The sequence below is a fragment of the Lontra canadensis genome, unplaced genomic scaffold (genome assembly GCF_010015895.1).
Source record: "Lontra canadensis isolate GAN:19392208 unplaced genomic scaffold, GSC_riverotter_1.0 scaffold100, whole genome shotgun sequence".
NCBI classification, from domain to species: Eukaryota; Metazoa; Chordata; class Mammalia; order Carnivora; family Mustelidae; genus Lontra; species Lontra canadensis.
In genome coordinates this window covers 5919271-6175307 of record NW_022631094.1, presented here as the reverse complement: position 1 = coordinate 6175307, position 256037 = coordinate 5919271, and the positions used below count along the sequence as shown (strand labels likewise).

Sequence of the window (256037 nt, the reverse complement as noted above, 5' to 3'; positions counted from 1 at the left end):
AATGGAACCAGAAACTGCCAAATTCAGCCCGGCTGAGAGGACGTATGATGGCAAGGTCAGAGTCACGGTGGAAGTGGTGAGGAAGGGGAAGTTTAAAGGCGTCGGAGGAGCTACAGGATCGCCAAGTCTGCAGGAGCAAGAAGAGCCCTACGCAGCCTCAAAGCCAATCAACCTCAGGTTCCCAACAGCTGAAACCCCTTTTTACAACGAAAAAATTGTAACTGGATTCTGCAAGTAACTTGATCTGAAGTATCCTAACCAGGCCGTGAAAATGATAGGTAAACCTATCATCACATATGGAGCAGACTGAGTACCTGAAAGAAAGAAAAATGAAAAGCAAGAAAATGGAAGAAGAGAAAGGGCAAAGGAAAGAGGTGGGGAAGAGAGAAAATCACATAAGAAGAATGGATAAGGAAAAGAACAAGAATTGTAAATCTTCAGGAATTAAGTTTTTCAGAAGAATAACAGCTCTGCCTACAGCCGGGGTGCTGTGAGCATGGAGGCACAGATGAGAAAAAGGGGACAAAATATTTCTGTTTCAGTCATTGCATTTCCTTCCTTTTGCAAGGAAGTACATATTGATGATAAGAAATCCTTATAATAAGACAATGAAAAGTGATAATGATACTGGAATATTTTAAGAATTTTTTTCCATTATTAAATTAAGACAATTGGTTTTGGCAATGGAGCGAAGGTGGGTATTGAGTCCTGGAGATGTCAATGAATAAGTGTTCTACCTGTGCCAGATAACACAGCTAACACACTTTCATTCCTTTCAGCTTCCACAGCAAAATGGCTTACTACGTGCAGTCTATGACATCAGTAAATAATCCATCCTGGAAGACAACAGGTGTTGAGTTCTTACTTCTTACTTGTATTTCTAATTTATTACTTATATTCTAGACTTAGCTCTTTAGAAACAAAGCCCATACTGTTGCCATGGTTGCCAGAGTTATTGAAGCTAAGGGTATTTTTTTTGTGATAAAAGACAAATGATTGGAAATAACATGTTGATGTTGCGTTGTTGTTTTTTTTTTGTCTCTGTGGGAAAAAATTCTACGATTTAACAAAAGTCGTCAGGCGGACTAAATGGACTGAACAGGCTGGGAATTGCAGGGGATTTCCTAGAAGTGTTTTTGGCCATTTCTCATGGACAACCAAAATTCAAGAGTAGTTGTTTTTTGTTTCTCCCTCGTGCTAACTTGGAACACTGAGACAGACCAGAAACTGAAGATGCGAAAAAAATGTCTCAAAGTACAGCTTTTTTAAAATGGCCATCAGGAGCAATTTAAGTGTCTGTGGATAGTATGTGCATGAACTTCTAACATCAGCTATGTGGATGCTTCCTCTACTTGGAGCTAAGAGGAGAAAAGCTTAAAGGATGATTTCAAGCAAAAATTTATTTTGGCCATCGGCATGAGAGTTTGCTGAGTTTTTCTGCCTCGTCCACCACTCTCTCTACTACAAGTGAGGGTAGATCAGAAGGAGGTGGCACTCATTGATTCTAAACTAAGGAAGGGACAATTAGCAGATGTGGGACAGGAATGCATTTCCTGATCCACACTCTCAAAACAAGTATATAAAGATAGCAGGGGTATGCTTGTGCATCCCTTCAATGGTGCTCTTAATGTGTCTGTGACAAGTAGAACCCTAATTAAAAATGATATTTGTGATGTCAGGGAACCAGACCACACAGCAGCTGCAGTGTGGCTGGCCTCAGTCCTCTTAGGAGTGCTGTTTGTTGACTGCCATTCTAAAGTCTTAGCTAGATAGAGGGCCAGTTCAGATGACCTTGGTAATGGCAGCACCAGCAACTGACAATGGATGAAAGGGGATGGGTGTTATTTTCAGATGGGGAAGACAACATGACTAGTGCCATTTAAGTATTTAAAATCTCATGAGAGAGAGCAGCACACATTCCCAGGCAGCATTGGTAGAGCAGGTAAAAGACCTCAGACATCATTGGCTCATCTCAAGGAATTCTTCAGACATTAAAGAGTAAAAATGAAGTTAAGAAAATCGTTAAGGGCTGAATTGCCTTTTCCCCAAAATTCGTATGTTGAAGTCCTAACCCCCAATGCCTCAGGATGTGATTGAATTTGGAGACAGAACCTTTAAAGAGGCAATTAAGTTAATGAGGCTATTGGGATGGGCCTTAATCCATTCAACTGGTGCACTTAAAAAGAGATTAGGATATATACCTGGGATGCAGGAGCACAGAGACCACAAGATGACACAGGCCGAAGGCAGCCATCCACAGGCCAAGGAGACAGGCCTTAGAAGAAACCAACTCTACCTACACTTTGATCTTGGATTTCTAGCCCCCAGTACTGTGATGAAATTGATTTCTGTTTTGTAAGCCACCCAGCCTGCAGTACTTCGTTCTGGTAGCCTGGTAGCCCTTGCTCTAGCCTACGTTTATTCAAGGTAGCCCTTGCAAACTGATACAAAAGGTAAAGGAATTTGTCCAAGTTCGCAGAAGAATTTGGAGTCAGAGCTCTGAGACTTCCAGAACTGCAACATTTGACCACAGAGCACACACGTACATAACAGAGGAGTCACTCAAACTTTTGGAGGGTTTTTTCTGTGTAGTTCTATGAAGCCATAGAGGCCCATGATGGGAAAATGTGTGCAATTCCAATGCTACTTACAGTGATCGTGAGAAGCCTACCTCTGGAAGCTCACGTGAGAAGCAGTGCTGGTGGCACAGCAAGCACTCTGAATCTGATGTCTTGGGGCACAGGTGCTGGGGATGGGGGCGCATGTGTGACAGAGCCCGAGAGTGTCATGAAGGCAGGGGTGGGGTGGCAATGGGCTGAGGTAAGCTGCAGGACCTCTGGCCCCTTCCCAGCTGGTTCTAGCCTGTTCTGGGCGGTAAGTGCGCTGGCTACCGCCACCAAACACTCCCAGCTTATGGGTAAATGCCTCCCGGGCTCCTATGGTGCCTGAGAGCTTAGATCAGGGCTATTTTTGAATGGCTGTGCACAAAGAACAAATAAATAACTCCGGTTTAATTGCAAGCTGCTTCAAGGCCAAGTCCCTAAATCTTCGGGTCCTCTTCTAATATTAAATGTCCCCGGGGCACTCTCTCTTTCTCCTGTCCATTTGGTCAGAGTTCTGCACACCTCACCTTTTCTTCAGGCTTCCCACTAGCACGGTTTGCCTGTTTTTAGCCTTGTTCATGGAACCGAGTCATTTCCCTTGAAGTCAGGTTGGTTAATGTGTTTTCATGCAGTAACTATCTCCGTGAAATGCCTCCTCCGGCTTTCCCATACCCCTCGCTGTACCTTATGTCAACACAGTGTTTTGCTCTCCGCAGGCCGTTTCCACTCCCAGCTGACGTATGTGCTGGGCTGGAGGAGTCTCTAAGGGAAGCAGTCTCCAGCCTGGGCAACTGGGCGGAGAGGGCTGCCATTTGCTGAGATGAGCACCTCAGAGAAAGATCATGGGTGGGGGAGGGAGAGAAAGCAGAGACGTCTGTGACAGTGGGATGTGACTCTGTCCTGGGCTGGAGGCAAGACTCAGAAAGTCTCAAGCAGAAGGCTGGCTGGTGAACGACCTGCTCAACGAAGGCATTTCCCTGATTTCTCAACACATTTCTGCCTTTATCAGCTGCACCACAGGTCCCCACCAAAGGCAACTTCCCTTTTTGTAGATGGTACAGTGAGACCTCTGTTTTGATACATAAGGAACTGGCCTCTCTACAGGAGCAGGGATAGGAAATATCACCAACCCAGCCTACAGTGAAATGCCCTTTCCCTAACTTTGACTCTGGCTGCCACCTGCTTCTCAAATTCCTCCTTCATTCTCCCTCTCCAAATGCAGCTACCCGTTTGCACCCATGCACTACTTGTTCAAGCCTCCTTTGCCAAAGGGAGTGAGGTTGTGTGCCTCTCATCAGCCCTTTTGCAAACACTTTCTCTGCCACGATCATCAGTGGGAAGCTGGAGCAATCCTGTCTGCCAGGCCGGCCTTCTGGGCTTGCCGAGATATAATGCCCAGTGAGTGGCAAGAGGCGTGGCTTGGATGATTTCCTCCAAGCCGAGCAGAGGGATGTGATCATTAAGACCTCTTGATCTTAATCAACAGGGAGTCGATTTTCAGAAATGAGTCCCCACATCTGCATCTAGCCCTTATCTATGCCTTTCTGGAAGCTCCCACCACCCTCAAGGCCATGAGCATCCAACCCTGGCTTTGGGCTGGGACTCCACAAAAATGAACTGCAATGCTGGAAAATCCTGTGTGATGCCTAGTTGTTCCAGTTATTTCGGGACATTTTCCTGCTAACAGGTTATCCCTGATTGCCACACATTTCCCCAGGAGCATCGTGAGTCTTCAACCTTATTCATGCGAAGCTGACAACTCTTTGATCTGAGGGCTTAAGAGTAGAACTTGTTTACTCTAACAAGTATCATATGCAGTCAGAATCTGGATGGGGAAAATGTCTTCACATAATTTAATACCCCAATTCCTCTTTATCATAGGTAACATACACAAGATGCACAAGTACCTGAAAATATCTAGTCACAAAATCAAAGATATTTCAATAGCTAGGGACATTCAGATTCCTCCAGTATTTGGTTCCAAGAGATTTGATCAGTGAGATTCAGGGGAAGTTGCAAAAAACAAAACAAAACCGTAGACTCTGATCAGGGAAAGTAGCAGAATGAGTTTGATGTTGTACCAAGTTAGGCTGATTGTGTACGGTGGACATAGACTTGCTTCAGGGCAAATCTGTATTCTACGGAAACTCAAAAGAACAGGACCGGGAAGATGAAAATAGTCATCAGGAGGATTTAGAGACTATCCTGCCTTGTTAGTATTAAGGTTTTCTATCGTTGCAGTGTCCCTAATCTTATGTTTGCAACATCATTAGAGCTTTTAAAAAGTTTTGGAAAGCGGTAGGTCAAGCAATCTGCAAAAGCAAAGGTCCTCTAGTGGAAACAACAAAGTATAGTATGCTTTGCTGTCAGCAATTTCTGCTACTGGCCAGTGAGTGAAAAGAGAAAATATGTAATTGGAGCTAAAAACCTCCAGCACCCACAAGTGTCCAATTTCAAGTTCAAAATGCCGTGTCTAGGACTAGCCAGTGGGTTTTTCAAAGCCCCCATTTATTAGAGCGTGAAGGTAGCAAGGGAAGGCAGCGCTGTGGATTAATGAGCTGGACACCTAAGGGGGCGATGGGTGGGAAAGTATTTTCATTGGTATTCAGTACTAGGCTCTTTAATAAATAGACCATTGACAACTGGGAGAACTCTTTTCTATTTGCTCAATTCTTTTCAAGCAGTGGATTTGCACTCGCAAGACTTTTTTAAGCAATATTTTCTTGAAGCATCTCTGTTGTTAATGTCACCAGGATGTCTAGGGAAGCAAAAGGAACAGAATCTGAAAATCCAAGAAACCACAGGAAGCTTGTTCTTCCTCCTGGCAGACTTTCTAACAACGGACTGGTTAAGAATCAGGTTGGCGTGAGTTCAAATCGCCGCTCAGCCCTCCTCGAGTTAATTAACTTCTCTTCACCTAAGTTTTCTCAGCTAGAAAGTGAGGGAAATAATACCACTGCATAGAGTAATTGGGGGAATTTAAAAATTAATGGATTCTTAAACTTGTTTCTTAGAACGCCGAGGTCTGCTCCTGGTATTGCAGGAATGGCTAAGTGGGTGGAAAGCGGCCCTGCATGATTTCTTGCACTAGAGCAGATCCGGGTGCCTGTGCCCTAAATACACTGGGGTTCTAGAGAGGACTTCGCAACTGGGAAAGGGCTGCTCTGGCGACACACACAATGGGAGCCACCAGTGTGTAAACAGCTGGCGGGGGCGCGCTGGGAACCATAGCTGCTAGCATGGAACCGTGGCTTACGCCAGTGGCCCCCACCCTGTTGTGTCCGACAGGGGTGACACAACAGGGACACCCCGGCGTCCGACAGGAAGAGGCGCCTCAGCCGCCAGGGCCAGGGGCCTCCAGGGCACACCCTCTCCTTTCTCACAACCAAGGGTGCAAGCTGAACAAGATTCTGGGAGAAGGGGAAGGGCGCTGTGTGGGACGGAGCACGTCAGAAACCTTCCGAACCGCTAGTGTTCTTACGGAGAGGCTCGGCTCGGGAGCCCGGTTTTCTCGCCCATCAAGTGACTAGGTAGGACTTGATGATCTTCTGGGGAGTCCTGTTTTATAATCGTTAACAACAGGGCTCCGGAGGACTGGCAGCACCGCAAGGGCCGCCCTGGCCAGGGCTCGCTCGGGCAGGCACCAGCAGCCCCAAACACTGACGCTCTGCCTCTCGGTGCAGATCCAACTCCGTACTCGGAGTCCACTCGCCGAGTGGACTTGGATCCGGGGACTCAGCACGAACATGGTGAGCACAGATTCTCCACCTCACCCAGAGCACGTGTGTCGAGCCGGGCACCTTCTGCTCCAGGTAGAACCGAACTACAGACACGTTTGGGCAGAGGGTGCTTTCTGAAACTCCAGGGGAGAATCTACAGAGCCACACAAATCGGTCATTTGTAGATGGGTGGCAGGGAACCTACTTGGCCCTCCTTTCTGAATGGCTCTGCCTACACATTTGATCAATTGTCCCCAGATCTTTTAGGGCTGGAAACGAGGTTTTCTGCCAGGACGGGAGAAAGTTTCCGATCCACCTCTTTGCAGACAGTGTCTAGGGCCTGGTGCCAAACACCTTGATTCTACCCCTCTGGTAACTGGAGTAGGAAAGAGGTGCCTAGTGCAGAAGCACCCGACTTGGAAGAGAAACCGAAAACTGCCTTTGACCGCATGTCCAACGCACAGATTTCTGCGATCGTCAGGCCCCGGCCACTTGGGGAGGCATCAGACAGGCCCCGGAGGCTCTCCGTGGCCCAGCCTGTGCTGCAGCGGTTCTCAGGTGACACCAGGACCAGGCTGGGCTCTCCACCTCAGCACGGCTGCCGCTCTTCCAGGGTCCTTTCTACACAGAGCAGACAGCTGCGTCTCTGTGACTCGGCCGGACCGCTGGGTCCAGTTCTCCCCTCTAGGGCCAGAGCAACACCTGCTCCATCTTTCAGCTTCGTCACTCAGTCCTCCCAAGTGCGGATCTCACAGGCCCTCCGGGCACGGGGAGAGGCTGAGACCAGTTCCTGGGACGCTATTTTATTCCCTCATCCAACCAACAATATTTACAGAACCTAGAAGGGGCATTTTTCTAAGCTCTGGGGACACCGCGGTGAACAAGACAGAATATTCTTGGCTTCAGAGAGCTTATGGGGGCGGTGTGCGGAAGCAAAAAGTTTCTACCCACTCAGGAAGGACTGGTCACACGAGTAACCTAACCATAGAACTGGTTTAAAACCCACTCTCAGTGGTGAGTGAGAGCTTCCCAGCAGCAGCCAGGCCAGGCCTGGAGCACCAGTGTCACCGCAGTAGCCACGCCTCTACAAGTCAAGGTCAACCAACCTCTGTGCCCTGGGCACTGAAGCCCCTGAGCCCCACCCCCTCCAGCAGCCTCCGGGAGATCAGCTGTCCCCTGGGCTCCGAGACAGCACCTCACAGCTGTCTGTCCCTCAGCAAGCCGTAAATTCAGCTTCCTGTGACTGAGGCGAGTGGGAGGCTCCACCTCTGGTGGAGAGAGGACGGCTGACCCCCCACGTGAACAAGCAGGGGCTCTCGCACAACGCCGTGCCATGAAAGAAGACAAGGAGGCTAAGGTGAGTGGTTGGGTGGGAGGTGGGGAGAAGTTCTACTTCAGTGAGGGGCCAGCAAGGGCCAACGGGATGACTGAGACATGCACAGTGAGGAAGAACAGGCCACACTAGGACACCCAGTGAAAGTCTGAGGCTGGGCATCATTTTGAGCTAGAAAATGCACCTCAAACTTAAACATGAGAAATCACAAGCACAGAAGGATAACACCACAGCCCAGCAAGACCCATACACGCCAGGGGAGGAGCCGTGCCTCAAGGGAGGAGACAGGGGTGGCTCTGGGACAAAGCCCCAGGGATCCAATTGTCTAAAGCGCTTAAACTGAGACCTGAGGGGTAGAGGGTATCACTGGAGGGCCAAGCAGGAACTCTGAAATAGCAACTCCTAGATTTCTGTGAAATGCCTGTTAACACGCCAGACCCACCATCTGCACGGTAGCTATACTTAGAGCCATAAAAATAACAACCCTTACATTCATGCTTTAGGTATGGCGAAGCTTCATTTAAAAAACTAAATATTGCAGCTGTCTCTTCTCCCAGGATGCCGCGCATGCAGATGCATGCGACAGGTGAAGCTTGCCTCCTTGGCAGTGTTTCGGGCTGGCGGAGCCGACCTGGACGGCCCGCGGGTTGCTGACTGTGCAAGCCTTTCCAACTTCAGCTCTAGCTGGAAAACACGGGAACAGCACCTGCCCCACTGCCACCAGGGAGCTGCTGAGATGAGGAGAAAGCTTAGTAAACTGAAAACACCCAAAATGTAAGCGGGAAGGATGTTTCTGGGGGAAAAAACGTGATGTTCAAGACGGAATGACACTGGTCCCACTTCCCAGGTTGATTTCCAAAGCCTGTCATACACACATGTGCATCTCTCCCGAGAGCCGTGCCTCCCCAACACCATCCCTCAGAGCACTGAAAGAACATTCTGGAGTGGAATTCCTTTCCTTTCTATTCATCCAGATCCCACACACAACCCAGTTCAAGTTCTGCTTCTCTCCTTAAGCCTGCCTCAAGGCTGTCCTGCCTTCTACCTGGGGAAATTCCCCTCCCTCCCTCTAAAGGAGGAGGTCTCGGTTGGGTGTAGACACAGGACGGGGGCAGGAGGCCCGTGGAGACGGGAACAGAAGAGCGCACGGAGCGGTGGCAGCCACACAAGGCTGAAAGTGGGGTGCTGCAGGAGTCACCGGGAGGGCAACCTTTGAGGGCGTCAAGGTCACAGCAGGCCTCTTGGACCCGTGACTATAAGCAGAAGTCTTAAATGAGTGGTGCCAGTTTCTGGGGGAACATGCCAGACAGAAATTCCAGCTCAGAGAAAGGTCCTAAACTGGGACAGAACCGGGTGTGCTCAGCGTCCACTGGCCAAAGGGGAGAGTCGCAGGGAAGAATGAGGAAGAAGGGACATTTTTCCAGTACCGTGACTTCCCACTCAAGACACAGTGTGTCTCATGTCTTTTTTGTTGCCTGCCTGTGAAGCTCAGTGTTCTCTTTATTTAGGAATCGCACGTGTTGGTTTCCCGGAGCTGCCCAACGCTGGGGGGCTTCCGGCAGGCACGGAGGCTCTCACAGTTCTGGAGGCTCGAAGTCTCAAACAAGGCGTCAGCGGGGTCGTGATGTCTCTGAAGACTCCTTCCTTGCCACTTCCAGCCTATCAGCCGGCCTTGCCACCCCTCGGCTTATGGCTGTTTTGCTCCATCCTCTATGTTGTCATTGTCCCTAGGTCTCCCTAGGTCTCGGTCTCCAAACCTCCCTCTCTTTATAAGGACACAGGTCATAGGGCAATGGCCCATCGTAACCCAGTATGACCTCATCTTAACTAATTACATCTGCAAAGGCCCCATTTCCCAGCAAGGTCACATTTGCAGGTTCAGGATTGGCATGACTTCAGGGGTGGGGGTGGGAGGCTATATAGCACATTTCTTGATAGGTTTTCTTCCCTGATGAGGGCAGCGAAAGGCCATGTGGCAGGGGGGTTAAAAATAAGCTCTGGAGTCAGGCTTTCTGGCTCTACAACTCTCTGACCGTGGGCCCAAAGCAAGGTTCTAACCTCTGCAAGGCGACGCTGCCTCATCTGGGAATGATAATGGCAGCTACCCTGAAACCCAGTGAGGAGTAAATGAATTCAGGTACGCTAGATGCACTGTAAACGCGTCCTATTTCTGTTCTCAGGTAGGTTGTAACTGGACACCGCTTCGAATGGCACCTCCTCTCCACTGTGTTCTCTAATTGGTTACTGCTGGCGATTAGGGAAACTATCGCTTCTGTACAGTGATCTCCTAACTGCCATCCTACTAAATTCTGATTATTTTCCAGTGGTTTCTCCTCCATTTCCTTGGTAGCCATCACATCAGCTTTAAGGTCCCCTCCCCCCCAAATACCGGCACGTGACACTAAAGGACAGTGGAACTCCATGCATGTCTGCAGGGAGAAATGTTTCGGAAGCCCCTCATATACATGTCCACGACCAGAGATGGGTTTAGACGTTCTGCCTCATGCTCACGACAGGATGAAATGTGTGTATTTTCTTTATTGTCATGTCGTTTGATCCAGTGGACAGAGTCAGTTTTCAGTCCCGATGGACTCCCACCGTGTACAATGCCTGGTAGACAGTACAGGGCTTGTACTCCTAACCTTGTGAGCAGCTCCTCTGCACTCAAAACGCCTGACACAGGGAAGGAAGGCAGGCGCTGCTCGGGGAGAACCCTATCTCATGACTTTGCTAGCTGTTCTTTTTCCAGATCTAATCAAGGAAGGGCCCAGAATTATTCTGGAATGCCACTCTTTCAGCCTGCATTTAAAATGACTTAGTTATATGGACAAAGTTCTCAAAGACCTCTACCTAAATTAAGCCACTAAAAGACATAGGAAAGCTTACAGACACCTGTAAAATCTGAACGCCATCCCGTCAGATAACTTCTGAGCTCATTTCTTACTGTCGTAGATTCTTCCAGAGGCCTTCGGCAAAGCCTACAATGGAAAACCCAGTGGCCAAGACAAATCCGCACCTGAGTGCTTGTGGCCCAGAGAGGCACGACGCAGACACACAGTGCCCTCCAAAGACTTTCAATTGAGAGACAACCAAGAGCGGACCATGTCAGTGCGGGTCACGGAACTCTTGAAGCTTCTAACGGAAAGGGACTCCGTATTCCTTTAGCAGCTTCACAAATACAAACTTGATAAAAAAATCAAACAGGAACACTGGAAACGAAGTCCCCTGAATCGGTCAGGTCCACAACCCATCACCCATTTTGTGACTGCAAGCACATTTCTACAACTCCCTCATTCATACTGAGACGGGGGGCTGGGGGGAGCATTTGTTTTTAGATGGAATAGCTCTAGTAAGGTTCTGCATTAACAGCAAATCCTGACCTTAATGAAGTTGCGTGTAGCATTTTCCTTGCAATCCATATAGTTTAAAAAATAAATCTCAAGCCTCCTTTTCCCGTTTCAGCTTGAGGGCGTGTTTCTGATCTCTTCTCTTTTTCCACAAGGATATGGGCTCTCTCTGGCTGGCCTCTCAAACGACGATCCATGCTTCTAAGATCCACCCAACAAAGTCTTGAAATGTTGACTCCAATGAAGTCAAAGGGGATCAAGTTATTGAAATAAAATAAGGTATCAATATAAAGTGACAATATAAAAGTATCCACATAAAATTCTCTGAGAGGTCTCTCTCATGCAACATCTTAATAAGAGGTGTTGAGTATTCTTGTGAATTGCTCAAGACTCAAATGGACTAAGAACACCTTACATTGCTCTTGCAAAGAAATGGTTCGCACTCAAACAGCCATAAAACCTGTGGAATTTTATCTCAATAAGGTATTCAAAAAAATGCAGCAGGAAGGCACTATTTGTTCTATGTATTTATTTATTTAACACTTATTAAGTACCTACAACGAACCAGGAATTATATTTTATTGTTTAAAAAATTCAAAGCTGTAAAATATGGCCCCAGGTGAGAGGTTACCAAAAGCAGCCGGATAGGATCAGAATTGCTCACTGCCAAAATTCTGCTTTGCAGTTCTGCTGAGGATCAAAATCCCCAGAACCAAGGGAAACCCCAAGATGGAGTTGCCCCTGCCAAAGACCAAGAGAAGGAAATCGGGAGAGCCAGCCCAGGAGAAGAGCCAGACGACGGGCACGAGGCTCTGACACCGGCCTCACCTAGTGCGTTAAGGCATCAGAGCACATCTTGGATCTTGGCAGGATCTCCCACCTTGCCCTCTAATTTGGTTCTAAATCCCTGACTTCTTTCCCTTTTCCTAGTGGGGGTGGGGGAAGTAAAACAAATCAAAAAATTTCACTGGGATATATACTTATTGTCCCAATGACTTTATTCGTTAAGTCTAATCTAAAATTAAAGTCAACAAAATGCGTTGTTTTCTTCATCCTCCATTAATGAGAACTGTCCATTCAAAAACTACACTAAGACAATGTCATCCCAAATAGCAATCCGGCTTTAACTGTAGGGCATTGAATCACCTTGCAAACAAATTACAGTCACTGTGATTTACCAATGTTACTGTACTGGGTGTTCTTGGGGTTTCTTTTTGGCAAACTTAGAACAAACCAGAGAACAAAATTTAAGTCTTCATCATCATGTAGAAAAATAAAATAAACAAACCTAAAGTATCTACCTATGTGTCAAGTGATTCATACTGCAAAACTAAAATCTACACTTACAGCAGAGTTTTAAAAATCCTCAGTGCAAGAAACATAACCAATTAATACAGATCAATACTTATTAATGAATATGGGAAATTTCCCTATACAGAGGTAGAGTCCAGTGCACAAGGCTAAAACAATATTCAATAGTCTAAACAAGACTGAGTCAGGTTTTACAGAATCCACTTCAAATTTTAAGTTATCAGACTGTATGTACATACATACAATAAATAGACTATACAATTTTTTAAAGTAGTTTAATAAACTCCACAAAATAATAGCAGATGCATTGAAATATTTACATAATTCAATTTTCAAATCTCTCTCATTCAAATAAAAGGGATAAAAATAAGCTTTCTGCTTTAAAGGCAGCAGAACCTCTTTCCTGAAATGGATCGGTAAAATAAGATACTTTACATGAGAGGAACTAATTTATGCTTGAGAGGTATTCATATTCAGCTAAGAAAATATGTCCCTTTTTAAGCTATATAGATTAGGGAATATAAAATGATATTTTCTACATTTTTAGATCTCTATTTAAAGTTCTAAATCCGACTCTTACTTGAAGAGAGAAGCTGATTTTGGTACCCATACAGAGTATATCAACACCATAATAATGGAAAGATAATTAACTTTTCAGATTCTGTTGTCGGCTTTTGAAAGTTTAGGCCAGAAAGACCTTGACAATATTTCTGGTCCAACCAGTTGTTTACACATGATACAAATCTCACTGAAACCTGACTAGCACTTTTGGCCTGGGGATCCTGGGATTTCAACTTTCTGAGTCTCTTCCGTTTCCAAAGTATGTTTCATCAGAAGCAGGCATGTTTGAGGATCAGGTGTAGGACGTTAGGGTACCCAAGACTAATACCCCAAAGTTCTCCACATTCACAGAGGAAGAAGGTGAAACACAGAGCATCTGCTGCCATTCGCCTCGCAGAGACTTGAAAAGGGAGAAAACTTAGAAGCCTGTCATTGTGACCCAAGAAAATACGCAAAAACCCAAAGCATTATATGCTTCGTTGACTCAGATTCTTAGACTTAGTATCCACTTTACTCTGATATTCTATCATTAACCCTTTTATTTTACTTGATAAAAAAGATTCTCATCTAGCCCACAAGGAAATTAGGGATAATCAGAAAATGAAAAAGTACGGTCATAATTAATGAAGCATAAACCTTCACAGTTTGAATTTTGTGTAACTTCGCTAAGCACCCACAATGAATATGCAAGTTGAGTTTTTTATTCAATTATCCTGTGAAAAATACCTCAGTAAATAGTAACATTTTGCCCTTCAATGATCTTCCCACTGGAATAACCCACCCCCCCCTTTTTTTTTAATTTTAGATTTTTAAAAAATTTTTATACAAATAGACTAACTTTGATTTAAAGTAAACATATAAAAGTTGAGAAGAATATTGCTTGCAACAATGGACATGGAAGTAGACGAATGAGCTGGGCAGGGGGTACAGAGAAATGGCTCCTACTCAGTAACTGCAGGCAGACACCTAGCACTCTAGAAAAAACTTCACCCAGAGGACACCCTCCACTGCACACGGTTTCCTTCAGCCCACAAAATCTGACTGATTTGTAACTACGACCTCAGGTCGGAGAAAAAAAAAAAAAAAACAACTGTGAATAAATTGGAAGGCACAAGCACCCATGTGATCTAGAATTTTCTCGGGGTGAGGAATAGGAGGGAAAGGGATACTTTTGGTTCAGCACTACAGTCAAGTTAATTTTGCCACCGTTGAAGAAAAACTGTATAAAATAAAGGCATACAGAAATATAACAAGCGCATCCCACTTGTGAGGAAGAAAGCTCAGAAGACAGCTCACAGGAATAGTGCAGAGAGAAACAACCAGTACTATTTATTTGGATGTCTGTGCCATGGTGGGTACAAACGATATTCTCTGCTTTGTGGGACCAAAACCAAAACAGAAACAAAACCAAAACAAAAATTCCCCCAAATCCCAAAAAAGCAGCTAGAAGGAATGCAAGAAGTCTTACAGAACATACTGATCCAGATGGAGGTGGATAAGCGCGCACTCTTGTCTTTAATGCACATCCGACTTTGTTACCTACTGCTGGGTTTTTCCATCATATTCATCTACTGACCAGACGGGGACTTAAGAAATGGCCAAGCCATTTCACCTTTTCTCTGCCTCTACACGACTTCCCTTTCCCTTTGTTTCCTTCTCCAGGATTAGAGTCTTTTTCCTCCTTGAGGGAAGTGCTGTTAATGACGATGGGGAAGGGCATGAAACGGGATTTCCAGAATACTGATTTCGCTTCCCTGGAGGCCTTACTGCGTGTGGGCCACACAGCTTGGAGGCGGTCATCAAGGCAGCCTGACAGAGCTATGAATTAAAAAAGGAAAGGAAAACAAAAACAAAACCACCCCAAGTCTGTCTTTTCTCAAACTAAAGGAGAAATGGAGGGATGGTGCGGCCTCCAGCGGGGCCCCCACGGTTAGGAGATGATGGCCGGGGACCACCTGGGCAGAGTCAGATTGTCAGCACTCGCTGACCGCTTCCTCGTGGGTCGACGCAGGTCCTTGTACTTGTCCTCACAGAGGCGAGAGATAGCCTGGGGGGCAAAAGAGAGACAATTCAGGTAAGGGCCAGCCTCTAAGTGCCCTCCACGCCCTCACTCATCGGACACCAGCCACTGCTGGGTACCAGCATGGTTCCAGGTGCTGAGGACACGTGGGGACAACACTGACAAGAGTTCCTACCCCGTGCAGTTTTCACGCTGTGGCCCAGAGCTGTGCCGCTCACAATGGGGGCCACAAAGGAAGTACAGATGCAGGCTCCGTCTCCAAAGTGCTTACGGTCTGAGAAAATCATCACAAAATGTACAACAGTTACAGGACAGTGTAGCCTGGGGCTCAGCTAGACGCAGGTTCGATGCTGGCTAACCACTCGGCAGGAGTAGGACCTGGGCCTGTGCCTAAGTCCCACATCCTCATCTGCAAAAGGGGCAAGGAGCACCCACCCACCTTGTGCAGTGGTAGTAACACACCACAGTTTCGTGCTGGGCCACACTGGGAGTCAGAGCCGCTGACCAAGTGTCTGAGTCAACTCTAGTCAACCGATGAAGAAAGGAACTGGGAGGGGCCAATGTAGCAAGGACAATCCACACTGCCCTCATTTTCTTGATGAAGACAGTGAGACTCTGGGGGGAGACCCTCAGCCAAGAGCAAGACTCAGCATTTCCTGGGGGGTCAGAGCCCAGTCCCAGCTCTTTCAGGGTTACTCCTGGGTGCAGGTTGAGAGCACATCAATGACAAAGTGGGAGCCAGCTCACATCACCCCAGATGTCTTGTCCTGGTCACATTCACCTTTCTTTCTGTCAAAATAACCCAGGAGTGGGGCTGACTTCACTTATGATGATGCAAACATGAGGTCTTTTAACTTGTATACAGTTCAAGCAATAGGCCAGGGACGAGGCAGGGGCTAGGAAAACACCTGGCAAGAAGTCACCATCAAGGAACAAAGGCACAAAAGCAGCAGACCCTGATCACATCATCATGGCTCTCACTGGAGTGACAATAATCATCCTTCCAGCAGCTCCCTTCAGCTAATAATCCTCCCTGCTTCCCCTTCAGCTAACTCTGTGATCTCCTCCCCCACATTCTCCTCCCACCTCACCCACCCCGCTCTGTGGCGGCCACTCCAATCCCCTTCAGCTGAGCCTGAGCTGGCTCCCACTGTAGGTTCCGAAGCAGCTCTTCCCTCAGGCTGGAGGTTTCTGCAAAGCTAAGACATCCCACGCTAGAGTCCTCAAGGAACCATGGCCAACTCAGTGAGGCTCCTGGCAACGGCAACCCCCGCCCCACTGCTGCTTTTGTGCTCACCTCCTAACACACTAGTTTATTATTATGTTTAATAAACTAGTATTACGTTTACTGTTTACTGTCTGTGTCCTCCCAGCAGAACGTAAACTCCAAAAAGCCAGCTTTGTTCACGATGGTGTCTGGTAACCGGTGCCTGGGATCAGGGGACCCTAAGTAAACAGGTGCCGAATGGATGTGTAAGCGCCGACCAAGACGAGCACGCAACAGGGGCATGCGCCTATCAGGCTATGGTCGAAGGACTGGGAACAGGGTGCTGACAACTGATTCTCATTTATTTTCCAAAACCCAGAACTGCACTTGGAACTGCAACTTCGGTGGCAGCTGGGAGCAGGGATTAGAAGAGAGAAACAGGAGTTGAGGACATCTTCCTCCAAATGACAGACGAATGAGGGCAGGAGATGGCCTAGAACACTGGGAATTCCCCATGTGAGACACATTTCACACACATAATGCAGGTGACACACTTTAAGAGAAAATCAGATCCCTCACAGACATGAGAGCCACGATTTTTGAAAGTAAATTATTTTCGTTTATTTAAACTCTCTGAGATGACTGTGTGTGGCTTCTCAGCTTATGAACAGTACACAGGTCTGAATGGAATATCATAATGATGAATGAGCAATGTACGATCATATTCTAGATTTCACGATGTAAACTCTGAGCTTTCACCCCATCTCCCATATGCATACAGAGATACTAACTTATGTCAAAGAGAAATTACCAGATTAATGAAAAGACCACTTTGCCTTGGTTCCTGGTGCACGCCAGCCTCCACACTCTACCTTGCACCTATCAAATCAGCCATGTGTACTATGCCTAAGCAGTACAGAGCTTCAGGTAAAGGCCACTTCGAGTACGTCTCACTCCCCCCTTGCTTTCCACAATGGGGTTCAAGTTTGCTAACCAAATGGACTAAGAGGGATGCTGGGGTCTGGAGAATAATGAAATCCCATTCCTTAAAAATTATTTCAAAGGGATGCCAAGTGCTTTTCCAGATAGAAGCACTAGCCTCCCACAGAGGAGCATCTCAAGAAGCTCCGATTCTCAGGCGGAGGGAGAACGCTCTTGTCAGGACTATGGGCCTTCGTCAGCCCAGTGAGCCCATGGAGCATTGGTGTGACAGCCCCAGGAGTAGGCGAGCACCCCCTCTTCTCATTCAGATAACCCGCCAGAGTTAACAGCAGGCACCAGCGAGCCCCGTGTCAGCCAGCCTGTGCACCCGCAGTGCAGAGCTGACCCACAACACCGGACGCTCTCCCTCGGAGAGCCACAGAGCTGCAGATGAAGGGGCTGCTTCCAGGAGCTCCACGCCCATGCCCTCGGCAGGACAACAGCCACTGGGCATGAGGGCTTCCGGGGCATGAGGGCTTCCGGGGCCTGCCGCTTGGGCTCAAACACAGCGCCTGCTCACTGTGAAATTGAATCCTATTTCATGTGTGTACCCGTGAGAGTCTGACAACACTTGTCTGGTTTTCCATTTCTTGCTTAAGAGAAATGGGAGATTTAACTGAGCAGCTGCTTCCTAACAGCCAGCACACAATTATAGTAAAGTGGCTGAGTTCAGAAAACCTCCCTGGGCTTTTATTTTAAACACTGTGTGCCATATCCAGTCTGTTCCACAGTTTTACTGAGTTTCTTCTTGGGACTGGCATACTATGTACTTTTTTACAATTTTATTTAAAATCTTGGCTTGTTTAAGCTTGCGAACCATAATAACCTCTTCCCCTGTATCTCTAGACTTTGTTTCACTCACAGCTATTAACTCTGTTAGACCAGCATGCTAGCCACCCTGACCCTGTACCGAATCAGGGGATAACGTGTCACTCAGATCGGACAGTAGGGCAGGCAGCACAGACCTCCTGGGTCTCACCAAGCTTGGGACATGACTGTACCATCTACTGCTTTGATCAAAGGGTCTATGGGATGCGACCACAACAGTGCCTGGGGATGAAGGTACAGAGAGCCTGGGTACCCCTTCTCTGGAGGAAGGGGTTCCACCAGTGATCCTCCTGGTCACCCCACAACTTTTCATCCAGTCACCAAGTCAGATGGGAAGTGCTAGGTGCAAATATGAAGCTGAGCTATGTACACAAGTCATGAGCACAGAAGGTAAACAGCTTAACACTGATGACCCCAAATCCAGACCAAGACCCATGGGGCTAGCCCCAGCTCTAACTGGGCTGTGGGGAATAAAAAATAAAAAGCAGAATATACAAACTGAGGGTTGCTGGGTGGTGGGGGAGGAGGGACAGGGTGGCTGGATTATGGACACTGGGGAGGGTATGTGCTATGGTGAGTGCTGCGAACTGTGTAAGCCTGACGATTCACAGATCCGTACCCCTGAAGCAAATAATACTTATATGTTAATAAAAAAAAAAAAAAGCAGAATATAACCTTTTGAGATTCCCAATCATTAGGGTCGTCTGGTATCTTTTTCCTTATAATAGTGCATGTCGAGAAATACTTTTTTCTGACATATCTTTTAAAAAACCAGGTCTTTTTTTTTTTTAACATTTGAAGAATAGAAATGATGCACATTAAATAAAAACTGATATTTAGAAGGTTATTAAAACTATGATTGGATGAATTATAATCAACTAAATGACCTCACCAACTCTAAATCCAGGGTAACCTGTCTGTATTTCCTAACAACACGCAGTGGGAGAAATTAGCACGGTGACCTCCCACTTCCGGGAGACCCAGATGAGGCTTCTGCAATAGGGCTTCAAAAACCAGTATGTGAAAGCCTCTTACCTCGAGCTTGTGAGCCCTCTCCCTGCTTAGGGGCTCCAAGGGAAAGCTCAGGTTGTTTGCTTCTGCCAGAGAACGAAGATCAAAATAATACTTGGCATAAACACTGGAAGGAACGTTGATGTTGAACTGCAGCAATTCCAGAAACTGTCGCTCCAGCTCATTCCTGCAAGCAAAACAGCAAGAGCACACGTTTAGCTGCGCTACCGGGCTGCGTGACCCACCACGGCAAGGTGCCAGAGACGAGACTCGAGGAAACTGCGACCTCCAGAGAGTAAAGCCATTCAAGTAACTGCCTGGCTGGACACCAGAGTTGCAGTTTAGCCACCAAGTAGGTATTAAAAGCCAAATGATCAAGTGCCCAGAAGGATGAGGCCTGATTAGCCGGGGGGACCACCAGCAAGTGCTGAGGGTGATGCGTCTCCCAGAGACCTGACCGCACGCACAGCAGCTCCGGCTGCAAACCCCAGCACGATCCACCAAACACGGGGCAGATGAAGCAGTCGAGAGCAGCCAAGTGGAGTCTGGCAAGGGGCCAAGACAGGGGCCCAGGGGAAAAGCCTCTGTTACCCCTAGAGGCCCGTCTTTCCTCAGTGGCCCTTCCCTGGGAGAAGAGTGGAGGAAGTGCGGTAGGGGCCTCCCGGGCAAAGCGGGGTGTGGGAGAATGAATCACAGCCCTGGACTCACAGAAAGGGAACCCGCCAACTCTGAAGAATGAGAGCAGTAAGGCCCACACCTGAGCACGTGTCTAGTCCCGCGGAGGGCCTGTCAACATGGACTGAGGAGCCCACCCCAGGGCCTGGTGCAGCAGGGCTGGGGTGGGCCTAAGAACGTGTCTTTCTAACAAGCTCCCTTGGGATGATGACACGGCTGGTCTCAGCCCAAACTTCTAGAACCACTCACGCCCAGACACAGGTATTAAGATCCAACTGGCCAACCCATTTATAGTTTGATGGAAATGAATGATGGGTAGCCAGAATAAATTTTAAAACTTCTATTTGGAGACCTTCCCCATGTCGATTATCTTTTAGATCAGGTTCATTTCTTGACAGTTAGTACCTGGAGGGAGAAAAGTCCTCAGCGATGGCTCAGTTTGTTGAGCACTAGTCCCAGGTCGGGCACGCACTTTCAGCATCGTCTCCCCCTCGAAGCACCCTGTGCTCCCAAGCACACTACACAGCCCTCAATTTCTGTCCTTTATCAGACTCCACCACAAGTGTCACCTTAACTCAGTGTCCCTGCCTGTATCCTCCTAGCCAGAAACTGGGCCACCTGGCCCCATCACAGTACCTGATATACAGCTAGTATTCGATAATTACCCTTACTGAATGGAGCAGGCCAAGCTCGGCTTCGGTGGAGGGGCGGAGGAAGGCCTCCCAGAGAAGTAAGAGATGAACTGAGTGTGAAAAAACACAGAGCTCTAGTGGAGAGGAACAAGGGTTGGGGCAGGGGATTTCTGGCAGGAGACCTGATCACCATCTCCTATAAGTGACTCTGAAGGCTGACAAACCCTGCCCAAGTGCTAGGCCTCACCCCAACTATCCCAGACCCCTCTCCATGGGCTCCACTGACACCGAGCCCCAAGTTCCAGATCCCGGATGCAGGCACCTGATGTTTTGTAGCCTCAGACTAACTCAGCACCATCCTGTCCCCATGGTGTACGCGAGAACTCGTCTGTCCACCCCCGGTGAGTCACCTCCCTAAGCCATCAGAGACAGAAAGGACTCTGTCCCAGTCTTGTGCTGCTGTGACAGCAAGGGACAGGAGCACCGAGGTGGTGGGGAAGGCAGGCTGGGATCTGAGCAAGACTGGTCAGACAGAGAAGGTACTGGGCGAATGCGAGTTGCTACAGAAGATTCGTGGTCCTCAGTCGGGAGGACTGAGAAGTCACATTCAGGTATTTTCATCAGAGAAACACCATGAATGTCGTTTCTATACAGTCTAGTGAATGGAGGTGACCTCCAAATGGGCATATCGTGCTAAATTTTAGTCTTTTAAAAAGAGTCTAAATTACTTTGACTTATTTAGGATAATTTTTACTTTAAATAACTTTTATTTATGCTTCCTTTAAATGAAATTTAACAAGAGATCATCCTGCAAAATACTAGAACTCAGCTAAGATTTTAACGAAACAGGAGTTAAAAATACTGCTAAGGCCAGAGGTGCCAAAACAAATGGGCTAGAAGGCGCTCTCCCTGGGGGACTGTGGGACAGCCCGGGGACAGACTGCCGACTGGTGGCCAAAGGCGCCACTGCAGCTCTTACTCTCTGGAGGCTAAGAAAAACTCGCCTTTTTCCGACAGCTAGTCTGGTACTCCTGGCCCGGAGGGATGCAAGGTAGCAGTGACTCTTGTTGAGGGGATACTCTCTGACTAAAGTCAAGAGGAATCTCTTTCTGAACAAGGTGGCATTTTCCTCAAGGTTCCTTGGGAAAAAATAGTCTTTCTTGGGGGGGTTTCTTTTTTAAGCTCTGAGGGAAATATGGGCCTTAGAGCTGCTGTGCTTTCTAACTAAGGCAAGATTTAGCAAACAAAAGTAATTCCCAAAGTCTGAATTCCCAAACTGCAGTGGGACAGCTTCCAGGGACATGTGACAGCTTGCTACATGACAAATCACAAGAAACTCTCCTTACTCCATTTTAGAGGCCCCTTCACAAGTTGTGAATTGTGCTAATTCAGTTGGGTTTCTTTACAGTTTTGATTTAATATAACATGTATTTCTGAATATATTTGTTTACAGATTTGAATTTAGTTCTTATAAATTTTTAATCAGAACGATTTTCTCATGACTTGCTGTCGAGGGCAGTAATTCCATCAAGCCTGTTCTCTCTGTTGTTTTTATCATCTAAACATTTACCATCTATCTCTTTTCTGGAAAAATGGGTTCACTTTACAAAACCAGCCACTAACAGCCTAGCAATCCCACTTCTGGGCACAGACGCAAAGAACTGGAAGCAGGGACTCCAGGAGAGATCCGTGCACCCGTGCTCCTGGCAGCGCTATTCACAGCAGCCAAGGGGCAGAAGCAGTACAAGTGTCCAGGTGTCCAGCAATGGGTGAATGGATAAACAAAACAGAGTATGTACAAGGACTGTAATATTTTTACCTTAAAAAGGAAGAAAATTCCAGTATGTGCTGCTACACAGATGACCCCTGAGGACACCATGCTAAGTGAAATAAGCCAGTCACAAAGAGACAATACTGGGCAAGTTCGCTTCTGTGAGGCATCCAGGGTAGTGACATTCAGAGACAAAGCAGAACGATGGCCAGGGGGAGGGGGATGTGGGGACCTAGTATTTACTGGGCACACAGTTTCTGGTTGGTGATCGTTGCACAACAATGTGAATGCACTTAATGCCACATAACTGTACACTTAAAAATGGCTAAAATAGTCAATTTTATGCCATGCATATTTTACCACAATTAAAACTGAAAACCAAAGACCAGGCACCCTACACCATGGAGGGTGGGAGGTTTTTGCTGCATCTTTCTGCTATGCAGCACTGAAACCAGTCTCTTGGAGCTTTCCCATTGAGATCGGGAACACAAAAAGGATGCCCACTCTATCCACTGTTGTCCAACATAGTACTAGAAGTCCTAGCAACAGCAATCAGACAACAAAAAGAAATAAAAGGTATTCAGATTGGCAAAGAAGAAGTCAAACTCTCTCTCTTCACAGATGACGTGATACTTTATATGGAAAACCCAAAAGACTCCACCTCCAAACTCCTAGAACTCATAGAGCAATTCAGTAACATGGCAGGATACAAAACTGATGCAAAGAAATCAGCTGCTTTATTATACACTAACAATGAAACTGTAGAAAGGGAAAATTAGAGAATTGATTCCATTTTTATAATAGCTCCAAAAACCGTAAGATACCTTGGAATAAACCTAACCAATGAGGTAAAAGATCTATACTCGAACTACAGAACACTCATGAAAGAAACTAAAGAAGACACAAAAAGATGGAAAAACAATCCATGCTCATGGATCGGAAGAATAAACATTGTTAAAATGTCTATGCTGCCCAGAGCAATCTATACTTTCAATGCCATTCCGATCAAAGTATCATTTGGCATTTTTCAACGTGCTGGAACAAACAATCTAAAATTTGTCTGGGACCAGGAAAGACTCCGAATCACCAAGGAAATGTTGAAAAAGAAAAGCAAAGCTGGGGGCATCACGCTGCCTGATTTCTCCTTATTTCAGATTCCTTGTTTATATTTGAAAATTACTCTTCCAAGGTTACTGCAAAACAAAAACAAACCAACCCCAAAGTTTAATTTCTTTTAACAGCATTTTTGCCTGTCAAAGTTCATCCTCCCTTTCCCATGCATAGCAAATGCTCATTCTCGAATATTCCACCTTACACAAAAGCTGACATGTGGTGGTATGACCACTTACTGTTGGCAAGACAGAAAGAAACAAAGCTGGCCCATGGCCCTATCTTACCGCACAACGTCAGCCTGAATCTGAAGTCTGACTGACTGACGCTGGTGGCCCCAACGGTCTACCTGCAAGTTTCAGTGACACTTGTCTTAAAATGTTCTTCAACCTGCGTTCCCAGCCATTTGCGCACATGATCAGCTGCCTTCCAAGCCAGAACCCCACTGTCTGAAGGTGGAAAGGACTCCAAGTCCAAGTCCTTAACTGTTGGATGATTCTTTAGCTGGAAATGAAACTGGGCTCAGAAACATCAGGAAGGTTACATCAGGATGCTAGGACACAGGCAAGGCCACAAAGAAGGGTGCAGAAGGAGACAGAAGTACAGATGCCTGGAAAGAGCACCAACACGCACATTTTTATAAAGCTTCCCATCTGAAACTTGGGAGTCGTCTCCCCACTAAGGAGCCCCAAGGGAAAGCTTAGGGTGCCTCTGCCAGGAAATGAACACTTGCTACTGCCATGAGACTAACACAGTGCCAAGTGCCAGAGCCTCTAGTTTCCAGCGATGTCCCACGCTGCTCCCTCTCCCCAGACAGGGTACCTCGCAGCCATTGCTGCCCCCAAGTTCATATGGTTTGACTGAAAAAGACTGAAATCAAGCACTCATTTTTTAATATTCGAACAGGAAATCTAGGATTCTGTACAGATGCTACAAAGTAACTTAAAGCTCCCTCCACAAGCGTGGTTCAGCCACACGACCCCCTGAATGGCTTCTTGAACACATCAAATCTCATTCCTTCTCAATAAAGTTTACTGGATGTGTTAGTTTGCTATTGTAGCAAAATATCCCAAGACTGCCCTTCTGTCTGCTTCCTATAACCTAATCTCTTGTTTAGGACACATCATGTTTGACTAAGGTCTATTCTAATGACCTCATTTTGACTTAATTACTTCTTGAAACACCTGATCTCCAAATACGGTTACACATTGAGGTACTAGGGGTTAGGACTTCACATGTGCATTTGAGGGAGATGCTACTCAGCCCTTGACACTCTATCTTCTAGCCCCTCAAAATTCACATCCACCTCACATGCAGAAAACATTCACCCCCTCCCAACAGCCCAAAAGCCTCAACCCATTTCAGCATCAACTCCAAGTTCAAAAATCTCAACTAAATAAGGTATGGCTGAGACTAGAGGTCTGATTCGTCCTGAGGCAAAATTCCTCACCAGGTGTGAACCTGTGAAGCTTCCTCACTGTGGAAGTTATCTGCTTCTGAAGTACAATGGTCACACAGGCATAGACAGACGTTCCCGTTACAAAAGGGAGAAATCAAAAAGTAGAAAGGGTTCTTAGGTCTCAAGCCAGTCTGAAATCTAGCAAGGCAAATGCATTTGATTTTCAGGCTTGAGAATAATCTTTGGCTGATGCTCTAGCATCCAGCCCAGTGAGAGGGGGAGCCCTGCCACTGGGCTCTCTTAGCCAAGGGCAGCAGCCCACATCCTAGCTGAGGGGGAAGCAGCCTCAGCCCTGCCCACTTGCAAACTGCCTCCATGGTCATTTTCCCTTTTTAAGGATAACATGTCAGAGTAGACAGGTCTTCTGGAGAATCCTAAAGTTTGACAGCCTTCCTTCATTTTGTCCTGTCTTGTCCCCTTCAGTTTAAACTGGCAGCACTTCTGCTGGGATGACTGATTGGAACACCAAGCCACACTTGTAATCTCTTGAGCAAATACTGTACAGCCACACCATCACTGTTCTCTCCAGAGCACGCTTTCTCATTTTTTGCAATAGGGATAAGCAGAGGTTGGAAAATTTTAGTTCTTCCAAATCTCCAACATCTGGTCCCTTCTCGCTTAACAACTCCTTCTTCAATTTCTCTCTCCTCAGATTTTATTAGAGGCAGCAAGGAGAAACCAGGCACGGTTTCTAAACACTCTGCTTAGAAATCTCCTCAGCTAAATATTCGAGTTCATTCTCGAATATTCCACCTTACACAAACACTAGAACACAACTTGGCCAAGTTCTTTGCCACTGTGTAACAGGTATTGCCCTTGGTACAGTGCCCAGCAGCATGTTTCTCATTTCTGACACCTCACTCCAGGAGCACCTTTAACAGTCCTATTTCTAGCAACATTCTGTTTGCAGTAAATGTCTATGTCTAAGATTGAGAGAAGCTTCCTCTAAAGCTCTCTGCTTTCTGAGTCCTCATCAGAATCACCTTTCTCAACCATGTCTCTACCAACCAGCTCTTCAAGGTAATCTAGGATTTTTCTAACATGTGCCTCAAAATTCTGGAATCTTCTACCCATTAGCTAGCTGCAATGCCACCTCCACATCTCTAGGTAACTGTCAGAGCAGCACCCCACTTGCCAGTATCAAGTCTGTGTCAGCCAGCAGGGGCTGCCATAATATAATACCACAGACTGGGGGGTTTAAACAGCATTAACTGATTTTCTCACAATTCTGGAGGCTGGAAGTCCAAGATGGGGGTGCCGGCAGCAATGCATTCTTCTGAAGCCTCTCTCTTGGCCTGCAGATGGCCATCTTCTCTCTGTGTCCTCGCATGGCTGTCCCTCTGCCTGTGTGGTGTCTCAGTCTATTATATTAGGGCCTGCCCTCCTGACCCTGTTTTAAATCAATTACCTCTTTACAACCTTAGCTCCATATACAGATACATTCTGAGGCAGTGGGCCTTAGGCTTCAACACAGAAATTCTCAGAGAACACAATGCGGCCCATAACACTGGCTATCTGCTGCAGCGCTCAGCGGGGCACTGGGCTTCGTGCTGGTCTAACCCTTACAATACACAAATGCTTTCTCCAAGTGTGCCTAAAAACACAACAGCATCAGGGAACAGATTTCTAGATCTGTAACTTTCATTTCTCACTGTTAGAACTGACTTGCCCAAGAACACATCAAGTATGTAGGTGCTCCTTCTGGCTCCTCCCTTCCCATTCTTTTGCTCTGGGAGAGAAAGGCAGGCTGCTCACCCTCCCTGAGGTTGCCCTCCCCCCCATGTGAAAGACCTGCATGGTGGGGCAAACATCGGATTACCAAGCATCTGCTCTTTTCATCTTCCTCTGAATTGCCCCTGTCCCCTTTGAAGCCCTAGGCCTCTATCCCATTCCTGAGCTTAGATGGCCTCACTCGCCTGAGTGGCTTTCAGTCTCATATTTTTATGGGGCTCCCATATGTACAAAATTAAATTTGTTTTTCTCCTGTTGGTCTTATGTCAATTTAATTATTAGACCTAAAAGAACCTAAAAGGGGGAAAAAGGGAAAATTTTTGTTCCTTACATACATACATCACCAACACAAACAGGAAAAGGCAACCATGATGTCATTCCTACAACATACAACTCAGTGTCAAACGGTATCACGGAGTTGACGGAGTAACCCCCCAATAAAGGAAATGAGTCAGAACTTCTTACCACCTTGCTCTTCTGTGGTCCCGATGACAATTATTTTAGTAGTTGTTTTCACTTTGAAATATAATCAAGACTTTCATTTTTCTTACTATCAAAAACTTCTTTACACTTGTCCTATTTTTTTTATAATAAAGAATTAGAGACACAGGAAGGAGTTTTATAGGTCTACAGCAGAAATAGGCTCTGTAACAAAAGACCCAAGAACACAAACTAGAGTGCCTCACAGGGTACCCCCAACATGGGGTCCCATCTAATCAGTAACCAGAGGCAAGGAGGGCCTTAGGTTAGTGAAGAACCCAAGGTGCCCACATGACACCCCCACCAGCAGCCTGCACAGGCACTGTGAGACCCCACATTCCCAGGATTACTGGGTCCAGGAACACGGAGGTGGAGGCGCGGCTGGGAAGCTCTTCCAGACTAAAGCTTCCTCAAGGAAGCTGTAACAAACAATATTAGAAAAATTTTAGCAAGAAGTGTCAGAAGTACTAAAAACCATATGGAACTGTAGATAGTTTATCCTGATTATTTTCTAAAACAGCTCCTTTGTCCTAAGAGGCTCTAAACCTATTTCCTGTATTCCCAGGCCCTAGACATCACAGACAATAGGCCTGCAGGTCTCCAGTTAACAAGCCTCACCTAAATCTAAGGACTGAACCATCTGAGAAATCCCAAGACTGCCCTGAGAGCTATGGCGATGGACCCCCTTCGCCCCTCAAGCTTATGGCGCCTCCACTGAGCTGAGGCTCTGAGACCAGCTGGGGGAGAACATGCAGCCTTGATGAGATCCATGAGAGGACCCACGGACAGAATGAGCAACTGAACTGGCGAGTTCTCTCCGAAATGAAACAGAAACATACTATTTTAGCTCTTCTGCTTTTGGGGGAGGCTGCTGCCCACAAAAGACTGGTGTGGGACATTGTTATGAGTCTGCAGTGAGGTACAGAGCCAGAATAGAAGCCATCATAGTCTTTACCTTTCTGATGAAGGTAAAGGAATGTCTGTCCACAATAGAGTCTCAGTAACTAGTTTTACAAAATCAAAAAGTGTAACCAGTACCTGTTCATGATCCTAACGCAGAGTAGTACAGGTGTTTGCATGTAATGTTCCACAGCTGTGTCCTTGTTGTACCCACTCACGAGAGACCTTCAGTCAAATTCATTCCCTCTCTACCACACAGACCATTCAGAGGGACACGGTTCCTTCCCAAACAGTGCCTCCCCTCGTCCCCACGCCAGCACACACACTCACATGTCCTCCACCGTGATGTCTTTCAGGATCTGACAGTAGTCCACATTCCACACAGCCTGGTCATCCCAAACCTTGGAGGCCAGCAGGATCGCCCCTAGAACAATCCGCTTCCAGTTGGCCGGACAGATGTCTATCTCTGCATACGTTAAAAGTCTTTCAAGGTATACCTGGGAAGACATGAAAATGCCAGAGCTAAAGGACTTGACTTGTTTTTGTCCTACATACTAGCATATATAAATTCTAAAACCGCCTGACTCCATTTTAACAGCTACTTTAAGCAGGGATTTATCCCCTGATCATACCTATTTTTAAAAAGTCAGAGGGCTCAGCTAGTGTGATGGGAAAGGGACACCGTCCATAAATGAACAGTGTGGATGTAGCTGGATCACAAAAGACTGAGGCAAGCACAAACTCCAGATACCACAGGTTAATTTCTCACTCATATCACATCAACTACAATATCAATACAGATTCAACACAATAGTACAAATTTCAACAAACAGTGTCAAAGGAGCAAAGAGATTCTTCTCTATCTCGTAAAGTTCTTATTTTGAGGTAATTATTAATTTACACACAGCCATCGATAAACCTATTTTTTATTATTGTGGTAAAATATACATAACATTTACCATTTAGCCATTTTTAAGTGTACAGTTCTGCAGCAGTAAGTACATGCACATTGTTGTAAAGTCACTGCCCATCTCTGTCCCCAGAGCTTTCTCATCATCCTGAACAACTCCCTGATCCCCTTCCCCCAGCCTTTGGCAACAACCATTCTACTTTGTCTCCATGAATTTGGCTACTCTAGGAATCATTCAATATTTGTCTTTTTGTTCTGGCTTTTCTCATCTAGCATGTCCTCAAGGTTCATCAAAGTATGTAGCATATATTAAAATTTCTTTCCCTTTCGAAGCTGAATAATAATCCACTGCCTGTATATATCACATTTTGTTTATCCATTTTTCTATCAATCGACATTTGAGTTGTTTCCACCTTTCGGTTATTGAGAATAACTGGTGTACAAGTACCTGTTTTGACTATCTGCTTTTGATTCTTATGGGTACAGACAGAGAAGGAGAACTGCTGGGTCATATAATTCTATGTTTAATTTTTTAAGGAACTACCATACTATTTTTCCATAGTACCTAGGCCACTTAACATTCCCACCAGCAATACACAGGGGTTCAATTTCTTGATATCCTTGCCAACACCAGTTATTTTGTTTTCTGTTGTTGTTGTTGTTTTTTTAATAATAGTCATCCTAATGTGTGTGAATTAGGTATTTCACTGTGGTTTTGATTTGATTTCTAAATGAAATAATTTTAGCTGAAGTTGGAAAATGAAACCCAGTAACATAAGATTTATAAACTGGCAAAATTTAGCTTGAAGACAGATATCAGAAATACCCACAAAGTGCTTTTGCTTACTTTGGTTCACAAGGTAAGAATTTCTCTTGAAGTTTTCCTTCTATTTATCAGCATGTTTTATACTTCTCTGAGCCATGGAATTATTATTTCTATAGTTTATCAAACACATTTTATAAATGTGATGAAGGTAAAGGAATGTCTGGAACTACTGTATCAGAACCTTCTCACACCATTGGTGGGAATGCAAGTTGGTGCACCCACTTTGGAAAACTGTGTGGAGATTCCTCAAAAAATTAAAAAATAAAGCTACCCTATGACCCTGCACTTACACTACTGAGTATTTACCCCAAAGATACAGATGTAGTGAAAAGAAGGGCCATCTGTACCCCAATGTTCACAGCAGCAATGGCCACAATCACCAAACCGTGGTAGGAGCCAAGATGCCCTTCAACAGACAAATGGATAAAGAAAATATGGTCCATATATACAATGAAGTATTATGTCTCCATCAGAAAGGATCAATACCCAATTTCTGTATCAACATGGACAGGACTAGAAGAGATTATGCTGAGTGAAATAAGTCAGGCAGAGAGAGTCAATTATCATATGGTTTCACTTACTTATGGAACATAAGGAATAACATGGAGAATATTCAGAGAAGGAAAGGAAAAGTGAATTGGGGGAAATCAGAGGGGGAGACAAACCATGAGAGACTGTGGACTCTGAGAAAAAAACTGAGGGTTTTAGAGGAGAGGGATGGGGTGAGCCTGGTGATGGGTATTAAGGAGGGCATGTATTGCATGGAGCACTGGGTGTGGTGCATAAACAATGAATCTTGGAACACTGAAAAAATAAAACTAAAGAAACAAAATGAATCATATATAAACTTTTAAGAACCTGCTTTCTAAAACAGATAAATCTAGATAGTGTTAAATTTTTCATAGTTTATAATGTCCATAAACTCTTAAATATCATGTAATTTTTTAAAAGGCATCTGGTGGGGGGCAGGGGCAGAGGATGTTCCTGGTTGGCTCCATCTGTTGAGTGTCCAACTCTGGTTTTGGTTCAGGTGTGATCTTGAGGTCATGGGATCAAGCCCCATGACAGGCTCCACACTTGTCCCTCTCCCTCTCCCCATCCCGTCCCCAGCTTGCACTTGCGTGCTCAGTCTCTCTCTAAAATTAAAAAAAAAAAAAAAAAAAATCTTTTTTTTTTTTTTTTAAGATTTTATTTATTTATCTGACAGAAATCACAAGCAGGCAGAGAGGCAGACAGAGAGAGGAGGAAGCAGGCTCCCTGCTGAGCAGAGAGCTGGATGCGGGGCTCGATCCCAGAACCCTGGGATCATGACCTGAGCTGAAGACAGAGGTTTTAACCCACTGAGACACCCAGGTGCCCCTAAAAAAAAAATCTTAAAAAGGGAAAAAATGTTAACACAAATACACAAATAAAGATAATTATCAGTTAAATATCAATACTCATAAATGAGATGGTAAAGTCCACACCTGTTACGTCACCACAGTCTGGAGAGGAGACTGCACTTTGGGAAATTCTGAAGAAACAGGGCAACTAACCAAATGATTGAGAGAAGTTCACTAAATGACATTAATCTGTCAACAGAAGCACAGGATAATGCCAGAAGCAGACTAAGAATTATATAACACAGGACCCACAAGATGAGAATAGATACATCAGAGGTGGTGTTAAACCCCTGAACTTAAGCCATGGCTCCCTGTGTAACAGAGCAGCGACTATGTGCCAGGCGTGGGGCCCATCACTGGAGACACAGGAGTGAGGTACCAATGGCTCTGGCCGCACAGTGGAAAATGGGCTGGAAAGGAGCACAGCTGATAGGCATGAGAGACTCTGCCGCAGTCGGGATAGGAAGATCAGGGTTTGAACCGGGGACATGACAGGAGAGACTGACAGTCCTATCAGACCAACCTAGAGTCCAGTGACCCCCGACAACCAAGAAGGTGAGCTGCTGCAGGAGACCTGAGGCTTCCAGCTCGTGCAGCTGGATGGGCAATGCCTTCTGAGACGGGGAGCCCTGTTGGGGGAAGACAGTTACAGGTGGACAGCCCAGAGGACGTTCGCCATGTAGGCGGTGCACACACACCTTGTGAAACTCGAAGAAAACAGCACTCAGAAATGTGAGTATCTGCGGCACATGAACAGAATTAAGCATGGATCCCAAGGCCTGGGGAGACAGCTTAGGGAGAGAGAAAAGGAGGGGCCAGACCAGAGCCTTAAAAGCCCCTCCTGTTTTAACATCTGGAGAGAGAGTAAGGAGGCAGCAAAGGAGAGGGAGGAATAAAATCTGGTATGTTCTGCTCTTAAGATGTTTAATACTTTGGAGAAAAAGCTACAGGGCAGACAGAGGTGTTTCTAAGTAGCTGCATTAGGCTTACAATATTATACAGGGCTTATAAAAAGGAAATTGATCTCTTTCATAGTGAAAAATAAAAGATGTAAAAACACTTCAGGCAGTGACTGTGTGGGTAGAGAGGGGTGAGGAGGCCATGGGGGTGGGGTACTAAGAAGGGAGGGTAGGGAGAGAGAGGGAAAAGGGGAGAGAGGAGGAGAAAGAGAGGAAGGGAGGAAAGATGGAAGAAATGAACCTTAATGGAAGCAAAACTCTAGGCCAATAAAGAAAAGTCAGATCAGGGGCTCCTGGGTGGCTCAGTCAGTTAAGAATCTGACTCTTGATTCTGGTTCAGGTCATGATCTCAGGGTTTATGAGATCAAGGCCTGAGTCCTGCTTCACGCTCAGCACAGAGTCTGCTCTGTCTCTCCCTCTGCCTCCCCCTCATCTCTAATAAATAAATAAATAATTTTTAAAAAGAAAAGTCAAACCATCAGCTAGCAGCAACTCCACAGAGCTTCCCATGGTTCTCCTGATCCCTAAACCACAGGCAGAGAAGAGTCCTACACCGCCTCCAAAGCAGCAGGGGCTCCCTTTTGGCTTCTGTGGCCAGCTCGTACCAGCCAACTGTCTGTGAAACAGGTGCACGGTCAACACCCAGGGAGTCTGCTGCTCCCACTGAAACAGGGGTTCTTCCAAGATAGGGAGAGGGGGTGGCTGGCACTCAAATGTTTGCTGAATGAGCAAATAGATGAGTAACAGTTCTTTTGCTTAAGAAGGGTTATTATTCCACTTTTAGTCCTTTATTAATGAATAAACAATTTTTTAAATCTTAAAAACCTAGACTCTTAAAGCTAACCTCAGATACCAGGTGTTCCCAAGAATGGATCAAGGGGGTACTATACTAAAAGCCAAAATCATGAGAAGAAATTACTAATATATTTCAAATTCCAGATAGCCAATAAACTGCTAAGAAGTCCAGTCTTAAATATACTGGAAAGTAATGAAACAGGAAACCATTATAGGGCAGGTCTACATTGATATACCAGCAAATTAGTTTGGGTGACCCTTCCACTTACCCCACATCCCCCTGGCTGTGTTTTTCTGAGTATAGTGTAGGTAGTTGCCTTCTCAGTCTCTCCACCTAGTAAACCCTAAGTTCCCTGAGGACAATGACCGCGTCTCATTCCCACTTGTGTGCCCAGCATCTAGCCCAATGCTAGGAAAGGGTGTAACCTCAGAGTGCTTGATTCATGGACACATCACCCACGTAAGAGCTCTCGCTCTGGAATCTGGCAACAAGAGGGTACATTTTCATATGAGGGACTGAGGTAAGAATGAGGCCACAAAGAATGGCATCCCAGAAAGGGAACTGCATTGACAAAGGCAGAGTAGATTTAAAAGTGACACTGAGCCCATGGTTTGTGAGCCAGGTGTAGTAGTTCAGAGGAGGACTGAGTCCACTCTGCTGTGCCAAGCACAGAAAGGCAAGAAGACCTTCCAAGAAGCCCCAGGAAGTCACACAGCATGGCATTCTTAACAACATTATAGCACCTTTGTGGGAGTTTCCAAGCCTCTCTTGGTGAACAGAAACGTAACAGCATTTGGTTGTGACACTTACTGGTGAGAAAAAGTAGGTCACTGACTAGAGCTCAACGATATTTTCAATTTTTGAAGATTTTGCATTTTAATGTCACTTATTATATTAAATGAGCAAAAAGAGTGGGCTAATGTTTTAGATCATGACTTTCATTTGTGTGAAAATTGTCGTTCTTCAGGTAAAGATCCGGGCCAGGTCAAGCAAACTGCAGCCAGACTCTGACCTTGGGACCCCAGACTGCATCTTTTACAAAGGTGGACAATGAACTCTTTTCATTCTCCATCAAGAAGAGCTACACTTGGGGCGCCTGGGTGGCTCAGCTGGTTAAGTGACTGCCTTCGGCTCAGGTCATGATCCTGGAGTCCTGGGATCGAGTTCCGCATCCCACTCCCTGTTCCATGGGGCAGTCTGCTGCTCCCTCAGACCCTCCCCGCTGCTTGTGCTTACACTCTCTCACTCTTTCTCTTTCCCAAATGAATAAAAAAACAAAACAAACAAAAAAAAAAAACCTTAAAAAAAAAAAGCTACACTTGTGGTGAGCACAGCATAAAGAACAGACTTATCAAATCACTATGCTGTATATGTGCAACAAATCCAACACTGTGTATCAACTCCACTCAAAATAATTAAAAAATTAAAAATTAAAAAAGAATCACAAAATATACAATAATATATAATAATACGAATTAAGAGCAGAAAACTAAGACTGGACCTAAGTAAGTCTTCAGCTTTTAAAAGCATGAGACAAAGGCGGCTGTGGAAACAATGTTCACCCTAAGACTACTCCTTTATGAAGACAAGGTATGCAACCCTTGCCAAGCTTCCCACTGAAACAGATTCTCACTGGCTCGGTGCAAGTAGGTGGCTACTCAATTCTCTCCTTACCTACTTTATACCACAGTTAGTAGACTTATTAATAAGTATGTTAGTGATATTTACAGTAACATTTAATACTAAAAAAGAACAAAAAGAATTCAATGTCTGATATTCCACTAGGGCTAACTAAAGGAATTAGGTATTACAATACACTCCATTACCAAGGGAAGGCAGCTGTTATGCTGGGAGATGAGGCATTCATAATAAGCTCCACTTAATAGCATGTAATTTAGCAGAACTTGTCAGTAAGGCCATATTCAAGGGTCAGCTTCAATTTCTTTAGTAAACTCCCAGATGGATATTTTAATTCTCTGCCAAGTAAAATAATAATTGATTTTGCCTAAACAATATTCTTAGACCATTCATTGCTAATAGGACAAGCTTACTCAATTAAATTTTCAGATTTAAATTCATGAGAAGGACTATCCTAGGAGTCTCTAGAAAATACAGGTTAGTGAGCAATTATAGAGTAATGAAAAGCATTCAGCTGACCGCATGTAACAAAACTGTTCAAAAGCATGGGGGAGGAATAAAATGCAAACTCTTGGAATCAAGGATATATACTAAAACCTTGACGATACTGAAATTATTCCCAACCGATTTGAGAGCATTAATCTAGGACTACCAGAGAACACAGTGATGTAGGAGGACCCGAGCCCTCCTCCTGCCATGGATACAATTAAGTAACACCCACATCAGTGTGAATAACCCAGAAAACAACCTGAAGACTGGCAGAACAAACTCTCCGCAGCTAAATGTAGAGAAGAGGACACAATGAAGAGGGTAGCAAGGGCAGAGACATGGCTGGGAGCCAAATGGACTCACAGGGCCTGTCCCCAGGAGGGAGGGACATATGGGCATGGAGAGGGGGAGAGAAACAGACCCTCACACCAGGGAGCCTGCAGGGGAAACCCACAAGGGGAAGACACATCCTAGCAACAATAGGCTTTGGAAACCAGAGGGGCCAAATTTTGCAATTTCTTACAACCAGTGGGGCTTAACACCTGGAACTTTAAACATCAGTGGTCTCAGCTCTGGGAGAGTAGGCAGGGTAAAAGGAAACGGAGTCTCTGCCCTTAGACAGCACAATAAACAACCCCGCAGAAATACAGCAACAAAGAGCAGTTTGAAAAAACCATTAGGGGAGGAAGATTTGCTTACTAATTCAAGCATGTCTAGAGGGGCAGAAACCCTTGGGAGACTTTCCCAGGAACAAAGGAGCTGGCAGGGGCCATTTCCCTCCCCTGCCCCCTAGCCAAAACACAAGGGCATGTGCTGTAACCAGCACAGTGCAAACATGCTCCCACCTAACTTGCTTAACAGCATCCCCCACACCCCCACATTCTCCTGTGGACATGCCCCCTCCAGCCAGGCCTCTGCTCCCACAGGAGGCCCAAGCAAACCTTGCTAACACTGTGTTCTGCTTCTACAGATCTGCTTCTACAGATCTGCCCCCTCCAACCAGCAGGCCTAAGTCCCCAAAGCTAAGGTCCCCTACCTTAGTGGACCAGCACAAACCTTGCTAACAATGCCCACCGGCACCCACGTTCTCCTGCAGTCCTGTTTCCTCCAGCATGTTTTTGGCCAGAGCCCCTCCAATGTGTGCTACAACCCTGGCAGTGTGCAAAGAGCCCTAACAGGGGCTAGCACAACCCCAAAGTGACTTCCACCCCAGGGACAGAGGAAGATAACCTCATATACCAGTCCGACTGTGACCCCAGCAGTGGCCTAAGGACAGGTATCTGGTATGACTGCAACACCTCCTTCCCCTCCTCCCCACCCCCCACACAACCAACACTTCTCAAGGAACAAAACAGGGAAAGCATCTGCCACTGGGTGCTACTACATCTCTGGCAAATGCCTAGGCTGACTCAACTCAAGCCCAAGGCAGTCCCAGACTGGCCTATGTAGGAACCAAACCTTCCCAAAACAAGCAAAATGAGACACTGCAGGCTACTGGACTAAAAGCAAAAGTGGCTTAGCCACAATAGCAGGACACACACAACACACCCAGGAGACCCTCCAGCGAAGCACCAGGTTCTGGGGAATAGGAGACACCGTACTTCAGGGCACTACTTCTTTACAAGATCACGACTTTCAACAGCAGGAGACATGGGTGACTTTCCAAAAACATAGAAACAGACACAGACACAAAATGAGGAGACAGAGGAATATGCCCCAAATCAAGGAAAAAAAACAAAAACAAAAACACAGCAAGAGAGTTAAATAAAACAGAGATAATATGCATGACAGAGAATTCAAAGTAATGGTCATAAAGATACTCACTGGACTTGAGAAAAGGGTGCAAGACTTCAGTGAGACCCTCAATAAAGAGACAGAAAACATAAAAAAAAGAACCAATCAGAGATGAAAAACTCAACATCTGAAATTAAAAATACACTAGATGAATAGCAGACTAGAGGAAGCAGAACTGACCATCATCTGAAGGACAGAGTAACAGAAAGTAATCGAGCTGAATAGGAGAGAAAAAAATAATAAAAAATGTGTAATGACATTCACATTACAGAGATCCCACAAGGAGATGACAGAAGGAAAATAAGGCAGAAAATTTATTTGAAGAAATAACAGCTGAAAACTTCCTGAATCTAGGGAAGGAAACAGAAATCCAGATCCAGGAAGCACAGAGAGCCCCCAGCAAAATCAACCCAAAGAGATCCACATTAAGACACAGAGAAATTAAGATGGCAGAAAGTGATGACAGAGAATGTGAAAAGTAGCAACATAAAAGAAGACATTTACATATGTGGGAAACCCTATAATCTGGTTATTGGCAGATTTTTCAGCAGAAACTTTGCAGGCCAGAAAACAGTGGTATGATATATTCAAAGAGCTGAAAGGAAACAACCTGCAGCCAGTCCTTCAGAACAGGAGAGATAAAGAGTTTCCTAGACAAACAAAAGTTAAAGGAACTCACGACCACTAAACAGCCCTACAGGAAATGTTCAAAGGGGATTCATTGAGTGGAAAAGAAAGACCATAAGCAGAGGTTAAAAAAAAAAAAAAAAAAAAAAAGTAGGAAGCACAGAAGGAGTAAAATTAAGTATATCTATAAAAATCAGTCAAGGGGTTCACAGAATTAAAAGGAAGTAAAGTATGACACCACATACCTAAAATGTAACAGGGAGAAGAGTAAAGAATGGGTTCAAACTTAAGTGATGATCAATTTCATATAGACTGCTATATGCAGAAGATGTTATACTCAACTCTAATGGTAACCACAAATCAAAAACCAATAATAGATGTTAATATACCAATAATAAAAATGTAAACATGTAAACATGTAAAAAATAAATCACTAAAGAAAGCCACCAAAATGTGAATAAAAAGAGCAAGAGAAGGGACAGAGAAGACTACAAAAACAACCATAAAACAATTAAGAAAGTGGCATTAAGTACATAACTGTCAATAATTACTTCGAATGTAAATGGCCTAAACACTCCAAAAAAAGATACAGGGTGACAGAATGGATAAAAAAGTAAGACCCACCTATAGGCTGCCTACAAAAACTCATTTCAGACCTAAAGACACATGAAGATTGAAAGTGAAGGGATGGGAAAGTATTTATCATGCAAATGGAAGTGAAAAGAAAGCTGGGGTAGCAGTAGTCATATATGACAAAATGAACTTTAAAACAAAGACTTTAACAACAGACAAAGAAGGGCACTATATAATGATAAAGGGAAAAATCCAACAAGAAAATGTAACAATTGTACATATTTATGCACCTTACATGGGAACACCCAAATATCTAAAGCAGCTAATAACAAACATAAAGTAATCAATAGTATTAATAGTAGGGCACTTTAATACCCCATTCACAGCAATTGGTAAATCTTAATCCAAACAAAAAGTCAATAAGGAAATACTGGCTTTGAATGACACACTGGACAAGATGAATCTGTTATATTCAGAATATTCCACCCTAAAACAGCAGAATAAACATTCTTTGTAAGTGCACATGAATTATTCTCCTGAATAGGTCATATATTAGGCTACAAAACACATCTCAACAAATTCAAAAAGACTGAAGTCATACATGCATCTTTTCTTACCATCTGCTATGAAACTAGAAATCAACAACAACAAAAAATCTGGAAACAACACAAATATATGGAGATTAAATAACATTCTACTAAACAATGAATAGGTCAACCAAGGAATCAAAAAGGAAATAAAAAAATAATAACGACAAATGAATTTGAAAATACAATAGTCCAAAATATTTGGGATTCAGCAAAAGAGGAAAGAGGGAAGTTTACAGCAATACAGGCCTACCTCAAAAAGCAAGAAAACTCTCAAATAACCAACCTAACCTTACATCTGAAGAAACTGGAAAAACAAGTCCAAACAAGCCTCCTCCCCCCGCCAAAATATGAAGAAGAACCAAATAAAGATTAAAGCAGAAATAAACAAAATAGATACTACTAGCAATAGAAAAGATCAATGAACTCAGGAGCTGGTTCATTGGAAAGATCAACAAAATTGATATACCTTTAGCCAGCCTCACAAAAAAAAAAAAGAGAGAAAGAGAGAGGACTCAAACAAATTCAGAAATGAGAGAAACAATAACCAACACCACAAAAAATAAAGAATTATAAAAGAATATTATCAAATATTATAAGCCAACAAATTGAACAATGTAGAAGAAATGAATAAATTTCTAGAAACTTATAACCTCCCAAAACTGAATCAGGAATAAAAAATTTGAACAGACTAATTACCAGCAATGAAACTGATTCAGTAATCAAAACACTCCTAAGAAATAAAAGTCCAGGACCTGATGGCTTCATAAGTAAATTCTATCCAACATTTAAAGAAGAGTTAATACCTTTAAAAAAAGAAGAAGAAGAAGATGATGAAGAAGAAGAAGAGGAGTTAACACCTATTTCTCTCAAAATATTCCAAAAAAAGAGAAGAGGAAGGAAAGGTTATGAGACCAACATTGTCCTGATTACCAAAACCAGATAAAGACAACATAAAAAAGGAGAACTACAGGCCAATACCTCTGATGAACATAGAGGAATATAGCAAACCCTCAACAAAATGTTAGCAAACTAAATCCAACGATACAGTAAAAAATCATTTACCACCACCAAGTGCGATTTGGGATGCAAGGGTGGTTCAGTATTTGCAAATCAATCAATGTGATACATCACATTAACAAAGAAAGAATAAAAATCATATGATCATTTCAAAAGACAAAGAGAAGGCATTTGACAAAGTACAATATCCATTCATGATAAAAATCCTCAACAAAGTACGTTTAGAGGAAAAATGCAACACAATAAAGGCCTTATAAGAAAAACCCACAACTAATATCCTCAGCTTTTCCCCTAAGGTGAAGAATAAGACAAGGACGTACATTCTCACTTTTATTCTACATAGTACTGGAAAACCTAGACACAGAAATCAGACAACAAAAAGAAATAAAAGGCATCCAAGTCACTAAGGAAGAAGTAAAACTTTAACTATTTGTAGATGACATAACAGGACAGTACATACAGAAAACCTGAAAACCCCCACCAAAAAACTACTAGAATTGACAAATTCAGCAAAGTCAAGGGTACAAAAATCAATGTACAGAAATCTTGCATTTCTACACACCAATTAGGAGGCAACAGAAAGAATACAACCCCGTTTAGAAGTGTACCAAAAACAATAAGATACCTAGATATAAATCTACCCAAAAAGGTGAAAGATCTGTACTCTGAAAACTATAAAATACTGATAAAGAAACTGAAGGTGAAACCAAGAAATGAAAGACATTCCATGCTCATGGATTGAAAGAACAAATATTGTTAAAATGCCTATACTATCCAAAGCAATTTACACATTTAATGCAATCCCTAACAAAACAGCAACAGCATTTCTCACACAACTAGAACAAATAATTCTAAAATTTGTATGGAACCACAAGACACCAAAGTTATCTTGAAACAGAAAAGCAAACCTGGAAGCATCCCAATCCCAGACTTCAAGTTATATTACAAAGTGTAATAATCAAAACAGTACGGTACTGGCAAAAAACAGACACACAGATCAACAGAACAGAACAGAAGACCCAAAAATAAACCCACAATCATGTGGTCAATTGTCAACAAAGCAGGAAAGAATATCCAATGAAAAAAAGTCTCTTCAATAAACGGTGCTGGGAAAACTGCATAGCCAGATGCAAAAGAATGAAACTGGACCATTTTCTTATACCATACAAAAAAATAAATCCAAAATGGACCAAACAACAAAATGTGAAACCTGAAACCATAAAAACCACATAAGACAACACAGACGGTAACTTCTTTGATGTCAGGCATAGCAAGTTTTTGTTTTAGATATGCCTCCTGAAGCAAGGAAAACAAAAGCAAAAATAAACTCTTGGGACTACATCAAAATAAAAAGCTTCTGCACAGCAGAAGAAACAATCAACAAAACTAAAAGTCAACCTACACAAGGGGAGGAAATAATCTCAAATGGCATATCCAATAAAGGGTTAGCATCCAAAATATATAAAGAATTTAGAAAACTCAATACCCAAAAAACAAATATTCCAATTAAAAAATGGGCAGAAGACATGAACAGACATTTCCCCAAAGGAGACATACAGATGGCCAACAGACAAATGAAAAGATGTTCATCATCACCTACCATCAGAGAAATGCAAATCGAAACCACAATGAGGCACCACCTTAAACTTGTCAGAAAGGCAAAAATCAACAATACAAGACATAACAGGTGTTAGCGAGGATGTGAAGAAACAAAGAACGCTCATGCACTGTTGGTGGAAATGCAAACTGGTACAGCTTATGTGGAAAACAGCATGGAGGTTCCTCAAAAAGTTAAAAATGGAAATACTCTATATGATCCTGCAATCACACTACTGAGTATTTAGCCAAAGTACACAAAAACACTAATTCAAATGGACACATGCACCCCAATGTTTACTGTGGCATTATTTACAATAACCAAATTACCGAAGCAGCCAAAGTGTCCACTGATTGATGAATGGATAAAGAAGATGTGGTATATACATACACAAACAAAGACACACACATACACAATGGAGTATTATTCAGCCATAAAAAAAGAGAATGAAATCTTTCCATTTGCGACAACATGGGTGGACCCTGAATATAATGCTAAGCAAAATAAGTCAGTCAGAGAAAATAAATACCATATGACTTCACTCATATGTGCAATTTAAGAAACAAAACAAACAAGCAAAGGGGAAAAAAAGAAAAAGACAAACCAAGAGACAAACTCTTAATTATAAAGAACAAACTAATGGTTATCAGAGGGGAGGGTGGCAGGAGGATGAGTTAAATAGGTGATAGGGATTAAGGTGTGCACTTGTAATAAGCAAAAGCCTGATGTATGGAATTGCTGAATCACTATATTGTACACCTGGAACTAATATAACACTGTAAATTAACTAAATATAATTAAAATAAAAACCTAAAAGAACAAAAAAGTCTGAGAAACAATTACAGACAAGAGGAGCCTAAGGAGATATGACAACTAAATATAATATGGTATCCTGGATGAGATCCTGGGAAAGAGAAGGGACAATGGGTAAAACTAAGGAAATGTGAATAAAGCATGAACTGTAGTTAATCACTATCAGTTCTTTAATTGTAACAAATACACACATATAAGAGGCCAAAAATAATGTTATAGATGTTATATAATATTACAGATGTTAGAAATAAACTAGGTTTGAGGTATATGGGAACTCTATACTATCTTCGCAATTCCTATATATCTAAAATTAAGAACTAACTCAAGAAAATGTACCAATAAAAATGAAAATGCAATATATGAAAATTTATGTAAAATACATGAAGCTTAGAGGGATATTTATTAAATCCCCACATTAAAAAAGGAGAAATCTCAAATCAATAACCTAACCTTCCACCTTAAGCTGTAATTTCTATTTCTTTTTTTTTTTTAATTTTATTTATTTATTTGACAGACAGAGATCACAAGTAGGCAGAGAGACAGGCAGAGAGAGAGGCAGAGAAAGAGGAAGGGAAGCAGGCTCCCGGCCAAGCAGAGAGCCCGATGCAGGGCTCGATCCCAGGACCCTGGGATCATGACCTGAGCTGAAGGCAGAGGCTTTAACCCACTGAGCCACCCAGGCGCCCCTTAAGCTGTAATTTCTTTAGTTTAATTCCTGCTTGGGTATTTTAATTCTCTACCAAGTAAAATAATATACAATTGGTTTTTCTAAACAGTATTTGTAAGTAACCAGAAGAAAAAGAAGAGCAAACTAAACCTAAAGTAAGTAGGAGGAAGGAATCAATAAAGATTAGAGTGGAAATAAATGAAATAGATAACAGAAAAACAGAAAATCAATATAACTGAATGTTGGTTCTTTAGAAAGATCACTAAAATTGATAAACCTTTAGCCAGACCAATCAAGAAAAAAAGAAAGAAGACTAAAATTAGTAAAAGCAGGAAGAGAAGGAGACATTACAACAGACTTAACAGAAATAAAAATTACAAGGGAATACTATAGACAACTATTATCCAACAAACTGGATAACTTAGATGAAATGGACAAATTCCTAAATGACACAAACTAACTGAAGAAGAAACAGAGAATTGGAATAGACTTATAATAAGGAAAGAGACTGAATTTATAATATAAAAACTTCCAACAAAGAAAAATCCTGACCAAAATGGCTTCGGTAGTGAATTCTACCAAACATTTAAAATCAGAATTAACACCAATCCTCAAACTCTTCAGAAAAACAGAAAGGCCCGGTGGTGTGCATTAAGGAGGGCACATATTGCATGGAGCACTGGGGCACTGGGTGTTATATGTAAACAATGAATCTTGGAACACTACCTCAAAAACTAATGATGTATGGTATGATGACTAACATAACACAATAAAAGATGAAAATTAAAATTTAAAAAAAAGAAAGAAAAAGAAAAACAGCAAGGGAAGGAATGCTTCCTAATCATGAGGTCAGCATTATGCTGATTCCAAAACCGAAGAGATCACAATACACTCAAAGGGCAATATCCCCTACAAATATAAATGCAACAATTCTCAACAAAAATTAGCAAACCAAGTCCAGCAACACATAAAAATAATTATATACCACAACTATGTGGGTAATTTATCCCAGGAATGCAAGGTTGGTTTTAACATATCAATAAAGTAAAGGAAAAACCACATGATCAATCTCAATACATGCAGGAGAAGCATCTGACAGAATCTAATACTCTTTTAAGAAAAACAAAACAAAACTCCACAAATTAGGAACACAAGGGAACTTCCTCACCTTGACAGAAGGCATCTATGAAAAACCCACAGCTAACTTACCCAAGAGAAAAGGACAGAAAGCTTTCCCTACAAGATTTTGAACAAAACAAGGATGCGCACTCTCACTACTTCTATTCAACACTGTGCTAGAGGTCTAGCTAAGACAAATATGCCAGAAAACCCAGGAAAAACCATCCAGCTTAGAAAGGAAGAAGTGAAACTGTATCTATTTGCTGATGGCATGACCTTCCATATCAAAAATTCTAAGGAATCTAGTAAAATACTATTAGGACTAAAATGAGTTCAGCAATGTGGAAGAATACAAGATGAATCTACAAAAATAAATTATATTCCTATACATTAGCAATAAACAATCTGAAAATGAAAATTAAGAAAACAATTCCGCTTACTATTACATGAAACAGAATACCTAGGAATAAATTTTATGAAGAAGTGCTAGACTTGTGCACTGAAAACTATAAAACTGCTTAAAGAAAATGAAGAAAATCTAAAAGGAAAGACATCCCATGTTCCCAGACTAGAAGACTTACTAGTGTTAAGACTAAAATAGTCCCCAAATTGATCTACATATTCAATGCGGTCCCTGACAAAATCCTAGCTGATTTTGTTTCTGTTTGTTTGTTTGCAGAAACTAGCAAGCTGATTTTAAAATTGAAAATGTAAGGGTCACAGAATAGCTAAAAAATCTTGAAGAAGAACACAGTTGGAAGATTCAGAGAAATACTTTCTTTTTTTCTTTTTGAGAGAGAGTGGGAGAGTGAGGGGAGAGGCAGACAGAGAGAGAGAACCTTAAGCAGGCTCCATGCCCAGCACAGAGCCCAATCACAAGATCTAAGGCAAAATCAAGAGTCGGACGCTTAACTGACTGAGCCACCCAGGTGCCCTGAGAGTTACACTTTCTAACTTCGACTACAAAGCTATGGTAATCAAGACAGTGTGGTGTGGACATTAGGAAATACAAACAGACCAATGAAATAAAACTGAAAGTCCAGAAATAAACTTGCCCATTTATGGTCAACTGATTTTTGACAAGAGTTATAAAACAATTCAATGAGGAAAGGACAGTCTCTTCAACAAATGGCACTGCAACAACTGGATATCCACATGCAAAGGAATAAATCTGGATCCCTACCTCACAAAAATGAGTTCCAAATGGATCATACCTAAATGTATATACCTAAATATAAGATCTAAAATTACCTAACTCCTAAAAGAAGACATCAGAGTAAATCACATCACCCTCTGTTATTTAATGGTTTCTTAGATACAACACCAAAAACACAAAAGAAAAAATACATACAGATTGGGCCTTATGAAAATGAAAAACCTATATTGTAAATGATACTATTAAGAAAGTGAATGACAACAGAGAGAATAGGAGAAGATACTTGTGAATCATTACCTGACAAGGGAGTTTTAAGGCAGAACATATAAAGAACTCTTACAATTCAATAATAAAAAGACAACCCAATTTAAAAATGGGCAAAGAATTTGAATAGACATTTCTCCAAAGAAGATAAACAAACGCCCAATAAACACATGGAAAGATGCTCAACACTTCACACCTACTAGAATGGCTAACTTCAAAAAAGACAACAAGTGTTGGCAAGGATAATATGTGGAGAAACTGGAACCCTCCTATTACGGAACTGCCAAGTAGAATGTAAAATGGTACCGCCACACAGAAAAACAGACTGTTCCTCAAAAAAATTAAAGACTTACCATATGACCCAGCAATTCCACTCTTAGGTATATAGCAAGAGAAATGAAAATATATGCCTACTCAAAAAAAAAAAATGTGCACAAATGTTCACAGTAGCATTATTCATAATAGCTAAAAAACAGAAACTCATATGTCCATTAACTGATGAATGAATAAACAAAATGGAAGATTATTTAGCAATAAAAAAGAATGAAATACTCTACATGTTACAAAATGGATTATGTTTAAAAACATTACAGTAAGTGAAAAGCCAGTCACAAAAGGCTATATTCTATCAATCTGTTCTACGAAATGCCTAGAATAGGCAAATCCCTTGAGAAAGAAAATAGATTGGTGGGGTTATCTGGGTCTAGAATAGGGTCTGGGGATGGGGAGTGGCTGCTAAACGGTTTCTTTATGGGATGATGAAAATATTCTGAAATTAGGCTGTGGTGATGGTTGCACAAGATACCAAAAAACCACTGAAGCGCTTACTTTAAGGGGATTTTATGGTAAGTTAAACTATATCTCAATAAAGCTACAAAAAAGAAGAAATTAATAAAAAGGTAATACATCTTCTGTCTGGTTAGTCCCAATTGTTGCCATCCCCATTTCTTCTCCACTCCCCCTTTCTTTTTATGCCCAACTCCTCTCTATCAGCTACTAACTTCCTCTCTCTCTCCCATCACCCATCACTGTGGCCCTCCAGATAGAACCAACCTTATAGGCAACGCTCAGGGGATCGGCTGAGCAATGTCCCCAGGCCAATGACTTCACCACCCTCCCTTCAGAAGGCTTACCTTAATACCTTAAGCAAAATAGCAGAATAGGAGTTTAAAGTTATAAAACGCCCAGAGTAGGAGAAGACTACCACAAGTAGCTCCTGAATGTTCCCCCTATGTTTCAGGCAAAGTGCAAGGCGTATCAATACCACTTTCAATTACCTCAGGAGTAGGCAGTTATTCTACACTTACTTTGATATTTAATATTTATTAGGCACACAGCCTTGTTCCAGATGTTGGTCACAGTGCAATGAACAAGAAAGACAAAAAGATTTTTTAAAAACCTCTTAATCGTGGAACGTATAAACAAAATAAGATAAACGAGTAAAACATAAAAAAATGTTAATTGGTGACAAGTGCTATGAAGAAAAACAAAGCAGGAAATGATGAGAAAGGAATGTGGGGGAGGAGGGAGATTACAATTCAAAATATGATGGCCTCGAGGACGTGCCCTTTGAGCAAAGACTTGAAGGAAGGCAGGGTGGCGCCACACGCCTATCGGGAAAGAGGATTCCAGGCAGCTGTGTCACGTGCCAAAGTCCCAAGGCAGGTACTGGTACGAAGAGAGGCAGCTGAGCTGAAATGAAAGATGGCCTAACCCTGCTACAGGTTACATAAGAGCCTTCTCTGTGTCTTTCTTGAGGAAGATGAGGAACCACTGAAGGTTTTGAACAGAGTAAGTAAAACAATGGTTCAGGACAGAGCCCTGGGCCCCTCTGTCCTATCACCTCTGGGTCATGACTGCTTTAAGGGTAAACATCTGACCTGAAGGAACTGGGTTAGTCGCTGATAAAGCCAATCAAAATTCATCCCCTCTCCAAAATCTGAACTAAACCCAAGAGGCTGAATTAGCCAATGTTGGGCCTTCAGTGCAAAAGTGATGGACAGTCAAGGTTAGGGCAGTTACTTCCCTGCCACGTCCAACCAGCCAGAAGCCAACCTGAAATTCAATATTGCAAACCCAAAGGGAGGAGCAGAGACAAGAAGAGGCAGCCCCAGAAAGGAGACGGATAAAGGAACCTGTTGTAGGGTGAGTACACAGATATATGGGATTCCTGAACCTTCCAATAAATCTCCTGCCTTGGCCTCTTTGTGTGGGTTTCTCATCCTTATAATCAAAATCCCTGGCTTAGACAGGGAGCTGTATTTTGTTATCCAAGCATCACACATGGGACTGAAATGGCTGTCTGTTCATAGCTCTAAGTTTAACCCACTAATAACCCCTGCAGGAAAGGACGGGCTCTACAGAGGGGCAACTGGGCACCATGGCCTTCCACCCAACCCCGGCTCCCCACAGCTGTGGGAGGGAATATTACACAATGCCTCTAAGTGAAAATTTATCAGAAATCAGCAAAGAGCGATTTCAGTTACCTATCCCTTTAATTTCCTCATGTGTCAATATCAATGGCAGAGCTTTCCCAATATTCTGCTAGACTAAAAACATACATTTGGTGATGTAAAGTTACTGTGACTCTTTTAGAATAAAGTTAATTAAGCTGTGAAATACTTGCTTTGCAGTAACTAGGTTCTGAGTATTTGAAGGTCCTGGAAGCTGTCTTAACCACAGGCAGGCTGCAGTTTTGTTCCTTGTGGGCAACAGGGCTGCAGCTAACTTGCTGTCCTCCCCGCACCACCAGCCTCCTCCCACCATCAGCCTCCTCCTGGGCAGCATGCCAGGATGCCAAGAGAATGCCCAGGAGAAAGGCAGAGGTTAATGCTTCTCTGTCTACTCAGACTGAACTTGCTCTGAATGACTGCTTCCAATTCCAAGGGACACAGCAAAGGGAAGAATTATCACACAAGGGTCTAGCTCAGAGCACGCATAGATCCGCCTTCTGCCCAGAGGCATGCAGGCTGACCCTTGGCCTCACAAGCAGCAGCACAGCAGCAGCAGCCGGGGGGTCAGTCTGCAGTGCTGTACCCACCACACAGGACCCCAAAGCTGCTCATCTTTAGGCTGGAACTACCAAGACCTCAAAACAAGCTAACCTCCTGCTAAGCACCAGTTTATCTAAGAGGACAAGTGAAGATTTCAGTAGTTATAATTACTGACAAAAATGCACCACTCCTACAGCACTCCAAAGACATGAATTAACCAATCCTCCCTGTCACCCCTGGAAATGGAATGCACTTTAGATGTTCTCTCAACATCTCTGCCAAAGCTGGGAGTGGCAGGGATTAAAATCTCAGCTCTCTGTCCTCCACAGGACACTAACCTCTTCATGCTAATAAGTCTAAACAATCAGGTCACAGTCAGGTCATAATTTTCTTAAGAATTAAAGGTTAAAAAAAAAATCCCCACCATGTTCCATCCACAGCAGCTTCAAAATAAATCATCATGGCATGAAAGTTTAGTACGAATCCCATCTGTGGTTTCATCTGGTTTTCTTACCCTCCTTTTCTCTTTATCACCATTTCCCTTTACAACTTCAACCCTGTTTCCCGGCTGCATGTTTTTGTAAGAACTTGAAATCCACTGGGTGAACAACTAAGCCATAAATATACTTCTCACATAGGACCGAAGAGCTATTATCATTCCAAATACCCAATGATTACTTGCTCAATGTCTGTTTTACCCATTAGGTGGCAAGTTCAGTGAGAGAAAGCCTGGACACACAAACGACAAACCACTGAATGAATAAACAAACAGGTTTACTGTTGAATTAGCTGAAGGGCATAAAGCTCTTAGTGTCGCAGAGATACAAAGGGTCCTTGGGTGGCCTGTAAACTTTCTAGTGGACAACAATCTCTTCTCAGAAGCAACAGGGAATGGCTTTCTGCTCTCCCTCTGGGAGGGCTCACTCACAGGCACAGCTAACTGCTTATCTGAGTTGCATGCAATGTAAAATAAAAGGTCAGCAAGAATGGGTTCTACTGTCCATCTATTTCCCAAATGAGATTTGACCTAAATAGCCCCTAAAGTTTTAAGAATCTAAGTAAGATTATAGGTTTTTATCTCTGTGAGTCTTAAAGTACACGTCCATGTTGTCTCTATCTTACAAACACATTATTGACACAAAAATCACAAAAAAGAAGGCAGCAACATATAGTACCTCTTCCTATAACAGGAGTCATAGAGGATGTATGTGTTCATCACATCTTCTTAATGTCATTAAAACCTTTGCAGGGTTTAACAGGAAACCGGGACATTAGTAGGGAGTAAGTGGCCTTGGTCCTTCTTACTCCCCTTTAGCCCAAGGTTTTACTTATGTGCATTTAATGTTTCAACATTCATTGGGTTTGAATGTGATTTTACAACTGACTTTAGGTGGGGACGGTGGAACAGACTTCACACCCCCTTTTGGGAGATCCATTCTGTACTCTCCCTGGGGCGGCGGGGGGAGACAACCTTGAAGGCGAAGATGTAGTTTCCCGAGGGTACCTGGTGAGACTCCCTGCTTGCACCCACTCCAGTGATCTAGAGAACGGCTGTGGTCATTGGGAAGGCACTCACCAGGGTGACAATGGCACATTCGGCCGTCAGCTGAGCAGCACTGAACAGTGTCCGAACAAACCGGTAAATCTGCTTCTGCTCTGGGTTGTGTTTATCATAATCTGGTGGCACTTCGGATTTCTGGGGAAGGAAATGTTTTCAGATGACTGGCCACCCAATGAAAACAAAAGAGAAATAATTAAACACCATCAGAAGGAAGAGATTACCGAAAGAGGGTGAAGGTTTTCATCAAAAATATCTAAGAGCATCCTTCCATCTGGGTCCCTGGTGGGGAAAATAAGAGAAAATGGAGTTTACTTTCTGCAAGAATGTCACTTACATTTGATTTAACATATTTCAAAAAACGAAAGTCAATGTTAGATGTCAGAGATGCTACTAGTTATCCACGAATAATCTCTCTTGTGTACAATATTTAATCATTTCTGTTTAAAGTCTATGAAATGAAGGTTATAAACCACATTTAGCTGAATTAACCTAAGCAAAAAAAAAAAAAATCAAAATCTAGATTTTCATTTTCTGAGTTTTCAAATAAACCAAATCTATGCAAGTGACAAACTTCTTTAAATATCTTGCTTCTCAGCAAAGGCTAATGGATATGCTTAAACCATCACTATATGGTAGCTGAAAGGAAAGAAGTTCAAGGGTAAAAATGAACATTCAGTGCGTCCTGGAAATTAATTTGAAATTTTCACAACATTCAACTTAAACACTTCATTAAGAGTTTCACGATTTTATACTGAAAAACAAGAGGTAATGTGTAGAAAAGCTGAACTCAGTAATCCATACATCTCTAAAAGAATGGCTGGTTGTTACAAGGCCAGTAAATGCCATCAAAAGTGGTGACTTGCACTGGACGTACAGTGCCTTGACCTGGCGCCACAGAGACCACTGCACCTCACCGTACCTCACCGCGCCGGCTCCTCCTTCATCTGTTTTGTCATCTGACTTCTACCAGAGAGAAGGTTTCTACTACATTAAAATAGTTTACATCTAAATTTACACCAAAGTTTCTTCTCATTTAAAACTATAAACATTTTTTCTCGTGTTGAAGTAGCACATAGTAAATTTTTAAAATAGTAGTTTATAAAAGAAAGACTGTTTAAGCAAATTATACAGAAACTCAAGAGTGAAAAGGAAGCTGGGCATTATCAAGAAGGTTTGCTATGTTCTGCTGGCTTCAAACACAAACACCCATTTGGTTCCCTCTGACTGAGCTGCTAGCAGTTCAGCACTTACCTGGGAAGTTTTCGTAAATTAAACTAACTCTAGAAATTCCATGACAACATGAGTAAAGAATACAAAGGCTGAAGCAACTAGAACATAAGAGGAAAAAAATAGGAGAAATAATATAGGAGATAATGTGTAATGTTTTTAGCACAAAATTAATCATCCACATACCTGTTTTTGATGTGGTAATATATTGCGAGAGCTACACTGTAAAATAAAATGCAGGGTTCAATGTTTTGTAAGCATATTCAAAATGTTATATGTTATCTTTCTGACCATAAATATATAAATTGAAGTAAAAGTCAAACAATTCAACTGAATAGTCCCATTTAATTCAGACACTGATCAAGAAATCACACTCTCCAAAGGAAGTCAATTTTGTACTCATTCCCTGCAACTATTAAATCTTTTCCAGGAATACAAAAACTTCAAGAGGTATTTAGAAACAAATTCTCTTTCTACTTGAAATTTTAAGCTTTCTTCACTTGTAAAATGTTGGCACTTTGTAAAATCAAGTACTGAAAAGCAAATATCATTGGAAATTTCCAACTTAGTACCTCCTAATTTAGAAAAACTGTAGTTTCTTTATAACTACCTAAAAATTTGAGTATCACCCACAGTGGTTTGCTGGGTTTTTTTTCTTTTAAATCAATAATCTCTTGGCAATCCACCTAACTTATTCATTCACTTACTGAAATAGTACTATAACTCTTTTTTTTTCCCCCAGATTTTTTTTTAGATTTTATTTATTTATTTATTTGTCAGAGAGATGGCAGCAGCACAGAGAGCTGCAGGCAGAACAGGCAGCAGGCAGAGGGAGAAGCAGGCTCCCCGCTGAGTAGGGAGTCCAATGTGGGGCTCAAACCCAGGACCCTGGGATCATGACCTGAGCCAAAGGCAGACACTTAACCAACTGAGCCACCCAGGAATCCCTATAACTCTTATTTTAACACTACCTTAAAATTTCATTTTATATTTTAAAAGATGTGAATTTAATGAAGATACTCCCCTCCCCTGAATATATTTTTCCAAATAATGTTTTTCTGATTTAAAAAATGTGTTACATTCATATTGTAGAACTTCAGGAAAATACAGAAAGTATATTAAAAAAAAAAAGTAAACCGTCTGCCTAAAGATGACTACTGTTAGCTTGAGATACATAGGTATCTATTCCTATTTGGGGCACCTGGGTGGCTCAGTCGGTAAAGCGTCTGTGTTTAGCTTGGGTCATGATTCCAGGGTCCTGGGATCAAGTCCCAAATGGGGTTCCCTGCTCAGCAGAGAGCCTGCTTCTCCCTCTCCCTGCCAGTCTGCTTACTTGTGCGCTCTCTCTCTCTCTCTGTGTCAAATAAATAAAATCCTTAAAAGGAAAAAAAGATATCTATTCTTATCTATAAATGATATGTATAAACAGGTTTGCATACTATTTCTTCCTCATTAATATTTTTCTTGCCATTAAAATATGCTTTAAAAACATGACATTAAATGGCTGCTTACAGTCCACTGTATAGCTGCTGAATAACTACTGCCCTGCTACTCAACACTTGTGTCTGGTATTTTGCAATTATAATTAACACCATATTGATACCTTCATAGATAAGTACTTGTGCTACCTGGGACCATATTATTTCTGTTAGGAAACATTCTGTAATTGAAATTATCCAATCTGAAGTCATTAACAATTGTAAGGCTCCCCACATACACTGCCACCAATTTTTGCAGAAAAAGGATGCTGGTTTACTTCCCTACCAGTGTCTGCTGCAACCTCATCCTTGCTGACACTTACCTTGACTATTCTGAAAAACGGTTCTCCAACCGGAGAGGTAAAGAAGTGTACTTGTTTTCAATGTGAGTTCCTATGACCACCTATGAAGTTAGCAGGGTTATTCATGTTAACTGGCCAACATATTTTTTTAATTTCCTCTTCTGTAAGTTGTCTAAATCATTCCACTACTTTTGGTTTACTTCAAAACTTACTGAGGAGAACAGAATTTATGCTTAGGCTTCTGAGAATTTCACGAACTGGCTGCACCAGACTGTGCTCTGGGTACTCAGAGCACAGAAACCGCCATCCAGGGCACAGGGCACAGGTGGAGGGCTCAGTCCGAAACACATCCACTTATTCAGCGTTGGATTCCAAACAGCTCAAAGGCTCCCTGTGACTTCCTATGACAATGACAAGAAACCTCTCATCTTCCAAGGCACTCTCTTTCTCTGGACATATTCATTCATAGGATTTCAGCTAAGTGTGAGAAGTCCTCTTGAGCAAATGGCAATATATTCTCTTTCTCCTAACATCTTCAAGAGTGTCCAAGCTGACAAAGGAATTATAACTGGGGTGAAAGGGCTTCAGAATTAAAAAATAAAAATTATACAGTTTTCAAGCATACATTAACAGCCCTGTAATGAAAAACAGTAGATGTTATCAACTCTATTTCATAAGTGAGAAAAATTCAGGTTCAGACACTGGACACCAGGATTTCTGACTGGTACAGTGGTTTGGGGCCCTTTCGTGCTACCATGTTGCCTCTGGGAAAAGGGAAGAAATTGCTGTTTAATTCATTTAATAGTCATGCTGTGATGATAACTGTTTTCTAATCTAATGTCAGATTTAAACTGATGTTTCATATGACTGGATGTGGTGTAGTGACTAGTTTAATCACTTAGATTTATTGAGGAAGAAAATGGTTCTTGCCTCCTCTGTAAGGGAGCATGACACAGGAAAAGTATTTCTGGATAGGGAGAACAAACTGGGTTTAAAACCTGGCTGCTTCATTTATTGGAGTTCATTTGCCTCCCAGAGCCTATATTTCCTTACCTACAAAATTAGGACAATTCAACCTGTATTACAGAGCTGTTATTATAACCAAACAAAATATATAAAAGTGTTATTTCAAACAAAGTTCTAAAACAAAATGCATTATCATTATAGTTGTTACCCTAGCATAATTTCAACTCAAGGGGTGCTTTTGCTTCTGCAAATTGAGTGAAATCTTCAGGGCCCCAAGGTCACTATCTTCTGAATCTCCTAAGCCAAAAGCAAAACTGGATATCATCATGGCCTTAGATCTTCAGGAAAAAGAGAGCCACAATGTAGGACAGTTTCCACTCAAGATGATATCCCCAAAAATAGGAAAACCAAGCTCAGAATTCACATACAGCACAGCTCCATGGGCCAGTTTAGTTGGTCATCTTGAAAGGAGTAATTGTGGGAGCACGGGGCAGTCAGCTGAAAATCAATCCCACACTTTGGGCTTCGGAGGCCTGGTCAGTTCTGCTACATCCTCAGAAAATGGTGAGATCTCACCAAAATTGGGCTGGGGTCAAACCAGAGGTATATTTGGACCAAAGGGTTTGCTCAACTGTGTTTGCCACACGGTTGGGAATAAAGAAATGCTAATTTCCTGATGAAGAAAACAAAACAGATTTGTGGCTGTTAGCCTTGTACTTATCCTCTGACCTAGAGCTAAATCAGCAAAGCACATGACAATCCTGAAACCTCTGAAGACCAAGAGATGGTGGGTTCCAGCAGCAAAGAGGAGGTGCAGGGGATGGAGGCCTGCGGGCAAGCAGCTGCTCTCCAACCCTCGGAGGCCAAGGACCATGGGTGATTTGGCCACGAGTGTGCATGGGGCTCCACTGGCCCTAGACCCTTTTCGCTCATTATCATTCCTATGCCTGTTATAGGATTTTGGAAGGGAAGATGGAGGTCGGCTGCAGAGGCATGGGGGTTGGTTAGCAAATGCTAAATTCATACCACACAGCTGTTGGCATTTCGGGGAAAGATGGGAAAATCAAGTTCTCAAAAAAGAAATTATGCCTCTGAGAAGAATAAGCACAGAATACCCAAACTTGTTACATTTAAAACTTTTCGTTCACTGTTAGAACAGCACTTGACCCCCATGCATTCCTCAACTAGAATTTGTAAATATGCTTGTTCCTTTGGCAGCCCACATTTTGCAGAAGGGTTTTCTTTTAAAAAATTAAGTTAGAAATTGATGTTTAGAAGTCAGAGGATTTTCTCAAAGAAACAAGGTCATACTTGGTTTTCAGGAAGTAAGTTCAGCCCACAGATACTCACCATGTCCACAATGGAGCTCAAGAGTTTTAATGGTTTTGGTATTTTTAATGTCCCAGGAAAGGGGACCGAGAAAAGGGCCTAGATTTAGGGAAAGCAGAAAAAGGAAAACAGGAGTTTCCTTTTGTTAGGTGTTGGGTTAAGTTCCAGGCAGAGTTCCAGAATAGGAGGGCATTCGGGCTTAGCTTCTTCCTACCCCGCTTTTTGACATGACTCCTTCCGAGTATCCCTCTCCCCTTACACCATCAAAGACCTGGCTAACGCTCAGCCAGGCCTGTTAACACCCATGTCTTCTACTCTTCCGCTCCTTGACTACCACACAGCCAAGTGGGATGCAGGCATTTACAGGGAAGGATTTTGATGGTACTACCTCGGCTAGGGTCCACCCTAGTCCCAGGTCCAAGATACAAATAAATGAGCTACTGACTGAAGGGATTTCAGGTGGTGCAAAGAACAGGTCTTCTGGATCAGGGAAGTCACAGTATCTACACGAAATGTTTTGTTTCAACAGTTTACTCTTTAACTGGGCCAGCTTTTAGCTCTTCTTTCTCCACATATTAACCTATAATTTAAAAGTTTCGAGTGAACTTTGGTGGGGGAGGGGAGAGCAACTGTCCACTTACATCAGGAGTTCTCAAACTTGGCTGCCTACTAGAATCTCCTAAGGAGGGTGTTAAAAATCCAGACACCAGATCTGCAGGGCAAGACATCAAACATCAGCATACTTCCCAGCTCCCAGAGGACTCCAAGGTGTAGCCAGGGCTTCGAACCACTGATTTGCACAGCAGCACATTTATAACTTAGGTGACACTGAAATATCCAAGTATTAACCAGTTTTCCCACCAGGCTCCTAAGTGTCTATGTCACAACCAGTGGTCATTTTCAGTTATCCAAGGGGGAAGTACTGAACAACTGAGTCGGATCCATTTGTAAATCCCAAGAGCTCCTGCTGGCCCTGAAAGTGAAGGTACCCTCTGCTCCACCTGGCCTCCCCTCCCACTGAAGAGGATCCCAGGATTAGAGAGGTTAGCAGCTTTGATTCCAGGCTCTCTGGAACTTGTGCAGACGCCAACAGCTACATGGTACATAAATCCTCAGGGCTTTCAGCGACTCTCCACAATCACTAATGATTTACTCTAGAAAATACTCCCAAGAAGTACTGCACTTCCTATATCCTGGCAGTAAACCGTGCCCCAAAGGCTATGACATGCAAACCACTTCCCAGCCACAAACGTGGACTGTTTGGTTTTATGCCCACTCACCATTTATCATGCCCTTAAATGTCAAGGTAATAAGGGAAGAAGTTGCATTTCTATTTAGGTCTTAGAAAACATGCAACCCTTGAGGACAGAAGGCAGCCTCCCTCCAAGTGGCCCCATCTTCCACCTCCCCCCAGCACCTGGAGTGGCTGCTGTCCGCAGAAGACTGACATAGTCCCTGCTGCCTGACTGAGGTTGTGATTTATTGTTACATATGGCCACACTCAGAATAGGGCTTCCAAGCCTGAAAACATGGCCCACTGAAATGAAAGAATACTTCTTATTTAGAAATTTAAACACTTACATCATACGTTAACTTGGCCTGTTGTTAAATGTGTAATTTCTTAAACACATATAAAAATAAAATACCCCAGGTTTTTTGCAGTTGAAATGATGACCACAGACCCCAGCACATCAGGTTTTCTGCGATCTCTGTCAAAGGCCATTATTATAACAATGCTAATGGGGGAACATTACAAGAAAAAAGTGTTCCTTTCTTCTTACCTTCTTCTTACCTTCCATTTTAAAATAAGGAAACTGAAGCCCGAAAGGGAAAGGATTTTATCCAAAGACTCCCCTTTCCCCTTAAGCCCCTCTTTAAAACAAGGTTTCAAAGAGAAGGGTCTTACCCAAACCCTCCCTGTTGCTAAAGAGCCAAGATCAGGACTCGGATCTCTCAACTCTGGGCAAATACACTGAGTCTTAAATGGGACCACAAAAGCCCCTCTTTATTTCAAAGGTAAATAAAATGTTAGTAGAGTTATTCCAGGATGGCTTTAATAAAAAGTGGGGAGGTAGAAATCAAATACATGTTCTCATCTACATTTAAAATAATTTTAAAATCTGGTCTTTTATGTAAATGTACACAAATATTTTGAACACCCCAAATTTTAACTACCAAAATCACTTTTTAAACAGATATCCTCAATAGTCAAAGGCCTGTCCTCCAGCCCAGTCTTACCACTTCCAGACCCCACAACCAACCAGTTAGCTGTCAGGTTAAGGAACAGAAAAAAGCATTCAGTCAAGCAAAAATGTGTATACCCACCATTTAATTGTATACTTGAGGTTTGGTTGACTGACTGTGCTATCATCTAGGAAAATAGTGGAGCAGGAGCTGTATTTCCTCGCTATTTGTCCTGGAGGATGCTAGAAAACAATGGCAACAAGACAGGACAATTAAATGGGACTCACAATTCTTCCAAGAAACATCATCCCCTTAAACTTGATTATCAGACCACAGAAGGAAAATGTTTTAGCAAGAAATATTAATACCACCATCAAGAACAGTACAAAAACACTTTCTTTGTACAGTGAAATCCCTTGTTCTTCTACATGTAAAAGTCACCACCACCATTGCTAGTCCCAAACCTCCTTCACTAGGAGAACAGTACTGTATTACAAGCAAGCACCAATGAGTGTGTTGCAAAATCCACAAAAATCACCTGCCCTGAGGCCTGTGTGAAACAATCAGTACACTGCTCATTACACCAGTGAAAGCGCCTAATTAAGGCAGCATCCTGGTTTTCTGCATCGAGATCAAGGCAAGAGACAACTGTACCCATTTTCTTTATTCCTGGGGTGCGGCTGATTTGGAGGTCATGGAAAATGCAACCAATGTAAATGTAGATCTCCTGGTTTATCAGCTTGACTTCAGGAGGTGAAGTTAGAAAGAAAAAAGTATTGCTTGTTAGGGGCGAAACATATTTTAAAGAAGAAGATTACTGGACACTTTTGAAAATACAACCAATGGATGGCCTTCCGGTAGTGTCTGTTCCAACTAATGACTGGTTCTTTCACAAATGTATAAACTTTGAGCTCTTTGAAGCACCTCAGCACTGAGAACTACTTCTGAAAGGTACTGGTAAAGAAAAAAGAATTTAAATTATACACTGATGATATTCTAATTGAATACTAAGTAGATTTTTGCCAATATGTGGGCGATATGATTAGTAGACATTACTTCAGATAGTTCTTATTCAAAAGCAAGTTAGGGGAAAAAAAATCAAATCACCTAAACAAGTTTCCATTTGCCTGGTGCTATGTTGACAGCATAAGAGGCATTTTCAGCAACTGATGCAAATAATCCCTTTAGTGCTAATAAAACTGCCTGCCTCAAGTGCCCACCCACAACAAATTCCCGTGTCCACACTTTACAAATGTAAAGGAAGCCTCAAAGCTAATCACAGACCAAATGAAAATTTACTTCATTTTTAATAAAGTTTCCTCTGTAATAAAATTATGAAAATATGTAACAGCCTGAGAAATGTAAAAACAATGTATAAATAGAATCTCCCCTCAAAACTAAATAAATGGCAGGCAAGTCACTATTTCAAGTATCCAGTTCCTCAAAACACAGCTAGAGGGCACTGCACTACTGAAACATTATAGCCCTCCCTAGCACTGGTTTATAAATAGCATGTGGGTCAGAAGGAAATAACCCAAGTCAGGAAGGAAATTCAGTTCTCAGGCTTTCCTTCTTAAGCTTACACCCTTTGTGCCTGTGTAAGAAAAGGGCACAAAGAAAACTCGCAAAGTTGAAGTTACAGTTTGAATGTCAATTTTATGATGGCATTTTCACATCTATCAAATTACAATATTCTCATTACGATAATCCAAAGGCACTAAAAATGATTTTTTTCTCTTCTTCTTATAGCAATCATATTTAAGTCACATAAAACACATCAAAAACTCAGAACATAAGACAGCTATTAATACAGGCGGCAAGCTTTTAAAGGTCTTAGGAAATTTTCCCCACTGGTGCAAAATCTACTACAAAACAAAATCTCAACAGGTATTCCATTTAACACAAAAATTCTGTAATGAACTGATATGTTAATGAATTTTTAGACACACAGGGTAACTTTAGATATAACCCCAACAATGAAGCAAAAGTACAATGAGAATTCACTTGTATTTCGTGTGGTTTCAACTATTCCTTCTGACACACATTTCTCAGGATTAAAATGTGATGGGAACTGCAAAGAGTAAATAGTTACTCTAAGAAAACATGAGCACGGGTGTCAATGAGAGGAGATGAGAGACGCACGTAGGTGAACATAATCTACCCCCCTTCAATCTAGAAACTCCTTCTGTGAGCCTGTGGGCAGGCACACCCCTGGCACACACAGTCCCTAAGGGTCAGAGGGTTCACTGGACAGGAGTCCCACAGAGTGCGGCAGCCTCCCGGCACTCAGGGCTGGTGTGCAGAAGCCTACTTTTGCCAGGGGAACACCAACTAAGCTTTCAAACTCTGTAACAATGTCTAACTTGAAGACAAAGCCTCAGTATTGAGTTACAAAGAGATTTTCAGTTGCAGGATGCCTCATCACTCTGAAATACCATTTGGGTGTGAAGTCACTTGTTAAATGTCAGGACCACAAGATTCAGAGAACGTGTACTTCTCTGGATCCGAAACCCGTGTCACTAAAAAGCTCAAATAAAAAAAGTTCAAATAAACCCATGTCACTAAAAAACTCAAAGAACCCTGCAGCAGAAAAGCTCTGGACTCCGGGGTTGCTCTCCTGCTCTGGGTTCCGTTTTGAACTGTTCTGTGTAGCAGCGGGAAGGCCGAGCCAGCCCAGGCACCAGCACATGCTGACGCGCGGCACCAATGTGTGTCCGGCAACACACACAGCGGGAAATGTCGGCGATGCCTCTGAAGCAACAGACACACGTACTTCACCGAAACGTGTGTTCTCATGTGTTCAGTATTTTGAAGGAGCGCATGGTGCACCAGATATATGGTTCTCGGTTTCAGTATTATCTAACATAATACCACACTAATTTAGTCGTCCCATGATTCTGAAAAGTCCATATTCTTGGACATGTGTATGTTTGGCACATCTGAAATCTCCCAATTACTTTGCTCATAAGTTACACAGCCATATGATGCCCTGGGGAAGAGCAGTCAAGAAGACAGGTGAATCGGACTCAGCCACAACTCACGCCGTGAGCTGGCGCGTCACTCAGCCTCCCTCTCTGCACCTCCACTTCCCTGTCTGTGAGACGGAGATGAAGATGCAGACCCTACCTCCCAGGGTCATAATGAGGAGGAAATGAGGTCGTATTTATAATGCCCTCAGAACATGGCCAGTGCGTGAGAAGCATTACCAGTCCCTGTTAAATAAGAACATTAAACATGTCCAGAAAAGTGATGGGAATGCTTTTTTGTGCTAATGTCTGTAACATACTAGAAATACGCAGAACAAAATACCTAAGACAATGTTTTACTGGAAAAGGAAGGGCACAACAGTTTCATTGGCTGGCTCAGACAGATGGTACCAAGAAGGCCAGTCTTGGTGAAATTACAGTGACATTACAGTAGATACTGTAATGTCAACCATAAACTGTGTGGAAGGGGAGCAGAGAACAGTCCAATTAGCAAGAAGACCAATTACGGACTGTAAGGAAATAAATGCTCTAAACTATTATTCAAAATATTTTAAGAAAAAAATTTTTATCTTTGTAATAGTGTATATTTTACAAATTAAGTAATAAATACGTGGCATAAAACCTTAGAACTGGAGTGAAGATCATCTAGTCCACCTATTCACATAACGTCCACAGTATAAAATAACCTATTATTTACAGCCAGACCCACTAACACTCAATTGTTGGACCAGGTATTTAAGAAGATTTTATTGAAGAGCTATCATGTGTCCCAAATAATGAGACCATCCCTTTCTGTGATTCCAATTAGATGTCTGTCAGATACAAAAATATGTAAATACACACTCACATACGCACACAGACACACAAAATCCAAGTGCAAGACAAAGAGAAATGGGGTAGAGGGATAAGACCACCACTGGACCCCAACTACCCCAACCCCCACCCTCCCAGGTCCTCTGTCAGCGCCTCACTCTGAGCACCCACAGGCAGCACGCGCTGCAGAGCACTGCAGAGAGGCCATCAGGCAGCATCCGCTCACTTTACTGCTTCTTCCTCCCTGCCAAACACCTACACGCACTGCCCTCCTCACCCCCAGTGGAAGACCTACCATTCTCCAGGCCAGGGCTAGTAAATGATTCCCCCTCTTCAAATTTTCTAGAAGCTGGCTCCCACTCCACATGCAACACCCATTCACAAAGATCCCCCCCGCCCCCAGCCACTATTGCAATGAGGGCTTTCCAGCCTGAGCTCTCTCCTAGTGCCCTTCTATCTTTCTGGTTACCTAGTCCCTTTTTGTGGACTCCAATTCTCTCAACTCCCTGGAAGGTGATAGGCTTTTCCTCTCCCTGTACACTCTATTCCCCAGGGGGTCCTCCTGTAGCCCCATTAGTTCAACTTCCTTCTGCTCTCCTTTGAGTCCCAAATCTCTCTTCTTTGGCCCAACCTCTCTTCTGAACTCTCCACCTAAATGTTCCTCATAGGCACCTCAAATGACAAACGAATCTCTTCTTCCATTCAATTATAATGACTTAAAACCAGAAATCCACAAATATTCTTAAATATTTTCTTTCCTTTGGTCTCCTTGCATTGATTCCACCTCCTAAATATATTTCAAAAGCATTTTCCTCTACATCCCTCCAGCCACTAATTGATATGTATGAATGGCCTTTATCACTTCTCACCCACATACCATAGAAGCCATCCTGTCTCTAGGCTCATTCCTCTCCAAACCAGTCTTCCTCTGATGTTACTGTGATCTTTCTACAAAGCAAATCAGATCATGTCCCCTCCCTGCTTAAATGATTCGGAGATTCTCCATTGCAGGGAGGGGACATCTGTTGTCTCTTCATGTCCCCAGGTCACCACCCACTTCTTCCTTCCACATACACCATACACTACACTTAGATATAATTAAATGGTGACATGATGACAATAACAACTTTTATTTAATAGCCATTAAATAAAAGCCAGTAGTATTCTGGATACTTTACATGTGTTCATTTACAGCTCACAAATCCCTAGCAAGGCAGGGAGGATTCTCATTTTATAGATAAGTCAAAGGAGGTCAGAGAAATTAAGCAATGTTTCTAAGGTCAAATGTAAGACACCAGAATTCACATTTGTGAACACATCTGCCTGACTCCAAAGTCCATGCTTTCCTACCAACAGCAGAAAGGAGAGTGCCATGTATTAAGAAGCTGGCAAACAGGCAAACAAGCTTGGCAAACAGCCAAGGGCTCTTGCCATTGGACAGAGAAATAATAATGACACGCTCAGAACAAACTGCTGTGAGACAGTGACTGGCAAAACAAAGGGGCCAAAGTCCTAGCTCTCTTGTGGTCCTGCCGGGAGCTAATGTGTATGAGATACTCCAGTACAGGTGAAGCGAGAGTATGGCTGGAGTCTGAAAGCCTTGAGTTCAGGATGTAGCTCTATCAATGATTAGTTATGTAAACTTGGGCAAGGTAGTTAAGTAGGATGATGACACGTCCCGGCTTCCTGGGGACAGTCCGAGTTTGCCCCTGTTGTCTTGAGTAACCAATAACAGGATCCCTTTTCACATTCAATAGAGTCCCAGTTTGGGCAATAAATTATAAGGTCACCATATGCTTTACTTCCCCTAGCTTCAATGCCTTCATCTGTAAATTAAGCAGAGCTGACCCACCCCTCATCGTGGTGCTGTGAGGGCTATCCCAGGGTAACACGTAGGTGCTGAGCACATGGACATGCTCAATGAGTATTATTAAGTCACTTAATAACACTTGGTCTCTGTGTTTTAACTTCCCATTTTCAATGGTTGGACAAAATTGAACTACTATGTCTTAGGGATTGTTAGGATCTAATAATAAAGCATTAGAAAATATGAGGTAATATCATTAGAGGAAAAAAGTTGTAAAAGTTTGGAAACCAAATAAAATCTCCAAAAATGAATATTCCCTCATTTTTTTAAAACCATGACCTTCATTGAGAAGGCTAGTTTCCCAGAGCACAGAGAAATGAAATTTGCACTAGTATTCCTTTATTAACAATTAACTAAAAGTCTGATGTGTGCAAAATACATGTGGGAAGAGCACAGAACAGGTGGGAAAAGGGCACTGCCACCACCTGAACACTCACGATGTGTAGATAGTCTCCCAAGACCATGAAGGCAGGGTGTGGAGGTTCCCTCATTAGATTAAGAAAGTATTTTTGTCCAAGTCACACAGCCAATATGGAGTGGACACAAGGACATTCTTGCAACACCCAAGTCCATACAAACCCACTTATCCAAGTGGGCAGAAGCACTCACAGCTGAGAGGAGGGCCACGAGAAAGGAGAGCTCTACTAGCATCCTTCCAATACCACCACAGGCCTCAGAGACACAATGACAAAAGAACAGAACCAACAAAAGGAAGACCCATCATCTTTGATCTCAAGGTATTAAACTAATATTCGTGGAAAGATAAAGGGAGACTGAACAGCTTTTAGCAGGATCAATTTTTTATAGCAGGGAAAGACTATAAGTTCTGAAAGACTAAAAGACTAAAAGGAAAAGCAAACATCCATGGAATTAAGAACAGAAGCAGACAAAATCATTAATTCATGAAGGAAGAAAATAAACCAACATTGGATTTCAAGAACAAAAACTGGGCAAATGCCAGCACTGAGGTCAAATCTTGCTCTACTGTGGGTCATGCATGCTGTCGCTACAAAATAATTACATTCACATTGTACTTCAATCCCAGGTCAAAGCTTGGTTTCATTATGGCTCAGTGTACCAACTCTACAATGAGAAGTACCTTTTGTCATTAAATTTCTGGCTGTGAGCAAAATCCAGAAATATAATCTTTTAGGCCTGACACCACCTGAGATGGAGAGATTTCCCTGATAGCACTGATGGCATGTGGTGCTGCCCCGGGCCTCCCAGTCCCTCAGGAGGCTTTTGCACGGCAACCAGCATAGGGTGTATTTTTTGCCGCCTGAGTTCCTTCTGCAGCTACAAAAGAAACAGAGGTTCATTTCTGAAATAACATTTTTCTATTACTTCATTTCTTAAATGCAATGGTATATACAGTCCACACTACATTTTCTGGGGTAGGGTGGGGTGGGAAATGAGCATATCCCAAAATGCTATGCGTAAAGTAGGGTGGATGTTTATCCGATGTAGGTCTTAACATTTTTTATTTACAGAAAGACTCAAAAATAGGTTAGACTTGGGGCACCTGAGTGGCTCAGTTGTTAACTGTCTGCCTTCGGCTCAGATCATGATCCCAGGGTCCTGGGATCTAGCCCCATGTTGGGCTCCCTGCTCAGGGGGAAGCCTGCTTCTGCCTCTCCTGCTCACCCTGCTGTGTTCCTTTTCTCGCTTGCTCTCTATGTCAAATAAATACAAATCTTTAAAAAAATAAAAAAGGTTAGACTTGTCTCAGAATATAAGAAATTCAAGTTTCTTTCCCACTTCATTTGAGCTCACTCTTCTACATAATTAGGAAACTGTTGCAGAAGCTCAAATATGCACAATGCAAATGTTTAAGGGCCCACACATATCCTATCTCCACTGCCATTCATAACTATCCTGCGAGACAATTCTGGGAGGTAAGCAATAGCACTCCTCTTTATGGGTGACAGAATCAAAGCGCTGTACCAAGTCATACAGGAACCGGGCATCACGAAGTGGCGCTGTGTAGAACAATTAGACTTCAGGCCACCTAACTCCTAATAAAGTATTCTTGCTACACCAACCTGTGCTGAAGCATCATCTGTTCAAAATTCCTAATGAATGCAGTTATAGTATATTGATAAAAATGTTTCTGGTTCCAGAAGGTCATTTCTTCTCTTGGGAAAAGTTTAAAAAATAAAAGAAGGAAGTAAAGAAAAAAAATAAGAGTTGTGATTTGAAGAAAAAAATAAGAGTTGAGATATATTTTTCATAGAAGGAAAAAATAGTTAAAAACCAAAAGCAAGAAAATTGTTGATCAGAGTTTAAAACTGAATTCATAGGACTGCAGCTACAATATGAAAAGCCAAAGACTAACTACTCTGAAAAACAGTTCGGCAATTCCTCAAAATGTTAAATATAGAATGGTCATATATCCCAGCAGTTCTACTCCGAGGTATATGCCCAGGAGAAATGAAAATACATGTCCACACAAAAACCTGTACAAGAATGTCCACAGCAGCATTATTCCTAATAGCAAAAAGGTGGAAACCACTCAAATGTCCATCAACTGATGAACAGATAGATAAAATATGGCCTAGCCACATGATGGAACAGTATTTGCCATAAAAAGGAACAGAACAGATTTCTAACATAAACTAAGTCAATATTGATTCACCCTGGAAACATGGTAAAGAAAGAAGTCTGTCACAAAAGGCTACATAATGTATGATGAGATTTATATGAAATTTCCAGAAAAGACAAATCTGTAGAGGCAGGAAGCAGAGTAGTGGTTGCCAGGAGATGGGGGGAGATGAAGAACAGGGAATGACTGCTAATGAATACAAGGTTTCTTTTTGGGGTAATGAGTACATTCTAAAAATTGTGGTGATGGTTGCACAACTTTATGAATATACTAAAAACCATTAAATTGTATACTTTAAAAGGGTGAATTTTGTGGTATGTAAATTATATTTCAATAAAGTTTTTTTTAAATATATTTTTCATAGAAGGAAAAAATAGTTAAAAACCAAAAGCAAGAAAACACCTGATGGAATGGACTAGAACTGGAAATTAAAATATCAGCAGGAATGATTTCTAAACGTCTCTTTGCTGTTTGCTGAATGGGCCAGTGAGAAGCACTGATATCCAGCAGCAAGAAGTACATATGAAGTCTAGATCTGGGTTTCTAATAGTCTTGTCACCACAGCAGGGAAAAAAAAAAAAAAAATCAGGGCTCCCTAGAGAAGTGGCTGATTTCAGGGCTGACCCAGGGAGGTACAAGGTGAGCCTGAAATATCTTAGTGTGCCAAAAAGCAAGAGAGTGCTCAAAAAAAAAAAAAAAAAAAAAAAAAGCTGGGGCATAGCACAAGAACACAGAACCAGTTTGAAAAGACTGCCACTAGACAAATCAAGGGAAATATGAGCATCAAAATAATGAAGGACAGGAATGGCCATAAATCATTGAAAAAACAGAAATCCAGAACTCTACACTAAAGATAGCTGGATGGTAGAATGGGTGGATGGGAAGAAAGGGTTCCCCTGAGAGCAGAATGATGACTGCCACATGGGAAGGAAGCAATGGAGCTAGAAAATCAGCATTCTGCAACCAAAATATAAAGACTGGTTCGAGCAAGAATGATCAACAGAGGCTAAATCTGGGGTTGGAGATAGGCAGCAGGATATCTGCATGGCCCAAAGACTGCTTATTGGTTGGCAGGGGGAAGGCATTAAGTACTGGGTAGAGAATCTGGATAGCACATGGCAGGGTGATCAAAATCAACATCACCAATGAAGTCAGAAAGATACCGTGTCTCCAGATTTGAAGCACTAAGAAGAGCAAGGGAGCATTCCATGAAGAATTCTGGCTGCAAATGCTTTCCTAAATCCTTCACTCAAATCCAAAATGAGAAGCATTTTGTTTAAAAAAAAAAAAAAAAAAAAAAAACTGGGGCACCTAGGTGGCCTAATCAGTTAAGCGTCTGACTCCTGGTTTCAGCTCAGGTCATGATCTCATGGGTTGGGTCGTGAGACTGAGCCCTGTGTTGGGCTCCATACTGAGTGGAGAGTCTGCTGGAAGCTTCCCTCCCTCTACCCACTCCTGAAATAAATACATACATACATACATACATACATACATACATAAACAAATAAATCTATCTTTTAAAAAACAACCAAACAAAAAAACACCTGGCCCTGTATTCTTCAACAATGTCAGTGTCATGGAAGACAAAGAAAGGCTGAGGATCTCTCCAGATTAAAGGACACTGAGAGGGCATACCCACTAAATGCCATGCGTGATCCCGGACTGAAAGCAGTACCAGAGAAAAACATTCTACACAGGACATTATGAGGCCACTTAACACAGTTGTATTATAGACAGTTAATTAAATAGAATTCTACCAATGTTAAATTCTTGACTTTGATAACAATATTGTAGTTATACAGAGAATAGCCTTGTTCTTAGGAAATACACAGTGGAATATTAGGATGTAAAGGGAATGATGTACTCCCTAACATTTCAGAAGAAAATACATAGGCTAATGATCACAGGATGGGCAGAAAGTGAAAAAACACTGGCTTAAAAGTGGTAAATCTAGGTAAAGGGTATATAGGAATTTGTTGTACTATTATTATTACAACTTCTTTAAGTTTGAAATTTTTCCAGAAAAAGTTAAATATATACATGTGTAAAAAGTTCCATGTTTATATGACTACACATATAACTTTATGTAACATACATATGTATAACAATGTTTATATAAAGTAAAAGAACAGTCTATAACGCAGAGATGCTGAGGGGGGAGCCTCGGCTTAAAGGGTAAAGGGCAAGACAGTCTGCTTCTTAAAGGGCTTTTCTGGCCAACTCCATACACTTTTTCAGCCTTCTATTTTTTTCTTTGCTTTCTCTACTCTAGAAATCCCGAAGTGAGGTGAGGAAATTGAAACTGAGGTTAAGAGCAAAACGTGAAAAATAAAATGGTAGTAGTAAAGAGGGTGCCTGTCCAACTTACATAAGGAACAGCTATGCCCCATCTACCCTTAGTAAATGACAACAAAGGAACTGGGAAGTCACAGACTGAAATCATGTAAGAACAGCTCCTTCCACCCCTACAGGAGTGTCTAAACAATGTGAAAAACAGGCAGCCATGGTCAAGAATTTGTGCTGGCTTATTCACAGATGAGATCTTAACAGCATATACAAAGACCAGGGTTTCAAACAGGGCAACTCCCAACCGACATTATTGCCCTGAATTTTCTAGGACAAATCCTAACACTGGTTCAGTGACTCCTTCACTTGTGTGTCTTAACAAGGATAATGTAGTTCTCAAAATGACCTGTGAAGGCACCAGAGAAGCAGTTTCACCTGTTAGTTATCCTGTATTTGCAGACCCCATCACATTTTACCAGCCACCCTTTATTTGTGCACGTAATGAGTGACCGAATGAAGAAAGGGAAGGGTGGGTGAGGAGGAAATAGGAAAGAAACAAGTGTTTCATAGACATAACCAAGACCCTCGAGGACCTGACACCTTATACCAACTTCTCACCTGTATCAACATTATCAGTGTGTACACCATTATCATTTCTTGATACTCTTAAAAAAAAAAAAAACTGAGATAAAATAACAAAGTGTGCCCCCTCTTTCAATATCCTGTGTCAAGCAGAGTGAGTGTGTGAGAACCAGAGTTAACTAAGGTTCCCTTAGTGAGCTGTGAAAATCCTATACGCTTGTATTACTACAACTTTCCTATAAATTTGAAATTATTTCAAAATATAGGTTGGATCTTTTAATCTTCCTGAACTTTTAAAATCTTACTGAGATTAAAATCTTAGTGAAGCTTTCTTCACACTGTCCAAGCATATTGTATTGATGCTAACATAGCATTTACTCAATAAATTTGTGTCCTATTACGAGCAATTTCCCAAAGAGGCAAAGCAAGTTTTAGAATTTTTTAAATTTCAGTTCCTGGATCAAATTCACTCCTCATTCTTGGACTTTTATGGCTTAACAGATGGAGATGATAACCGAATAGACACCGTTTGAGAAGGAATCTACTCCTATCCCACTCAACACTAGATGGCAGAAATCAATTCAGAATTTAACTATTTAAGAAGACCATCAACTCTCTACACAGCAGCATCCCCAAACAAAGCTGAAGAGAATGTATTCCACCCTGATCCTTACAATTATGAAAACACTGTATCCAAAATTAAAATACCAGAAAGGCTTTCATCAGTTTTGGTACTGAACTTGGAAAATTAAACAGAATTTGTCTATATCCCAAGAGGCAGTAATAGTAATAACACTGACATATGTATATGGTGTTACAGTTAGTTTGCAAATCACCTTCTTTTCCATTATAACATTTGAGTCAGGTAGGCCAGGAATTATGCCCTATATTCTATAAGACAGGAGAACTGTGACTTCCAGAGTTTTTCAAGGTCCCCAAATCATCAGGTGCTTGAGGAAATCCTTTTGGCTCTAAGTCCAGCTAACAGTGTGACTATTGCTCAACTGATATGTAATACCCTATAGTTACTTTATTCTTTCACAGTTTCTGGAACTATCATCTATCTCATTATTAAGATAAATACTATAATTGTTTTTCATGAGACTAAAATAGTCCAGCCATTCAACTTCTGATACTTTTTTTTTTTAAATTTCTCTTCTTTTTAACTTCTTAGAATGATCAATTCACTTAAGGTATGCTGTCACCAAGTGGCAAGAGGATGTCACAGAAAAATTAGGCCGAAGTAAAAGATGTAAGTTTTCCCTCAGTTTCAAGAGTGATTCTAGACTCCAGACACCTGCAAGGCCACTCACAATTATGAGAGAGATCTTAACATTTTAATTAAAAGATTCATTAAAATAACTAACCTTAAAGAAAAAGCAAAGCCAAAACTTTAGCAAATGTTGAATAAAGAACACACTTTAAACAAAGCTCTTAACGCAACCCTCTTTTAAAAACCTAAGTGTCTTTCATAATGTACTATATTTCCCTACAACTGTTAATGCTAATTACATCTAAAACACAGATAGATGCTGAGTAGAATATTAATCTTTAAAATTCACCCTGACTTAACTATCAAAATACGTAGAGAGGTTTATCTTCAAATGGTTTCAAGCTTTAAAGCCTAAAATAATTCTTTCAGAAACAGCCTCCTTTTACTTAATCTTTTATGTCTGTCTTGGCTCTTCTGAGTCAGTTAAAGGCCCATCTCTTTTCCAGCCTGGGTGGCCTGGGTGGTGGTCCATTCTCAACTGATCTCTTCCCTGCATGATATTCCCAAAGTCTACTCCTTACTTGCTAAGGTATTGCTACCTGGAAGCTAGAAAAGCCTAATTTCCCTCCAACTAGTGGAAGCTATTTCCCCACAGTCATCATTGCCCGGAGTAGAGCTGACCACCCCTGCTGTTCTAAAAATGGCTTATCTACAGCCACTGCTTTCCTTGTTGTTCAGCAGTAGCCTCTTCGTAGATTATCCTAGCAACATGCACTAAGTAGGTTCTTCAGAAACGTGAAAGAGAAATTAAAGAAACAACATCCCTCACAGTAAAACAAATAAAAAATAAAGAGGTTTTATAAGCAAGGGCAAAGAATAACCATCATTCCACAGTTCAACAACCTTCAGTTAGGGACCCTAATCAGAAATGAGTCCTACAAAAGAGCGTATAAAAATTTAATTATAAATGTCATCTCTAACTTTAGATAACTAAGCTTAACAACTTCCATCTAAATGGCAACTGGCATCATCCTCTGAGAAACATACAGGATGAGAGCTAAGAGGGAGTTCTGGGGCCAGACCACCTGGTTCCCAATCCTGGGTCCACTATTTATTTGGCTAACTTCTTTGTGCCTCGCCTTCCTCAACCATAAAATGGAAAGTATAAATTGTGCCTGCCCAGAATGGTTACTAAGTAGGTTCAATCAATTAGAACAGACCCTGGCAGAAACATGGTAAAGTACTCAAGAGACATGGTAAAGTACTCAGTTGCTGCTCCTGATCTGTCTAGTGCTCTAACTTGTAACTCCCCAGTGTCTCAAAACCTGAAAAGCACAGTTGGTTTATTAGCCTAATTGAATCTGCAGTAATTTCGCTCAAATTATATTCCAGTTGGTTGGAATGGCACATTCCAATGGCTCTTCCCAGCAGAGCCAGAACCAATATGCTATTTGGCAACGAGGTCTGTTCACCAACTGGAGGGTCACGCTGTTACACAGTCATCTGTTATGGAAGACAGCACGGAGATGTTCTCTATGTAGGAACAAGTACAAAGAGCAGATTTCAACAACTGTCTAATCCATATTCTCAGTCCAAGAGATATGTACTCAGTGTGTGCCAGGACTGTGCACAACACAAAGTGTGAGGTTAGGTGGGAGAAATTATACAAACACATCTGCACGTTAGCACGAGGAGAGTACATCTCTATCTCATTAAGTACAATCACAACAGCTGACACGGACGAATTCCTAGCCTCCTCTTTCTTCAAAATGCCTTTACTAGAGCTGCAATGACCAGGAAAGGTAAGCTGTCTGCAGTTTCAGCTCTTCTCTCTTCCTTGCAAGTTCCTCGTCAGATGCGCTAATGAGTCAGAAAGTACGCGAGAGCGTCCCGCAGGCAAAGAAATGAAAAGTAAGGATTTATAAAATTAGCTCAAATCACTCAAATTTTTGTGTCTAGGTATATACTGCCTTTTAAAATAAGGTGTATGTTTCCCTTGTGACATAAATTTTAATTTCACAGATGCTTTATACAGTGATGCTTCAAAATTTGAGACGGCCAGGGAAGAGGTCACAAATGGTTTAAGAATACAATAAAAACTAAAGACCCCTCTCTCTGGCCCTTCACACACCGCACAGGCATGTATATACGGACTCTGCCTAAGAAGATACTACCGATCTCCTAAGGGCCAAGCATGGAGCCCCTTTGAGAGTGTGGGTCCGGCTTCTGAATTTCTTTTCAATTGCATTTTGTCCAGATTTCCAAAGGGCAGGGAAGGCAATATTATAGCTTTAAGTCTCTTCAACACAGCTTCAGTGCCAAATATTTCAAAATCCACAAATACTTAAAGGCAGACAGTCTAGAAATTCTCAGAAAAACCCCTGTAAGGTCAAATACATCATTCTTCTTTTCAATATGAGAATTTATAGCATACTTATTTTGGCAATTCACCTACTTCATCCTTCCGTACCTCACGGAGACAATTTTCTTTCCTAAATGAAGAGGCATATATTGAGAGGGAGAGCAAAGTGGCAGGTCTCCACACTCCTGAGGCGTGCAAGTTGGGGTGCCATGGGGTGGGGAGGTGTTGGTGGGAGGGCGGACAGAGCAAAGATGGAGCCATCCAGCTGTCCCTGTTGCTCAAGGAAGAACAACAAAGTATCTCCAAGAGACACTTTATGCCCAGCCAGCAGGGGATAGAGACACTGCTTAGAACTGGCCAAAAGCCTAGAGCTGAATTTTTCAAATCCTTTTAAAACTAAAGTGTTATCAAGTTTATTCTTTTCATGAGCGCCCAAAGAATAAAGAGACTCTACTGGACCTATAAATACCAATTAAAGAGAAAGAAGCAAGAGTGTGTGGAGGCAGATAACCTCACAGAAACAAGTATAGAAGTGAGCTACAAGGAGAAAAACAGTAATTTGGGGGTGGGGTAGGAGAAGGAAAGAATGAGAAATTTAAAAGCGGCTTTCATTTGGACCTGTAGTGTGTGCTGTGGTACTGTTCACACACGCCTTCCCATGAACAGGAGCAGTGTGGGTTTCCCGGGAAAAACACTTCGGACAGTGGAAATACCAAGCCAAGCTTGTCCAATCACAAAGCAAACTGAGCATAAGTACATCACAGCATTCTTTACATTCTTCCACGTCTTGACAAAATAACGTGAACCACTGTACCTACTCCAGACATGGTGATTACACAGTATCATCATTATGAAGAACACAAGGAGACAGCTTCACTTACATGGTTAATGAAGAGACTCTTGCGTTTTTCTCTCACTGTGAAAACAAAAGATGCAACAGAAATGTTACACGCCAGCACGCCAACCCCCTGCAGGTTGCTTAGGACTGGGCCTCTGGTGTCATGGCCCCATCCTTCCACCAACCAATGCCCCCAGATGCTCCATTACCATATTTAAGACTACATGAGCTGCACAGTGAGGATCCAAACTTGGCTAACAAAGCAAAATACACACCTACTTAAGTTACAGCACCCTAACAAAACAACTGCCCCCACGATTAACAGAGCGTAACAGCTTTCCAATAACTAAAAAGTACATTACATGGTGATTTCATAGAACTTGGATGCAGCCATTAATTTAGAATGATTAACCAATAATAAGACTATTTATTTCTAACCCCACCTGCCCCACAAAGGGACGGGTGAAATATAAAAATATAACAATGTGTTAATATATTGACATTGAAATATTTTTTAAAAAAAAACAATAACACATGAAGACACAAGACAGGTAATGTACATCAGAAGTGTTATTCACTGCAGAAACCGATTATGCTCCAGGCTGGGTGCTAATGAATAAAACCAGGCTTCTGCTGTCCAGGAGCCCTTCCAGGGGGGCATCTGCTGTACCTTCTCCCGCTCATGAAGGCTGGTAGGACTCATAATAAAAAATACTGCCCTGTCTACGACTTCTATTACTGTCTGCATCATGGCTCAGCCTTTCCCACACCAGACCTTCGTGTTTCCCAAAACAGGTGTCCTTAGCCCCAAAGATGTAGAAGAGTGACAGGGAACCCAGAGCATTATTGAAATACCCTAATATCATTGAGTTTTGCCTCTTTTTTCCTGAACACTCACTTTTGAGGGTACATACTAGTCAGCTGACACGTTTATCAAGTAGGTCACTGTAGAAGATATGAAGGATAGGTTTCAAGGAGATGACATCCTCGGTCCCCAGGAATCACTAATGCTACCTCAGGGTATCCTAAACATACAAACAGCATAAAAATCGAGCTCCTCTGAGGAGGACTTCTTTTCTCGGCAGTCCATGACCCAAGGCAGATTCAACAGTTTTCAAAAGCCCTCCAGCTGATCTGACTGAGGGGCTAGGGAAACGTTTTCCTAAGTTTACGTTCTGTTCTTCAATTCACAAGGAAACATTTTGCTTTTCCTTAGAAGTCTTACCATCTCTGGAATGAAAGCTGCCCCTCTTGCTATCTCAGAGATGGTTGAGGTACAAAGCAAAAACCAGCCTGAGGATACTGCTGAGAGAAGGTGCCTCCACCTGGTCATCAGATGGATTCAGCTGCAGGCCACATGGACTGCACACAGACTGGGGGCCGCCTAGCCACGCTGAAGGCCAGACCAGCACCCACCAAAGGCACATAAAACAGCAGCAGACTGTGTCTGCTATTCACACTGTGGAGGATGCAAGATTTCTTTTGACCTAATTCCAAATAAGCATCATCCACATGTGAACCACAACAAAAGAAAAATGAGGGTCTGGCAGAAGCACTGGGTTTTAACTTCCTGGCATACGTAGTTTGCGTGCATGCACGTATTCTGTGCATATGTGTGTGTGCGCCCGTGCATCTTTTCCTTAAATTAATTCAATACTGAATTATCATGCATCTATTCAAGGTTGCTCTACCACATGGGAGTACGATGACATTTCCATGCTGGTTTCCCATTGCCTGAAGGGATCTGGAAACACTTTCTACACAGGCAGTAGATCTCACAGGATTTCTAGCAAATTCTGTAGGTGACAGTCCTTCCTAGAACATCCCAGAAATAGGTTTGTGCAGAGGCTTTGTGTCTCCCAATTATGGGAACTGCCTCCAAGGTCACCTTAATGCCCCATATCACCCAACCTCCAACAGATAAAATATATCCATGCCTCAAAGAATATTAAAAGTTCTTATATATGGGTACTACTGAAAAAATAAGCATTATTCAGAAATAGAAGGAGAGGGTTGAAAATCAGAATCTTCAATAGTATGGACTGAAAGTTTTAATAAGAAAGTTTGTAACAAAAAAAAATAAAGACAAACCACCCAAAACAAGTATACCATTCTTGTACCTCTCCTACAAAACTAAGTCTCAGGGAAAAATCAGGCCATTTCCATGAAGCCCAATGGTTCCAATTAAAGAGTAAAAAACAAAATTCCCTAAGACATTATAAAATACCTAAGGATAAGGTATCCAAACCTATTACAGAGTATCTTAGGCACTCACTGTTTTTATACAGTGAATACCTCTACCTTATCCTATTTCACTTAGATCAACTGAGTCTGCTGATTCTAATCTGAAGTCTGGGTTCATGGGATTATTTTGTATTCTTTATTATTGTGTAATGACACTCCTAAGCAGGCCTTTGTCTACATGGTATCTGAAAGGCTTTTCCACACATGCATCCCTATGACTGACTTCCTTGTGGAGTGTCTCCTGAATCCCCAAACCACTGCCAGTCCCGACACAAACAAAAACAATTCCAACATTCATGCTTATACTAGGGGACCCCGACCGTAACTGCCTGGATCCAAGTAGATACCCATTCCTAACAGGGTGAATTCTCTCTCTTAGGAATCTGGAGATGCTAGTTCCTCACTGCTAGCACCTCATCTGAAGATATGGGGTGGCTGGGATGAAGTGCATCTCCTTCTATGCAGAAAACAGTTAACACAGAAGGTCTGACTGCCATCCCTGAAATGGCCTGTTTGCAAGGGAGGCCCTGGGTTGATGTCTGGGAATATGGATTTGGGGAGGGTTCCTACCATTCCCTAACCGATAAAAGTGGCTCGCTGTACTTACATTGTGCAAACAATACAGTTTATGCTAAACACCTGCTTCCCTCCTGGGAATCTAATTTTGGTACCTATTGGCAGAGTTTGCCTATTTAACCAGTCCTCAGGGAAAATCCTGGGCTCTGGGTCTCTAAGGAGCTTCCCTGGCTGGCGCATATCACGGACTATCACTGGGGAAACTTAGTGCATCCTGCATGATTCTAGCTGGAGAGGACTCTTGGAAGCCTGTGCCTGGTTTCCTCTGGACTTCGCCCATGCACCTTTTTCTTGTACTGATTTTGCTTTGTATGTATTCTTCATAATAAGCCACAGCCATCAATACGACTATATTTTGAGGGCTATCGCTCCTCCTGCTGAGTCATCACCCCTGGGCAGGGGAGGGAGGCTGTCTTGAGGATCTCCAACGCAGCTGCCATGCAGAGAAGAATGGAGGGCAGGAGGGTGAGGAGGAGAAGGCAGGTGCTTCCTTATTCCTAATGGCTTTTTAGTCCTTACTTCCAATAACTTAATAAGGTTTCTCAGATACCCTGGTGCCCTTACAACTAATTGTTCCTTTTCCCCTAAGCTAGTAGGAACCAGGACTAAGACACTTCCAGAGGAGAAAAAAAGTAGGTGGAATCTCTTACACTGCCAATACCAAAAAAGATGAATTATATTGCTTAAATCTATATCTGTCTTTAAAATAAATTTGAAACTACTGAGGCCATTTAGTCAGCTCTGAAATTCAAATGGCTTTTACCCATTTTGTTATATGTAATAGAGTAAGCAATATACCAATTCATTTCTGATATTAGCTTTAATCATTTTTAAACCTGGATATTTTGAGTTCTAATAACGTATCAATCAAATTTCTCTGGAGTTTTCAGAGCTTCTATATAACTGAGTGACTAATACGTTTTGCTTTGTTGGGAAAACAGACAATAAACTGATGTGGATCATACATCTCCCTCTCCTTGAAAAGGAGCAACAGCTCTCTCTCCTTAGGATCTCATTCATGATGGTTTGGTAGGAGAATTTTTAATTAGCTATTGAAATAACTCCGTAATGACTGAAACAGAGAATGTATTTAAGGCTTTAAAAATAAGCCATCTAAAATGAGAAAATGGCAGTGTTTGCCATCTGAGGAAACCAAAATTTCACTTAGGTTGCCACGTGACATCCCCTTATCACAATGTCATAGAAGCAAAATTTCTTTACTTTTAAAAAATACAACTTTCTAAAAAAACAACAACAACAAAACCAAGCAACCTGCCTAATTACTGAGGATTTGTTAACAATCTAAATGCAATTACAGCTAACCTCTTTTACAGACAGGCATTTAAAAAATTATCTTGGTTTCCCCTGTTCCATCTCTAAAATAGACCTTCTAATGACTGGCATCAGCCACTATCTGACACAAAATGAGGGCACTAAAACAGGCAATCCAACATCCTTCCTTTGAAAATGAGGAAGCAGTGGTGCCTGGGTGGTTCAGTGGGTTAAAACCTCTGCCTTCAGCTCAGGTCATGATCCCAGGGTCCTGGGATCCAGCCCCGCATCAGCAGTGAGCCTGCTTCCTCCTCTCTCTGCCTGCCTCTCTGCATACTTGTGATCTCTGTCTGTCAAATAAATAAATAAAATCTTAAAAAAAAAAAAAAAAAAAAAGTTAAAATGAGGAAGTAGCCCATGCAGTCCCAGGCAAGGAGTGACCAAAATGGGGAAGACTAGGGATGGCTTGCCGGGTTTCCCAGACTTCATCCTCTGCTCTAGCCTCCCTCCAAGGGCAGTGTGGCCGCTGCCTGGAACCTGCATGAAATGAATTCCATCTGACAACAGATAATTGGGATCATGTATGAACAGAGCTAGGCTGCTCCACAAAGAAAACCTACTTAGCTTATTAAAGTGGGAGGCCTTGACAGCAATATAAAGAATTCTAGAATTGGTTTTGCGATGTAAAGGTGATTGCTGGGATAGCAGAGTCAACCGGGACCACTAAAGTCTGGTTCAAAAGAAGAGGTGTTCTTTCCCTTTCTTTTTTCTGGTGTGTGAACACCATACAGCTTTAGGCAATCAAAGGATTATATTAATTTTTCTTATAATATGTTTGAGATTACCACACAATTTCCACAGTTTTCAATAATTCAGTGAATTCAATTATTCAGTTAATTCAAAACACAACCATTGAGTCCCTTTAGGGAACACAGCTCAGAGGCAAATGCAAAAATATTCTGAGGTCCCAGCCTGTCTAAGCTCACAGCTTCACAGGGCTATAAGTCATGATCACCAGTGACCGGGACACAGGTGTGTACAGTGTAGGAACACTCACCCCACACCTATGGGCCCCATATGAGGTGTCCTGATGAGGTCACTACCCCACGAGGCACCTCTCCTGCACTGCAGGAGGGCAGCTTCTCCCAAGAACTCCTGCCCACTCTGAATTATCCTGGACCAGCATTCATTTCTAAATCCAGGCACAGAGGAAGGGGATATTCTGAACATTCAAAGTGAAATCTAACTAAGCAAAGCAGATGAAACAAAAATGAAAAGAAAAGTTGCAAAGACGTTTAGGGCAGATCAGTCGTGGAGAGCAGCAGATTCCAGAGCACAGAACAGGTGGCAGAAGTAGGTACAGGCATATGGAGAAAACCATTCAAAGATCAAGTGTCCCTCTAATAAACTGCCAACTAACTTTAGATGTTTTCTGTTCACCTTGGAGAACACCAAGAGTCAAAGTATTTACTCAGAAGCACAAAAACCTAAATCAAGATTCTTTGAGAACTTTGCTGATTATAAGAGAAAGGCATGCTTACTATAAAAAATACTGAGCAGTATAAGGATAAAGATACAAATAAAATTTAAATTAGGAAAATACAGAGAAACATAAAGAAAAAATATATAATTCAACAACCCAGAGATAACTGAGTATTTTAGTGTATATCCTCTTAAAGGGAGTCTTTTCCCTACACATATGTACACAGATGTGTTATATGCCCTTTTGCATTTTAATATATTAAGATATAAACATGCAAATATACATGTGCACATATACAAGCACACAAAGAGAAATGCTACCCACTCTTCTGTTGTTATATTAGCAGTGTCATTGGTTGTACAACAATTCTTTAACACATAAGGGTATTAATCCTTTGTCATATGTACTATAGTATTATTCCCATTTGATAGATTAATTTTTAGGATGCATTTTGCCATAAGTTTTCATTTTTAGGCAATTTTTCCTATTGGTCCTATAAGCATACATGCCCCCTTCCCCATTCTGAGAATAATATTCACTCATACTGTTTCTAGATATTTATAATTATATTCACCACAGTTAACCTACAACTAGCCAACCCATCAGAAATCCACTTTGGCACATGGTGGCAAAGTTACCACTTGATTTTTTTTAAGGTGACATTCAAAATGCTCTCTATACTTTTATAAAGAACTGCTATCAAATAATGGTTACTACCATTTCAGATCTGACCTATTTCTAGATTGCTTCCAAGGCGTGTGGAAGCAACTCTTAAATGAGAGGGTTTCTCTATCAAGAAACATGGACAGAAGACGATGGGTCTGGGCACAGCAGAACCCAGAGACCATTCTTTCCTCTTCCACTGGTAGGCGTCACATCTCCCCCCAGTCAGACCCAGGGTTCAGTGTGAAGTGCTGCAGTCGGCAAAAAGAAAGACCCATACCTAAAAGACCGAGGTCAGGGAAGAGCCTCAGTCCAAGAAAGCAAATGCGTACTTCCACCCCAAAATAAGGACTGCACTTACTGAGAGCCTCTGCTGTCTTAGATTCTGCGCCCAGAACTCTGACAGAGCTGGTCTTCCAGACAATGTCATGAGGAGGCACTAACTCTATTCTACTGTGGTTCAAGAACACCATGCGGATCAGGTGGAATCATATAGACTGTGAGGGATGCAGGCTCAAAGCTCCAACAGGTTGATTCGGAAGGGTGTGCTTTAATACATGACTATCTTGGGGCACCTGGGTGGCTCAGTGGGTTAAAGCCTCTCCCTTCAGCAGAGTTCTGGGATCGAGCCCCGAATCAGGCTCTCTGGTCAGCGGGGAACCCGCTTCCCCCCCTCTCTCTGCCTGCCTCTCTGACTGCTTGTGATCTCTCTCTCTGTCAAATAAATAAATAAGATTAAAAAAAAATACATGACTAACTTCAGGAAATCTTTCCAAGGCATTAGTTGTTCTTACATGGTGACTGACTCAGACTTCTCAATGAAATTCAGTCGCCTCCCTGATTTCGCAGAGGAGCTGACCATAGACATCAACCGTGTAAGGTAGGCTATAGACATGAGACACTGTGAAAAGTAGAAGGGAAACTGAAAGTCCTCACAGTTTAAAAAGGGGACTTGAAAGAAGCTGTAGAAAAGTAAGAGTTTATCACTCCAACTACCAAACCAGAAGGTGCTAGCGAATAGCAGAACACAGCTGTGGTGGAGAGGACAGAAAGCCCTACCCTCACCCGCCCCACACTCCCAGCGGCGGGGTGGGGGTGGGATGAATGACTACCCCAAGCCTTGCCTCTGGGTTTCTGCTCACTGAGCAGTTTTCTGACAATTTAAACTGGGAAAGCATAGGTCAAGAGAGACAACAGAATGCAAGACACATTGAGGAAAAACTGATATCCTGGGTCTCATTTGATTTCAGTAGAGTCTGTACTGTGCAAGCAGCTTCCTCCAGACTAGAAGGCTCAAGAGATCAGACACCGGGGCAAGGCAATGCTTCCAAGAAAAGTGGGCCACAGAGCCCAGAAAAGACCTCCCTGGACCATTTAATTTACAGGGCTCAGCATGGCCAAGAGACCCTCCAACACCCCGCCTTGTGCGGCTCAATAGATAACTGCAGAGACAGGAGAGCTGTCCTGAGGGTGGGATGGCCACGTCAAGTTCAGACCTGGGAGAGGGAAGTCCAAATACACTGCCCGGGCCTCAAAAACCTATATCCCTACATTGCAGCATAAACTAGAAAGCCACCTTGTCAGAGAGACTGCCACGATGCCCTAGCATGTCTGTCCAGGAGTGACTCCATGCCTTCACTCTTTTATTACTTCATTCATTCAATCCATTTTCTTTTTAAGTTTCTAAGATGTGCTAGCCTCTGTGCTTCGTACAGAGAATGCAAAATGAGGAAAACAGTCCCTATATAAAGCAACATGGAATTTAGTGGTTACATTCACCCACTATTTCTTTACTTACAAACCATAAAAAAATGAACTCCACAAGACAGGAGGTATATACAAACTGCGTTGAATTTAATGCCACTGATTTTATTCTATTTGCCCACTTAGGAAGGAAAAAAAAGCCGCCAATTAAATGTTGAGAAGCCATTGCCTGTCTTGATTTCAGAGATATTATAGGTGGGGAACAGTCTATCAGAATGGATGAAATGTGGGGACTCTGGGGAAGTACCACCTAAGAGGCAGACTTTGGGCTGGCACGGGCAAGAAGGAAGAGCACTGAGGATAAGGATGGTGCATCAGCTGCAGTGTGACAGAGCAGAGGCCTGGCCTTTCAGGACTGGGAGCAACCCAGAACTGTGGGAGCACACAGGAGGAGACAGGGGAGGACTGGCAGGGAAGGCTTAGAAAGGGTCCAAGGGAATGGCCGCACACCACGCCTAGGGCTCACTGTCCCTTGTGGGTGAGCAGAAACCACTGGAGAAGGACAGTTTGAGCAGGAGGGGTGCTAGTCGACTTGTGTTTCAGAATGTTCCTTCTGGTAGCAAAGTGGAGGAAAAGTGAGAACAGAGTTGGAAGCAGGAAGGTAGGAAAGGGCCCGTGGTTACAGACCAAGTGAGGGAATATGAGCTGAGAGTCATGACACCGGAGGAAGGGATACCAAGCATATAGGGGAGAGATGGGACCTAAGACAGTAATCACAGGACTCCTGGGCTGCTGGCCGGGGACCCAGAAATCCTTAAAATACGGGATGAGGAAGTAGACAGGAGAGGAAAGATGGCGGCTTCCAATTTAGACATAACAGTCCTGAGGGATTAGTGGGACTGCCAGATGGAATGTCTCTCAGGCAGTGGGAGATATGCATCTGCAATACCTAACCACAGTGCCAAAGGTAGGGGATGGCTTCTCCTTGCCTGAGGTCCTGGGGTGGAATGGCTCAGGGGAGTCCCAGGTGTCAACGCTAAGGGACTCAAGTACCTGCTAACAGGTTCAAGAGCAGAAACTGTGGGCACTGACTGACTGCTTACTGTGTGTAAGGTCAAGACATCTCCCTATTGCCTCACGACAACGATCTACAAATATGACAGTTATGATCACTGTCCATTTACAGGAAATTATGACCCAGGAGATCACATAACTATAAAGCTAACTAATGGCACTCAAGAGCCTCAGGTCAGTCCCAGAGCCCTGGTTACCAAACTAGAGACCAAAGAATGATTCCCTTGTAAGAAGGGGTTCACCACAGGCTAAAGATAATCACAGTCAGCCTACTTATGAACTGACCTTCCACTACTCTGGACTTCTGATATTTCTTGGGCATCTACCCCCTCAGACCAGAAGGAAAAGATAAGGTAAGGCAATCCTAGTTTTCATCATTCTTTCCCTCAAAATGATCTTGTCAACAGATAATTCAGGGCTGGATTAGAGCAGCAGTCTTGAAAGTAGGTTTCAAAGAACTCTTGAACATGGCTGAGGTGTGAGGCAGTGGCTCCATGCCCCCCCTTTTCCTTCACAGTTACCTTTCTCCCACTTCTCAGAAAAAGGCATGCCAACCCACCCCTGGACATGCACGAGCCTGACATGAAAGACCTATCCCAGGGCACCATAGGGACAAAACAGACCCCGGGGGTGAGGCTGCTGCCTTTATTCCAGGTTTCATAACCTGCAGCACAGCCTGGAATCTGCCCTGTCCTGTGGACATTTCTACTAGGGGCGCAGTGAGGACTTCTGGCTCTCACTCTACAACTATCACACACGGTTGACAGTTTCTACTAGCACCATGCCTCCTCAGTGCTTAGACTCCGTCAAAAAGACAGGCTCTGAGGGAGAGACCCAGGGGAGCACAGGGATGAGCATAAAGGTACAGCAGATAGCTGGCAAGGCACATACTTCGTCCTACCTGGCTGGCCATCTGTCGTGATCATAGAGATTGAAGGTGGTCACGCGCATGTGTACTGACACATGACATGAACTGAAAAGAAATTAAATCAGACCACTTCTGATAGAAAGTGAGTCTGATTTGAGTGACTGGCTTGACAATGATGTCTAGCTTTGCCATCAAGGTCACATGAAGGACATACAACATTTTGACAAAAATATATTTAAATCAAAAGAGAAGCTAAAAAAATAATAGTTCAGAGGGAAAAGGACAGCTGGGGAATCTTTCATTCCACATATATTAGAGTTCCATGCATAGAGATGTAAATGTGAGAAAGGCATGCAATAAATTAAAACCATGAAGTGAAGATCACTCCTTCTTTCGACGGGTATACAGAATGCAATGGGGTCAAAGGAATCAGGCAAGGTGTTCTGAAATGAAACACAGATTTATTTTCCCAAGGCTCCTGAATGCACCAGCTTCAATCCGGTGCCACCAAATGGAAATGCTGTTCTTTAACAGCAGATATAATTAAAAGTCATTTGTATGTCTGGCAAAGTCTTTTTGGTATACTTCCCAGAAACTATAGAAGTGAGAAGCTTCTCTTGGGGTGAGAAGCTCTTTTGCAAATCAAAGGATTCCAATTCCTTTCTGTCAACAAAGCAGAAGTAGAACAAGAATGCCATTCTGACCAAAATTCCACCGGTATTTTTCAAAGAGCTGGAGCAAATAATCCTAAAATTTGTATGGAATCAGAAGAGACCCCGAATCACTAAGGAAACGTTGAAAAACAAAAATAAAACTGGGGGCATCACGTTACCTGATTTCAAGCTTTACTACAAAGCTGTGATCACCAAGACAGCATGGTACTGACATAAAAACAGACACATAGACCAGTGGAACAGAATAGAGAGCCCAGATATGGACCCTCAACTCTATGGTCAATTAATCTTCTACAAAACAGGAAAAAATATACAGTGAAAAAAAGACAGTCTCTTCAATAAATGGTGCTGGGAAAACTGGACAGCTATATGCAGAAGAATGAAACTCGACCATTCTCTTACACCGTACACAAAGATAAACTCAAAATGGATAAAAGATCTCAACGTGAGACAGGAATCCATCAGAATCCTAGAGGAGAACATAGGCAGTAACCTCTTCAATATCAGCCACAGCAACATCTTTTAAGATATGTCTCCAAAGGCAAAGGAAACAAAAGCGAAGATGAACTTTTGGGACTTCATCAAGATCAAAAGCTTCTGCACAGCAAAGGAAACAGTCAAAAAAACAAAGAGGCAACCCACGGAATGGGAGAAGATATTTGCAAATGACAGTACAGACAAAAGGTTGATATCCAGGATCTATAAAGAACTCCTGAAACTCAACACACACAAAACAGACAATCATATCAAAAAATGGGTAGAAGATATGAACAGGCACTTCTCCAATGAAGACATACAAATGACTATCAGACACATGAAAAAATGTTCATCATCACTAGCCATCAGGGAGATTCAAGTTAAAACCACACTGAGATACCACCTTACACCAGTTAGAATGGCCAAAATTAGCAAGACAGGAAAAAACATGTGTTGGAGAGGATGTGGAGAAAGGGGAACCCTCTTACACTGTTGGTGGGAATGCAAGTTGGTGCAGCCACTTTGGAGAACACTGTGGAGATTCCTCAAGAAATTAAAAATAGAGCTTTCCTATGATCCTGCCATTACACTACTGAGTATTTACTCCAAAGATACAGATGTAGTGAAAAGAAGGGCCATCTGTACCCCAATGTTTCTAACAGCAATGGCCACGGTCGCCAAATTGTGGAAAGAACCAAGATGCCCTTCAACGGACGAATGGATAAGGAAGATGTGGTCCATATACACTATGGAGTATTAGGCCTCCATCAGAAAGGATGAATACCCAACTTTTGTAGCAACATGGACGGGACTGGAAGAGATTATGCTGAGTGAAATAAGTCAAGCAGAGAAAGTCAATTATCATATGGTTTCACTTATTTGTGGAGCATAACAAATAGCATGGAGGACAAGGGGAGATGGAGAGGAGAAGGGAGTTGAGGGAAATTGGAAGGGGAGGTGAACCATGAGAGACTATGGACTCTGAAAAACAATCTGAAGGTTTTGAAGCGGCAAGGGGTGGGAGGTTGGGGGAACCAGGTGGTGGGTATTGGAGAGGGCACAGATTGCATGGAGCACTGGGTGTGGTGCAAAAATAATGAATACTGTTACACTGAAAAAATAAAAAATTAAAAAAAAAAGAATGAATTGTAGCTCATGATTAGGGAATGGTTTTGGATGATAAATTCATTGGAGATATTTTGACGTATGAATCAGATGAAATAGAATTTAGTGATATTACTATAATAAATCTCCTATTCCCATGTAGGTAGCTATATGAACAAAGTTCCTCAGCATTTACATCTATAAAAACAAGGAATCTGATGTTGACTAGCACCTCATTCCAGTAACATGTAATATTCAGCCATAGAAGCATCTCAGTAAGAAATGTTTTTCTAAAAATTACTCCACTTCTCTGTTGACTAATTATCCATTAAAATCTTAATATGTTTGTGTTGTTTTGATCAACTGAGGGTTAATGATAATAATAATGATTTATCAATCCAGAATTTACTTTTAACATTTAGAGATTTATAATTGTAAGAAATAAAAATTAAATTAAACTTAGATCCATATTTTCATAAAATGGAAGTATGATGCTGTGACAAATGACTTAGAAATATATTACAATAGGATAAAATTCTATAGAGAAAATGACATGGAAATACAAGTTCAAGATGAAAAAGAAATCATATGAAATTTCCAACTGTTAAAAACGAGTTGTTCATACATTTTTAAATGATTCATGGTGGATTACTAAATCACTAAGATATTGAGATAATATTTGAAACATCTTTTTAAAGATGGATAGTTTCATCTTTAAATGTCCATATTTAAAATACATCAAAAACTACATCCTTTGATAAGTGAAAAATTTTTATAGTCAACGTAAAAATGTTCAAAGGAGTTCATAGTTTTCGAAATTACTTTCCATGGTATGTAAGTAAAGGAAAAAAAGAATGAAAACCACCGGCGTAAGAGCTTTGGGGTTCTATGGATTCTTCCATATCTAACAACAAAAATATTCTCTATGGAACCTGATAGACTCTAAGGGAGATGCACAGAGTGATAGGGACATGGAGAAAAGGGCACGACAGAGCACAGTGCATACAATGGTGATAAAAAGAGCCGGGACATGTAGGAAAGGGGATGACAGAAAGGTCATGTGAACACTCAGATGGAAGAGATTCCTGGCAGGGCACAGGGGTCAGCTGCTTCTAAATACCAGATAAAAAGAGTACAAAAAGGTTGGTCCCCTCGTGACAGAGAAGTTCAACACTGCCCAGGAACAAAAACATGACCCTGAACAAAGGAAGGCCACAAAACATTTTTTTCAATTTCAGTATTTCTGAAAGAATGTGCAAAGAAAACCAGGGATCATATTTTATTTCTGAATTTCAACACTTCTGCTTTGGCTTTAAGTCACTCAAGAGACATTGGTTTTCATTCTTTTAATTATTTCAAGAAATTCTTGAACACACAGATTACACATACACACACACAAACACAGACACTTAAGTTCTTATTTTTATCTAAATTCTTTTTAAAGATAAAGAACGTCTAAAAACCATACCAGTTAAAAAAGATGTGGTTTGGCTGCTTTCTCCTAGTACTTAAGAGTAGGCTCTCATGTCTTCGAAAACAATGAATTAAAATAGTATAGAAAAGGAAAAACCACTAGGAACTATAATTCTTCTCCACAAGCCAAAATGATAGCATGAAAAGCCAAGGCAGGCTAAGCAAACTGATTTCTCTCTCACCTGGCAACCCCACCCAGTCCTGAAAGGAACCTTTGGTCCCTCTTTGTTGAGTGGCTCTCAAACAAAGATTCTGCAATGACATCCCACTTGTGTGAAGAAGAGACTGAGAGAGCAGTCAGTCTGGCTTTGGACAGAATATCCCTAACTTCAGCCAGCTGGCACAGTTCTAATTAGGCAAGCACTCTATTATCATTCTGTTATGGTAAAGTTTCCAGTCTCCTTCTGAACACTGAGATAAAGGATCCAAGGACATCCTAAATCTCTGACATCAGAGGGAAAAGGAACTTAGTAGGTTCTAATTTAACTCCTAATGACTTAATACAGGTATCAGCTAGAGCAGAATAATGAACAGTTGGCCCATGGGGAGCATGGCAGATAGTGTGTGTTCATCAGACCAGCGAGTGCTAGAGAAGGAAAGAGGATGACGGGTCTGCAGAGTGGAGAGGGGCAAAGGCCGAAGAGACCTGGCTGTGGCCCCGGGCAGGAACTACCCCCATAGAGAACTGCCATCACCCCACCAACAGCCTCCTACCCAAAACCTAGTGCAAAATACTGAAGGAGTCCATCACCCTGAGAAGAGAGGGGTGATCACCAAATTCGAAAGAAAGGAATCTAAAAGGTGCTGTGTGCCTTATAATCTGGGATTACAACATTTCTTCCAAAAATTGAAATTAAATAAAATAAAATAAATTGGTGTGGGTGGGACCCACAATTTTGGACTGCTCTAATGCTCTTAGACATATGGTCTTGTAAAGAAAATATAAGTCTGTGGAAGCAAAGAATGATCACAAGTAAATCAAAAATATCTTGTGGCTTTGTCATTTTTTTCCTTCTTTCAATCACCTAAGTTAAATATCCTCGGTACCAGGCAGAGCAAGGCACAGGAGATACTGAGATCCATGACCACTTGCTCTCTAGGGGCTAGTTGTCAACACAGACAAGAAAATAGTTCTAAATACCACAATACGGTTCAGACCATGAAGAAAGTGTTCATAGATAGAGCGGAAACCCACCAAAGGCCCAGTTAACCCAGCCTGAGGGATGAAGAGAGGTGATAGCTGAAATGAGGCTTAGAGACTGGAGAAATGAGCTGTGTCGAAGACAGAAGGCGAAATGCAGGTCAATGCAAAGGCACAGGAGGCCATGTGGCATAGCAGGGGAACTGCAAGGGATTCCGTACCGCGGAAGCCCAGAGATGCAAAAGAAGAAAGTGGGCTGAGAAAGCAGGCAGAGGATGGATCACAAGGGCTTTGTCTATTACCACATAAAAATGTTCGAAGGAGTTCATAGTTTTCGAAAAAGAAATCATATGACATTTTCAACTGGCAGCTGAAATTTAATTCTAAGGCAAATGGAGAGCCATTAAAAAAGCTGAAGCGAGCAAGTGACATAGTCAGATCTGATTTACAGAAAGTCTTTTTACCTAGCAACAGCAGAACCATAGGACCGGAAAGGGATATGGTCACAGGTGGGTCCACAGGCTGCTGCAGTAATCCAAAGGGGAAAACAGGAGTCTCAGCTAAGGTGGCAGCAATGGGAATGGTAAAGAGCAGGTGGATTCAGGGGACAGTTATGAGGCAGAAACTAGCACACCTTTGATCACTTGGCTGTAGTGATGTGCCAGGAAGTGCTCCACAGCTGCCTTTTATAGAGAAAAAAAAAGAAAAAAGAAAAAAAGAAAAAGCCCTGATTTGTAGCATTTGTCAATTTCTACAGGGTAAAATTCCCTTTGTGGCTGTTCTCAAACTCCCAAAGTGGTGTCACTGAACTTGGAACTGGGCAGAAATGTGCACCATCAGCTGCTGCGAGTTGGTGTGAGTGAGCTCCAGCACTACCGCCGGCACAGGAGACTTGGGACGAGGGATGAGTCTAGGAAAAGTCAAGCCTCCCCGGCTCTGGTGACCTGGGTAGAGCAGGAAACGCAGGGCACTACCTGTAGTTACTAAGTCCTGATTGGGACATACTGAGTTAGAAGAAGATATCAAGATGTCCTGCAGGCAGATGGACATAAGGGATCTGAACACTGCAGAGAAAAACCTGGCTAGAGATCATTGTTGAAATGGACATTGTGAGAAACTGTGTGCAAACCCAGAAGATGAAGAGGATAAAGCACAGAACCCTATAAAACACCAACATTATGGGGATGAATGGAGAACTTGATCAAAGATGCCTGAGTAGGACCTTTAAAAAAGGGAGGGTTTCCCAGGACCAATTCCCTAAATATTTCCCTGACTGATAATCAATTCACCAAATAATTAACTTAGTAAAGTTACCAAATGTACCTATTTTTAAAACCTATTTTTTAAATTATTTATATAGCAATTGTTCATTAGAGGGACTTGCTTTCCTCAAATTGGCCTGTCTGAATATAAAAAGCCAGAAGAGGAGTTTTAAGGAGCAAGGAACAGTCAGTGGCAGCAAATGCCATATGACAGGTCAAGAGCTAAGAGAAGCAAAGATGTCCCTCATGCTCCAGAGAAAGGTGGTGGTGGGAAGATGCTAGTGGACAAGTGAATGGAAAGAGTAGTTGAGATGGTATAGAAACTCCCACTGAAGAGAGTAGAGAAGAAAACCTCAGGGAGAGGCTATTGATTATCTTTCCTTTTCTTATATTTCTTGTGTAACTCAAAAAGGTTTACATGTTGAATGGAAAGATCCAGCATTTGGGGAAAAATTGAAGAATTAAACAGAAGGATGAGAAAAATCAATACTCTAATATTCCAGAAGAGGAAGCAGGAAATAAAATTTGTAGTAAAGGTAAAGGGGAAAGATATACTTCCCTAACTCATTTGTGGAGCAATCCTTCTGTTAAGTCAGAAAATGGCTGAGTTTCATTTTACCAAGACAATCAAGGTACGTGTCATCTACTTAGAGGCCCTTCAGCAATTCCATTTGATTCCAGTTAGAAAATTTCCTGAATGAGGGGTGCCTGGGTGGCTCAGTGGGTTAAGCCTCTGCCTTCGGCTCAGGTCATGATCTCAGGGTCTTGGGATCGTGCCCCACATCGGGCTATCTGTTTCCAAGCAAAAAAAAAAAAAAAAAAAAAGAAAAGAAAAGAAAAGAAAATTTCCTGAATGATATTGGTCTATACCCTGAAGTCACAGGAAACACGAACCAAACCTGAAAGTATGCCAACCTTGCATCATTAAGTGCAAAATTTAAGTGTTTTAGATTCTCCTTGTTCCAAACCCTCCTGCCTTCTATCACTGCCCTTCCCTTACAATATCCTACCTCTCCCAGTGACTTCCCACTTTAAAAGGCCAAGAAATACATATTGTTTTGTTTTTACCTGATATATTTAAAACTTATTTTAAAAGTATTTGATGCCTAGAATGATTTATTTTTATGCTTGGAAACACTGACTGACTTTTATAAATGCACCAGATTCTTTCAGATCAAGTCAGTGGCTGCTTAAGTAATGATCATCAACATCACTTTAACATGTCAAAACTTCACCTAACCATTACTGGAAAGTTACCAGTTCTTATAAATGAAGTCTGTCTTATAAATGTTTGATTATTTTCTAGTCAATTTAGGATCTTCTCTACAGGAGAGCTTAGTGATTTGCCAGACCTTTCAGGGATTGAATTACACAGGACTCCAGCACTGTAATATAATATCCTGGTCACTTCATGGTCATTTAACAAATTTCTCTGGCTACCATTTTACAGGAAACCAATTGAGAAGATTCATGTTCACTATACTGTATAACTTTTATCTGTCCTTTGTAGCCAAGGGCCAGGGAACAGTGAGATAAGCTAGGGGCTGAAAAGAGAGAAAAACGTTTAACGTAAGTTCCACACACTCCTGGGACAAACACAAAGACCGCAGAATAAGCTGGGTAGTAGAAGTTTGGCAAAAAGAAAACATTTACCCTTAGTGTACAGGTTTAATTCAGCTCTCAAATGGCACAACAGACATAACAGGGATTTTATTTTATTTTATTCAAGGATTACATTTTGCTTTCTTTTACAAACTGTCTAAAAAAGCAAACACTTCTGATCTTTAGAGATTTATGCAAGTATCAATTCTTAAGAGAAAATGTCTGACTACTGTAAAAACTATAGTAGAATACATACAGAAATAATCCGGCTGACGAGCAAAATGAGAATAATAGCTGCTTCAAGAAAGAAAATTCTAGGAGCACCTGAGTGGCTCAGTCCATTAAGCGTCGGCTTTCAGCTCAGGTCATGATCCCAGGGTCCTGGGATCGAAACCCACATCCAGCTCCCTGCTCAGCTTGCAGGGGTGGGAGGGAAGCCTGCTGTTCCCCTCCTTGTGCTCTCACACTCTCTCAGATAAATAAATAAAATCTGAAAGAAAGAAAGGCGGGGAGGGAGAGGGAGGAAGGAAGGGAGGGAAAGAAAGAAAGGAAAGAACGAAGGAAGTTCTAAAAACATAACTTACTATGTACAAAAGGAAGAAACCCCCAGAGAACACCATCCAACAATACACTTGAGGGACTACTAAAGGGGATTCTACTTTTACCTCAAGAATCACAACTAGTGGAAAGTCAAGATTTAGGTTACCAACATGAGCCTTTTGTTTTGTTTTAAGAACACAAATAAATTAGTAACCTACCGTCCGTCTGAGATTTACTGAGGAATATTGTGCTGGCCCGAGGATGGTCTGAAGGATTAAATTCCATGTTCAAATCTTTAAAGAAAGAAAAAGAAAACACATAAATATCCATTTGATAACTCAGGGGAGTCAAGATTAATTTTCAGGTTTTTTAACCTTAAACTGATAATACATTCAAGGATTCTAGCAAAAACCTAAGTTATTATGTTAATACATTCTTCTAGGTTCAATTGAGAACACTGCTATTTAGAAACTTGAAAAGTCACCCATAAAAATTAGACACTTGGTGGAAGATCTGTTGGCCTCAAATTCCATTTTCTTTTTAAAATTCTGCTCTGCACCCAGGATACTACAAAATAGCAAGACAAAGCTATAACAGTCAACTAAAGGGAATTAGGTGCTACAACCAACTCATCTAAAATCTACCATTATTTAAGCAGTATTTCCTTGTTAAAGGTAATTAAAATAGAGTATCTCAGCCAAATCAGCATTCACAAACTGCTTGATTTAAAACTGTTATTTTCTAAAAAGGCACGACTTATCCTTCAGAGCAAAGGCCACAGATTGGCCAATGGTGGGCATAATCTCGGGCCATGGATATGTTTTGTTTGAGCCACAGACAAACACATAATGATTTTTATATTTCAAACATAAAACACAGAGACAAAAATCTATTTCCAGCTTCTCTTGAAAAATAGATCATTTGGCAACACTGTGTTCCCATCCCAATGGTCACAATGGGCTGAATGCAGCAGCTGCTGGCCCCTCCGGGTGAGACCTAAGATTCCAGTCCTCAGCGATCAACCCTCTCGCCTCCGTGACACCCATCAGGTACTGCTCCTCACTCTCAGACCTTCCCACCCCACGGGCATTTGGTTTTGTAATCCCTGACTCCAAACAACCTCCAAGAGCTAGAGGCTTGTCAGTAAAGTATAAACAAGTTAGAATCCCATCATAGAAGTTTTTCCAGCTTAGAAAAAAAAAAAGAATGATCTCAAGGGGAGGGAAAAAATAGTTAAGCAAAACAAAAGATTTAAATTAGGAGAGGGAAGAGAAAACCAAAATTACTAGAAAGTCAGAATGGTCTTCAAATCAGCTTCCAGCATCAGAACGAAGACTATTTTGAGTTCATTTCAATAAATTTGCAAAGAAACCTACTCAAGGCCAATAAAAATAGATGATATCTATCCTTAGCTTTGATAGCTAATTAAGTAAAAAATAAAAGAAAAAAGGATGGTCATATACACATGGGAAGCAACACCTAACCACTTATCCACAGAGACTCACCTCAACAAACCTTTGAAGTAAAGCAATCTTCCCTACATCAGCCAATGGCTTATTGGACTACAGCTCCTGACCTCACCCTGGGTGCCTGATTTAAACAATGCATTCTTGAATCTTAAATGCTATTTCAATTATCTGGTCCTTCTTCTGTGACAACTATTAAAATCATATCTACAGTATGATTTCACAGCTAAAAGCTATGGAAGGAGAAAGCCAAAAAAGATAATTTTTCACACTTGCTTCAATTTGAACTAGATAAAATTTGGCCAGAAATCTGGTGAAAATGAGTCTTTATTACGGGGTTTCCTGCTCAAATAGGATTTTGTTATGAAAAAGTCAGAGGCGCTTGGGTGGCTCAGTTGGTTAAGCAGCTGCCTTTGGCTCAGGTCATGACCCCAGGGATAGAGTTCTACATTGGGCTCCCTACTTAGTGGGCAGTCTGCTTTCTCCTCTGCCTCTCCCCCTGCTCATGCTCTCTCCCTCTCTCTCTTTCAAATAAATAAAATCTTTATTAAAAAATTAATAAATAAAATGTTTTTAAAAGGTCAAATAACAATTATGTTACTCAATTATTTTTTTGAGAACTCCAGCATATGAAAACTGAGGGCATATATGTAATCCCAACCACGATGGATGCTGTTAACTTCCAAAATCTTAACTTACGGTCCCCATAGAAGTATTGACTGAAAAACAAGGTGTTACAGTGTCCCATGCTGTTGGTAGAGTAACAGAAACTCAACGCCCTAGCCTTGGACAGTGTCAGCACTGCATCTATTTCGAACTCATCCACCAGACCAGTTTTGAGGGATTTCTTTGCAGGGCTGGGGTGGGCAGAAGACTGTCAAGTGACAGATTTTAATCTGTGTATTTGAAAAATACACAGGCAGGCCACCCTATGCAGACTCACTTTATCATTAAAAAGATCACTAGGGGTTTGTAAAACACCACAAACAAAAAGTGTAGTTTTTCTGTTTTAAGCCAAAAGTGGAGCGAAAATAACACAAGACTGCCACTTCTTAGGGAATTGAGATCCTGCTGCTTTAAATATAAGAAATGTCCTGGAGGATAATCCCTAGAGATAGGGATTCTATACTATAATGGTCACAAACCCTAGAAATGGCTAAGAATGGAGACATTCACAGATTCTGAGAGAAGGCTGCTGATAATAGGGCATTTGTTATGGTCACTTATAGTGTGCCTAGATGGGAGAATGCTATGCCACCATAAAACACTTATGCGAACCACACTACTTACCGTGAGCACAGCCTCATGTAAAGAATTGTCGAATCACTATGTTTCCACCTGAAACTAGTCTAACTTTGCATGTCAACTCTACTTCAATAAAAATACTTCATAATTTTAAAAATGTGAAGAATATTTTATTCACATGGAAATAGTAGTACCATACGTCATCAGGTGAAGAAAACAGCATGGTATCATTTGGGTGGCGGGGGGGATATGCACAGGCACAGTATACATATTAAAAGAATATACACTAATATTTGGTTACCTTTGAATAATGCAAGGGAGACACTTTTTCTTTTCAATGTTTTCTAAGTTTCCACATTGAGCATATTTTCATCTGTTTAACTTTCATAATTTCAAACATTAATGTTTTAAAACAACTTGTGATAAATGATGTAAGACTTCGTTATCCTCTTAGGTGGCTGGACATTATTTCTCCAGTACACGCGGATTTTCCCAGGAGATGCCCTGAGCAATCTGGGCTGTGGCTGTCGCATTCCCCTTCCCACAAGTCAGGGGAGACTTGCGCAAAGCCACCAAGCTGAGTCGCCCCACCAGCACTGGCCACATGCTGTAGGAACTCGTGATAAAAGACAATGTGCTGTGAGGGATGAGGGACCCCAATATGATGGAGCCTCTGTCCTGCCCGCAGCCGCCCTGTTAGTACACTGCACACTTCCTAGTCTAAGCAGAGCAGGGCCACGGGGGAGGACAACCACTTGCTCTCCTGTGCAGAGGTTAAGAGTCTAGCTGCGTGATAATAGAACATGAACCAGAATTCTGATCTCCATCTGAAATCTAGACTCCAAAGTTTTTCCCATTACCCCTACTAGGCCCAGACCTTGCCTCAGATCCTGACTGCCCTAGAAGGACTGGAGCTCAAAAGAGAAAGGAGGCAAAAGCCGACACAGAGGAAAATCCAGAAGCCCCTAAAGCTGGGTTCACATATCTTTCTTAAGTTCTCCCTGGAATTTAAAGTTTGGGATCTAGATCCTGAAGGAGATAACCAGGAAGTTTATACAAAGAAAAATTGAGGCTATCTCTGCTTCTAGACTAAAGAGTACATGTAACACTGCTGAAGAATACAGACTAATTTTTATTGGCAAGCATGCCCAGATGTTAACACATTAGAGCTCAACGCTTTCATGAGATGCCAGGGCATTACTCAGAAAAAAAACACCTAACAACATGCTGGTTTGCATTTTCTGCAATCCTAACCCAGATCCATATTCCATAACCACAGAATGGAAAATAATAAAACTCTTGCCAAGTGTAGGTCAATGCGCTCACTTTGCATAGGGCAAGTGTGAAAGCCCCACTTCTATTAACTATTCATGTGAAGGTGGGCCAACCGCAGCACACCCGGTTTACCTAGCACTGATTTACATATGCACAAGAGCAGAATACAAAGGTATAAGGAACTGCCAGGTGTTTCCTACATAGAGGAGCCCCAGATCTTGAAGAGAAATATGGCAATTACAGTATGTGCTTTGGCAAGGGAATACCAACTTTTCAGGGAACAAAAAATGAGAAAAGGCAGCATTCTCACAAGCCAAGCAGAATAAACCTGCCATATCACTCATACTTACACTCTGAAGTCAAGCATGACAAAACTGCTACTTTAGCCATAAAGAAAAAAATCCCCACACTGTAGAGAGTCAGGAAAAATGATATCCCAGATGTGAATGAGTTGGAACACATATGGAAGAATATAATGATTTCAGTTCAGCTCAGTGAGGTTTCTTTTTTTTTTTCCCTTTTAAAAGATTTATTTATTTATTTTGAGAGAGAGAGAGAGCTCTCGAACAACGGGAGGGGCAGAAGGTGAAGGAGAGAAAAAATCTCAAGCAGACTCCCTGTGGAAAGCAGAGCCCCACAAGGGCTTCATCTCACAACACCGAGATCATAACTTGAGCCAAAATCAAGAGTCAGAAGCTTTACTGAATGAGGCACCCAGGCGCCTCTCAGTGATATTTCTGAGTGGCAAGAATTAAAGGAAGAAAGTCATGAAATAACAAGGTTAAGATCAGAGATTACAGATGAAATAAACCTCACTGCTAAGGAATGCTAACCATTGTGAAGTCAGTTCTGACAGGATACTACCTATTTTAAAGTCATAAACACTAATTGTTCCCATAATCCTCCTCCAATTCACCACCATGACAAACACTCCTCAACCCTCCCCTACCCCCTCTTAGAAACTCACAAGCCCTAGCTTTGCCATCAGACCCACCCACCTTCCCAGAGCACACACAGCCCCATCAAGCTCTTGAAGTACCTGATGTGCAAACTTATCAAGAAGAAGTGATAACTTACAAAATTAAATACTCACTAGGCTGGATGTCATTAAGTATAATTTTAGTGGTGACACCACCATCCTTACTGAAAGAATAAAACCCCACTGCAATACTGCTATCCCCAAGAAAAGACCCACAGAGAGGAGCTGGCTAGTGACACCACATAGGGGCCAACAGCTCTACAGCAAGCGAGGTCAGCACTTGGGCAACCTCTGGAAGGGGCACAGAGAAGGATGAGATGCAGTTTATCCTACAGGAACTTACAATTTAGTCAGAGAAACAAGATGAAATACCTGATCCCATCATAATAGAGGACCAGCCAGTGAATAATGAAGAACAGAATATCTAACCAAATGCTACGAGATAGAGAATAGTGTGCTTAAAACGAAAGAACTTAAAGCACTGGACTCTTTCTAAGAGTCAAAAATTTATACTGTTTCCCCCTTCCTGCCCACCCCCAACCCCAGCAAGGCCATTTAATTCAATGAGGTGAACAAACGGGCACTGAATCTATACTACATATGTTCAGTCCTGTTGATAACAAAGACTAGTTTGGGGTGGTAATCATGTCTGTGTCTTTCCCCTTCCAGTTACCTCCATCAGCTATTTCCTGGGCATGAGAAATGCATTCTCTTTTTTTTTTTTTTTTAAGATTTTTTATTTATTTATTTGAGACAGAGATCACAAGTAGGCTGAGAGGCAGGCAGAGAGAGAGAGGGGGAAGCAGGCTCCCTGCTGAGCAGAGGGCCCGATGTGGGGCTCGATCCCAAGACCCTGGGATCATGACCTGAGCCGAAGGCAGAGGCTTTAACCCACTGAGCCACCCAGGTGCCCCAAGAATGCACTGTCGACTTTCAAAGGGCTGTAGTACATTAATAGTAAGACAAAACTTGTATTTAGATGACTTAAAAACAAATCATGTTATTTCTATCACATATTTGCCTTAATAATTACACTGTGACAGGGTAAATTAGCGTTTTATTAGATACCACGAGTATGAACTGCCATGGTTTTCATTCATTCACTTAGCAAACAATCGATGAGCAGCTCTAGTTGCACATATTCAGGATCCAAGATACAGAAGGGAACAAAACTGATCAAGTTCCTGTTCTAATAACATGTCCTTCTAATTTTAAGGTGTGAAGTACCAGTGGAAAATACAAAAAGAATAATAAAAAAAACTATCAAGAACACAATAAACTCAGGATATCTGGGTGTTCAGTCGGTGCCTTCAGCTCAGGTCATGATCCCAGAGTCCTGGGATCAAGTCCCACATCAGGCTCCTTGCTCAGTGGGGAGCCTGCTTCTCCCTCTGCCTACTGCTCCCCCTGCTTGTGATCTCTCTCCCTCTGACAAATAACTAAAATCTTAAAAAAAAAAAAAAGTATATTTTAAATCCTATAATCCACATTTAGAAAGCTGAAAATCAACTATCCTAGAGTTCTAGGAATCATTCATTCCCCAAAGAGAGGCACAAAAGGTGGAGTAGAAAAAACACCTTTTAAAATATAAAAGATCTAGATTTGAATACATCTCTGCTAACTCTATGGCCTTGGGCAAATTGCCATACTATGCCATTCTGGGTTTCATTTTCCTCATCTATAAAGCGGGCAAATAACTCCCAATTTAGAGGATTGCCATGATGATTAGAAGATATTCACATAAAGCAATAAGCATGATATCTGTCACACAATAGGTACCTCATAAAGAATGGCTATTAAAATTTTAAGGTGTTAAAAAACATTATTACATAGCGTCTAGCTCAGTCAGAGAGACACAAAACTCTCCAAATATGTATGTTAAAGACACTAAAAATGATGCTAAACCATCATTATACAGTATCTTTTCTCTAGGGAGTCCTGATTGGAGACTGATGTTTAAAACTTCAGTGTTTCAGGGATGCCTGCATAGCTCAGTCAGTTAAGCTGCTGCCTTTGGCTCAGGTCATGATCCCAGGGTCCTGGGATGGAGCCCACATTGTGCTCCTTGCTCAGCAGGGAGCCTGCCTCTCCCTCTGCTTGCAGCTTCCTTTGCTTGTGCGCTCGCGCTCTCTCTCTGACTAGTAAATAAATAAAATCTTAAAAAAAATAATAATTTCAGTGTTTCACACGCCTGATACAGATTTTCCTACCTCTCATAAAACAGGACAAGATGATCCATAAGGACATGATGAACCAGCCCCTAAGGGAGGGATTCTTTAGAGAGAAAGGGCAGTTTTAAGAAATATTATGGAATCTCTAGAGTTGACTTCAAACCTTGGGAACCAGGGTTTTGAACTACTAACTGCTTCTTTACCATCATGACATTTATTAAGACATACAGTCCAATTAAAATATTAACAGAACGGACTTTCTAAGAGTCCACTGCCACACTTTCAGGTGCTAATAGAGATATTCAGTCATGCTGCTTTGAGTCCATTTCAGCTGAGTACAGGTTATGAAGGGATGGATCCTTTATTCAAAACTGAAAAAAGTCAAACAGCGTGCTTGCCAACCAGCTTAATTCAGCAGTCTTCTCCTACACCAGGTAACCTAATTTTCTTCTGTTCTTTCCACAGATGTCACAGTATCAGAGATCCAAAATGGCTCATCTTGGCTTTTAAACCAGCACCAGTATTACAACCAGTGTTATAAAAGATTCATGCAATAAAATAACATTCAGGAGTCATTATCTATCACTGATGGTCTGGAAAGCTAGGAAAAACAGGAAAACAGAAAAGTACATCAAGGCCTAAAATGTACTGGGTCTAATACAGATAGGAGCCACAAAAGACTCCTATCTTCCCACCCTCTACCTCTTTTCTCTGCACTGGCAGCCTCAGTTTCCTATCTTTAAATATTTGACATGATCAAGATCTCAAACTTTTAATTTCAACTTCAGGATGACACGTTTCTAAATCTGGTTATGATCTTCAAGGCAATGATGAAATCGACAAAGTCAGTTTAAAATCAGATTGATCTACTTTTTTTTTAATTACTACTGTCCCACTGTCCCACTAAAAATCAGTGATTATCTCTATTCATCAGTGCCAAGGAGACCAAAATCAAGAGCTTGACTCCCCCCACCCCCGCACTGGTTTGCTCTATCAGTTGCTACCAGGCAAGTCCCCTCCCAGCAGCTTACATCCCTACTCACAATAACCACTGTTGCTGTGGCATCAAACTGCCGGTAGCAAAATTCCAGTTCATTTTAAAGCCATCTTTTCTACTCCCACTGATTCTGAGTTTACTCTTACAATTATTCTAATGCACTTAGATTTGGTTATTTTCTGTTTTCACTCTCTATTTTCAGCTTCCTGCATCCCCAAGGGTGGTGCATGCGTGTGGCTTTGTGAGCACGTTATCTCTGGGTCCACACACCCAGGTGTGCCAGGTCTCCAGGTCCGAGTCTGTGCCTGCATGTATGTGTCTCTGTGTGCATCTCTCTGCTCAAACATGTCTGACTCTCATTCGTGTGTTTTCTTTCTCTCCATCAACCTATCTATCCACCTGTCTCTATCTACCTCTTTCCCATCTCTCAGTCTTTCTTCCACTCTTTTCCTCTTTCCCCCACTCCTACCCTCTTCCCCACCCCCCTTCTCCAGTCTCTCTCCACTGTTATTCTGTCTTAAGATGAACCAAAGGAGACAGAGAAAGATCCTAATGTTAAGATTAAAGATAGATTATCCTGTCAATATGGTAGACCAGATAAACTAAAAGGTCTCACACTATAAGCACTTAGGAATGTGAGATAAAATATAAGACATTCTTTTAAATGCCTACAAGAGGGTATGTCAAGAAAGTAAGGGAGAGGACCTGAGGCCTCAGAGAGAACTGAGGTCTTCCAGCAGGGATGGGCTATCCAGCCCTGTAAGCTGGGTCTTAGGTCTCACCTCTCATCCTGGCCTAATTACTAATCTAATCTCCTCTTATTGATTTAAAAGTATTTTGGTTTGTAAGTCACCTTAGTTTAATGCCCTACAGGGTAGGATATAAGCCCACAGAGTTGACAAAAGTTGGAACTCATGCTTTTACATATATGGGCTATGATCTCAACAAAAACTAAACTGGAAGAAAAAAAAAAAAAGTCATGAACCTAGATGAAGAAGGAGGTTGGGCCAAGAGAGGAAAAGGCTCCCAGTCCCTCAGTAACTGGTAACCACTGATGTGTCTGTATCTCTAATGTGGTTTTGGAGTTCTACTCTACACATGTAGTTCAGGAAATCCCTAGACACATTTATACCAAATTGGTCACATGTCAGTGATATCCCCGGGTACCTGACAGAATTAACTGTAAACTGCTCTTGCAGGAGGAGCCTGCCTCCCAGAGCTCCACCAGATTATGTCTTCTAAAGACAGGCTCATCATTCAAGACACAACAGGTAAGACATAAGAAGAAACAATCCATTATAAGCAAGAGTCAGAAGACACAACAAACAGCAAGATTAGGCTTTCAAGAACTTGGGATAAGAGAACAATTGGAGGGATGCCTGGGTGACTCAGTGGGTTAAAGCCTCTGCCTTCAGCTCAGGTCATGATCTCAGGATCCTGGGATCGAGCCCCGCATCGGGTTCTCTGCTCAGCAGGGAGCCTGCTTCCCCCTCTCTCTCTCTGCCTGCCTCTCTGCCTACTTGTGATCTCTGTCAAATAAATAAATAAAATCTTAAAAAAAAAAAAGAAAAGAAAAAGAGAACAATTGGATAGAGACCGTAAGATAAATATGTGTACAACTGTATCTGCTAACTAAACGCATAAAGAAATAAAAATGTAAGGGAAAAAGAGCATTTTGGGAAAAGCCCATGTCCATATGTATATCCATACATACATATACATGTATGTATGGATATACATGTAAACACATGTATATTCCAGAAATTTAAAACACAGTCATTGAAATCTGAAACTAAATAGATGGGTTAAATGGCACATTAGACTCATCTGGACACAGGATTGGTGCCCTGAAAAAACACCTGAGGAAATCACTTAGAATGAAGCACTAAGAGATCAAGAACTAACAATGTATAGGATGAAAAAGTCCAACTAACAGTGGCTCTGCACTCCATAACCAGTCAGAATAAAGAAGACTCTTAGCAAATCCCTTTCATCTGATAAAAGGTATCTTCATAAAGGCTATCTGCCCCAAACCAACAGCAATCCTCATACTTAATGGTCAAACATCAGGTGCATTCTCCTCAGGTCAGAAAGTAGGCAGCGACCCAGCTACCTCCAATTCAACATTATACGGGACGGCCCAACAAAAAAAAAACAACACAAAGAGAATTTACTGGACTGGAAAGAAACATAACTGTCGTTATCTGCATATAATCCTCTACTTAGAAAATACAAGGGGCTTTGCAAATCCATTGGCATTAAATACAAATTAAGATACAGAAATTATTTTCATTCAATTACCTTAGTAATCGTGCTCCACTGAAGGAGCAGCACCATCACCCTTACCCTACGTTGTTTAGCAATGTATGGGGACAATTTTGGCCATCACAATGATAAGCAGCTGCTACTTGTCTGTTACCACAGTCCCACACAATGAGGAACTGTGCCACAAAATGTCAATAGGGCATTCACTGAGAAACACTGTGGCCTAGAGCAAGAAACAATTAGCAAATGTAATAATGGTAATATTAAAAAGGCTTAATTTGACTGTGCAGGTTTGCATGGAGCCTGCTGAAAAAAAAAGGCTCAATTTACTGTTACAAAAAACTATCATTAAATTTAACAAAAAATTTTAAGATCTTATACAGAAAATTAAAACATTTTATAAAAAAGCTAAAATAAAAACATATGTATATGAATAAATATTCTGCGTGTGTGCACGCACACATACACACTCATAAATACATACAACTACTCACGTGCATATACATCCTTACTTGGCATCACACCCACCCTGTGTCAGACCCCTTGCTACATGCTGGGCTGGGATATAGCACTAAATAGCAGACAAGGTTCTTGCTCACAGAATTATCAATCCAAGTGTTTGAAAGTTTAAAGATGATCACTCTGTCTGGTGACAGTTCGTATTACAAACCAATCTCTTCCACTTTGAAACTAAAATTGAGTCAGGGGCTTTTCCAGGATACTTGCTTCATCCCAACATTACTCTCCTTTAGCATTTTGATGAAAGGATGATATTCCTACATCCACTAGAGGTCAGGCAAGGAAGAACATATAGAAGGTTATAAAGTCATCACAGAGGGAGTGGGGGGTTGGAAGAGCAGTAAGAACAGTGCTACTACATGCTCACTTCCATATTAGCTTTAGTGGAAGTGTAAGTACAAGCTAACACATCCAAGAATATTTTGTTATACCCACAGTACTATTGTTATTTGCATAAAATCATCCACTTAGAAAGTAAGAATAAGCTCTCGCTGGCTTACATGTTCAGTCATCACTCCTCTATACAATTGGCCAGCCCTATACAACTGCCTGGCCTGGTTTCCCACTTCTCTTTGCCTTATACCCTTACACTTCGTTTTCCATACACACACACCTAATATCCTCTGTTTCTCATGGGCTTGACCAGAGCATCCCTTCTGCCAGGAACAGCCCCTTCTAGGTCAGCCCACTATCCATTCCTGCTCCCACCTCAAATCTGGCCAAGGCTTGGTGGTCCCTGAAAGACCTTCTGACTCATCTAGGCTTACTCACTTGTCCTTCTCCACTCCAACCAATCTTGTTACATGTCTGTGTTCTAGCAATTTTCTTCTATCTCCGTAACTGTTGGTTTGAATGCAAGATCCCCCAAATGTGTACTGACTGTATAAAGGTCAGTGAATAAATTCAAGTATCTTCTATATGCCACCAAGATACTGAAGCAGACACATATATTAACACAAGATATTCCAATATCTTGACACTGATGGGAAGTGCTCCAAGGATTACTGGTAGAACAGAGATGACTTCCTAGAACAGATGAGATTTCAGTGGACCTGAGAGATTCTTATTTGGAGAAGGCTGCTCAAAGGGGGGTACATTTCAGCGAGAAAGAAGAGGATGGGCCAAGGCACATGGTAGACAGAAAAAAACTTTTTAGGGGACAGCCAGGAGACATACATGGCAAGCCTAGAGAGTTCAGAAAGAAAAGCCAAAGGAAAGCAAAGCAGGAACAGTGGATTCAGGCCCGAACTTCAGAAGACCACGAATGCCAGAACAAGAAGCTGCATTTCTCCTGTGAACGAGGGACAAGCCACTTATGGTGTTCCAAAATACAGATCTGGCTGCTGGTATCTGTGTTTAGAAAGATATCCTCTGGAAAAAAAAAAAAATTTGAAGGTGAAGGGACAAGTTTAAATTCAAAAAAAGGAGAAGAGAAAAATCATGCATCTGACTTTTTTTTTCTTATTTTACCTCAGATAAATTAACTGAAAAATGCTTACTTTGTCCTGGCATCAAATTATTAAGCATATACTGCAGTGTTTGAAATCCAGCAGACAACAAGTTATTTAAAAAAAATGCAATTGAAAGCTAAAAGACTAAATTCTGGTTTCTGCTTAGCCACTTAGCCATGCTACTTCTCCAAGTCTCAATAAAATACAGATGATGGTAATTCTCACACCTTCTTTGCGATCAGTGGCAATGCAGGTTAAAGCCAGCGGGATTCATGGACCCACATGGGGACCATATGGAATCAGTACCATCTTAGGATAAGGACCATGTATACAAAGTCCAAAGGCTCAACAATAATTAACTGAATATTGTAAATAACATAAAATTGTGATCAAGTGAAGTAGCTCTTCGAAGGAAAGGAAAAGAAAAATTTGCAAGGCCCAACCATTAACTCAAATGTAGATTAATGCAAAGAGAAGGAATCTCCTAGCAACCAGCCTCTCCTGAGAGGCATGAATTAACACTATCACAGAAACAGGAAAAACACCACTTGGATCACTGATATTTTAATACCAGGCAAATACCTAGTCTTTTACATATGGGCAATACTGACAAAATGTGCTACTGTAGGCAACTAAAAAGTGTCCAAAATGACACCCGGAACGCCAGGGAAGAGATATTTAACTCCCTTATCATTATTTAATTCAACAATCAACAACTGTTCATTGAGAATCAATTTGATGTCGGCACTGTGTGCAAGGAATACATTGGTGAATGAGCCTGTGGCCCACTAGAGGGTAAAGGCTAGGGGAGGAGTGAACCAGATAAAACAGCCAACAGTAGTTAAGTGTTCTGCTAAGGGCAAGTGCTATGGGAGAAGCAAGGAGAGAGCTGAGGCTTCCAAAACCGGGTTAGTCAGCCTCAACGCGTTAAGAGTAGGGGTACTAAATGCAGAACTAGCGTACCAAAGCCACAAAGTTGTTTTGTTTTGTTTTGTTTTTAAAGCACATACTGAGCCTTTAGGACACACTTAAAATATGTAAGAGTGTAAGGAGAAGTGGTGAGAAAGAGTTCTTGGAAGAGTTAGGATTTTAGTGCAAGGGCACCAGGAAGCTACTGAAGGATGATGTGACATAATCAAACACACACACCTAAGAAAAATCACCATGGCTGCACAGTGGGGGTAAAAAATGAAACAAAGGAAGACAAGACCAGAGGACAGGATATTAGGAAGGAGGCTGTGGCCATAATTCAGCGGGGAAGGAAGGTGGTTAAGAGAAGTGGATGGACTTGAAGATATTACAGAGGGACCCAATGCATTTGGTAACGGGGCCCAGCACAGAGATTAGGCACAGCGGAGGGAGGGAGCAGGGAAGACCCACAGGGTGGATGTGCTGCTGGGTTTATCTTACCTGTGGGAAAGCAACAGTCTATTAACCCAGTTAAACCCCAAACACTAACAGCCATGCTAAGTGCCTTTAATTGCTTATTTTTCCCATTTCACAACACCCATTTCCTCAAGTCTAAACAAGATAACCTGTTACCATCCAGGACAACGGTGGCAAATCCAGCCTAAGCAGTAGTTTCCTGAACCTTCTCTGCCTACTATTTATTCTGAAGCCTTAAATGATGGCCAGCGTGTAACCCCTGACCTTCTATGATCTGTTTCTTTGTCAATGACTGCAGAAGAGGTCAATAGCATGAATTTACTTCCCAAACCAGGCTTACAACTGCTTATTTTCGAGCAAATGGTGGTAGAAATTTTAAGCTGTGAAAATGTTTATCATTTGCTTATATGCATAAAGTCCTGAAGGAGAATTTTTTTTTTTTGCTTTTGCTTTTCTCTCCAAGGATGTACTGCCAAATTTAATCTTTTTAACTGTCTTAATAAATCTTTTTAAAAGTTCTGTTTGACATACATACTTCCCAAGATGTTGTAAATGATGTCATTTGTTTCAAATTGTAATGTCTTAGTTTCATTGATTCTGCTTCCTTTCTAAACTTGGTGATGATGCCAGGGTTTCATTATTCATTACCCTCTACTAGCTCATGTCTCTTTAGAATCCTACCATCAAAAAATTACTGGTTCTTCCTTCTGTAAGATTCCATAATGCAAAACCCTGCCTTGCACTCCTCTAGTGAAAGAAGTCACTCAGAAGCCATGAAGATCAGGAACCTCCATCTGCTGAAAAACAAACTGTGCATTCAAGGTACAGAGATCCCCACACCTCACCAATAGGGTTGGCTTTTTTGTATCCATTTCCCCAAATATCCGTAATCGAGGTATAATATTGCTGATACACAAGACAATCCTAAAGAATGCCAAAAATACCACTTCTTCTCTTCCTCTGCCTCTCCCATGACAAAGTTGTGAACAACACACGGTGGTAAAAAGCCCCCCCGTCCTGAGGAAAGCTCACAACATCATCTGGGACCCAGGTGTCTCCTGCCTCGCAAGCTGCTAATGCAGGGGAATGGCTGGTGCTTCTGATCTGGGCTGGGGGGCAACTTTTCAATCCACCCCTCTATTCCAAAAAGAAGTCCCACTGACACAGCCCAGGACCTGCCACAGAGAGCAGCCAACAAGAGCGTGCCAAATGCAGCACGCAATACAGAAGTTACAGCAGAAAGAGACCTTCCTCTCTTTATTTCTGAAAGTTAATCTGTTTCCTGCTAGGTTCAGAATGAGGCTCACCTTGGTTCCCAGTTTCAGCATCTCAGTGTTTGGGGGGATTTTTACAAAGCCCCTTCTTGAGGAGCCTCTCGGATTGAAATAGCGAAACAACAAGCAAAGGAGCAAGGGCAGGGATGAAGAGAAGCTAAAGGGAAATCCTAAGAAGTAGAAATATTGGAGAGGAACAGAGAAGAAAACTATCCAATCACGAGACCAAGATCCTTCTGTGGCTGGTAGAATGGCACAAATACCATTCCAAAAGAGGCCAAAAAGCTCCACTTAACATGACCACTTGGAAAAACACTGTTTCTTTAGATATAAAAGTGTAAGATTGTTATTTTAGTAAAAATAGCAGTTTTACTTTATGGTAATACTAAGAAACCATCACAAAAATTCCTATCCAATCTACTTTTGGAGGCTTATGGCTAAGCTGTAAAGACTTGATTTTTAGAGTTAGAATCACACTTCTGTTTTCCATTCCCCAGAGTCTGGCCAACATTCAAGCAAATGCCTTAAGCCTGGGCGGGGGACACTGGGAAGCAACTTACATTGTACATAATGTGAGAATGTATAGGGGAGTCGGGTGTGCTGTGGATAAACACACAAAAGCATAAGAAAATTCAGTCCACAACAAAATTTATTTATGCATTTTGAAGTAGGCTACACTGAATAACATGAGGGGCAAATAAAGTTACTAAGGTTGAGATAGCCAAGTAATAAATCAGACATTTTTTTCTACTTTCAAATACAAAACCATTGAAAGCCCATACTTGCCACAAAGAATATACAACACGAGCAAGAGATCTTTGGATCAAATTTTCATCAGCTACTCCAAGGCACCCCCAAAAGATTTCCAAGATGCTGGGGAATGGTCCTAAAGAAAGTACACCTTGACTGTCAACCCTCAACCAAACCTCAAGCACAGGGTGTAGAAAGTGTCATCCTTCAGATCTTTTACCTTTGTTTCCATATCTAGGAGGTCATCAGCAAGGCTACCACAGGGCCCTGGCAGGCATCCCTGTCCTGGGTCAGTGTTTCAGTCTGGTTCAGTCCACAGACAGCCCTATCCTGCTTCCCACCCCTCCTATTCCTTCTGCAGTTTATGACACCTGGATGTCTGAGCCCAACCTCCACACACAAGCTCCTATGGTAGCAAGTACTATATCCTGTTCACCTTCATACACCATACAGGGTTAGCACAGAGCCTTCTCTATCAATGTATGCTCAATAAATTATTAAATAATAAAACAACTGAACCTCACCTGCTAAAACGAGGAGGTAACTGAGTAAGGAGTCTTTCAACCGCACTATGTCATATTGCTTCGATGTCATATTCATGAAGCTTCAGAAAACTTTATGTAATGGAGCAGATAAAATAAATATGTTCCATAAACATTTCATGCTGATTGTTTCCTCTGAGCTTCTGTAGAGGTATTATTCTCCTTCCTCTCCTCCATTTGCTCAAGTCATAGTTATAACAGCTTAATACTTAGTGTATGCTATGTTCCAGGCACTGTACCAAGGCATTTCACCTACAGGAAATCCAATTCCTCACCATAACCCTGAAACTTGTTAAAATTATCCTCACAATAATTTTTTTCTAATGAGGTGTAGAGAAGTTAAAGAAAATCCCCCAAGCTCACACAGCTATAAGGAGTGGGCAGATTCTAGGCCTGGGAGAGTAGGGACATCTGACCAAAGACAAAGGTCATTCTTTTCAATAACACAATGCTACCTTGGACCCATGAAACCACCTCTGACATTCAAAGATTCTATATTAATGTCCCCTATTGTTCCACAAGCATGCAACACTGGACCAAAAGCTACCAGGGGCAGAAGTCTTCAGAGCTTTTTGTCTTCATTTCCAGGCTGTCAGATGTTGTTTTACGCTGTACCAATGTATTTATCTCAGCCAGTATCACCTCCCTTTTTTTTTTCCTTTCTTTCTTTTAATCAGCCAGTAAGGGGAGATAAATTAACCACACTTAATAGACCTGCTGTGAAATATCCCACCCACAATTTGCAAAACAATGTGAGCCCCAAGTAGGTGCTCACCCAGTACATGTCTAATTAAGTATAGTAACACCCTCCCCAAACTCAGCCTCTAGGCAAGTCATAAGGGCATGATGGGTTGAGCTTGGTAGGAGCCAGAAAGGTAGGAGCCAGAAAGCCATTCTCCCAGCCCCTCTATTAGATGGGGAGTCACTCCAACAAAACATTGAATCTTCTACCATAGGCCTTCCTACAAACTCTAGACAATGGGGACCTGCCTTGCTCTGTGTCATGCCTCAGAAGACACCATCCACTTCATTCCTTCACACCTTTGGAGAAGATTCCATGGTCCTCTCTGCTAAGAGCTCTAGCCCTAGGAGCCTTCTCTCAGCTCTCCCTCTCAATGTGTTTGCATCCCTCTAGAGTCAACTGAGGAATCCCATCTGAGTAAATTGCATTTAATTCTAACTTCTTCTAAATCTAAAATCTTTAACAGAATAAAATTTCTTTACAAAATATGATGGACTTGCCTATGAGTGCTAAATAGAGTTTGTTCTCTTCTGTGTGGCGTGGCCTGGAGGTCATGAGGAGTTTGAAGGAGTTTCTGCTTCTCCCATTTGATTTTTCTGTCTCCTCCCTCCCTGTGTGTGGGTTTCTTTTCTGTTTTCTGCTTTTAACTGACTAAGGACTGAGAAAGCAAGCTATTTTGTTTGTTAAGGGCTGAAAGCAAAGAAGGAGCATGCGGAGTCCACCAGGGAGAGAGCCTAGAGCAGCGGTACCCCCTCACACCTAGGGAAATGATTCCCTGAGAGTGGAAACTCCTTATGAATAAGACATGCAGCCAGCCTTGGGGAGCACTGGTTTACAATTTCAGCACACAGACTTTAGCATGGGCTTCAGCCCCACTCCCTACGTGTCTCCCGCATTCTAGACAGCTGAGGCAAGAGACAGAGAAGATAAGTAAGATTACAGTACTTTGCTTTCACCCCTCCCTGCTCACTACAATGGAAACTCTGAGAGAAGGGATCTGAGGGAAGGGACCCTCTGTCCTGTTTATTGTGCAATCACAATCACTGATGCCTCAAGCATCCAACACAGAGTTAAGCATTCCACAAATTTGCTGAATGAGGGAGGAATGAATGAGTAATCTAATGAAAATTTCTCTTCCATAGTTAACACCCACAATGCAAAATCTTTTATAGACTCCTTAGGAGTTGGAACAAATAAATTCAGGAAAGAAAACTCCAATGAACTGTGACAGCAGGAGAAAATTGATTCTTTTCAACCTTAAATGAGAGAAAAGAGTGCAATTTCATCAAAGTAACCAGTTATAGGTACGCAGCCACCAGGATCAACAACTCTGAGATCTGCTGGCTGGAGTCCTTCAGCACACTGACATGACATCCCCCAAAAAGCCCACTTCGAAAAGGCCAAAGGCAAACACAGAGAAACTACCCTATAGGAAAACACAAAACACCTCTTTGACCTTGTAAAGAAGGTACCACTTCTGTTTTTTAAACAAAGAACACACACACAACACACACCCCAAAGGGGGTGGGGGGTGAAAAAATAAAACAGGGAAAACAACAGGTGGAAAAACTTTAGAGAGAATACAACTTTATTTTTACATTTATGAATTTCCCTAGAAGAGAGTTAAAAAATAAAGCCTAAATTTGGACTACAGTAAAATAAATGTGCAGGATCCATTATAAAAATGAGTACAGGGGCGCCTGGGTGGCTCGGTGGGTTAAGCCTCTGCTTAAGGTCATGATCTCAGAGTCCTGGGATCGAACCCCACATCGGGCTCTCTGCTCAGCCTGCTTCCCCCTTTCTTTCTGCCGTCCTCTTTGCCTACTTGTGATCTCTGTCAAATAAATAAAATCTTTTTAAAAAATGAGTACAGATCTGTTTTATGATCCAATTGCTACTTATTTCTAGCAAGGTACACCATCTATCAGAAGAAACTAAAGGCACTAAGGGGTCTCCCTGTGCTGAGTCCTGTCTGTCCATCAAGAAGGAATGGGTAGGGAGACCTGTGGACAAAACAACCAAGAGCTCTTGGACACCAAGAGTTGAGAAAGAGAACACTGATTACACACCAGACTGAAGCAGGGTGGTCACAACCAGAGATTTTAATTCCAAGTAACATCTAAACCAAATGGAGAAAACTCTTAAAACTAAAACCATGCCTATATAATCAGTGATTATCTGAAAGTAATAAAGAAATTAGATAAGCCAAGTATATAGGCAAGTAAGATTATAAAAGAGTGCCACTTCAAAAATGGAAAAACAGAATACACAGTTCAGAACAAATACAGTGGAGCCAACACGTTAGAAAACCTGGTCGGACAGCTACACTAAAATGTGAAAACTTAAGGTGCTTCCCCCGGGAGAATTTTCAGAGGGGGAGAGTAAAGAACTGGCTCACTGCTTGATTCAGATGGCATATATATAAAACAGATGACAGAGAAAGCAGAACAATCAACCCCTTTTACAGCCATTTATATCCCACAGAATCTGAAGATTATTGTTTTAGTCCCTATATGTCACTCTACAGCACTTCTAGGATTCCTGGCAGTCAAATTCATCACATTTGCAAATTAAAAAAAAAAAAAAATCACCTATCAGTATTTCACCCACTTTTAGATCTAATACATAACTTCTATTTTAAGAAGAAAAAGAATTTACTTCCTACCTCAATCTGTAACTATAACCTGCCTTTCAAACATTCCAATTCTAAGGAAAAGAGAAAAGGAAAATCGTGCTTTCGGGGGGGGGGGGTCACCTCAGACACAAGGAAATGTGATGCATAACTAATGATAAAATCTGAGATGCAACTACCAAGGCAGAGCTATTCTGAATTTAATCAAGTCTGCTGAGCTTCAGAGGGATGGATAATAGGCAGCCAGATGGACAAGATTTGCATTCAGAAAAGCTACACTAAAAAGATCCAAATAAATGTGCCTCAGAATCCTGGCACCAAAGATCTGTTGCCCAGTTTAATAAAACCTGAATTAAAACAATCACAAAAACAAAAAATGTTTAAACAATCCATTTCATTTCTAAAGCTGAATCAATAATAAGGCAATTAGCCCAGCACAATAGAGGCTCAGTCTTAATTCTCTTTTTGTTCCATCTGAGTGCTCAAGCGTTGCTGCCACATCAGGCTCTGATCCAGGTTGCACTAAGAGAAACAGACACAGAGAGGATGAGAACCCGTGAATTCTCTCTCTGTAACTACCTGGTGAATGGTGAAGTCAACTTTATAACTTGGACACATGTGAGTACAATTATACACACATCAGTGCACGCAAAAATTGTGACTCTTCTGCAAAACCTGAGCCATGGGGTAAAGACAAGAGGAAAAACAGAGGGCTATAATGTTACAGCAAAGTACCTACAGTCTGCTATTTTAAGTCAGCATGACTATAAAAGAAAAACAAAGCCAGATTTTTCCAGGGCCTTCAAAGGGTCATTCATATTTCTTGGTTTGTTAATCTAGTAAACAGTGCTCAATAAAATATGCTGAAGGCTGGGGGCTCAGGACTAGTCCTGGCTCCTTCTCATGACTCAGTGAGGGGATGGGCAGCCAAGCCAACCCATGCCTCCAGAGCCCTAGGCATGCTAGGGAGGTGGTCATGAGATGTCAAAGACCCATTTTGCACCTGCCCCAGGTCCAAAGGCCGGTAAGCGGAGGGGCTGAGATTCAGAGGTACCCCAGGCATGCCAATTCTCACTGGGTTCAATTAACAGCAACCCCACAGAGACCATTTTCTTCCAAATTTTTGATGGAAGTTTAAGTGGAGCCTCTGATCGATTCCCTGTGTCAAGAAAAAAGAAGGGGAAAGATCCATATTTATTCAATTTTTTTCCTACTGCAATTTTCAAGGTTTGATTTAGTTTAATTTTATTTGATTTAATTCTAAGAATAGCGGAAACGTTAGAGAAAAATGTTAACAGTGATTAGCGCTGATTTCAGTGATGGCTTTAACTTGGTGAAAGGTATTTTCTTCCACAATTATAACATCCAAGAGAGTTCATTAAAATCTAACCTTTCCATGGTTACTGTATCCAATGGAAGGGTACATTTCATTCAGACAAAATTTTCAGTAACCTCGGGCCCTTTGGAAAACCCTCTAGGTAAAATGTCCCCTTCCCCATGCCATTCACAGCTGGTCAGCCCCATCATCCTCCTGAGATGTTAAAGCACTCAGGGTTCTGTTGTAAGTTACTGCCAGCCTCCTCTACAAAGTGTTAACTGGCCTTACTCCTATCCCAGCAGAATTATTTTGGTGGGGACTATTCAACAATAAAGCCAGAACAAAGGCTATGGCCCAGGAGAGCACTCCATCCCCAGACATAAAGACACTCCAGACACAAGACGGGGCACTGTGCACACACCATCTCCTCCAATACACTTCGCTCGGCACCTGCTGGACAGTTAAAGGCAAGGGGCAAAGGGAAGCCACTGCGGTTGTAAAGGACCAAGAGAAGCGATCAGACTTGCATTTTCCGCAGATTCTAGCTTCAGGTCGCTATCAAGATCTTCCTCCACCGACGGACCAAAACCTTGCTTTCTGATTCTAACTCTCCACAATCGTGATCAAGTTTGCCCAGTTTTTCAAGGAGAAACTTCAGAATGAAAAGCTGTGCTCTGCCCTGGTCTACTTCTGCTTGTTGTGCCATGGTTCTTGGGTGGGGTTCACAGTCCATTCAAGATATAAACAGCTTTTCAGTAAACCTGCACTTAACCAGCTTGGCTGAGTCTTTCCTACAGCCACCCTGTGGTCCTCCCTTGGTTATAGGACACAAGCTGGAATGGCTTCTGTGCTGGAAGGTAAAGGTGCCAGGTTGCTGGACCATAAAGCATGGTGCTAAGACCCTGGACCTGGGAGTCACCCAGAGCTGGCTCATGTCCCATGCTGGCTACTAACTATGTGCCCTTGGGCAAGATCTTTAACATCCTTATGTCTCAGAAATCGCCAGGATTCCTAGCCACACACACAGAAAAAGTCAAAGCACCACGTGCTTCACTGAATTTATATCTGTTCTACAGTATAATACACTGTTTTTTAAACTCCAAGTTAGGCCCTTTGGGAGGATATGATATTAATTTAGAGGATCATGAATCATACTTTGAAAAAATGAAATACAACAGAAAAGATCAGAACATAATAAATATAAAATGCATAAAGGTAAATATTGTTTCATGTGTGTTTATGATATAAAACATAGATTTGGGTTCAGATGATAAAATGTATTTTCTTACTATGGGTCACAGTCAAAAACCTGGAAAACCACAAGTGTATCAGTAAAACACCAATATGGTTATTACTAGAAAAACAGCAAGCCCAATTGCAAAGAGCCTTAAATATAGCAGATTTTTCTTTCACCTACTGATTAAAATCTTTTAAAGGGTCTAGTCGCTTGAGAGAAAAAAGTAATTAAAAAGAATCCAAAATAAACTACCAAATGCTGCTCAACTTAGACATCCAATAAGTAGTTTTTGCTAATTCAAATATTAGTATCATGCACCTTCTCAAATAGTAATTTTGTAAATTGCCTTTGAAATTTTAAATCATTAATTCCACTCCTGGGTTTCTACCCTACTGCATAGCAGTATCACCACATTTACATGTTATATATATTGGGGCAGAGGGGTGGGGGATGGTTTGGTTGTTTGGTGGTAGTGGTTTTATTTTAAACAAACCCAGCTTTTTAAAGAAGAAATTACACATAAATATTCACAGTTCTCTCTGTATAATGCAAGCTATAGGAATTTTTTCTTTCTTCTAACTTTCCTGTATTTTCCGATTTTTCTCTAATGGGCATACTGCACATTCAAAATAGAGAGGATGATAAAACAAACTTTCCTTTTTAAGCATACCAATGCCACAGAGTTTTTGAATTTTACCATTAAATTTCCAACCTCAAAGAACAAAGAAATTTATTCTAAAACAGCAGAAATGTTGGCAGCCGCTTAAATGGAAAAGGAAAGGGTCAATAAGAACTTCACACCATGAAATGGGAAGACAAACATTAAAAATCAAACAAGTAAAGGTTAAAATTTATTCACCTCTGAATAGGAATATTGTTTCAATCTAAGATAAGCAGGGTTATGCCTGGTTTAAGGCAGACCTATATTATTACTGACCTGATATGAACTAAAGAGTTACTTTTATGTCTGAATAAAAGAGAAGAAATTCATATTTCTCATTTCTGCAGCACCTAGCCTAAAGGTATACTCAGAGATGAACAAAAATAATAGGAAAATCCAATAATCACTCTGAGCCCTAAGTGGAGAATGAAATATAAACTGTTAGAGGAGGATGTTTTCAACATCACTGCAAACAGTGACATCTCTAATATGTATCATTGCTGTTTACCATCTTTTCTCTAATGCTCAACAGGACAAGTTCTACAAGTTCACTTGCCCCCATCTTCATTAATTCATGTAGGAACACAGAGAAAATTATTAAACTAATAAATTATTAGCCAGATCCTGGCATACATTACCATCTGAACTATTAAAGGCAAGGGGGAAGACAATGTTTTATTAAATACTGCACTATAATACCAAGTTGAAATAAAATTATGAAAGAGATTGGCACTGCTAGGCCCAATGCTGCTGACATTCCAAGTGTTCTACAACAGGGCAATGCTGCTGCTGGCTTGGGAAGACAGTGGGAAGGAGAAGGTGTGCACTGCCCAGGCCTTTCCCCAGGGGGAGTCAGTAACTACCCAGGCAGTCAGCAATCTCACATGGAGCTGCACTGTTCTGGGGGTAGAAGACAAGAGCTCCAAGCTTGTCCCCAGGTAACAGGTCAAGCAAGCCCAGACTGACCCAAGAACTAGGAGAAACAGCATCAGGAAGTTCCTTCGGGCGTTTGTACCTGTTCTCAATCTATATGATTTAATTTCACTTCTCAAAGCTAACCACCCCAAGCTGAGTGTCATATAGAATTATTCCTCACAAAAGGCCAAAAAAAGGAGGAACCAAATCAAACAAAACTTGCTTGGAAAATTACTCTGGTTTCATTTGCTCAGCACAGCCTTTAGCCTGGCTGTACTCTGACATCAAAAGAATCTGTGTTAATCACTGATTTTCCAGTTATTTTAAGAAGAAATGGAAAATCACCAACTCATTCTGAGTCTGAGGCACTTGGTAACATTTACAGTTTACCAAGCACACACACAAAAAGCTAAGAATATAGCCATCTCTGAGCCAACCAAGCAAAACAACTACACCCAAGCAGCTGATCAGTCTGTGATGGAACAAACCATGTTTCTTCTCTGCTCTCTCGACTTTGAATTCACTTTGGTACAGCAAAGGAAAAACAGAGGAAGATTATTTCACAACTTATAAAACACACATGCTAATACATTCACACCATGGTCTTCTTTAAGTCCTTATCCTTATCAATACAACCTCCTGTGCTGGGGAATACATGTTTATTCTGCATAAACTCTTTAAAAAAAAAAAATACTAATTTGTGTTACACATAAAATTTGTTATTTGGTTCGTAAACATGCAATGACTAAACCTTAAAAAAACAACAAAATTGGAAGTTATAATTGCAGGAATCATTTTTATTAAATTTAATAAATGAATGGAAGGGTTCAATTCTAAAACTGAAAGGTTTTATAGTAGGGGTACCTGGCTGGCTCAGTCACTTACTTTAGCATCTGACTCTTGATTTCAGCCCAGGTCATGACCTCAGGGTTGTGAGATGGAGGCCTGCATTGGGGTTTTTGCTGGGCGTAGAGCCTATTTTTAAGATTCTCTCTCCACACCCTCCCTCTCCAATAAATAAATAAACACACACAAGATTTTATAGTAGAATCCTCCAACCCCCCCCCTCACCTCTTTTAAACAAAGGAATAGAGTCCCACAGGAAGTAATCTCTCCAAGGTCCCAGAGAAGTGGTGACTAGATCACAGATGCCCTAGTTCCAGCCCACTGCTCTATCATATTAGGCTTCCTTTAGCAACACAATCTGCTTTAGACAAGAAATTTTGGGGCGCCTGGGTGGCTCAGTGGGTTAAAGCCTCGCCTTCGGCTGGGGTCATGATTCCAGGATCCTGGGATCAAGTCCCGCATCGGGCTCTCTGCTCAGCAGGGAGTCTGCTTCTCCCTCTCTCTCTGCCTGCCTCTCTGCCTACTTGTAATCTCTGTCTGTCAAATAAATAAATAAAATCTTTAAAAAAAAGAAGAAAGAAAGAAAGAAATTTGACCCCTTGAATTTAATGGTGTCATTCTCCAAACCAGAGGACAGAGAGAAAATTTTAAAAATAAGTTAAAAAAAAAAATTTTATCTACCATATCTTAGTAAGAAATACTGACTTATAAAATGTAAAAAACCAAATACCTACCAGTATTATCACTTCCATCCTTCAGTACCTCATCCCCAACACTCAAGAATAGGAAGATGCAGCTCTAGAACTATGTAATCCTGACAAGATATCCTTCCTAATATACCACAGAGATCTTTCACAGAATAATCCCTTTATCCCTATTTATCTTGGTCAACTCAAGAAACCTACACTCCCAGGGTGTCCCTTATCATCCCAATTTTCTACACAACCTCTAAAGACATCCTCCAACTCCTAAAACCCTTTCCTTCTGAACTCACAGTCATCCTCAGCACTCTACTCTATATCGTCCACATACAGTGGTCCCCGCTCTGACGACACGACTTCCCTACACACTCTGATATTCTCTCCCAAACCTGATCACTGCCATGTTCACACCACAACTCCTTTTCCCTCCAGGCCCTGCTCTTCATCCCTGTCTTTCCCATGCCAAAAATCAAGGTAAGGGATCCTACACTGCTCATGACTCCTGTCTACCAGGACCACATCCTGACCCTACCTTAGCCCCATCCCCACAGTCACACATCTGTAATCAACATTAGCGACACTCCCTGACAATGTCAAGCAGTCCCCTCCAAACATCATCTCCTATCATCATTCCAGCTCACTCCCTCTGGTATCCCAACCCTAATTCCAATCAATTCTTCAACCCATCGAGTACATACACACTGATTCTGCTACCTTTTTTGCTACCTAATCCTTTCTATGACCTCACTTCCCTCTTTATCCAATTCAGAGTTAGTGAGTCATCAATATAGTGGCTCCCTGGTATACTTGCTTGTCACCACACTCCTCCATCCCTCTCTAGAACTCTCTTGGTAAACCTAGACTGGGTTAAATCCAACTCTTCACCCCTCCATATCTGCCCCAGCAGCTGTACCCAGCTGGAGAAACATGCATGGTCATGTGACTGGTCCCTCTTTCAATTCTTGACAATCCTCCAGTGGGCCCTTGGTGTTGCTAAGCAGCTCCTCTCTATTCACATGGTCCCTCCAACCCCCACCATCCATCTTACTCTTGCTGCCCGTCCAGCTGAGAAGACAGAGCCAGGAGAAGCACTGCACCCACTCCCGCCTCCACTCTGCCCACCCACCCGCCTCTGTGCCTCAAACACTTTTACCTCTGGTTCCTACTAGACACATGCTACGCTCCTTCCCAAGGCTGACCGCGTCACTCTCCTCTCCTCTCTCTCAGCTCTACTGCCACATTGTCGGCTCCTTTTCATTCTCCCTCGCGTCTTTATCTCCCCTCCCTAGGACTCAGGACTTCATCCTCACACCTTAGGCCTCTCCCTCTCCACCTATATGAGGCCTCCTTGGTGACCTCAGCCACAAGACTCTAGAGAGCCTCAGCATGCAATGACTTTCACATGTTGTCCCCTGCATTGACTTCTCCCCTCACTCCCACATTGACCGTTCTACAGCCTCCCTGACAACCTACTAAAGCAATCAAAATCAACATGTTCCGTATCTACTCCCCTTCCAGTTTTTCCCAGCTCATGAGACAGCAGCTCCACTCCTCAAGAGACTCAGACCTGGACTCATGTTCTACTCCTCCACGTTTCCCACACCCATACATCCGAAACATTAGCAAATCCTGTCAGCTATACCCAGGGCGTAACCACTCCTCACTGCTCTCGCTGCTGTGACTCATCTTCTCTCCCTGGTCTCATGCCTCTTGACTCCTCCACAGCAGCCAGAGGAATCCTGTCAAGGATTCCACAGGAATCCATGTCTACTCAAATCCTGAAATGGTACCCATCTCAGAGTACCACTGAGAAAGTAGTCCCACTGGCTCCAAGGCGGGACACGCTGTGCTCCCTCTGCTCTCATCCCACGGCCACCTCCCTGCCCTCAAACCCACGAGACACATACCCAGTATGCGCAGAAGTCTTCTCCCCCAGACAGCCACATGGCTCCTTCCCTCACAGCTCTCAAGTCTCTGCTCAAATGTCATTTTACATGAGAATAACATAATGTCACTTCATATAAACATTACCAGAGTAATACCTAAGACATAGCAGTTATCACTATTCTAAGAACTTTATGTATATTAACTTATTATTTATTACAAATCATTTAATAATATTATTATCCTTATTTAACCAATAAGGAAACAAACAGAGAAATTAAAGAGCTTGCCCAAGTCACACAGCTAGTAAGTGATAAAGGATGCATCTCAACTCAGGCGGTATACTGGTTTCCCCTGGTGGCAAAGGTGCTCTCCTTCACCAGCTGGAGGAAGGGGACAATGGGCTGGAGGCAAGCTGAGCAAAGGGGCAAAGGCTTGGAACAAGTCGTCCTGGGACAGAACATGAGCAAGTAGTACCCCATCAGTGGCAAAGTGCCGAACACAGACCCCTTTATCAAAGGAAATGCCGGGATAATCCTACACATTTTGATTAAAAGCGTATCATTTGTTTCTTGTCTATTACTTCCTTATCAAACGATCAGTGATTATAGCCACATCTTCCAATCAAATTACAGACCAAGCACAAATAGCCAAACTTTGTAAAACACATTAGGCAAACCAGTGGAAAGAAATCACATGAAGCCCAAAAACTCCCCAAAGTGTCACATGTGCTCATTACTTCGGGCATTACACGGCAGAAACGCTATACTTGGGTTATGATCTATAAATCTTTCAAGCTACTGAAATGACACAGCTACTAAATAACACTTCAAAGCTCTTGAAACCTTAGAAATTAAGGTTTTATTTACATTATTTTCAATATTGCCATATGTTTCTTAGGAAACAGGATTGTGTAGCTAAAAATCCTTAAGTGACTAAGATGATGATGATAATCATGAGCATCTTAAGGACCAGAGTGATGTCTCCTATCACCTGCTTTTTTTTTTTAAGACTTTATTTATTTATTTGATAGATCACAAGTGGGCAGAGAGGAAAGTGGGCAGGGGTGGGGGGGAGAGCAGGCTCCCCGCTGAGCAGAGAGTGTGATGTGGGGCTCAACCCCAGGACCCTGGGATCATGACCTGAGCCAAAGGGAGAAGCTTTAACCCACTGAGCCACCCAGGTGCCCCTCACCTGCTTTTAAATATAAATAAAAAGTATCTCTCTGGTTTATGTTTTCACCAGTAAAAAACAGTCAGTCTCGGGCTCTCCTGGGTCCAGCAAGCTGGCAGGAAGGAGGTTGGACACAAATGGACCCCTGCTCTCCACCAACAAAGACCGTGGCAAAGAAAGCAAGCCACTCATGAAAGACAACTAGATGTGATAATTCCTGTTCATGAGTTTTATGTTCAAAATATGCACTATACATGGCAATTGTACACTGCCACGCCTTTACTAATAGTAGGCAAAGGATAAGAATAACTTCCTGCACACAACTGTGTCCTGAAAGTCAGTTAACTTAGAACAATTAAGTACAATTTCAATTAACTAAAATGTTCTGTATTTAGGGGGGAAACTCTACATTTTTCCTTTGAACATGTTTGTCCAGAGCCTAAATCAGAGATTATTCTTTAGGGATTTATTTATCATGTTAAGTATTTTGAAGAGAACTTTTGAACCTCGCTGATCTATTATCTCATTTCTCAGGCAATTAATTAATAACAGAGTTTTACACTGTGGAATCAAACATTGGTTAGAAGCATATTGTTTCTTTCTTGCCTGTTATTTCCTTACCAGACTATACAATTACGGCTACATTTTTGAAAAGGTCCAAATAGCCATCATTTCCCTCCATCTTTTCTGCTGATCAGCTACCAATCAACAAAGTCTGATATCTAAAAAAACAATTTGCATTTTAGAAGTCTATAGTATAGTCTTAATACCAAATTTTCTCCCATGAGACAAATAACCACAAAATATTTTAAGAAGTCAAGGAGACTTTCTGATTATTTTTTAATAGAACTTCCAAAAGACCTTTTCTTATGAGAGTAAAGAGTGCTAAATACAACCTATAGAACATGAAAATTTAGAAGTAAAAGCATCTATGGTCTGCAACTGCTTCTCAAATGGTTTAGGGAAAAAAATAACAGTATGTATGAAGAAAAACAATAAATAAAATAAATGTGGCAAAATGTTACCAGCTAGTGACTATAGGTGAAGTTAGTCCTTCCATTCCATCTTTATGTTTTAAATAGCTTAGAAATAAAACATTAAAGGGCATGTGTTAGCAAGTTTACTACACAGAAGAAAAGTTATTTGAGATAAACTATCTCCCCCACACTCTCCATCTTTTCTTCCCTCTCATTCCACCCTGACTACCCCTTTCCTAATCAAGCTTCTATTAAAAGTAGTCTGTCACCTCCTACTCCCTGCTCCAAGGAGCTTTAAAACATGGCTTCTGTCTCCTCTCAAATGAAACTGTTCACACCAGAATCATCAATGACTTCCTAATACTCAAATCTGCCAACAAATTTCAGCCCTAACTGTACCCCATCTTTTCTGACAGGGACATGACTGTAAACTCAGTATCTCCATGCAATTTTCCTCCTCTGACCCCTATATTTTGCTGTTTCATAGAAGACCCACATTTTGCCCCAACTCATGTCAACTCCTCATGCACTGCGTTGAGAAGGTTACTGAAGATCCCACAGGCTCAGCGGGAATGAGTGGCAATCATTTAAGCAATGTCTGCAGTGGGTGGACAGTGGGAAGTAGGAGTGTAGGTGGAGCAGCTTGTCTCCTGGAATTCGACATCCCTCCCTGCTCGACCTGGGTTTGATTTCTTACTCTAAATGTTCTCCTTGGGTAGTTAGTTCCTCCTACAACTATATCTACTTATTTACAATACCTGCCAAATTTTATCCTTTAAGGCATACTTCTCTGATTTCCAGACCTATGCTGCCAACCACCCATGCGCAGGGGCATTTACTATCCGACAGGCATGAACTCATTCAGCACCAAAATGTATTCTTTATTCCAAAAGCGCAAACTGAGTTAAATGGCACTGCTGGTCCCCTTTTTGTCCAAAGCACAAACCTAAACATTCCCCAGACTTCTTCCATTCCCTTATCCCTCACATATTCAAATCCAGCCAACTCTCCTATTTAACTGTATTCAGAAGGTCCTCTCTTATCTACACCACCTTAAGTCCTCATCATCTATCACCAGGACCACTGCAAAATACTCCTAACTCCTCTATCTTTTGTCTCCTACATCCCCAAATCCATTCTCCACACTGCTTTATCAAGATTATCTTTTAAAAATACAAATCTAACTTAATTTGCAAAAAAACGTGTAAACCAAAAGCATATGAAATGAAGGAGGTAAGTAACACAATGCTAGATCATGGCCCCAACTAGTTGTCCTAGTTTCTCACCACCCATCATCAGTGGGGCTGACATTCCTCCCTGTGGTCCATCCCAGGTTCGTTACTCATATCCCATATGTTCCAAACATGACAATGTCTTCGGTTCCCCGAAGCATCATGTTGTTTCACACCTCTGTACATCAACTGATTTTCCCTTAGCTAGAAAGCCCTTGTGCTACAGGCAAACTCCTTTTTGTCTTTTAAAACTATGTTCAAGGGGCACCTGGGTGGCTCAATCAGTTGAGTGTCTGACTCTTGATTTTGGTAAGGTGGTGATCTCAGGGATGTGAGATCAAGCCCCACATGGAACCTGATTAAGATTCTCTCTCACCCTCTCCCTCTGCCCCACCCCCTGCCCTGCACATACTGTCTCTCTCATAAATAAATAAATAATTGCACTATGTTCAAAAGTCAAGTCCTATAAGTAGACCTTCCTAACTCCCACCAAAGAACCTCCCATCCAAGCAATTTACAGATGTCTCTGGTCAAGTTATTTCAAAATCTTTTCATTATAAAGCTTTCTCTCTCTACCCATACACTATGAGCATGATGCATAATCAGTGGTTAATAAACTGAATTAATTTTATATCCCTTTAATGACTCACACTAGCTCAAATTCAAAGTTCTAATTCAAGGTTACTAACAGTTTGTCACTTTTTTATTTCTCCTGTGTATGTATCTACATCTTCCACTTCTACCACCATACTGATGTACTTGTTCATGAACCAACCCCACGTGATCAGCAAACTTTCTCCATGAAGATCTAAATAATAAATATTTTAGACTTCGTGGGCCATACAATCTCCAAGCAACTACTCACCTATGCACTTCAGGTAAAAGCAGCCAAAGACCAGACGTTAATGATGGTCATGGCTTTAAGCAGCATATCCCAGACTAATTTTCAGCTCAGGCTTGCTCACACTATTCCTCTAGCCTGGAAAGCCTTCTTTTCTCTCTTCTGTCCGCCTGGGTTCTCTTCTGCTTAAACCTAACTCTGATTTAGTGCCCTTACTCAGAGACCTTAGACGATGCTCCTTTCTCCACATTTATCGGTACTTAAAATAACAGCTCATTTGATATTTAGCCTCTGCCATCCAGTGCACATGAGCCATTTCGCTGACTTACCACCACCATAAGCCTTGAAGGGCAACAAGCCCTGACTTCAAGGTCTGCAAAGGCCCAAGCTTAGCTCATGACCCTACACATAAGGAGCATATCAACACTCTCCGCTAATCAGGTAAGCTAATATTTCTATCCCATGTGTTATGCCCAGGTACACTTTCACTATTGCTTTACTCGACTTTTAAACGATTACTCAAAATCTCATTCCTTTTTTTTACCATTTTATATATTTTTTTACCATTCTATACATTTTCTATCTAAAACTATAAATGAAAACTTTTTCTTTTAATAGGCTGGGTTTTTTTTTAAAGTATGATCATCTATAATCATCTTATACCCTAATCCCAAGTTTACTTTCCAGAGAAACACATTCTCTTTTATTTTATAAGGAGTCAAAGGTAAAAAGCTTCATTAACTGAATTAACTTTATTAAAGGCATCTACACGTTAAAATGGGTACACCAGTATTAACTGTTATCAAGTTTATGCTAATAACCTACTGCTTTTCATATCTAATTTCTGAGCTGAAACCATATTAACAGAGCACTAAAATTAAGAAAACAAGTGTACACAATGCAGATGCACAGAAAAGAAACCCTATGTCACTTTCTAAGGCCACAAGCACATAACATCTGGAAAAGCTCTTATTCTTCCTCTCAATGTCCCTGCCAGAGTAAAAGTAATTTCAAAAAAGACTGTCTCTGCTTCTTTGCTAACAATAGTTTAAAAGCCAACTTGTTCTCCACTTACAATGGCTCCATTCTGCAACATGGTAAAACAGGCTGTATTCAGAAGGAAGAGGCCAAAACACCTGTCAGTGCTGCAGAATCTCCCCACCCCCACCACCCTACCTTACCCTCAGACCACAACATTCCCTACAGAGAAACGTCATGCAAAGAGAGGACCTAGAAGAATAAAAGCCCATCTTCCAAAGAACGAAATTTTTATGGAGTATATTTTTTGCTCAGGCTATTTTATAATTGTAGCACTTGGAAATCAGAACTAAGTTTCTATATTAAACTTCTACTACTAGACTTATGTCCCTTTAGTGTGAGGTAAACTTCTACGAAATTGACATTTTCAAAAATTTTATATTTCAAGCAATTTAAGGCAGTATAATTTTAATCCTTTCTTATTTATTTTACCCCAAGCAATTTAAGTGAGTATAATTTTAACCCTTTCTTTTTTATTTTACCCCCTTCTTTAATAAAGACGAGGGAGTAAAAAGAGAGGAAAATTCCCCTTCTATCACAAACATTTATCATCTTTGATTTTTCTATTACAGGCCTGGTCTCAAGTAAATAATCTATATGCATACAATTCATTTCATTCTAGCTCCCTAAGAGACTCCACCTTCATTTTCCAGCAAATGGGGTCTCATTGGGGAGGTGCTGCTTTAACAATATAGAATGAACTCTGGATTGGCAATCATAACGCTCTTGGCTGGAGAAAAATCACACCATTTCTCAATGCCTCAATGCCTCAATCCCATGGCCATTTAACAGAAGTAAGAGCAGCCATCCTTAAACAACTTCACAGAAACAAAACAAATCAGTGTGCTATGTAAAAAAAAGAGGTCTGAAAATAGTGATGCTACATGAAAATCTAGTCATACTTCAGCTTAATTTATAACTTAGACAATCTCCCTAATAGTATAATTAACAAGAGTTATTAACATATGTATGCAGTATTTATCAGAATGCAAAATAACAAGGAACTGGAGTGTTCTACTGTGCTCCATTATGGGTCATTCTACTTTGGAATCTGCTTCAAGCTTCATCATTTCTGCTACCCAGGGTCTCTGTTTTTCTACAAGTTGGAAGTCCTTTTCTTCTTGAGGTCTTTTTTTTCCTTCCTATAGATGAACGTACAATCGTTCAAAAACCAGATGCCAGAAACAGGGGTCTAGAACACTGGTCTAGCTAACACTAGAACACTGGTATAATAAAAGTTTATTAGAGGACATCTAGGAAAGGATGTCCTGGAGGAGGCACAGGAACTAAGGGTCCAGGGCAGGAGTAAGCAAATCCTACCCCAGGCTCTTTTTATAAGTAAAGTGTTACTGGAACTCAGCCAGGCCCCTTCATGCACATCTTATCCTGGTGACTTCTGCAGGACTGTGGCAGAGCTGAGCAGCTGAGACAGGGATCACGTGGGCCTTTCGAGGAAGAGTCCGCTGACCACTGATCTAGAGCTAAGGAAAAAGGTTGATGCTGAACACCGGGAAGCATCTGGATACAGGGAATACAGGAAAAGAAGAATGTCTACGGCAAATTAATTTCCAAGAGGTGTACAGGCAAAGATAAGCAGAAACCAACCCAGAAACTTTAGAAATGGTCCCAGGCTCTCTTCCTCCTGCATCCCAGTAATGTCCTTCCACAGCCACTCTCTTCTAAGTAGAAAGCAAGATCAGTCCTTATAAGAAAAACCACAAGAAACGGAAAATAACTGTTTAGCTCTCTGAAAATATTAAAAACAAAAAAAGGCACTACTATTCCATCCTTTTTATCCACGCATGGAAGAAATATAGGGATAAGTAATTTTATTCACGAGTCTCTTACCCTGTAATGTTAATTACCTCAAAAAACTCCAAACACTTGAAACTGTCTGGAAAACATTTACATAACCCGAACATATACTTTAAAAATAATTCATGAACTTTGCTCACAAGAGAACATTTTTTTGTCCTCATTCCCTACCATTTGCCTTTCTTTGCACACAATTAAAACAACACAGATAGGGTGTGTGTTGATGTGTTTTGCAAACTGTGGAAGTTAGTAAAGTTCTAATGCAGCTAGTTAAAGCAATCCAATAGAAATAGGTATTTTTATCCCCTTTTACATATGGAAACTGAGGCTTACAGAGGTGAAATAGGCAGTCACCAACCACAATAATGGGGAAACGGGTTTGAACCAAATCTGTTGGGTTCTAAAGGAGAAAAACATTTTAATGTGATTTAATGCATATAAGAAAGTATGAAGTGAAGAAAAAAAGGAAAATCCCATATATACAATGTCACTTCAATGATGTAAAGAAATATATTAGAAAAAATAAACTGGAAGGAAATAAAATGTTAAAAATGATATTATAAGGGATTCACAAATTCAAAATGAGTATTTTCCTCTTCATATTTGTATTCAATTTATGGTGAGCATTATTACTATAAACAGAAACAAATATAATTTTTTTAAAACAACATTTTTAGAAGTATAACCATTCAGGCCAGTTGAGGATCAGAGCAAATATTTTCATACATTTCAATCAAGGTCAGTCTATATTTCAGCACAATTAAAAGACTGATGAATCATTAAGGAGAAGTTGAATCTTGTAAAAGAAAAGACTCTGCCTTAGAAAACAAGAAAGCCCAGCATATGTGCCATATGTGCTTACTTTCAGAACCAAAATGGATCTTAGAGATCATAGGGTCCAACTCACTTTATAGATAAGCAAACTGAGGCCAAAAATTTAAGTGTTTTCCCAAGGACTTACTAAAAAATTAGTGTCCTTTTGACTATATCATATTAAAAAGATTTCTACTAAGTATAGGTAAAATCAAAAGTTTCAAGCATCCAAAGTGGTAAGCTTCAATTCTTAGGAAAAGTCACATGTACGTACTTCATGTCATTCCCCAATTATGCCAATAAATAAAACATTTCTCATTATTTTTAAGGAGTTATGAAAATAAACAGCAATGACAACATCACTGTCTTTATAAAAATTTCATATCTTATTCGGCCTCTATTGCCAGACTGCCATCCTCCATGGTTAATTTCTATATTTGTTGCTACAGCTTAGAATAGCATCTGTGCCATTTTCTAAGCTAAAGACAGATAATCATTTGTTTCAATGCTAGCTCACTCTTTCTCTTCCTTTCTTGGCAAAACTGGACCTGTGGTTATTAACACAGAGATCTGGATTTCGTGATTCTATTCTACAACTACCTTTTAATGGAAAGGTAAAGGAGTTAACATTTGTTTTCTACCCTTTGCCTCCTCCTCCCCCAACATGCACTTTTCCTATTGCTAATGCATGTATGTAATTAATATGCTGCCACAAAATGATCTGAGTTTATAGTTCAATTATAGGTGGACATGCTTTCCAAAGATAATCATTATAGTATTATCTCTGCAGAGATGTGAGCGTAGCCCTTGGCACTGTCAAACCTCTGAATCCTAAGCTTCTATCGAGAGAGAATAAAGAAATTCCACAAGATTATTTTGAACAATTCTCTCAAGAAATTCAGACAATATTCTTTTTTTTTTTTTTAAGATTTATTTATTTTACGGTGAGCTCACACCACATGAGTTGGGGAGAAGGGCAGAGGGAGAAGGGGAAGAGAAAGAGAATCTCAAGCAGACCCTCCACCAAGCACAGAGCCCGACACAGGATTCGATCCCACAACTAAAGATCATAAACCAAGCCAAATTCACAAGTCTGACAGTCAACCAACTGAGCCACTCAGGCACCACTGGACAACATTCTTTCACAGGGAACAGTAGGAATTCCTGAACCATTCTTCAGAAGTTTGAAAACGAGCTAGAAATTTGCCCTAACCAAGGTAATATACAAAGAACATTTCATGAATACCCATAAGAACCTAAAGAAAAATTGGAATCACTAAACTAACTTCAGCAGGAATGGCTCTTTTAAGATCATCCAGTTTAATTCCTTCCATTTGTAGATGGCCAGAAGGCACGGGACAGCAGCCCTGGTCATACAGCCAGTGACAGAGCGGGAGCAGGGACCAAGACACCTGTATACCAAAACTAGCACTTTTTCCTCCACATATGCAGCCTGGAGATTCCAGAAATCCAACTTCCAAAGGCAAAGGTATAACATAGACCACAACAGGGAAGACAATTTTTTTTTAAGATTTTATGTATTTATTTCAGAGACAGCATGCTTGCACACACACACACAAATGCACAAGCACAAGCAAGGGAAGGGGCAGACGGAGAGGCAGACTCCCCGCTGAGTGGGGTCCTGGGGACCCCAGGACCATGAGATCATGACCTGAGCCAAGACTCTTAACCGACTGAGCCACCCAGGAGCCCTGGGGAAGGAAGGAGTGGCATGCTACTCACACAGGTGCACTCAGCAAAAGCACCTTCTATCTGTCCCTGGTGGGTTTCCTCTTCCTTCTGCTTCTGACTGGGGAGAGAAGGATGGGAATGTAGGAACTCAGGCCCATGGAAAATCAAATAAGGACAACCAGAAGGTTACGCAGGTCTTTCCCGGTCACAAAAGACCATTCGGAGAGCCTCTCTAATTCTCCCACCGGGGCATTTCAACCAAATTAGACAAGCCATGGGATCTGGACACATCAGAACTTTCTACTTTTAAAAATTCCCAAATAGATCCAGGCCCTGTAGTATACTGCTGGCGGGAAATGTAAAGTTCTTTGGTGGGCAATTTGGAAAGATCAAAATCAAAATGCACTTCCAGGAAGATGAAATGGATGTATTTTCCCCTATTTCTTCTGCTAAATAAAACTAAATCCCTGGACATTATAAATAAAACAAATATAAGAAGACTCTGAAAGGTGAGAGAACAAAGCAGACTGGCTAGGAATATCAGGACTAGAGGAACTATGACTTATTTTTTATTTTTTATTTTTTTGACCTCATATAGCTCAGACCTGGAGCTGAAGAAGCGGGCAACTGGCAAAATGAACAAATGCAGACCAAAAAAAAGCCTGCTCTCCCTAGCTAAAAGCACACAAAGGGACCCATCTAAAAAGACAGGAAACTTTTAGACAGTAAGCACACTACTCCAGACAAATACCACTGAAAAGACTATGGCCCCAGCTCTACTCTTACCGACAAAGGCTAAGTGGGAAGCCTAAATGTCTACCCTCGAGAGGTAGCTAATAAGGTACCCCAACATCCCCACCAGAGTAGGGTCAGAGAAGGCCAAGTAGGGAGCTAGCTGGGACTTCATTCCCCACTGGCCAGTAATAATACCCCCCGACAGCAGTAATAAAGAGTCCCTCACCCCAAACATCTGTTAGTTGTCAACAGAACTTAAACTTCTACCTCTATCAGACAGTAGCAAGGCAGTTAGTGCCCCTCCTATCACTTATCAGCGCGATGTCATAAGACAGCTAAAGTAAAATGTTTAGAAAAGAGGCAGGGTCTCAGTTAATAATAAGAAAACCAGGTGTCACTCAAAAAAAAAAAAAAAAAAAAAAGAAAGAAAAGAAAAGAAAAAGAAAAAGAAAAAAAATCACTTATCATACCGAGGAGCTGAAAGATCTCAAACTGAATGGGGGGAAAAAAAAAAGGAAGAAAAGAAAACTAATATATGGCAACACTAAGATGACACTGTCTCTGAATTAAATTAGTATTAGAATTATCTGACAAGGGGCACCTGGGTGGCTCAGTGGGTTATGCCTCTGCCTTCAGCTCAGGTCATGATCTCAGGGTCTTAGGATAGAGCCCTGCATCAGGCTCTCTGCTCAATAAGGAGCCTGCTTCTTCCTCTCTCTCTCTCTCTCTCTCTGCCTACTTGTGATCTCTGTTTGTCAAATAAATAAATAAATAAATCTTTAAAAAAAAACAAAAAAGAATTATCTGACAAAATTTTAAAGCAGCCATGATCAAATTCAATGAGCAGTTATCAAAATACTTGAAACAAATGCAAAAATAGAAAGTCGCAGCACAGAAAAATGGGAGTCTCAGCAAAGACACAGACAATATAAAGAACAACCAAATGGAAAATTCAGAGCTGAAAAATACAACCACCAAAATAAAAAGCTCAGTAGAGCTCAAAAGCAGAATGGATGAAACAGAGGTGAGAATCAGGGAACAGAAAAAAGGGAAGGGAAGGGGAAGGGGGAAGGGGAAAGGAGGAGAAGGAAAGAGGAAAAGGGAAAAGGGGAAGGGGGAAGGGATGTTGGGAAGGTAAGGGAAGGTATGAACGTATGTAGAAGAAATATATGAACGTATAAGGGTTATGAACGTATGCAGAAGAAAAATATGAACGTATAAGGGTTATGAACGTATGTAGAAGAAATATTTCAGACAATTATATAGCTTCCACATCTAACGAATGACCTGTTAATTACAAGGAAATTCACTAAAAAATAATAAAATATTGGAAACAACTTTAATGTCCGTTAATAGAGGACTGGCTAAATAAACAAAGAAAGGAAGAAAATAAATTATCCAACCTCAACAACAGAGAATGGACAGACTGGAATTATAAAAAAACAAATAAATAATAAAAAAACAAGTCAAGCCAGCAGGAATGTGTTACAAAGGTCTAACATCATTGAAATCCTAGAAGAAGAGATAGAGGAAAACTTGAAAAGTCCTTGAAAAAGTAATGCCTGAGAAGTTCCCAACATAAACCTACAGACTCAAGCTGAGCGAATCTCAAACTGAATAAAACCAAAGAAATTCACATCAATAATTTAACTTCTAAAAACGAAAGACAAAGAAAAATTCTTGAAAACAGCTGGAGAAAAATGACACCACCTATAAAGAAAACACAAATTGCAGATTTCTCATCAGAGGAAACTATTTTCACGTGTTGAAAGAATTGTCAACCCCAAATACTATACACGCCAAAAAATAGCCTTCAGGAATGAAGAGGAAATCAAGATATTTTCATGAAAACTAAGGGAATTTACTGCCATCAGACCTACCCTGAAAGAAGAGCTAACACAAAGGAAACACAGAGGAAATGACAAAAGAAAAAACCTACTTTGGAACATCAGGAATGAAAAAAGAATAGTGCATGCAAAAATATGGTACATACAAAAGGCTTTCCTTCCCCTTTTGAGTTTTCTATATTGTACCAGTAGAAGCCAAAAGTGTAGTAACACAGTCTGATGTGGTTATGAACATATGTAGAAGAAATATTTTAGACGATTATATAGCTTCCACATGTAACGAATGACCTGTTACTTACAAGGAAATTCACTAAAAAATAATAAAATATTGGAAACAACTTTAATGTCCGTTAATAGAGGACTGGCTAAATAAACAATGATATACTTGTACAATACAACATTACATAGCTATTAAAAAGAGTAAGTTAGAAATTTACATACTGGATCCAAAAAGAACCCCAAAGTAGGCTGTCATGGACCACAGCTGTTGTGTATTATGCTATCACCTGTGTGAAGATAAATGTACATTTCTATCAGTAAGTGTGTGAATGCAGAGCCGGCCTGTGGAGAGCCACACAGAAGGTAGTAAGAGTGCTTGCTTCCAGGCAGAGAACTGGCATCTGAGGAGCAGAGGAGACTGTGGTGGAAAGGGGACAATTTTCTCCATTTACTATTTTCATTCCTTTCCATTTTTTTATTATCTAAGTTTAAAACTTCTTAAGAGAAAGTAAAAACTTCTCACCCTGAACACAAGACCTAGAAGGATGCATCAAAAGCTCAGAGGGAGTAGTAAGTATAGTGAGATATGTGTATTTATTTAAACACAGCTAACATTTTATAAACCCTTGAACTGCCAAGCAAATTCTTGCTACCTTCATACTTAGTCTCACTTAACAGAATATTTTTAAGAGTCAAATTATAATTCAATTGAAAAGCATGCTATATATGTTGAGTCTGAGGCCACAGCTATGAAAAAATGTAATTTCAAATAAGTCGTCACCTAAAAACACAGGGCAAATAGGAGTATTTTGAGTATTTTGGCAGTTCAAACCCAGTTCCAACAAGTCACACCAAATATAAAGCTTTTAAAATCGGCATTTTAAATTATGAACCTGTAAACCTGGTCATTGATAAGAAATGAAAAAAAAAAACCTATTTAAAGCTTTCTGAAAACTCCACTTTCATCAAATGAACAAACATCAAAACTGGTGCAAGTTTTAAAACCTCAGAAACATAACAGTCATGACAATACATCTCTCCTTGGAGCTAGGCTCAGGTGAGATGGGACGTGGGCTAACATGCCTCAGGTTCAGGTGAAGCTGGATTCCCTCACAGTCTCCCCACTGCAGACCAACTGGAAACTCTTCAGCCAAGCTGGGAGGTAAAGTGAGAAATGGCAGCAGTGGAAAACCCAGCACTGACAAGGCCACGGGGAACTGAGAGGCAGAAGCAAGAGCTGAGTGACGCCTGAGCTGGGTTCTGACAAAAGGGAGGCAGGGGATTATACCAGACTCTTCAGATACTATGACCCTCAGACAACCTCCTTAGATACATGTTCAAGAAGAGGGAGACATGTTGAGAATCACCTTAACTTAGAGTTACTTTCCAAGCACTGTATCCCACCACCAAACTTTCCTCAAAAACCCTGTCTTCTCCAAAAGACAATGTCCAAATTCCTGGGCTGGCATTCAAGGCCCTCCTCTCTGGACCCTCCAAACAAAACCCCCCAAGCTGCCATCCCACTGCTGTTCTCCCCAGTCCTTCAAGCCCACTCTCATGGTGGGCTGACGTGCTGACCCTACTCCTGCCCACCTTTCTGCATTTCTCTTTCCACTTGAAACGGCCTCTCATCCACTATCCAGAGTGCATCCTGCTTTTACAACTCAGTTTACATCTCCCTCACTTTTTAAAACTCCTGCTGACCACCTCCACCTATAATGAGCTTGCTGCTTCAGAACTCCGAGAGGAACTACACATCATCATTACCACAGTAATAGGGAAAGGAACTTAAACATCTTAATGGCCAGGGTGTGCCGGATACTATCTCTCTTCGTCCTCACCCAAGCCTACTATTTGATACTACATAGTACACTACGGAGGAAGATGAGGCCCAGGAAGGTTGGGAAGGGCATCTGAGTACAAGTCCATATACTCCTAAACCAAAAGCTTTTGGCTATACCAACAGTTCTCAGTTTGACACTGAAATATTCTAATGTACAATATAGTAAGTAAGTAAGAAACCTGGGGAGGGCACAGAGATGTAATGGCAGCGTGACCATGTTATATTATCTTTAAAATAAAGGCGAATGTTGCATTCTATAAATACAATGTGCATGTGATTATTTTAGTATAAAAATAATCTTTCACATTACTTGCCCTCAGGCAGAACAAGTCCTCCATGCACGTGGACCATATGGCCTACAGCAGAGCCCACTCTGAGACCCACTAGGCTACACTGCTTCCCAAGGGTATGGCAGGCTTATTCTGCACACTGGGCTTAGCCCTTTACAAGGGGCCTTTGTGCACATTCTATCTTATTCCACCTTCACAATAAGCCTGTGAAGAGGTAGAATGGATAGTTATTCCCATTATTTCACAACTGAGGAAACAAATTACCAGGGAGATAAGCATTTTATCCAAGGGTCCGGCAACCGCTAACTGCCCTGGCAGAGACGGGGTCGCACTTCTGATTCCTTCCTACACTTGTAATATTTGTTTCTAACCATCATTCATTTACATGCCTTCAACAGTGTCTGCTCCATCTCTGAAACGCGATCATCCACATACTGAAGTCTGCTTTTCCCCAAGCAGTCAGAGCCTGTGAAGCAGGGGATTTGGATTTCCTCCTTCAACTTTTCTCCCCCCAGCACCCACTCCTTCAACCACCCCTAGCATTTCAGGTAGGGAATTCTGTTCACTTACATTCTAAATTTAAGTTTAGGCAGAGAGAACACAGGAGATGACACATAAAAAGGCAAAAAGGAAGAATAAGGGGCACAAAGTAAAGAAAAGGGGGAAAAAAGAGAACCACTACATGAGGTAACAGGTAACTGTTTATCCCCAAGTAGCAGCCGTAGTTGAGAACAGTAAATTTGCCTAGATTTGGATTAAAAAGTACATTCTCAGAACTGTGATATAAAGAAGGAACCAGGCAGAATCTTTCCAAAAATAGCTATGTATTGTCTTCATTCAAAGCATAGGATTAGAAAATAATACCTCATAAGCAGAAAAGGGAATTTTGTTCTTCAATTTTTTCCTTCAAGAGGGGAAAAAAAAAAAAAACACATTTGACAAAGGGTTACGTCAGGACAAAGTATAAATATAGGAAAATAAAGTTCAAAATTAATCAACTTGTCTTTGATGACTTTTTAAAATACCATTTGTCAAACAGTGCAAGTTGCCAGACTCCTTCCACACTGTGGACACGCTACTCAATAGTCTGCCCAGCTGGGCCTTCACCAAGGGTCGTGGGAGTCATAACTAATTCATGAGGGTAGAAAAATTACACAGCCATTGCTTTTCCTTGAACCTGTTATGCCCAAATCCCCTATTCAGACAGAGGGAAACAACATAATAACACATGGCACTGTGCCAGCCTTTTCTAGACTTGCCTTTGTAGGGGAAAAACCCAAACTCATAATGAGAGCCCCACGTCAGAATCACATTATCAACTTGGGCTGCCCCTTCCTCCTTCATGCTTCATGTCACTTAAAATACTCTAAAGGGAATGAATTAACAGAAGTTTATTCTCGGCTAAAAAAATTCACAAGCAGCCTTCCCCCATCCCTCTCTGTCACTCATGAGAGTGTGAATATGATTGACAACACTTTGCAGCACTGAAACTTACTGTCAAGGAAACACTGCCAATACCAGTCAAATTTGTACAGTAAAAGGCATCGCTTTCAAAAACTATTTCTGAAGGCAGCAGAGCTGAGAGAAGTGTATGATATATATATATACCGGAAAATCTGTGTTTTTTTCTTTTTATGCCTAACAGTTAACATATCTGCTTAATTATTCTACTTTGGGACAGAGAACATTATCCTTCACTTCTTTTCTTTGACAATGATACGTTTTACTATTTGACAAAAACCTGTCAGATGACTATGTTGATATGAGATTTCCTTATGGTATTAAAGGTTAAGAAGAAACCAAAAAAGTGTTTTTATTAACTAAATAAGTAAAAAGGCAAAAAAAAAAAATTTAAAGCTGAGAAAAGAGTGATGGGAATAATACTCTACTTCATTTAAAAGGTCTTACAATAAAAGGGGGAGGAGTATGATGGAGGGCACTTTAGTGACATATTATTTGAAAAGAAAGCCATCTTCATGTCCCTATGCCAAAGTGAATCCTCATTCAGATGGTAAGACCAAGGTACACATGGTACTAGCACATCAGTACAACTAAAAAGATTTAATAATGTTTTACCACATTCCAGATATTTAAGGATCAAATAAAAGGCACTGACAAAAATGACGATGAGTCCTCAGAATGTCCTTTGCCTAACAGAAGCCATTCAAGAGAGACTTAAGAGGCTGAGGTCACATCTCTCAGTTTTGCCAGTAACTAGCTGTGACCCCTTCTGAGTACTAGTTTTCTCAACTCTGAAATTAGAGGACTAAACTAGATGTTCTCTTAGGGTTACCTTCCAGTTCTAAAATTCTACATGGTGAAGAAACTGCAAGAAAAACCTGAGATACCAGAAAATTTTATTGGGGTTCTTATCCTTTCTTACACTATGTAATTAAAATACTTGTTTTTCATGTTCTATTATTGGATTTTTCTTATCCAACAAGAAGAACTGAAAATTCCTCTCCAGAAAACATTTGAATTTCTAAACTTAAGTATAATTAAACTTATAAAACCCAAAATGTGAATGTGTTTGCTTCCATGTTAAAGAAATTGTCATTTTGTGATCCAAAGATTCCAGCGGAAGGAACAGATTATTTCTCTTCATGAGATGACTGATCAATATATATGTTCTACCAGATATCTTACTAAGATAAACAGGTAAGGAAAAAGAACTTAAAATATTATAAAAATAGGGACACCTGGGTGGCTCATTCTGGGTTCAGCATCCGACTCCTGATTTTGGCTTAGGTCATTATCTCAGGGTCCTAGGATCGAGCCTCTGTGGGGAATCCACAATCAGCAGGGAGTCCGCTTCTCTCCCACCCTCTCACCCCCACCCCACGCACATGAACTAGCATGTGTGTACTCTAAGATAAATAAAATCTTTTAAAAAATACATATTATAAAAACACTCAAACAAAAATATGTACCGTCATCTTATGCCCATTGTACAAGGTAGCCTGTTCAGTTATTCTTTTTTTTTTTAAGATTTTATTTATTTACTTGAGAGAGGAGACAGAGTGAGAGAGCATGAGAGGGGAGAGGGTCAGAGGGAGAAGCAGACTCTCCACCAAGCAAGGAGCCCAATGTGGGACTCGATCCCAGGACTCCAGGATCATGACCTGAGCCGAAGGCAGTCGCTTAACCAACTGAGCCACCCAGGTGCCCCCTGTTCAGTTATTAAGCAATATGAAAATTACACAAAGGACTGCCCAAAATTCAAAGTTGCAAAGGTAAGCAGTTAGAAATGTTAACTATTTATTTACAAAACTTAGACAATTCCTCTTTATTAAGGCTACTGTATGACAGGAACTCTTGGGTTCATTCTCATTTCGTCACTCCAGCAGTCTTCCGAGGCAGCTATTAGTCTCATTCAGGATAAGAACACCAAAGCTGAGCAAAATAAAAATACCCACCCAAAGTAAAACAGCAAGTAATGGAGCCAGAATTCCCACCCAGCTCTTCAGAGTCAAATCTAATCCTCCTTTCCCTACTGTCAGACAATCAGCATTAACTTATACCAATAAAACTATGCCACATGACGCAAGTATTTAAATCACTGATCTACCAACAAGGTTTGCCCACACTGCCATTCTGTCCACAATATGATCTATCTATGCTTATGCCATTCCTCAACAGAAGAAAATGCACCACAGTTTTTCCTACCCTCTGCCTTAAATACCTTACACACCTCGATGCCAGCCAAGGTGTAGATCTTAATTTCTCCACTTTGCGGACATGAAAACAGAGGATCATAATATGAAGTTCAGTAACTGACCATAAGACCAACAGCCTGTAAGTGGTGGAAGCAAGGGGCTGACCTAGCCTGTGGAGCTCCTAAGCCTGAGTTTGGACTACATGCTTAGGATGCTTTTCCTTTCCCAACAAAATGAACATGGCTTTATCAGATTTTGCACTACAAACACATGTCAAAACTCTTAAGAATGACAGCTTAGTCATTTTTTTTTTAATACAGCACTGGTTTCTAAAGCATTTGTCAGCTAGATCAGAGAGAATTCAGAGGTTAGATAAGTGACAGGTTGAAGCTATAACCTCAAAGACTATTTCTCTCTCCTTGCATGCTTACAGAAGGGCGGAGGGAGAGAGAGAACTCCTAAATGTGAGCAATTTTACTTACAAGATCAAAGACAGGACAGGAGAAAAACTGTAACAAATTATAGAATCATGCTTCTCTGCAATTAACAGAATTAGTATAAAAATTTATTCTTTAGAAAGGTTTATCCAAATGACCAAAAACGAATTTAAATGCTGAATTTAAAAAAAAAAAATATATATATATATATGTGTGTCTATATATATATATATACACACACATAACTTTTTTGGAAATACATCTACTGCATAAAATTACGCTCATTTACAGAGCTAAGCCAGTGATAGAGGCATGATCAAAAAATTCTTTTTTCTTCATAAACTGGGTTAAAAAGTCAATTGTTACCTTCAATTCTGACAGGCAGTTAGACAACAGTTAATCTTTAAACTCTAATTTCCACCTCTTAATCTGCTTCTCTCCTGAGCAGTTAATAATCTGCACTGACATTGCTATTATGTGGCCAATCTACTCCTAAAGTGAAAAATTCCCATACAGTTCAAATGGTTATCTCCTAATTCATTTATAGGATAACTTCTGGTTTTCAGTCACAAGATCATCCACATCTCCTTTTTCTTTTCCCACTCCTTCCCTTCACCTGTGCCTTAAAAAAAAAAAAAAAATACTACTATGAAATCCACTATGACTTGAACTTGAAATTCTATGGTAAGATTTCAGCACCTCATCATTTTTTTTTTTTAAATGATCAGACTGAGAAGCAGGGACTTCACTAAGGTCACAGAGTTCATGGGTGGCAGAGCCAGGAACTAGATAAGGCAGCGTACAAAGTCCTTTAAGTTTATGTTTTTTAATTTTATGCTAAAACTGCTACTGATGGAGCCCATCACTATTAAGCTGTAAGTCAAATACTCAAGGTTAGTTCTTGAATAATCAAGGATTATTTCAAAGGTAGTAAGAATTTTCCAATCACTTGTTTAAAAGGCGTTTTTTTTTTAATTTTATTTTTATTTATTTGACAGACAGAGATCACAAGCAGGCAGAGAGGGAAGCAGATAGAGAGAGGGGGAAGCAGGCTCCCCCGCTGAGCAGAGAGCCCGATGCGGGGCTCAATCCCAGGACCCTGAGATCATGACCCAAGCTAAAGGCAGAGGCTTTAACCCACTGAGCCACTCAGGCGCCCCCTAACAGGCATTTTTAAACACCTGTTCCAACAATAACAGAGATTCTGCATATTTGTCTCTAATACAGAGACACATAAAGAGAGCTTATAATGTGGTTGGAAATGATTCCAATAAGTGTAAGAGTAAGAATAAGTAAGTAAGAGTAGAACTATCCATTTACTAAACAGTTACTAAATACTTGGAACTGAGTTAGGTATCTTAAAAGAGATTATGTCCAAATTCAGAGCAACCCCATTTTCTTCCTATTTTGAATGTACATGGAAATTAAGAGTTTAAATAATTTATCTAATGTGAAACAGTCAGGGAGAACCTACATCAGCTATTTTCAAGCTCTTTGGTTTTAGGACCGCTCTATGACTCTTAAAAAGTACTAAAGACCTCAAAGAGCTATGGTTTATGTGAGTTACATCTCTTGATATTTATCATACTGGAAATTAAAACTGAGAAATTTTAACACTATTTCTTTATTCATCTTAAATTAGAAATACGAGTGTTAAATTACGATAAAAAACTATTTCTACAAAAAATATACTTCTCAAAGCAGAAGTTGATAAGAGTGACGTTATTTTACATTTATGCAAATCGCTTTCATGTCTGGCTTAAGGGAGGACAGCTTTTCCTATTTGCTTCATCCTTCAGGCTGTGGCAATATGCTGCTTTGGCTGAAGTATATGTACAAAATCTGGCCTCACACATACATGAGGTTGGTAAAGGGAAGAGTATTTTAATAGCCTTTTCAGATATTTATATTCTTCTCTGATACCGTGCCAAAAAAGGGTATTAAAGGTTAGCTGCAAATACAGAATCTGAAACCATGCCAATGAACCTTTTGTACTCTGTTAGTTAAAATCCACTGGTCTATCTTGTACTTTGAATGGATATTTTATTCAAGCGAGATTCTCTAACATTTCATTGGTCATCTGAAAAATACTTATTCACGGATCTTCTAAATGTTGACATATTTCATTATTAATATTTTTTTAAATCATACTGGGGCACCTGGATAGCTAGTCAATTAAGCATCCGACTCTCGGTTTCGGCTCAGGACATGATCTCATGAAATCAAACTCAGCATCAGGCTCCATGCTCAGGGTGGAGTCTCCTTGAGATTCTCTACCTCTCCCTCTGCCCCCACCCCCACTCACTCACTCTCTAAAATAAAATAAATAAAATCTTTTTTTAAAAGAGGAAAAGATCACATTATTAACCCCATCTCATTGGAAATGTCTTTATTTTTTTTTAAGATTTTTATTTATTTATTTGACAGAGAGAGAGAGAGAGATCACAAGGAGGCAGAGAGGCAGGCAGAGAGAGAGGGGGGAAGCAGGCTCCCTGCTGAGCAGAGAGCCCAATGCAGGGCTCGATCTCAGGACCCTGAGATCATGACCTGTGCTGAAGGCAGAGGCTTAACCCGCTGAGCCACCCAAGAGCCCCCAGAAATATCTTTAAGAAACAAGAAACTGTTAAAACTCAGGTAAGAGATACAAGTTTTCCAAAATTCTAATTTTTGCATGAAAACATGAACTTTATTATTGGCAACAAGTATTGCCAGCTGTTTTCCTTGATGGGACCAAGTCATTTTACATATTTTCAAGAAAATATCCACTTGAATAACTAAATAACTGTTCTTTCAACTAAAAGTGGTGTTCCATGAAGGGGGGCGAAAAAAGCTAGTTTAGCTTGCAACTCAAGATTCACATAGGTGCTGCCACTGCTTTAATGCTTGCTAATGAGCCAACGGTTTTACCCACCATTGCCCCTGTACCATTAGTGCTAGGTCCATACAGTGAAAAATGCAAATAACTATTGATATTATTTTGAAAGTGTTTCTGATCTCATGATCTACCTCTGAAAGGACCTAAAACCAGATTTTGAGAGCTGCTGACCTACATATCTGAAAAAAACTAGAATATAACATACCCAGGATAAGAGTAATGAAGAAGTTGTATAGCATCGAGCACTTACCACATATTTGGCACTGAGCTAATTTTTTTTTTAAGTGCGTGATTTCATTTAATCTTCAGACAGCACAGTGAGATGATACTATTTTAAGATGAAGAAACTGAGGCATGGACAGATTTAATATCTCAAAGCTAGAAACTGACAGACCAAATATTCAAACCTCTGTCACCTGACCCCACAATTTATTAACCATTTTAACCTGAAGATCTAAATCAAAAATGAACTCAACATGTTAGAAAAACATAAAGGTACTTCCATGATGTGTCATCTCTATGGTATGATAAAAAAGAACAATTGCCTATTATTCTTTCTCTTTGTAGCCTAAGAAAAGTCAAGATCCAGGAATGCAGTAGCTAGGAGAGGAACTGACAATTCCTTAGTACATTTAACCAATCCCCAAATCTACTAACCCAAAGCCCTTGGGGTAAATCATATCCCCCTCCAGGACAGTCGTACATGTTCATTACAACAGTTAACTATCATGATTTTGATTGAAACAAGGGAGAGGAGGGCTAGATGTGGTTTAGGTCCTGAAACTATTTCAGTCAACTCTGAGCTCAGGATGGGAGCAAGAACCCAAGTTTCCCAACCCAAGATGACCCTGCTGTTTCCAAATCAAAATTAAAACAAACATGTGGCTCTTCCTCACCAAGTAACCCTTGTTTAGGGAATCTAAAAAACTTTAGAAGAGAAGCTAGAGCTGGACATTTCATCTCTTTTGTCATTTCAAGTTCTGTGTTTCACAATATTCAGACTGATTTTTACTGTGAACTACTAACCTGTGGTGTCACCCCTAGGAAGATTAGAAAGAAAAATAAAACACAGTTAACAGCTTCTGCCTTTAACTCCCATTGTACTACACTTCTCACCAATCTCACTTCCTTTATGCTATTTCTTTCATCTCAGTACTGGATGAAAACCCATGGTGGAGCCAGGACTGGACTGCATTTAATGGTTCCAGTTTGGGTTCGCCCAGCATTTTCGGAGTGCTCACTATGTGCATGACAAGAGACTGGCTCTGGGGACATACTACCAAGTACCAATCCTGCTCTCAAAGGGTTCATGCAACAGTATAGGTCAGCTTAAGATGCAGACAGGCTGACATACACACACCCCTCAACCCTGTGCAACTTCCACTATCAAGATCAAGTTCTTTAACACAATTATTTCTACAGTCCTCTACTTTTTTTTTTTTAAGATTTTATGTATTTATTTGACAGAGATCACAAGCAGGCAGAGAGGCAGGCAGAGAGAGAGGAGGAAGCAGGCTCCCTGCAGAGCAGAGAGCTTATGTGGGGCTCCACCCTGGGACCATGACCCGAGCTGAAGGCAGAGGCTTTAACCCACTGAGCCACCCAGGCGCCCCCAGTCCTCTACTTTTGAACAGATTTCCCTTGGCCAAGCACACCTTTGAAAGGTGTACAGGAGTAAGAAAGACCAACTGCTCTTTGGTTGACTGATACCTTCCTTCAAATTACTTTCCAAACAAGAATACCTCAAGGTATTCCCTTGTCAGTTTGTCAGATAAAAAGACAATCTAGTGAATTCATCATGTTACTTATAAGAGGCTATCACTAAATCAAAGACTATGCCTTACTACCCAGACTGGTTAGAACACTAGCACTTGGTGTTGCGATTTCACAAACATGCAATCTCTTTTATGTATGATTTAAACATCTCATGCACTAGTATTTGAAGAAAAATGCAGACTTACGTTACCTTTCTAAAAATTAAAGTTCATCAGATGATAGTTTTTTAAATGCAAACGATGAACACCATTATGCCTCCAGACACACTTGAATGGTTAATGTGCTCTGAAAGACACATTACCATGGTCAGAAAGACCACATATGCAATGATGACAAAATTAATCCAATTAATGCTCCAAAACAGCTGACATCTTACTTAAACTACATATGGATATGCTATTTTCAGTGAATGATTTTCAGTATTACATGTCACTAGTTAACACTTAGTGATCTTTAAAATAAGGAAACTGATGTCAGATATTACCAGGTAAATAAAGTGCTAGAAAATGACCAATATGATATTTCAGCTGTCACTCAACTATAAGGATCCAAATTTTAAGGATCTTAAGGCCACAGCAAAAGGTTTTATCAATTTTACTGTACTCTTGGGAATAAAACTCCCTTTATATTTGTGTCTATCTACTGTTTGACTGTCAAATTCTCTTCAAGGCAACCATTATATACAAATTGTTTTTATAATTTATTGCCAGTGCTCGCTTCGGCAGCACATATACTATAATTTATTGCCAAAGTCAATGGTACCAAATGATCGCTATGAAATGAAATCATGCTTTGCTAAGATGAAGAAAAGAGCCAGCTTAACTTGGCCCCAAAACTGTACATTAAAAGAAAATAAAAGATAAACCATATAAAAGCTAAACCATAATTCAATATGTCTTAGGAATAAGACACATGTTCTACCACACAAAATATTTCCTTTCAGAAATCATTACTGGCCAGACTCAGAAAAGAAATTAAACACACTGCCAGAGTATCTAAAAATTATTTCTCTGGAATCTAGAACACACCCACAGAAGACACTGAATACCTTCTAAATGGCCATGATACAGGATTTCAAAAATTTGTTTAGATTTCTCTAAAGTTCTATTATAAACTAAACATACACAACCACAGTATTAAAGAACCCTTAAGGAGCACCTGGGTGGCTCAGTGGGTTAAAGCCTCTGCCTTTGGCTCAGGTCAAGGTCTCAGGGTCCTGGGATAGAGCCCCACATCAGGCTCTCTGCTCAGCGGGGAGCCTTCCTCCTCGTCTCCCTCTGCCTGCCTCTTTGCCTACTTGTGATCTCTGTCTGCCAAATAAATAAAGTCTTTAAAAAAAAAAAAAAAAGAAACCTTAAAAATTAAATTGACAACCACGACATCCTCACTACCTAGTGCAGTAAAAGGCATACGTTTATAACTGAATGAGTCTTAGAAGATGCCCATCTCTCTGAAATGTTCTTCTATATTTTCACTTTTATCAAACATATTATCCATTATAAAAATAAGTATTAAGCAAAAAATGGAAAGCAAAAATTAAAGTCAACACCACCATCCTCCATAGTACAACTCAGAAAAAAATCCTGTAACTATTTTGGTAAACTTTATTCTAGAATGATTCCAGTACATTTATTATGCATTTAAATAATTATAACAGTGTATGGAATATATAAAATGTTGTATGCTAGCTCTAATTGTATATTTTCATTTTAAAAGTATCATATGCTAATTGCAGACTGTTTAGAAAATGTAGGAAAAATAAAAATCCAAAATCCCTCTTTTCACAGTATTCCTTTTCATTCTTTTTCTTTTATTTATATAAAACTGAGTTCTGTGTCCATATAAAAAATACTTTATTTTAAGCACACATAGTGCTGGATCATTCCTAGAGGCTAACTGGAAGATAATACAAAGAAGCACTTCCTAAAAGAAAATTTACTTATGGGTTATTTTGTTTTGTTGTATAAATTGTAAAATACTTATTCAACTCATTCCATATAAATCTAAAGGTACATAACACAGTTACTTAACTTTCGTGGTAATAAAATCACCACTACATTAGTTTTGACAAAAAAAATTCTATCTTAGCCGAAGGGGCAAAAAGATACCATGTAATTCTCTTGGCACATTATCTCAATCATGCAAGCAGTAGTTTCATGTTACCGTAGGGTCCTTAAGTACTGAGGGAGATAAAAGCCTCTGCTCTCAAGGAACTGGAAATGAAGAACATTAGCACTGTGTCCTGAAACACAATCAAATCTATAAACTGGATCAGAACTCAGCTATAAATTGGATCAGAATTTAGCTATAAAAAGTCACCAATATACCAAGATTGCCTTGATTGTTTCAACATTGCAGATGAACCTAATCCCTCCCCTTATACCAGATCTAGCCCTTTTTATATTCTTAGAAACCTTAACAGTATAAATTATCCCGTCTCTCTCCTGTGTTGACATTTAATCTCCTCATCCATATTTAAACACAATCAAGTCTAAGGGGAGGAAGATAAACTTTCCTTTCAACCAATATCTCTACCCCAACCCTACCTACAGCTACCAACCAAACCTCCCGACAGAGTCGCTAGAGATACTATCTCCATTCTCTAACCTCCTCCTCACTCCTCATTCCTTAACAGACTCTACTCTAGCTCTCTCATCTTGCTGCTAAAACCTGCCTCCCCTTGGCTGCTGCTGACTAACATGTGGTTAAGTGCACAAGCTTTTAGAATCCTCTGGACTGAGGCTGCATTTGTGTGCTCACCATTCCACTCTTCTCTCCAGGTTTTCTCCTGGTCCACCTAGCCACTCCTTTTCAGGCTCCCTTATACTTAGCCTCCTTTTCCCAGCCATTAAATGTTAAAGGCGCTCAAGGTCCATCCCTGAAAGCCATTTCCTGGGTTAGCCCCTATACCCTCTCCTTTGGTAGGCTCACTTGTACAAGATGGCTCAGAATCATACCTTGGTCCTAGACCTCTCCTCTAGGCTCAAGACCAATCTGTCTAACTGCATACTGCACTTGTCCATTTGGATTTTTCAGAGGTAATTCATACTCAATATATCCTTGTACTCCCACCATGATCTCTCCTGCACTGTTTCCTGAAGTTCATGGAACCACAGTGCAATTGCACAAACCAGAACATAGTTCCTTCACATATGTATCCAACACATACTATCAATGTTACCACCTAACTCTCTCTGAAACAAAATTCTCTATTCATTTTCATAATCTCTTACCTATATACAAGTCATCTTCACACATTCAATCTAGATCTTTCTAATCTATTCTCCAGAGCAGTCAGCCAATTCTGACTATGTCTGTCAGTCTTGTGGGCATCTCCCTCCAGCCCTCCACCTATCTATCCTTCCCTCTCTTGCTTGAACCCCTTCAATGGCTTCTCACTGCTCTTAGTATAAATTCCAAAAGTATTCATATATCCTACAAGGACTTGCATAACCTAGCCCCTGCCTGTCTCTTCAGGACTTACTCTATATCACTCTACGTCTGTGTTTTTCTAGCCAGACTGGTTTCCTGCAGTTCCTGGATGACAAGTCACTTGCTCTCCCCTCTACTCAACACACCCCACACCACCACTACCCTAACCCATCTTTCAGATCTTAACTCAGCCATCACGTCTTCTGTAAAATCTTCCCAGCTCCAGGTAAGGTCAGGTTCTCTTTGTTCTAGGCTCTCCTGGAATGCACCCAGCACTCATCACAGTGGTTTTATTTGACAAACGCCCTTATATCTCACCTGATTATAAACAATAGAAGAGCAGTGACAACATCTGTTTTTGTTCAACATTTTAACCCAGTGCTTGATTTACAATAAGTACATAAGAAGTAGCTATTAAATGAATAAAATAAGATATAATCAGACAAAATGAGTCCATCAAGAGAAGTAGTCCAATTTATGTGCCCATGAACTGTAAAAGTGACTTTCCCCCACCTTCATCGCTAGGTCATAACAGGTAGTTTACCGAAAGGAAGGTGAGTTTAGATGTCTTAGCTAAGTGGTTCCTGCTAGGAACCGCTGCCAGGCGCAGTGGCGGCCATGGTCCAGAGCCCAGCATGTGGTGCTAGGTTCCTCTCAACAGTTGGCAACTATCAGCACTCGCTTTGCTTTTCCTTAAATCCCAGTGAGGGATATAATTTGAGACTTGATTTCAGCCTCTCTTACCAAGACCTGTGACAGGTTCCAGCTGACATTATAACTTATTGTTGGCAAATCTTAGAAGCTAGTTCCAACTTCCTTGTGCTCTATATTATTTATTTATGTATGTGTCTCTGTGGGTCACAACAATTTATATAGAGAGTATGTGTGTGTATACCAATAAATATTATATTTTACAAACACATATTAAAACTTACGGGGCACTTATTATGACCAGGCCTAACACAAAAAGTTTTACATGCATTATTTCAGTTAATTCTTACCACAAGGCTTTTAGTCTATTATCATACTCATTTTAATGAGGAAGCCGAGGGTTAGAAAGGACATGTAACTTGCCCAAGGTTACCAGCTGGTAAGTGGTAGGGATGGCACTCAAAGCCAGTCTGGCTCTACACCCATGCTCTCAATCACACTGCCTCTGTCAAGTCTCCTCCCCAAGAGATCCTTTGGATAACTTCACTATGCTTCTGCCAAACTACCACCAACATTCAAGAGCTCATCAGGATGCTGGAAAGAACAATGTTGTTTTGATCTTTTTTTTTTTTTTTAAGAGGAAAAAAACATACCATCTTCAGTGTAATCTTTCCACACTAAAGTTAGGCGCTGGCCATACAAAGAGCTAGCACAATGGGTTTATTCTGAGATTCAGTCCCACCATGGAGTGAATTTTGGGGCCAGACATAACCACATTCAATCATACGCACCAAAGAGAAGCGGCAGGGAAGCTACAATGAGTAACACAATTTATTTTGTAAGTTTTTTGAAATTAACTTTTTTGATTGCACCCTTGATGGTGTAGATGGGAAAATACAAGATGTGCTTATTATGAAGCAAATTTTTTCAGCACTGAGAAAATAACCATGTCCCTCCCTAGAGAAATGCTCACAACATGCAAACACCACGTACACAGCAACACCAGCACCCTCTGCTTACAGTTACTCCTTGTCCGCTTTTGTTTACTTTTCAAAACCAAGATTTATTCGAAATAAGTCAGTCAGAGACAGACAAATACCATATGATTTCACTCATCTGCGGAATTTAAAATACAAAACAAATGAACGTGGTAGGGAGGGAATGAGAGGCAAACAAGGAAACAAACTCTTAACTACAGAGAACAAACTGAGGCTTGGGAGGGAAGAGGTGAAAGCAATTAAGGAGGGCACTTGTTCTGACAAGCACAGGGTCTTGTATGTGAGAGATGAATCAGTAAATTCCACACCTGAAACCAATATTACACATTATGTTAACTACTTGGAATTTTTTTTTTTAAGATTTTATTTATTTATTTATTTGACAGACAGAGATCACAGTAGGCAGAGAGAGAGAGGCGGCGGGGGTCGGGGGGAAGCAGGCTCCTTGTTGAGCAGAGAGCCCGACATGGGGCTCGATCCCAGGACACTGTGATCACGACCCTAGCCGAAGGCAAAGGCTTAACCCACTGAGTCACCCAGGCGCCCCAACTAGTTGGAATTTAAATAAAAACTTGAAAAAAGCCTTATTGAGGTAGTTATTTATATATAATTAAATGTACCCACATCAAGACACAGAATTATTTTTATAATCTCACCAAATGCCCTTGTGCCCCTTTCTTAGTCAATGCACCTGCCCTCACTCCCACCTCTGGGCAAACCCTGATCTACATCTGTCACTATAAACTGGAATTGTTAGTATAAACTGGCTTTGTCCATTTCACATAAATGGATACATAGAGTATCTACTCTTGTCCACTCTATTTATGAATCTTTATCCAGCTGCACCGTTTTGTAAGTGCTGATGTTTAACGTACTCCAGCGGCTGTACTTCATGCAGGAATGCTCTATTCCAATGAATCCCAACAGGTATTGAGGTGGTTCAAACCGCATGCATGTGCATATGTGTGTGTACACACACACACACACACACACACACACACAGTGTGAAAACTGCATAGCACAGCACTCTACCGAGCGCACGTTGCAGTCAGAGCAGACACCCCGGGGAAGGCTACTGTGAACAAAGCCTGTGAACCACTGCAGAGCGCCCTCTGACACAGGCTACTACAAAATTGAGAGCCAGTCAGGACAGACCTTTGGCCTCTCTGAAATTATATTAAAGCCTCATTTGCATCTCATTTTACATTTTCAATGTCAGCTTTCTGTCATCTTTCCTTCCATTCTTAATTTGTGATGTCTCACTTATGTGATCTGTCAAACAGAAGAACGTGAGCTCATTTCTTCCCAGGGACATAAGGGCAGGAAGGCAGGAATGGGACTTATGCATGTTCTTCCTCATCCACCAAAGAGCTCTTCTCCACACAAGACAAAATAGTCATCAATCCATCTTGACTGCAGCAACATACAACCCTGGCTGCACAACAGACTCATCTGGCAAGTTTAAAAAATGATGATGCCTGGGTCCCCCACGACACACCAAAAAAGTCAGTCAACAGGTCTAGGATGGGGCCCGGGCCAGGCAGACTGTTCAGCGATCGAGGGATTCCACTGGGCAGCCAGAGTCAAGATGCCCTGCCCTGAGGTCAGCCTCTAGGCAGGGTAGCTTACCTAGCCATACTACTGTGAAAGACCTAACAGAGGCCATAATCTCTGACACCTGCCACAGTTCTTCATTCCAGTATTTTAATACCTCAGTCCAGTCAGGGACCAGTCAAGTTCGACAATAAAATCCATTCCATGTAGTATGTCCACTGTTCCAGCTTACACATGGATTTTCCACTGATGCTTAATAAACTTGTGATAGGGTCTGTTGCACTTAACCACTAATTTAAAACTCCCAAATATTTTTTTTTTTAAATCTTGTTTCTGCTCTGCACAGGATACCAATATAATTCTAAAGAGAGCATCAATGTTTCTATGATTGTGGTTCTATATGTCTAGGCCAAGACAGGAAGCCCCAGAGGCACAGTGGCTTCTCCTCTTCATGAGTCAATCTAATAATAATGAAGGAACCACAAACCCTATTGTGAGACACAGGTGGGTGGAAATTTGGCTCCTTCCTCAGAAGAAAACTGTGAAGTCTTTTCTGAAGGCTTTTCTGTCAGAAGTGCTGGCTTATGCAGAAACGACAATTCAGGATATTGCTCCAGGGTAGAGGAGTTTCCAGAAAGAGCTTGGCCTCAAGTTAGCATTTTATTTTTGAGACAGAGAGTTTCGAGAAGATGGATTTTGGCTTTAAACTCAGTGAAACCATTCGTTCAGCCTCAGCAAATTTCCAGATAACCAATGCTTTAATGTATCACACTTCTAAAGAAACTCTAAGAGAATTTTAAAAACTGTATTGCACACAATTCTATTTTCCTAAAGAGAGTGTTTTAAACAGTATTTTACCTGTTCTTGATGCCTGTCCAACGTCATCATAAACCTCAGTGACTATGTATTAATACAGTGAGGCGCCCTGGGCTATTTGCACCAACACTAAAATGGAGTTTGAATTGTGGTGGGTTTTTTGAGAACTTGATTTATATTTCTGTAGTTTTTCTGTCTCCTTCCTCACTCTCAGGCCTTCCCAATAACCTGTTGCCAGCTGGGCAACTAGGTAACATGGCATGCTTGTAGAGAAGGCCTAAGAGGAAAGGCCTAAGTGCTACTACTCATCCTGTGTGGGACTGGGGTGGTGGTGGGGGGGCAGGGGGCAATGTGAGAATGGGTGTTGCTGTGCATGGTGTGTGTGTGTGTTGGTGCAGTCCAGAGCAAAGAGGAGCCAGGGTTTTCACTGAATGAAGGCTCTAATGTGAGACTGCTGATCAGACTTCTTGGCACTATTGGCTGACGGCAGGGTTAAGAGTCTCCCAAGGAGACAACTGGAAATTGAAGTCCCCTCCTGGAATCTCTCAGCAGCATAAAAGAGAAAATGACCGCCTAAAGGAGAACCAGGTTCAAGGTTGGTCATGGGCACTGGCTGAGTTACTGGCGAGGGATAATCTGTTGGTTTTTAGTTCTTCTGAATGCAAAAGCAACACAAAGAACTATTTAAACATTTATACAATACAGAAATATAAGTTTATGAAGTGGAAAGTCCTCTTCAATAATGTTACACTCCCTCTATGCAGGTATACTACACACACTTTTCTTCCTCATTCCTTTCTTCCTCAAGGGTCTCTCACTCCCCTCTTACTCTATGACGTTACAAACCATCACTGGATCTTTCTTACTGTTCTTCGGTGAGCCCTTACTTACTTACTTGAGGTACCTTTTCAGAGTAGTACTTACAAAGCTCACTTTAAGCCTTGTATAATAACCCATTCTAGGAATGTACCATAACATAGTCAAACAAGCTCCAATAAAGAACTTTATAAACTATGCTGTGATGAACTCCCTAGATCTTTGCAAACATATACAACTACTTCTAGGATATATTCATGTACATGGAAATTCCTAGGTCAAAAGGCACGAATAAATTTAAACAGATGTCTTCCAGTTGCCTTCCAATCAGGTTATACCAATTTACAGAACAATTTCTAATCTAATACAATGCCAATGCAATAATCTTCAGGCTTGTTCAAGGTTCCTAGCCAAAGCAAGGAAGAAAATAAGAACAAGTCAAATAAATGGGTTATCACTCGTTGCTATGGGAACTGCATTCCCAAAACCAATTCTATTGGGAAGGAGACCCTTTCTCATCAGCCTGGCAATCTCTGCAGCAGAAGAATGGGGCCTACCTCCCTGTGCACCCAGGAGACATGACTACACATGTGCACAGCGGGAAGGGATTTTCACAGCTACACCTGGGAACACAACACACAGGACCTCTTCAGAACCAGGAAAAAAAAAAAAAAAATCCAGAGGCTGAGGTCCCAGCCAGTTTACTGGGGCAGGAAGAGGGTATTAGTGGCAGAAATCACAGTTCTGGTTTTTGGGGGATTTTTTTGTTTGTGTTTTTGTTTGGGGGGGTGCCCCCTCTGAGGTTCTTGTTTGTTTTTATAACCAATGGTGTATCTGACATTTTGACTTTCACTTCCCAAGCTGGTGCAGCTGAAGGACAATGTAGATTAGGCATTTCTCTGGGCTTGTACCTAAAAGTAAATCCAATCTCAGCAAAGGGACTATCTAAAATCACACAATGCACGAGTTTTAAAGCACAAATTTTGTAATCCTTATGTGCCTACTTGGGAGGGAACATTTTGGGACACAAACACCTTGGTTTTCAGCTGTACTCCTATGATGCAAGACAAGGTGCTAGTCTTGCCACTTAAGAGCTGGGTGACTCTGGGCCAGCACTCAATAATAACAGACATACCTCCCTGAGATGATTCTGTGAGCATCCGACGAGATGCTGAATAAGAAAATACTCCAGAAACCACAAGGCACAGCACAGATAGAATTACTACCCACTTTGGGTCAATGAAGTAACAAGGGCCTGAGCCTAAGCAACTTTCCCAAGTCCTCAGACCCTTTAAGGAGCTGAGCCAGGATGTGCAGGCAGCCCAGGTCATCTGACTACAGAGCCAAGCTCTTACCCTCTCTGGCTCTGCCACCATATCACTGGGCACGGGGATTACCTCCCCTGGACTCGTTTCCTCATTGCCACACTGAAGGGTGGGCTCAGATGTCACCTGAATGGCTCATCTCTAGCCCTGATATTCTACTTGGTGATTTCTATTAGGTAACTGAGAAAGTGACCTTCGGATAAGCGCAGCATTACTGGAATTCAGAAAGAGCAAATTTGCGAATTTTAAAAGGCCCGTGTCTATGAAAGAGCTCTACTGCTTTTAATCATTTACCTCATCTGGCATGGCCAGTAACCCCGGGAATTAAGGCAGGCCAAAGTTCTCCTTGCACAAAAGCTTTTCTTGCACAGTTCTCCAAAGGACTCAGTCATTGAAACAAAACTCAGACATCTGCTACCATTCAACAAACTCAGGGGGAAAAAATCTTTAATAAAGTGTTAGTTTGCAGGGCACCAAAATTACCTACTGCTTATAACAAACACCCTCAATGCACATGCCCCCGCCCCACCAAAGAAAGGCTTTTTCAGTAGAAAACTATTAAACAAATGGGGAAAAAATGATGTATGGAGAATAAAACCAAATTAAAGGCAAACATCACACAGACAAAATGCTAACCCATGAAGGCCAGTCATCTTATTTTTGGAGACTGCAGGAGGTGGAAAGTGCAGCATACAAGACACACTCTGAACAGCATTCACAGATCAAGTGGTTTTTCAGCCCTGTTAATGAAGGCAGTAACTGTGGCTGATTTAGTACCACCTAACAAAATTCAAAATCAGTATCAAAGACTGCAATTTGCTGAAAGCAAATACTATTTTATTGTGTTTTTAGAGAAAACCTTCATAAGGGCTTTTACTCTAGCTAGACAATTAAATGGGTCGATATTTTTTTAAAGATAAATGGGGGAAAATGTGCCAAAGGTAGATATCTTCATATTTAACTAGATGTTAAAACTAGATGGCAAAACTTTTTCCAATCCTTCGGCTCTTAAGTGACAATAAATCAGTCTTCCTTTCCTCCCAAACTAAACAAAAATTAAGAGAAACCTCTCTTTTTGGTCCCATCCACTGATTAAACGTGAACATAAAACAGATATTTCTAAGGGCACATGGGTGGCTCAGTCAGTTGAGCATCTGACTTCAGCTCTGGTCATGATCTCAGGGTCCTGAGATGGAGCCCCAGGGGTGGGTGGGCGGCTCCCCACTCAGCAGGAAGTCCACTTCTCCCTCTCCATCTGCCCCTCCCCCTGCTCATGTTTTCTCTCTCAGATAAAATCTTTTTAAAAAACAGATATTTCTAAGGTTCATAAGTTCTCAACATTTTTAGTAGTAAGCATAATAACTACCATTTTCTGAATATCTAATATGTGAAAAGCACCTTGGTACTTACTCATATTTAGTTCCCTCAAATTCCAATGCTATAAGATGAGGAAACTGAGGTAAGAGAGGTTAAAGAAGCTTGCCCAAAGTCACACCGTTAGGCAAATGTTGAAGCTAGTGTCCCAGATCTAAGTCCAATGCTTTTTCCAAAATACCAGAACTCCCTGTATAAAACTGTGGCTGAAAACAAGATGAATGGGCTAACTCATCCTGTCAGCCACCAGGCCGGATGAAAAAATAAAAATTAAAAAAAGATTCTAGAGAGCAGATGTACCAAGAACTAGCAAGTGATAGAGAGCAGTGTTCAAGACAAAAGGCTCCAGAGCCAGGTTGCCCAAGTGCAAATCCTGGTTCCCCTACTTAGCAACCTGATGCCCTGGGGCAGGGACTTGCCCTTTCGGTACCTGTTTCCCTACCTGCCACACAGGGATAATAGGAGTACCTGCCCTCACAAGAATTTTGTGAAGAAAGAATTAAAATTCACCCAAGATCGAGAACAATTTCTGGCCTATACTAATTCCTGTACTGCTCTTCATAATAGCAAATATTAACGGCAAAGAGAGAATGCAGAATGACTTGATCCAAATCTAACAGGCTACTGTATAAGCCAGGAAGAAATCAGGAGATAAGTTTTAATAGCAAATATCAATAGCAAAAATAGAAGAGAATGCAGAATGATTTGATGCAAACCTAACAGGCTACTATGAGTCAGGAAAGAAATCAGAAGAGAAGTTATTTAAAAAACAAACAGGGTGAGCTGTAAGAAATGGCATGCTGAATGAAAAATGAGTGACTACACTCAGTTAATCAGGGAGGGAACTGTCATAACTAGAGTAAAAGTTCACCTCAGGCTCCAGGTTAATGGAATCCAGGTAGGCAAACTCACTTGGAACTTGCAGTTTTGAAATAAGCCAAGGGTATGAAACTGAGTCCCTGGCAGAAGTCACCTGACTCTTCTAAATACCAAAGGGAATCAAAAGAAAATGACTTGGCCTTAGACTGGACATAAAAAAAATGAAGGTAGGTTAGCCAAGCTCCAGGCTGTTCATGGCGAGGGGGTCTAGAATAACACAGAAAAGGGATGGCTGGATATCACAGAAGGACACCGGTCTGGTAAACCTGCATATGCTGAGCAGTGGAAGATGGGAACTGGGATTTACTGCAGCTAAAGAGAGACAGCAGCATGAAACACCATGCTTTGTTAACGACGAGCTACCCTACAGACAGTAACTTCACCGAAAGTCCACAAAGCAGGAATGCCATCACAACAAGTGTCTTCTCCTTTGATAATTGGCCTCAGAAAGGTACCCCCAGAAAAGCAGAGAAGGCCTATGGACACCTGTGTGGCTGCATCCCATGGCCTCAGCTGAGTCCTGCATCCCAGCTCCAGCCCCAAAGCAGAGCAGGCATCTGCATGAGAGCGCCCAGCCTGATCTCAGTTGGATGACAGGCCTACCGAGCCAGCTGACTGTGTTATTAAGAAATAAATGAAAATATGCAAATTTACATTTGGCCATGACAGGCTCACATTTGGCCTAAAATGCTACAGGGTATGATTCTGAATTAGTAAACAATGACACATTTTTCACCTCAGTCAGCCAAAGCTAGAGTTCACATAAGATTTTGAAATGAGAATTCAGACTCATTTCCATCTAGACTCCAAACTAATAGTAAAGAATTATCCTCTATTCACATTCAGCTTAGGTTTGACAAGCAAAAGTGACAGAAGAAAGCATCTGCTTTTGCAGCTTGAGAGCTAATTTTTTTTTTTAAGTTTACTTAGCATTCAGTTCTTATTTTTTAGGTGAGACTGTCTTCATTTTCAAATAAGATTTTGAGGTAAGATGGTGATTTTCTTCATGATTCAATTATCAGGGACTGGATAAGGTGACCCCAGGTCCCACATTCACTCTCCAGAATCCCCACACAGGCACATGGGTTTTACATCATTCAAATCACACTCCAGCCATTTTCACCCTTTTTTGGACCTCAAATCCAATCACCAAAAAACTACCTGTGCCAAGTCAGAGGCATAAAAATATCATCACAGCAGATTCACACCTTCTCAAGAAACAAGAAGAGATCAGTGAGAAAGACCGAGAATATCTAGGAAGACCTAGTTTCTCAAACTAGCTCCAGCCTGCACATTAGGACCATTCCACAACCTGGCTTCCGTGCTACAAGGTTAATAATTCCAGAACTTTATCAAGCACTCTTCTTGCACAGAGAAGGACGTGAATCACTCAGGCATTGCTATATACACTCCTACTTATAAATGAAAATTGAAGCATGATGCAGATTTCTCTAGGTAGCAAAGTGGTTTAAGTGAAAATTTCTAGAATTTATATACATGATATTTCCACTATTTTATCTGTAAAAAAGAGCACAGGAAAAATCAAGCAAGCACAGACATAGGACCCCAATTAAGAACAATAGAAAATTAAGAACAGGAGTCACCAAGACTTCTCAAGTGGAAAAAAGTAAAATTGGATAAGGAAGAAAACATTTGTGGGACCAAATCTGAACTGTGCTTAGTAAAATACAATGGCCACATTTCTTTTTATCATACATACTTTTTAAGTGTTTTATGAAATAAAGCCTTCAAGATCAATTCAAAGAATGAGCAGGGATGAAACTAAAATGAAACGCATGTCTATGGATGTCTAGTCTGGGATAGTCTCCCAATTCTCTTTCCACTCATTCTCTCAACCTGTAATTTAGCACCTCTCCACCAGGCAAAGAAAGAGAAAGGCCCAATGTGATCCTGCTCTTCTTTTATGCTCCCATTGCCAGCACCCTGGGACACACCTGTATTAGTCATCCCCAGAGGTCATCTGTCAGTCTTCCTGCCGCAATCTCTACCTACCTCTGCCCTCTGTGCCATTCCAATATGGCTAAAATGTTTCTTCATGCCGTTTCTTTACATAAAATTTTTAATATCAACGGGATAAAATCCGAATTCCTTAGCATCATATCGCATTAGAGATGCTTCACAATAAACCCCAACCTGTTTTGCTAATTTTTTTTCAAGAATTCCTAAATAATAGTATTAATATGACTGAGCACTCACAATATATCAAGTACTTACAACCTAAATTCTTCATATGCATTAACTCACAACTACTGTGTGCTATAAATACTGTTATTATTCCCATTCTGTGTCAGAGAAAACTGAGCACGAGCAAACCAATTGCCTATGTCGGGTCTCCTGTGAGTAAGCAATGGGGGCCAGGATTCCTATCAGCTGGTCAGACTGCAGAGCCAGACTCAGAACCACTATGCTATGTTGGTCTCTACCTTCCACTGTTCGCCGCCCCCCACCCTACATGCCTCTCATGCTTGCAACTCTCTCTACTCTGAGTTCCAAATATGCTCAATTCTAACTTATCCCATTCGTTATCATTTTAGGTAGAACTATGACCACATCACACCTGAGTATACAACATCTTGCAGACAAAAGAGCTACCCTTGTATGATTTCTGTCCATAGTACACGGCTCTCAGAGCTTGATATATGGAAACCGGTTGACTAGCTTGCTTCCGACTTGCTCTCTGCAGATTCTCCCTCCTGGACAGAGCGCGTTTTGTGGCACAGTAGCTTTCCTTGAAAAGATGCAGTGATCTAGCCAGGAGAGTTTCCAAGCCCTTCCGTTCCTCCATCCCAACTGTGGGCAGATACAGGTATGTGTTGGTTGTGAGACAGCTCAGTCAACACTCCATCCAGGCCATAGAAGAATGTTTCCCACCTGTCCCTGCTCCCGGCCATTAATGTTTGCAAGCCCTGATATAAAAGAGAGCACTTAGCTTCCTGGTTCATAAATTCTCCGCCCTTCACTCAAATTGAATCTAAATGATTCAGTTTCTACCTTACAGCACAAAATCCATTTTATAACTTAACAGCCTCAGCCTCAAGCTTTACTGATGATTTTTCCTAAAGAAGACACACTCCAAAAGGCCATGGGTTTAGAGCTTTTTTAGACTGACTGCAAATGGTATCTGCTGAATGTCACTCAGCATCTTGCTGAAGGCCTCTTTGGAAACAGCTGACGAGAAAAGAGAACAGATTGCCAGAGAGGTCAACTAGTCCTAATGGCTTGCTCTTCACTCTCTGAGCTCTGTTAGTCCACAGATATGTTGAGAGATCCTTAATGCATGTAGTGAAAAAATTTTTTTTAAAGATTTTATTTATTTATTTGACAGACAGAGATCACAAGTAGGCAGAGAGGCAGGCGGTGGTGGGGGCGGGGGTGGGGGGGAAGAGCAGGCTCCCTGCTGAGTAGAGAGCCCAATGCAGGGCTTGATCCCAGGATCCCTAGACAATGACCTGAGCCAAAGGCAGAGGCTTAATCCACTGGGCCACCCAGGCGCCCCTCTTTTTCTTTTTTAAGATTTTATTTATTTATTTGACAGAGAGAGACACAGCGAGAGAGGGAACACAAGCAGGAGGAGTAGGAGAGGGAGTAGGGGAGTAGCAGGGGAGTAGGAGAGGGAGTAGCAGGCCTCCCAGGGAGCAGGGAGCCTGATACAGGACTCCACCCCAAGACCCTGGGATCATAAGCTGAGTCAAAGGCAGTCGCTTAACAACTGAACCACCCAGGCACCCCTGCAGCGAAATCTCTTATAATTCTCTGGTGAAATCAGTTCCGATAACGGCCTTGTTCATTATTATTGGAGCACGTAAGTTAAAACAAATTAACACAATTAAAAGATGCAGATTTAATTCCCTCAAAAACCTAAGAGCCACAGGAGGCAAACACCAAAGGACTAAAACTGCACAACCAAAATCTCTAGAAAGCATCCAGTATTTACAAATGCATCCTAAGGAATTGGGTTTTAAACTTTCCCTTCATTAAGACAAAGAAACATGTTCAAACACTTTAATTGAAACTGGCCACCATTAACATTTCTTTCCTCTATAGATAAAACCATAAACAGACCTGAGGATAACTTACTAGCTCCTGACATACACACATGCGAAGGGCAATGATCTTGCTGGCACAGGATTAAAACTGAATCACTGTTAAGGATAACAGTGATGATGATGACTAGTACAGGCAGTTTTCTACACTTTGGGCATTAAGAATCATTTTATATTTACCACTATCCTACTAGTGACCCTATTTTACCAACAAAGAGATTGAGGCAGAGTAGTTTAATAATTTGCTCACAGTCATGCAGTAAGTGGTGGATCAAGAATTCAGACTCTGAACCCAGAGCTCACTCTGAACCACTATGCCCCACTGCCTATGGGATCAGCCTTTTCCACTACTCCCTGAAAGGCACCGCCACAGGAAAACACCTCTATTAGAATCCGTAAAGGTGACTGAGTCTAACATACCTCCTTGACAGAAAAGCTGTTAGGAGAGGTCAAAGCAATGCAGGAAATCTAGTAAAGACTAGTGTTTCACAAGCCTCCCTCATTTCCCAGTCACCCCTGCAACGAGCTGGGGCCAAGTGACAGGTTCAAGCTAATAAACTATAAGGAGAAGTGATGTTTCTCACTTCCAAAGTAAGGCAGTTAAATATACCTCTTCCATCTCTCTCCTTCTGCTGAAGTGACCGTGGAGAAGATGGAAAAGGGTCACCTCGCCAGCATATAATTTTGTGTAAGCAAGAAATAAACTTCTGCTGTTATTAAACCCTGAGACTTGAGGGTTGATAATTGTAAAAATTAGCAATAATGATTATGACTAATACAAGAGGCTTAAGAACATGTTCCCAGACTTGAATTTCCTTCCTGTTGTACTTAAGCTGGACTCTTCCTTCCCTGGTTTCCTCTAGGCTCCAGTTTGATCCCACTGACAACTGTCTGAAGATTATTTTGCTTCCAGGGGCCAAAGCAGTGACAGCTAGAATGATCTCTAGGGCAGCAGACCATGTAAGCAGGTAGTTCAGATCTGTCCTTCCAACTGGGCCCCATTCTAACCATCTAAACACTGTTTGGACAATAGTCAAATAAATCTCTGACACGTACTTTCGTGTAATAAAAAAAGCCCAGGAACCAATAAGGAATCTTGCTCTTGCTCTGTGGTATCTTCATGACCGTTTTCTGAGGTAAATTTAGTACGGTCTAACTTGGAAATTCAGGAGATAATTCGGTAGGTACTTGGCATCATGCTTTTCCAAACTTATGACTTATTTTACGATTCTTCTCAAAAATGTAATTCCAATTTCTTATCAAAAGCATCCCCAGGCATTCTTACTGATAATGAGTGGCCTGAAGAGAGCCAGGGGACCTCCACAGTAATTCTCAATACCACCAGAAGTAATGTTGTTAGTCAATAATGAAAGGGATAGGAACCAAATAAAGAGTGCTATGTACCTAAATAAATACATTTCCAGAAACCCAAAAATGTCTGCTTCATCAAAATAAATGGTGGGTGATCTAGGACAGAGGTAACACTCACACAAAGCCTAACACAATAACACAAATGTATACCCAACTATCATAAGTTTCCAAGTCATGTCACAGGTTGCTGATTGGACATACAACCTTCATGAGTGTCACATGAGTGTCACCTGCCACAGATGCCAATTTCCCTTCCTTTTGATGTGTAAAGCTGTTCTTTAAGTAAGTATGGGAGGCAGACGCCTGGGTGACTCAGTTAGTTAAGCATCTGCCTCTGGCTCAGGTCATGATCCTAGGGTCTGGAATCAAGCCCTGCATTAGGCTCCTTCCTCCTTGGAGGAAAAAAAGCAACCATTTCTTCTTGATATCCAATATTGACAACACTACATCATGAAAGATTGTCTTTTTAAAAATCACTGGTTTTTATATATATATATGAAAAACTATTTCTCATCAGCTATTTAGTCAGAGTGGGCAACGCTGTTTGCCTAGCCCCTTGAATTCCCACATTTGAGAGGTATGACAGGAGGAAGCTGGCCTGCAGTTATTTGAAAGTGGGCAGTCCCAATAATTCCTGTGTAGGCTATAACATTTCTTTCATTCCCCAAATCTGAGCCCTTGCCCAGGCTTCTCAGGAGGAGACACAGATAGCAGCAGGCCTGGGCTCCCGGGACTGCTACCACCCTCTCCTGTCTCCAACACCCAATGAAACAGACCTGAATGGCAAAAATACCTTTCCATGTCTCAGCCACCCTCCTACTGCAGCCTGAGAGAAGTTGTTCTGAAACACTGTTCTAAACTATACCATTCCTCCTTTCTGCCTCCAGGACCAAGCTCTCTCTCCTCTGAAGGCATACAACTTCCCCCAACCTTCCCTTCCATCTGCACTCTCCCTCATGACCTTCTATATACCTTAAGATCCATCCTCATGAAACTGCTTACCTTCTCCCCAAAACACACCATGGCCTGTCAAGTCCCAATGGCCCTGCTCCCGCTGGTCTCTCTGCCTGGAATGACCGTTTAATCCTGGCTCCTCATTCCTTCTTGACTGGAGAGAAATCTCTGTATCCTTCAGAGCAGTGTCAGTCTCAAGGTGTGGCTTGAGAAGGCTCTAGCTCTACCTCCCAAACTACCCCAAATAAATACCGTGCTTGCTGTGTAACCCCTTCTGATCAGACCACCACTTTATTCCTAAGCCCCTCATACACATGGAAATTCTGCAGCTACCATGTCAAAGTTCAGATCACATTTCATCTTCACTATGAAAATGTCTGCTGGCATGAAATGAATCCCTCCCTTCAACCATGGACCTCAACTTACTTGAGGACATGCTGCAAAAGTCTTAAGATTAAGAGATGTACCATGGAGCTATTCTGTGGCAGGCAGTCTGTAGGCTTCTCCTCTACCCAATCATTCCCACCTCCTAGCATTCACTCCCTTGTATAATCCCCTTCCCTGAATGTGGGTGAGGAGAACCCTTCTAATACCCAAGTTCTGGGAGTACCTTGGAAACAGATGCTTCCCCAGTCACACGTCCAGATGAGACCCCAGCCACGGCAGTCACCTGGATTGTATCTCGTAAGAGACCACGAAGCACAGGACCCAGCCATGCCCAGACTCGTGACACACAGAAACTGTTATAGTAAGTTTATTGTTTTTAAAAATGTGTGTGGTTTTAAGCTGTCAAATTTGTGATAATTCGTTATACAGCAACAGAAAACTTAACAGAAGGGATAGGTTAAAAAGACTAGAAATCCTTGGGCTAAAAGACAGTATCTGCAGCTCCCTCTTTGACAGTCACTCAGAAGCAGAAGGGAACTTGAGAAGTCCAACTTCCACTGGCTCTGCCTCCCCACTTTATGGAAGAGGGAGAGACAGCAATGTGCCTGCTGAATAGTGCAACTCGCCCTCTCCATCTGTCACTTCTCAGTCAAGTTCTGAAAAGTAAGTCCTCCAAATTTTGACCTCCTCTCCCATTTAAATGCCACTGGAGGGTTTTTGTGTTTGTGTTTTGGTTTTTCCTTCCTAAATTACTGGAGCTCCAGTGGCCCTGTGTGCTCAGCCTTACCCTGTGGTGGCATCTGACAGTTGGCCAACCTCTGCCTGCTTAACACACTCCTCCAAATAAGACATCACCTTCACAGGTTCTCCTCCCACCAGTGAGACCACTTCCCCTAAATCACCTTCAAACAGCTTCCTCCCTTGCCCATATCATACGCATATATGCCCTCAAGCTTCTGTCCTTCAAACTTTACACCATTTCCCTGAGCAGTCTCATTCATTTTCATGGTATAAATACCACTTATTTGCTAATAAGCTTAAATATACCCTTTCAGGGCAGAACCACATATATCCAGTGGCCTGCCAGACATCTTCATCTGGATGCCATGAGACTCAAACTGTAAACATAATCCAAAAATTAATCTTATTCTATTTCTATTAAGATAGAAATGTTCTTTCTTCTCCTGCATTCCTAACTTTGGTGATTTCAGCACCAACATCTACTGAGTCACCACTGAATTCACTAGGCCCTTTTGTCTTTACTCTCCCTTCCTCTAACCATCCACTGAGTCCTACTAATTCCATCCTCTAAGTAGCCCTGGAATCTATCTCATCCTTTCCTACCATCCTGCAGACCTTCACCACTTCTCTCAGGCAAACTCATCTCCTTGACTGCCGTCTTGGCCTCTTCTAATCTAACCCCCCAAGAACCACATGAAAAAACAACATAAAAATCACCCCCTAGCGTCTACCTCTCTTGTGACTCCCTCCAAACCCCCTCTAACAATACCAAAAGACTTAACGAATCAATCATTCAATAGGCACTGTTCTAGATACAGAAGATAGAGCAGTGAACAAAGGTCTATTCACTTCCATGAAGCAGCCCGCTGTGTATGCCTCTGATTTCACTTATGCTGCTGTCCCTAGCCTGACCCCCATCCTCTTGCCCACCTAGCAAATTCTTAATTCCGTTTTCAAAACCTTCCTCTGGGAATGCTTATCTTTTATCCCCTGCCCCCCACAGTCATTCCCTCTTCTCTGCTGCTTCTGTACTTTGGGAACATATGGCTATTTTTGTATATAAGTCGCATAGTAATTTCTTTGATTATAACCCCTCCTGCCCTTCTAGACTGAGCTACCCAAGGGACTATTTCTATTCATCTCTGAATCCTCCATGTGTTAGCACCATGGCTGATTTTGTTATAGGCAATCGATAAATGTTAAGGTAACTGAATCTCCGTGTGCAGTAAATTGGATTATTGTTTTCAAATATATGTTCCCTCCATGTAACGGGGTTATAACTCCCACCCCTCTTGCTCCCACTACCCTGTCATAGGCCATACACCTGCATCCAGTGGAAGTTTACTTCTCCACCTCACTGACTTTGGCCATGTGGCACCTTTGGCCAGTGGGATGGAGCCGATCATGTTTTCCCCATCCCCACGGAAGCTACGAACACAACTGTGTGGTTTGGCTCAGATTCTCCTATACTCCTGTCCTCCCCATGAGAACTGCATGTCCCAAACAAGCTGCTTTTTCAGTCTGGACCCTGATTAATAGACACTTGAGCCAAGCAGAGCCCCGCAGAGGCCCAGCTCACCCACACCCCTCATCTTATGAACAAGAAATAAAGGCTGTGGCTGTAAGCCAGTAAGATCCTGGTGTTGTCACCCCAGCAAAGCCATCCCAGATTTTCTAGAACATTCCAGAGAGTCATCAAATCTCAGCTTAAACACACACGTTTAGGGAGAGCTGTTTTTTAAAAACATTTTAAAAATATTTCTTAATACTGATGCCAAATTTACTTCCTCCTATTTTCCAAGCTTGGACCTACTCTTACCTATAGATATTTCATAAGACACATATAACAGCCTCATATTTGTAGACAACTATCATATGATGTCTTAAGCAGACTCAAGGCTAAGTATGCCACATTCCTCTAACCATTCTAGGTAAACTCTGTCAATACCGTTTTAAATATCTTGGTCTTGTTCCTCAAAATATACTCTCAATTTTGTCAAAAACTTCAAATGTGGTGCTAGAATTGTAACAAATAGCCTGCTAGATATGACCTGACCATGGAAGAAGAAATCCCTTACTAGAACACAAAACTTAGCTTGGCTTTTTCTTTTCTTTCCCAGGTTAGCAGAGCAGCAGAAACAGGCTACAAGATGGAAAAGATATAGTTCACCATAATCTTATTTCAAACAATACTGTCGTCAAACCAAATCCCTAAGCCTTGATCCTATGAGATGTTTTCAAGCCTCCTGTATTTATATAGCTAACTACAGACATTTTACATGTATCACTGCTAACCACTACCTTATTTTATTGGTCCAACATTCCAAATACCAAGATCATTTAGACCCACACTCTGCCATTCAACACTATTAACTAGTCTTCGCCCCCAACCCCATTTTTTGGTGCTTCATATTTGACATACTTTTTTTATCATTTTAATCTGATGAAATTACTTAACAGGTAAGGGTCAAGGTTGGACACTCTAACAAAACACTAAAGAAATCTGTTTGAGGTAAAATGGTGCCAACAAAGTCACACATGTTGTTTAATCTGCCAGAAGCCCCTTGCCCTCCACCCACCACCATTAATACTTCCAACCAATATGCTTTTCTATATTTTCCAAAAGTTCTAAGATTTGCCCCAAACCCAGCAACAGGAAACACATGGGCTGTGTTCTCCAGACATCATGCTGTTCTCCAGCAAGCATGACTGATGCTGTTCTCCAGCAGCATCAGTGTCACCTGGAACTTTTTAGAAACGCAAGTCTTTGGCCCCAACCCCAGACCTAAGGTATCTGAAACACCCACTGGTGAGCCGGAGGCGGCTCAAGTTGAATCAGAGCTCTAGCGCATTTCCTTGACTGGCCTGTCCAGCAGCTCTCCCAAAAATGTATGATATCCTTGTGAAGATTTCTCCTCTTTGAACTGTGGCCTGCTCTTAGTTAGCTCTTATTTCTGAATAGCCACTAACTATTTAATCAGCCTTTCTAGCAAAACTACAAAAATAAATAAATAAATAGCAAGGCAAAGTCAGGGTCCCAGTCCAGAGTGCTCAGAGGCTCTCTTTTCTCCCATTTAGGAAGATGAGGACATTATTTGCCTTATTTTGTAACATTTCTTTCCCACTCTTGATGACTTTCCAAAAATTACCCATAATGCTTCTGTGATTACAAGTGATAGTTCCCTTAGCCTCTGAGACAGAACTTTTTAAAAAATCTCTCTTAATAATTGTCCTCCTGGATGGGGTTTCAAACTGTGAGGTTGCAGCAGGGATGGAAGTTGGAAAGAACTGAGTTGATTGTTATATGTCCGCCTATATCACTCATGAGTGTGTCTCTTTGTTGGCCCCACTCAAGAGAGAAGATTCTGTTCCACTGTTTTGTTTCGTCTTCAACAGTGGTGAAAGCCTCAGTTCAGTGTGGGCTTTGACATTGTTTGGAGAAGTCAGAGCTTTCCGTGAATCTATAGTTTCCTCTGTCTAGGGGGACAGAAGAAGGTTGACTGTTTTCTTCTTACTTTGGTCTTCGGTACCATCTAAGTTGGATGTAAGAATCACAGACAACTTTTTCACATAGGGACAAAAGATTTCTATGTATATATTTAAATTTTATTTTAACGGGAGTTCTTTGAAGCATTCCGTGCGATGTCTTTCTTTCCTAGGAACCACCTGTACATCAGTTTAACTGAAGACAATTTCTTCTTTAATTTTAGAATTACATTTTTCTGCTCCCTCATCATCTTGCCACTCTGGCCCAGTCTCCAGAGAGCAGGACACCGGCCTCTTTTCTGTTCACAGCTGTTGGTTCCCAGCTGCCTGCAGTCACTGCACAGTGACTCAAACTTCTCAGAGTGTGTGGCCCGGGCACCCTGCGCACAGCCGCCCCAGCACAGACACTCAGACAGCAGCTGCCAGGGAAGCGCGCAGGCACCACAGCCAAGGGCCCACGCCTGTCTGAATTCGGCGGGCTCTCCGGCAGACCATCTGAAAAAGAGGCAGCGAAGGCACTGAAGCTATCATTGTTACAACCTGGGCGCTCCGAGGCAGGATCATTGGTATTCAAGTGGGATTGTTGAGGCAGATGCCAGATGCCGCACTTACCCTGTGAAGGCAGCTGGCTACACAGCATCACAGCTCCAGACTTGGAGAGGGGTCAGAGGCCTGTTAACCCCTGGTTGCACTACACAGTCTAACAGTCTTTGTGGGGGGGGGGGGGGGGGGAACACGGCCTTCTTAATGTAGTTGTTGGCCTAATAACAAGGTATTACATACAGTAAATCTGATTTCTCCTTCATGTCTGTGCCTGGATCAAAGTAAAAGACTAATTCTTTATTTTTGTTTTTCTCCATAACTAGAAAACAAGAACGATAACAAAGGAGGATGATGGAAAAAAAGAAAATCGAGCCATTAATAATGAAACAGTATGGTCTGTTAGTTGGTTTTAATCAATTTCTCATGTCAGTTTCTCTAAGTTTTTGTTCATTCTACCTCTAACATCCTGCAGTAGAGCTGGAGATTTTTGTTCCTTTCTTTCCTCTGAAAATAAATTTCCCTCAATCCATTATATCACTAATTTTAAGCAAAAAAAAAAAAAAAAAAAAGCTTCTGAATGAGAAAGGAAGACGCCTTTGCTTGAAAGTAGCTGCTCCCTACCCCCCCTCAAAATACTCTGGAAAACTTAGAATTGATTCTGTTCAAGGATAGCTGTTGAAGGAAAAAAGTGGTAGATAATCATGTAATTTGGAAATAACAGAGCTAAAAGGAAAAAGTGTGTTGTGGTCCTGTCATAGATACTAGGCTTTCAGTATTACCTCCCCAGCAATGAGGACTTAATTAGACAGATGAACAGCATGATCACAAAAGTTTCCTCTGCTCTGGTGAGCCAGTATTTCTTGACACAGAACTTTGCACACACCTCTGCCCCTCCTTAAGTTTTACTCTTAGTAAACCTGAGAAGGAATCATCACAGAACAGTACAAAGATTCTTTGCACTGGCCATGCAGTATAAAACTCCACCAAGATCGGAACTTCTGGTGCTGGACACAGCCCAATGCCGCCAACACTTGGGCTGGGGCCTGTCAGCTGCCGCACCTCTGTTGTGCACAATTCTGCATGTCCTTCAGGGCACGGTTTATTGCAGTCAGTGTTCCGTAAAGCACACATTCAGAAGTCTCTTTTCTTTTCTACCATCTTTTCTCCAAAGAAATAAAGTGCACATTAAAATAATAGATCAATGCCACCGTATGCCCACTATTAAAAAGAAAAACACAATAGTCTGGAAATTCACACTAAGGTTTCCACAGCAACTGTTCCACAGCCCAACTTGCAACATTAACCATTCCATTCTAAAGTGTTTCAAAGGACTCTAGAAGAGAAAGGAGTAGTGGGGGGATGACAAGTTACAGTACTGGGGGGAGGGAAGAGAGACTCCCTTGTACTTGAATTCTCCCCACTGAAAACACTGTTCAAGTACATATTGCACCATTAATATTCCTAACCCCAATTATCTAATTAGATAATTCTGGAAACATCTACTGATAGTTTTTTTGGTTGGGGGGGGGTAAGAGAGATGTTCAGGAAAAACTCATACTAAACCATGATGTAAAGTGTCTTCTGTGAACTGGCTAATTCAATGGGACCAACCGAAATGCCTTGAACATTCATTTCCAAAGTTGGGGGAGAGGATGAGAAGGAGTTTAATCGTGCAGCTTCCCCTCCTCGAAAGGGAACAAGACTCCCAGCCCTGTACCACGAGATTCTGAATGAAAAGCCTATTCACCAAACTACAAGGAGAAGTTTTTAGTATTTCACAGAGTTCACCAGGCTTCCTCTATAAAACTGCCCACATCAAATATATGTTGCTGGAACGGAATCCAAATATAAAGAAAAGCTAGCCACGTGGTTTAAACCAGGAAAGAGAGACTAACATGTCCAAAAGGTTTCAGTAAGACTCCGGCTCCACATGTTTTCCGAGTGCCTCTATAAATAGGAGAACAATAAGCCCGGCCTTCAATTTTATGGGCATGTTGGCCTCAAACACCAGTTTAGAGGCTGATCCTGTATACAGCCCAAATGCCCCCATTCTGTAGAAGGGTTCTCAATATAATTTCCTCCCCCAATGTGGCATCAAAGGGAGCATATTCTTGGGATCTGCTAAGGGGAAATCCAACTATATATTTCCCTATTGAAACTCTGCATATAAAAATAAAAATCTATTGCAGAAAAGACACAACCCCTTTTTATTTGAGGAAAGCAAACCAAAAAATAGCCTGTGTTTCCATTACAAGAAGATGTTCACCACTGAATTTAATCTAGAAAGCACGCTTCCTGTGTTGATCCATATGGCAGGAAGCCGGGACCCGAGGTCATGTCACCATCTCTCACCACTTCCAAATTCTAGCACCCAAATTCAGTGGTAGGGCTAGAAGCTTCCAGGAGATGAGAGCAGAGAAGCACAAGGCACCAGCCCCTGAGGGAACCCCAACCCTGGCCAAGCACCCCAGAACATGGAATAAAGTCCTGAGCATAGGAAGCAACTCTGAGCATGGACAACTGTGCCTGAGGATGGGCAAGCACACCTGAGCATGGCCAACCATGCCTGAGCATGGACAATCATGCCTGAGCATGGGCAAGCACAAATGAGTAAGCATGCATGAGCATGGGCAAGCATCCCCGAGCATGGACAAGCACGCCTGTGCATGGACAATCACACCTGAGCATGGACAACCATGTCTGAGCATGGACAAGCACCCCTGAGCAGGGACAAGCACGCCTGAGCATGGACAACCACGCCTGAGCATGGGCAAGCACCCCTGAGCATGGACAAGTATGCCTGAGCATGGACAAGCACGCCTGAGCATGGATAAGCACGCCTGAGCATGGACAAGCATGCCTGAGCACGGAGAAGCCTGCCTGAGCATGGAAAAGAAGTCCCTGGCCTGCAGTCAAGCAGAGCGTCAGCATCCAGACACTGGGTCCACAGCGTGGTAGGGAGTTATGATCTGAACACTGCATTAGGGAGAGATGTTCAAAATGATCCCCACTTTCAAGATGCATTTAGTTGCCTTATGATCAAGCACATGAAGCAATACACCCAAATAAGATGTGAAATTAAAAAAAATGGAGGGGTGCCTGGGTGGATCAGTGGGTTAAGCCTATGCCTTTGGTTCAGGTCATGGTCTCAGGGTTCTGGGATGGAGTCCCACATCGGGCTCTCTGCACAGCAGGGAGTCTGCTTCCCCGCCCCCCCGCCCCACCCCCACCATGTCTCTCTGCCTGCCTCTCTGCCTACTTTTGATCTCTCTCTGTCAAATAAATATCTTTTTTTTTTAATGGAGAAACCTATAAAACCTATGGAGAAAAATGGAGAAACCTAAAAAAAAAAAAATCTTTTTTTTTTTTAAAAATGGAGAAACCTAGTCAGCCTACAACAAGTGTTTGGAACTCAAAATGCATTTCCATAGAAAGCCAGCCAGCCCCTTCTTTATCCCTGAAATCTGACAATAGCATCACTGTTCAGAGTGCCCTCTGCCTCACATGTGGATCAACATGAGAAACTAAAAGGAAAGCAGAAGGTAAGGAAACACAGGAGTAGGTGGGCAGGAAAGGAGGCAGCCAACACCATACTGAGGTAGCTTTAGGTATCTCTTCGGAAATGAGGACTCTCCTGGGACTGTTCAGTCCTAACTCAGGCACTGCCAGCATTACTACACCTACCTAGAGTTCTCAGTCTTCAGTCCAGGGAAAGGGTTCTTTTGGTGCCCTGCATACAAGGCTGACCCCAGAAGTGTATTCTGAGTCCCTCCTACCATCGGTTCTGTGTCTCGCCCTCACCTCCTAGAACTCAGCCTCCTCAATCCAGCGCCAATAAGTCAAACAGTGCCCCATATCAAATGCCTGTCCTAGCCTCCAAAGTATTCCTAGCCCTAATTATCTGAGTGCCCCCCAACCTCTAACACCACCAATCAAAATCTTCTGTCGTGTGGCGATCTCAGCAGGTGTGACCAGTCAAAAACTACCTCCTGAACTAAGGTGGGAGGAAAAAAGTGACAGCTCCCCTAGCATGCCAAAGCTGCATTTGTATCTAAATAATAATGAAACTTATTGAACTCAACAGGCAGAATTTCAGGCAATAAGGTAAAGAGATCTGAAGGGAGGAAGCTGTCAGAGACTTCACTGCTGCCCGCACATAGGCCAGGTACCAGGAAAACTCCCCCGGACACAGCTTCTTTTCTTCAGAACACAAGTTTCCCACTAGCTTCAAGTTTGTTCTCCCCTGTTTATTTTCCTTAAGAGTTCACACAGCAATGACAGAGGGTGCTAGCTCTGGGCAGGAACAGGACTGTGTTATGAAGTTTGGGGGTCAAACAGTTCCCTTGGGTGCCTTTGTAATAAGCATTACTTTGAATAGCCGCCCATTAAGCCCAACACTGGAACTGTAATGGGCAGAAAAACTGATCTGACTCTAATGCTTCCAAATTTCCCGTACCAAATAGAAGCTAGGATTACAACCCTTTAAAGCTGAGAGTCCTAGAAGCACAGAGCTCTGAAAGAATCTTGCAAATGGCCATTTGCCCCCAAGAAAAGCAATGCTGCAATGAGCCGATGCACAGATTCCTGCCTGGTGAACTTCGTGGGGAAAGAGCCAGCAGAGGATTCCAGAGGTGACTCAACACCCCACCCAGTGATGCTGGAAAACCTCAGCAACCACCTTTATAGTTGCACAGGTAGGGGGTGACCCTTGCCCAGCAGGAATCTTCTTTTCTCATGAAGTACCCCCCGCCCCCGTGGTCAATGACAAACTATCTTGAGCTCCCTCATCAACTGGAAAGAGCAAAGTTGGAGTGCTGCCCCGACCCACCCAAGAACAGAGAACCCAAAAGGTGGAAACTGTTCCTTATAGAGTCCGTGGAAACATCAGGGCACCACGGCTCATTAACGGTACCACAGGAGACTATGTAACATTCAATTACTCAGGACCAAGAAGAAGGGCTAATTATCCAATTCAGGGATTATTCAGGCCTCACTTCCCCCTCCACTCCTCCTCTTGGCGGCCTGCCCTTCCTCACGCTTCAGCTAGGGAGGAGTGAGGTGAGTAAGAGAGGTGAAACACCAGTCTGCTTGTCTGATAAGTGGTTTGGGAAGAAGAATAAAACTACTAATCAAAAGGAAGCTTTCAGACTAATTACAGCTTTCTATATTCCAGGCTCTTTCAATTGGTTTCCATATTCCATGATTCCCCTGGTCCGGTTACCATAAATAAGAAAGAGATGGGTCTAAGTTTCATAAAAATGCAACATTCATTGCCACATGCACTAGTTATTGAGCACTTGCTAAATAAACAGGGTGTAAAACACGGTGCTGGGGACAGGGATATGACAAAGCTTACAGAGATGCTAGCCCTTCCAGGATACCACGGCTTACAAGAGAAGGCAAATGCAGAAAGAGCCAGCTGTACTGTCATATAGCAGTGTACGTGCGGGAAAAGACCACAATCCTTTCTTAGGTGCCAACCCCATGACACCCACACACTGGGCTACCTGAGAGCAGCTTTGAAACTCCACAAAGGATGCAAGCTCTGCCTCTCCAAAGAGCCCCAAGCCCTAAATGGAGCCTTCTTTCAGAAACAATAGGATATGAAGGTAAGTGGTTTTCTTCCTTTCAATTAATTTAAAAAAAAAAAAAAGAACCCATAGGGATTAAAAGTGTCACATAGCCAGACACACAGGCATACAACACAGAGCTCAGAAGGCCAGCACTACACCTATCACTTTCTGGTGACACTATTCTTTTTTTTTTTTCACCCCCAAATTCTTAATTCCTATTTTAGAGAGCAAGTACAAGCAGGGGACAGAGAGAAAAAGGAACAAGCTGGGATGAGCATAAATTTCAGAAGAGAAGTCACTGAGAAGGACAGCAGAGTAGGAGACACCAGCAGTCCGTCTCCCCTCCCTGCAGCGGCAGAGTTGTTCTGCTGTAACTATTTTAGAACTCTGGAGTCCGCTGAAGACTTACAACTTCCAGAGAAGACCCAGACAGTAAACTGCAGTTGGGCCAATTATCACCTCTTAGCACAACAGCAGAGCATGAGCATGTTCCTGCAACAGCTTGTGTACTGCTTTCAGGAGCCACAGTGGGCAGGAAGTATCCTGTCCTCCAAACATCAGCAATCTGTGCTCTGGCTGCAGACTGTAGCTTCCAGTCAAAGAGGCAAAGAGGCTGGCAGTTGTTGTTGCAAGGCCTTCCCATTTTGGGTGAAATGACTTCCCCGGGGACCTAAAGAGCTGGCAGCCTTTTGACACCTTCATTTTTCACTTTTTGCCCTTCGGAGAGCCAGATGCTAAAAGACTAGAACATTCAAAAAACCATGACATACACAGGGAAAACTAGAAAGTGAGTGAACATGCCCAAAGAAAGGACCTAAAGCTCATCCTCGGCACAGAAAAAGCCTACAACAATCAAGACACAAACAAAAGTAAAAACAATAACAACAGCAACAACAAAAAGCAACCCTGGGGAAGGAGAAGAATTTGATTTCTAAAGTTACTACCTTATGAGATTCAAATGTCCAGTATTTAACAACAACAACAACAAAAAAATCACAAGACATACAAAGAAACAAGAAAATATGATCTGATCACAGAGGGAAAAAAAAACCAACAGAAATGAATCCTGAAAAGAGCTGATGACAGATATATTAGACAAAGACTTTAAAACAACTGTTAAAGATACTCAAAGAACTAAAGGAAACAGTCAAGAAAATGATAAAGATGTAATTCTCTGACATCAATAACTGAAAGGGGTGGGGACAGAGCTGTAAATAAGCAGTTTTTGTATGTTACTGAAGTTAAACTGGTATAAATTCAAATTAATGTTGTAACTTTAGGATATTAAACATTATCCCCATAGTAATCTTAAACAGCTATGGAATATACTCAAAAGGAAACGAGGAAGAAATTTAAATATTTCACTACAAAAAACTGACTAAACACAAAGAAAGTAATATAGGAAATGAGGGACAAAAAACTATAGGATAGCACAACATAAGTCCCTTCTTAATAGCAACTACTTTAAATGTAAATGTATTAAACTTTCCAATCAAAAAAACAGAGACTGGCAGAATAGATAAAAACATGTGATCCAACTAGATGCTACCTACAAGAGACTCACTCAAGATCCAAAGACACAAAGAGATTGAAAATGAAAGGACAAAAAAAGGTACTCCATGCAAACAGTAACGAAAAGAGAGCAGAGGTGGCGATAGTAATATCAGACAAAAAGATTTTAAATCAAAAAAAACTATGAGACAAAAAAGAACATTATGTATTAAGGGCTCAAAACAGCAAAAAAAAATTAACATTCGCATACCTAATAACAAACATCAAAATGCATAAAACAAAAACTGATAAATTAAAGGGAGAAAGAGACGGTTCCACAATAATAGCTGGAAGCTTTAATACTTGACTCATAATAATGGACACAAACAACATACAGAAGGTAAGGAAAGAGAGGCCCTAACACAACAAGACAACTGGATCTAACAGACAAACACAGAACAGTCTGCCCAACAACAGCAGCATACAACATCATGCACATTCTTCTCACATGCACATGAGATATTTTGCAGGATAGGAAATATGTTAGGCCACATATTAAGACCCAATAGATTTTAAAAAGTAGATATATAAAGAATTCTTTCTGATCACAAGATGAAGTTGGAAATCAATAATAAAAGTAAAACTGGAAAATACAAAAAAAAGTGGAAATAAACAACACACTTTTTTTTTTTTTAATAAACAACACACTTTTAAACAACCAATGGATCATAGAAGAAATTACAAGGGAAATTAGAAAATACTTAAAGACGAATAAAACAAAAATACAAAACCAAAAATTATGCAAACACAGCAAAAGCAGTGCCAAAGAGAAAATTTATAACTATAAATGCTTACATTAAAGAACAAAAAAGATCTCAAATCGACAACCTAACCTTACAAATTAAAGCACTAGAAAAAGAAAAACAAACTAACTGGGGCACCTGGGGAGCTCAGTCAGTTAAGCATCCAATTCTTGATCTCATCTCAGGTCTTGATCTCAGGGTCATGAGTTCAACCCCAGCACTGAGCTCCATGCTGTGTGTGGAGCCTACTTAAAAAGAAAAAAGAAGAGAAAAGGGGAAAAAAAAAAAAAAAAAAAAAAAAAACCACTAACCCAAAGCTAGCAGAAGGAAAGGAATGATAAAGATTTGAGCAATCAAGATTTGAGCAAAGATGAACAAAATAGAGAATAGAAAAAACAAGAGAGAAAAATCAACGAAACCAAAAGTTTGTTCTTTAGAAAGATCAACAAAAGTAAATCTTTAGCTAGATGGACAAAGGAAAAAAAAGAGGGAAGACTCAAATCACTAAAATCAGAAACAAAAGTAGAGACTTTACTACCAATTCTACAGGCATAAAAAAAATTTTTAAGAGTACTATGAACAACTATACACCAAAAAATTGGAGTACTGTGATCAGAAGGCCCTTCAAAATTGAGGAAAATCAGAAATGAGAAACTTGTCCTAAAAACAAAAATAAAAAGTGTGGACTAATAGGCACAAGAAGTCCTGACATTTCAAGAGCACCCCTAAACCATGAGCCCCACTACAAACCACCTGCAATGACTGCAGCATGTGGCAAAGTGATCCAGATACTTCATCTTAAGATCTTATTCTTCAACCAATCAACCTGTCAAGGTGCCCCCCACAATGATTTTTTTTCTTTTTAGCAAATGTGAACTATTCAAATCTGCAATCAAATGAATGCTTTTGTTAAACAATTAAAATCACAGTTACTAGGGTTTTCAGTGTGAAATTCTTTTATAAAGACACATAAAAATGCTAATGATAACTTAAGCAAGGCAGTTTGGGCAACTCCTTATTTTTCAGCATTCTCAGCATTAACCTATCCTCCTAAATCACTCCCATCCAGGCTTCCCAGAGTGCAAGAAATAAACTAAACGTTTAAATCAGTAACAGAAACCAAAAAACTCCCAGATATGTCTCTAAGAGGAAGAGTCCAAGACCAGCACAGCCTTGAAGGGCATTTCTAGTCACACTTCACACCTCTTGGAGAAGGTAGGAGATACACATATAAGTGACCTATTTCCCAGCAAAAGGACCTAATATATACACATACAATAAGTGACCTATTTCCCAGTGAAAGGACCTAATATTCAAGTTGTGCTGAGCGCTGGAGAGCAAAGTAACAGGTTTACTAATCCAAAGTTTTGTCCAAAAAAAAAGGCTCATCGAACACATTCATTCTGCCCACCCAGTCATACATCAGTAAAGACTGCTTTCTTGTATGTCAACATACACCCTTTTTCTGCTGACTTTACCTACCTAATGAAGCCTTTACCACTCTCAGAGACTGGAGAAAATGGCTTGGAAGTTTAATAAATGCAAATAAGCTCTAAAACCTTAGCTCACCTAGTCAGCTGCCTCTTCATAAACTATGGCTTGATGGGCACCTGGGTGGCTAAGGTCATGATCCCAGGGTCCTGGGATGGAGTCCCATAGCAGGCTCTCTGCTCAGTAGGGAATCTGCTTCTCCCTCAACCCCTAACCCTTGCTCATGATCTCTCTCTCTCTCTCAAATAAATAAATTAATTTAAAAAAATAATAATAATGGCTTGAGAACCATTTAAGAGAAAAGGTATTAAGAAAAGCATCAGGAAAGCAAAAACTAGCTGTATGAGGCCTTCAGACCAATATGACCCTTTACATAAATTCTCCCCAAAACAAGCTGTGAGCAAGGGAAGTATCCCTATGAAACAGGTACAGTGAAGTAGAAGATACATGAACTAAGGAAAAAGAAAAAGCAGGGGGCCAAGGTAGCAAATAATGTAAATTCACACCAACTCACAGACATGTTATCCCCAAAAACCAAGGCCATGACTTCTCTCTGAATGCGTAAGAGGCACAGGACACCACTCGTGGCAAAGCCAAGAAAAATCCCAGGACAGCAAGGGAGAAAACACTGCTGTTTGATCATTCCCTCTTCCCGCCACAAGTCAAATCAATTTGTCGTCTATTAAAGGAGCTTCCTACTGGGCCTGTGCTAAATTTAAAAAAAAAAAAAAAAAAAAAAAATTCTGACACTTCTTAAAAACAAGGAAGACTTTATTCAGGACTACTGTGATAGATGTCAAGACTATTGCAACAAGGGAGAAAGATGGCACTCAACTTGAAATACCTGGGTTAGGTTCTATAGTGCCCACAACATGAATCTTCCTGGTCTCTCTGTCCCATTCTCTCCCGACATCATGCATGTCACCTGCGCATCTCACTTCTCCTCACAACTCTACAGTGCCTCCACGGCTTGCAGGACTAGCTTGGGATTCGAGGCTGCTCCTCCTTCACCTTCTCCCCTGCTCTTCTACGAGAACACACCCTTCCACCAAAGTGGTCATCTAAACACACCTTGGACTCTCCTGCCCCCTTGCCTCTCCCTGTTTCCCCACCACTAGAATGTGCCCCTTGGACAGCTAATGAAATCCTAATTCATTTCAAGATTTGGTTCTAATGCCAATGCCTTTGAAGCCTTCCCAGACCCTCCCAGCAGGCCCTGACCTCCTCATCCTTGATGAGCCCACAGATTATTTTTTAATGCATTTAGCCCCATCTGAGTTCTAAGTTCCTTGAAGGCAGGGATCCTGCCTTGGACCACTCTGCATCATCCTTCACATCTAGGAGAGTGCCTTCCCTTGGTCTTTATGTCCACGGGAAAGATCTTTTCCTTCCTCCTCTACCATAAAAATCAAATTAGCCAAATAAAACACTACAGACTTAAAACTAATAATAATCATCATCGGAAAGTATGATTAAGATTAAGATTAACATTTACAAATCAGGAAGAGAAAAAAAGAAAAACAGAGCTCCTGTCTTTTAATTTTTTATTTAAATTCAATTTAATTAACATATGTTAGTTTCAGAGGTAGAATTCAGCAACTCATCAGCTGCATACAACACTCAGTACTCATTACATCAAGTGCCCTCCTTAATGCCCATCACCCAGTTACCGCATCCCCCTACCCACCTCTCCTCCAGCAGCCCTCAGTTTGTTTCCTATAGTTAAAAGTCTCTTATGGTTTGCCCCTCTGTGTTTTCCTCTTATTTTTCCTTCCCTTCCTCCATATTCATCTGTCTTGTTTCTTAAATTCCAGGAGTGAAACCATGGTATTTGTCTTTCTCTGATGGACTTATTTCATTTAGCCTCTAGTTCCATCCATGTCATTGCAAATGGCAAGATTTCATTCTTTTTGATGGGTGAGTAACAGTCCATTGTGTATATCTATATCTTCTTTATCCATTCATCTGCCGATGAACATCTGGGCTCTTTCCATAGTTTGGTGATTGTGGACATTGCTACTGTAAACACTGGGGTGTGTGTGCCCCTTCAAATCACTATATTTGTATCCTTTGATAAATCCCTAGTAGTGGAATTGCTGGGTTGTACGGTTTTTGTGTTTTTTTTAATCTATTTTTAACTTTTTGAGGAACCTCCATACTGTTTTCCAGAGAGACTGCAACAGTTTGCATTCCCACCAACAGTGTAAGAAGGTCCACCTTTCTCTGCAACCTTGCCAAAACCTGTTGTTTCCTGAGCTGCTAATAAGAGAGCTCCTATCTTAAAAGATTTTACTATTATTCTCTTCCAGGTTCATATACATTTTCTAAATTTTCTGCAATAAACATATATTACTTTTATTAATACAAATAATGGCACCTTAAAAACACTTTAAAGGAACGTACAATAAATATTATAGGAAATTAGAGAAGGCTGACATTCATGTGAGTAGGAACAGGCCATGCATGATATGGTCATGAAGAAAGTATAGGCAATGAAGGGCTGGCAGATAAAAAGAGGACAGGGAGGGGAGAGAGAGAAGAGACGAAGGGAGAAGGAGGAAGACAAAAGGAAGAAGAAGAAAGGGGGCAGGGAGAAAATCAACTTCTGAGGCTATCATTTATTGAGAACCTACTAGATCCCATAAGTATGATCTATCTCATCTAACCCTTGCAATCACTCAGTGAGGTAGGTATTACTATTCCCATTTTAAAGATGACAAAACTGAAAACTAGGGAACGACTCGCCCAAAGCCACACATCTAGTAAGTGATGGAGTCTATGCTCTTTCCACTCTGCTAGGAATTTTTCAGCTGGGTTCTGTGTTTACCAGAAAGATCCGCAGACACTTAGCCTCAGGCCCCAGCCCTCAACACGGGTTCCCATTCAGCATCAACCTGACCAGTTCCACTGTAATCCATTTTATTATGCATTTCAAGTATCAATACATCATTTAAAAAAAAAAAATAGAAGTTCCAACATTTCAAAAAATAAACCATAGTTTGAAAACCACTGCCCTACACCATACCACCCCACTACAAAGGCCCTGAGATGGCTGAGGTATATGCTGGGCTGGGAAACACCAAAGGAGAAAGAAGCCTGACCTGGATGTGTGTTAGGGAGCAGAGAGAAATAAGACTGAAACATTAGGGCCTAGAAAGTTCCTAAGACCCTGAAGTAAGGCAAAGGGAAGGAAGCCCTTTTATTAGTTGACACCTGTGATCCTCTGGCTCATGCCACAACCAAAGGTGCAGGCACAACCTCTAAGCAACCAGCATTTAAACAAAATTTTCAAAAAACCTGTTGTTTTCATTAGGACTAGCTTTGATATAAAAATTTTCAAATACCAAAACAAATGCAACAGATGTGCGACTCTATTTTAAAACCACTTGAATATGTGCAAATCTTCCAAAATAATGTATGTTTTCTCAGCATTCCTGCCTCTGGGATACCGTCTGCTGGCTCACCAGGCATCCTGGGCAAGGTTTTTGGAGTGTTTCTCCATCCCAGGCTTGCCTCCTACTAATTACTCATTGAAAGACAGCATAAAAGGCATTTAGAGGAATTCAAAATTAGCTGACAAGCGTTTATCTATATTCGGCCACAAAATAAAGTAGGATCAAACTATGCTCTTATGCTGATTTAATTTATATACTATATTTTATCCAAACATAATCTGATAGTTCTCACAGTTTGGAAGCATAATCCATATGGCTAAGTCAACAAATGCTTGGTATGAGATTTTCTTCACTTTCCATTTACTAAATGCTGAGCTGATGTATTACTAAGTGATATTCCCTGTTTAGAGGAGAGCAGCCTTCAGATACACAAGCGTTAATTCATTTTGTTCATTTGGCTTCACGCTCATGACGAATATCAGATGACGCCTTTATAAGAGATGGTAACAATAATGCATTCTCACTCCACACATAGTTTTCTGAGCCTGGCATTTAATGGCTTTATGGAGGTCAACAGATGAAAGGGTTTTTGAATGATTCTCATTGCTTAGCTGTAAAAGTCACAATTCTCTAGCTCTTAAAAGTTGGTTCATAAACAAAATCAGGGAGTTGAAACAGTTCCGTCTGAACATACACCTCGTAAGCCCGCTACATGTGTACCAGGTGCTATGACGATGCAGGGAATTCAAAGATGAAATGGACACAGTGCCTGCCCTTTAGAAGTTTGTGAAAGGTAGTAGGAGTGAAATCTATGTAAACAGATAACTTCTATGTAATTTGGTACAGATCAGGGTACTACATAAACACAGAAAAAAAAAAACCTGTGGTGGGCAGAATAATAGCCCCAAAATGTCCACATCCTAATCCCCAGAACTTGCAAAGATGTTACCTCACGTGACAAAAATGAACTAAAACTGCAGATGGAATTAAGTTTACTAATCCACTGACTTTAGAACAAGGAATCATCCTGTGTTATCTGGTGGACCCAATATAGTCCACTTAAAAGTGGAAAGAGGCAGCTTCTTCAGTGGAAAGAGGAGAGAGAGAGAGGTGATGGCAGAAGCAGAGTTCAAAGATGCTAGCTGCTTGCGCTGAAGATGTAGGAGAGGACCGGGAGCCAAAGAATGTAGCCAGACGAAGCCAGGAAACAGGACTCCCCCTAAAGCTTCCATGAAGAAGTGCCAACCCCTTGACTTTAGCCTACTGACACCGAGGTCAGACTTCTGAGGTAGAGAACTGTACTGTTTGAAAGCACTAGTGTGTACTCATTTGTTACTGCAGCAATAGAAAATTAACAAAGAGCCCTTTGGTTGGAAAAGAGAGTCATTTATATGTGGAAAGAGAACGCTCCTTCTTACCAACACCTCATCAGCCACGCTCACCAAGAAGAGCAACACCGCTAAACCCTAAAGCTCAATCCAGAAATGCAAATGCCAGGTGGTACACATTCATTGCGTGATAAAAGGTCTCCAGTGGCTGTCCCTAAAACATCTGTTATATACCCACCGGCCAAAAGAGTGGTGATCTGGGAGACAAACTACTCACCAAATACAAGGCCACAGGCACCACCGCTGTGAACACTTTGGAGGCGCGCAAACAGTCCTGTAGACCTTCCCAACATCTGCTGTCAGACGGTCTAGTTTGCTTCTGCCTTAGTCAACGGACACTATAAATAGAGCCTACTCTGGAGCACAACACTTAAATGTGACTCCAGGAAAAGCTGCAGAATCATTTTCCAAACTCTGACCTGGAGCCAGAGAGAGTCTATTCCTCTGGAATTGCTCTCCAGAGGAGTCAAAAATAGCCCCACTTACCTGCCAGGCCGCATTGTGAAACATTAAAGAAGCATGAAAAAGCCAAGAGGGAGACTTCCCCTGGATACCAGCCCAGTATTTGTCTGCTCACTGGAGATGACTCCCGGGAGCACGATCTCAGCAGGACTAAGGCCGGAGGGGAAGGGCCACACCTAATTTGGTGATTTTCAGGAAAGCCCTGCTTATGCATGGAATTCCACAGCTGTGTTCCCAATTTATCAACAATAAATTTAAATATCATATTGTGCATCAGTGAGTTCACGCAGGAGGAAAATGCTTAATTCTACATGCTAAATAAGTTAACTACTAAATTTATTCCAACACTAAATCCAAAATTCTGTCTCCTTTTCTAAACTTAGAAAGTTGCCCACAATAAATTTTTAAGTAATAAACTGAATGTATACAATCACTTTTAGGAATGTGTGTTTGTGTATACTTCCCTCCTCCCTTCCTTGATTTCTTTCTTTTACCTGCTCATCTCCTCTCAGGATTACCACCTGACATCCTACTTTGTATATCTGATCAACTAATTTAATTGATAGATCAAATTTAAGCCATTCCCCTTCCCACCATCCTCGTCCCACATATGCACCAAGAGAACACTGAGCAAACGGTCTTGTTGCAGCTTAGGGTTACACTATTAACTTAGTGTAGGCAGCCTCCTCTTCATTTCTACCCTCCCCTGGCACTCAGAACAATCTTAGTCATTCTAATCTTCTGCTTTCGTATGGGAGCTCCTCCAACCTCCAGACACACTAAAGGGGAAAATAAATATATAACCGTGATGCACACAGCTCTCCTAGGAAAGGCCTACAAGAATGTTAACAGTTAACGTGCTTTACTAGGATCCCTTTCCAACTGAGACCTACCTTTTCTCTAACACCAAGATTAAGAGAAACTAAGGATCATAAGGCCCCACAGACTCTGCTATAATACAAAGATAACAAAAGAAATCACAGAATTATGTGGTTAATGGGATTGTGATAAATGATTTCTCAACCAGCCAATACCAAGTTAAGCAGCCCCAGGTCACATGACACAAATTCTGAGTTCAATCTAATGAAATTATCTGGAGGTCCAAAAGTACAACCATTTCCTATTCCTCTATTTCTCATTTTAATCAGATTGTTGGAAAAAATAACCTTGTGAAAGGTAGTAGGAGTGAAATATATGTAATTTATATATATTTATATATATATATATACCTAAATCAAGAGAAACACTAGTACAAATGTGTAGTTGATGTTTAGAACTCACACATACTTATAAGTTGTCTTAATGTTCACTTAAATTGACAGTATAGTGTGCTAACCTCTTTTCTTTCAAGTGGCTCAACAAATAGCCATTGTCACTTTCAATTGAAATACCTAAACACCTCATTCTTAGAAGGAGAGATACTGATGTGTGATGGAGCACACATCAGTATCTTACACTGGATCATTCTAATGATACAAATAGAACTCAGTTTTAAAAACTTTGTCAACTAAGGCACCTGGGTGGCTCAGTCCTTTAAGAAACCAACTCTTGCTTTCAGCTCTACAGGTCAGGACCTCAGGGTCATGAGATCGAGCCCTGCGTGAGGCTCCCTGCTCAGCAGGGAGTCGGCTTGGGATTCTCTCTCTCCCACACCCTCTACCCTCCCCCGACTCTCACACTGTCTCCCTTGCTCTAAAATAGATATATCTTTTTAAAGTTGGGGGAAATTGGAAGGGGAGGTGAACAATGAGAGACTATGGACTCTGAAAAACAATCTGAAGGGTTTGAAGAGGTGGGGGGGTGGGAGGTTGGGGGAACCAGGTGGTGGGTATTAGAGAGGGCATGGACTGCATGGAGCACTGGGTGTGGTACAAAAACAATGAATACTGTTATGTTGAAAATAAATTTAAAAAAATGATAAAAAAAAACTTTTTGTCTACTATTAGAAGGAACACAGTGAAACTAAATTTCACTTGTTTAAAAGGTAGTATCTGGGGACACCTGGGTGGCTGTCAGTTACGCATCCGCCTTCAGCTTGGGTCATGATCCCAGAATCCTGGGATCAAGTCCCACATCTGGTCCCCTGCTCAGCAGGGAGCTTGATTCTCCCTCCACCTGCTGCTTCCCTGCTTGTGTTCTATCTCTCTCTGCTAAATAAAAAATAAAATCTTGGGGCACCTGGGTGGCTCAGTGGGTTAAGCCTCTGCCTTTGGCTAAGTTCATGATCTCAGGGTCCTGGAATCGAGCCCCATGTCAGGCTCCCTGCACAGCGGGGTGACTGCTTCCCCCTCTTTCTCTGCCTGCCTCTCTGCCTACTTGTGATCTCTGTCTGTCGAAAAAATTAAAATCTAAAAAAATTTAAAAATAAAAATAAAATCTTTTTTTAAAAAAGTAGTTATCAGGTATTTGTGAGGGTGTGGAACAAATGAAATTTTTAAACTCTGATGCTGGGAGTATATATTCCACTTTGGAACACTGGTGACAGAGTATTTCATGCATGGATTAAAGTTTGCAAGTAGCAAATAACAATATTACACCTCAAGTTGTTTGACTGTTTTAGATTTTAAATACAAACAGAATCTCCAGTGGTCCCACAGAACGAGGCAATCACAGTCACTGTGCTAGCACTGTTTATTTCAATTCACTGGTTAGCTCACAGGGGCTGGAGACACACATTACGTACAAAGTGAGTTCAAGATTACAAACCATTATGAACTTCCTTTCACAACTAATGTGTAGAGCTACATCAACATATATGGAGCTAAATATACAAGATTCAACTTCCATGTGAAACAGAATGTTTATTAAAGCAAAACAAAAGCCTCAATAGTTACTGTAGCAATTACTTGGAATCTTGGCCAACAAAAGATGTAGTGCGGGAAGACTTATCATGGACATTGTTTATAATGGCAGGCACATGGCAGTTAAAAAGAAAAAATAAAAATAAACAGTCTTTTAGTCAGCTCTATCCTTGGTTTTAAATACTCTACAATGGACCCCTGTGTTGCCTGCAGATGGAGGGGGAAGCCAATCACTCCCATCTCCCTACTCTTGGTTAATAACTGTGTGCCAATTAGGGTTAAAAAGGACAAGTAATAAAAAGTATGTTAACCTGAAACTTACATACATTTTATAAATATGTGCAATTTCTTAAACCTAATACCTCCAGTTCTAGGTATCTATCCTGTGAAAACATGCAAACATGTGCCCAAAGAGACTTGTGCAAAATGTTCATGGCCATCAGTATTTGCATTGACTATGAGATAATACACTATATTAATGAGTTAGAAAAAAACAGAATAGGTAAATAAAATAGGATATAAGGATACAACTGAATACTATATAGCAATTAAAAGGAATAAACTAGAGCTCTAAGTTTTACCTATAATATTCTAATTCTTAATTTCATGTATTTGTATAACACAGATTTAATACTTTCAAATTACAATAATGAAAGATGTAAACAACCAGATTATTAGCCACCATTAATTCTCAGCAGGCCCACAGCTGTTACAGTCCTGGGTCTCTGCTCTATCTTGGCACCACAAGCACTATAAAACATGAGAGGAGCTCAATCCATATGCTAGGAACAAAGGTCTCCAGATCAGATTTTGTGCATTAATGTGAGTTCCTAGAGATGACTGCCCTTAGCTGAAGTGGTGGCCCAAAGGCAATTCATCAGTCATCCAAGCACTGGCAGAAACTTCTGAGTTAAACATGGGTGTACATCTAGGGGAGAAATTAGATAGTCCTCTCAAAGGCAACAACAGAATTCTCGGAGGGCAGACTGCCATCCTAAGTCCACAAAAGTGTTTGCTAAGGAAAGCTCCTCCACCAACCCAACCTAAGAGTGCCCTATGCCAACCGTATGTACGGGACTGGCCCGGATCCATGTCAGTGCTAAGTGTGCAGACCCAGATGGAATAAATGTGTGTTCAAGTCTACTTCAGTGAGTCGTGATCTGTATCATCACTCCTCCCACTGCAGGATCACTAGTTTCATCTGCTTATTTTCTAGGATAGCCACGTAGCTATCCTGCTAAGACACTAACAGGAAAAGCCCTTTGACTAGAATTTGTTAAGAGTAAGTTGTTGTAATTCATTGTTTTGGAAAGTGTTGTCTGTGGAACATCATACTGCCGTGTGCTTAAAACAAAGAGGTAAAGGTAAATAAGTCTGGGAAATGTTGCCTTATATACATTCTTACTCCCACTCCCCATAATGCATGCCATTTATCACATTAAACACTCAGCAAAGTGCTATATGAAAGAAATCTGCTTTATTCTAAGCCAGGGTTTCCCAAACGTATTTGACAAAGGAACCTTTTTTCCAACCTAAAAAGGCTCTTTCCCATACTTGATCCTAGAAAATCCCTACAGTTACTGTGAATATTGAAGATTCCCTGGCTCTACTCAAACCTCTTCATCAAAATCTTCAAGGGACAAAAATGAACTACTGGGACTTCATCAAGATCAGAAGCTTTTGCACAGCAAAGGAAACAGTTAACAAAACCGAAAGACAAATGACAGAATGGGAGAAGATATTTGCAAATGACATATCAGATAAAGGGCTAGTATCCAAAATCTATAAGGAGCTTAGCAAACTCAACACCCAAAGAACAAATAATCCAATCAAGAAATGGGCAGAGGACATGAACAGACATTTCTGCAAAGAAGACATCCAGATGGCCAACAGACACATGAAAAAGTGCTCCACATCACTCGGCATCAGGGAAATACAAATCAAAACCACAATGAGATACCACCTCACACCAGTCAGAATGGCTAAAATTAACAAGTCAGGAAATGACAGATGCTGGCAAGGATGTGGAGAAAGGGGAACCCTCCTACACTGTTGGTGGGAATGCAAGCTGGTGCAACCACTCTGGAAAACAGTATGGAGGATCCTCAAAAAGTTGAAAATACCTTACGACCTTACGACTACCTTACGACCTACCTTACGACCCAGCAATTGCTGGGTATTTACCCTAAAGATACAAATGTAGTTATCCGAAGGGGCATGTGCACCCGAATGTTTTTAGCAGCAATGTCCACAATAGCCAAACTATGGAAAGAACCTAGATGTCCATCAACAGATGAATGGATAAAGAAGATGTGGTGTATATATATATATGCTAGAATACTACGCAGCCATCAAAAGAAATGAAATCTTGCCATCTGCGACGACGTGGATGGAATTATAGGGTATTATGCTTAGCGAAATAAGTCAATCAGAGAAAGACAACTATCATATGATCTCCCTGATATGAGGAAGTGGAGATGAAACATGGGAGGTTTGGGGGGTCGGAAAAGAATAAATGAAACAAGATGGGATCGGGAGGGATACAAACCATAAGAGACTCTTAATGTCACAAAACAAACTTAGGGTGGCCAGGGGGAGGGGGGTAGGGAGAGGGTGGTGGGGTTATGGACACTGGGGAGGGTATGTGCTATGGTGACTACTGTGAAGTGTGTAAACCTGGCAATTCACAGACCTGTACCCCTGGGACTAATAATACTTTATATGTTTATTAAAAAATTTTTAAGAATTATTTTAAAAAAAATCTTCAAGGGAGGGGTCATGTCGTTTAAAATAAATATCCCAATTAACTTAAATCAGAGCAGTCTAAAAAACACTGACAACTATCACTTGGTCAGAAACACTTTTTGTTAAAAATGTTTCTAAGTCAATCCCTTGATTCAAGGTCACTATTCTAATCTAAGCATTATTATCCACTTACAGTACTAATGCTCCCCCTGCTTATGCTCTCTCGTTCTCTCTCTCAAATAAAATTTAAAAAAATAATAACAAATTTCAACACATATTATGCAAACTCAGCAAAATATTTATTGTATAAACCAAAATTGGCAATTACCAACAAAAATATTACACCTCAAGGTTTGCACTGTTTCATGTTTTAATTTTTAAGCAGAAACAAAAACTTCAAGAATCACACACAATGACAGAATTATAAACCTCAATAATAATATCAGTGTTAACTTCAAATATACCATTTAAATGCAGAAATATGTAGTACCATAGGGATTAAATGCACAAAAAATGTTTGAAGCAAGCTTGAACAATTTTAAACTCTTAAAAATCTCTGGAAGTGAATGCATGTCACTGAGTACCCAGTGTTGGGGGCCAACTGTATAATTAAGAGTCTCTGATTCAAGTTCCGTGTAGAATACAGTATCTATCAAAGGATAATCAAAAAGTGCTCATTTGAAACTTACATATATATTATTAAAACCCAAGTTACCATAGCAATTAGTTAGAACACACACCAACAAAAGATTTTTGGAGAAGGAATATGTTATCACTGACACTGTTTAGAACTGCAGACACAATTCTAGAATTTTAGATTTTGCAGACAAACTTTTTGGATGCTTTTATTATTGTTATTAAATTCCCTGCAAACAATGCACCCCTTATCATCGGCACCAGAGCAGACTACTCCCACCACCCAAGCCTTGGGATAACACAGTCTGCCTAACATGGTTAAAACGGTACTCAAAAGTTTCAAGTCCAAAACCAGTTGGCTACAAAAGGCTAGTGGAAAGAAAAAAGTCATAAGAAAATCATCATAAAGGAAATGGTGAAATGGTCAGGTCTCCTGGTCCCATCTCAAGTCCAATTCCAGCTTACTATGTACGTCCAACAAGCCATGAAACTTCTTCAGGCAATTCAGGGTTAGGAGACAGACTTAGAATGTTGGCTGCTGTGTAACCCTTGGATAAGTTACTTAATCTCTCTGGACCTTTCAATTTTCTCATCTTCGAGATGGAGATATAATACTATCTGCCGGCACGGGGTTGCTGAAGGTAATAAAAGGAGAGCAGAGTTAAGTGCTCTATATAAAACAGCTAGCTGCACCTGGGCAGTATCTTGAAATTACTATATCTGGATGATGAATATATAGAGATCATTATACTGGTCTCCTTAATTTTGTATTTTTTTTAATTTTTCAAAATAAATGTTTAAACTTCGTTGTTATCTTAACATTCTTTACAGAAGCATACCTTGAAGATATTGTGGGTTCAATTCCAGAGTATTGCAATAAAGCAAATCAAATTAATTTTTTGGTTTCCTAGTATATATAAAAGTTACATTTAAAATTAAAAAACAAAACAAAAAAAAGGGCATCTAGGTGGCTCAGTCAGTTAAGTGTCCAACTCTTGGTTTAGGCTCAGGTCATGATCTCGCAGTTTTTGGACTGAAGCCCATGTTGGGCTCCGTGGTGAGTCTGCTTCAGATTGTCTCTTCCTCTGTCCCTCCCCTGTTGGTGCTCTCTTGTGTACATACTCTTTCTCTCTAAAATAAATAAATAAAATCTTTTTAAAATTTTTAAAAAATAAAATTAAAAAAACAAAAAGTTATATTTACGATAAACTGTAGTGTGTTAAGTGTACAACAGCATTATGTCTAAAAACAATATACATACCTTAATTTTAAAACACTTTATTGCTAAAAAGTGTTAACCATGATCAGAGGTTTCAGCAAATTGTAATCACTTTGCTGGTGGAGGCTCTTGCCTCAGTACTGATGGCTGCTGACTGATCAGGATGGTGTGACTGTTGAAGGCAGGGGTGGATGTGATCATTTCTTAAAATAAGATAACAGTGAGGGCACCTGGGAGGCTCAGTCGGTTGTGTCTGCCTTTAGCTCAAGGTCATGATCCCAGGATCCTAGGACTGAGCCCCACATCGGGCTCCCTGCTCACTGGGGAGCCTGCTTCTACCTCTTCCACTCCCCCTACTTGTGTTTCCTTTCTATCTCTCTCTCTAATAAATAAAATAAAATCTTAAAAAAAAAAAAAAGACAACAATGCCACACTTGACTGACTCTTCCTTTCACAAATCATTTCTCTGAAACACGCAAAGCTGTTTGACAGCATTTTACCCAGAGCAGAAATTCTTTAAAAATTGGGAGTCAATCCTCTTAAACCCTGCTGCTACTTTGTCAACTAAGTTTATGTCATATTCTAAATCCTTTGTTGTCATTTGAACAATCTTCACAGCATCTTCTCCAGGAGCAGATTCCATCCCAAGAAACCACTTTCTTTATTCATCCATAAGAAGTAACTCTTTATCCATTAAAATTTTATCATGAGATTACAGCAATTCAAATGTAACAATAATGAAAATGTCTCAAAGACTGCAAGCAGTACCAAAATGGGACACAGACACAATGTGAACAAATGCTGTTGGAAAAATGGCACCAACTGACTTGCTCAACGCACAGTTGCCATAAGCCTTCCACATGTAAGACCAGAAAACACACACACACACACACACACACACACACCGTTATTCAAAAGACAGAAAAACAGGCATTCATAATTAATTCTATTTGCTGACTGTACAAATAGTTGAGTAAAATATCAGCAAAACTTAGAGGATCTATTATAAACCAGGAAAAACACCTATGACCAGACAAATACACTTTCCACCAAGCTGAAATAAAATGACTGTCTGAATGTACACAACATACACAGTTACATAAAATTTTAAAGACCGTAGAAGTAGTTCAGACAGACCAAAAACGGAGGTGAGAGGATACCAGTACCTTGAAAAATGACATAATTTCACTTGAGCAAACATCATAAGAGTCATGATAAGTTACTGAAAGACAATACTGACCCCAGTGAAATCACCTTCTGAAAAAAGACAAACCACACCTCTCTTCCCAAGCTCCAAGTGACCCTCAAAGCATCATCTTCCTTTCCACTAGAGCAATGCAAAAGTAAAAGCAAGTTTTAAGAGCTAGAACAGATGTTTTGACTTTGAATCATCTAATATTACAAACATGTAACTACACAGTATACTGTTAGAGTGCATGACCTATTCGCTTCCAAAACACACCTTCCCATGTGTAACCTACCAATGACAGTTTTCCAAGTTCAAAAAGTCCTATCACAAAGTAGTCCTTCTCAATCCATCTATTAATTCCTGTGCATTTCTTCATTCAGCTGTGTGACCTGCTTTGTTAAGACAGTTTCAGCCTGATGACTGCTAAAATTTCTGGAAGACAGCTATAATTCCCCCTCCCCTGTGATGAAAGGAGGTTTCAAATCCTCCAACAGATGGCTCCACCAACGGTTGGCCCAGATTAACTCACTTTCCTAACAAGTCCCAGGGTAAAATAGGGCTGGGATGGAGGACGGAGATAAGCAAGAGAGAGCGCTCAATAAAAAAAAGCAAAAATGAAATGGGACAAAACCAGAGAAGGAGACAAACCATAAGAGACTCTTAATCTCAGGAAATAAACTGAGGGTTGCTGGAGTGAAGGGGGGTGGGAGGGATGGGGGTGGCTGGGTTATGGACACGGGGGAGGAGGGTATGTTCTATGGTGAGTGCTGTGAACTGTTTAAGACCGATAAATCTCAGACCCGTACCCCTGAAACAAATAATATATTATATGTTAATTAAAAAAAAAAAGGAAAACAAAATAAGAAAATGGGGAGGGGAGAAAGCAATATTCATGCATTCGTGGCCTTTCTATACCACTTTCTTTTCTTTTCCCACACACTACACTTTGTTCCTAATAGCGTAACACTCGAAATCAGTTAAAATGCCTAACTTATTATGGGAAAGAAAATGTGCAGTTATAGGATACGCAAAGCTGAGATCATGCAGAGTTATAATCATCGCTAAATCCAAAAGTCCTTCCAGCTGCTCACTCCGTCACTCCCCTAGAATCAAACTGCTAGTTGCTAGGTCCCTGGAGAAAGATGCCTTTGCCTCTAATACAGTCTGGCTCCATTTCTGATGTTTGACTGCTAACAGCTTTCAAGCCCTAGCTCTCCCTGGTTCCCTTTCTGCCCCACATGCGGGCAAGCTGGTAAGAAAGCCCAGGGCCCCCTCCTTTGGCACAAGCAGGAATTTCAAAACACCCAAGCACGGACAGGCAGGCAAGGAAGACCTCAGCCAAGTTCATTTTCTCTGCAAAATTAAGCCACGCCAGTCTTTTCCCTGCCCTCTGACAACACTCTCAACCTACTTCAAGCCTGCCTCATGTCCCAGACAAAGATTGATCATGTGAGTAGGAGCCTTCTCATACTCTCCTGGGGTGCATGTGGCCTCATCTTTGACACATGAACCAAATTTGGGGTAGGGTCCATCCCACCTCTATAGAGTGGCAACAGCGTATTCCCTAGTAAATCACCCTGAATACTCCTGACTTCAAGTCTGCTCTAAGGCAGCCACTTAGCACACTGACTCTTTTAATGTCCTCTTGACTCTGGCCATGAGAAGCCTCTAATTAAAATAAGCAAGCATCCATTAGGAAGAGGGAGGCCTGAGGACTGGTGCCCATTCTGCAACTGACTAACCATATGCCTTTAGACTGACATTTATGAGTCTCATTTTCCACACCTACAAAACTCCCTAACTGGTGGGGATCGAAAGGGAGAGGATATGGGACATCACACTGACAATCGTAACTCCCACACTTACCGAAGATCCCTGAGGTGGGAGCCTATCCCCCTCAAAACATCCTGCATTGCAGCTCCCCCCCCCCAACACCCCACTTCCAGTCTCCTTCAAGTCCCCTTCTGTCTCTCCTCTAAAGGCTCTTTTCGGGAGCTACTAGTCCACTAAAACAAAAACAAAACAAAAAACCCTCCTAATAACTCTTCTCATGACACATACACCGTACTTAGCATAAGAAGCAACCAGAGAGGACTCAAGGCAAGCCCTTCCAGGAAGTTCGGTTCCTAGGTTAGGACATGGATTAACACCAGGCAAAAATCTCTTCTTTAATGTAGTAAAACACTGAAGATTACATGTCTTATCACACACACCGAGGCCAACATCTGAAGTCCCCTCCCAACTCCTGAGCCCTTTGGAGGAAGACAGTTATTTTGGTCACACCACAGAGAAGCCACTTACAAAAGGAGGAAAGCAACTTCTCCCACTTAAAACAAGATCTGCAATAAGGAAAAACTCAAAAGCCAAGCAGATATCCATTTTGAAAAATCTAAATATGACAAGAGTCACCTCCAGGTTAGTTATCCAAATAGCAGAGTTGGGATAAAGTGTGCAAAAAGCTCTTCCAACTCTTTAAGGTAATTGCTTCAATACTCATGAACATTTTGTCACCAAATGAAACAAACAAAAAACACTATTTAAAGTGCTGAAAAGCCAGGTCTTAATATTAAAATGGTCCCAGGTAAAACCTGGTCCCAGCTTTGGCACAAGTTGTTTGGGGCCAAAGTACTACTCAACTTCCTCATGTTCCGGCTGCCCCAGCTGTGACACGGTACAGAGCTCAGCCAGTACCCGCACTGCATTAGCATCTGCATTCTGGCTGCTCATCCAAATGAACAAGGGCGCCAACTCCTGGAAAGGGCTGACTGTTGGAAAGTACACACTCATTCTGCCTGCCTCAGACATCTTCATGGGCTCAAACATTACTCACATGAATACCTGACAGGGGGCGCTTAGGTGGCTCAGTCAGGTAAGCATCTGACTCTTGATTTTGGCTCAGGTCATGATCTCAGGGTCACAGGATCAAACCCTGTGTCAGGCTCTGCATTCAGCCTAGAGTCTGTTTGTCCCTCTCCCTCTGCTCCTCCTCCCCCCTCCCTTTCTCTCTCAAATAAATAAAATCTTTGGCAGGGGAAGAACGTCTGACAGCTAGGAAAACTGCCAGAAGTCAAATATGCAAATTCTTCAGTTATCTGGTGTCCTTCAACATCAAAGTTATCAAGAAATCACCAAACGGTGATCTCTACATCCAGTAAAGCAGCCTCTTCCACCTTAGCATCCAGCAAAACAAGTATTTATATTTAACATGCCCTCCTTCCAATCTTAACCCACAGGAGTTCATTCACTAATCTCACATTTATCAATGTCCTAATCCCTCTGGGATACTTTGTCCAGTACTTAGGATGAAAGATAAGAGCCTGGACCAAAGACAACAGACGTAAAATAATACAAGACAATATCAGTTGGATATATATACTTAACATCTATTACATTGGGGAGCAAATCTGCTGGCACCTTTCACAGAGCCAGGTAGTGACACTAAACTGTGCCGCTATACTCTATTCTTCAAATCACCCACTCACAGGAGAAGGGGGGAAAAAACAAAAAGCAAGCTCAGTTTCACTTAAGAATGTCCTTAAATGAAGCAGTAAAGATTATTAAGTTTATTAAAGTTCTAGCCTTGAGTAAGTATCTTTTTAATATTCTATGTGATGAAATGGAAAGTATTTCAATGGTCATCTTGAGGAAAAGCAACTAAGTAACTGTTTGGGTTGTAAGCTAACCTAGTCACTTTTTTCATAGAATATCATTCTAACCTCAAAGAACAAATGATAAACTATGGCTATTGAGGCTTGCATATCTGTTAATTTCTGAGAAAATATTTCATAAAGGAAGTCTTGAATTACTTCAAATACTTAAGGCCAGTAATAAAATCTGCGCTTTCCCCCAAAGTCAGAACTCTGGAAAACTCCTGCCATCACAAACAATCTTAAAACTTCCCAATAATTAAAACACTTTTCTGATTAGATCAGTGTTGAATCAAATGTAATTTTAGATAAATAGATGAAATATGTCAACATTAGGAAGATCTGCATAACTTAGTAAACCAATATTTTCCAAATGATACAAGCATGGGGTTACAAAATCTTGCTTGGGTAAAACATCCACCTCAGGTACAAGCTTGATTAATAAATTTTAATGTAAGAGAACAAATGGTTTCAGATTCTGCACTACAACTAATCTTCAATAAACTACCACCTGTCAAGTTTTGGTACAGTATCAAAGAATATCCACATTATATAAAAAAGACTATAAGAAAAATGCTCCCAGGACTCCTGGGTGGCTCAGTGGGTTGAGCCTCTGCCTTCACTCGGGTCATGATCTCAGGGTCCTGGAATCAAGCCCCGCAACGAGCTCTCTGCTCAGTGGAGAGCCTGCTTCCCACCCCGCCACTGCCTGCCTCTCTGCCTACTTGTAATCTCTGTCAAATAAACAAATAAAATCTTTAAAAAAAAAAGAAAGAAAGAAAGAAAGAAAAATGCTCCCAATCCCACAGCTAACATTATATTCAATGGTGAAAGGTTGAAAGGTTTTCCTCCAAGATTAGAGAAAAGACAATGGTAAAGAAGTAAAAGACCCATACTCCAAAAACTACAGAACACTTATGAAAGAAATTAAAGAGGGCACAAAGAAATGGAAAAGCATTCCAGGCTCATGGATCAGAAGAACAAACATTGTTAAAATGTCTATACTACTGGGGCACCTGGGTTGGCTCAGTTTAAGTGTCTGGCTGTTGGTTTCTACCCAGGTCATTATCTCATGGGTCATGGGACCGAGCCCCATGTCCGGCTCCACAATCAGCAAGGAGTCTGCTTGAGATTCTCTCCTGCTGCCCCTCCCCACACAGGCACACACATGTACACATGCTCCCTCCCTCTCTCAAATAATTTTTTTTAAATATCTATACTACCCAAAGCAATCTACACATTCAATGCAATCCCTATCAAAATACCACCAGCATTTTTCACAGATCTACAACAAGCAAATCTAAAATTTATATAGAACCACAAAAGATACCAAATATCCAAAGCAATTCTGAAAAAGAAAAACAAAACTGGAGGCATCACAATTCCAGATCTCAAGCTCTATTACAAAGCTGTGGTCATTAAGACAATATGGTACTCACACAAAAACAGACACAGAGATCAATGGAACAGAACAGAGAGCCCAGAAATGGACCCACAACTCTATGGTCAACTAATCTTTGACAAAGTGGGAAAGAATGTTCAATGGAAAAAAGACAAGCTCTTCAACAAATGGTATTAGGAAATCTAGACAGCAACATGCAGAAGAATGAAATTAGACCACATTCTTACACCACACACAAAAATAAATTCAAAATGGGTGGAAGACATTAATGTGAGATAGGAAACCATCAAAATCCTAAAAGAGAACACAGGCAGCAACCTCTTTGACCCCCACTGCAGCAACTTCCTGCTAGACACATCACCACAGGTAAAGAAAACAAAAACAAAAATAACTATTGGGAATTCATCAACATAAAAAGCTTCTGCATTGCAAAAGAAACAACTACCAAAACTAAAAGGCAGCCGACAGAATGGGAAAAGGTATTTGCAAATGACATATCCGATAAAGGGTTAATATTCAAAATATACAACGAACTTACCAAACTCACCACCCAAAAATAAATAAATAAATAACCCAGTTAAGAAATGGGTAGAAGACATGAAGAGACATTTTTCCAAAGAAGATATCCAGATGGCTAATAGAAACATGATGAGTGAAACATCACTCATCATCAGGGAAATACAAATCAAAACCATGATGAGATACCACCTCACACCTCTCAGAATGGCTAAAATCAACAACAAACAACAAGAAACAACAGGTCTTGGTGAGGATGTGGAGAGCACCCAAATGTCCACTGACTGATGAATAGGTAAAGAAAATGTGATGTGTGCATATATATACACACACATACACACACACAATGGAATAGTATTCAACCATCAATAAAATGAAAACATGCCTTCTGCAATGATATGGATGGATCTAGAGGGTACTATGCTAAGTGAAATTAAGTCAGTCAGAAAAAGATAAATACCATATGAGCTCAGTCATATGTGGAATTTAGGAAAGAAAACAGATGTTGGGGGGGGGGGAGAAGAGGAAACAAGCCATAAGAGACTTTTAACAACAGACAACAAACTGAGGGATGATGGAGGGATGTGTGGGGAAAGGGCTAGAGGGATGATGGGTATTAAGAAGGGCACCTGTTATGATGAGCACTGGGTACTATACATAAGTGATGAATCACTGAATTCTATTCCAGAAACCAATATTATACTCTATGTTAACTACCTAAAATTTATATTTAAAAAAAAAAGGAACATGAAGGGAAAATTTAAAAAAAAGAAAAAAAGAAAGAAAAATACTCCAATTCCATAGCTAACATTATATTCAATAGTGAAAGGTTGAAAGAGTTTCCTCCAAGATCAGAAAAAAGACAATGGTACCCATTCTCACCACTCCTATTCAACATAATACTAGAAGTCCTAGCCAGAGTAATTGGGCAAGAACAAGAAATAAAAGGCAGAAGAATTAGAAAGAGAGAAGTAAAACTGGCTCTATATGCCAATGACATGATTTTATATACAAAAAAATCCTGAAGACCCTACCAAAAAAGCTAGATATAATCAATGAATTCAGTAAAGTTACAGGATAAAAACTTAAACAAAAATCAGCAGTTTCTAAACACTAACAATAAATTATCTGAAAAAGAAATAAAGAAGACAATCCCATCTAAATGGTATCAAAAACAATAAAACACTTAGGAATTAATTTAACCAAGGAGGTGAAAGATCTCTACACTCAAAATTACAAAACACTGATGAAATAAATCAAAGGAGGCACATATAATTGGAAAGATATCCCATGTTCATGAATTGGAAGAATTAATATTGTTGAAATATCTCCACTATTCAAAGCCATCTATAGATTCAGCACAACGCCTATCAAGAGTATAATGGCATATTTTACTGAAAGAACAATCCTAAAATTTGGAAGCACAAAAGATCCCAAAAAGTCAAAGCAATTCTCAGAAAGAAGAACAAAACAGGAGGTATCACACATCCTGATTTCAAGCTGTATTATAAAGCTATAAGCTGACAAAAACATACACAGGGCAGTGGAACAGAATCAAGAGTATGAAAATAAACCCATGTATACACAGTCAACAAATACCTGACAATGGAGCTAGGAATACTCAATGGAGAAAAGACAATCTCTTCAATACGTGGGGCCGGAATAACTTGAAATTTACATGTAAAATAATAAAACCAGACCCCTAGCTTACACCACTCATAAAAATTAACTCTAAATGGATTAAAGACTTAAACATAAGACCTGAAACTATAAAACTCCTAGCAGAAAACACCGGAAAAATGCTCTTCAACATGTGTCTTGGCAATGATTTTTTTGATATAATACTAAAGGACAAACAAAAATAAATAAATGGACTATTTATTTTTAACTAAAAAGTTTCTGCACAGCAAAAACAAATAAAAAAAAGATCAACAAAATGAAAAGACAACCTACAGAATGGGATAAAATATTTGCATATCATATATCTGATAAAGGCCTAATTTCCAAAATACATAAAGAACTCAAGAGCAAATAATAATAATAACAATCCAGGGTGCCTGGGTGGCTCAGTGGGTTAAGCCTCTGCCTTCGGCTCAGGTCATGATCCCAGGGTCCTGGGATGGAGCCCCACATAGGGATCTCTGCTCAGCTTCTTCCCCCCACCCCACCCTCCACCTGCCTCTCTGCCTACTTGCGACCTCTGTCAAATAAATAAATAAAATCTTTAAAAATAATAATAATAACAATCCAAATGAAAAATGGGCAAAGGACATAAATAGACATTTTTCCAAAGAAGATATACAAATGGCCAACACATGAAAACATGCTCAGCATCACTAATCACTGGAAAATGCAAGTCAAAACCACCATGAGTTAACACCTCATGCCTGTCAGAATGGCCAGCATCAAAAAGATGAGAGATAACAAATGCAGGCAAGGATGTGGAAGAAAAGGAACCTCTGTGTACTGTTGGTGGGGCTGGAAACCGGCACTACCACCATGGAAAACCGTATGTTTAACACACGTTTTCAGTTCTCTCCAGCATATACCTAGGAATTGAATGGCTGGGTCATTGGATAACTCTATGTTTAGCTTTTTGAGAAACCACCAAACTGTTTTCCATAGTGACTGTACCATTTTATATTCCTGCCACAACGCATGAGGGTTTCAATAATTCTTAACATTGTAAATGGGGTCCTGAGACATAAATGTTTGAGGACTACTGGGCTGAGGGAATACTGAGATAACAGACAGTTCCATTCCTCAATGAGGCCATTATGTACCACAGCTCAGCCTCAGAAAGACAGATCCAAAAATCACCTCTTAGAGCTTCTGAGATATAGTATAGGTAACAGTTTTTCTGCCGCTCAGCCCAAACCCAAAAATGGGGCAGTTCTCTGCCATTGTTGACTGTGGTTCTAACACCATTAATTGCCCCACCACTCAATTCTCTGTATTCTCTCCTATCTCTTTTACTTTGGTCTTTAGTGTTTCTTTTTCTCCTAGTGTTTCTGCTGTGCTCCTTAGCTTTCCATAAAAGACTCACTTCTATATATATAACAGCAGGCAAACAGGACACTTAACTTTCTGCCCTTATTAAACTCTTCTCCATGCATCTGTAATAGTCTGAGAACTTGTTTCTTCACCTACAAATACAATTTCTCTCAACTGCTTATAACTTTCAGTGGTACTCCAGAATTCCTAGGATATATTCTCCTTAACTGAAATTCTACAGTATTTGTTACATTTGTGAAGCAGCAAAAACTAAGACCTAACTATACTTAAACCAAGTCTTAGATGATTTTTGGAGACATTAGATTCCCCTGAATTTCAGTACCCCACCAAAATTTAAGTAGTATGTCTCAATATTTAGATTACTGAAAAATAGTGATCTTAGGGGCACAATCGCAGAATTATGAATGCCCTTTACAGTAACACAACCTCAAAGCAAATTTTCCTTTTATAAATTTTAACTGGAAAAGAAGTACAAAACAAAATTGCATCATAATGACCCCCAAAGATGTCCACGTCCTAATTCCCAGAACTTAGGAATATATTACCTTTCATGGCCGTAGGGAATAAAGTCACTAATCAGCAAAATTTAAAATAGGGAGAGTATTATTCTACACATTACAGATGGGTCCAATGTAATGGCCATGATCCCTGAAAGAGAAAAGGGAGGCAGAAGGGGAAATCAGAGTGATGAGATGTGAGAAGGATTCAACCCATTGTGGCTGGATTTAGAGATGGGGAAAGGGGCATTACAGCCAATGAAAGTGAGCAACTTCCAGAAGGAGGAAAAGGCAAGGATACGGATTCTCCCCCAGGGCTTCTAAAAAAGAAACACAGCCCTCCTGCAGGATGACTTCTGCACCCTGAGACCCAGAGGAACCTCCCAAGCTACAGCACTGTGAAGTAACAAATTTGTGTTGGTATAGGTCACTAAATTTGTGGTAATTTGTTATGGCAGTAACAGAAAACTAATGCAGTTTAAATCCCTTTTCCCAGTAATTAAATAAAGATTCCCACCCTCCCCAACTCCAATCCCCTACTCCCCACCCCATTCCATAAAAAGCACTCCTCTGTCCACACCCTTCCCTTTGAGTTTTTCAACTTCCTTTCTTACAGCGTGAACACTTATTCTTAAGCCCTTGTTTCTGTCAACTGACAAGCATCAGAGTACCTACTTAGTACCACTTCCTAACAAGTGACATGTGCTTTTGTCTGTTTTGCATCCTGTTTTTAACAATCCAAATTTCTTCCAAAGAAACTGCAATGAAATTTCAAAGTGTTGGCAATGACCACTTTTCCCTCCTTTTTGTCAGCATTATCTTTGGCATTTTACCCATTTTCCAGACACATATATTAGGGCCTCTAACATGACATGAATGTAAATTGTGTCAGAATGCATATATGACAAATCACAGAACAGTTTGCCAAGATCAGAGCTGCATCACCAATCCACAGTATACTTTCAATCGGCTCAATAATGAAAGAGCACCTGTAACTACAAAACTTGTCAACACTATCTCTTGGTTTGAAAGCATCATTCATCACTGGGCTCTATGTCACAAGACATATTTATAGCACTAAAAATTAATGTGCACTCACTTATCACAAAGAAAGATGACAGAGATGACAGAAAAAATTCCCTGTGACTGGCTATGGAGATCAACAGAGTGAATGCTCTGTTAAAACGTTTATATTGCTGTGTCAAGTTCTCACAGAGCAAGCTTCTTTTCCTGTTCCTCTGTTAGGAACATCTGTATTCCTACTGAGAAACTGAAGGATCAGCTATCCAGGAACAATGCCAAGTGCCTTAAAAATTAATAAGAAAAATTAACCCCAAGGTAATATTCCATCTCTGGTTTCATAAGCTTTATGACATATACACTTCACACAGCTGCCCTACTAAAACCTCAAAGCCTCAGCATTTGTTCTGAAAAGGAAAGGGCCAAAAAATAAATCATTCGTTGAGTTCTGTAAGCAGAAGGACTGTAATTGGTACACTTTAATTGTATAAGCTGTATACTGCTATGCTTGCTATAAATATTATGAACATCTAATCATATGCTATTCCAAACTAGTTGTCAATCAAAAAAACTGTACAAAATGACACTATCAATCACACATGTACTAGTTTCTTAGAATAAATATTTCCTTCTACTCAGTCACCATAAAAAAAAATGAAACTGTCATTTGCGTGGGACACTTCAGAAAGCAGATCAATATAGTCATAAAGAGGCATGCACTTCCTCTTTACTAGACACATTTCAGTAGACACATCAGCACTGGAGTGGAAGTACAAAGTAGAATACACCAGACTTTCATTCAACATAATGGGGGGAGGACACTAATTCACACTGCTCTACCCTTTATCATCTATCAGATAGTCAACCAAACAATGTTGTGAAGCAAGGAATCCATTATTAACAACTATAATGAGGTCTACTGAGCACTTATTACATACCAAACCTAGGCTCCACCTCCCTAAAAAGTCGGTTTCCTTATCCTTACTTTGTAAAGTCACAAAGTGATAGGATGTAACCACTCCAGACCATATCCAGTGAGAAACAGAGCCAGAATTCAAACTCAAGTTGGCCCAAATCAGGCATGTCCACTGACACTTATATTTTCTTATTACATTTTAGTATATTTAAGACTACTCCTGGGTTTGAAAATCCTTCCAGTGTATAACCCAGCAAAAAAAAATAAAAGCACAAATAAAAACAACCTTAATTTTAAGCAGTGTGTTTCAATTATCTAGGAGCTGAGATACACAGCTAATTAACATATAATGAAACACAAAGGAGGAAGGCAGCGCAGAAAAGGGCAATTCCTGGCAAAAGCAAGAGCCAATGTGAGCAAAGGCACATTGGCAAACAAGCCAGGGATAGTTCAGGGAATGACAAATGGAACAGAGTCTGTGAAGGCACACAGTGAGAGAAATGGCCTAAGAGATGGATTGGAGACACACTTCAAGGCTCTCACATGCCCTGGAAGGCACTGGAGCTTATCCCAGAGACTCACAGTGAGTTGTCTAAGGCTTGTGAAGAGAAGATACACAAGACAGACTTTTGCAAAAATTCACCTTCATAGAATCAATTCGAACTACCCCATGCACACTGTTAACATGTGAAATTCCTCTTCTACATGACAGATAAAAATGAAGCAGAACGCTCCCTTCTGCCTTCCATCCTCTCCTCCTTCCTCATTGTCACAGTTAAGGGACTCCCTGGGAGGATCCCATCCCTTGCCTCCTCCTCTGGCTTGGCTCTTGAAATTACTCTGAATCTTTTCTTCTATGCTGGCTCCTTCCTCTGAGCCTTCAAAAAAAATAAGCATCTGCCATTTGGGGAAAAAAAATAACAACACATATCTTTTCACTTTCAAATCGCACCAATAAGTGATCTGTCCTCATTGCTGCATCCTTTGTTGCCTTTAATGTAGAAGCTTCTGCTCCCACTTAAATCTTTAAGAAACACACCAGAATACCATTAATAGCCCACTGAATGCAATGGAATTTACTCAGCCTTCACCAACTTGCCTGAACATTCAATTCTGTTTATCACCCTCTTCATCTTGAAGTTTTCTTCCTTTGACTTTTGTGGCTGCCTCTCATGGTTCCTGCCCTAACGGGTCATCCTTTCCTGTTTCTCATTCTTCCACCTGCCTTCCAAACATGGGTACTGAATTCCCAAGGCCTATGGCCAGTGCCATAGGAATAATTACATATCTGCCCTGTCCTGATCCTCCTAAGCTCAAGTCCCAAACTTCATACTGTGAGGAGGATGAAAACACCTGTCAAGTCTGGTACAGACTTAGTTTGAATAGGGCAGGAAAAGACTTTAGAAAGGCAGACTGCAGAGGGCGTCACGTGCCAGTGAGGGTCAGTGAAGGCTGCTGAGGAGGGAAGTGACTTGTTCAAAGAAATGTCTGCAGAAAGTTAGCCTGGCAAGACTGTGAAGGATGGATTTAGAAGCAGAAACAGGCAAGGAAGACCACCCAGTTAAGCCTTGAGAAATAAAAATAGAAACTAGTGCGACAATAGTGGAAATAGGAAGGGGAGGACTATGATAGTCTGAGCTGAATGAACAAAGAGATATCAGCTGTCCAGGTCCCCTCTCATCAATCAGCCAGTCCCTAACAGGTATCACCTTCCTCCCACGTCCTTGCACAGGGCTGTGCAATGGGACTACCGCCACCAGCCACATACAAGCCCCTGTTTTGAAGGAACACACAGCCCAAGCAGGCAAGATAGGAAAAGAAATCCAGCCTCTTTTTTAAAACCGCATAAAACAGTAAGTGAAATAAGCTATGAAGAGACAATCAACAATGAACAGGCTTCTATCCAAGATTAGATAGGAAAGTAGTAATGGGGAAAGTATGAAGTACTTCCCATTACCTGACCAAGTCTCTGGAATAACTGCACAGCAATAATAATAGAGCAGAAGACTCTGAATCATTATCATCCAAGGTCTATAATTAGCTAAGTTTATAATTACACGGTTCAATTTAGTCTTCATACCTAGCCCACTGCCAGGTACGCAGCAAATATAAATCTCCAAAGAATATATGGGGCAACAAAACTCACTTCCCCTCTAATACCCTCACCTGTGAAATCCTGGGATTGATTTGTGAGGCCTGAATGAGTATAAGGTAAAGGGCAAATCATCTGGGCAATTTACTGAAAACATATTCACCAGTCCCATGCCTATAAATTCTGATTTAGAAATCTGTATTTTTAGGTAAGTCTAATATATATAAGTGTACAGGTCACATTTAAAAACATTCTTAAAGGTGGTCTGCAAAATTTAAAGTTACACAGGTCGGAATTCAAATGCAGTCTCTATGGTATTTGGTCACCTCTAACCTAACAAAATATTTATTTTGGGAGCCTCTGGGTGGCTCAGTTGGTTAAGCATCTGTCTTCAGCTCAGGTTATGATACCGGAGTCCCAGGATCTAGCCCCACATCCGGCTCCTTGTTCAGTGAGGAGTCTGCTTCTCCATCTCCCTCTACTCCTCCCCCCACTCATGCTCTCTCTCTCTCTCTCTCATTCTCTCAAATAAATAAATAAAATCTTTCCCAAAAAAATACTGATTTCTCTGAGGTCCAATTTATGAAATACACATGTGATTGTACATTAGTAGACTTAATCTCAGAAACACATTTCAGTTGCAAATGTTTATATACCTTCAGCTTACCTAAGTGTTAGTTCAGCACAATAATAAAAATCCTATGAAAATCTCAGGCAAAATGAACTCAACAAGGGAAAACCCAATGGAACAGTTTTCTCAAAAGCATATGTTAAGCCAAGAAGTTGTTCTCTTAATATATATTTTCATAATTCTTTCCCATAAACAATTGATCTCTTTTGTGTTTTCTGAAAGCAAGAATCCCAAGTTTCCAGTGACTACTAATACAGTTCTGTTTAAGTCTTGCCAGAGACCACAGCTTTCCTAAACTCTGTTGAGCCTTTTACCCTTGGCTTTGCAAATACAATTAACAACAAACCTACCCCTGACACCAAACAATGTTCATACACTTAATAATTTGGCCAGTGCTTCTGGAGAGATGAAATTCAGAGCTGATGAGCCCAAGGTCACAGGAAGGTTCTCTGTCAAGGCTCATTTGTCCTGCTTTGTCCCTCTATCCCACTGATACCCACATGGAAGTCATCAACACAGTCACCAGTACCTAATATACTCTTTACTAATCTTGTCCACAATACACTGCAAAGCCATTCCTGCCTGATAATTTATTAGTCCAGATTGCTTTTTATAAGTTTAGCACCGCACAACTTCCACAAAGCAAACTGGACAGATTTCCATAATGTCAGATCAGCAGGAAATTCCTCAAGATAACAGTCAAGCACCACCATTCTGTCCTGTACACTCAAAAAGTAGAACACCGAATGATTTCTGAATACAAACAGTGATAAGATCTCAGAATTCAGTAATGGAAAGCACACCAGCTTGCAGTCTAGAGATCTGCTCATTGAGGCCAGCCTTATGACCTCAGATAACTCTGAGCCTTGATTAAGGAGAGTCCAGTAAGATGATCTCTGAGATCCCTCAGAGAATCTAAAATCTATAATCTTATGACTCTCCATCAAAAATCTTCTTTAATGCCAACCAAGAAGGGCACTCCCGGTGCCTGCAGCAAGCCTGCACCCACCCACAGGGCCAGTCTGTGCAGCAGTCAGTGCTCCAAGGAATCACTGAGCTCCACCCCTGGGGAGCACTCTGAAAACACCGGAAAGTGATGATATATCCTGAGACCGTTCTACCACAAACCTGGGAATGGCAGAACTATGACAGTTGAACAGAGTATAAAATAATGACCCTAATCTACCACATCCATGAAAATAACAAGTACATATAGATGAACACCTAATAGAGGTGGAGGGAAGCAAAAAAGAAAAAGAAAAAAAACCTCTGGAAAATTTCATATAAAATTCAGAATAATAGCATAGCCATTCAGTTTTAAAAGCTCTTTTCTGTAAATAGGAAAAGACTATGATTATCCCATTTTTGCAGCAGAGTAGTTTCTACAAATCAGGGCTACGGATGAGGATGAAAGTTTGAACCCCAGAACACTGACAAGACTCACCCAAGGTCATGCATCTAAAGACTGAACGAATACTGTACCAGGTCTCCTGGTTTCTGGTTAGGTATTTTTCCACTACAGAGGTGCCTTCGCAAATAAGCAGTGCGCATCTTTGTCATAATGACCTCTAGCAAAAGGACTCATTCAGCAGCCTCATCTGTGTTCAACTGCGGGTTCTATCCATTTGTACGTTCCTTTAGCATGAGTTCCTTTAGCATGTACACCTAAATCACTCTTTGGATGATTTTACCATTTCCTCATATTGATACAAAAAAAAAGTAAGGCCCTTCTGTCGGAGTATTAACCAAGCATTTTAAACCAGCATCGATACTGCAAGGTTTTAAAAAGGGTATTGTGAAATGGTGCTGGAAAAATTGGACAGCTATGTATAGAAGAATGAAACTCGGCCATTCTCTCACACCATACTCGAAATGGATAAAAGACCTCAACATGAGGCAGCAATCTATCAAAATCCTAGAGGAGAACATAGGCAGCATCCTCTTCAACATCGGCCACAGCAAATTCTTTCAAGACACGTCTCCAGAGGCAAAGGAAATAAAAGTGAAAATGAACTTTTGGGACTTCATCAAGATAAAAAGTTTCTGCACAGCAAAGGAAACAGTCAACAAAACAAAGAGGCAACCCACAGAATGGGAGAAGATAGTCGCAAACGACACTACAGACAAAGGGCTGATATCCAAGATCTATAAAGAACTCCTCAAACTCAACACCCAAAAAAAAACACATAATCATGTCAAAAAATGGGCAGAAGACATGAACAGACACTTCTCCAAAGAAGACATAAGAATGGCTAACAGACACGTGAAAAAAATGTTCATCATCATTAGTCATCAAGGGAATTCAAATCAAAACCATATTGAGATACCACCTTACACCAGTTAGAATGGCCAAAATTAACAAGACAAGAAACAACAAGTGTCAGAGAGGATGTGGAGAAAGGGGAACCCTCTTACACCGTTGGTGAGAATGCAAGTTGGTGCAGCCACTTTGGAAAACAGTGTGGAGATTCCTCAAAAAATTAAAAATAGGGGTGCCTGGGTGGTTCAGTGGGTTAAGCCTCTGCCTTCAGCACAGGTCATGATCTCAGGGTCCTGGGATCGAGCCTCACATCATGCTCTCTGCTCAGCAGCGAGCCTGCTTCCCCCTCTCTCTCGGCCTGCCTCTCTGCCTACTTGTGATCCCTCTTTGTCAAATAAATAAATAAAATCTTTAAAAAAAAAATTAAAAATAGAGTTACCTATGACCCTGCAATGGCACTACTGGGTATTTACCCCAAAGATACAGATGTAGTTAAAAGGAGGACCATCTGTACCCCAATGTTCACAGCAGCAATGGCCACAATTACCAAATTGTGGAAAGAGCCAAGATGCCCTTCAATGGACGAATGGATAAAGAAGATATGGTCCGTATATACAATGGAGTATTATGTCTCCATTAGAAAGGATGAATACCCAACTTTTGTATCAACATGGATGGGACTGGAAGAGATTATGCTGAGTGAAATAAGTCAAGCAGAGAGTCAATAATCACATGGTTTCACTTACTTGTGGAGTATAAGGAATAACATGGAGGACATTAGAGAAGTAAAGGAAAAGTGAACTGGGGGAAATCGGAGGGGGAGATAAAACATGAGAGACTGCAGACTCTGAGAAACAAACTGGGGATTTTGGAGGGGAGGGGGGGTCAGGGGATGGATGAGCCTGGTGGTGGGTATTAAGGCGGGCACATATTACATGGAGCAGTGGGTGTGGTGCATAAACAATGAATCTTGGAACACTGAAAAAATAAAATTAAATTAAGATGTTAAAAGGGGGGGGGCGCTATTGTGGGGGGAGAGGGCCGTATATGAGGATAGACAAAATTAGAAGTCCCCTGAGAGTAGGTTTCGGTCAATGGAATTTTTAACTTCTGGTAATTGAGACATGCCTTTTTCTGGTTTAGGAAAATGATGTTTAAATTGCAGAGCTGTGAAAATGTCCAGGGAAAAGATACATTTATACAGGTATGTCCTAACAACTCTGCCCACCTCCGGATTATACTGATCATGAAGGAAGACGCACTCTGACAAACAGCATGTGATGTCTCTAGGAGAGGCCACCTCTGTGAAGCCAGTCTCTTTCAGAACTGCATTCCAGAGATGTCTAAACTGTCCCACGTTTTAAGGTATTTGTTTTACTCTGTAAAATCCATAAAATTTTAAATTTTAAAATTTAAGCCCATATCTCATAAGAAATTATCTTTACCTAGCAATATCACTAATAACTGGTATCTACTGTTTCCTTTGTACCGAGTACTTTACCTTTTCTTTCATTTTATCCCTGAAACAATTCTATGATATAAATATTTTTATTATCCCCATTTTACAGAAAAAGTTGTTGAGGCTGAAGAAGTTAAGTAACAGGCCCAGGTTCTCACAGCTAGCCAACCTTAAGCCTGACTGAAAAGACCCAGCTCCTGACCCTTGGGTCTTCCTGCCTTTCAATAACTTTAAAGGTAAGAACACTCAATGACACTGAGAAATATCCCTGTCTCTAGACAGGAATTCTGATTTCCCTCTTTATTTAACTCCCCCTCCAATAAAACCTACTCACTGATATCCAATGAATCCCCTAAAAACTCCAACTCAATCATCCCATCATTCCCCTGCTGAGAAAAACACTCTTGACTACCAAAGAATAAAGTTCAAATTCCCTTGCCTTCCATGAGGCCTCAGACAACTTCTCCAGTCTTCTCTCTTAACTCCTGTATGAACCTTTTACAGTGCCAGAATTGCTCTCTGAAACGCTCACTGCAAATTCACTTTATTTGAAAAAGAATTACCGGGCATCTACCACCTATCACTTAGTCCATTACTTTCTGTTGAGCATCTCCTAGTGCCAGCATTGTGCTCGATTCTGGGGTACAATGGTGAACAGGAGGGGCGTGGGCTCTGCCCTCACAGAACTGAGAGGCAAGCCTTCTACATACCACCCTCCATGCCTCAGAAACCTCCTTCTCTCCCTTTCATCAAAATTCCACTTAGTGCTCCAAGGTCCAGTCTGAGCCCACCTCCTCCTCCTGACTGCACCCATGGTAGTCCTCCTCCAATGTGGGTCATGCGGCCTGCAACACTCACACAACTGCTCCTGTCAGTACCCCTGACTTTCCTCTACAGCTACATCAAACTCAGCAATGAGTATGAAGCACGGCACAGTGCCAGGCACTCAACAGGTTCTCAATAAACATTAATCCATTCATCTCTTCCACCGTTTCATAAAAATAATGATTTCTTATTTTGTAACTTTTCACTGTAAATCTTATTTCCCACATAAATTCTCTATTCCTTAATGAGCAAGTACTGTTACTCCCATCTATATACAGCCCATTACATTTTCATATGTTCAGTACTTATTAAAAGAAAAGATCTTTCATCATGCATTCTAAAGTTTGAGGATTTCATCTCCCTGCTAGTAACCATGCACTGTCCCAGGCTGTTTCAGTATAGGTCCATTTCCACCACAATTTCAAAATTATTATTTAAAATAATTCAAGTAAATAAGTATATGAAAAGATGTTCCACACCATATGTCATCAGGGAAATGCAAATAAAACGAGTACCACCACACACTACCACTACCCAATAAAATGGCCAAAATACAAAAAGTAGCAATACCAAATGCTGGCCAGGATGTGGAACAATAGGAACTCTCATTATTAACAGAATAGTGGGAATGCAAACTGGTACTCTGGAAGACAATTTGGTGTTTTCTTACAAAGCTGAAGATATTCTTACTCTAAGGAGCTGAAAACTTATGTCCACACAAAAACTTGTTTGCAGATATTTATAGCACTTTCTATTCATAAATGCCAAAACCTAGAAGCAACCGCGATGTCCCTCAGTAGGTGAATGGACAAATAGTGATACATTCAGAAGATGGACTATTATTCAGCACTCAAAAGAAATGAGCCATCAGCCATGGAAAGATATGGAGGAACGTTGAATGCATATCCAAGGGCAGGCTGCTTCAAAATGTGCCACTCTGGCACACTGATTATTCTGAATAAAAGGGACTAAAGAAACCTCCTACCTAAGAACGATATTCAGACCCTCCTCCATCGCCCTAAAAGCAGGAACTAAATCTTCCAAGGAAAAGCTATCCCCAAGGCACCTGGATGGCTCAGTCAGTTAAGCATTTGCCCTCAGCCCAAGTCACGATCCCAGGGTCCTGGGATCAAGCCCCACATCAAACCCCACACTTAGCCCCACACCAAGCCCCCCATCAAGTCCCACATTGGGCTCCCCACTCAGCAGGGAGTCTGCTTCTCCCTCTTCCTTAACCCCTCCCCCTCCACTTGTGCTCAGTCTCCCTCTCTCTCAAATAAATAAATAAAATCCTAAAAAAAAAGAAGAAAAAAAAAAAGCTACCCCCCATTCCAGGAGCTAAAGAGACATCCTTATCACCAGAGATGGGAAATTTAGAGTCCAGAATGCTATATAAACAACACTTGTTACTTTTTACAAATTTAGTACCCCAGCCCAAATTCTGTTTAGAATTCCTTATTAATAGACACTCCCAAAGTCAAGCTTTCTTTGTCCTGTCAATTCCTTGCAGATTTATTGTCCCTTTGTCTGAAAGTATAAAAATTGCCTACCTCTGTCATTTCTTTCTCAAGTTCCTTACTGTGCCTCTGTGCATATGTAATAAAACTTTGCTTATTTCTCCTGTTAATCTGTCTCATGTAAATTTAATTCTCAGTCCAGCTGGAAGACCTTAATGGATAGAAAATAATTTTTCCCTCCCTTCAAACCAATCTGAAAAGGCTATACATTGTGTGATTCCAACCATATGATACTCTGGAAAAGGCCAAATTATGGAAACAGTAACAAGAGGAGTGGCTGCCAGGAGTTGGGGTGGAAGGGAGGAACAAACAGAAGGCACACAGAGGATTTTAGGGCAGTGAAAATATTCTGCATAATGATGGATACATGCCATCATTGTACATGCGTCCAAAGCCACAGAATATAGAACACCAAGAGCGGACTCTAAGGTAAACAATGGTCTCTGGTGATTATGCTGCGTCACCGCAGGCTCACCAACTCGTACCATGCTGGTGGGGGATTCTGATAATGGGGGAGGCTATGCTTGGGGGGGTGGGGGGACCCAGGGGCTATAGGAGAAATCTCTGTACTTTCTCCTCATTTTTGCTGTGAACTGAAACTGCTCCAAAAAAACTGTTTTTAAAAATAAAGATTAAAAAAATAACACAGGCCACTTTCTTTCAAGAAGCTCTGAACTCGAGACCTTTCTCAAAACAAAGGTAAGAGCACATCCTAACCAAAAGTGTGAAAGAAAAAAGGCCCCCCTTTTGTCCCAAATGTAAAATAAGCATCAGTTTTCAAAGCCAGACTGGAAGCAATGACCAGCCATTTGGCTAACTCCAGCAGAAGATGTGCCAGCCTCACAAACACCACACCATTGTGCTGAGGTGGGCCTCTGGTATGGGAGAAGGCAACAGCACTGGCGCCCAGGGCAACAACACAGAGCCGTGTACCTCAGCCCATGAAGAGAGGGTTGCAGGGCTCCAGACTTGCTGTCCCAAGAACCAGGTTTCTCTATTAAGTGACGCAACAGACGGCATGTACAGAACCCCAGGCAGAGAGAATGCTGGCAACAGCTCCCAACAGACCAGCCAAATGAGCTTCAGACTCACTCCACGGAGGCCCCTTTAAAGATACCACCCCAAGGTCAACCCAAGAATTCAGGGTCACTTTATTTTTGCCCTGAATGAAGCAGAAAAAATAGACAAAAGATTTTTGAATATGTGAATGCTACCTTAAAGGTACCTTTGTGTAAACATAAAATCCCTAAAATGTTTCTCATCTGGATGAACCACCTTTCACAAATGCCAGTTTAGAGGACAAACTGCACAACCTTGTGAGGAAGGTGAGAGCAGGTGGCAACAGGCAGCACTTTGGCAATGTACATTAAACAAAACAAAAATCTAAATATATACCTACTACCCTCTGACTTAGAAATGCTAATCCTAAGAATTTCCTAAGGAACAAAGATGTAAATCCAAAACATAAGTCTTCTAATGTCTTCTAAGAATTTTATGAAAATTAAAATTGTCCATAATATAAAGGATGATTAGATAAATAAGTGATGGCAGAATCATAAAACAGAATACCATACACTGACTGAAAATGATGAGACAGAAGTATGTTTATTTACATGGAAAAATTAAAGGGAAAAAAACTTAAGTTTTATAATGGTCCCCAAAAGGTACCTCTCAGGCAAGGTAAGGAAACAAGGGCAAGGAAACAAGTAACACTGTTTCCACAGCAAGGCAGCTGAAACCCATTTAGTGGAGATTTTATATTGAGCAATGGACAATTCAGTTACCCTCTGAATGTCTCTGTCCATTCCCTTCCATCACACTTACACTGGCATTCAAAGCACATCTCTCAAGGAACTAGCAATGACAGCCCGAGACCTGTGCTATCCAACAATAGTCATGAGCCATGTATGGCTATCTACATTTAGATTCTTTAAAATTAAAAAAAAAAAAAAAACACTAAAATTCAATTCCTCGGTTACACTACCCACATTTCAAGTACTCAATAGCCACATGTGGCCAGTGGCTACCATATTAGCGCAGATATGGAACACTTCCATCATCAGAAACTCTCCTGAAGGGGACTGCCCTAGAACGGAAGGAAAGGGTAGGCTCAAAGAAGATAAAACAGGGCTTAACTAATAGAGAATGGAAATGCATGCAGCCCAATCTTCAAGGCTGGTGTCCACACGAAGCTGTCACCCGGCCTCTAGAGCAACTGCTGGAAAACCACAAACTCTCATCTGTTAACAGAGATGTCAGCAATAACTTAAACATAAACTAATAACATAAAGTATGCATCTGACTGAAATCCTCTGACGCTGAAACCTACAAATGTTAACCTTAGTCCAATGGTATCTCCACTGCACAAAAGACTTCCTCACTGTTCTTGGGAATGAATTCCGCTCATCTCAAAAACAAACAAAAACCCCTCATTTCTTAAATTTAGATCCAAATCAGTATTAAAGCATTTGATCACTCAACTTGTATATGAATCACATCCTGCTTTTTGCAAAATAAAAGAATCTATTTTCAAAAAGCATATCATTGCTGCCATCTCATCAAGAAAACATGTGTGTAACAAGCTAAAAGGAAATTACTATTTTTAGAAAGCCAGTGACCTCACCGAGATGCACTCTGTACACATATGTACACAAATTAGTATCTTTGCATGTATCTGCACATATAGACACAGAAAATGAGAATGAATAAGGTATGCATTTACTAAACACTCTATCTAACACAGCATCTTCATCCTCCTGAGATACATCAACTCTTAAATTTTTCAGGTCAATGAACATGAACAAGGAACTCAATCTCTTCCCATTCCCTATAAAAGACAAACAAATGTCTTCTACCCAGTTTTGTGATACACTAATAATTCTGTAGCTGATAAATCAATCTAATCATTTTTAACTTATTATTTAATAAGTTTATTATATAAATTTATTATATAACTATATCACTTTTAACTGATTTTGAGAGAATTTTCAGATTACAGAAGAACTATAAAATTTCAGAGTTCCCATATTATACTTTTCACTCAGCTTCTCCAAAGGTTAATACCTTATACAGGCAGAATATAATTTTCTAACTAATATTAATACTGCTAAATATTTTATTTAGATTAATAATTATTTTCTTTTTATCTAATATTATACTTAACTGGAAATTTCTTTTCAAGATTTTATTTATTGGGGCACCGGGGTGGCTCAGTCGGTTAAGCATCTGCCTTCAGATCAGGTCATGATCCCAGGGTCCTGGGTTCGAGCCCCACATTGGGCTCTCTGCTCAGCGGGGAGCCTGCTTCTCCCTCTCCTTCTGCCTGCCGCTCTGCCTACTTGTACTCTCTCTCTCTCTCTGTGTCAAACAAATAAAATCTTAAAAAAAAAAAAAAAAGATTTCATTTATTTATTTAACACAGACAGAGAGAGAGACAGCAAGAGAGGGAATACAAGCAGGGGAAATGGGAGAGGTCTGCTGAGCCAGGAGCCTGATGTGGGACTCGATTCTTTAAAACCCTGGGATTGTGACCTGAGCCAAAGGCAAAAGCTTGATGACTGAGCCACCCAGGTGCCCCTGGAAATTTCTAACATACAAAAATTAATGGGAGCAAAAGAGAACTGACAACTCAGAAGCCAAGGAAGTTGAAAAAGATCTCAATTTACAACCAGTAACCCAGTGGCAGGTAATCCTGACAGTAACAGCATACAAATCAGAGACCATTTTAGCTCTGGTTATTTATTCTTCTGTGGCTTTTACTCTGCGGAGTTTATAATTTATTCAATTGGTAGTAGGAAACACAGAAATGTCTCCTTATCTGTTAAGCACAGAAGAAATTAATCTAGGGTTTCTTTTGACCTTAAGATACTAACACTGCGGTAAAAGAGTCAACCATTGATCCTACCCAAGGCTTTACATCATGAAGACAGTTAAACATATATGTGTAAATATACATTTTTTTCTTTTCTAGTTGAGTATCAAATTAATGTTACTTTTGCTTTCAATTTCAAATGCCCTCCAGAAAAATAATCCATGTCCTCCAGGAAAGATAACATATCTTATTTATACTCCATAAACCTCACCAGCTCAATAAACATTACCAGGTAAGTTTGAGACAGAAATGACTCTCAAGTATGAAGCCCAGTGATAAAAATCTTTCACCTATATTTGGAATTTTCCACCTTCCAAAGCATTAATGCCTGAATTTCAACATGATGCAAAATGCATTTAAGGTGACTATTAAACATGTCCTAACTGGCTAGTCTCATAAGCATATACATGGTGTACTTGGGATTTATACCAGCACTAGGAGAACTCACAAAAAATTTCCACACGTTGGGAGTTCCTGGATGGCTCAGCCAGTTAAGCATCTTGATTTCAGCTCAGATTATGATCTCAGGGTCATGAGACTGAACTCTGTGTAGGGCTCCACACTAGACATGGAGCCTGCTTGAGATTTTTTCTCTCCCTCTTCCCCTCACAGGCCCTGTGTGCGGGCTCTTTCTCTCTCTAAAATTAAAAAAAATAAATAAATAAAAAATCCACATCTCAACAAGGGCTCAACTGTCTCTTCGAACCATTCCCCAGATTAATGCAGCCTTTGCTTTTGTAAAGACCTCAATTTGTAAAAGAAGTTGTTTTTGTTAATTTTTTTAAGATTTTATTTATTTGAGAGAGAGAGTGCGTACACACAGAAGCAGAGGGGAGGAGCAGAGAGAGAGAGAGAAGCAGACTCCCTGCTGAACAGGGAACCAGACGTGGGGCTCCATCCCAGGATCCCTGAGCTGAAGGCAGAGGCTTAACCAACTGAGCCACCCAGGTGCCCCAAATAAGTTTTTTTAAACGGTAATAATTACAAGACAGAGTTAATTGGCTAATGTATATAGAACCCATATTTTTGGAAAAACACAAAACCAATAGCTAGAAAAAATGAAGTACAAAATCAAAATTCACAGAGGTGAATTGCCTAATAAACATACTAATAAGGTAATGTTCATACTAAATCTGACTTTCACATAAGAATTCAAAACTTTTTAGAAATGTATTCTTTAATATTTTACACGACTGTGAACATGAATGCAAAGATTATCCTAATGATCTGCCTCTCCCACCACAACATACTTTTAAATTAGTTAAATGTTTAACATTATTTTTAACCAATTAAAAACATGTCTAGTGGTCAAAAAGCAACCTTTTGGTATCTCTAATTACACAAGGGACAAATAGGGTGTAAAACTTAGTCAACTTTCTATTATTGGTGTTGATGTAGAACAACACTAGATTGAATAACCTAAAGAATTAAAAAAAAAAAAATCTATTAAATCTGAATACTTCAATTTCACTCCTGCATGTCCATTCTCTTGTTCCAAAGGATGAGAATTATGGGTGAAAGGGTTAAAAGACCAGATATCATATGAGATATGAGATATCAAGGGATCCCAAACCACCAAGAGTGCTGTAACACACATCTGTCATCAAGTAAACTTCCATCATTTCTTTGACACCAATCTGGGGATGGGGACATTTAGATCTTTCCACATTACTTGCATTTGAAAATTATATTCTTAACAGGAATCTACAAAATGAATTTTGGAAAAACTATCACTTACGATTGAAAAAGAGTGTATAAACCTCCCTAAACTCAAAAATTTTACCTTCTCCCTTCTCCTTACTTTACCTCCCTTCACTAACATAGCACTCATCCAATCTCCAAAGATTCAGGGTCAACTCTGAATCCTCCCTCTCTCTTACACCTTTAGGCACAAAATTATATTGCTGCCTCAGTCATTTCTTTCAACAATGATTGCATAACTACTCAGTGGCAGGTGGGTGGGGAATACAAAGACTTTTGTAAAAGCCTTTGCTCTGACTCTCAGCACATTTGCAGCGTCAGAGTGGGGGGAGGGAAATACAGCAGCAGCAAGAGAGCTTCTCTAACTTCCTTTTCATTCCAACTATCCCACAATCAGACTTTCTCAGTGAACCAGCGCAACCGATCTCACTGGTTCTGATCTTTTCTCATGCCCGTCAAGTTCTCATATCTCCAACATATTAATCTTCCTAGGGCTACGTTGAGCAAGTGAGCCTACTACCCAAAAAACCTGACACTCCTTAACACGGCATTCAGGGCCCTACATCACATAAACTCATCAGGCTACAACAGACCAAGACTTGTGCAGACTATTCTACCTTCTTCTGAGAATAAACCGACTCCATTTGCCATGGCCCAAATAAACCCTGAAGTTTCCCACCTCTAGGCCTTTGCTATTGTCATTCCCCTTCTACCTGGAATGTCTTACGTTCTTCTATTCACAAGAACCACCCACCCAAAAGACCCAGTCCAATCCATTATTCCATGAAGCCATCTCAAATTACTGGAGGCAAAAGTTCTCTCTTCCACCTTTGCCATCTTACAGCATATTGCTTTTTCATCTGATTTTAGCATCTACTCTTGTAACAACTAACATGGTACTAATGACACTGTGCCTTAAGTGATAATGTGTATACTTCTCATCTTTCACTATTGGAATTCCATGACCTATCCGAATTTAGTAACCTAGAAATCAGAGGTCATGCCTCGTGTATCTTTATAATACTTACATACTTAATATAATATTGTGTTCCTCAATAGATGTTCAATATTATTTTTTAATGAATTAATGAAGATTTCAGTGAGCAAACTGACAATTCTCAAACTGATAATACAAATTACCCACATATGCCTGAAAAATATCATGTAGTTTTTTTTAATTCCTGCCTACTATGTGTCAAGTTTTGTTCCTTTGCCTCAAAAAGGCAAAGGATGGGACGCCTGGGTGGCTCAGTCAGTTAATTATCTGCCTTCAGGGGGAGTCATGATACCAGAGTCCTGGGATGAAGTCCCTAACATCAGGCTCTTTGCTCAGCAAGGAGCCTGCTTCTCCTTCTCCCTCTACTCCTCCCTCTACTGATCCCTCTGCCACTCCCCCTACTTTGTGCTCTCTCACTCTTGCTCTCTCTCAAATAAATTTATTAATTAAATCTTTTTTAAAAAGAGGCAAAGAACTTTCAGAAATGTCTCCTAAGGAAATGCCTCCAAAGACATTAGAATAAAATATATTATTATTTATGAGTTTTTAAAAAGAAAGAAAAACCTAAAGGACAAAATCTAAATCTAAGAATTCAATGCTACCATAATTAGTACAGTCATGATTAAATACAGAATTGATACACCTGGGGTACCTGGGTGGCTCAGTCAGTTAAGCGCCAGCCTTCAGCTCAGAGTCCTGCAATCCAGACCCGTGTGGGGCTCCCCATTCAACAGGGAGTCAGTCTGCTTCTCCCTCTCCTCTGCCCCTCCCCTGCTCATACTCTCTCTCTCCCTCCTTTTCCCTCTCTCTCAAATAAAAAAAAAACTCTTTAAAAAAAGTAAAAGTACAACCTACAGTAATATCATGTTAGAAGATTACTTACAAGTATTAGAATTACTATTATTAGAATTAATTTTATAGTAAGAGAAAAAGAAAATTGGGAGTCATGGTAACAGCACGATCCCAATTTGAAAGAAATATACATCTACATCTATGTACACAAGATACATGTATTTTTTTTTTAAGATTTTATTTATTTATTTGAAAGATAGAGATCACAAGTAGGCAAAGAGGCAGGCAGAGAGAGAGAGAGAGAGAGGAGGAAGCAGGCTCCCCGCTGAGCAGAGAGCCTGATGCGGGGCTCGATCCCAGGACATTGGGATCATGACCCATGCCGAAGGCAGAGGCTTTAACCCACTGAGCCACAGGCACCCCAAGATATGTGTATTTGAGAGAATACAAACCACTGAACAAGTAGATGAATAAGCACCTGCGTTCTGGTAATCTCCCGCTATATAAACTTGCCTTCGATTCCACACACCTGTATTTTTTTATTCTTTAAAAGATACATGTATCTAAACAAATCATTGGTATTTTTTTTTCATATTACTGTAAAATAATAGTATAAAATACTTAAAACAAGAAGTGCTCTGCATAGTGGGATTATAGATAATATTTTTCTACAGACTTCTCTAAATTTTCTACAGTGAATATACTGCTTCTATAATCGAGGAAATAACAAATATTGTCTTTTAAAACAAAATCATTCATTTTGGTCTCATAAAGGTAAATATGACATGGCAATCCAACTTCTGGATCAATCTGATTCATATCACATTTAAGATTAAGTGACAATACAAATTCACCAAAAATTAAGTTTCAAAACACAGGTCCTTCCAGCAACTCCATTTCTGGATATATACAGAAAAGAATTAATAATGCAGAAGCATTATTCACAATAGTCCAAAGACAGAAGGAGCCCAAACGTCCATCAGTAGATGAATGGATAAACAAAATGTGATAGATATATGTATTATGGTGGAATATTATTTGGCCTTAAAAAGGAATAAAATTCGGACAGATGCTACACCATGGATGAACCTTGAAGACTTTCTGCTAAGGCCAATAATCCAGTCACAAAGACAAATTTGGCATATGGGATACATACCTGAGGTACCTGGGGTAGCCAGTCAGAGAGACAGAAAGCAGAAAGGGAGTTGTCAGGGGCTGAGAAGGGAGAGATGGGGAGTTACTATTCTGTAAGTACAGTTTCAGTTTAGGAAAATGAGAAAGTTCTGGGGAAGGATGGTGCTGATGGCTGTACCACAGTGGGAATGTATCTAAGTGGTTCTGAACTGTACCCTTAAAAATGTAAGTTTTATATCACCTCTAATTTTGCCACAATTAAAAACACACACACATAGTTATTTACAATGAGATGATGTCTGCAGAAGTCCAGTGGCTCTGGATATATCAAGGATAGCTTCACCTAGAATTCTCCAACAAATGGCATCCTCGAACTCTTTAGAATGGATATAAAAAGTACAGTAGACAGAAAAAAGGCCCTGAGAGCAACCTCATTCACATTCACACAATAGCTTCTTACAGAACAGACCAATACACAGGTGGGACAGAACAATGGAAGAAAACAGCTTGGTGAATGACAATCAGAAGCATATAACTATTCTGTATGGAGGTATCAATTACACCACGAAGTGAAAGAGGTGCAGAAGAATGGGTCTGCCGTGGTGCCCCAGTAACCCTACATTTATCCAAACAGCCCATGTAGGCAAGGTCTGAACCACAGCTAATATGACTTGGAGGAATATCTTATGATCTTCCTATACCACAAGAAGGGGGGCTGGTCTACAGAGCCGCTAAGAGACTGTCTTAGGCCAACTAGGCTGCTATAACACAATATCATAGGCTGGGTAGCTTATAAACAACAGAAATTTATGTCTCACAGTCCCGGAGGCTAGAGGTCCAAGATCAGGGTACCAGCATGATTGGGTGAGGGTCCTCTTCTGTGCTGCAGACTTCTCACTGTGTCCTCTCATGGTAGCAGGGGCTAGGGATCTCTTTGAAGTCTCTTTCATCAGGTACTAATCACATTCCTGAGGGCACCACCTTCATAACTTAAGCTCCTTCCAAAGGTCCTACCTTCCAATACTATCACATTGTGCATTAGGATTGCAACACATGAATGCAGTGGGGGGGCCCACATTCAGACCAGAGCAGAGACCATCTCCCATGAGCCTCCCCCTCTGGTGGCTGTCATGAGACCGGTTCTCACTGCGTCCTGGGTTCTGGTGAAGTATAGGGCGCTCAACACACTCATCCACCCCGCAACCAGAGTTCCAAAATATAAACCCACTTAACTGCAATCTAGACTTGGCTTCCTGGTGGCAGCGTATCGCATGACACAGGCAATCGCTGGCCTCTCTTACTTCAGCGGCACCCTGTTTGGTGTGTTGGGAAAAGACTACAGGAAGCTAACACCTTTGAGCGTATGTATTCTTCTTTTCTCTGTGTGTAGGTAATCAACCACCTAAATCTAAAAGTGATTTGTTATATCTTTACTGATCAAATCGGTCAGGCCTTCACCTTGCCTTGTCCCATGTGTGTGAGCACAACGAGCAGTCACAAAGGACGCCAAGTTCTTGAGACAACTGCTACAAACCAAATGGTACTCTACATGTGAACAGGACAAAGCAGTTGGCCTAAGTCACCTTTTCAATTTCACTTGTTCTTATGTGCAGTACAGTCTTGTCTTCCTCCAATAAACCCATCCTTAAGAGCAGAGACATGTTTTCTTCTACTTACCTATATAATTTGATCAGCTCCGGGTAGATAGTTTTATGCACTGGCAGTACTAGAAGTATTGCTGACCATCTACACACTGTTATTTTGCCCCTGAGCCACAAGTAGATAAGGTGCTGCTCTTAGACTTTATAGAAACAACAAGCAAAATCAAAACAGTTGAAGAAAAGAGAGAGAGACTTATTTAAGGCCATGTTTTCAGGCATCATGATTTGCTACTGACGTTACTGTAATGTTCTATAAAGGAAAACATTACATCCATTATTTTTTTAAGGGGGAAGAAACCTTTTTAACAAACCAAGAGAAAACTTATTTCTACAAAGCAAATATCCTGCCAGAAACTAAGGAAGTGCTCAGGAATGATAAGAATATATCTAAAGAACAGAGTTTGGAAAGGAAACGGTTTGAAGAGGCTCCCACCAACCAAACCTGGGGCAATTTTAGCTACAAAAAATAAGAGATTACAACTCACCAAATAATAAGAATCCATGACTCCATATTGATAATTATACAAATGGGGAGAAGGAAGAGCTCTTCCTTATAGTGTCTACCAAAAAATGGAGAAGCAGCTGAAGAATTATCAATGGACATTACAACTAATGAATGAAAGTTTGGTAAGAAACAGAATACTTACATCATCTCATTCTCCCCACAAATAACTTATTGTTATTCATTAAAGCTACGTTACACTGAAGAAACCTGAATGGTACCACCCCTGAACCAAGCAACAAAGTTAACATCGCCGATGCTGAGAAGACTGGATAGCACGTGCCTCTTGACAGGATGCATCACTTCTGCAATATTGCTGCCAAATGTATACACAGCCTGAATCGAACCAAGAGAAAGCATCAGACAAACCCAAATTCCCAGGTAATGGGAATATCATGATGGGCAAGACAGACATAGTCCCTATCCTCACAGAGTTTATATTCTGGTGGGGAAGGGGAGACATTCAACAAACAGGCCAACAAAGTGAAGTGAGAAAATGATGGAGCTGCCACGATGGTGGGAGGATTCCTTTCTCTGGATTGTGTTTCTAGGAATAGACCCCCTGTGAAGGTGACACAGGCTGCCCAGGAGCCTACGAGGTAATCATTTTCGGGAAGATCTGGCAAAGCAGAAGCAACAGCAAATGCACAGACCTAGACACGGACAAACATCCAGGAAGCCCCTGATGTCGCTGTAGAAGAAGGGAGGTTTGTGCATCAGGCAGGGACAAACACTACCAACTGTGAGCTGTGGGGAAGAGTCTGTGTTTACTCAAATCACAACAGGAGTCAAGCAGGATTTTAGGCAGGGCAGTGATATAGTCAACTCCACATTTGTTAAGGGGCGAGAAACAGGATTATAAGAAAGAACAGCCTGAAAAGAGTAAATTGTAAGAAGCACTTAATAAGAAGAAGCCAGAGAAATTTGCTCCATCTTCCCAGAGATCTCTGCAACTACAATACAGAACCTTTTTTCTCTACCAGATTCTAACAGGAAATAGCAGCACTGTTACCAAATCTAAATTGCAATAACGGAGTATTATGTGAGTAATACATTAGGTTAAATAATGGGAGTAGTTTTTTCCAAAGCAGCACCACCCAGCAAACCTTACTGAAACCAAGTGGACCCTGCCATATTAGAATCACTCTTCAGTCTCCACATCCGCCCTGCCCCATAGCCACTTGCCTTGCTTCCCCCATCTGTACACACCACCAGCTTCCCCACAAACTTCCAAGGGCTGTTAAGAGAGCTACCTACCACACAGCAGTTCCCAGAGACTCCTCTGCCAGTCTCAACTTTTAACCAACAAAACAATGTCTTACCATGTATAAAGTTAACCATTTACCACATACTTAATCTGCTTTAATTAAAGCTACTACTGGACTGCTCAAATCACAATCTAAAGACAAAACTCAAAACTCATCACCTGAGTAATCTACAAAGCAAAAAGAAAAATACTACAGGAAAGGCTTTCCATTCCTATCTTCTTAATACAAAAATTTTTACAGCTATGTCAGTGTGCATTATTTTAAAATGCTATGGAAGTAAACATGCAAAAATGTCCAAAAAAACCTTCTTTGACTCCTTATAATTTATTTAAATCAATTATAGCCAAAAGGATAGTGTATGTGAAGACACTAAAGGGGCAGTTTTAGAAAAGAAATGCTAATTTCATTTTAGGTTACATAAACTGCTAAAAAAAAAAGAAAACCTAAGATGAGAAAACAGAGATATTCACAGCATAAGAATGTTTTGTAAAAAGTGGATGAACCTGGAATTTATGAGGGGCAAGTTCAGAAAGAGAAATCGTAATTTTATTTAAATTTTATTGGTAATTTTATCGGTAATTTTACCCAAAACTTACTGATTTTCTAGCTTTTAAGTTAACAAAAGTCTCAAAGACATTTTTGTTAATTTCTTAATATAAATAATCATGCTTTTCCGCTAACGTTTGTCTGTGCAAAATGGGTGCTAATTTATCCCCAACCTGAGTTTTACTAAATTAGTTCATTTTAGGTCTACTATTTGGAGAGTATAGTGGAAATGCCATAGGAAAACCAAAACATGGATTTTAAAAACAAACATATGAGAAAATTATTTCTAACTTCCCTTCTCTGGCCTTCCCCAATCACTCAAAATCCCCTCCATCTTCACTCTTATGTTCATTCCCCACAACAAACAGAGATCCATACCCTCAGCTTTGACCTTCACCATGCCAGAGATAACTGAATACCTTTCCCAGGGGAAGCCATCCTATTAACTTATCTAAATGAACTCAATACTTTCACCTGGGGAATTAGGAGCACAGATCCTGGTCAGTCTTTTGTGGACCTAGAATTAAAGACATCGGGGTAGCCATTTGCTACCACAGAAAAAGAAAAAAAGCTATTTTACAATAAAGATCTACAGAAAAATAAATGAGACATAAAGAAAGATCAGATCAACTAAAACTGACAAGAGAATTTAAAAGTAAAATACTTAAATAGCTGCCTCAGTTCCTACAAGCTATCCAACTGCCTATTCCAAGTCCTTGGAAGACTCTGTTATATTGCCTTCCATAAAATCTCCTCAAGACTTCCAGTAATTCTTCCCTCCCCCACTCCCTAATCAGTTTCAGTGGACTTCTATTAAACAAAAGGGTCTGAATTAATGCTTGTGGTGAGCAACCTCCAACACAGCCCCTGAAGTATCTCAAGGTATCCCACCCTCGTACAATACCATCCCCTGGAATGCAGGGTGGATTTTAGGGACTTGATTCTAACAAACAGCAGTGACAGAATGTTACTTTCAAACTGACATATATCAAGGCAATGGCTTCCATCTTGCAGATCTCTCAGGGTCTCTGAGACCACGTGCTCTGGGCGGAGGCAGCTACCATGTTGTCAGCTTAAGGAAAGGTCAATACAGCAAAGAACTGATGTCTACAGCCGACAACCAATGAGCACTTGATGCCATGAAAAGCCATTTGAGTGAGTTTGGAAGCAGAATGTTTCCAAGTCGCTCCTTGAGAGAACTACAGTCCTAGCAGACATCTCAACCGCAATCTCGTAAGAGACCCTGAGCCAAGGACTCCCAGCTAAGCCTTGCCTGAACTGCTGACACAGAAACTGAGAGATAATACTGCTGTTCTAAGCTACTACATTTGGGGATAATTTGTTACACAGCTCAATAACTAACATAATTCTCTAAGACATAATTCTCACTCAGATTAACATAATTCTAACTCAAATTTTAAAAAAATAAAATAAAATGGGGCACCTAGGTGGCTCAGTGGGTTAAAGCCTCTGCCTTCTGCTCAGGTCATGATCTCAGGGTCCTGGGATTGAGCCCCACATCGGGCTCTCTGGTCAGCAGGGAGCCTGCTTCCCTCTCTCTCTCTCTCTGACTGCCTCTCTGCCTACTTGTGATCTCTGTCAAATAAATAAATAAAATCTTAAAAAAAAAAAAAAAACTAAGATGGGTCAAGATTAATTTCTTCTTGGGAATACTTAACCTTGTTGTGAGAATCGTGTTGAGTGAAAATGCTCTGACCTTCCCCCCTACCCCTATCAGGAGATTTGGCTCTCAGACCACAAACCACTATAAACTAATCCCTCTTAGCACAGCCGCCATATCTGTAAAGTGAGGATCTCTATGGCACTTGATAGTATGAATGTTCTAGGATTCTATGAAGGCTATTTTCTCATACTCAACAAAAACAGCATATTGCCTCCACAGATCTGAAGACATCTATTCTGTCTCCCACGTTACAACTTTGAGTAATCATTTTACAAAATCCAGAATATATGCAAAATACACAAAACTGGTCTCCAATGCACATCCATCCATTATGAAATCTTTTAGAACAAATGTCCTCCTAATGAGCATAATTCATTACATAAGATGTTTGGGGATTAAGCCACCAACAAGTTCCACATTACTTACTGACTTCAGAATGAACCTATGTGTCAGTCCACCCTGGATCTTTCAGAAACAGTTTCCTTCTGCCTGTAGCACACTTCTAGCCTCTTCTCTACTCCCATCCCTCTTGCCCTTGCCATACGATTGTCTTGGCAAAGCCCTACCTGACCACATCCCCTCATCAACCAGAGTAGAATTAATCCCTCTGGCCTCCCTTCTACCTCTGTATATTGCAATCATCCATTTGCATATCTGTTTCCCTTAATAGATCATTAGGACCTTAAGAGCAAGGTTCAAGTTACATTGATCTTGCATTCCAGGTATCTAGCTGGGAACATGGAACTCGGTACTTGGAGGAACTAATGTTTGTTGACCTACTGAAAAAGTGAACCTTAAACTCCTGGTTGGGGGTGGAGGGGGGGGCTCAAATTCTCACACTTCTTAAAAATGTCCCTCCTGGAGTCCCTGGGTAGCTCAGTCCTTTAAGTGTCTGCCTTCAGCTCAGGACATAATCTAAGGATCCTGGGATCAAGCCCTGCTTTCTCAGTGGGGAGTTTGCTTCTCCCTCTGTCTCTATTAAATAAATAAATCTAATCTTAAAAAAAAAGAAAAATGCCCCCTCCTCAGGGCCAGTATATCTATGGACTGATGACAGTTGTCCTGACTTGAGCCTCCACTTTGCAGGCACCAATCAGGAGCAGGCCCCTGAGAGAATAAGCATCTCTCAGCAACACTTGCTTCCTGAATTCCACGTCCTCTCCAACTTCCCTGTGGTTGAAGACAACACATTCTGGAATCACTTCCACATAGGGGATTTACCACTCGCTAAAATACTAGTTTAGAAAAGAAAGGAACTCCCTAACTTCTCTGCTTGCCTAATTCCTTACAGTATTAAGCATTCTGCTTAATACGGTCTCTTCATCTATAGCGAGAATTCCAAACTGGAAACCTGTCACCATGTTTGAACTCGGGAAAAAAAAATAATAATTTTGTGATCAGCTTTCAGCCACCTCCCACACTGATTCCCACCATCAGCATTAACAGTTATTTTCAAATAAAAAACAAGAGAGACATACATGTATGAGATAAACCTCAGGGGACTAAAAAAAAGTGAAATGAAGGCCAAAACATCATACACCAAGCATCTTATAATAACACCTGAAAATCAGACGAATTATCTACACGGTCAGAAACAAACAACACAGCTAAATTCGATCTCGGTGATCACTCCCATCACAGGCTGACTGAACTGAACCACCAAGCTGTTCAATGAGAAATGGCTCCAGACTGTTAGGCTAACGACACTCAGAAGCAACATTGGTCTTTATTAAGAGCATATGATTTCCATTCGTTATAAATAGCCCTTTGTATACAATACCCTAACAATGAGCTAGTTACCTGCTCACCAAAAGAGGTCCCGTAAGGGCACCTCATAAGAAGCACTTTCGTTCATCTTGTTCCAATGCTTTTGTATGCTTAAAATGAAAATATCTCAAAATTCTATGATCATAATTTTCTGTTTCAGAATTATGAGCACCTCATAAGCACTTTCCTTCATCTTGTTCCAATGCTTTTGTATGCTTAAAATGAAAATATCTTAAATATTCTATTATCATAATTTTCTATTTCAGAATTATGTCCCTGGTCTCCACAAACTGCTAAGAACCCTTATGTAAGTAGTACAAAATATGTTTTGTCACATTTTCATTTTGTGCAAACAGGCTTTGTGTATCATTCGCATTTGAAAACCAACTCAAAGAACTCGATACACTTGAGTCTAGTAAGGCTGGATCTTCCCTGAGAGAGCTTATTTCATGGAAAAAAGCATATACTAGGGTTGGTTAAACTTGAGATTCACTCTTAAAACAATACTTAATTTCACTTTGGAGAATACAAAAAGAGGGAGAAAATATCCGAGGTCCAGCTGTTTCTCTATTACTTAACTTGCTCTGATGAGTTTAACTTCCATGTCCCTTCCAGATGGGCCACATGAACAAGGAGTGGCTCCTCCTTATGACTCCAAATAATGCTACTACATGGTTCTGCAGACAACGAGAGCCCCAGGAATAGTCACAGCACCGCTGACTTGGTCTTCCCATCTCTCTACCAGGAGCCTTCTCAATCTCTGAGTAATGGCTCCAACAACCCAGTTTTTCCGTGTGTCCTGTAACAAGAGTGCTGAAAACCACCTCTCTAATGAATAGCTGTACTTTTATAATAATAACGTTTCCTGACAAATAATATGTGCTACATGGCATAGAAAGGGTTGACTATACATTTTCAAACCTCAGGCTTTGGGAAAATATCTTCAACTTCAAGAATCACTACCAGGGTGCTTGGGTGGCTCTGTCGGTTAAACGTTTGCCTTCAGCTCAGGTCCTGATCCCAGGGTCCTGGGATGGAGCCCCATGCTGGGGAGTCTGCTTCTTCCTCCCCCCTACCCCCGCCTCAAGCTTCTGTAGTCTCTCTCTCAAATGAATAAATAAAATCTTTCTTAAAAAATTTTTAAAAAGAAAGAATCACTTCCACTTGTATCTTTACCTTACACTAAGGGACTGACATTTCTGGTTCAAATATTTTTAGAGGAAATGTTTGTCAGGAATACAACATCACCACATGTTTTGGAGCATTCTTCACCTAGACAAGCTACAATTCAAGACTGGAATTTTTAACCTCTATTTCAAGAAACCAACACCACCATTTCCTTATTCCAGCAGAAGTGTTCTCAGGTAAAGAAACGGACTCTTGAAATCAAGTAATTTAAATAGGTACTTCCCTAAATATTTTTTCCTTAAGAATATAACAATGCAAGACAGATGCAACCAAGGGATTTTTTCCCCCCCCCAAAGGTTTCTACTAAGATGTTCTTGAGTATCAGATGGCTGAATCAAACACCCATTCTGTTCACTGCCTGCCTCAGGGGGCCAGGTCATCAAGCTGTGGCTGATGAGATTTCAAAAGGTCCACAAAAATACTAAACTGCACTGAACACTTGTCAAACCAAGCCAAAGCTACAGCAGAAAACACAGTCAGTTCAGAGAATTACAGATTCTAATAGGCCTTCCATTTTTATATTCCTCATCATAACAGACTCTCAAAAGGAGCGTCCACTGTCAGTACTATAAAATATGAAAAACCCACACACAGAACTAGCTGATTTTTAAAATTGAGTAAAAAATAAAATTAAAACTCTTGGCTAAAAGAAGAAAACTTACCACACCTTTCAGTACATTACACCAAAAAGGAAGGAAGGGAGGGAGGGAGGGAGGGAGGGAGGGAGGGAGAAGCTATAAAGGAAGAAAATTAAGTGATTTTTGAATTTAAGTAAAGAAACTACACACCCTCCCGGTACACACAGAAAGCTATCCTACCACCCATGGTCAGAACTGCAAGCAATGTCTTTTCTGTCAAAAATACCATTAGGAGCACCATCTTAGAACATGATGCTAGTTCTAAGGAGTCCAAACGAACAATGCATTCCTTTGCGAAACTGGTGGAGGAGGGGCAGGACATTGACGTCAAGTCTGAAGTTAATGGCAGCGCCTGGAGCTGTGCAGCCTAGAGTCTCTGAAGTTCCACACCCAGGCCTTGAATGTGTCACAGTGACAGAGATAGTAGAACCATGAGGAAGTTGCTCTATTGTTTCTTTTTCACCCTGAATCCTGGAACCTGCACTCAGTGGTTCTCAAGAGAAGTAGGAGGAGAGTTGCCCCCTTGGGGAAATTATACTTGGCAATTACATTTGTGGTGTCATGACTGGGGGTAGGAAGACGCTACCCGCATCTACTGGGCAGAGTCAGAGACACTGCTAAACATCCTACAATGGACAGGGCAGCCCCCACCATCAACAAAGAATTATCCTACCCAAAGTATCAAAAATGCCAAGGTTGCGAAACCCTGGCACAGCTTCAGAACTTCTACTTTACTGAAAGGGTTCCAGAATTTTATGTTAAGAAGCTAGGCTCAAGTGAATATACTTTCACATGTGAATGTGGCTAAACAAGACAAAAACCCATTTATGAATGCTACTTTGAGGAATAAAAAACCAAAAACTATACAGGCAATTTACAGACTGTCCTTCTTGACTGGACATCAGTATTATAGTTTGACATCACATTTTTCAAACCATGTTAATCAAAGTCAGACACAGAGAGCAAGAGGAAAACACTCATTTGATCCTTGAACTATCAACCTTTCATTCCCAAAGCGAATGCACAGATCTAGTCTGAGGACACAGGAGACTAGGGGGGGTAAGGATGAGGCTGCATTAAGCCATGCCTAAGAGGAGGTAGCTGGCTGCCATTTAGCAGACTAATGTCCACACTCACCTACCCACATGAGCCCTCTGCTCTCAAACTTTCACTTCGGCCCAATACTCCTTCCCACAATCCCCTTCATTCTTTCCTTCTAGTCCTGTCACGGTGTTGTCTTAGAAATATCCAGGCACAAGAATAAATTTCATTGTCAAAAAAACCCACAAATGGTCCTCAGAATATTTACTACTTAAAGATTTTATTTATTTATTTGTCAGACAGAGAGAGAAGAGAGAGAGCAAGCGAGCGAGCGCAGGCACTAGCAGGCAGAGTGGCAGGCAGAGGTGGAGAGAGAAGCAGGCTCCCTGCGGAGCAAGGAGCCCGATGCAGGACTCAATTCCAGGATCCTGGGACCATGACCTAAGCCGAAGGCAGCGGCTCAACTGACTGAGCCACCCAGGCGTCCCAGAATATTCACTACTTAAATGAGAGAAGAAAATATTGTCTGGATAGCCAGTCTCCTGGTTTCACGTCAGAATTCCACAGGGCCTCTACCAGCAGAACATCTCCATCAACTCGGAAAGTCACTGCCATGCTTGCTATCCACCCCAAATCATTCTCAGGGATGCAGAGGCGCCCAGACATGGCCCACTACGGAGGCCTATTCTTTACCACTCAGGGCCTTGCTGGGCTGTTGCAGTGCATGTCATGTTGTCTTGTATCTGGGTCCCCCCTGACTTGTCCCACCTTAACAATGCTGTCACAGCTCCTCCTCACCTCCTCTCTTCATGTACTTCACTTCCTAACGCCCAGGGGCTGCCAACAGCTTCATAACATGAGTTACCAAGTAACCCTCCTACTGCAGAAGAGAGCTCTACACACAGCCAAGTGTGCTCACAGAGCTTGCACGGCGCTTCAGATACATGGCCTGGCAGAAAAAGCCATCTTCCGCAGAAGCAAATGGTTTGCAAAGCAAGAATATGCTCCCCACCGCTTAAATTTATCCCTGAGTGGTTCATAATTAAAGTCACACTTTTGAATACTGGCTTTACCAGGCTTTCTCTGCACTTCCTACAAAATATAAGAAATGGAAAAATCAGATATTAGATTTATTTTATAGAAAAGATATGCTAAAATTAAAGCGAATAAACAATTTGTATCTCTTCAGTAACACCAACTTTAGCTTTCAAGAGACAGAAGGCAATCTCTAATGCTATATAAACCCTGTTTACCCATGCTTTTCAAATAAAACTACACATTAAAATAACAGCCCATCACTTACACACAGCTGGAGGCTGTGGGAAAATAAAATTATCCATATAAACTTTCAAAAGTAATGCTCACTGTAAATGAAGTAATCCTTGACGAATTTGTGAGTTTGAAATTTTTGAAACTGAATTAAACACAGCATCATGACTTCATTTCTCAACCTGGACTCTAATAGGGTACACAGAAGCCCTAAAACCTAGACTTTTAAGCAACTACACAAAGTCTGGATCCATACCTAAAAAACAGAGATAATTTAAAGGATAATTATGATTACACTTAATGGAATACCTGTAATCAATTAATATCCTAAAAGAATATAGATTCATTAATGGACAGAATACTAAATTTAGAGTGAATCCTTTTCTTGAAAGTCAAAGAACAGATGTCTTAACCCATCCATCCATGCACTAATTTCTCTGACTAATGGTAAATTTGAAAAAAGTTTGGTAAAATAAGACAAAGAGTTTACCCAATATATAAAAATATGTTTAATAACTTCTCTTTTCCCTTTTTGCCCACCAAGAGCAGAAGCAACCATATACAGGAAGGAATCTGTTTAGAAAATGCTTTAAACACTACATTCCTGGTTTTGCAACACTCAGTTATATCACATATGCACTCCCATGGAGGGTATTTCCGATTCTGCCTCCTTAAAGCCAGAAGGTCTATAACCGGATGTGTCCAAAATAGAAGTGACTTGGCATTTCACCGTCCAACTAAGATATGTACAAGGCTCACAAAGAAACGGCCAAGGATGCAACTGCAGTTGCTAACAATTATCTTTCGTGTACTCCAGCTGTACTTTTCTCAGTGCCAAACGCCAGCTGACAGGTCTACTGATGCTAGTACATCTCCACTGAGCATGGCACTCACAACTATCATGCCCAATGAAGCCCCACTATACATCCCAAGTAAGGAGCAAAGATCAGAAAATAATGACCCAGGAATTAAAATAACATGTACTAGCGAATGTGGCTACAGAGTAATAAAACCAGGTTATGATAATTTTTTATCAAAGTCATATAACCATATAAGGGAACACTTAGCCCAGAAATGTTATAATCACCCAAACATTTTAGAACTCCTTTTTTAGAATGTAATTTTTCAGCCATACTAAAAAACAAATCAAAAATAAAAGTTTCTTTACAAAATCAAAACTAATGTATAAAATGTCAATATTCTGACAAAGGTGAGGGGAAAAAAAAAAAAAAAAAGATTTCAAGGTTTCCCAATCCAGTATTTAAAAGCAACCATCTTCCTGGCCAGGCAACAGAGATGCCCAGAGTGTTGTAGTTTATAGCTAACCAGCCCCAGAGATGACCTCTTTTCTCAGCTTCACCAAGAATTTCCAGGCAAAATCTTGCTGACTTGAGGAATCTGTCAATTTGTGTGTTGTCAGATGACAACACTCAGTTGGAGCTTTGAAACACCCCTTTCCTCCAAGAGTCAGACAGCAAGAGGACCCCCTAGAAGAAGGAAAGTAAGAGAGCCATAGGAAACAGCTACAAACAACATGAACGGCAGAGGAGGGGAAAGGAAAAGTGCGTTAGGTATCTTCTGAGCTCTCTGCAGTTGTGGATCTAGTTAGACTTTTTGGAAAGAAATGGCTGCAAACAGCCCCCAATAACTTGTTTCAGGCTGCCTGAGCTCATTTCTTAGCCCATCAATTCCCCTTTACTTAAAGAAGTATTTTAACATAATAAATGTATGCATACATAAGCCTTAAGACCTGCTCTGATTCAAAAAAAAAAAAAAAAACACAGAAAAAAGACAAAACCCTGGTGGCTTCAGCCTCCATCTAAGGGTCCATATTAACATTCCTAGCAATTTACTTTCCATGACACAGTCAGGGGACTGTTTGGGTGGGGTCTATTATCTCAGGAGTACCTCTGTTCACTGCAGGACATCACCGTGTGACTCAGGAGAGATGCAACCAGGAAAACTAGTATTAGAGCAGTATTCCTATTCCAAGTTCAACTACCAGCAAGCTTCGCATTCAAAGGTCATACAGCTCTGTATAACCGCATCTTATCCAGTTCCAAAATTCCAGCTATCCTTCTGGCACTACCTTAAGAACACTGACTGCAGCGATGTCTTTGTTAGGATAAGCCCCTCAGGCTCCCAGCTTCTCTGATCATGGAAAGTTCAAACATAATTTGTTGTAGATCTTGGAACACACTTAATATTTAATGCAAGAAAATCAACATGAGGACCATGTTCATAATAACATATATTCATCAAGTATTTTCTGGAAGCATTTTAGGCCAATTTTGATTCTCGTTTTAGGTACCTCAGGGCTTAATAGGCTAGGCAGCATTTTTAAGCACATTCTTTTTAAGCAGAGAGAAAAGTGAGGCTCACGAAGATGGAGGGCCCACAGTAAAGGCAGAGCCATGTCTGGAACATGAGTCTCCTGATTACTGAGCTCCTGCTCTTTGCCCTCCAACACACTTCAGAGAGCTAGAGGTACATCCTGTAAAACCCCGGGAAGAGCTCATCCTGGACTTATCCTTCTTGAGTCCCACCTCATTCTTCAGCAAAGGTAGAATAATGTTGAGTCTCAGAGCACAGAGTACAAACGGTGTCCTGACCAAGATTCCCAACAACATACTACTCAATGTTTCAAGCTGACACGAAATGTGGCAGGGAAAGTGAACTGTCTCCCTCCTTGCAGGTAACAAGCTGAAAATGATACTGAATGCATGAGATCAACCGCTGTGGACTCACCCCGGCTGCCTTCTTGTTGACTCATGAGAGGATTCGTACTTTGAAGTATGACAGGCATGATACCGTCAATAACACTCTTGTGAAAATAGCAAATGCTGCTTCCTTCAAGTAAGCCCAATAGGACACAACTGGAGCCAAATTTCTGACCCTATGTGACTAAAACAGAATTTCAAAACCACTCACATGTCTTGCATCTTGTTTCTTTTTTTCCTTTTAGTTCTACCCTTTCCTAGATAGGAATGAATTTAATCTTTGTGTTAGTTTCATCCAGCCAGAAATGTGAGAGTAATTCATCTCAAGATGATAAAGACAATGAGCTTTGTAGAAAAGAGTGAAAATATCTACCATTGTATAAGATTATTTAATCTTCACTCCTCTCAAAAAGTAAGCAGTAAAATAAAAATCCTAATCACAAAGTATTGCTAGCTCAAAGCATATAGGCAATGAATGAATATCTTAAAACAAAGTGGGCATGGGCCAGGCATGAGGATAGGGGGTCAGTTTCTAGACCCAGGTCACTCCCTAAGTAGCTGTCACAGGGTAGTTGAGATGTGGGGCTCTAGCAAGTGATAGCAGATTGAATTCCAACTCTGACACTAACCAGCTATGAAACCTTGAGCAAATTTCTTAACTTTCCAGTCTCAATTTCTTTACTGTAAAATAGGAAGAATGATATAGATTTTAAAAAGACAATACAAGTCAAGGAATTAGCATAGCACTTGGCCCAAAGTGCTATAAATTCTACTACCCTTGTCCATGATCTACATGACCTGGGCAAGAGACTGCACCTCTCAAGATACAGTTTCCTTATCTGTAAAATGAAGATGGGGAGCAAACGACTCCACGATTCTAAACTAGAGAGGAAAATAAGTAAGTAAAGGTCGTGAAATCTTCATTGGTACTTTGGAGAATGGCGCTCTCCACGAACCTTTAAAGTGCACCTCTCCATACTGACTAATATGCGCCAGTCCATGCTCGGTCAGGGTGTCTTCACAAATCTTGCAGGCAGTGCAGCTAATAAATCTTAGTCTGGAATGAAAGTCCACAGGTATGGGTTTTGTCCGGCAGGCTGGAAATGGTAAGTGGGTCTGACACACAAGAAGAAACCCAAAGAGATGAGGTTGTAGAGAGCCAAAGAAACCAAGGGCAGTAATTTAAGCTAATTCTGTAACAGGTGCTTAGCTCATAAATTGCTCCTTTGTCTCCCCACCCTTGTAACAGTGAGTGTACTTTTTCCCCGTTATCCTTCCCTGACCTAGGATGAGCCCTTTCGGCTTCCAGTTTCTCTGACTAAGGAAGTTAAAACATCATTTGCTGTATATCTTAGAACACTTCACAATTAATGAAGAAAATCACCAGGAGTAGCTAAGTTCATAATTACCTATGTTCATGTTGTACTTTTTGGTTTATTAACTATTTTGGCCTCATTTTGATCTTTAAGGATTTAAGGCCACAGCTAAAGCCATTCATCTTAAGAGATAAGGAAAAAGACTAAACATATCACACTGTTAAATAGACTACAATTAGCCATGATTTGTTTTGGTATAGGTTTTTTTTTTTTTTCTTTTGTGATGCTTTAAACCCTTAAGTTTCATTTTCAGGGTTTCACTCTACCTGCTACCTCTCAGGTTAAAACACAAACAAACCAAAACGTTTCATATCCACTCTACTTTCATTATTACAAGTCTCAGTCTTTCTCTACTTCCCTCCTGTTCTTCTTATGCAATAAATATACATGATGTACTCTAACTCCAATGTCCGTAAGTTGCTGACTTCACTCATTCATTCAAACAAATATAAAGTGTCTTCAGGATAAAAGACCCTTAGGGAAACAAAATGAATCAGCAAACAAAACAAAAATGTTCTACTGAAATTTACGTACCAGAAGGTACATTATTATTATCTATGTATTTATTTATATATTATAGGCAATATGTAAGAAACAATAATTAGAGAATGTATACTAGGATTGATGATGGGCTAATAGGAGAGATGTTAAAGGGGGCCATCAGGAAGGCCTCACTGAAAAGATGAGGCATGAACCAAGACTGAAGGCAATTGAGAGAGCCAAGAGGAAACACAGAAAAACACTCCAGGCAAAGGGACAGAGCAAAGGCCCTGGTGTGACAGCATGTCAGGTGTATTCAAGGAACAGCACTGAAGGATGCCAGTGTGGCTAGAGTGAGCTGGCAAGTTGAGTGAGGAAGGCAGGCAGATCACACAGGGCCTTGAAGTCCTTTGTAACAACTCCATCCATGGTAAAAGTCCATTGTAAAACTTTTACTGGATATGAAATAAGGAGTCACTGCAGTTTTTGAGCAGAGGAGCCACACATTAAAGTTCATAAAAGGCTCTCACCATGGTTGCCATGTTTGTTTGAGAATAGATTGTAGTGGGCAAGGGTAGAAACAGAGCTATCAGTTCGGTATCTTAGCTGAGACAAGCAGCAGGAGAGGTTTTGAGAAGTGTTTGGATTCTGGATATATTTTGAAGGTTGAGAGCCATTTTTTTCTAGCAGACTGAATACAGGATGTTGGAAAAATTGGATTGTCAAAGAAGATAGCTGAGCTACAAAGGATGAAATTGCTAGCAATTATTTTGAGGCAAACCGTAAGTGACACTTTGGTACAGATGTTACAGGCATTCTATCCTGATTTACTTAGTCTCATCAAATTTTAAATTCTCTTTAAGTCCACCCCTCTTTCTCTCCTCCCACAGCAATAATCTAATCAGGAAAGGCCAGTTTATTAAAGATACATGATGTTTCTTCTCAGAGAAACTGTGGCTATGACTATAAAGACAAGATACCCTCTCCCAGAAAGCAACCCCAGGACTAGTAAATGTGCGATGGCTTTCTAGTCAAGCAACAATGGAAAGTACCCATGTGTCCATTACTGGGTGTATGACTGTAGGCAACTCGTTTTTCCTCTCTCTGCCTCATTTTTTGTGTTAAAGTAAGGATAATATTATCCATAGGGTTATTGTGAATACTAAATGACTAAAAAGATATCAAGCAGTTAGAGCAGCATTTGGCACAGAATAAACAATATATAATGGCTGCAAATATTACTATCATTGTCATTAAGTCCTTTTGTTAATTCTCAATATCAGAAGATTTTTACGAGAAATAACAGCTAGGGAGGTGATGAGCCTAATACACATTTCCAAAAACATGAATAATCTAATACTAAGGTACACCTGAGTTCAAAGACAGGGCAAGTTGCTGGTAGGTGTCATGGAAGCCTAACTGCCTTAACTCAGCCCTGAAATATTACAGGACAAATATTAGCCATTGTATGTTTGGGGCAGGGAAAACATGGATTCAAACTTCATATCTCTGTGATTTTAAGAAACTGACCCATCACAGAAGCCCCATGAACTCCTCTCAACCTTTCAATTCTAGTTGTCTAAGATGTCTCTAAGGATAAAGATGGTACTTGAGCACTTTGGCTTTTGTGATATACTCAAGAATGCTTCAGCTATAGTTTTTAAATGTTTACTAATCATCTATCAATATAATTCAGAAGTTACAATCTATACCTATTTCTATATGCTATTTAACTTAAATAAGTCTGTTCTCTTCTCCCAGCTTCTGACACTGAATCAATTTCTATGGAAAATGTCCCTGAACAGACTTATCCAGCCAGGGATTCTGCATCTCTGAATTACCTGGAGAACTTTAAACATATTAATGCCAAGGCCCAGTCCTAGATTTCTGGTGTAACTGAAACCAATGCTGAGAACCACAGATAGGTAAACCCTAGAAGTATTACCTATTGAATTAGGAGAGAGAGAAAGAATATTGTTTAAATAGTGAATCAGCCAGTCTTACACAACGCTGACAGGCTTATAGTTTCTCCATGTTATGCACTAATATTGGGAAGAGGCTTTATTTTTACATCATGAATTAGGAAAATACAGACAAAAGGAAGATTAATGTTTCTTAGAGCCATGCTGCATACTATTATTGACTATAGAGAGGAAACGGGGTGGGGCTGGGGAGGTGAAGAGTAATTATAACCAGGTATTTGGCAGTAAGTCTTAGAAGGATTTTGCCAGAGAAAAAAAGACTAGTATTGTGTGTTACTTCATTTGAAAGAAATCTCAGTTTTGGTCATCAAGTCAGCTTTCAGAAAACATTTGGAAGACCACCAACTCTTGCTTTGTTAGGTCAGGATAGTGTAAGAGACTCTAGGGCAGGTTAAAAAGATTTCTAACCTAAGTTCATAGTGTCTCTTTACCCCAGAACTCAATTCATAAGATGGTGCTAGTTTAAACCCAGAAATGTTAATTCACTATTTAAACAATATTCTCTGGGGTAATGGCTTTCTATAATAAACTCATTCATTCATTTATTCCTTTAAAAAAAAACACTTATTAAATATTTACTGTATGCTAGACATAACCTCCAGATGCTTTGGACCATACCAGTGATCAAGACAGACCAGAACGTGGGACGCCTGGGTGGCTCAGGCGGTTAAGCTACTGCCTTCGGCTCAGGCCACGATCCCAGGGTCCTGGGATTGAGTCCCGCAGGGAGCCTGCTTCTCTCTCAGACTCTGCCTGCCACTGTGCCCGCTTGTGTGTGCGCCCACTCGCGCACGTTCTCACTCCCTCTCTCTCGCGCTCTCTCTCTCTGACAAATAAATAAAGGGGCGCCTGGGTGGCTCAGTGGGTTAAGCCGCTGCCTTCGGCTCAGGTCATGATCTCAGGGTCCTGGGATCAAGCCCCGCGTCGGGCTCTCTGCTCAGCAGGGAGCCTGCTTCCTCCTCTCTCTCTGCCTGCTTGTGATCTCTGTCTGTCAAATAAATAAATAAAATCTTTAAAAAAATAAATAAATAAAAATAAATAAATAAATAAAATCTTTTAAAAAAAAGAGATCTCTCTCTCTGACAAATAAATAAACAAATAAAATCTTAAAAAAAAAAAAAAGACAGACCAGACCTTAATATCCTTCCAGATGCCTTTAAATGCATGAATTTAAAGTGTAACTGTAGTTCAAAGACATCTAAAGAGAGTAAGATATTTTCTAAACTTGAAATATAATGTAGAACCCTAATTTACTAAGTGCCTACTGTAAACCAGATGTTCTATTAGTCCCTTTAATATTTGGTACTCATTTAATAAACTTGCAGTCCTGCAGAGATGACATTACTATTTAGAATAAATTAAGAGACCAAACAATGAGAAAATTCTTTCCCTTAGCAGAGTTTAAATTTCCACACTAGAGGGAATTCTCCATCCTAAAGCTGTCAAGAATGGGACTTATCACAAAGTTGTGTCAATTCATTCACACACAAGAAATTTTTTCATCTTAGTTCAACTATATCAACTGGGAGAAGACTTGGGGTTTAAAAAAAGAAAAACCACGTTATCACAAGAATACATTTCCAATTTCACATTTTCTTAAGTTGAAATTATGCAAACTGTGTTTCAAGCATGATGCAGAAACTACCTATCCATATTAAGCCACATAACTTAAGGACAAATTAGTACTAATGGATCTACTGTGGGACATAAATAAACACACGTTACTAGGTGCAGTGATCAGTCCTTTAACTTTATAAACACCAGACCAAACATCACTCAGTTCAGTCAGAAATCCACAGGACTGTAATTCTGCCCCAAGCAAAAACTGAGTGACAACCCAAATACGTCTCCAAACCATTTTGGTAATAATTGAGTTTGTAGTTTCGTTTTGTTTTTTTCAGTTTTCAGGTGAAGCTATTTGACTCCAATCCCGCACACACACAAAAATCCTTAAGTTTTTAACGGAAATAAGGAACTGCCAATTGGGATCAATTTGTAAGTTTCCGTGGGGAAGCTGATACACAACAACCCTGTTCTCCCAACTCCAGGCAGAGACTAATTCCAAAATGGGATTCACTCCTCCTTTACGCCAGGGATCATCCATTCTCTTCGCCTTCTAAAGGACAAACTAGCTCACCATTCCCGGGAATAACTTGGCTTGTGGCTACGTTCACACAGTGCCTGGGACGCAGGCTCTCAGGGCCGGGGCACCTCAGCACTGGCCACTCGAGTCTGGACAAGGGCCAGCTCTTGTCGCCTCTCGACCCTCACCCCTCCGCCCCCGCGGTACTCCCGAGCCTCCCGCTGGCAAAGTTACCCCGCCGCTCGCTCGGGGTTACAAGCCGGGACGCCGCTGGGGGTCTCCGGGACCCCGGAGCTCCCGGGGTTACGGGGACCAAGACCCGGTCCTGCCCTGATTACAGAAGCAGGGTGAGAAAGCCACAGCAGCCTCGGCCACACAAACGCGGGGTGCAGACAGAGCACGGCGGATGCGGGAGGGTTGTGGGGACGTCAGGAGGAGGCTCGCGAGGCCGCCGCCCCGCGACCCGGACTCGCCCGCGCTCACCGTCGATGTTCTCCCGGTCGCTGATGTGCTGCAGGTTGCAGCCCGTGTCCTCGCGGCTCAGGTCCGTGTCGGGCCGGTAGGACTCCAGCCGGGAGTGGGTATTCCTCCGGAGCTTGGGGCTGGACGACACGCAGCACGAGGTAGTGTTCCCCATCTTCGGTGGCCCCCAGACTCCTGCTGCTCTCGCCTTCCTCCCGGTCCCCGGGAGCGCGGCGCGGGCGGGCGCGGGGCGCGGGCGGCGGGGGCGTGGAGGGGATACCCGCCCGCCCGCCGCCGCGGGAGGGGGCGGAAGCCGCGGCCGGCCCCCGGGTCAGCAGCGGCGGCGGCGGCGGGGCCTCGCCATGGGCGGCGGCGGCGGCGGCGGCGGCGACGAGCGGGCGGCGGCCCCGGCTCCCCCGGTTCCCCTTCGGCCTCCGCACTCGCCCGCCCTGATCCGGCGGGCCTGTCCGCGGCGGAGGAGCGCTCGGGTCCGCGCGACTGCGGCCACCGAGCCTAGCTCACCCCGCCGCGGCCATGGCGGGCGGCGCCGCGCAGGCCGCCTTCCCGCCCCCCCGCAGCGCTTCCCGGTCGGCGCCCGGGTCCCCGGCGGCGGCGGCGGCCTCCGCAAGAGGTTCCGGTTCAAGCGGGGGAGCCGCGTGTCCGTGCGGGGCGGAACGACGGGCGGGCGTGGGCACGGCTCTCCGCCCGGCGCGGCAAAGCCCGGTGCTGCCGGCGAGGATGCTCGGGCGCCCTCCCCCGCCGTCGGCGCCCGCCCCCGCCGCAGCCCCCGCCCCGCCCCGTCGCCGCCTCTTCCCTCTGCCCTGGAAGCAGATCGGCGGCCGAGGTGGGAGGTCCCGTGCCAGCGCGGCCCGGCGCAGAGTATGGGGTCGGGGCCGGGGGTTGCGCTTCACGCAGGCAGGCGTGGGAGCCACAGACCGCGCGGTTGGAAGCTCAGCGTCTCGATGCCCTTCCTCTCCCGCTCTCCGCGTCCTCCACCTCTCCCCGGCCTAACGCTGGGACGAGAGGTGTGTGCGGCCGGCCTGCGCCGCTCGGGGGCCGGCGGGGTCCCCCGGGGCGTGGAGAAGGGCCGGAGCGGCGGGGGCGCAGCCGAGAAGCCTGAGGGAGGGCTGGGAGCACACGGAGGGTGGGGATGCGGCCGCCTCCCTGGTTTGCGCGGGGGCTGTGTTTCTCTCACTCTGGGGTGGGGGGAGGCGGGGGGTGGAGAAGGGGTTCTTTTATTTTGAAAGTATTTAAAAGGAGACTGGACCTTGATTTGGCACTTCTCCCTTCTATTTTGAGTTTTGCCAGGACTTGATAGTGACCTTGTTTTAAGCCGTGAGATAAAGCTGGGGGACCCCTGAGCTACATTAATGTCGAATTAGCTGCAGTGTTTTGAGTTTCTAGGAAATTAATGTAAAGTAGAGCTAGATAACTTACATCAGCTATCCTTTGCTTTTCAGTGCTGTGCGGTTTTGTCTTGCTGAGACCAGCCTGACCCGAAGCATGGTAGCTAAAATAAAGGTATGTGAAAGTGCCTGGCTTACGTGAGATATTCAGTAAATCGTGGGGCTCCATTCCCTCCCAGCATCCCAGAATGACCTTCTTGCCTGAAGTGGCAGAAATAACCTTTCCACTCTTTTTCCAAACAGTCAATGAAGGAGTCATGAGAAGATTCAGGGGGAAAAATGACTTTGAACACAAAAGATACGGTGCAACGCTCTTAATTTTGTATCTGAGGAAACCGAAGTCGAGAAAGTTGAAGTGCCTTGGTTGGCCCAAGGTCCCAGTACAAGTTAGTGACAGATGGAAATACAAAAAAGGAAGAAAAGGAGTAAGGAAACTTAATACTTACATAGCATTAGCAACGTGTGGACAACTTGCCTGAGGGGTTATAAATACTTAAATTTCATTTAATTCTCGATATCTAGGCTTTTTTTTTTTTTTACAACCTGTGCTGTCTCTGTCTTGCACTCATGTTTATACATTTATTAGTCAATAATCAAAAAAACTTTATGCTCTGAGCTAGATTAATGCCATTTGTTGCAATAAGTGGCAGATGTCCTTGGAAAATAAATGGCAGCAAAGTGCTAATGTTGACAAGATGAGAAAGGACATGTAAAAGGACATTTCAAAGAATTGCAGCCCTGAAAGGGTAGGTAAATATCAACGAGACAAAATAATACTCTATGTTAAGGCAGTTTTGACCTTATTGCTTCCCAGGAAAGTTTGAATGGGACATAACTGCAAGTCAATGAATGCGTATATTCACATTTTCAGTGCTACAGTGTATGGTTAAGGTGGATAAAAATCGGCACAGGGGTTATCATATTGTCTGTTCTGATTGCTGTTTTATAATTGGGCCACTATAAGCATCCAAATACTGAATCATAGGTGTATGGCATATCCACTTAGGCATATTAAATAATTTTCATTTGATTGTAGAGTTTACAATATTGTATCAGTGATGGGCTTTGAAGGGTTTAAGAGGAGAGGCAGAAGAATAGCTGTCTGCAAGCTTCCTGTGCTGGCGGGTCGTCGGGCAGTGTTAACTAAAAAGAATCTGGAGGTGAGGAAAGACAGGACTGGGGGTCAGGGTAGACACAGACTTTTGCCAAAAGATCAACAGCCGTCGTTCTGCAGGGGCTTTTCTGTCCCCCACCTTCCCCAGTCCCCCTTTGACACTCATGCCATGTTGCCTTTAGGAATGCATCTGTTGGACTTACACGGAAGTGGGACTTTTGGTCACCAGGCCCAGGACTAGTGCTAAAGCCTCATCAGTGACTTTCCTGAGTGCCACACACACGCTTCAAACTCCTCCGAGCAAAGACACCGCCTCTTTGAAACACAGTGACACTTTAGGAGAGCTTGCATAAGCAGTGATGCCAAGATGAAAATGAAATGTGTTATTTATTAAATACCTGCTAGAAGCCATGCTATGTACTAAGTATGTTTTTACATCTAAGCCTATGCTGTTTCCCACATTTTACGCATAAAGACACTTTAATACTGATAATCAGACTACTGAAAAAAGGCCTAAGTGGAGTTATTAACCTTGGTCCTGATTGCTAAGTCCATAAGATCCCCCACTCAGCTGTATCACCCAAACACCACCTGCCCCCACCTTCAGGTATCACTGAACAGGAAGGGAACAAAGGCAGATTAGAATAATGAGAGAAGAAATCTGCAAAAGTTTTGAGTGCAAAAGAGATTCTTGTGTTGCTTCTCTCCTTTATTCTCTTTTTGAAGGAAGCTTGCATTGACTGTTTAGGACTAGTTTTAGACTTTGAAGAAGAGAGGGAATCTTATTTCTGTGGGCCCCACCCTTCTGACAAGAGTAAGTAGATAGGCAAGGAGGTTGAAGAGAAGCATATGCAGAAATGCGCATTTAGCCAGTGTCTTTGACATTGCATCACTTGGGAATCTAAATGCAAGGACACTTCGTCAATAGAGTAAATCTAGCCCAGGATTAGGACCAGAGGGAGAGAGGAAAGGTGAGCACTGCAACCCAAGGCCCTCATCCTCGAGAGAACATCAACCTGGATATACTCATAACCCACCCTGCTCTTTAAGTAGAAAGAATCATTTGGGTATTTTTTCCCTTCACCTTTCTCTGTAATTACTATTTAAGATTTTGGTCGTTGTGGGACACCTGGGTGGCTCAGTTGGTTACACGTCTGCCTTTGGCTCAGGTCATGATCCCAAGGTCCTGGCATTGGGCTCCTTGCTCAGCACAGAACCTGCTTCTCCCTCTGCCTGCCGCTCCCCCTGTTTGTGTGCTGTCTGTCTGTCTATCTCTGGCATGTAAATAAATAATCTTAAAAAAGTTTTGGTCATTGTGAAGAGATGAGTATGGAAACTCAGGTGAACAACCTAAGTCATTGCTCTTCAAATTTTCTTTTTAGCAGTAGGAGCTTTTTTTTTTTTTAAACAAAATTTTCAGTGGAACCGCAAACATGATTGATATTAGTATTAACCTATAAAATTATAAAAAGCAGGCTATTAAGAAAAAGCTACCTTAATTGAATCAGGTAGATCATAATTATGGTCTTACTTCAGTCACACTTATATCCATGAAATATGAATCACCCCCTAGAATACAGAAAACACTGAGCCAGGTTAACCCAGAGCCTGGACTTTTGGTCAAAAGAAGAAAAATGGATAGAGTCTTAGGAAAAAAAAAAAACCTTCCCAGAGTATATCTGCCCTTATCACCTGGTAACTAGTTTCCTGTGTTAGTTACTCAACATTTGTAAGGCAGTAAAGGAAAAACCAAGACCCTTTGTTGTACCACCAGTGTTCTTCCTGTCACCCTCTTATTTTCCAGGGACCTCCCCTCCAGATAAGGCCTCCATCTAGTACTTGAAGCTAGGCAGTGTAAAATATGAACAGCTACTGGGGAAGTCTTTCCTTTGATAGCCACTTGACCTTGACCAATGTAAGTGATTTATTTATTGAAAAAACATTTCTTAAAAGTATACTGAGCCAGGCACCTTAGGGATACAAAAATGGATAAGATTTAGTTCTTACCCTTGAGAAACTCATCATCTGGTAAAGTAAACAGTTAAAGATCAGGTGTAGAATATGTCCAGCAATATGAATAATTGTAGTCAATTAGTGGTAAAGTCTGAAGACTACCAAGACTGCTACCTATATTAAAAAGCTTTCTTGCCTGTAGTTAGATCTAAAATTCCACTATGGGAGACTTACTCCTGTGAAGTAAAGAATTTTTTTTTTTTAAGATATTTATTTGTTTGACGGAGATCACAAGTAGGGGGAGTGGGGGAGTGGGGAGCAGCCTCCCGGCTAAGCAGAGAGCCTGATGCAAGACTCAATCCCGGGACCCTGGAATCATGACCTGAGCTGAAGGCAGAGGCTTTAACCCACTGACCCACCCAGGCGCCCCTGAAGTAAAGAATTATCCCAGAGGTTGTCAGAATGAAAATTCCCACCATCAGTTAAAGATGGCTAGTAGATTTAAACACTGATGCTAAGTCCCTTGGAATAGAGTAACTGCCAGGAACAATGTGTTAAGTAGGATTCTTAAGGTCATACTCCAGCCCAACAGGAAAGAATGCTGCCATAAGGAAAGGAGGATGAGGAGAAGATAGCACTGGTGCCATGAGTAAAACTTTTGTTCTTGAAACAAATACTGAAGCTAGGGACAGCCATGGTCTCTGAGTTTCTGGGCAGAGGCCCACTTGGAAGCTGATTTATCTATCATGCAACTGAGAATCCACCTCCTGTCCCCAGACTAACCAGCCTTAAGAAGTCTAATCTCTCTCTTGCCCTTGCCAAACTCTTACCTGCTTTATCATACCTCCATGCTGACCAACAAGAGATATGGTAAAGGTATATGCAGTCTCTAAGAACTAGGTTGTACTTTTGATAAGGCAAATCCCAGCATCTCACAGCATCAGACTGGGAGAGGCTCTTACTTATCTAACCCGTGTCAGTCCCCCATCTTCCTTTTTATGGAGCCCTCCATTTTGTGAGGACCTCGGAGATGATAGCTGGCCATGTGACTAAGTGTGGCCAATGATTTGTGAGTGGAATCTTAGAAGAAAACTCTCCGAAGGTGTTTCCTCTTCTCTGCTTCTTGGAATGTGGACATGATGGCTGGAATTCTAGTGCATACTTTGGAATACCAGCTGACCTTGCAGATGAAAGCCATGAACTAAGATATGTCCCCATATGCTTGTTTTACATGAAAGAAATCATGTTGTATAAGCCACGGTTATTTTGAATTCCCAAGAAATAGGCAGCCAAATCTGATCCTGATTTGGCAAGGATTTTGTATTATCCTTTGATACAGTCCTGTGTGTCTGTGTTAGCAGTTTTCACTGATTGTTCCCGAGATGATGGGGACTCTGACTAGAATGGTGCAGTCATCTTATGTCCTTGGCTCTCCATCGCAGAATTGAGGTTGGAATGGGAAAATGCAGTAGGCAGGTTCTGGAGTCAAGATTAGATTTTGTGGCAAAAAGAAGTTGTTTCTCCAAAGACAGATTAGTCCCCATGGAAATTAAATAAATGTCTGATGTCTTACTTTAATATAGTGTTCCTTCAGCATTCCCAGAACTGGATTCAAAGGTTCCTATGAGCAGGAAGCTCTAGGAACACACTGTGGTGTATATGCTGAACCATCCACCTGACCCAGGAAATTGACTCTTTCCTGTCAAAAAGGACCTCTCTTCATGACGACTCCATTGACTACTTGGGAAAAGGGTAGAAAGTTGGTTTCTGCTGCCTTGTATTCTTCTGAACACAGGCAAGATGTCTTTCTCGTCTAAGATGGCTGGTATTGGGGGCATTGGTAGGGATTTACTGAATGTCTACCATGAGCCAGACGCTTTCACATACATATCTTTATGTTAGTTAACTGACCTCAGTTCAGACCCTGTTCCCGACATGACAAAACCCAGCAGCATTTTAAAAGTAAAATAAGGATATTTGATGAGTTGTGTTAACTTACTGCCTCTTCCTCACATTTTTAATCTCCAAGGAAGTCTAAATACTCTACAGTTATAATTCAACATTCAAATAGCCTTGGGGTCCCTAGGGGCAGCTAGGTCAATCCTACTGAAGTGGGCAATCCTGTCACTTCTCTTAAGATTTGTCAATAGCTTCTCACTACCTATAGAATAGAAACTGCACTCTGCCTGGCATTCAAGCCACCACCTTTTCTCCAGCTGATCAGAACTGCTCAGAACTATCAGGCCTGCCATTCCTGTCTTGCTTTACTTGTGTGACTCCCATCACCTAAACGCCCTTCCTACTCTGCTGCCCACCTCCATGTTTTTAATCCTCAGCCTTCAAGGCCCAGCACAAACACTTTGTTCTTAGTCCCTCTGCTGGAAATCTTAAACTCATAGGTTTTATCTAAAACCACTCATCTCTTTCTGCTTGTTTTTATGCATTTAATTTGTTTTATCTTGCCTACTAAACTCTACGCTCTGAAAGGGCACCCTCTGTGCTTCCCTGCTTGTTCTTTGTGGCCCTTTGCACAGTGCTTGGCATGTAGGATGTGCTTAAGGACTGTTTGTTACCTGAGTACCAGGCTCGGCAAGTACCTAAACACGCTCCCTCCCTTTTTAATCCCCGTGTCTCTCTGTTCTTTCTTCTCAACAGGAGAAGAGCAGACCGAACCGGGAAGGGGTTTGTTAGTGATGAATGTACAAAGTCTTCACTGATAATTCCCTTTTATTATATGGCGAAATATTCGAGGAAATATGTCTTGCATTGTGAGGCTCTTGAGACTGATAGAGATACATAGGCAATAAAGTGTTTATTACCCTTTTTGCCTTCTCGTGAATGAATTAACCAGGAAAACAGCCCTTGTGAAATGGAGTTGTGCTTTCAGAGCCTAGTTCTGACTGTATTAGAAAGAAACATATCGTCATTAACTTGTTTACTTCAGAAGGAGAAGTTGGAATCCCAGAGCTTAGGTTGCCACGCTTCATGGTTTTTTTTAAACCTGAAAGCACCCAATTCCAGAAGAAAAAAAATGGTAATATGCAGTATTATGTGTGCATGTGCGTACAAGCAGCGGGTACACACTCAAAAGCCACATTCATACAGTTGACATATTTGGCCAGTTTGTCCAAGTCAGTGAAGGGGCAGATTGCCCATGTCGGGAGACATTTTTTAATGCCACCACTGGGGAGGGAAGGCCCCTCTATCTAGTGGGTAGGAGCAAGAGATGCTGCTGAACATCTTATACCAGGATGGCTCCCACGGCAAGAGATGTACAGCCCAAAATGGCAGCTGTGCCGAGGTTGAAAAGTCACATGGGTGGCTCAGTCGGTTAAGCCGCTGCCTTCGGCTCAGGTCATGGTCCCAGGGTCCTGGGATTGAGTCCCACATCCCGCTCCCTGCTCAGCAGGGAGCCTGCTTCTCTCTGCCTCTGCCTGCTTGTGCCTGCGCGCGCGCTCTCTCTCTCTGACAAATAAGTAAAATCTTTTTAATAAATAAATAAATAAATTGGCCAGTTATTTACTGCACAAATGTTACTGATTCTTTCCATGAGGAGGTACACATCCTTACATTTTTCATAGCACCTGAAAGAAGGCAACAGTTCATTATCTAGCTTCCCACTGAAAACGGTTTAAAAGGGAGAAGTGACACTTGTTTTCAAAAGACAAAGATAGATTGTTAATTTCAAAATGCTTCTTAAGATTAATGTCTATAGGAGGGCTTTTAAACAGTCATTCTGGTTCCAGTTTTCCCACATCACTCTAGGAAGTTATATATGTGAGCCTGGAAGTCCGCCCAGTTGCAGATAAGCAGGGCTGTAACAGATTTTTTTTTTTCTTAAATGAGAAAAAAATTTAAGAGCTTAAAACAAAAACAGCCTTTGAGAACTTCTGGCCTTTCTGTGATCTGTAATTGGGTGAGTTTCATTGCCTCTAACATTTTATACACACCTATATCACAGGATTTATTAATATGTGTTATTTTTTACCTACATTTCTCCCAAGTAAATTCTAAAGTGGAAAGCAAAACTTGCCTTATTTTTTGGAGCCCCGGTACTGTGAACAGTAACGTCTAACAGACACTCCATTCCTAAGAACAGCAACACCTGGCAGGCATCAAGGCACTGTCAGGTAAATCCCAAGAAGCAGTAATTGTCTCAATCTTAGTTTCCCAGTGATGGACCACAGTGGTTTTGCATATCTTAATAGAGGGAAGCTGCATACAATTAGAGAGCTGTATTCTAAATCCAGCCCTGACAATTCTTCAGCATGTTGTTTTTCCAAGATGAGACTTTTCCTTCTGTCCAGCAGGTGAACTTATATTTGATATTACCTGCAATGTTTCCTCATGATAATATCACCTTACCCCAAGACCTTCAGGAGCCTACAGAATGACTACATGACTATTAGAAAACTCATAGAAACTTCTTCCTGTTGCTTAGTTATAATCCTTCTGCATTTCCTGGGGACTTTACCTTGGCACAGTGCATGATGCTGAGTTTTAATGAATGTCAAACAGTCACTGTTTGGGTAAATGCCAAGAAAATCAATGAGTGATACAAAGAAAGCAGTGAAAATCTGCACTTTCTGCCTTTATCCCAGCTCCACATCTGTACCTTTTATCATCAGCCCCAAGAATTGGGGTCTTCTGTTTGAAAATGAGCTGAGTTCCATAACTTCCGAAGACTTCTTGCTATCATACTGGGATGGAGAGAAGCTGTTCAAAGCAGGCACCTCCCTTAGTAGTGTGGCCTGAAGATGCACAGGCCCCCCTTGTTTGGTGATGATGCCCTCGCTGCCTAACAGGATGCTTGAAATTCCCAACTGGCCTTCTTTGGGAATAAGGCCTTAAAATCACATTTTGCCTTGGATAAGTGATATCCGGAGTATTCACACATTAAAATGTTACTGTTCTCTAATAGCCCAGTTGTAACCAGTTAGTATATCTGATTAGCCAGAAGGATCGCTCCTCGAGGCACAAAAGCAGTGGTAATACAGGGCTGTATCTTCATTCATAAAACTCTGAGGGGCTAGAGAAAAGGCAAGAGAGAACAAAACCCACTCCTAGGGGGTGCTCAGCCAGGAGCCACTGTGGAGAGGGTCTGGGAGTACTCAGAGGAAAACATGGGGGTGAGGGAATACACAGGTGATAGTGGATCAGGTGAAAATAAAATCAGTGCAGAGAAGACTCAGATATAGGACCCCCATGACCTTAACCTGCTCCCAGAATGTATAGGTCACAACTTTGCTTTGGGACACTTCTGTATATAAGTGCTAAACAGAAGATGGGAACAAGATTTAGGTTCCCCATCTCCCATACTCTTAAGATGCACATGGTAATATTGTGAATGGAGTAGAAAAAAGGCTTTCCTTCTCAGGAAATAAAAAACACTTCCACTCTTGTTAACAATTTTCTCCACTCACAAATCTGTAGAACTGATTAAAAAAATATTTGAGAGGAGTATTAACATTCATAGATATTAAGTTATTTGGGTAAAATATGCTAATTATTTCAATTTAATTTATAATACTGAAAAACTCAATGCAGCCTAAATGCCCTTGAAGCAAAGACTAGTTAAGTAAATTCTACTGTATACAATGGAATCGATGAAGTCATAAAAATAAAGATGTATATACATCTATACTTACTATTCTAGAAAACCATGAAATATTGTAGAGGGGAAAAAGCAGATTACATATGTGAGTGTATCATGTGATCCTATTCATGAAAAATGATATTTCCCTATAAATATACATGCAAAGGGACGTGTTTAGAGATATTCACAAATAGACTGTATTAACGATGATAACCATTAAAATCAAAACCTAGTTGATTTTGTTTTCCTCTGTTCTTTTTTTTTTTTACTTTAAATCTGTATCTTTTCCAAAAGCCATAATGCATTTCCTTGCTGAATCCTTTACCTCAAATGCTTTTCTTCCCCTGCTAGCCTTCATCTAAAACTATTGCCTGCTAGGACAAGCAAGGATTGTGAAGTAGAATCCATGCGAATGAATAGAGTGGCGTCCACATTGGAGGACATCTCATCCATGGCCATAAGATCAGGAGACAAGGGAAGTAGAGGTTCTGATGCAGGAAAGTGCAACCTGGATATTTGGCCTTCTGTATAGAATTCTAGCTCTTCGACTAACAGGCATCAGTTGTTATGATTTCTTGCCTTTGGGCACTGAATATGTTATCCTCCATTTTATTTAACTTACTGTAAAATGATATTAGCTATGCTGCTACTTAAGCTATCTTCTGTCCACTTAGTTTCTGTCTTTTGAGGGCTATGCCCCGTCACTACCCCACCCCATCCCTCCCCCCAGGAATGTACTCTGAGTGGCAGAGGAGAGGGAACGGTGTATGTTGAATCTATTAGTACCTTTTAATTATTAAGATGTTTTAAAAGTCAGGGGCGCCTGGATGGCTCAGTCGGTTAAGCAGCTACCTTTGACTCAGGACATGATCCCAGGGTCCTGGGATCGAGCCCCATATCGGGCTCCCTGCTTGGTGGGGAGCCTGCTTCTCCCTCTCCCTCTGCCTGCCACTCCCCCTACTTGTTTTCTTTCTCCCTCCCTCCCTCTCTCTCTCTCTGTCAAAGAAATAAAATCTTTAATTAAAAAAAAAAGACATTTTAAAAGGCAAATCTCCAAAATGCGGACCATTGTCTTCTCCACTAAAAAGTATTTGACAAAGGTCGAAACTTCAAAGATAACAGAAATTAAAGATATTTGATATGTCAAAGGAGAGTGAAAACATACTAACCCTCGAACCCAGCAAACGAGGCTCAATCCCTTTAGGAAGTCTCCATTTAGAAAGAGAACCCTAGAAAGTGTCCTAAATGAGGTGATGAGAGGCTCACAGTACCTGCTTTGTAAAACCACAAAGCCCACTCCAAAATCCAGGTCTCCTGCTCCTTTGTTAATGCTTTCTTCTCTACATCATCCACCCTCAAGAAAATTACAGCAGCTGGGCTCTGTAAATTAAACAGATTAATCAACCAACATTAATCTGAAACAATTCTGTGGAATTACTAAGAATTGAGCTTATTTTTATTTTGATTTGTAACAAAAGCCCTATACAACAAAGTAGTTGCATAAATCCCAATTCAATTAATCAGTACAGCAAAATGACAACAACAAGTACTTGAAGAACCAGTTGGAAAGAGTGCAAACATGAAAGAATTGAACTGCCATATAAGCAATACACCGAGTAATTGCCCTAAGAGCTGGGAGAGGGAACCATCACTTCAGGCTTTAGTGGCCTTTAGGGACTCAATGGAAGACTCATATTTATTCAGAACCAAAAATCCAAAAGTCCAGTAAGGAATTATTTTTTAACGGAATATTAGGCTACATTTAACAACAGACTTTATAAAGAATATCTTGTTATAATTCTAATTCTCTGAATAACAGTTACTTGGACACACTTGATTATAATCAACATTCTTAAAGCTACATGAAAACGTCTGCAATCAGCCAGCTCCACTCACAGAAGCCCTAAGAGAGATTTACATCTAAATGTCAACATAGTATAAAAACATGAATTAGTGAGCTATATAAATAACAAATTATCTACATACGTTGTATCTCAAAATACAGCGTTGACATTTTTGGCTATCCTAGTTCAGTCAAGATGATCAGAACGTTCTCAGAGAAGCAGAAATAGAATTCGATTTGAGCTAAGAAAATTCAAACCTGATTATATTGATAATGCCTTCTATTTCCCTTCCATTTTTTAAAAATCAATTTTAATGAGGTATAGTTTACATAAAACCAAATACTCCCATTTCAATTGCCAAAACATTTCAATGAGTTTTAAGAATTTTAAGCATACCGGGATAACCACCACCACAAGATCTAGAACATTTTTGTTACCTGCCAAATTCCCAAAATCTAGGTCAGTACTCACCACCCCTCATCAGTTTTCTGTCATTGTGAATCAGATTTGTCTTTTCTAAAGTTTCATAAAACTGTAATCATACAGGATATATAATACCCCCGGTGTAAGGCTTTTTTTAAGATTCAAATGTGTTGTTGCATGTATGACTAGTCGAATTTATGACTAGTTCTGTTTATTGCTAATTAGTGTTGCCATGTGTGGACATTCCACATTTGTTTATATACCACAAATAATGATGGACATTTAGGTTGTTTCTAGTTTTTGTCTATTATAAATAAAGTCATTATGGACATTCATGTACAAGTCGTGTGGAAATTTATTTTCTTTTCTCTTGGGTAAATATGTAGAAATAAGACTGCTGCGTTTTATAGTAAGTATATGTTTAACTTTATAAGAAATAACCACTTTTCTTAAAAAAAAAAAAAAAGAACCACTTTTCTGAAGTACTGGTACTGTTTTACATTCCCATCAACAATGTATGAGATTTGTAATTGCTCCAGATTCTTAATATAACCACTGTGGTTTTACTTTTTTTTTTTTTCCCTTTAAGTATGGGCAAGGAACGCAACATGGGTCTTGAACTCATGACCCTGATGTCAAGATCTGAGCTGAGATCAACAGTTGGACAGTTAACTGACTGAGCCACCCAAGCACCCCTCACTGTGGTTTTACTTTGAATTTCCCTGGTTAATGATGCTGACACATTTTTGTATGTCCATATAGCTTATAAAGTGTCTTTTCAAGTTTTTTCCCAATTTAATTGGGTTGTTTATCTTACTGAATTGTAGTAGTTCTTTATATATTCTGATAGAATTCTTTTGTCAGGTATGTGTTTGGGGAATATTTTCTTCCATTGGGTGGCTTGTGTGTTTTTTTGTTTTTTGTTTTTAGTATTGTCCTTTGAAGGGCATAAGTTCTAACTCTCTAGAAGTCTGATTTATTGATAGCTTGATATCAGTAGCTTATCTCTCATTGTTTATGCCCTAAGAAATCTTCTACTACCTCCAGTTCATACAGATTTTCTTCTGTGTTTTATTTTAGAAATTGTAAGTTTTACCCATTAAGCTTAGGTATAGGATCCAATTAGAGATTAATTTTGTATATGGAATATGCTAAGGATCAAGGTTCATTTTTTTTCATGTGATTATCCAGCTGTTCCTACACCATTTGTTGGAAAAGACTATGTTTTCCCCTTTGAATTACTGTGGCCCTTTGTCAAAAATTATTTGACCATATATGGTATTTGACCATATATGGGTAGGTCTGTTCCAGGATCTACCTGACCCATATGTTTATCCTGTAGTATAGTAAGGTAGCTTTGTGATCCATCTTGAAATCTGATAGTTGAAGTGTTCCTGTTCAGAATCATTTTGGCTATTCTAGATCTTTTTTGTTTTTATATAAAAATTTTAGAATAGGTTATAAAATTGCCTGCTGGGATTTTGATTGGGATTTCACTGAGCTATGGAACAATGGAGGGAGGGGACTGACGTCACAATATTTAGTTTTCAGTTTAGAAACTTGGTACATCTCCATTTATTTAGTTCTTCTTTACTTTTGTTTGGTAATTTTTGTAGTTTGTTGTTGTTTTAGTTGTAAAGACCTTGCACATACTGTGTTAAATTTATCCCTAAGTAGTTCATCTTTTGATACTATAGTAAGTGGCATTTTATTTCAATTTCCAAATGCTCGTTGGTGGTATATTAGAAAGACTAAATTTTTATATATATAACCTTATGTATGCTAAATTCAATTCTTCTATTTGACTTTTTATAGATTACTTAAATTTTTCTGCATATACAATCATGTCATCTGCAAAAAAGGCAGTTTTACTTCTTTCAGTCTGTATTCCTTTTATTTTTTTCTTACCTATTGTACTAGCTAGGACCTTCAGTACAATGCTGAATCGAGACATTGACAGCATTATCCTTACTTTATTTTCAGGCCTGGTGAAAGCATTACCCTAACAGATGATGTTAGCTAAAGGTTTTTCAGATACCCTTTGCCAAATTGAAGAAGGTCCTTTCCATTTCTAGTTTGCTTTTTAAGAGGTTTTTGTATTATGAATGGGTATTGAATTTTATTAAACATTTTTGTGTATCACATAGGAAGATCATCTGGTTTTCTCTTTAATTCTGTTAATGTGGCAGTTACATTGAATTTTTTTTTCAATATTAAGGCAACCTCGGGGTGCCTGAGTGGCTCATTGGGTTAAGCCTCTACCTTGGGCTCAGGTCATGATCTCGGGGTCCTGGGATTGAGCCCTGCATCAGGCTCTTTGCTCACCAGGGAGCCTGCTTCCGCCTCTCCCTCTGCCTGCCTCTCTGGCTACTTGTGATCTCTTTGTCAAATAAATAAATAAAATCTTTTTTTAAAAAATAAAAATAAAAAAATAAAGCAACCTTGGGGCACCTGGATGGCTCAGTCAGTTAAGTGTCAGGTGCTTGATTTTGTTTCAGGTCATGGTCTCAGGGTCACGAGATGGAGCCCTGCATCAGGCTCTACACTGGGTGTGGAGTCTGCATAAGATTCTATTCCTCTCTGTAAGTTGGTGCAGACACTTTGGAAAACAGTGTGGAGATTCCTCAAGAAATTAAAAATAGAGCTTCCCTATGACCCTGCCATTGCACTACTGGGTATTTACCCCAAAGATACAGATGTAGTGTACCCCAATGTTTATAGCAGCAATGGCCACGGTCACCAAACAGTGGAAAGAACCAAGATGCCCTTCAACGGACGAATGGATGAGGAAGATGTGGTCCATATACACTATGGAGTATTAGGCCTCCATTAGAAAGGATGAATACCCAACTTTTGTGGCAACATGGACGGGACTGGAGGAGATTATGCTGAGTGAAATAAGTCAAGCAGAGAGAGTCAATTATCATATGGTTTCACTTATTTGTGGAGCATAACAAGTAGCATGGAGGACAAGGGGATATGGAGAGGAGAAGGGAGTTGAGGGAAATTGGAAGGGGAGGTGAATCATGAGAGACTATGGACTCTGAAAAACAATCTGAGGGTTTTGAAGTGGGGGGGGAGGTTGGGGGAACCAGGTGGTGGGTATTAGAGAGGGCACGGATTGCATGGAGCACTGGGTGTGGTGCAAAAACAATGAATACTGTTACACTGAAAAGAAATAAAAAATTAAAAAAAAAAAAGATTCTATTCCTCTCCCTCAGCCCTCGCCCTGCTCATGCTCTTGATCTCTCAAATAAATAAATAAATCTTTTAAGAAAAATATTAAAGCAAGGGCTCCTGGGTGGCTCAGTGGGTTAAGCCTCTGCCTTTGGCACAGGTCATGATCTCAGGGTCCTGATATCTAGCCCTGCATCGGGCTCTCTGCTCAGCAGGGAGTCTGCTTCCCTCTCATTCTCTGCCTGCCTCTCTACTTGTGACCTCTGTCTGTCAAATAAATAAAATCTTTAAAAAAAAAAAAAGGAAAAGAAAAATATTAAAGCAACCTTGCATTATTGGGGGAAAAATATCTCACTTGATCATGATGCATTATCCTTTTTATATATTCCTAGATTCAATTTGCTAAAATTCACTAAGAATTTCTGTATCTTTCAATGAGCTGTATCAATTACTAGTTTTCTTTTCTTGTACTATCATTGTTTGGGCTCAAAAAAAGAAATGGAGAAATGTTCTATTTTTGGAATGAGTTTGTATACAATTGGTATTATTTCTCCTTAAATGTTTGGTAGAATTTACTAGCGAATCCATCTGGGCCTGGAGTTTTCTTTGTGGGAAGCTTTTAATTAATAATTAAATCTCTTTGGTATATATATATATATATATACACACACTGTGTGTATATATATATATAGATAGATAGATAGATAGATAGATGGCTACTCAGATTTTCTGTTTTTTTTTCTTGAGTCACTATTGCTAATCTATGACTTCCAAAGAATTTATCCTCTTCTTCTGTGTTGTTATATTTATTTCCATAGTTTTAATATTCCTTTTTTATTTTTATTTTTTATTTTTAATGTAATTTTTTTATTTTTTAATTTTTTTTAAAGATTTTACTTATTTATTTGACAGAGATCACAAGTAGGCAGAGAGATAGGCAGAAAGAGAGAGGAAAGCAGGCTCCCCGTTGAGCAGAGAGCCTGATGAGGGTCTCGATCCCAGGACCCTGAGATCATGACCTGAGCCGAAGGCAGAGGCTTTAATCCACTGAGCCACCCAGGCACCCCTATTTTTATTTTTTTTAATGGTTGCAAGATCTGTGGTAATGTCCTTTTTTTTTTATTCTGCTGATGGTAATTTTTCCTTTTCTCCCCCCCCACCACCCAGTCTCACTAGAAGTTTATCAATTTTGCCATTTTCCAAAGAAATCTTATTAGGTTTTAGTGATTTTTTTTAAAGATTTTGTTTATTTATTTACTTGACAGAGCACAACAGAGAGAGATAGATTGCAGACTGTTCCCCCTGAGCACACAGGGGGAACAGCAGAGGGAGAGGCATAAGCAGGATTCCTGCTGAGCAGGGAGATGGATGCCAGCTCCATCCCAGGATCCTGGGATCATGACCTGAGCCAAAGCAGATGCTTAACTGACTGAGCCACCCAGACACCCCAATGATTTTCTAATATATCGTTTCCTATTCTAGGTCACTATTATTTTGTTTCCTATATTATCACTTTTAACTCTTATATTTATTTATTATTTTCTTCCTTTTACTTTGATTTACTTTGCTCTTCTGTTTCTGGCTTCTTGATATGAATGCTTAGATTGATTTTAGCACTTTCTTCTTTTATAATTGAGCATTTAAAACTATATATTTTCTTCTAAGTATTTTTCATATCCTACAAATTTTGACATATTTTTACATTTTCATTCAGGTGAAAATATTGTCTAATTTGTGACTTCTTCTACCCTTGGGCTATTTAATTTAAATGTTTTATTTGTTTAGTTTTAAAAATATTTTAGGTTTTCTAAATAATTTCAGATAATTCCATTTTTTTCAGAAAATGCAATCTGGGGGCGCCTGGGTGGCTCTGTGGGTTAAAGCCTCTGCCTTCGGCTCAGGTCATGATCTCAGGGTCCTGGGATCGAGCCCCACATCGGGCTCTCTGCTCAGCGGGGAGCCTGCTTCCTCCTCTCTCTCTGCCTGCCTCTCTGCCTGCTCGTGATCTCTGTCAAATGAATAAATAAAATATTTAAAAAGACAAAAAAAAACTATTTAAAAGAAAATGCAATCTGTAATTATTTCAATCCTTTTAAATATGATGAAGCATGTTGTTTGACTCAGCATTTGGATCCTACTAAATGTTTCATGTACACTTGTGTTTTACTGTTGCTGAGTGAAGCATACTGTAAATATAAATTAGATCCGTTGTTCAATAGGATGGTTCAGATCATCTAGTTACTGATTTTCTTTTTTCTATCAAATACTAAGACAGGGCAAAGGAAGTTTCCAGGTATGCCTTTGTCTGTTTCCATTTACACTTCTATCAGTTTTTCCTTCATATATTTTGAAGCTCTGTTTTGGGTGCATTCAATTTTAAGATTGTTAGGTTTGATGAATTTCCAAATCTGCATTGTTCCCGTTTCTTTTCCTACCTTCTTTTGGGTTGTGGTTTAGAAGTCCACTTTATTTCCACTGTTAGTTTATAAGCTATTTCTCTTCATCCTAATTATTAATGGTTCCTCTAAGATTTATAGTATCGTTGTTTAACTTATTCAGTCTACATCGAAGTAATATTATACCATATCTTATATAAGATTTGTAAGACTCTTGCAACATTATGCTTGCTTTTTTCCCCTCTTGTCCTTTGAGCCCTTGTCATACATTTTATTTCGTTTTTTTTTTTTAAGGTTTTATTTAACTGACAGAAAGAGAGAGATCACAAGGAGGCAGAGAGGCAGGCAGAGAGAGGAGGGAAGCAGGCTCCCTGCCGAGCAGAGAGCCAGATGAGGGGCTCAATCCCAGGACCCTGAGATCATGACCTAAGCCGAAGGCAGAGGCTTAACCCACTGAACCACCCAGGCGCCCCAATCATACATTTTATTTCTACACATGTTAGTGAACATCACAACACACTGTGTTTTTTTTATTTTGTTTTTTTCTTTGCTCAGTTACCATTTAAAGAAATTAATAAATTAATACAAAAAATATTTCATACTTATCCACATATTGACCATTTCTAGTGCTCTTCGTTCCTTTGTGTAAGTCCAAGTTTTCCATCAGATAGCACTTTCCTTTTGCATGCAGAACTTCCTTTAACATTTCTTTTAGTACAAATCTGCAAGTGACCAAGTCTCTCCATTTTTGGTTATCTAAAAGTTTGCTTTTGTTTTGAAGAACAATTTTATTTAATATAGAATTTTAAATTGACTTTTTACTCTTTCAGCATTTTATAGTCATTTCATTTTTTTCTTGCATATTTCTGATGAGAAATTTGCTATAATTTCTATCTACATTCCTCTGTGTATAATGTGTTTCCCGCTTTCTCTGGCAACCTTTTTTTCCCCCCTCTGACAACTTTTAAGATGTATCTCTTAATCACTTGTTTTCAGCAATTTGACTATGATATACCTCCATTTGGGATGTGAATATGTGTGCTTATTCTGCTTGGGATTCTTTGAGATTCCTGGTCTGTGGTTTATAGTGTTCATTAAATTTGAGACTTTTTTTTTAGCCATTATTTCTTCTATCACCCTTTCTGGATTTCACATATATGAAACCACTTGATACTATCCCACAGGACCCTGAAGCTTGGTTCACTTTTTTTAGCCACCTTATTTTTTTTTTAAGATTTTATTTATTTAACAGACAGAGATCACAAGTAGGCAGAGAGGCAGGCAGAGAGAGGAGGAAGCAGGCTCCCCACTGAGCAGAGAGCCTGATGCAGGGCTCGACCCCAGGACCCTGGGATCACGACCTGAGCCGAAGGCAGAGACTCAACCCACTGAGCCACCGAGGCGCCCCTTTTAGCCACCTTATTGAC

At 41.1% G+C, this 256037-nt stretch overlaps 2 protein-coding genes across 3 annotated transcripts in view; one reads left to right on the top strand and one right to left on the bottom strand.

Annotated features, from left to right (window-relative positions):
• The window catches only part of LOC116855288 (endoribonuclease Dicer-like), a 702-nt gene extending 487 nt beyond the window's left edge, over positions 1–215 (top strand). Inside the window, 2 exon segments of the mRNA XM_032837890.1 lie at positions 1–104; positions 107–215. The exon segment at positions 1–104 is cut by the window's left edge and continues 155 nt beyond it. Coding sequence (XP_032693781.1) covers positions 1–104; positions 107–192 — 190 coding nt within the window. The 3' untranslated portion in view covers positions 193–215.
• A 12356-nt stretch (positions 216–12571) lies between these two features.
• On the bottom strand, positions 12572–237009 carry CCNY (cyclin Y). Of its 2 annotated transcripts, XM_032837811.1 has the most exons (10): positions 236723–237009; positions 90862–90936; positions 72530–72564; positions 57078–57178; positions 50864–50899; positions 49672–49729; positions 49466–49585; positions 28010–28176; positions 18946–19108; positions 12572–14921 (listed from the first exon to the last, which is right to left on the bottom strand). In XM_032837811.1, exons 1-10 carry the CDS (start codon positions 236874–236876, stop codon positions 14805–14807), a joined length of 1026 nt encoding a protein of 341 aa, XP_032693702.1. In that variant the 5' UTR covers positions 236877–237009; the 3' UTR covers positions 12572–14804. The 2 variants fall into 2 exon arrangements, with proteins under 2 accessions (XP_032693702.1, XP_032693701.1); XM_032837810.1 differs by lacking the exon at positions 18946–19108 and having other exon boundaries at positions 236723–236984.
• Between the last annotated feature and the right edge of the window lie 19028 nt (positions 237010–256037).

What these genes read in the sequence shown, in the direction of transcription:
- CCNY (XM_032837811.1), bottom strand. Translation starts at nt 236,876, where the DNA reads ATGGGGAACACTACCTCGTGCTGCGTGTCGTCCAGCCCCAAGCTCCGG. An exon ending in CGACCGGGAGAACATCGACG is followed by an intron (nt 90,937 to 236,722) that starts GTGAGCGCGGGC and finishes CTTTCTTTAAAG; the next exon opens with ATTTGAACATGGAATTTAAT. An exon ending in AATGTGCCATTGTCACCCTG is followed by an intron (nt 28,177 to 49,465) that starts GTGAGTGCCTTC and finishes ATGTCTTCCCAG; the next exon opens with GTATACCTTGAAAGACTTTT.